General features: G+C 44.9%; 5 protein-coding genes and 1 non-coding gene across 11 annotated transcripts in view; 1 reads left to right on the top strand and 5 right to left on the bottom strand.

Annotated features, from left to right (window-relative positions):
- TMF1 (TATA element modulatory factor 1) overlaps positions 1 to 18,875 on the bottom strand; it is a 31,016-nt gene extending 12,141 nt beyond the window's left edge. Inside the window, exons 1-13 of the mRNA XM_073569737.1 lie at positions 18,599 to 18,875; positions 10,397 to 11,574; positions 8,395 to 8,498; positions 7,508 to 7,634; positions 7,064 to 7,169; positions 6,616 to 6,758; positions 6,073 to 6,239; positions 5,685 to 5,841; positions 5,080 to 5,172; positions 2,977 to 3,133; positions 2,448 to 2,640; positions 1,381 to 1,450; positions 1,209 to 1,301 (exon numbers count right to left, since the gene is read on the bottom strand). Coding sequence (XP_073425838.1) covers positions 1,209 to 1,301; positions 1,381 to 1,450; positions 2,448 to 2,640; positions 2,977 to 3,133; positions 5,080 to 5,172; positions 5,685 to 5,841; positions 6,073 to 6,239; positions 6,616 to 6,758; positions 7,064 to 7,169; positions 7,508 to 7,634; positions 8,395 to 8,498; positions 10,397 to 11,574; positions 18,599 to 18,740 — 2,730 coding nt within the window. The 5' untranslated portion in view covers positions 18,741 to 18,875. The remainder of the gene's footprint in view (positions 1 to 1,208; positions 1,302 to 1,380; positions 1,451 to 2,447; positions 2,641 to 2,976; positions 3,134 to 5,079; positions 5,173 to 5,684; positions 5,842 to 6,072; positions 6,240 to 6,615; positions 6,759 to 7,063; positions 7,170 to 7,507; positions 7,635 to 8,394; positions 8,499 to 10,396; positions 11,575 to 18,598) is intronic.
- A 6,053-nt stretch (positions 18,876 to 24,928) lies between these two features.
- Positions 24,929 to 54,276, bottom strand: UBA3 (ubiquitin like modifier activating enzyme 3). Of its 5 annotated transcripts, none has more exons than XM_073569731.1 (18): positions 54,137 to 54,276; positions 53,983 to 54,021; positions 50,484 to 50,604; positions 49,379 to 49,459; positions 47,586 to 47,668; positions 46,465 to 46,545; positions 45,487 to 45,530; positions 44,997 to 45,061; positions 44,175 to 44,330; positions 42,852 to 42,954; positions 42,496 to 42,609; positions 41,699 to 41,752; positions 40,539 to 40,575; positions 40,355 to 40,436; positions 32,689 to 32,789; positions 32,011 to 32,074; positions 31,860 to 31,914; positions 24,929 to 25,458 (listed from the first exon to the last, which is right to left on the bottom strand). In XM_073569731.1, exons 1-18 carry the CDS (start codon positions 54,154 to 54,156, stop codon positions 25,370 to 25,372), a joined length of 1,389 nt encoding a protein of 462 aa, XP_073425832.1. In that variant the 5' UTR covers positions 54,157 to 54,276; the 3' UTR covers positions 24,929 to 25,369. The 5 variants fall into 5 exon arrangements, with proteins under 5 accessions (XP_073425832.1, XP_073425834.1, XP_073425833.1 ...); XM_073569733.1 differs by having other exon boundaries at positions 53,944 to 54,021; positions 54,137 to 54,196; XM_073569732.1 differs by lacking the exon at positions 53,983 to 54,021 and having other exon boundaries at positions 54,137 to 54,255.
- Positions 54,277 to 54,314: 38 nt separating this feature from the next.
- ARL6IP5 (ARF like GTPase 6 interacting protein 5) lies at positions 54,315 to 65,940 on the top strand. Its single transcript, XM_073569736.1, has 3 exons — positions 54,315 to 54,611; positions 61,851 to 62,068; positions 62,492 to 65,940. Exons 1-3 carry the CDS (start codon positions 54,382 to 54,384, stop codon positions 62,662 to 62,664), a joined length of 621 nt encoding a protein of 206 aa, XP_073425837.1. The 5' UTR covers positions 54,315 to 54,381; the 3' UTR covers positions 62,665 to 65,940.
- A 3,162-nt stretch (positions 65,941 to 69,102) lies between these two features.
- On the bottom strand, positions 69,103 to 77,177 carry LMOD3 (leiomodin 3). The gene is made up of 3 exons (XM_073569589.1): positions 76,795 to 77,177; positions 71,390 to 72,904; positions 69,103 to 69,756 (listed from the first exon to the last, which is right to left on the bottom strand). Exons 1-3 carry the CDS (start codon positions 77,083 to 77,085, stop codon positions 69,730 to 69,732), a joined length of 1,833 nt encoding a protein of 610 aa, XP_073425690.1. The 5' UTR covers positions 77,086 to 77,177; the 3' UTR covers positions 69,103 to 69,729.
- Positions 77,178 to 130,454: 53,277 nt separating this feature from the next.
- FRMD4B (FERM domain containing 4B) lies at positions 130,455 to 272,995 on the bottom strand. Of its 2 annotated transcripts, XM_073569729.1 has the most exons (23): positions 272,819 to 272,995; positions 249,276 to 249,341; positions 246,728 to 246,822; positions 244,511 to 244,603; positions 212,647 to 212,731; positions 201,899 to 201,955; positions 200,288 to 200,310; positions 170,588 to 170,671; positions 170,223 to 170,288; positions 163,223 to 163,280; positions 162,328 to 162,414; positions 141,981 to 142,057; positions 140,707 to 140,845; positions 139,870 to 140,005; positions 139,619 to 139,752; positions 138,670 to 138,789; positions 138,273 to 138,501; positions 137,611 to 137,667; positions 137,377 to 137,509; positions 136,176 to 136,301; positions 134,879 to 135,648; positions 133,854 to 133,980; positions 130,455 to 131,021 (listed from the first exon to the last, which is right to left on the bottom strand). In XM_073569729.1, exons 1-23 carry the CDS (start codon positions 272,978 to 272,980, stop codon positions 130,898 to 130,900), a joined length of 3,048 nt encoding a protein of 1,015 aa, XP_073425830.1. In that variant the 5' UTR covers positions 272,981 to 272,995; the 3' UTR covers positions 130,455 to 130,897. The 2 variants fall into 2 exon arrangements, with proteins under 2 accessions (XP_073425830.1, XP_073425831.1); XM_073569730.1 differs by lacking the exon at positions 133,854 to 133,980.
- Positions 272,996 to 279,360: 6,365 nt separating this feature from the next.
- On the bottom strand, positions 279,361 to 279,433 carry TRNAR-CCG (transfer RNA arginine (anticodon CCG)). Its single transcript has one exon. It is a non-coding gene; the product is annotated as a tRNA-Arg (tRNA).
- Positions 279,434 to 288,358: the final 8,925 nt, after the last annotated feature.

Below are 288,358 nucleotides of genomic sequence, written 5' to 3'. Positions count from 1 at the left end.
ATATGAAGGCTTGTTTCTATCAGGATAACTTTACTGTACTTTCTCGGTAGTATGGGGTCCACACAACATTATTTCTTTTTATTCCTTTATGGGAGAGAGTAAGTGATCAAAGAACAGCGATTCTGACATTTTCAATATAATACATAAATGAAAATGTGCAATATGGTGGTTTATACATGCATACACACATATACTACGGCAAGAGACCCAGGAGGAGCCACTGACAAAACACAGACATAAAAAAGCTAGACTGTAGTTTGCCAAAACGTACATGAGTAAGCCAAAGTCCTTCTGGAAAAGCGTCTTGTGACCAGAGGAGGTCAAGATAGAGCTTTTAGGTAAAGCACATCATTCTACTGTTTACCGAAAACTGAATGAAGCCTACAAAGAATACAGTACCTACAGTCAAATATGGTGGAGGTTCAAAGAGGTTTTGTCCAGCCCATTTTGGGTTTTTTTGTGAGAAATTTTGTCCAATTTGTCTTTTTTTCTCACTTTTTTTGTGTTGTTCCAATACACAGCAAGAAAATAAACATGTGTATAACAAAACATGCTTAATAGTAATAATTTTCCGAGAGAAATATATATGATTGCCTTTTAGCTGTTTTTTTGCTTTTTTTAAGATTTTAAATATATATTTTTTAATTTTTAGTACCCCTTAAGGTACTCAAACTTGTGATCGCTTTATAGCCTATATAATATGGTGCAATACTGTAGTATTAAAGCTGTACATAGGGGGCATCTAGGTTTATGGGGATGGTGTGATGATCATAACCACAATGGACAGCGGCATGTAAGACATTATACAGCTATGATCTAATTTGCAGCAGTAAGGGTCTGTGCAAGCAAACCGAGCTTGTGTAGAGGAAGACGCTTCAGGGAACACCAGTGTGTTTTTATTTTTTCCTTTAGCGTTTTACCAGCGCATTTGTGGTGGACTAGACCCACTTGGAGGAAAGAAAAAAAAAAATAATGGGTGTGTGAACAAACACTTGGGTGCTGGGTGTATAAAAAAAGCTGTCACCTATGCTGCATGGAGTGGGCGCAACCCCCCAGCATCAGTAAATGCAAACTTCTTATTAACCCTATATGTTTTCCAGATATTGCCAAAGGGTTAAGCACAGTGTCCTCTGTTTTTATCGATTACTTATTGCGTTTCTTTCCCAGCACCAATGCGAGAGAGCAATCACAGCGGAGATAAGCGTTACCCTTTCTTTGGCAGCCTCCTGGGCCAGCATGACCTTCTTTTTCTCCTGTTCCACTCTCATCTTCTCCATCTCTAGTTGACTGCTCAGCAAAGCCTGCAAACAACAACAGCGACGTGAGAACAGAGCCCAGCGTGCAAGAGACGAGCTGGAGGAAGAGGAAACACAAATTCACCTTTTCTCTCCGAGCTTCTTCTCCAGCTTTCTTGTATTCCAACTTCAGATTCTCCAGTTCCACCTGATTTCTGTTGAATAAAAAAGAAATATGCAAGAAAAATTCATGAGAACGGAAGACAGAAGAGGTAATAAATGGAGGATTCCTGTATCTGTAGGGATGAAGGATGCGCCGTTATATAACGTGTCAGCACCAACTCGTGGTCGGATAAATGAACTGCACCACTAATAAGCAGAAGCTTATAAAAAAGTGTTTTTACTGTTGTAAACATGCCAAATTTATTAGCAGATTTTACAGAAAATTGGTCCTTATTACCCTCAACTATGTTCTTTATTTGCACTGGAGGTAAACACAAGATAGTTGCTGGCCAGAAATTAGTTTGGCAGACCCGACTTTCCCATACAGCTCTCTGTTCATATGTTCTGAACAGGGGGGAGCAGAGAAAGTCACTACCAGATAACTCTGAAAACAAAAGGATCGAGTGTTATAATTCAAAGTGCCTGACCCTCCTCTCCCTCGACATCCCCCCCAATGCGCATGAGATGGTCAGCCAGTCCCCCAAAATCAAGACGAATTAGCTGGATGAGATGATTTTCACCTACTGAATATAGGGGGCTCCTGACCAATGTTAGATACGCAGGTCTTAGTAAAAGTGGGCGACTGTGTTTCAAGTTCCTCAGTTTCGAGGGGTGTCACAAAATAATAAAAGAGCCAGTGCCCATGTTCCCTGATCACCTGGAGCCCACACAGTCCCATGTTTAATTCTTGGTCCCATCCTTGACACATTGGAAATACATCGTCTGTCCATCACAGATCGAGGCAGGTCATGGCTGCGGCCAGTCTTTGGCTGCGCATTTCCTGCCATTTCTGCTGTGTGAAGGACGGGTTTGGGCACAGCCAGACTTGGTGCTTTTTTTTTTGGCTAGTAGTTCTTATAATGAAACATTGAGAAGCTCATGAAAAATGCCTACATTTTTGCTAAGCAATTCCAAAAAGTGGAGAGATACTTTAAAGATATGGGGCAAGTTTGTGTATCCCCCCCACAACTGCTCCAACATAAGCAGTACCTGCTGTATTCTTCCTCCATGTTTGACAACCTGGACTTCTCCACCTCTAGTTGAGCTTGAAAGCGGCTCTTCTCTTGGCGGAGGAGGCTATTTTGCGACTCGATGGCTGAGATTTGAGTTTTCGCAGACAGAAGCTCCTCGGTTGCTGCTCTCTCTTTTTCTATGGCGGACGCCGACCAAGTTTGTGATTCAGCTGTAAGACGAAGAGGGCAGAAACAATCATGAAGGCATAAAACAACCGTTAACGTATACAATCCTGTACAAGTTACACTGGTGTTGTCTACAAGGGGGAGCAGAGTGAAGTTTGTGCCGTGTGGATACAGCTAAACTAGACTAAAAAGCTGAAAAAAAAAAATGCTGGAAATACAAGAAATTCGTAGATTTAAAAAGTCTAAAACCTTACATCGTATCTGGGACGGTCTATGGTGGCGAGTGCAGAGTATCTAAAACCATTTTGGAATAAATGGTCAAAATACTTTCTCAGGTTAATTATATCTGAGGCTCATGGTCATGAGTAAACTTTTCTTACTGAGGCGATCGGACAGATTCTTCTCCAGCTTCTCCCAGGATGTGGTCTGAGCCGCTAACGTTGCTTGGAGGTTCTCAATTTGGCGCAGCAATGGTCGTGTAGCGGAAGTGACGCTCTGACTCAGCTCTTGGTTCCGAGATTCCCCTTCTTGGAGTCTCTGAAATACAACAATCCGTGCAATCAAGCAAAGGCCTATGAGTATTATGGGTGCATCTGTGTGCTCATATTACAGCAGAGAGACTTGGTCTGACCACAGGCGTAAGATCCCGAACTCAAGCCAACAGTTCGGGTAAGTTTATCTGAACACAATGCAGATCCTATAACTCGACGCCGTCCATACGACATTATATGGAGCTGCCAAGGGATTAGAGATCTACTTCATCTTGTAACTGCTCATTTACAATGACAGCAGATTCCATTTACAGACAATATCTGCCGACTATCGCCTGGTGAGCTGTACATTCCTTGTCATTATGGAACTAACACTCTCAGCATGCCTTCACAACCATGTGCATGCTGGAGAGATTGCAGAGGTCGCCTCTATTGGGCCTCACACGTTACCTGCTGCAGCTCTGCTATTTCTTGCCAGAAATATCCTCTTTTCTTGCAGTCTGCGTCACCACATCGTGAGCACCAGTCGCCGCGAACGCTATGGTATTAGCTTGCATTCCACCGCGGTTGCTGCACTACGCATACCGGATATCCGCTCTCGCTTTGCGGTCCAACGGCCGGAAGTGCTAGCCGCGGAGTGGAAGTATGTTGCGCACCGGAGCCAAGGCGCGCATATTTAGATCTACAGCTGGAGAGGTAAGAGGACATGGATCTGGCACTTGGCTGCAGTATGAATTAACCCCTAGAGGCATTTTTGCATTTTCGTTTTTCGCTCCCCTTCTTCCCAGAGCCATGACTTTTTGCGCTCACAGCAATCCGGCAGTGACAACCATAGTGGTCTCCAGGAAACCTCCGATTGTCATGCCAACCCACCGGTGGCCTGCGATCACGTGACGTGGGTCACTGGTGGGCGGAATTCCGGCATGATTGCCGGAAGCGGATGTTAAATGCCGCTGTCAGCGTTTGACAGCGGCATTTAAAGAGTTAATAGCTGCGGGTGGCTCATGATTCCACTGGCAGCTGTTCAAAACAGCTGCCATGTGCAGAGAAAGATGTGGGGCTCACCGCCAGAGCCCACATGAAAGGGAGGGAGCCTGACATCAGCGTACTATTATGCAAAGGGAAAAAATATCCAAAGCATTCCCCTGTTAAGCACCTGCGAAATGTGTCGGGGGCTCGGGTGAAGGTGTCCACCTGTGACATCTTTAAAAGGAGACGGAAACCTAAGAGATATATATATATATATATATATATATATATATATATATATATATATCTCCCCTCCACATTACGTCTGGTGACACCGTTCCTTTTTTTGTCCGTCCTTGCTATTGATGGTGTGCGGTGATGTTGGTGGGTGGTCATAACAGATACCACCACTATATGTGACCACCATCGCTCCATGTTGCATCTCTAGCACTTTTGCCGCGCCATTACTATAATACACGTGGTAGATTATATAATGAGGGCATATCGTTTCATGTGCAACTTTGATTGATCTGCTTGATGTTGGTTGTGCTGTACGGTTGATCAGTGTAGCATAATTGCTTTTGATCCCGGTAAGCAGTTTTGGAGATAAACTGCACATGTGAAGGTTAGTACACACAGAGCTCATATGCCGTTTTTCTGATCCACTTTTTAGAGGCTTGGTCCTCCTTTGGATGATACAATTGCTGCGACATTGCTCCACAGACTCCACTATATTTGTAGGTTTTCTGTGTTTGTACAACTAGAATACTCCTCTGTGGGTCATACCAGGAGTACATTTGAGGTTTGCGTGATAAATGTAATTTATTTTAATAGTTCTATTAAAAGTTAATTTTTAGCCCAATCACTACAATACTACTATTTCCTGTTTGGGCACCACCTACCTGCTCTTTTTTTGATCTGTACAAATCTAGCTGTTGTGGAACTAACACTCAGCATGCCCTGACAACAATGTGCATGCTGAACAGATTGCAGAGGTCTCTTCAATTAAGCCTCGCACATTACCTGCTGCAGCTCTGCTATTTCTTGCCGCAAATAATCCTCTTTCCTTGCAGCCTGTTGCTCTGCTCTTTGCAGTGCCAGCCTCAAATCAGCCACCTGAAAAAGAGGAATTAGTATAAAAAAATCATTGCTCAAAGAGCGGATAAAATTCTGTGCAGTTTTTTACCTGCTCACAACATACGTGTTCTTGAAAAGGCAATTATAGTTGTAATATCATCACATAGCAAACAGCTGGGATGCAATATCTCATGGTATAATAGGTATAATATTCTTTTTACAGGGGCAAGCCACTACATGGACAACCCTGTCTCAATCTGAAAGCTGGAAAGGCGCCGGCACAGGAAGGGAGTACTGTACAAGTGTTTTCTTTTTTTTTTTTCATTCAGATTGAGAAGGGGTTAATGTAGTTGTGGACAACTCCTTAAAGGAAGGTTTCATCCAACCCCCATCTTTTCTGCATTGGGTCTTGTCATGCCCACCTTAACAGGCAGGGGACTCAGATTCTGCTGTGTTTGTGTCCCTGCAGACCACAGAAGTCATGCTATACTGATATACATGGTGGATACTTGATTCACATCCAATGATGGCTTACGTATTTCGGAGTTTACCTGAATGGCCAAGGCTTCCTGCTGCTTTTGTGACTCTTCCTTTGCCTTTTCCAGTGCTAAACACATCTCTTCCTTCACTCTGATTTCACAGCTTAGCGCCACCTCCTGCGCTTCGCTGGCCTTTGAGGCATTTGCTTTGTGCAATTCAGCGAGCTCCCTGAGACAAATAAAGACGACATACGTCATCATGGTCCTGAACGAAGCCTTACAGAAAGGAGCAAATAAAACTGCAAGCTAAGCATGACTATGGATCAACTATAACCCACAGTAAGTAATAATTTGGATATAAGGGGGCATATGTGCTGACAGGTTGGACCTCCAAACTCCCTCTGTAGAGGAAAAAAAAAAAAATGTATATATGACATAGTAAAGCATCCTTTCTCCTCACCGATATGAGCTATCCAGAGCCGCCTGCAGACTGCGGTTCTTCTCTTGGATTTCATCCAGTTCTGTCTGTAATCTTCCCACATCCTTCTCTTGTCTTTCCACCACGCTGTTCAGCTTCCTGATGTTCTCGCGATGCTGTTTCTCCACCTCCTCTTTGCCATCCAAAGTCTGCAAGAATATAGCAAAAGACACAATTTGGATTATTTAAAAGAAGGTTCACAGTTGGAGCCTGCGTTATGTACGCTTGGTAAAACAGGCTCTGAAAGGTTTAACTTAAATTACAAAATGTCATCCTCTTATCTGGGAATACTTTGGAAATCCCAGTGGAAGACCCCCACCCACCCACCAAAGCTACTCTATAATATGCTGTCGTATTCAGGTAGGGAGACCCGTCCTTCCAATACATGAACTTCTAGGGCTGACTGTTCACTTACTGCCTAGTATATCCCAGCCCTGACAAGGGCCATCATCCCGGCCTAATACATAATGTTCCCTTTCCTGTCCGTGGTCTTAGGTTGTGACTTAAGCGCCATTTACAACCCACCTGTTTTAAAAGCTGAAGTTCTTCCTCCAGCTCCCGGATCTTCTTCGTCTGCTTACCGATGGTGTTCTCGTGCTCCTTTTCCTTGGACCGCAGCTTCTTGATAATATTGGAGTTGTGAAGTTGTTGTTTGGAAAGTTTTTCTCCTGGTGGTGGCCAAAATATGAGAAGTCATTAATGTGGGAAAGTCAGACAGGGATGGATCAGTGAAAACCCCCACAGCATCTTATGCTCCAAACAGCAAAAAGGGAGAAGAAATGATGTGTGATGAAAGAGAAGGATTAGCAGAAGACATTATAAAAGCGTTGGTGCCACAGCCCCTGACAGATGGGAATCTTCCAAGTAAGAAGATTTGTAAAATATGACCTGGCCCTTGAGCAAGTGGCATATGGTGCATGGTAGACCCCATTACCCCAGATAAGAGGAGCAAAAATTCCCTCAATGCTCTCACCTTCCTCCATCAACCCTGTAATTTGCTCGTCCTTTTCCCGCATTATCTCGGCTGTTTCGCTGGACTTCAGTCTGGTCGCCAACTCCTCCTTTATGGCTTTGACCTCCTGAGAATAAAATGTATTATAATAAAGTATGTCTTTAGCTCTGTGACTAATGACCCGATAGCCATGTGCCCAAATAACGTACAGCCAACAGCCATCTCTCCCCGTCTCCCCCACACACGTGAAGTCTCATCTTCCTTTTTGGGAGGGAAGAGTCAGGATGCCCCCCACACATTTTCCCAGTGTGGCTTTAGTTGACAGTAGTACATGTGGGTGTCCTTTGGTAAAAAGATGAATATCTTCCATCCTGCATTATTAGCTGCCCTTTAATCATCATAAAAGGGGTCGTCTCACCAAAAGCGAGAAGGCAACATGGGATGTCAAAGATTTTTTTTTCCTACCTTTTTGGTGGTGTCCCTCTCTTTACACGCCAGTTGTGCCCTCCTTTCGGCTTCTGCTATCCGATGTGTGAACTCATCCTTCAGCAACGACACGCTGCTACTTTCTTCTTTAACCCTAACAAGTTCACTGCAAATGATAGGAAATATATTGCCTTTTTAAACAAATTCCCCATGCAGGTTCATCATGTAAAAAAAAAAAAAAAAAAGCCATGCAATCTGACAGGTTGCGATGAGCGACTTCTCCACTGCACTTAGTTTTGATAAATATTCCAGTAACTAGCTGAAGAGCCCGGCGTTGCCCGGGCATAGTAACTAACTGTGGGTCCCGCTCTCTCCCTTAACAGCCCCGCTCTCCACCGTCATCACGGTCTCTCCATCCGCAGCCCCGCTTTCCACACGCCGTCCCGCTCTCTCCCTCTGCAGCCACTCTCTCCATGCGCCGTCCCGCTCTCTCCCTCCGCTGCCCTGCTCTCCATCCATGTCGCTCTCTCCCTCCGCAGCCCCGCTCTCTCCCTCCGCAGCTCCCTCTTCACCTGCGTCACACACTTTCCCTCTGCAACCCCGCTCTCCAGCTGCCGGTAGGTGGGGCTATTTGGAGTGGGCGTGGCTTGACACATACTCAGCTTTATATGTACAGATTAATTTACCTTGCTATCCAAAGCAACCAATCATAGGGCATCTATTACTTTTCCAGGGTAGTTTAAAAAATAAAAGCTGAGCTCTGATTGGCTACAAAGGGCAAAGGAGATTAATCCCCCATTACACTGGACACTGTCCGCACGAACAGCAGCGGTGCTGAAAAGGGGCAGAAGTCAATCAGTGGAGGTGAGGCGTCAGTCCATATAGCCAAGTGAATACTCTCATCATCCGCATCCACACGTGCTTACTCTTTGAGGTTGTCCAGAGTCTCTTCTAACAGTGCCTTTTCTTTGCTGACGGACAGCAGCTGCGTTTCTCTCTTCTCCAACCGACTATTGAGCTCATTCACCATCTGCACAAAGGGAGAGACGCAAACAAACTTTGGGTTAAATCGTTATAAAAGTTACAATGCTTATGATGAATCCCTCGAAAATAAAAAAAAATAAAAAAGCAGCTACCAGTCCAAATCTCCTGTAACCCAGCTTTCCTATTATCAGCAACAGTCACAAAACACATCAAACTATAATGCAGCTTTCTCATTCCCAACAGCAGTCTTAAAATGTATCATCATGGGCTGTAACCCACTGATTGTTTCAGGGCAGTAACAGCACTGAGAAAGCTGGATTACAGCTTAGTACTGTCATCATTGGAGCAGGTGGAAAAGCTTGGTTACAGTTCAGCTTTCTGCTGTGAACTGCCGTGATCAAAGGGCTCATAAACTTTATAATGAGGGCTTCTTACATGATAGTAGACTGATGCACTGCAACTTATCTCGCTTTCATACACACAGAGCACTGCAAAATAAAGAAACCTACAATAGATTACTACTGTATACCAAAAGCATGGCAGTCCGGGAGGGTGGTGCGGTGCTCTAACCGATGCACCATCCTGACTTTAGGTCAGAAAGAGAACTGTAAAGTGATTCCCCTATCGCTGTAATAATAGTGTAATCTCACAAAAACAAACCATTTTTCTTAAAAAAAAAAAAAAAAAAAAAAAAAAAACTAACTAAAAGACCGATATGGAAATCAGGTAGCGCTCATTCATCTGAGAAAAAAATTGAAAGCAGCACTCCAGCATGTTAATTTTTTTTCACTGCTGGAGTGGACATTTAAATGTAAGCCCCCGTTCAGAAACACACCCTCCGGATTCTTCCCCGTTTTTCGGCACTGCTCCTGTCCAGCGGCGCCATCTTGGCCAGAAGTCAGAAGCTACATCACAAGCGCTCACTGCAAGTCTGTAAGAGCCAGGCAGGAGAAGGGTCTCACAGACTTATATTGATTAGTGACCTCCGAGCGCTCCATGAAACACTGGAGTAGCCGGCAGGTCACAAACTGCAGGAGACGGACCAGAGTGGTGGCGAGAACAGATTGAAACGCCGGATTGTGAGTATCAGACAGGGGGGCAGGGGACTTGGATTTTCAGCACCACTCCAACGGTGAAATAAAAAAAAAAAAAGCTGGAGTGGTGCCTTAGGCCGGTTTCACATTTGCGCTTTATAGCGCAGCGACGGCCTGCGCATGGCCGCGGCTAAGCCCCGCCCCCTGCCGGCTCCCTGCCCGCCTCATCCGGTCATCGCCGCCTACTAGCGCACATGGACGCTTGCGATCTGCGCACCCTATCTTTAGCATAGGGTGCGCAGATCGTGCGCTGGCCATGCGCTAGCAGGATTTTGCCGTGCGCTGCGCACTTTTGAAGGTGCACCCGTGTGCGCCGAACGCAGCATGTTGCATTTCGGCGTGCACGGCGCACCTTCAAAAGTGCGCAGCGCACGGCAAAATCCTGCTAGCGCACGGCCAGCGCACCCTATGCTAAAGATAGGGTGCGCAGATCGCAAGCGTCCATGTGTGCTAGCAGGCGGCGATGACCGGATGGGGCAGGCAGGGAGCCGGGAGGGGCGGGGCTTAGCGGCAGCCGTGCGCAGGCCGTTGCTGCGCTATAATGCGCAAATGTGAAACCGGCCTTAAAGGAAATGTCCCTTCAATGTCTAATTAAACACTAGAACTACAATAAATAAAAAGTAAGATAAAACAGAGATTATGGGAGTCATTGATTATTGTGATCTCCCCATAAAACAATCCAATCAAGGACACTACAGTCAGTCCCCCCTAGTCTGTGGAAGAATGCAATAGAGATTGTTCCCTGTTAGTAGCCATTTCAGAGCACAGAGATAAAACCAATCTACTGTGTCTGCAAATGACCTGGAACTGTAGAACAAAGCAACCAGGATGTGTTCCTGGCTTTTATTACCTTTTGCATATCTTCCATTGTATATTCGACCTTTGGCTCAGTGTCAGCCTCATGCTCCTTCCCTGACACTCCTTGGCTGGCTGATTCTGGCTCCTGCGGAGAAGCAATCAGGAGATCCGGCTCCTCTGAGTTTACTGGGGTTGCGCTCCTTCCACTCTCCTCCATCTCTATATCCTCGCTGGAGTGCACAAGCAGCGTCGTCTCATTTACTTCTTCATCAGTTTTGCTCTCCGTGGAGCTGGTAATGTCCATATTCGGGCTGGAGGTGCTAACCGCTATGGCGACCAGGGTGCACCCCCTGCCTGGCAGCTCGTCATCAGAATTGATTTCACTAACGCTGCGACTGTCCAGGGACTGTACGCTAAATGAGTCTATCCTTTCAAAGGCATCAGAAGAAGAGCAGCTTTCGGTCAGCTTTGGGAACTCATCCAAGCGGCTGAATTCTGCAGAGGGCGACAAGAGCTGGAAGGAGTTCTGCATCAGGCTGAGGTTTCCCTTGGAGTCCGTCACTTCCTGTCTGGAGCTGACGGAGCTCTCGCTTATTACGCTCTCATGGTCCAGCACTTCGATGTCACTAGTCGTGGAGGTGCCGGAAGAAAAAGTGCTGATGGGAGGGGACGGCGTATTACTCTGGCGATCTTCTAATTTTTGGTCCTTGAGGTCGAGCGCATTGTCCTTACTTTCTGGTGGATCCGTTGGAGAGGAATCAATGGCGTCATCTTCTGTCTTCGGTTCTAGATCCCCTTCCGGAGCCTCGGGACAGTCACTAGATTCCTGAATGGTCTTTTCAAGGTCACATTTCTCCTCGGTTGGTTCTTCCGATTCATCCAAAGGCAACTCCTCTGTATTTTCCAAATCCAGACGTTCCTCCTGCTCCTTCTCTCGTTGCCCATCCTGGCAGTCGTTCCTCGCATGTATTAAAGGCTCAGGTGCATTTTGCTTTACTTCTTCTTTGGGTCTTTGCGATTTGGTAGGAGGCTTGGATACCACAGGACCAGCAGTCACATGTTTAGTCTCCGAGAGAAAGGCACTGAAGAAATTTTCAGACTCGTCCACCACAGTTCTTCTGACGGGCTTGGTGATGGCGGTGGGTGACAGTATGACCTGGGTTTGATCCTCTTCCGATTGTCCTCCCCAATTGGAATTTTCCCAGCTCCCTTTGATGGAAGAACCGCTGCCTAAAAATAAAAAAAGGAAAATGTGAGATCCGATGTGAACATAAATAATCATTTTATTTCTATAGCGCCAACATATTCCGCATCAATGTCAGACATTATAGAGTAACACATGAATAGTGAGATCACTGCTAGGAAATAAGATTGGGGGGACACAAAAGGTAAAAACTGCTGAACTTTACGTATATGCAGAAATGTTTTATATATTATATGGGCTGCTGCTCAGTACGGGTCTGGTTTCTGAGGCCCCCCATCACCGTTCCTGTAGGAGCATATTCACATAGCGGTGTATGGACCTACAGACTTACAGGAGCTGCGGATGGTGTTTTGAGAGATCGATGCGGGTATCAGGATGTGGCCCCCCACTGACAAGCAACACTTTGCAAGCCATATAATATGTAAAAAGATTTTGATAATGATAGCTACTCTTTAGTGAGTACATGTGAACTTTGGATCGGTAGGGACGACTTCAAGCCGAGATCCCCACGATTGCTAAAAGTAAGCGGCAGAAGTGTTGTGCGGAGTTAGGACAGCCGCCTGCGCTGCTCTCTGAAAAAGCTTCTGCTGCTTCGTTTTAACAATTATGGTGGTCTCAGCACCCAGACGGGACCCCACACTAACAACTTTTCACATGGTGGTCTCGGCACCCAGACTGGACTCTCCCCACCCACCCCAATAAAATCCTATCATATCTAAAGTCTTCTAAATCAACGGCACCCATTCAAGGTTTGCATCAAAGTTTTCTTTGCTTCGTATATTTATTTTTACATGACTTTCCTATCTCCTGTCACAGCAAGATGATATCATTTCTTCACGACAGCAAAATAGAGAATATGAAATGATGAAATAAATAGGCAAAAGGGAATCATGCGAAAACAAGACAATGACGGGAAAGGAAAAGCAAAAATCCCTATGGTTTCTCTTTAACAGGTAAGAACGAGCCACCCTGACACAAAGATAGAAGCAGGACAACTGATCCTACGGGGATCAGAAAAGTCATTGAGAAGATAAAATGCAAGCTAAGAATGGAAAAGATTAATCCGACAGACATTTATGGTGCCGCTATGTACAGTGCCTTGCGAAAGTATTCGGCCCCCTGGAACTTTTCTACCTTTTCCCCACATATCATGCTTCAAACATGAAGATTCCAAATGTAAATTTTTGGTGAAGAATCAACAACAAGTGGGACACAATTGTGAAGTTGGACGAAATGTATTGGTTATTTTAAATTTTTGTGGAAAGTCAAAAACTGAAAAGTGGGGCGTGCAATATTATTCGGCCCCTTTACTTTCAGTGCAGCAAACTCACTCCGGAAGTTCATTGTGGATCTCTGAATGATCCAATGTTGTCCTAAATGATTAATGATGATAAATATAATCTACCTGTGTGTAATCAAGTCTCCGTATAAATGCACCTGCTCTGTCATAGTCTCAGGGTTCTGTTTGAAGCACAGAGAGCATCATGAAGACCAAGGAACACAACAGGCAGGTCCGTGATACTGTTGTGGAGAAGTGTAAAGCCGGATTTGGATACAAAATGATTTCCAAAACTTTAAATCATCCCAAGGAGCACTGTGCAAGCGATCATATTGAAATGGAAGGAGTATCATACCACTGCAAATCTAGCAAGACCCGGCCGTCCCTCTAAATTTCATCTCACACAAGGAGAAGACTGATCAGAGATGCAGTCAAGAAGCCTATAATCACTCTGGGTGAACTGCAGAGATCTACAGCTGAGGTGGGACAGTCTGTCCATAGGACAAAAATCAGTCGTACACTGCACAAATCTGGCCTTTATGGAAGAGTGGCAAGAAGAAAGCCATTTCTCAAAGATTTCCATAAAAAGTGTTGTTTAAAGTTTGCAACAAGCCACCTGAGAGACATACCAAACATGTGGAAGAAGGTGCTCTGGTCAGATAAAACCAAAATCGAACTTTTTGGCAACAATGCCATTCTCTCAGATGAAGGAGAAGAAGCGGGTCCGGGGTCTCGTCTCTCCCCATAACAGTCTATAGGAAACAGCCCAGAGCCCCCTCTCCACTCACCTATATGGAGAATGAGGCAGCTGAGAATTAACAAACAGGGGTCATCGCATCCCTTCAAACGGAGTTTTCTCTTTATCATAAAGGGGTTAAATTATAAAAAAGGAATTTTGCAGCTTATTTCTTATTAAAAATCCTCTGCTCTCGAGAATAGACATTTTTCAACTCTGTAGTTTATCGCTCGTTGCTTAAATTACTGGCCACCACTGCAGGACTCAGGCAAGACGTGCAGCGCCGACAAGCTCCTTTGCTACCGATCTTGAAAGCGCTGCTGTGAAGCTGGCCGAATGGCTAAAAGCAACCAAGAGAGCACAATTTGGCCAGCAGCTCAGCCATGCCACAGATTTAGATATGCCAACGATCAAGTGGGCTGTGCCCCTCAGCAACTAGGAAGCAAGAAAACAAGGGAACGATGCGCTCCTGAAGACAATATGAGAATAACCCTGTACAATGGGAATTCTCATTTAAATGACATTTAAGGGATGTTTCCACCTGAAAAAGTGCTGGGATACATCATCGGTTTATGACTGGTGAGGGTCCAATTTATGGGATCCCATAACATAGCACTGATGTAACCCTGCACAGAAATGCACAACCCAGTCACTTGAATGGTGCTGCAGCCCCTTTATTCTCAGTATCAGGAGGGGTCTCAGAGACCATTAAATGATAGCACATCCTTGAGAGGTGGAAAATGGTAACGTCCCTTTAACTACCATTAAAGGGTACATCCAATGATTATGCCAGCTACAAATAAAACTTAGCCCTCAAACGGGGTGACAGGAGTCGACCAAAATACTCGGAGCCGACATACTTTAAAAATGTTGTCAGGTACTGACTAATGATGAAACATTGAAAAATGGCCGAGCGTATCAAAGCGAAATGCAAAAGACGTTATTAATGTTGATGTGCCAGGCATGGGGGAAGATCTGCCGAGAAACAAGAATCAGACCAGTCTTAGGGTACATGCACACGCTGCAGATTGCTCTGCGGATTTGGCCGCTCAGATTTTATAAAATCCGCAGGTCAGAAGACCTGCGGTTTATCTGCGGATTGGCCTGCGGTTTTTCATCTCCACAATGGAGGAGATGGCAAACCGCAGCGGAATCCGCAGAAAGAATTGACATGTCCAGTCCACGCATAAGACTGTGTGATCTGACTGAGCTCATGGGGGGTGGGTGTCATGTGACGCAGGAGTAGAGGACTGGAGAGGTGACGGTGATCACAAAGTATATTAATACATGCACAATGCACACAAGAACTATAAGGGGCGAGAAAAAGTAAAGTTTAAGATTGCTGTGGCCCCTGCAGGTTGGGATCCAGTGGGAATGATCTCTGCTTGGTCAATGTGGCAACAATCATCCTTCTCATATCAAAACTTCTCCAGTGCTGCACCTATACACTAGAGTGCGTCCAGACTAACTCCTCACAACCGGTCTCTTGAAGACAACCCCTATCCAGGTGTCCTAATGGGGCCCTATTTGGGGAGAAAGGAAGCCATGTACTGGTGGAGGCAAGACATCCTTATATTAAGCTGATGGCCATTTATCTGCCACAGGGGAATTGCTCAGCTGTTCCTCGGGGTGTGGTCAACTGATTGCCTTGGACTTCACAACCCCTAAAAACTATCTTTTTATGAACAGTTTAGCCACAGTAGCAACAACCACAGTGCACAGTGGCCACACACATACTAACACATCACACGGGAATTTCTCAGCTTTAAAGGTTGCACCAAGTTACGAAGTTAGACCCTTATGGATAGGATAAAGGATGACGTCACAACCTCCATGCACCCATAGCAATTGGTACTTAGATCCTGGCTGATGAACGGATCATGCAGCTTATTTGAAGACCCCTATTTATTATAATGATGGCTGGACCATACATGACAAGCACTTTTTTTTTTTTTTATCTATTGTGTTCCCCTATGGTTAGGCAAATATTGCAAAAACGGTGATCATAATCCGAACCAAATATTGAAATATTCACTCATCTCTTATCTCAAACACTAGGGGTCCGAGCTCGGGAATCCCCACTGATCTCGAAAAATGAAGAGGTAAGTAATGCAGCTCTGTAGTGTAAAACAACATGTACAAATCTCGCACCACAAAACCGTAAAGAAACCACTCAACCGTACACAGAAATTTGCAAATACTCAATTCATCAAGCAAGAAACAGATGTATAAGAAAGGCCGAGGACACATAGAAAATATAGAATTTCACTGACACAGAAAAAAAAAAAAATAAAAGCATTTAAAAAGTACAAAAATACAACACAGCCCCTTACCTCCTGCCCACATATCAACTATCACAAGAAGACCCTCACCTCCTGCCCACATATCAACTATCACAAGACGACCCCCCTCACCTCCTGCCCACATATCAACTATCACAAGACGACCCCCCTCACCTCCTGCCCACATATCAACTATCACAAGACGACCCCCCTCACCTCCTGCCCACATATCAACTATCACAAGACGACCCCCCTCACCTCCTGCCCACATATCAACTATCACAAGACGACCCCCCTCACCTCCTGCCCACATATCAACTATCACAAGACGACCCCCCTCACCTCCTGCCCACATATCAACTATCACAAGACGACCCCCCTCACCTCCTGCCCACATATCAACTATCACAAGACGACCCCCCTCACCTCCTGCCCACATATCAACTATCACAAGACGACCCCCCTCACCTCCTGCCCACATATCAACTATCACAAGACGACCCCCCTCACCTCCTGCCCACATATCAACTATCACAAGACGACCCCCCTCACCTCCTGCCCACATATCAACTATCACAAGACGACCCCCCTCACCTCCTGCCCACATATCAACTATCACAAGACGACCCCCCTCACCTCCTGCCCACATATCAACTATCACAAGACGACCCCCCTCACCTCCTGCCCACATATCAACTATCACAAGACGACCCCCCTCACCTCCTGCCCACATATCAACTATCACAAGACGACCCCCCTCACCTCCTGCCCACATATCAACTATCACAAGACGACCCCCCTCACCTCCTGCCCACATATCAACTATCACAAGACGACCCCCCTCACCTCCTGCCCACATATCAACTATCACAAGACGACCCCCCTCACCTCCTGCCCACATATCAACTATCACAAGAAGACCCCCTCACCTCCTGCCCACATATCAACTATCACAAGAAGACCCCCTCACCTCCTGCCCACATATCAACTATCACAAGAAGACCCCCTCACCTCCTGCCACTTATCAACTATCACAAGAAGACCCCCTCACCTCCTGCCACATATCAACTATCACAAGAAGACCCCCTCACCTCCTGCCACATATCAACTATCACAAGACGACCCCCTCACCTCCTGCCCACATATCAACTATCACAAGACGACCCCCCTCACCTCCTGCCACATATCAACTATCACAAGACGACCCCCTCACCTCCTGCCACATATCAACTATCACAAGACGACCCCCTCACCTCCTGCCCACATATCAACTATCACAAGACGACCCCCTCACCTCCTGCCCACATATCAACTATCACAAGACGACCCCCTCACCTCCTGCCCACATATCAACTATCACAAGAAGACCCCCTCACCTCCTGCCCACATATCAACTATCACAAGAAGACCCCCCTCACCTCCTGCCCACATAACTATCACAAGAAGACCCCCTCACCTCCTGCCCACATAGCAACTACCACAAGAAGACCCCCTCACCTCCTGCTCACATAGCAACTACCACAAGAAGACCCCCTCACCTCCTGCTCACATAGCAACTACCACAAGACCCCCTCACCTCCTGCCCACATATCAACTACCACAAGACCCCCTCACCTCCTGCCTACATAACTAACTACCATGATCCCAGCAATAAGAAACTAATAGATGGGCAATAAAAAAAATAAAATAAAAAGAGCAAAAGTGCAAGACAACAAAGTATATAGAAATAATAGACTGAAGTGCCAGTAGGATCCAGATGCAAACGAGGTATCAAACCCACAAAAAGGTGCCAACAACCTGGACCAGGGAGCGTTAGAGCAACAAGAGGAAGAACACCCCATGCGTTTCGCCACCTGGAGGCTTCCTCAGGGTGGAAGGAATGTATTGTGCACGTATGGTAATGCTATATTCTGCGGTGGGGGGGGCGCCCCTCACACAGCGGGGGGCACTGACACAGGGGGTGAGGAGTCACTGATGCGGGGGTCCCTGACGCGGAGGGGGGTCAATGATGTGGGGGGAAGCACTAATGTAAGGAGTCACTGATATGGGGGGGGGTCAATGATGTGGGGGGAGGCACTAATGTGAGGAGTCACTGATATGGGGGGGTCAATGATGTGGGGGGAGGCACTAATGTAAGGAGTCACTGATATGGGGGGGGGTCAATGATGTGGGGGGGAGGCACTAATGTAAGGAGTCACTGATATGGGGGGGGGTCAATGATGTGGGGGGAGGCACTAATGTGAGGAGTCACTGATATGGGGGGGTCAATGATGTGGGGGGAGGCACTAATGTAAGGAGTCACTGATATGGGGGGGTCAATGATGTGGGGGGAGGCACTAATGTAAGGAGTCACTGATATGGGGGGGTCAATGATGTGGGGGGAGGCACTAATGTAAGGAGTCACTGATATGGGGGAGTCAATGATGTGGGGGGAGGCACTAATGTAAGGAGTCACTGATATGGGGGGGGGTCAATGATGTGGGGGGAGGCACTAATGTAAGGAGTCACTGATATGGGGGGGGGTCAATGATGTGGGGGGAGGCACTAATGTGAGGAGTCACTGATGTTGGGGGGGTTCCCCATCGTTATCTAATGATGCACACTGGCCACATGTCATCACTTTATAGCCCCTTTAATACTGGCACCAGCCATTCTTTGGCGCCTCCTGCGGCTTATTAGGTAGAGCCCCCCTTTAAGGCCATGACCCCTCTGCAGTGACAGCCCAGTGTCACCCACCACAGGCCGCTCAGTACCTTCCTCATAAGAGGTGATGATGGAGCCTGCCCAGGCTGTCTCATCCTCCTTTATATCCAGCACTCGGTCTATGGACTTCTGGGCCTGGGACAGCGCCTGCTTGGCGAAGCTTGACAGCTGTGAGGTATTAAACCAGCTCATGGTGCCCCGGGCCCGCCGCCTCCTCCTTCACCCCGGGAACCCGTTCCTCACAGCGGCCGCCGAGCTTCCAGCACCACTTCCCGAACACGTAGCAGTAAACAAACCCCCGTCACCGCGTCATCACAACGCTCCCAAGCCCGATCAGGTGACTTCCTACCTACCATGATGTCATCGCGGCGCGACCCCCGCAGGGTAGCTGGTCACGTGACCTCCAGCCATTGCTTCATTATTCCAGTGAAGAGGCGGGGCTTATCCAACCTGTCTTAAAAGTAACAGCGGCTTTGTTACCCATAGCAACCAAGAAGACAGCTTTATTTTTATTTTTTTTTTATTGGTCTTGTTGTCCATAACAAAGAACAATCAGATTTCCTCATTTCACATTTTGCTCTTCATTTGTGTTCAGTGTAACCTCAGACTGATATGCAATAAGACGCCACTTCTTGATCGCACAGCATTCACTGCCATCCTCTCAAATAATATTTTCATGGTATATGCGTTTGTTTTATTTCAACTCCTTCTGACCGAGGACATTTTTTTTTCTCACGCACTCGGCCATGCATGTCAGTGAGTGCGTAGGAAACATCGGACTGCACTCGGATGACATCTGACTGCAGCCCGATTTCTGCAGAATGACTGAATGGAGAATGGGAGGGGGCAGCACAGTCATGGCTGAAGAAGGCTTCTAAACATTGGGGCATGCAACAAATCAACCCCACGCACCGGCTTCTAAACCATCAAAACCCGGCCAAACACTTCAGAGCTACGTCAGTACGTCAGCCAAACCCGGGGATGTCACTAAGATGTGCACAGGGCCGTCGTCCCCGGCAGTGGATCTCGGAAGGATCAGACAATTGGATTTTAGTATGATCGTACTTTTTAGGGGGATTAACCCCTTAAGCCCCAAGGGTGGTTTGCACGTTCATGATCGGGCCAATTTTTACAATTCTGACCACCGTCCCTTTATGAGGTAATAACTCTGGAACACTTCCATGGATCCCGGTGATTCTGACATGTTTTCTCGTGACATATTGTACTTCATGTTAGTGGTAAAATTTCATTCAAATAACTTGCGCTTATTTGTGAAAAAAAACACGGAAATTTGGCAAAAATTTTCAAACTTTCGCAATTTTCCAACTTTGAATTTTTATGCCCTTAATTCACAGAGATACGGCACACAAAAAACTTAATAAGTAACATTTCCCACATGTTTACTTTACATCAGCACAATTTGGGAACCAAAATATATTTTTTTTGTTAGGAAGTTATAAGGGTTAAAAGCTGACCAGCGATTTCTCATTTTTGCAACACCATTTTATTTTTACGGACCACATCACATTTGAAGCCACTTTGAGGGGTCTATATGATAGAAAATGCCCAAAAGAGACACCATTCTAAAAACTGCACCCCTGACAGTGCTCAAAACCACATTCAAGAAGTTTATTAACCCTTCAGGTGCGTCACAGGAATTTTTGGAATGTTTTAAAAAAAAAAAAAAAAAAAAAAATGAACATTTAACTTTTTTTTCACAAAAAGTTTACTTCAGGTCCAATTTGTTTTATTTTACCAAGGGGAGCAGGAGAAATTGGACCGCAAAAGTTGTACAATTTGTCTTAAGTACGCCGATACCCTATATGTGGAGGGAACCACTGTTTGGGCGCACGGCAGAGCTCAGAAGGGAAGGAGCGCCGTTTGACTTTTTCAACGCAAAATTGGCTGGAATTGAGATTAGACGCCATGTTGCATTTGGAGAGCCCCTGATGTGCCCAAACAGTGGAAACCCCCAATTCCAACACCAACCCTAATCCAAACCCTAACCCTAATCCAAACCCTAACCCTAATCCAAACCCTAACCCTAATCCAAACCCTTACTCTAGGCGTTAAAAAGCGGTGCTGTGGTTTAAGTACCCTTAACTGCCGCCATTAAAAGGCGTATCGGCGGTCGTTAAGGGATTAAATTTAATTCTCATCATTCTCCCCTGCTTGCTCCGATCGCCGTCAGAGCAGGGGAGAATGATGAGAGCCGTGTTTAGCACCCGATGCCGGGGAACAGCACTTACTGCAACGCTTCTTCCCTGGTACTCACATGGCACACACAAGCCACAAGTATTACACATACAGACACTGTCATCTCCAGTACCGGAAATATCAGGATGTGTGAAAGAGGCGTTATAGCGGGTTTTTATATTTGGCTGCTGTCACACGCTAAAACACGCTTTTTATTGCAAAAAATAGATTTTGCATCGCCACATTTTGAGAGCTATAATTTTTCCATATGTTGGTCCACAGAGTCATATGAGGTCTTGTTTTTTGCGGGACGAGTTGATGTTTTTATTGGTACCATTTTCAGGCTCATGACGTTTTTTGATCACTTTTTATTCCAATGGCAGTTTCATTCTTCGGGTCTGTACGATTACAGCGATAACTCATTTATATTTTTTTTTTATGTTTTGGTGCTTTTATATAGCGAAAACTATTTTATAGAAAAAAAATAATTGTTTTTGCATCACTTTTTTTTTGACAGCTATAACTTTATTTTTTTGCTGACGACGCTGTATGGCGGCTCGTTTTTGGGGGACAAGATGACGTTTTCAGCGGTACCACATTTATTTATATCCGTCTTTTTAATTGCGTGTTATTGCACTTTTTGTTCGGCGGTATGATGATCAAGCATTGTTTTTAGCCTTTTTTTATGGTGTTCACTAAAGTGGTTAACTAGCGAGACAGTTGTTTTATAGGTCGGGTCGTTACAGACACGGCGATAATGTGTACTTTTATTGTTTACATTTTTTTTCATTCAAATATTGTGATAAAATAGATTTTATTGTTTTTTTTGTTTTTTTTTTTTACTTCATTCTAATTTTTACACTTTGTCCCACTATAGGACAATCATTTTTTGCAAGCTGATCGCTTCTGTAGCATGCAGATAAAGCAGCATCTACATGCCATATAAGCTGTCATCGCTGCACTTACTGCACACCGACACTGAGAGACTTCCTGACATGCACTGTGCATGACAGGAAGTTTCTCAGCTCTGGTAACCCGGATGTCTTCGGTTACCATAGCAGCGATCAGGACCCCACATCACGCCATGGGTCTCCGATCCAAAGGCAGCCCCCTGCCTGCTCCCGGAATGCTGCGATCGTATTCGATCGCAGTATTCCGGGGGATAAAGTGGCGGGAGCGGTCTATGACCGCGCTCCTGGCACTTAGTGCCGGGTGTCAGCTGTGAGAATCAGCTGACACCCGGCCGCGCACCCCCTGAGTGCACAGTCGATCGCTGAGATGTACTATACCGTTTCATGGTCATACGGGCCCAGATGTGACTGGTGTGCTTACTTTGAAAATCCATGCAAGAACAGGATAAGTAATCCCTTATGAAAGTTTTTTGGTCTGATATTAATATGAGTATCTGAGTCTGTCTATTGCTGCCAATGTGCATGTATCCAACAGGATGGAAAAGTACCGTATTTTTCGGACTATAAGACGCACCCCAATTTTCAGAAGGAAAATAGGGAAAAAAATAATAATGTGTCAAATGGGGGTCCGTCTTACAGTCCGAATTCAGCTTACCTGGGAAGGGATCCGGCACAGGTGGAGGAGTGATCACAGGGGTCATTCAGTGGTCCAGGCTGGTTGTGCTGGGGCAGGTGGGCTGGGGCAGCTGGGCCTGGTGGGCTGTGCTGGGGCAGATGGGCTGGGGCAGATGGGCTGCTCTCTGTGCTCCGGTGCAGGGGCGGCGGCTCCGCCGGCATTTCCTCCAAGCCCGGTGGCCCCCGCACATCCCTTGCTGGCCACCGCCATGTTGCGGTGGCCTCCGGGAGCACGGACGCCGGAAAGATGGACGCCGGTCCGGGGACGGCGCATGCACAGGTTCAGATCTCGTCCCGAGATCTCAGGTGACGAGATCTCGTTGCCGAGATTTGAATCTCGTCCCCTGAGATCTCGGGACGAGATCTGAACCTGCGCATGCGACGTACCCGGACCGGCAGCCATCTTTCCGGCGTCCATGCTCCCGGAGGCCACCGCAACATGGCGGCGGCCAGCAAGGGATGTATGGGGGCCTCCGGGCTTGGAGGAAATGCCAGTGGAGCCGCCGCCCCTGCACCGGAGCACAGTCCGCTGCCACTACCCCACTACAGAGCCCCGCGGCAGCAGCCTCGGAGGTAGGAACATTGCGACCATAAGACGCACCCCCCCACTTTCCCCCCAAAATTGTGGGGGGAAAAAAGTGCGTCTTATGGTCCAAAAAAATACAGTAATCATTTTTTTTAGGTTAAACGTATGCATTTAAATTTAGGCTATGTGCCCACGTAGCGTTTTAAACCGGATATTCAAAACCGGACTCCTTCCCAGAAAACGTGCGTTTTTTACCGCGATTATGTTCGCGTTTTTGCCGCGATTTTCACGTGTGAAATTCAAGCACTTTCCAAGCGATTTGAAGCATCGCTTGGAAAGTGATTGACAGGTTGGTCACACTAGTCAAACATAGTGTTTGACAAGTGTGACCAGCTTTTTACTATTGAGGCCGCCTATGCGGCATCAATAGTAAAAGATAGAATGTTAAGAATGTTAAAAATGATAAAAAAAAATAAAATCGGGGTATAATAACCTTCCGACGTCCCGCGCAGTCTCAGCGGCGCTCCCAGCGATGCCTTGCGAGACCTGTGATGACGTTGGTCTCGCGTTGCTATAGTGATCTTACGAGACCGCTAGAGTAACACGAGACTACGTCATCACAGGACCTTGCCACAAGGCATTACTGGGAACGCTGAGGCCCGGGAAGGCTGCGTGTCGCAGGAAGGTAAATATACCCCGATTTTTTATTTTTTATTCTTTTTTTTTTTTAAGGGGTATGGTACCCAGGGCCTGGAGGACAGTCTCCTCTCCTCCACACCGTGGGTACCAACCGCACATGAGACGCTTAACTTCCCGCATGGTGGGCATAGCCACATGCGGGAAGTAAGCGGTTCTCATGCATTCCTATGGGTGCGGAATCGCGGCAATTCTTTGCGATTCCGCAAAAAGAATGAGCATGCTGCGTTTTTTTCCGCGATGCGATTCCGCCGCGGAAAAAAGCACAACATGTGCGGAATGCCATAGGAATGCATGGGGGGGCGTTCTGTACGAGTTTTTAAACGTTTTCGCGCCAAAAATCGAGGCAAAAACGCTTAAAAATCGCATCGTGGGCACACAGCCTCAAAAGGTGTTTAAAAAAAAAAATAAATAAATAAAAAGTTATTCCCCTATTATCACAATCTATATTAAGGCTGTGTACCCACGTAAGCGCTTTTTTTTCGCGTTTAAGCGTTTTTACCGGAAAAAAAACGCTTAAAAAACGCTTACAAGCATCCCATTCATTTTAATGATTTCTGCACTTTGTGCATATTGATGCATTTTTTCCACGAAAAAACGCATCGCAGTAAAAAACGCAGCATGCTGATTAATTTCGTGGTAAAATCCGCATTTATAACTACTTTCTATGAGACTAGGGATGCTCCGGGAAAAAAAAACGCATAAAAAACGAGCAAAAATCGTGCAGAAAAAAAAAATGCGCGTTTTCTGGGAAGGAGTCCGGTTTTCAGTCAGGAATTTTCTGCATACGTGGGTACATAGCCTAAAGCTAAAAAAATGTTGCAATTGTTATACTGACTACAGGGATCTAATAGTTAGCCTTCTACTTCCAGGGGAGCTGTGAAACCTATTGTGAATGGTGAATCCTGCGTTATCAACTGTATATAGAGGTGTTATCAGACATTGTACAGGAGGAGGTGAGCTGTGACATCACTTATTGTGAATGGTGGATCCTGTATTATCTACAGTATATAATGGGGTTATCAGTTATTGTACAGGAGGAGGAGGTGAGCTGTGATATCTATTGTGAGTGGTGGATCCTGTGTTATCTACTGTATATAGAGGAGTTATCGTACAGGAGGAGGTGGTGAGCTGTGATATCTATTGTGAGTGGTGGATCCTGTGTTATCTACTACAATATATATATATAGAGGAGTTATCAGTCATTGTATAGGAGGGGGGTGAGCTGTGACATCATCTATGGTGAATCCTGTGTTATCTACTGTATATAGAGGTGTTACATACAACACACACACATCCGATCCCAGAGCGGTATGGGAGCATTACTATGTGAAAGGAGCTGCAGATACAAGTCTTACCTCAATTTCTCACACGGACAAGGTAAAGAGGATTTTATTTTTTGCCTAATTACATTGTATACAGCTCTCCTACAAAACACGGTCCCTGTTTTGTCATAAGAAAAGAAAAGACATAAAAGAAACATACAGGCCTTTATACAGTACACAGCAGACCAAAGCGATCACTGTACAGGGTGGATGTTTCTAAAGGTAGATTTAAAATGCTCCAGGGGCGTCTTTAAAACTTTTTTTTTTCCCTTTCATAAATAATTGCATAATGGGGACTATGTTACATGAGCATTTTAATGGCGGTGTGGATGGACGCCAAACAGGAAATTATCCACTTTCATGATGCCAAGCCTCCGTTTTCAGCCTAACATCCATCTCAGTGCATAATACCAGACCCGACTGTACAATCCGGTCTTATTTATGAACTAGAAGAGGCCACGTGGATCACATCCTGAGTCTGTGTCTGCCCGGTTAAGTGGTGAAATGAAGCTTGAACAGCAAGGTCTGTGGAGTGGTTACATCAGCAACGGCAAGCTCCTGTCCATCCACGAGGCCGAGCTCTATGGAGGAAGAAATACAGGACATATTCAGGACAGTTAAAGGGGTTTTACAACATTTTCAAAATAATACAAGTTATTTCCTATTAATTGCTGGGGATCCAACCACTGGTACACACAAAGATCCTGAAAACGGGCCTCTGCCAAGCATGCGCGCCTCTGTTCCATTCATTCTCTATGAGACTCCAAGAGATAGCCAGGTACTGTACTCACTGTCGTTGGACCCCCAAAGATCAGCAATTTATCCGCTATCCTGTCAATAGGGGATAAACTCTTTAAAACCCCTGAAATGGAATTGAGAAGACTATTGAAAAAAGTTTAAGAATTCTGTCTCTGCCAGATGTTACTGAGCGGAGATCACTGCGGGGTCAGCTATATTGAAGGAAAAGATAATATAGAAGTGGATGTTGGGAGAGGCGACAGGGAAAAAAAAATGTATTTTATTTTAAAAGGGTCTTTTAGGTTATTTTCTTTTTTCCCCCACACAAGATTTCCTTCACTATGTCAAAAATTCTCTTAACCCTTTCCAGTTTTCCACTATAACTGGGAAATCCATAAAGGCCTCAGTTACAGGGGAAAGCCTTTTGTGGGGACATTAGTCACTGTCAGGACTGATCGTTGTATGCCGCTCTATTGTTACAACTTATGTTATTTATTCTTTTTTAATGAGTGGAATTTCATAGCCGGCATTATGTGACTTTTTTTACAGCCCATTATTAAAAGGAGATTTTTGTGTACTCACCGTAAAATCTCTTTCTCTTAGCCTCTAATTGGGGGACACAGAACCGTGGGTGTTATGCTGCTGTCCACTAGGAGGCGACACTATGCTTAATCTGAAAAGGATTAACTTTGGCTCCTCCTCTACAGTATACACCCCTGGACGGCGTCAGCCTTCTCCAGTTTTGTGCAAAAGCATTAGGAGGAACATAACAGGAATAACATAACCATGTCTGTAATAAGGCCACTATGTACGAACTCAAAGAACAATATGAGAACTCAACCAAAACAACGGCCCGTAAGGGCAACCGGGTGGGAGCTGTGTCCCCCAATTAGAGGCTAAGAGAAAGATTTTACGGCGAGTACACAAAAATCTCCTTTACTCTGTCACCTCATTGGGGGACACAGAACCGTGGGACGTCCCAAAGCAGTCCCTGGGTGGGAAGCAGTGGACGAAAATTGTGTTGACAGTTCCCTAGATTTGGGGTACTGCCGCCTGCAGGACCCGTCTACCCAGGCTCGCATCCGCTGAGGACTGGGTATGAACACTGTAGTGTTTTGTAAACGTGTGGAGGCTAGTCCAAGTGGCCGCCTTACACACTTGTTGAGCCGAGGCTTGGTGCCGAATGGCCCAGGAGTCCCCTACCGCACGTGTAGTGTGCGCCGTGATACCGGCCGGAAGAGAATTGTGAAGGCGGTAAGTCTGTTGTATGGCGGACTTGATCCACCTGGCAAGGGTGGCTTTGGAAGCCGGTAGGCCCTTGCGAACGCCTTCCGGAAGGAGGAAAAGTGAATCAGACTTCCGGAAGGGAGCAGTCCTAGACACGTATATACGCAATGCCCTGACAAGGTCAAGCTTATGCAGAGCCTTTTCCACTATAAACCGGAACCGGGCAAAGAGAAGGCAGAGAGATTTCCTCATTGAGATGGAAGCTGGACACAACCTTCGGTAGGAAAGATGGGACTGTACGGAGAACCACCTTGTCCTGGTGGAAAACCAGGAAGGGTTGTCTGCAGGAAAGTGCCGAAAGTTCGGACACCCTGCGTAGCGAAGTGATTGCCACTAGAAAGACCACCTTCTGTGATAGAAGGCGGAGAGGGACCTCCCTTAAGGGGTTCAAAAGGAGGTGCCTGCAATGCTGTCAGGACCAAGTTGCGGTCCCACGTGTCCAATGGACGTTTGTAGGGGGGAGCCAACAGGGAAACCCCTTGGAGAAAAGTCCTCACTTGCGGCTTGTTAGCAATGCGCCTCTGAAAGAGCACTGAGCGCGCTGACACCTGGCTCTTAAGCGAGCCCAGCGATAGCCTGGCGTCCAGGCCCGATTGAAGGAAGCCAAGAACCTTTGGGAGAGAGTAGGGGAGTGGAGTCTGTCCATGAGATTCGCACCAAGTAAAGAAAATTTTCCAGGTACGGTAGTAAATTCTGGCGGAAGCTGGCTTCCGTGCCCTGATCATGGTTGTAATGACATCCGGTGAAAAACCTGCTTGGGTCAGAACCCAGGTCTCAATGGCCATGCCGTCAAATTGAGAGCCCCTGAGTTCTGATGGAAGAATGGGCCTTGTGACAGAAGGTCGGGACGGATGGGGAGATGCCAGGGGGCGTCTGCTGTGAGTTGTACGACGTTGGCGTACCATGTACGCCTGGGCCAGTCTGGTGCGATTAGGATGGTTGGAACTCCCACTTGTTTGATCTTCCTCAGGACTCTGGAGATCAGGGGGGAGGGGTGGAAAAATGTACAGAAGCTGGAACTGGGTCCAGTCTTGAACCAGGGCATCTGCACCGAGCGATCTTGGATTGCGCGTCCTGGCCATGAAATTGGGGACCTGGCATTGAGATGGGATGCCATCAGGTCCACGTCCAGGGTCCCCCAGCGATGGCAGATTTGACAAAAAAATTTTGGGATGGAGAGACCACTCCCCCGAGTCCATTCCTTGTCTGCTGAGGTAGTCGGCTTTCCAGTTGTCCACACCCAGAATGTGGACCTCAGAGAGTACCGACCTCGCATCCTCCGCCCAGTGGAGGATGTGTGTCACTTCATTCATCGCCTGGATGCTGCGGGTCCCGCCTTGATGGTTCACGTATGCCACCGCCGTGGCATTGTCCGACTGTATTCTGACATGAGAGGCTGCCAGCAAGTGATGAAAGGCTCTCAATGCTAGGAGGATGGCCCGAATCTCCAGGATGTTGATGGGCATGGTCGCTTCCATTGGTGACCACTTGCCTTGCGCCCTGTGATGTAGATGCACCGCGCCCCAACCCGTCAGGCTTGTGTCGGTGGTCAAAACCTTCCATTGGCCTAGGAGAAAGGATTTTCCCCTTGCAAGCGAGGTTGGCTTGAGCCACCAGAGTAGGGATGTCCTGGCTTTTGATGTTAACCGAAACTCCCTGTCGAGGGAGAATGGATTCCTGTCCCAGGACTTGAGGATGGCCAGTTGAAGAGGTCTGAGGTGAAACTGGGCAAATGGTACCGCCTCCATTGCTGCTGCCATCCTGCCGAGGACTCTCATGGCAAACCGGAGAGATCGGGGGGGGGGGATTGCGGAGGAGTATGCGAACTCCTAGACGGAGAGCTAGTGTCTTGTCCCTGGGGAGGAGCACCAGACCCCTGGAGGTGTCGAATAGCATCCCCAGGCAGGTCAGAGACCGACTCGGGGTAGTCGATGATTTTTGTAAATTGACTAACCATCCCAGGCGACTCAGTGTCGATTGTGATTGAGACGTTGACCTCGAAGTCCTTGAAGGTGGGGGCTTTGATGAGTAGGTCGTCCAGGTATGGAACGACTACTATGCCTCTGGAGTGTAGAACGTCCATGGTGGCTGCCATGATCTTGGTAAACTTTCTGGGAGCCGTGGCGAGTCCGAACGGGAGGGCAACGAACTGGTAGTGGTCCTGGTCGATTGCGAACCTGAGAAATCTCTGATGGGCGGGAGAAATTGGTATATGCAGGTATGCGTCTTGTATGTCTATGGAGGTGAGATATTCTCCTTTCTCCATGGACGCAAAGATTGACCAGAGGGACTCCATGCGAAAATGACGAACCCGAACATACTTGTTGAGTTGTTTTAGGTCTAGTATGGGTCGAACACTGCCTCCCTTCTTGGGAACTACGAACAGATTGGAGTAGAACCCTCGGAAGCGCTCGTTTGCAGGAACCGATACTATGACTCCTGTTTGAAGGAGGGAGGAAACCGCTTGATGGCAGGCTCGAGCCTTGAGTGGTGGTTTTGGGGGAACGGAGAGGAAGAACCGGTTCGGTGGGCTGGTAGAAAACTCGATCTTGTATCCGGAAGACACTATTTCCTTGACCCACCTGTCTTCTGTAATAGGCAGCCAGACCTGCTGAAAGAGGCCGCTTTCCATTCCCTCAGCCAGAGGATACGCCGGATAGTGATGGCGTTTGATGCTATTCCCGCTACACCTCTTGCAGAATCCAAAGCCGCATGGATCATGTAATCTGCTACTACTGCTATTTGAACCACCTGGTCCGACAGCTGAGGATTTGAAGCTTGGAGGCCCTGTTGCAATTTTTGAGCCCAGGCTAGAATGGCCTTGGCCGCCCAGACTGAAGCAAACGCGGGAGCCATAGAAGCTCCTGCCGCTTCGAAGATTGAACGAGCCATGTGTTCTACCTGCCTGTCTGCTGCGTCCTTGAGGGTTGAGCTGTCTGGCAGTGAAAGAAGAGTCTGTGCTGCTAGCCTAGAGACTGGGGGGTCCACTTCGGGTGGATCTGTCCATCCCTTAGTGTCCTTCTGTGGGAATGGGTACTTTGCTTCTAAGTATTTGCGATTGGCGAGTTTTTTCTCATGCTGCGAAAAATGCTTAGAAAGTATTTTTTGAAATTCCGGGTGATTAGGGAAGACCTTAGATGGTTTCTGAACACTCTCGAAGGAAATCTTGTGTTCTCGTGCTTCCGGGGTTGGATCAGAAATGTCCAGCACCCGAAGGATGGAGGAGATTATATCCTCAACTAGCACTGTATTACTAGGGGGACAAGGTATGAGAATTATCTGTTTCATTGTCTGAGTTAGAGTCACATATGCCTTCTGAGTCTTGCGTATCGCTAAGGAGCTCCCTAGCGGGTGAACTAGGGTGGAGGTCTTCTGTGGTCGGGGATCGTTGTGGAGATCTGCGTTGTCTGTCTCTGTCAGGGGACGGTGTAGGTGATCTAGAGCCACCGTGTCTCTCCCTGGAGGGGGACGAACGAGTGCTATGTGAGGACGCGGATGAAAGTGACCTGTGGGTCCGCTTTCGTCTGAGACTGTCGGAAGCGGCATGTCCCTGAGACCAGATGTCCCTTTGCTGGGTAACATTCATAGCCGAGACATGACCCTGCAGAGCCTGCAGTAGTGTGGAGGTCAGGTTAGTTATAGACTGTGTCATACACTGCGACATCTGAGTAGCCCATTCCGGTGTGGTCGCAGGCGCAGAAGCGTTGGTAGGGACGTCTTGGGGTTCGGACCCAATGTTTCGGGTACAGTCCCGGCAGTGCGGGTACGTGCTGCCACTGGGGAGAGTGGACTTGCAGGCTGTGCAGAATGCATAAAAACAGTCTTGCCTGGTCCTCTTTCTTGAGCCTGACATAGTGCTTAGATGCTGGCTAGCAGGGGCCCTACAGGGGTGGCAATGCAGAGGAAGTATAGGGGAGTGTTATAGGTAATATGAATTCACAGCTGGGAAAGCGAACCCAGCTGTGATCTTACCCCACCGGTGTGCCCCTAGATCCAGCGCCGACAATTGACGGTCCTGTGCCCCCCAGAGACTGCTGTGTTGCTTCAGCAATGTTTTCTGCTGCCGCAAGATGGCACAGGGATTCTGAGGTGGAAGAGGAAGGGGGCGGAGAGCTGAAAAGGGCGCGCTGAGTCTATGTAAAAGCGTGCCCTTCCTGCCTCGATCCGCCCCTTCTAAAACACTGCAGAGTGTCATTTTCATCATCCAGGGGGCGGGAATAAGGCGGCGACTTAGGCTAGGCCGAAGCCGCGGCCATATTTTGAGACCTCATGCCCAGAAGGGCCCCAGGACGGCACGGTTGTCCAGGGGGTGGTCGGATTTAACCCAGTACCTGAGGGACTGGGGAAGGAGCGACATGGGGAATAGCCACCTCGACCTCAACCGGGTACCCCTAATAGGGGGCCGAGGAGGGAGCCATGCCGGGAGTCTCGCTGGAGACCCGCTTTTCTTCATCTGTAGTCCGTTGGAAAAAAACAAGGAAGAAAAGACGGAGTAAAAAATTTTTAGGTGTGCCTCCTTGCGACACTAAGCAAAAACTGGAGAAGGCTGACGCCGTCCAGGGGTGTATACTGCAGAGGAGGAGCCAAAGTTAATCCTTTTCAGATTAAGCATAGTGTCGCCTCCTAGTGGACAGCAGCATAACACCCACGGTTCTGTGTCCCCCAAATGAGGTGACAGAGTAAGTTGCATTCCTTGATATATTACATTGATATCCTATCTGTAAAATAGTCCACCAGTGCCGTGATGAGTGGAGCCTGAACCCTGGCACTACCTGATGGGGCAGTGCACCTGCTTTGCAGGGATTGGCAACCTTTAGTGTCATTTATAAAGTAAACCAACACCATATTTTTATATATGGTATCATTTTCATTTGGACGTAACAAAGCACTGGCAGGCTGCCTTTCATGTCTGTAGTGGGCTGACAATGCCCATCTTCAGATAACCGATGACACCCACCATTTAAAGTCTTGCACAGATTAGGTCTGGTTCTTTCTTCTATAGATGCTACCGTCTGGGAAAAAAAAAAAAAATTAAATAATTCCGTGAATATACATAAAAAAATAAAATCTACACATTTATAGAGATGAAGGACTTTTCCCACTTTTACCTGTAAATACAGGGTCTTATTCTTCCCATCCTGAGTCGCAGTGATGGCAGGGGACTTCATTTGTCTATAGGAAAACAAAGACGTTTCGTCACTGGGCTGTACCCGCCAAAACTTATATAGACGATACCATCGGTGGCTTCATTAAATATTAAGATACCTTCAACACCTTCATGACCAGGGAAAAATGTAATTTTGCACTTTTTTTTTTTCTCAACTTCTTTCAAGAGTCATAAAACTTTACTTTTCCACCGACCTAGCTGTATAAGGTCTTGCTTTATTGGGCAGGAGTTGTAGTTTCAAATGAAACCATTCACTTTAGGATATAATGTAAGGAAAAAAACTGTATACAATTACTGGCTAAAAATTACCCGAAAACTTGATCTTCAGATCGGTACTTACAGCAATGCCTGACATTATATATACATCTGCTTGTGTGACCGGCGTGAGATAATAAATACCCCCTGGTCCATTGACCCCTTCCTTCTGGATCAGAGGGTATTTGCTGTATATAATACTACCGATCATCTGGTGATAGAACGGGGCCGTATTTCTGCCAGTTATTGGCCTTTCTTCTGGACTGTGTGTTTGTCTTGTTAATAAGCAATTTCCTAAGTTGGGGAACGACCGGTGTGTATCATTACATGACTAGAGCTGGATCTGATATATTTGCATACTTACAAGGATGTGTCATTTATTAAGTAATCTAAAACTTCTTGAAGTTTAGCAGAGGAGGGAAACTGAATTTTCTGGGGGAGTTGGCTGCAGGCCGAGCAGTTTTCCTGTCAAAAAAGTGAAATTGCAAGTTATAAAAACTTTCTACAAAACACACTAAAAACAAAATTTAAGTAGTAAGAAAGAATTCTGCTCAGTAACAGATGAGCGAATCGATTTACAGGATCCCTGTCCAGCGCCGCTTAATTTGTGACCGCCGGACGGGAGCCCTGCCAACATTTTCCTGCCAGAATTCTGAGTCAGACGTCGTCATTGCAACTTGACTAATCAAAGAAGGAACCAACCATGCTGGCAGACAGGAGGCAGCTCACAGGGTTCCGTTCCGCAAGCCACGGGCTAAGATGGCCACTGGACCAGGGTTCTGTGAATCGATTTGCTCATCTGTACTCATTACAATTAAAGAGGCTTTCCTGGACACTAATATAAAAGGTGTTGTTCACTATTTGACTAAAGACTTGTGGATCCTCACATTGCTCGCACAGTGCGCTCTGGCAGGATTCTCTGGTGCCGGAGCTGTGAGCGAGCGGTCGGTCATGTAACCGCAAGAAGTCAATTTGCATACTTCCGGCCACATTCCGACTAGATGTGTTGGGCCTCATTCTATTAACCTGTATTGAGCAAGGCCGCGCACGTCTAGTCGTCAGGTGACCGCATGTATGTAAAATACATTCTTGCTGTCACACGCCAGTGCCGGCAACGGGGAATCTTCACAGAGTGACTGTAGACAAGAACCCCAAGTCTGGACAACCCCTCTAATGAATCATCCTTGGCGGATTCACTGAGCTCCAACATCGGCTGATCAGCAGAGTAAATGAAGCTTCGATCCCCGAAATCACCTTTAAAGGGGAGGTCGCCGGTTGAACAACCTCTTCTTAAAGGCTATTGTTCTCATATATAAGAAAAAAAAAAAAAGGAGATTTTTGTGTACTCACCGTAAAATCTCTTTCTCTTAGCCTTTAATTGGGGGACACAGAACCGTGGGTGTTATGCTGCTGTCCACTAGGAGGCGACACTATGCATAATCTGAAAAAGATTAACTTTGGCTCCTCCTCTGCAGTATACACCCCTGGACGGCGTCAGCCTTCTCCAGTTTTGTGCAAAAGCATTAGGAGGAATATACCAGAAACATAACCATGCCTGTAAAAAAAAAAGGCTACTATAAACAGGCTCAAACAACAATATGAGAACCCAACCGTAACAACGGCCCGCAAGGGCTACAGGGTGGGAGCTGTGTCCCCCAATTAAAGGCTAAGAGAAAGAGATTTTACGGTGAGTACACAAAAATCTCCTTTACTCTGTCGCCTTATTGGGGGACACAGAACCGTGGGACGTCCTAAAGCAGTCCCTGGGTGGGAAGCAGTGGACGAATATTGTGCAGACAGTCCCCTAGACTTGGAGTACTGCCGCCTGCAGGACCCGTCTACCCAGGCTCGCATCCGCTGAGGACTGGGTATGCACTCTGTAGTGTTTTGTAAATGTGTGCAGGTTAGTCCAAGTGGCTGCCTTACACACTTGATGTGCTGAGGATTGATGCCGAATGGCCCAAGAGGCCCCTACCGCCCGCGTAGAGTGTGCCGTGATACCGGCCGGAAGAGGAGAATTGTTGAGGCGGTAAGCCTCTTGAATGGTGGACTTGATCCACCTAGCAAGGGTGGCTTTGGAAGCCGGTAGGCCCTTGCGAACGCCTTCTGGAAGAAGGAAAAGTGAATCAGACTTCCGGAAAGGAGCAGTCCTAGACACGTAAACACGCAATGCCCTAACAAGGTCAAGCGTATGCAGAGCCTTCTCTACCCTATGAACGGGAGCCGGGCAAAGAGACGGTAGTGATATTTCCTCATTGAGGTGGAAGCTGGACCCGACCTTCGGAAGGAAGGATGGTACTGTACGGAGAACCACCTTGTCCTGATGAAAAACCAGGAAGGGTTGTCTGCAGGAAAGAGCTGAAAGTTCAGACACCCTGCGTAGCGAGGTGATTGCCACCAGGAAAACCACTTTCTGCGATAGAAAGCGGAGTGAGACCACCCTAAGGGGTTCAAAAGGAGGTGACTGTAGTGCTGTCAAGACCAGGTTGAGGTCCCACGTCTCCAACGGACGTTTGTAGGGGGGAACCAATCGGGAAACCCCTTGGAGAAAAGTCTACACTTGCGGCTTGTTAGCAATACGCCTCTGAAAGAGCACTGAAAGCGCTGAGACCTGGCTCTTCAGCGAGCCCAGGGATAGCCCGGCGTCCAGGCCTGACTGAAGGAACCCGAGGGCCTTTGGAAGAGAATAGGGAAGTGGAATCTGCCCACGAGAGTCGCACCATGTGAAGAAAAACCTTCCAGGTACGATAGTAAATCCTGGCTGAAGTTGGCTTTCGAGCCCTGATCATGGTTTTAACAACGTCCGGTGAAAAACCTGCTTGGGTCAAAACCCAGGTCTCAATGGCCACTCCGTCAAATTGAGAGCCCCTGAGTTCTGGTGGAAGAACGGGCCTTGTGACAGGAGGTCGGGACGTGTGGGGAGACGCCAGGGAGCGTCTGCTGTGAGTTGCACGACGTCGGCGTACCATGTACGCCTGGGCCAGTCTGGAGCGATCAGAATGGTGGGAACACCCTCTTGTTTGATCTTCCTCAGGACTCTGGAGATCAGGGGGAGGGGTGGAAAAATGTACAGAAGCTGGAACTGGGTCCAGTCCTGAACCAGGGCATCTGCTCCGAGCGATCGCGAATCGCGCGTCCTGGCCATGAAATTGGGAACCTTGGCATTGAGATGGGATGCCATCAGATCCACGTCCGGGGTCCCCCAACGATGACAGATCTGACCGAAGACTTCGGGATGGAGAGACCATTCCCCCGAGTCCATTCCTTGTCGGCTGAGATAGTCGGCTTCCCAGTTGTCCACGCCCGGAATGTGGACCGCGGAGAGTACCGACCTTGCATCCTCCGCCCACTGTAGGATACGCTTTACTTCGGTCATCGCCTGGATGCTGCGGGTGCCGCCTTGATGGTTCACGTATGCCACTGCCGTGGCATTGTCCGACTGTACTCTGATATGAAAGTCTGCCAGCAAGTGATGGAAGGCTTGCAATGCCAGGAAGATGGCCCGAATTTCCAGGATGTTGATGGGCATGGTCGATTCCCTTGGTGACCACCTGCCTTGCGCTCTGTGATGTAGGTGCACCGCGCCCCAACCCATAAGGCTTGCGTCGGTGGTCAAAACCTTCCATTGACCGGAAAGGATTTTCCCCTTGCAAGCGAGGTTGGCTTGAGCCACCAGTGCAGGGACCTCCTGGTGTTTGCTGATAACCGGAAATCCCTGTCGAGGGAGAACGGATTCCTGTCCCAGGACTTGAGGATGGCCAGTTGAAGGGGTCTGAGGTGAAACTGGGCAAATGGTACCGCCTCCATTGCTGCTGCCATCCTGCCAAGTACTCTCATGGTATACCGGAGAGATCTGGGGGACTTGCGGAGGAGTGTGTGAACTCCCAGACGGAGAGCCAGTGCCTTGTCCCTGGGGAGGATCACCAGACCCTTGGAGGTGTCGAATAGCATCCCCAGGAAGGTCAGAGACTGACTCGGGGTAGTCGAGGACTTCTGTAAATTGACTAACCATCCCAGGCGCGTCAGAGTGTCGATCGTGATCGAGACGTTGACCTCGCCGTCCTTGAGGGTGGAGGCCTTGATGAGAAGGTCGTCCAGGTATGGAACGACTACTATGCCTCTGGAGTGCAGAACATCCATGGTAGCTGCCATGACCTTTGTAAATGTTCTGGGGGCCGTGGCCAGACCGAACGGGAGGGCCACAAACTGATAATGGTCTTGGTTGATTGCGAATCTGAGAAACCTCTGATGGGAGGGAGCAATTGGTATATGCAGGTATGCGTCCTGTATGTCTATGGAGGCAAGATATTCTCCTTTTTCCATAGACGCAACGATTGACCGGAGGGATTCCATGCGGAAGTGACGAACTCGAACGTACTTGTTGAGTTGCTTGAGGTCTAGTATGGGTCGGACGCTGCCTCCCTTCTTGGGCACCACGAACAGGTTGGAGTAGAACCCTCGGAAGCGCTCTTCTGCTGGGACTGGCACTATGACTCCTGCTCGCAGGAGGGAAGAAACCGCTTGACGGAAGGCCTGAGCTTTGAGCGGGGATTTTGGAGGGACAGATGGAAAAAAAACCTGTGCGGTGGGCTGGTAGTAAACTCGATTTTGTATCCTGAAGACACTATTTCCTTGACCCACTTGTCTTCTGTAATAGGCAGCCAGACCTGCTGAAAGAGTAGCAGTCGTCCGCCAACAAGTGGGGTGTCTTCGAGAGGGCATGAGTCAGGACGAGGGAAAAGTCTGAGGTTTTCCTCCTTTAGGTTTTGCCTGGCTTGCCTTTGATTGCCAGTTCCTGTCCGGCCTCTGTGCCGCCGTGTGTTGTCCCTGCGGGGGGAACGATTACGGTTTTGTGCTGGGCGTGAGACGGACCAGCCCGAAGAATTCCGAAAGGATCGGAAACGAGATTGATTACGCCTTTTAAACGTGCGTTTTGGTCTTAGTTGAGGGAGGGAAGTACTTTTGCCCCCGGCAGCATTGGATATCATTGTATCCAGCTTTTCACCGAAAAGACGGCCACTGAAGTACGGGAGATTTGTTAGGGACTTTTTTGAGGCCGCATCCGCTTTCCATTCTCTTAGCCAGAGAATACGCCGGATTGTAATGGCGTTTGATGCTATTCCCGCTATTCCTCTTGCAGAGTCCAACGCTGCAAGGACCATGTAATCTGCCACCACTGCAATTTGCACCGCCTGGTCCGCCATCTGAGGATTTGAAGCTTGAAGGCCCTTTTGCAATAGAGCAGCCCAAGCCATGATGGCCTTGGCTGCCCAGACTAAAGCAAATGCGGGAGCCAAAGAGGCACCTGCCGCTTCAAAGATTGAACGAGCCATGCGTTCGACTTGTCTGTCTGCTGTGTCCTTGAGGGTTGATCTGTCCGGCAGCGAGAGAAGCGTTTGTGCTGCCAGCCCAGAGACTGGAGGGTCCACTTCAGGCGGATCTGTCCAATCCTGTGGAAAGGGGTATTTTGCTTCCAAATACTTGCGATTGGCGAATTTTTTCTCAGGCTGCGAAAAATGCTTAGAAAGGATTTTTTGGAATTCCGGGTGATTAGGGAAGACCTTCGATGGTTTCTGAACACTTTCAAAGGAAATGTTGTGTTCTAGTGCTTCCGGGGTTGGATCTGAAATGTCCAGCACCCGAAGGATGGAAGAGACGATATCCTCAACTATCGCAGTATTGCTAGGGGGACTAGGGAGCAAAGCGTTCTCTGTTTCGTTATCTGAATTGGAGTCACATATGCCCTCTGAGTCCTGCGCATCGCTAAGGAGCTCCCTAGCGGGCGAACTAGAGCGGAGGTTTCCCGTAGTCTGGGATCATTGTGGAGATCCGCATTGTCCTTCTCTATCAGGGGACGGCCTCGGTGACCTGAGGCCACTGTGTCTTTCCCTGGAGGGGGAAGACCTATTGCTATGTGAGGACACAGCTGAACGCGACCTGTGGGTCCGCTTACGCCTCGAACTGTCGGAAGCGCCCTGATCATGAGACCGGACGTCCCTTTGCTGGGTAACGTTCATAGCCGAGACATGACCCTGCAGAGCCTGCAGTAATGTGGAGGTCAGGTTATCTATAGACTGTGTCATAGACTGCGACATCTGAGTTGCCCATTCCAGCGCAGTAGCGGTCGCAGAAGCGTTGGTAGGGACTTCTTGGGGTTCTGCTCCATTTTTTTTTTGGGTACAGTCCCGGCAGTGCGGATACGTGCTGCCGCTGGGGAGAGTGCAGACTGCATAAAAGCAGTCTTGCCTGGTTCTTTTCTTTGAGCCCGACATAGTACCTAGGCTGATTAATAGAGACCCTACAGGGGTATCTACGCAGAGGAAAAAGGAGTAGGAGAGCGCTATAGGTTATAGGAATTCACAGCTGAGTACCAAGGACCCAGCTGTGATCTTACCCCACCGGTGCTCCCCTTAGGTCCAGCGCTGATAAGCCCCATGTCCTGTGCCCCCCAGAGACTCTGTGCTGCCTTCCTCCAGGTGCAGCAAGATGGCCACCGGATTCTGAGGTGGAGAGGGAAGGGGGCGGAGAGCTGGAAAAGGGCGCGCTGGGCCATGTAAAAGCGCGCCCTTCCTGCCTCGATCCGCCCCTTCTGACACTGCAGTGTCATTTTCGTCATCCGGGGGGGCGTGCCAGGGGCGGGCCGGGGGGCGGGGAAAAGGCGGCGGCTTCGGCTAGGCCGAAGCTGCGGTCTAAATTAGAGGCCTGATGCCCAGGAGGGCTCCAGAGCGGCGCGGTAGTCCGGGAGGGGGTCGGATTTGCACCGGACCCCCCCCAGAATGGGCGACTGGCTAGCGGTGGGGGCAGCAGTGCTAGCGGTTCCTGTGTGGGGGGTCCCTGGAGCGCCATGGAGCCACTGCTGCTGCAGAGGCAGGGGCGCAGAAAGCCCTGTCTCTGCTGTGCCACGTCTGCCTGCACCCTCCCCCGGCCCCAGCAGGATCCCACAGCTGGGCTGGGGTCCCTGGTGCAGAATGCTGTCTGTACTCCGACCCTACCTGCAGCGTCTCAACCTAATGCCCCCTGCGGGGGATTAGGGAGGGTGCGTCTGTCACCGTCAGGGGGTCTTCATCCTTGCCTCAACCTCAACCCAGACCCTGAAGGGGGTTGGGGAAGGAGGGGGGGGTCTCAACTTCGGACCAGTACCCGAGGGACTGGGGAAGGAGCGACATGGGGAACCGCCATCTCTACTTCAACTGGGCACCCCTAAAAAGGGGGCCAAGGAAGGAGCCATGCCGGGAGTCTCGCTGGAGACCCACTTTTCTTCATCTGTTCCGACGAAAGGAAAAAAAGAAAAAAAGGTGTGCCTCCTTGCGACACTAAGCAAAAACTGGAGAAGGCTGACGCCGTCCAGGGGTGTATACTGCAGAGGAGGAGCCAAAGTTAATCTTTTTCAGATTATGCATAGTGTCGCCTCCTAGTGGACAGCAGCATAACACCCACGGTTCTGTGTCCCCCAATAAGGCGACAGAGTAAACATGATATTCCAGCAATGTCCGTGATGTGTCCTAGCGCTCATGTAACATTGTTAAGGGGCACGTGAGAGTTGAAGCCTTCACAGTTTTATCGGAAGTAATGGTGCAGCCCATCAGTGGTCACCGATTGGCTGCAGCGCTCATGTGACAAAATTATGCTATGTAAGTGCTGGTCAGAGAGAGGTGTGTATTTTATATGAGGGACTATAACATTTAAGTAGGGGTTTGCTAGACATGACATGTTTAATGGATGCGTCCTATGGTGGTTCATCCTAGACTAAACTGCATAGGACAAACCCAGAAAGACCTGAAGAATCAACCACCAGATAGGAGACTAACGTATGATCACGGGGGAGGGGGTCCAACTTCTGGGATTTCCACTGAACCCAAGAGCAGAGATTAAAAACTGAATGGAGCGGGGTATTGTGCATTTGTGACCACTATTTTATTGATTTCCTTAGGACTGCTGGATCAGTCATCTCAACCAGATCTATAGACGTGAACAGATGAAAAGTGAAAAACCGCAAGGCATCAATGTAAAATTGACTGGACACAACATACCTTCCTTTCTGCTTCGAAGGTGTACGTGTACAATCCATCCACGTCATTGAACACCAGGTAATTGTTCAGTGGAGAATAAGCACTGCCCCACAAATAAAAAACAAAACACAAGATTGTGATGAAAACCAGAAATGAAATCTTAATAAATGAACCAGATTTTATAAAGCTCGATCGCATCATTTACCTGGTGGCTATCTTGAATACTTCAGTGGCACAGGCGGCTAAAAGAAAAACATGGAGTTAGCGATATATGACAGACATGACACCTTCGCTGCAGCTCTTGTCTGAAGTTTCATAGGTATCAAGCAACAATAACGAGGGGCCAAAACTAAAGAGGAAAACACAAATATGGGCTGAGTGTCGGTATATGGATCTGTAAGCGTCAGTCTTATCATCACATTTTTCTTTATTGGTTGCAGATTTGTTTTCAGAACGTGACTATGCGGCGGCAGTCTTGCCCGAACTGCTGCTCTGCTCCGTTAAGGCTTATTCACACAACAGTATAGTGGACATATTTTAGGGTCTGCAATTACTGTGCCAAACCGCTCGAAAAAACATCTCCATTTATGTCTATGAGGCTGCTCATTCAAGTCAGGCTCTGAATTTAATGGTCAGAACAGAGACTGTAAAATATGGCGACTGTACGGTCACGTGAATTCTTAAAGCAAATGTCCGCCTTTTGGCTCAGTTTCTGTTTCTCAAATGCTTATATTTGGAGGTATAGTCTCTGTTACCGTGTCTATTGCTGGTTCTATAATGAGCTAACGGAGAAGCCATCAGTGAGCAACTCTTTTTACCCCTCTTTTTCTGAGCTCCGCTACGCTGATTTAAGACCACAGAAAAAGTTGAACGTGCTGCAAATTAAAAAGCCTTTAAAAGTCAAATGGTGCAACAACTTAAATTTCCCTATATACATGCATTTACAGTCCCCAAAAAGGTGGACAATCCCTTTAAAAGCAGAGATATGCTTTAAACCAGCCACATGGAACACTGACTTCTATGGGAGAGTTGTGGGCATGCTCTGTGAACTGTGCAGAGGACAGTGTTCAGAGAGGGAGAGGAGGTGAGCTGTGACATCACCTACTACCAATGGTGGCTTCTTGGCTCTCTCTATATAGGTGGTACTGGCCATTGCAATCCTGCCTGAGATAATGACTACTGAGGGGCAATCTCCACAGAACACGAAGTGTCAGTCTATCACAGGGCTCCAAATGAAAACTGCAAGATTTCAGGAGGTTTTTTTTTAATAAATAGAGTACGTATTAAATCGACAAACCAGACATTAGTCGAGCTTGACTGTCATAACACAAAATACAATGAGATCTGCAAGTTACTATCTTTTACCTGCAATTACTGCATTTGTGGACGCTACGGCGGGGATGATTCTTTTCACAACACCTAAGAAAGAAATCAAAAAAAATTTAAGACTGCTTCCAACAGCAGCAACCTAATGTGTAAAATAGGAGAAAATATAATCTCAGCCCATCTTGCCATAAGAATAAGGTCCGACGATACATGTCCAAACAGACAAGTAAGGGCAAACTGTGTGCAGGAAAACACGACTGTATATCAGCAAATCTATGGAAATTCACATTGACGGAATTTCTCCGATGTTCACACTTCTTATTACACTTCCATATTTTTCATAAAAACCGACTATGGAGGTGAAAATGGGAATCTGTATTACAGCAATGTACACTCCATTGGTGAAGGGGTAGTCCAGTAAAATGAAGTGTTCACATACCCACAGATTAGGTGGCAACCTATTGATCTGTATGGGGGTCGAGACTGCTGAATTTTTATCCCAGTTATAGACTGGATCGGAATGAACAGATGCCCGATCGCTGCTCCATTCCGTCTCTACGAGGGTGCCCTTAAAGCCGAAAGTGGTGCTTGGCAGCCACATAGAAAATGAATGGTGCAGCGTTCTAATGTGAGCTTTGCAGATACAATCTAACGTCCCAGCAGTCGGACCCCACTGATCATATTCTGTAGACAGGTGAAAACTTTTTTTCCTTTTCCCATGGAGAAACCCTTTAAAATATAGGAAAAGTAGAACTGTAGCTGGCAACATAGCAGCAAGGTGACTGCTTACAGCTGAGCCCATTCCTAGTTCTGAAGCTTCGGTCTCCTGTACTCACCCTGAGTAAGTCTGTACGTTACGCCTCTGATATTATACTGTGCCGCCCGCTCCAGAGAATTCTTAAAAATCCACTGAATGTGTTCAGGGTCATCTCCATCCAGCTGTATTCCCTCTGCAAAAAAAAAAAAAAAGAAACATCATGAAATTTTACACAAAGGATGCAGGGTTGCTTGGAAACAAGAAGAAGTGTACTGTGGATTACTTGGAGCAACAGTAGTGCTACAAAATTCCTCCATAGCATACACAAAATACAGTAAAAATCGCATATGGAGGCAACAAGGTTTTATTTCTTCTCAGCTCTGCTGATGCTGCAGACAGCTACCGACAACCTGACATTAAAATGACATTTCACACCTCCAAACGGCTGCTCCTTCGGCCACTGCAATATCCGGACGTATTCTATACAGTGCTCTGGTAATCTCGGCATGGATGCAATCGTACACATGGGAAAATTTATCTGGAAAAAGCGACAAAAGCACAAACAAAAACTGACTTTTTAAAAGGAGACTTGTAACACATATGGTCTGTCATTAGGGACCCTAATCGATCAATAGAACCAAGGAGCCGGTGGCACCTTTGAACCCTACGCGGGTGCAGTGCCATTTATGTATACATTTTGTGGTGGTGTCCGATACTGCAGCTCATTCCAAATAGTTAAAGGGAATCCGTCAGCAGGATTGTGCACAGTAACCTACACACAGTGTCAGGTCAGCGCCGTTATACTGATTAAAATGATACCTTGGTTGATGAAATCCGTCTTAAGGTTGTTCTTTAATCTATTTCTTTCAAGTTATTCAGCTAGAGGAAAAAAATAAATAAATTTGAAAATGGCACCCGCTGCGCCGTAGCTGCTATCCGATAGCTACTACTGCGCATGCGCCGGTGGCGCCATCTTACTCCAAGATGGTGCCGCCCGCACAATAGCAGTTCGGAGATAGCCGAGTGCTGCTTCTGTGCAGGCGGCGCCATTTTGGAGGAGAAATTTTTTTCTTCTTCTCCAGTAAGAAGGTGCTGCTAGCGCATGCACAGCAGCAGCTATCGGATCACAGCAGCAGACAAGGATAGCAGCTACTGAGCAGGCGCGGCAGCGCCATTTTGAAATTGACTTTTTTTTTTCCTCTAGCTGAATAACTTGAAAAAAAATAAAGATTAAAGAACAGCCATAAGACAGATTTCATTTAAATCAGTATAACAGTGCCAACCTGACACTGTGTGTAGGTTATTGTGCACAATCCTGCTGACAGATTCCCTTTAAAGAGATTGCCAGTCTTCTGATCAAGGCATGTGACAACAGACTTGCAAAACTTTACAGCGTGCGCTGCACACGCAGTCAGGATTCTTCAGTCTTGCTGGTGAGAGGGTGCGGACATGTGCAGACTAGACGTACTTGTCCTCTATCAATTCACGTCTATTAGAAATGTGGCCGGAAAAATCCAAAATCGCATTGTTCCGGTCACAAGACAGCGTGCGCACTTTTCTGATGACCTCTTTAAAATAGGACTGGGCTGCAGTACTGGGCACGACCACCAGGAAGGAATGGACGAAACCCACAACCTTAGGTGTAAGTTTGCTAATAGAAGTGAGTGGAGAGAGAGAGAGAGAGAGAGCGCTGCAGTCAAGATGGAGGGCAGTACTTGAAATAAGAGCATGGCTAAGAGATATCAATCGCATACATACCTGTGGAGGGTATAATTCAAGGGTACACTCCACACAGGCTGTCATTCCTGGTAAAATAACCCGGGCGTTTCCTTTAAATCCTTCTGTACCACCGTCAATCAGAGGAATCACAGAACTTTGCTGCAGTACGCCATCCTCATTGTTCAGAAGAGACATCTAGGAAATATAAAGTAATGTTAAAAGAAAAAACAAAAACAAAAAAAAAACAGGTTTCTACAGGTTAATGCAAATTGTAGGCACTACAAAGGAGCTCATTATACAAGGTCGTCAGTGAGACGCCCCACAGAGCGGGTGTAATTACATGTAGGAAAGAGACTACTAATGTACCACAATAGTCGTACCGATTATATAGGACACGCTTTGCATGCTTTATGTTTTTGAAAACCTTATTTTTAACAGTGGGAAATCTACCGAATTTCTTCCCAATGACATTAATACAATGGAGAGGTGGTACACTTTACTACTTTAAAGGGGGTATATTCCCATCAAGGAAAGCAATGGCATATCGCATCCCTCAATGATTGCTGGCGACTAACACCTGACATCCCACCAGTCCGGAGTATTGCCGTGTCCCCTTCATATTGGGGGTCTTAGCTATCAAGCTGCCAAGGAACTGCAGTCAGCCTCATTTACTTAAAGAGTGGCTAGAAAAAGGCAAAGCCCTGTAGATCGAAGGGAGTCCCAGAGGACAGACCCTTAGCAAATGTAAAGTGATATCACATGCAGAGAGTGAAAGACCCCCCCCCCCCCTAAACATTTCGAGTCATGAACACGTTAATCATTTGCTTCTCAGACACTATGAATGGTTGATAGTAATATTACCAGCATCCCGTTCAACCAGCGCCGGGCAATAATGGAATCCAGACCACACACTATAATATGGAACTCTGCAGAGGGGAGAACAGCAGAAACATCAAGTCACGCTCAAAATACATGTCTACTTTAAAGGGGTTTCCAGGTTTCGGGGTCAAATTTGCAGTGACTAAGTGAATCCTCACCGTGCGCAGAGTCAGCACTCTCTGACGCCAGGAGAAGGCAGCCATGTGACCGTAAATGTGCGATTTGCATACTTCAGGCCACATGCAGACTAGACTTGTCCGATATTGCTCAATTCACTTGTATTGAGTGAGGCAGTGCATGTCTAGTCGGTACGTGACCACATGTATGAAAATTGAATACGCACCCATCTTCCGCTCACGGCGCTAGGAATCCCGACAGCATGCACGGTGAAGAGAATGCCAATATGTGGCCCAAGCCTGGACAACCCCTTTAAAAAAAAAAAATGTACTTTATGAGGTGGAGCTATCATTACCTCTGTAAAAGGACTCATCGTAATCTTGAATCTTACAGTAATGGCTTCGATTTCCAGGTGTTAAAGAAAACAAAAATAATAATTTGTATATATATATATATATATATATATATATACACACACACACATAAATACACACACACACATACACCAAGATACAGTCTAGTAAGAAAACCGTGCAAAGAAATTATCTTTGTAATTAGAAGGAACAATACAAACAAAACTGATACAATGAGGGGGTTACACATGATGCACGCAAATGCATTCAACTCTTCTCAGACCCTGCACACCACCGTTTCTTTACCTGTGCTGTTCTCCTAACCTCTTCCTGCTGCAACCAATTTGTGTTTTGTTTTCTTTTTTGCACTTTGGCCTTTTCTTCCCCTTCTAAAAGTTTAGAACCTTCTCCTTACTTTTGATTCTACATGGTGGAGTGGGCATTTATTTTTTTGTGGGATGAGTTGTAGTTTTACCATATAATGTACTAGAAATAGGGGGAAAAAAAGGCAATCCTGCCATAGGGTTTTGTATTTATAGTGTTCCCTGTGCTGTGAAATCACAGCAACCTGATGGCATTACGATCATGTTGATACTAAATATATAAAAAAAATAAAATACTAATAATATATATATATATATATATATATATATATATATATATATATATATATATATATATATATATATATATATATATACACACACACATACATTCTGGGGTACATAGGAGTTTTCATTCCATTTTGGTGGAGGAGGTACGGTGTCCGACAAGCATCAATTCTGGCATTTAGATTTATTTTGTCTACTGTATGTATTTTCTCTACAGGTTAAATAACTTTATATTTTAATAGGTTAGACTTTTAAGAGTCTTGGTTCACACACTGCAGCACCCAACATCTGACATGCATGTACGCACAACAGGAAGTGGTTAAAGGGTCTCTAATCTGGCGAGTGTATATTGAAGTCTGTAAAGGATACGGTGTGACACAACAGTCAGGTATTCTGCTGTTTATAAATTCAGCCGCCACCTCGGCTTTTGGTCTTCCAACATCTTTAGGCCTGAAAAGTACAATGAACGTATTGATTAAAAGTATGAAAAATAAAATACAACCCATTCCCTGATGAGAAAGGATCTACAAGTATTTGAGAACTTTTTATTATAAGGAGGAATAGAGCATTACCCCTTCTCCACCTTGCGATATTCAGTTTTTGGAAAGCCCTTGCAGCTGCGTTGCTGCGAAGCGGAGGCATCCGGAAAGATGGCCACCGGGGTCGGCGCATGCTCAGATTCAGATCTCGTTGCCGAGATTTGAATCTAAGCATGCGCCGCCTCCAGCGACCATCTTTCCTGAGCCAACCGCATCACAGCAATGGAACTGCGGGGGATTCCGGGCCTTGACGAAATGCCGGCAGAGCCCCGCACGCAGCACAGTGACCCGCTGCCGACACACCGCCGCACCAGCCTGGGAATGGAGGCTGCAATGGGACCGCCTCCAGAGGATTTGTAAGTATATTGCGACCATAAAACGCACCCCCAGTTTCCCGAAAAAAAGTGCATCTTATGGTCCAAAAATACGGTAATTTACTTTAGATTTTGATGGATCGGACATTTCCGAACACAGCAATACCAAATAGGTTTTGCTTTTTTTTGGTTCTATTTTGAATGAAGCAAAAGGGGGGCGATTTGAACTTTTATTTCTTTTAATACATTTTTTAATACACTTCAGTAGTCTCCTTAGGAGACTTGACGCTGCGATCATCCGATCGCTTGTGCTACACATACAGAGCTTCAGCAGAAATCATCTCCCATGAACGCCAGAGCCCGCATCAAATGCAGGGAGATGAACTTGGACGTTCCCATATGTCCAAGATCGCAAAAGGGGTTAAAGATGCCATCAATGAAAGAGGGGGCCTCAAATCTAAGCCCCTAATACAGAGCAGTTCAGCTACGAGTGTCCTGTATGCAAAGTCACGAGGTGGACAATTATATTTGGAAATAACAACCCAGTCGGCTGCTAGGGATTATCTACAGAAATTATGCTTTCTAGACCCCACACTCAGGTACAAGATAAGAAAAAGGAAATGGCGACATCACTTACCGGAATAAGAACTGTCTATTTAAATTAGAAACGTCTATGGTGTCCATATCGATAACATGGATCTGTCGAAATCCCGAGAGGGCCTGATGAGTAAAGAGAAATCCTTTATGTTCAGATCATTGGCTTCAACATGGGCATTACATCCGAAAGTTGTGTGTGTGATAGAGGACATGGAAATCAGAGAGACGCTACTGCGACCGCTCAGGGCGAAGAGGATCCTGAGCAGAGGGGACACTTCTATTATTAACTCACATTTCCCGGAAGGGAAGAATAAAACGGGACTTCTACATCTTTAATGAGGTGAATAACCCAATGACCTAATACATCAGCCTGATGGACTCTTTACTATTGATTCTGCTGCAGGCAGGAGCACGTATGCTAGGATGGAGGGAATGCGACTTGTGGGAATTACTGACCTCATTATAGTGCAATAGGAAATTATATAAACTGCACTTCGTTATAAAAGGAAGGATCTAAGGAAAACGTAACCACTGAGCAGGCAGAGCAAGATATAGGGGTTGTGTCCTCACAAACAACATTAGGGAGGACCTAGCCATGCACGTAGAGCGAAGACCTAAATCACGTATATAGAGGGAGTACCTAACTATGCATGGAGTCTTCCTATACAAAACATCTGCGTGGAGTCTTGCTAGTAAGAGCCCGACACGACCTGCTGAGTGCAACACTATGGTAAACACCATATAGCCTTAATAGTTCCGCCTCAAGATGGGTCTTCAGGAGCACAAGCACCTCTGTCTCCCGGGGGAGGGGGGTGGCTGAATGATTGACCATTTGGACCAGTGGTATTGTCTCAATAGTGACCTGAATTACGCACTTTAAGATGCTGCAAACAGAGATAGCTTTGCCTTTGCAGCCCCAGAGGAATCATCCGGCTAGTGAGCTCCATAGCAAAGAGCTTGTAAGTGCTGCGCTCCGAGCCTAGGAAACGGACCACCTCTGACAGACCACAGCGGAGGCTTGTAACCTAAGCAATGAGCTGTACACAATCGAAATAATAATCCCTCAGGAACAAGATTTTCATAAGAGGTAAATAGCAAAGTTGCTTGTTTTTACAAACTACTTGTAGTTTTACTCTTTAATAATGAGAAACCCTCCTTTCTGATGCCGATCGCTCCTACCATTAGCAGGTCAGTGACACAGATGACGGTATATTGGCACGTGTCGGTCAAGACATGTCAGGGTCCTATTAGCATAGGGTGCGTGCGTAATACAGGCTGGGTGTGCACACGTCCTAGCAGGCGCCTGTCGATGCAATGTCATCAGCAGAAGCAAGGGTCGCAAGAGAAACCATTTAGAGGGAACCTGTCTGGTGCTTTCATGTTGATTGAATTAAAACCGGGCTCCATCATTGCAGAAAGCTTCACTGCAGTGTTTCAAAGAAAACTTGCAAAATAAGCTGGACACAGGGAATAGTCTGATTGACAGAGGTCTCCCTATTAGGGAAGAGGCAGACGGGGATCACGATGCGAGACTCAGACTGGCCGTTGGCTGTCCCGACTCGAGTGTGACCATGTGCATTTCTGTGCAGCTGTTGTGCTTTGTCAGTCCGAGCATTGCGTTGCGATCCTTCTCAGAGTTATACGGCCATCTGACTCTTCCCTTAGTGTGGAGGGAGCAGAGTCGGAGTTGCCCCCTTAGGAGTCCTCTCTCTGTGCGTTGCAAGTAAACTCAAAGCCGCTTCAGATTAAGACATCCCTGTGTAATGAGAGCGGATGTCTAGATTTCAAGCAGCAGGTTCACTTTATAGATGCAAAGAACATAAAATAAATTACCAGATTTTTGAGGAGTTCACACCCCAATCCCCCAGCTCCAACAACCAGTATTTTACAGGTTTCTAAGAGAAACTGCAGAGACTGGAAAGAGAGAAACAGATTAGTGCAAAAATAATACATAAAGACATAAGAAGAAATGAGAATCTATTAGTGATGAGCGAACGTGCTGGGATAAGGTGTGATCTGAGCATGCTCGGGTGCTAACTGAGTGTCTTCAGCGTGCTCAAAAAAATGTGTCCCCACGTCTGCATGTCTAACAAACAGGCAATCGCTGCATGTGTTGCGGCTGTTGAACAGAAGGCGAGACATGCAGTCGCGGGGACTCGAACATATTATTTGAGTACACTGAAGACACTCAGCACCCGAGCATGCTCAGATAACACCTCATTCCAGCACGTTCGCTCATCACTACACGTATCCAGTCAACAGTGGGAAAACCATTTTTAGCATTTATGTTGAAATCATCTAACTCTACAAGTATTAGGTGTATTCCCGTGTCACACATTTATGGTATATGGCAGATGCTACATCCACCAATGGGACCTGCATCTATGTTGAGAACAGGGTCCGGCCACACGCCGCTTTCATTATGGAGGTGGTCAGATTTCCTATATCAACGCTGGGAATTTCAGGAAACCTCTCCACTGTCAGCGGCTCATGTCAGGGCCCAGTTCTCATGATCGATCCGGCTGGTGGGACCACAACAACTATACCTTCATGGCGTACGCTGTGAATAGGCCATAAATGTATGACATGGGAATGCCATCTGTTGCTTTGATTTTACAGCTCCCATGAAGTCCGAGCCTCCATCTATCCTGGGAGAAGGACAAATAAAACAAACACAAAACATTTTAAAAATAAATATTTTTGCAAAGTTTCATTCATTTTTAATGCATTGGATACATATATGACTTTGAGAAGTGTCTCGTTTCCACAGAATAAGCTCACTATAAGTAGCCGGTGACTTTACCCTCCGGCCGCCAGTTTTGCATTGCTAATGCTGGAAATTATCCGAGCGGAACAGAACTCATCACAAGGCAATAAAGTCTTACTTTACGTCATTTGCAAGTTACAAATACATGAATGTAAAGGTGGGGGTTCTCACTTCGTTGCTTGGTTCGAACTCGGGGTGTGTGAAAGGTCCCGATCGCTCGAGGAACTTCTTAACATGGTTCCAGCGACCTTCCCAGTCTCCAGTGTCCCCACACCCAACATCCACAGCCATTCTGCATAGAACACAGTGCGTTATTCCACCGACATCGATGCTACACAGACATGAATGTTACATTAGAAGCAGTCAGGCACCACATACAGTAGTCCTGGGGGTATGACAGCCGAGGAGCCCACCTACCCACCACTGGGTACTAGTAAGCGGGAAGCCTTAGGAGGGAAAGTCATCAATGTATTGGTGATTCAGTGATTGGCATAAACGGCTTCTAGCAATAGTCATCACTCGTCCACCGCTGGGACCCCACCGATCCTGACTAGGAGGTTCAGCAGATTATTAGGGATGACGAGCATGTCTACTACCACTCCACTCATTGTCTATGGTACTAACAACAATGACAGCCAAGCACTGGCAGAGCCAAAGACAATGAAAGGAAAGATAGCACGTATTGCTCCATTTTCGGGATCAGTAGATGTTCCAGCTGTGGAAAAATGATTAAGTGCTAGACTGCGAGAACCCCTTTAATAGGACTGATGATAGGGCTGAAAAAGGAATCACAGGACCCTGGTTCAAAGGGCACATCAGATGCATGAAGAGAGCTTCAGGAATAGTAAGGCTATGTTCACACGTTGTATTTTTTTTTTCTGTAGGCAAAACCTATTTTCTTGGCAGTAAAGAAGCTGCTTAAAAAAAACGCTGAAAAAAAATCTGAAAGAAATGACATGCTGCAGTTTTTTTAAAAAATGTAGCAATTTTCCAATTCAGTCAAGAAAACAAAAAACAATGTTTGTGCATGAGATTTCTGAAGTCTCATTGCCTTTGTTGCTACTTTAAAACGTAGCTTAAAATTTGCACACAAAAACGCAGCAAAAGAGGCAACGTGTGAACATAGCCTAAGGGTGTGTTCACACGGGTCAGATATTCTATGTAGAAAATCCTTAGTGCAATAAAGTATCAGCGTTCTGGATGAGATTTCTTGAAAATCCACGGTGGGAATGGACCAGCAATGCAAACCTGACATCTGCAGTGTGTGTATTTACTGAAAAAACAAATGCTTGGGAAAATCTACATAATTGAGTGCACCGTATGTTCCCTGTGTGTGTACCCCAATAGTACATTCACACGGCAGAAATGGGACTGGCTCATTCATTTTAACGGGGCTTACAGAAACCCATGGGCTTGCTGCTGTAATCAGCCCATTCAGGTGAATGGATCGGATTTTAATCAAGGTTTGTTTAATTGTACATTACCAGGGCAGTCATTTTAAAAGGATCAGTCACCAGATCTCACAGTACAAACTACATATATTAGATCTCCAAGACCTGATGAGGCTGGTGTACTTACTTGAGAAGAAAAAAAAAAAAAAAAAAATCCATGACAGAAAGAAGTACAATGTTTTCTTAATGTTTCCCTGCCTGGCTGGACTAACCAAAATAGTGCCCCTTCATGTTCAGAATCAGTGGGGAATCCTACAAGTTGAACCCACGCTGATTAGAACAAGATTTCATATGCAAGTAATAGGCCATGATTTTGTATGAAGGCGAGGTCACACTGGTCGGTTACGCAGTGGATTTGCAGGCAGAAAAATCCACTGTGTGTTAGACAGCACCAGTATTGTATCAGCTGCCACTAAAATTGACCGGCTGTGCGGATTTTACATCCCCGGCATGCCGATTTTCTGCTGTGGACTGCCACAGATATTGAGAAGAGGGAAAGGACACAGAATTCACATGCAGGTTCAATCATATTCTACTCCTCAATGATGAAAGAGAAGCAATGTGTGACCACATGACCTGCATGGAGAGCCTGTGTGTTGTGCCTGTTACACATCCACCACACATGCAGCTTCGGAGCCGAACAGCTGATTATCAGGAGCGTTCCCGGTATCCAGCTTCTCCGGTAAGCGCTATAGCTTGCCGAGTAAGGAGGGAGCCGACGATGTTTGCTCATCTCTACTCACCACTACTGCCGACCAGAAAAAAAAAAAAAAAAAAAAAAACAGTGAAAGGAACCAAGCTGAGGAATCTTTATTTTAGGGATCAATGAGAGACCCAAAAAGTATGGCATATCCGAGCAATCCGACATCACTTTCCGAAATGGGAGTACCCCTTTTTAAAGAGCCTTGCATGAATTCTACTACTCACAAGGCACTTTTCAAGCAGTCAAGTCAGTAATCTGTGGTATTCGACAACAGCCCTAAAAATCGTCTCCTACCTGCGCTAGAATCTCCACTACTCCTATTTGGCTGCCACAAAATACTGATGTGACCACTGAGACAGTGACCTGAGAATCAATGAATTCATTTCTAAAGAAGAGCTCAGCTTTCACTCCATCAGATGGTTCTAGACAAAAATAGTAAAATCATCGCATACCTCGCTGCTTTTGGACAGACTGCAGCGGTCACGTCATTACTACAATGGGCACAGCAGAGATGCTAATTTAGCCAGTGATTGAATACTGAAGTCATGTATGCCGTCGACCACGACCCGACCGCCGCGGCCCGTCGACCACGACCCGACCGCCGCGGCCCGTCGACCACGACCCGACCGCCGCGGCCCGTCGACCAAAGCCAGACTGGTTCAATGATGAGTAAGAACCGATATTTTTACCTACAGCAAGCTGATGGATTTGGAAACCCTCTAACTATAACGCAGCGACCGTACACTGCGCTACCATGAGATATTACAATAAGGGAAAAACATTTTATGGAAATATTGTAAGGCTCCTAGTGGAGAACACAGCAGTTCTAGAAGGCGATCTACATTATGGCCACAGACACGGCGCCTATAGATCCACCACATTACACCTTCTAAATACCCGTAAATCTACAAATCTCAGCGTGTGTAACAGCATCGGCAGAAGTCAATTAAAGGGTTTGTCCGGTCTTCGGCTACAAGTCTACAGTCATTATGTGACTGCAGACTTGGGAATCCTCACATCGCACGCACCCCCAGGATTCTCCATGGTCGGGTGTGCTGGGTACGTGATCTGCTGTCACATGCCAACTAGACAGTCGGGAAACAGTCTAGGTGGAATGTGACCCAGAAATATGGAGGTCACATACCTGCAGTCACACGACCGCCGCTCCTGGCACCAGAGAATCCTCACAGGGCGCAGTACAATAGTATGTTTAGACACAACGCCATTGTGCTGGAATAATTTTCAGATAACTCAAAAGATGGACAACCCCTTCAAGTAACAAAAAAAAAGGCCCTAGAGATGGACACTCCCTTTAAGGATGACTTTGCTAATGTCATTTCCTAGTACATAAGGCTTTAAAACGGAAATAAAAGCGCAATAACAAATTAACATGCATAACTGACAGGTGACAGCCCCGCCCCTTTGTACATTTGAGGGATGCTAGGTAATAAGGTGGTTTGTGTTCCTGCTTTCAAACCTGTCCATGTCCTAACACCTCCCCTGCGCCAGCACTAACTTGTCAGACAGCTCTTCTATCCGCCTTCTTTTCTTCTCCCTAAAAAGAGAGAGAGAGAATAAAAGAAGGGTTTTGGGGTGCGCCCTCCTGGCCTGTGACACAGAGGGGGGAACGGAGGGAGACGGGGACCCGGACTGCTGACACAGATACTCACGGCTCTACGGCATCCGCCATATTTGTCTGAGCCTCTCTCTTTCCCACAATGCACCGGAAGTGGCTGCATAGCGTGGTCAGCAGCACTCCGTTTATTACGCTTCCATTCCTTTGCCAGCCACAACATGGCGACTTTAACCACGGCGCCCTCTAGTGTTTGTCCGACTTGACAACTGGGTCGAGGAAAACGTTGAGCGCATGCGCTCCTGAGCTGCCGGCTGACGTCTTCAGGGCTGCAGAAGATTGATGCGCATGCGCCGTATCTGTCAGAGGTTTGCACGCAGGGTGCAAGGAAGGAACATGGAGGTGCAGCTAGCGCCGCTGCGGGCCTGGGACGACTTCTTCCCGGGCTCCGACCGCTTCAGCCGACCGGACTTCAAGGACATCTCCAGATGGAACAACAGAGTCGTCAGCAATCTGCTGTACTACCAGACCAACTACCTGGCGCTGGCGGCGGCCGTCGTCTGTCTGGTGGGGTGAGCAGGAGGGATGCTGCGACCGGAGGGAGGATGGGGGGCGCAGTGCGCCTGCGCAGCGCGGAGGGCATGCTGCAACTTGTGGTTCTACACCACAGCCAGGCAGTAGGGGCGGCACCATATGGGACCTCTTATTTTAGGTTTTGTGCATTTGGACGTGTGGCAGCCGCAGCCTGTATGGACTTGACCCCGGGGTCAGGAACAAGGGGTCAGAGGGGTGAGTGCTCAAAAAGTCCCAGAGCGCCCCCCTGTGGCGGGGGCAAGTAGCGTGGCGCAATGTGACTAGTTGCCCCAGGCCGCACCATTAACTGTGTATGGCTCCTTTTTAAGGCTGATTTTTCCTGTCCGACTTTAATGGTCTCACTACTGCCCTGTCTGGAGCGGCCGCGGGGTCGCCTTACCTATGAGACTGACGACTTTGAGGTCAGACACCCACAACCGGACCGGTCCGACATCTCAGATTAGAGCAGGAGGCGATGAGATTTTAAAACGAGTGTCGTCCTTTTTTTTTTTTTTTTTTTTTTTAAAAGACCTGATGAAGCAGATATAGTTACTTTGATAGGAATGCCAGAATGGCTGTTTTAAATTCTGTATGAAAGGTTAACCCAGTCTCCATTTCTCTAGCCGGATTGATCGCCCCTCAATGTCCCTCCTCCCTGCTGAGATCTCGCACTGCTCAGTACAAGCTGCAGTGGATGGATGGACAGAGACTGAATACACATGATCTCACTCTGTAGCTGGGAAAATTAAAAAAAAAATCGTGAAGTCTAGGTGAATAAAGGAAAGAAAAAAAAAAAAAAACAGCAAAATTTGGCAAAAGTAAAATTGAGGTATACGTAGACATTCAATAGTTTGCGGTAGGCTTTGGAAAAAAAAAAATAGGTGACACTTGCTATAAAAATGATTTAGCACGAGCTCGGGCTTCTCTTAGCGCTATTGACCGCTGCAGACAGTCGTTGGCACGTCAGCTCCCTGTGGTTCATCTGTTGGGAGCTTTTGCACGTTCTCCACTTTAGAGGGCAGCGCCGCAGTCTGGGGTGGGGTGAGGCAGCGATGGTTGCTGGCAGATGACATTCAGTCCCCCGCCTGCGGTATTTTAGGCTCGGTCCTTAGGACCGCACCTCTGCTTATGGGAAGTAGATGAGTAATGCACAGCTCCGACCAACGGAGACGGGAGGCTGTGCCAGGAGACATTATCCTCCCCAGCGGGTTATTACGGGCCTAGATGGCTTCTGCCTCCTGGATCTGCACAGTTCTGCCCGCTGCAGGAAGTCATGAGACCGGCCCTTTAAATGCAGCCAACTACACAGGACCGGCCATAGCCGGGTGTCCATATTCAGGGCCCGATCGGCCCTTTTTGACACTGACATCACTTTGACCCATGGCGAGGCTCTAATACTAGAGGTTAGGATCGTCCTGACTGAGTACATCTTGATGTGGTGGGATGTCTTTTATTCATTCATTCATTCATTCATTTATTTATTTGTTTATTTTCTTAACAAAACCCAAGTACCCAATATTCTATGCACTATTGCTTTTACCTATTTACATACAGAAGGCTATATATTCATTTTATTTCTGTCTTGGAATAGTTTTTTTTTTTTTCTTAATGCTGTTTTTTGCACATGGGGAAATCTTTTTTTCTGCTTCAGTGGCCTAAAAAGTCAAATTTGGAATTTTTTTTTTTTTTTTCCCCCCAGTGCAAAGAATTGATATGTTGCTGCTTTGTCAACTTGGATGTAAAAAAGAAAAAAAAACTGTGTACATTGTTTTTTGTTTTTGTTTTTTTCATATACAAGTGAATAACAGGAGATGGTTATGATCACACTGAGGGATTTTTTTATGTGAATTAATCTGGCTGAAATATCCACTTTGTAAAATAAAATCCTTTTTTTTTTTTTTTTTTTCCTGCTTTTTAACATGGGATGTAGTGTAAGGTGTGTGTTTTGTTTGTTTGTTTTTTTTTTTGCAAAAACATGGGATTTAGGCATGTAAAACGCAATAAAAAAAATTGCCGTGACACTTTATCATATACCTCTTTTTTCTGAGCATTTTTCTTATTCAAATGAATGGGAAACTTGTTGGTTGCGCTCAACTTGCAGCATTTTCTATGTGGATTTTGTTACAGATTTTTGCCCCCCCCCCAAAAAAAAAACCTACAGTTGAACATACCGTACTCCTTTTTGATTTTTTTATTTTTTTTTCCTTGTGGATTTTAGAGCAGGATCGATTCCAAAATCCATGTTTTAAAAAAAAAAAAATGAACATACCCTCAGTTGCTTTCGTGCCTTGAATTTGGACAGTACAGGACTGTGGAGAAAACTGCTCAGTATTATTGGGGTACTATGATTGGCACATTTTAGTTAATGCAGCGCAACCTTATCTATTAAAAGGTACCTGTTAGCAGGATTGTGCACAGTAACCTACAGACAGTGTCAGGTCAGCGCCGTTATACTGATTACAGTGATACCTGGTGATGAAATCCGTCTTATGGTCTTTGTTCAATCTTTATTTTTCATTTTTGGGTTAATGATATGCTCGTGCTCCGGGGCGGCCTGTGGGGGTCTTCATGTGGTGCTCGGATTAGGGGTTCATAATGCAGACTGCTGACAGGTCACTGATCCCTCACTGACCTGCCCCCTAGTTTACATACTGATTATATGTATTTTTTTTTAAAAAATCATTCAAACGGCAGACGCCTGCGCTGCAGCATAATCGTGTGTTTAAAGTATTTTTTTTTTTTTTTTTTTATTTTCTAATCTAAATTTATTCAGAAAAATTTTTTAAAAAAATTGTATCAAAATGGCGCCGGCTGCTACTGTGCAGTAGCTGCTGGCGCCATCTTGGTGGAGACGAAGATTTTTTTTTTTTCTCTAGCAAGATGGCGGCTACTGCGCAGTAGCATCTATTGGATCACTGATAGAGCCTGCCAGTTGAATGTGTTTTTTTTTTTTTTTTTTTTCTATTTAAAATTTAAAATATTCATTATGTAAACTAGGAGGCCGATCAGCGACCTGTCAACAGTCTGCATTATGAATAGCTAATCCGAGCACCACATGAAGACCCCCACAGGCTGCCCCGGAGCACAAGCATATCATTAACCCAAAAATGAAAAATAAAGATTGAACAAAGACCATAAGACGGATTTCATCACCAGGTATCATTGTAATCAGTATAATGGCGCCGACCTGACACTGTCTGTAGGTTACTCTGCACAATCCTGCTGACAGGTTCCCTTTAATGGGGTTTGATGCATTTCCTACTAATGTCGTTTCTTAACAATCGAGGGGAACTGATCCTAGGACCCTCCATGGTCACTGGAAGGAAGAGCCCCTTGTTGGGCCCCATACGATACCCGTATATCCATGCCCGGGTACTACAGCTCAGCCCATTCACTTGAATAAAGGGAATCAGAAAGTACTAATTATGGGAGTCTTGGACATATGAGACTCCTTCTGAGACAATCAGGAAAAGTCCTATAAAACCCTTTAATCGGGCCGCTACTATGTATTGGCGTGACTCTACCGACACTGCTATAACGTGACACATGCTGTTTGGTAGGCAGTAGTTTACATGGCACTGCCTTATGAGTGTTCCGGTGAGGGACAGCTGGTACCACTGACTGCTCCAAGCAGTGTTATATGGGGGCTTTGATGTCAACCACCTTTGTGCATTTGGTACTGCTTAGATTGGGACCCTGGGCAGGTGTTGATGGGCTGACGCTGCGCTGCTGTTCTCCTGGCATATAACCAGGGGTTGTTTATAGCCGGATAATAAATCCCTGGATATTATTCTGTATTCGGGCCTCGCAGTGCCCCTGCTGCCATTTATCACCTTATTAGTGACCACTCATCACCCCCTGAGATATCCCCCTCCTGTGCCCTCTCATCGACCATCAGCAGTGCCATGGTCAGATGCCCACGGTCTTGTTTAATGTCAGTTTGTGTTGTCAGTGTGTCTCACGTCTCTTCGCTCCTTTTTACTTACGTTTTCCCTGAGGATCTTGGAACCGGATGCAATCAATAGTGATTGGCGAAGCCCGGGAATCCTTTCATACCACTCGTGATCCCTAGTGACCTTCCTAATCCGTGCAGTAATGCTTAGAAGATCATCCCCCGGGGAGGCAAATATAGCCCAGTGTTCCTGCCAGCCTCCCTAATATTTACAGGAAGGGCTTAAGGAAAAATCTAGTCCTTAAAGGGATTGATTAGGACTGTCTTGTCTATTATTGCAGCTCTCAACTTAAAGGGGTAGTCCCAGGCCCTAAAAAAATCATATCCTCAATCCACATGATAGATAATGATAAATGTTTGATTAGCGGGAGTCAAAACACTGAGACCTCCACTAATGCTGAGAATGGGGGGCTCAAAACTGAGTAGGGTTATAGTGAGCATGTGCGACCACTGATCTGTTCACTGGCTGTAGGACTGATGGTCGCACATGCTCATTACTGCTCCATTCGTACAGGGGAATTTGGGATTGGTAGCAGGGGGACATAACTTTGCATCATCATTGATAAATCAGCAAGTTTGCAGTTACGCCCTAGCCTGGTGGCATAGCTGGGACACTTGGTGCCTAACGTACAGAGTTGAGCAGAAAGTTTTACAGGGGCTTGGTCCAACGGCCACATCGACTGTCCATGGCCTTCTAACCTTATCCTCCCCACTGGATGCGGAGAGATTTTAGCTCTGAAGCCTTCTGAATTGGGAATGCAGCTGTAGACAAGGACACAGACCGTAAATCCACATGTGCTCAGTTATTTTTCTTGCCTTGAGGAGCGTCGCAGTTGTGTTTGTTGTTCGCAGCCGTACAAAATTTTCATGCGCGGCGCCAACTCCTGCGCAGCTTTTTTTTCTCCTCACTTTTGGGTGTTGGCCGTGTGAGCCGCACATCTGTTAACGTTCTGTTCCTGTGGTCTTGATGATATTCACTTTTTCCAGGCCGTTATAAGAAACTATTTGTCAGCTATATTTAGCTCGCAGCTTATTACGTCCAATCTCGGATGTGCTGTTGACTGCCGGTGGAGGAAGGCGGCCAAGTAATGATGGAGTGAGCGGAGCAGGTGGAGGCTGGTGTAATGTAAAGAGATCTGGGGGCTGCGGGGGGATCCTGGGGAGCGGCTGCACTTCTGATTTAGGCTTTCGTTTTTATATGTATATAATCCACTGATCAGGTAGAACATTAAAACCGCTCCGTGCTGGGACCTGCAGGGGGCGAGTGGACAGTCAGTCTTTGATGTTGATGGGCTGGAAGTGGGAAATTGGGTAAAAGACGAGTGACTCTCATCTAATCTACACATCACATTTTGGCCCTTATCGGCATCAGAGTATCTGTAAAACCGCATGTCTTGTTGGAGGGAAATATCATGGGAAGATGAGTAAGAACAACCATGATCCAGCGATGAGGTTTTGGGGCGCCCATGGCTTATTGATACACACAAACAGTGAAGTTTTAGGCCGTCTGGTCCAAGACAACCGAATAATCAGTAGTACAAACTGCTTTTAAAGTTCGAGTTGTGCAGGGCGGCGCGCCTCTATGGCAGAGAGGAGTCGGGTCGCGCAGGGCGGCACGCCTCTCTCTGTCTCTGGAGGAGGGGGGTCGGGTTGCTCTGGGTGGCACGCCTCTCTCTCTGTGGCAGAGGAGAGTCGGGTCGCTCAGGGTCTCTCTGTCTGTGGAGGAGGGGGGTCGGGTCGCTCAGGGTGGCGCGCCTCTCTCTCTCTCTGTGGTGGAGCGCCTCTCTCTGTGGTGGAGGGGGGTCGGGTCGCTCAGGGCGGCGCGCCTCTCTCTCTCTGTGGCGGAGGGGGGTCGGGTCGCTCAGGGCGGCGCGCCTCTCTCTCTCTGTGGCGGAGGGGGGGTCGGGTCGCTCAGGGCGACGCGCCTCTCTGTGGCGGAGGGGGGTCGGGTCGCTCAGGGCGACGCGCCTCTCTGTGGCGGAGGGGGGTCGGGTCGCTCAGGGCGACGCGCCTCTCTGTGGCGGAGGGGGGTCGGGTCGCTCAGGGCGACGCGCCTCTCTGTGGCGGAGGGGGGTCGGGTCGCTCAGGGCGACGCGCCTCTCTGTGGCGGAGGGGGGTCGGGTCGCTCAGGGCGGCGCGCCTCTGTCTGTGGCGGAGGGGAGTCGGGTCGCTCAGGGCGGCGCGCCTCTCTCTCTGTGGCGGAGGGGAGTCGGGTCGCTCAGGGCGGCGCGCCTCTCTCTCTGTCTGTGGCGGAGGGGAGTCGGGTCGCTCAGGGCGGCACGCCTCTCTCTCTGTCTGTGGCGGAGGGGGGTCGGGTCGCTCAGGGTGGCGCGCCTCTCTCTCTTTCTGTGGCGGAGGGGGGTCGGGTCGCTCAGGGGCGACGCGCCTCTCTCTCTGTGGTGGAGGGGAGTCGGGTCGCTCAGGGTGGCGCGCCTCTCTCTCTGTGGCGGAGGGGGGTCGGGTCGCTCAGGGCGACGCGCCTCTCTGTGGAGGAGGGGGGTCGGGTCGCTCAGGGCGGCGCGCCTCTCTCTCTGTCTGTGGCGGAGGGGAGTCGGGTCGCTCAGGGCGGCGCGCCTCTCTCTCTGTCTGTGGCGGAGGGGGGTCGGGTCGCTCAGGGCGGCGCGCCTCTCTCTCTGTCTGTGGCGGAGGGGGGTCGGGTCGCTCAGGGCGGCGCGCCTCTCTCTCTGTCTGTGGCGGAGGGGGGTCGGGTCGCTCAGGGCGGCGCGCCTCTCTCTCTGTCTGTGGCGGAGGGGGGTCGGGTCGCTCAGGGCGGCGCGCCTCTCTCTCTGTCTGTGGCGGAGGGGAGTCGGGTCGCTCAGGGCGGCGCGCCTCTCTCTCTGTCTGTGGCGGAGGGGAGTCGGGTCGCTCAGGGCGGCGCGCCTCTCTCTCTGTCTGTGGCGGAGGGGAGTCGGGTCGCTCAGGGCGGCGCGCCTCTCTCTCTGTCTGTGGCGGAGGGGAGTCGGGTCGCTCAGGGCGGCGCGCCTCTCTCTCTGTCTGTGGCGGAGGGGAGTCGGGTCGCTCAGGGCGGCGCGCCTCTCTCTCTGTCTGTGGCGGAGGGGAGTCGGGTCGCTCAGGGCGGCGCGCCTCTCTCTCTGTCTGTGGCGGAGGGGAGTCGGGTCGCTCAGGGCGGCGCGCCTCTCTCTCTGTCTGTGGCGGAGGGGAGTCGGGTCGCTCAGAAAAGAAAGTGGATTAATGGGATTTTTGTGCACACGTCATGAACTGTAGGTGATGCTCCACTGTAAATTTCCTTCCGGTTTCACACTTTCTTTTGTGTTTTCCACCTTAGGTTTCTAAGTCCTCTCAACATGCTCCTTGGCGCCACCATCGTGGTCCTGGTCTTCCTCGGGTTTGTGTGGACGTCTCACAATAAGGATAGTGTCCGTAAATTTAAGAAGCAGTACCCCACTCTTTTCATCATGTCCATCATGCTGTCCAGCTACTTCGTCATCTCCATGTTCGGAGGAGTGATGGTGTTCGTGTTTGGCATTACCTTCCCACTTCTATGTAAGTCGTAGGGGATTTATTTAATTTTGTTCTTTATAGTTGATTGTATTTTTCCATAATGGCCGGTAGATATAGAAAAACGTAAAGGAACGCTGACCCCCGATTCGTGCTGGCTGCGGTTTAGGCAACAGGTTCCCTTTTACCTTTGCTGTAGGAGTCATAATTTCAGTATTTTATCCATACGAGCTACTTATTAAACAAGTCACTTTTCTATATCGGATTTTAATTGTCCGCCATTCTAAAGGGGTCATTCAGATCTGTAGTGAATGGACTGCTGGGGTCCGCCAGAACCGGAGAGCCGCTTATAGCGGGGGTCTTCTTGAAACAATTCCTTTAAAAAATTTAGAACAGACTTGCAAAGAATGAAGACGGGACGCAATATAGCTGTTGATAACCCCCCGCCTTCCTCTTTCCGCCCTCTAGTGATGTTCGTCCACGCATCTCTGAGACTCCGCAACGTCAAGAACAAGGTGGAGAACAAGATGGAAAGCGTCGGCATAAAGAAGACTCCGATGGGGATTGTACTGGACGCCCTGGAACAGCAGGAGGAACACTTTGCAAAATTAGCTGCCGTCATAAATAAAGTGAAGGAATGAGCACGAGCGACACCCCCCCCCCCCCCCCGACCTCACCCCCACAGACCCCGCGCTCCTCCGTCATGTACCACCTGAGGTTATCTTTCTGTTACAGTTGTGTGTGTATAGGGGGCAGCACCTCACTGCCATCTTTCCTCCCCCCCCCCCCCCCCATCCCATTGGTCCGACAGAGACCCATCTTTTTTTTTTGTACTGTGTGTGACGTGGTAACCCCGCTACTATCTCTACGATGGGGCCAGCTGCTTTTTTTTTTTTTTTTTGGCATCTTGCAGTAGCACCTATTGACACATCCTCTTGTGTGGTCTTAGAGATATAGGGAGGACCACTCCTCAGTCAAGTGTCACCTACCCCCCTCTTAACAACCCCCCGAAAAAAAGTATTGTCAGGTCATGGAAATGTTGATTTAGCAGATACAGAGGAATGCCTGTTTTTGTAGGGGGTCCTATATCTATTTTAATCAGTTTTTTAGGGGTTTTCGTCTTGTCCCTATATAACATTCTGTTTTAGTTGTGTGCATAAGGGGCAGCTGCAACACATGCAGGGATTGCCTAACAAACAGGTAACCCCTACATGTGTTGTGGCTGTCTATCAGCCGCAGCGTCTTGAACATATTTTTCGAGCACGCCGAAGTCACTTGGTTAGCATCTGAGCATGCTCAGATAACACCTTATCCCAGCACGTTCGCTCATCACTAGTACTGACGCATGAAAAACAATTCCATAAAAGCCTCTAGGAACGGCGCTGACGACTCTGTAAATGTTCCCTCCGGACAGAGCGCCGCCGTTATGTTTAAATCGACAGGTTGCAAGATGACGCTTACCCTTTAAGGGGACCTGATGGGGCAGATGAGCTGCACGAGGGGTGGCTCACAACGATTAGGGACTGACGCCCTTACTAAAAAGCCGGCATTCCTTTTTTTTTTTTTTTTCTTCCAATCTCGGACGACTATTCTTTGCCCTACATATTTATATTTCTCCCATTTTTTTTTTTCTTTCATATATTATATTTTATTTCTAATTATATTTATCCTAATATATATTTTCCTGCAATTTTTGTACATGAATAAAAGGCAAAGTCTATGCAAAAACCTTACGTCCTATAGAAACAGCAATTTGATCGTTAGCCTTTTTTATTTTTTCTGATCGCAGTAAATATGGAGGGGTAGTCCTCTCCGACTTCTGATTTTCCAGCAGTGGGGAAACTATAAGTCCCAGCATGCTCTGACAACCTGGCGACTGGCAGCGCATGACTGGTGCCGGGGGACCACTGCGGTAATAAAACTTGCTCCTTCCGTGACTGATGCTTGTAGGTTCTGTAAAAGTGTATAGAAAATAAGATCGGGCCGTACGACTAATGGTCCCAATGTTGGAAGCCTCATGCGTCCCCACTGATGGTGGAGCAGTTGGCTATTCTGTAGCCCCGTGGAGAGATGACCTTCATGGGGGTCATTTTGTCCATAAAAGTAATGTTTAAAGGGGTTTTATGTTCTACTGTAAAACTTCACAGAAGGGAACAATTTTTTGGGAAAGTATCCATTCTGTCACTCTGACCATCTCCGCCGGATCGGGCGAGATGATGATGCCACAATTACTCCTTGGCCTCGGCCGTCGAGTCACCGGTGGTCAGGAAATGGTTGAAGCATAGGCTGGATTCTGAGGGTGAGAATGGTGTCATTTTTTTTTTTTTTCCCATTGTTAAAAGAGTTGTCCACAACTTCAACAACCCCCTTAAGTTCTGTAGTTCCCCATGTAGAATAATAATTAAAAAAAAATCTTATCCTATCCCTATCTCACGCTGGTGAGAGGAGTTTGACCCACTGACTGTTTTCATTTACATGGGGGACTAAAGAATTTAGGTAATGGACAACACCTTTTAAGATTTAAAGAATACTGCAAAAACTAGGAAATGGCCTTTCTGTATTCCTATAGGGATTAGTCTCTGCTGGTAGAGAGGGGTGTGACTTATAGTTGAGGGAACTTTTGGTTAGGACAGGGGCCCCGGGGATTTCTATCTGTAAGTCCTTTAGTTCATTTGATGCTTTACCTACAAGAAATAGGGGGAAAAAAAACAAAAGCTTCTCTCGTAACCATGGCTTCTTCATTGTCTGCGTTTATGCTACCTCTCTGCTTTTGCTCCATCCCGTCAACCATGAGTCACATTAGTCTAATCTGTTTTCAGACCTCACCTGTCGCTTAAAATCCTCCAAGGAGCACTAACCTGATGAGTACAGCAGTGCCTAAAAAAAAAAAATAAATGCTGATCCTCGGGGGCGGTCCTCTCAGCTGGTCATCCCAAGAGGATCTCCTTCTATGACTTGGTGTGTAACACAGGCCATGGTCTGCAGACGAGGAGATGTTTATTTGCATTTTTTTACTGCCATTATTCCTGGTTCACCACTGCTAAATATGAAATTGGAGCACGTTCCCTCTCCTTTGAAAACCTCTTCTTGTTGTTCAGGGGGCAGAGAGCTCCTGTAAAATCCATTCACTATTTTCCTTTTGCCCCCTTAGAACATCTCCTTGAGCAGCGGGGAGTGGGTGCCTTTGCCTGCCAGGGTCGGTACTGGGGCTTCTAAGGGAAATCCCAATTTTTCCTTAGTTCCTATAATCCCATATCTAAAATTCTGGAAACCTTTTACCCCCCATATAGTGTCTTTTTCAACCCAAACCGCATACATTATTTTCTATAAAATACTCATGGCAACTTTTTATAAATGTGCATGGTTTTAAGAATATTGTCTCCTAGACCACGCCATTCATTATTTTTTTTGACTATTTTCATACTTTGAGTTTTAAGGAGGTGCACCAGGCTCCCGACACAATTGATCGAAGCGGCTGTGGCACAGCTCGTGACGTGGTTTAGTGGTCATGAAGGGTACTGCGAGCTCCCCACCCATTCATTGTATCAGAACGCTTGAAGTACCAGTCACAACCACTATGTGATGTATAGAGCTGGGACATCCTAGGAAAATGACCTTTCCTTTTTTTTTTTTTTCTTCTTCAATCTCGGACCGCTCCTCTAAGATATCGGTGGCTTGCTCTTACTGATTTTCATATAAAGGATTTTCTTCTCAGTATTGCACAGTTTTGCTGTACATAATATGGTCTTGTAGTAATAGCTAGGGCCGAGGCCTTACTGACTCGATGGCAACGACAAAAGCCAGAACTTCTAGCAGCGATGCATGTGTAAAGTCTAGTATCAGTGCAATATTTCACATGTGTATGGAAGCTTGGGAAACGAGAAGCAACTTACCAATAAACTGAAAGCTGACAAAAACTGGGATTATGGGTGTTTATTTAAATTTTATAATGTGTTAGTCAATGGCTGACGTACATCTCTATGGCGGCGTTCGTCATAAGGTGGAAGGCGGAGGCACCTCCTGAGCTGCGCTCTATAACGCCCCTCACCTGCCACGGGAGCCTGAGGACGGGCTGCAGTCTATAGGCGCGGTATCACAACCGTCACTTAGGTATTCGAGAGCAGCACTGATTGATTTCTCTTCCCTTTAGGCACTGGCTTATTTTAAGTGAGAAAAATAAATACAGAAACAAATTTGTCAAAGGATTTTCTATCTGTGTGGCGTACGCTAAGACTTCTGCTACTACACAATTATACAGAAAAGTTTTAACTTGACAGACCAGTCTCTGATTTACCCTGAAGCCACATTCCATAGCAATAAATAAAAGGTTTCAAATAACTTTGCAAATCACACTATGTCATTTATCCTGTGCTGATCCTATGTTATCCTCCAGAGCAGCACTCACTATTCTGCTGGTGCAGTCACTGTGTACATACATTACATTACTGATCCCGAGTTACATCCTGTATTATACTCCAGAGCTGCACTCACTATTCTGCTGGTGCAGTCACTGTGTACATACATTACATTACTGATCCCGAGTTACATCCTGTATTATACCCCAGAGCTGCACTCACTATTCTGCTGGTGCAGTCACTGTGTACATACATTACTGATCCTGAGTTACATCCTGTATTATACTCCAGAGCTGCACTCACTATTCTGCTGGTGCAGTCACTGTGTACATACATTACTGATCCCGAGTTACATCCTGTATTATATCCCAGAGCTGCACTCACTATTCTGCTGGTGCAGTCACTGTGTACATACATTACATTACTGATCCCGAGTTACATCCTGTATTATACCCCAGAGCTGCACTCACTATTCTGCTGGTGCAGTCACTGTGTACATACATTACTGATCCTGAGTTACATCCTGTATTATACTCCAGAGCTGCACTCACTATTCTGCTGGTGCAGTCACTGTGTACATACATTACATTACTGATCCTGAGTTACCTCCTGTATTATACCCCAGAGCTGCACTCACTATTCTGCTGGTGCAGTCACTGTGTACATACATTACTGATCCTGAGTTACATCCTGTATTATATCCCAGAGCTGCACTCACTATTCTGCTGGTGCAGTCATTGTGTACATACATTACATTACTGACCCTGAGTTACATCCTGTATTATACTCCAGAGCTGCACTCACTATTCTGCTGGTGCAGTCACTGTGTACATACATTACTGATCCTGAGTTACATCCTGTATTATACTCCAGAGCTGCACTCACTATTCTGCTGGTGCAGTCACTGTGTACATACATTACATTACTGATCCCGAGTTACATCCTGTATTCTACTCCACAGCTGCACTCACTATTCTGCTGGTGCAGTCACTGTGTACATACATTACATTACTGATCCTGAGTTACATCCTGTATTATACTCCACAGCTGCACTCACTATTCTGCTGGTGCAGTCACTGTGTACATACATTAATGATCCTGAGTTACATCCTGAATTATACTCCAGAGCTGCACTCACTATTATGCTGGTACAGTCACTGTGTTCATACATTACTGATCCTGAGTTACATCCTGAATTATACTCCAGAGCTGCACTCACTATTCTGCTGGAACATACATAACTGTTCATTACACATCTGCCCCTTTATGATCCAGTTGGTACTGTAGGAAAGTATATATTAGACAGGGATTACTCTCATACAGACATGTTCAGATACGTTTATTATTTTCCCTTTAGTATAATGTCTGTATAAACAGTAAATACTGAGACGACTCCGATATAATTTCATCCACAATCACTTATAGTCTTCCTAAGCCGTTCTTCTCCCGAGTGCCCACATGTCTGAGGACCATCTGCTTCTTGTCAGGTGTCGCCTCCTCCTGTTTCCAGATGTGGTGAGGCCGCTGGTGCTTGGTACCAAACACGTGGAGACTTCTCTGAGAGTTTCCATTGCCTTCAAACATTCCTTACAGTTTTTCCATCTTGGATCTGTGGTGTCCTCTTCTCCTGCCCGGCCTGAGCTCCGTACATGATGAGAACGGTGGTGTCCCCATAGGAGCATTCTAGTACGGAACACGTGCAGATGTCTCGCCGTCCCTTTTCACACGGACGTATGGATCAGTTGTGGCGACGCTCGTTTATCGTTTTGCTGACTGATGCCATGCCTGGAGCATTTTATTATCTAGTATCTATAGCACAGTGGTCTCCAACTACAACTCCCAGCATGTCCTGACCACCTATTGCAGGCAATGTATAGAAAAGTCTTAACAATACTTTTTACGCCATTGATGATCAAAAGAGTAGTTGCCACCAGGTCAAAAATGACCAATGTTTGCACTTATGCTACTGCCCCGAGTATTCAATTTTTTATTTATTTTTTTTTTTTTTTTTTAAATCCGCCATATGGTTCCAAAGATGTGGGGCTTTTTATTTCGAGGCTCACATATACGAAGCAAGTGCTGCTCACAGGATCCTCGGGGGTGTGTGTTTAGGTGAGCCACACCCCATCAAAAATAGCACTAAATAAAAAGGCACATGTCTCTGGAACCATATGGCACACTTAAAAAAATTAAACAATACTCAGGGCAGTATAAATGTATAACGGGTGGAGAAAGGTTGAATTTAACGGACTCAAGTCTTTTTTCAACCTATATAAATATGTACTAGGAAATAATAACTTTGGACCATTCATTTACGTGGCTACAAAGAGCCTCTCTCTCTCAGACCTGGTATACTTGTTCATTACACAGGCAGCCCTATAATTTTGCTGGTAACTGTGTAATGCCTCATTTTACCAGTAGTGGTGCTGTAGGTGAACTCTTGTTTTTTTTGTAGGGGTTTTTTTTTTTTTATCTGTTGTAAATGCCGCCGTTCTCCTGAATCCGGCGATGTTTTTCTTTTGTTCCTGCTCCTCTCCGTTCCTGAGATATGGCCTCATCTTCCTTGTCTTTTTATCAACTGGGTGTGATCCTCAACTTTTCTTATGGACCACTCCCACTTGTCTAAAAAGAGTAACTTCATATACAAAAAAGAGACCATATCTCAGGAACGGAGAGGCGCAGGAACAAAAGAAAAACATCGCCGGATTCAGCAGAAGGGCGGCGTTTATACCAAGTAAAAATTACATATTTGCTGTAAATTAAAGGTCTTCCTTAACAAATTGATTTATACTGGTAAATTATGTTATGCCTAGCCAATAATGTTTAGATAACTGGGTTTCCAGACTGGATTTAGATGACTCCAAGCCCTCGCTCTACATTTCAGTAACATGTGTCCCTCACCGTCCTCATTCGCCAAGTCCTAACCGGTCAACGGCGCCCTCCTTCACATCTCCGGAATCCAGACAGGAAGGGGCTTGTAATATTTATGGCGCCGCATGCTAAAGTATCAGTAGGGGGATCCGGCTTCCAAGTGATGCAATTTATTTACAAACAGAAAAAAAAAAACATAGACATGCCTCTTTTTGGCACGGAGATATCAGTCGTAGCTCTGAAGCGCGATGGTGGCGCAGCTCGCATTCATGATACATAAATACATCCCGATGTGGCCGGTCTGAATCTGGGGGTTAACAGACGCATTCGCTCTCCATCCGTCCGTCCATCCATCCAGCTCTTTTATTATTCTGCGTTGATCCCATGGAACTCTCAGCTGTCTGCCCATTGTCTTTAGTTAGGTCACTATTATTTGCACGGTCTACATGTATGAGTCTTCATCACATTCACGCCCAGCCGTTACTCCAGCTCTTTGGGTAGTGGTACCTGTAATAAACCAAATACAGTAATTAGTCGTCGGCACTAATTTCACTTTTAGGATTATATGAAAGTGGAGTATAAAAATTTGCACTGCTGCCTACTTTCCAAAAAAATCTCTATATATAAAAGTGAATGTGTGTATGTATGTATGTATGTATGTATGTGTGTATCATCAACCAATCACAAAGCAGCAGAGTGGGACACCAACCAATCACGAAGCATCAGAGTGGGACGCGGATGGAGAACGGGGCTGAGGACGGATACAGCAGGACAGTGCATGGAGAGTGGGGCTGTGGAGGAAGAGAGCGGTGCTGTGGAGGGAGAGAGCGGGGCTGTAGAGGGACAGCGGGACACGGATGTAGATCACGGCTGCGGAGAGATAGAACGGGATGGCGGGTGGAAAGGAGAGCGGCGCTGTGGAGGGAGAGAGCGGGAGAGCAGGGTTGTGGAGGGAGAGAGCGGGGCTGTGGAGGGAGAGAGCGGGAGAGCAGGGCTGTGGAGGGACAGCGGAACACGGATGTAGAGCACGGCTGCGGAGGGATAGAACGGGATGGCGGGTGGAGAGAAGAGAGCGGGGCTCTGGAGGGAGAGAGCAGGGCTGTGGAGGGACAGCGGGACACGGATGTAGAGCGCAGCTGTGGAGGGATAGAACGGGACGGTGGGTGGAGAGAAGAGAGCGGGGCTCTGGAGGGAGAGAGCGGGGCTGTGGAGGGACAGCGGGACACGGATGTAGAGCGCGGCTGTGGAGGGATAGAACGGGACGGCGGGTGGAGAGAAGAGAGCGGGGCTCTGGAGGGAGAGAGCAGGGCTGTGGAGGGACAGCGGGACACGGATGTAGAGCGCGGCTGTGGAGGGATAGAACGGGACGGCGGGTGGAGAGAAGAGAGCGGGGCTCTGGAGGGAGAGAGCAGGGCTGTGGAGGGACAGCGGGACACGGATGTAGAGCGCGGCTGTGGAGGGATAGAACGGGACGGCAGTTGGAGAGCAGGGCTGTGGAAGGAGAGAGCGTGATGGCGGCTGGAGAGTGGGGCTGTTAAGGAAGAGAGCGGGACCCACAGTTAGGTACTATGCCCGGGCAACGCCAGGCTCTTCAGCTAGTACATATATAAAAGAAAAAAAATTATACTCGCCTCCTGGAATAGCGTCACGCCATTATTCTCTACCCTGCGGCACCTGCTGGATCCCTGGCATCATCATCCAGCTGGGACGTCACGTGAGAACTGCAGCTAATCCATGGCCACTGATCAACTGCAGCGTTCACATTTCATCTCAGAACCTCTGCCAAAGTGTGCAGGTTGTAGCCCATTAATTTCCAATGATTGGCTGCAGCGCTCACGTGATGCCTCTGACAGATGTTGTTCTCGGCCTAGTGTAGGAAACTTTGGCACCAGTCTGGAAGACAGGTATCTTATTTTTTTTCCACCTCCCCAGGGCCATTAATAAGATGTTAACCAATAATGGACAATCCCATTAAGTTTCATCATCAAGGTGGTGTGTAAGCCTTGTTTAAAGACGTAAAAATATGAAAAACATTTGGGTCGATTTATCAAAAAGGCAGGAACAGTATGAAAAATGTAGTCTAAAATATTTATCAACCACATCAAACATATACCGTACATCCACCCAAATATCATCTTACCGCTTTCAGATAGGCCACGTTACTCTGGCGTATATCTTGAAGAAGCTCATCTCTTGGCGTCAAGTTAACAACAGGAGGTGGGCGATTCCTTGGCACGGGCTTCAAGGTTTTTATTACGTCTTTAAGATTGGTTTTCTCTGACCGCTCTGAATTTTGAGATGCACTTGTCTGGGGTTTTGCCCTTTTGAGCTGTATCATGTCTCGCAAACTAGTCTTATCTACTTCATCTCTTAACTTTTGGGCGGTGGATTTTGTTTGAAATTTTTTAAGCTTGACTTCTTGGAAAGGCGGAGGCTCAGAATTGCACTTATTTTCCAAGTTAAACTCTACCCTGTTCTGTTTACTTTTTCTAAGTGGCGGCACTGGAATTTTTGGTTCCTCTGGAATCGGTGACATTCTTGAGTTGGAAGTTGGGGGTGGCATCCTGGAAGCTGGAGTTGGCGGTGGTTGGTTCAACATCGCCCAAAGTTCTGGAGGAATTCCCATACTTAGACCATTTTCCAATATATTAATGATCTCTTCCTGTTCTTTAACTTGTTGCTGTTGTTGTTCTTCTTTTCTTTTCTGCCTTTGCTTGTCCAGATTTCTACTTAGCAGATTAGTGACCACCATTCTTGGACCTGGCAGCTCGAATTGGTAACCCATTTTCAACAACGTGTTATTGGCCTTCAGAAGTCTTGCAATTTCCATCTCGGCATGGTGACCCAACATATTTCTTTGATTGTGAAACCTCAGCTCGGTCAAGGACTCGTTGAACTGAAGACATCGCACAATGGCCACAATTCCTTTTCCAGTAATAAAATTAGATTCGATGTTTAAGGTGGTAATGCTTCTGTTTTCTCGTAACATATTGGCCAGGTTGAAGGCGGCATTCTCATCGGCTCCTACGTTTGTCATACTGAAAGTCTTTACGTGTTTGTTTTTCTTCAAAGCGTTGATGAAGTCCAACAGCATCTCCTTTGGAATATTCTCGATGTTGTTTAAGTTGACTTCTTTCACATCTGAACTGTTCTCCCGGATGTTCTGCAATGTTCTATCCAAGTTGGTTTGATTTCCAGAAGGCCTCGCGCTCATCTTGATAAAACTGGAGTCCATTGCTAATTTCTTGGGTATATTTAATTTTGAGATCTTCCCCGGTGGTTTATTAACCTCAGCTTTTTCAGCCGGGTCTGGGGCTTCATCGGCGGTGGGACTTCTCTTCTCTTCTTCTGGTTCTGGTTCCTTCTTCACAACCTCTTCCTTCTGTGGGGATTCCAGACAATTCTCCTCAACTTCTTCAGTGCCCTTCTTGTCTTTTTCCGATTCTGTTTCTGCCTTGCTGTTTTGATTTGTTTCTGTCTCTTCTTCTGTCTCATCGGTCATCTCATTTTCTATGTCACAAACTTCTTCCAAGGTTTCATTATGACTTTCTTCAGGTTCTTCAGGTTCTACTTCATTTTCTTGGTTATCTTGGCCATTGGTTGTCTTCTCTTCTTGTTGCATCTCCTCCTTCTCCTCCACTCTTGAAATTATTCTCTAATATTAAAAACATAATATTTATGATGAGTTTTGAAATGTCACAGATACAAATAATATTGAAATTAATACAAAACTGTAGTACAGAAAGTCAATACGCTGCACTCTATAGACAAATGTTGATTAGTAACAAAATAGACACCACAGTAGGAAAATAATAAAATATTGTATCAATCTTCATATAATGACAATAATGAAATCAAATAATGTACATATTAAATTATTCCTAGTATGTCATAGATTTGAATGGAAATCATTCAGTACTGTAATAGAAACGAACCACTATGTATGGACAATCAAAAATATAAAGACAATGGGACTGGAATATATATTTAAAAAAAATTATTTTTTTTTTCTTTTATTCTTTAATGAGTTCAATTCAGGCAATCATAAAAATAGTGTAAAAGCAAGTGCCAATGGCAAACCAAAAAAATATACAATCACAATATACATATATATGATCATTCATACGGACTAATAAAATGTATCGCAATATAATATAATATATCTCCATATCACACACAGATATCAATAAAGGATTAAGTGTATAAAATATAAACAATATATAAGCTAGAAAATATATCAAATTACCACATACCACAGCAGAATAATTCTATCCACAATTGGGTTATAAACTAGTATATAAATCCATATTAGTAATATGCCATAGTAGTGAATAGACCTGTAACACAGTGTGTGACCATATAATGATACTCAAACTATGTGAGCCAATGTGAATATAACATACCCGTAGTGTGGAGACAGCCTCAAGGTATTGCCCGGCACTCCCCATAGTTTGAGTATCATTATATGGTCACACACTGTGTTACAGGTCTATTCACTACTATGGCATATTACTAATATGGATTTATATACTAGTTTATAACCCAATTGTGGATAGAATTATTCTGCTGTGGTATGTGGTAATTTGATATATTTTCTAGCTTATATATTGTTTATATTTTATACACTTAATCCTTTATTGATATCTGTGTGTGATATGGAGATATATTATATTATATTGCGATACATTTTATTAGACAGTCCGTATGAATGATCATATATATGTATATTGTGATTGTATATTTTTTTGGTTTGCCATTGGCACTTGCTTTTACACTATTTTTATGATTGCCTGACTTGAACTCATTAAAGAATAAAAAAAAAAAAAAAATTTTTTTTTTAAATATATATTCCAGTCCCATTGTCTTTATATTTTTGATTGTCCATACATAGTGGTTCGTTTCTATTACTCTATAGACAAACTAGAGACCTCTCTAGATGGGAGGTGTCCAGTTTGTAAAAGGTTGGTGGTTGTCCCATGCAAAGAAGGTCCACCAGATCTCCTGCACCACTCTTCGTTCAATCTAACAGAGAGGGGAAGAGGCAAAAACCAGTAGGGCACAGTCATAACTAACCAGCCGAAACAGCCAACAACCATTGGCCAATACAGGTGAGAGTGGTCAATGTGTGCTAGTCACCTGATCATATTAAAGCACTTAAAGGGAAAGTGTCACCATAAAATGTTCTAGTCTTTTAAATAGGTTTTTAGGATAAATCTACATATTTTATTTTTTTTCTGTTTTATTTGTTTTTCATGTAACTACACAAAAAAAAAACAAAAATCATGCAATTTTCGCATTGACCACTAGGCCTAATATTAGATTCCTGCTTCCTGTTCTTCACATTTGCAGTAATAGACTGAAGCAGACCCTATTTATTTATATAGAATCATCGTTTGCTGTAATTATGGGTAAAGATCATAATGAAGATAGGAGGAGGAGGTGAGCTGTGACATCCGCTATTGTGAATGGTGGATCCTGTGTTATCTACTGTATATAGAGGTGTTACCAGTTATTGTACAGGAGGAGGAGGTGAGCTGTGACATCATCAATTGTGAATGGTGGATCCTGTGTTAAGTACTGTATATAGAGGTGTTATCATTCATTGTACAGGAGGGGGAAGAGGTGAGCTGTGACATCATCTATTGTGAATGGTGAATCCTGTGTTAAGTACTGTATACAGAGGTGTTGTCAGTCATTGTACAGGAGGGGAAAGAGGTGAGCTGTGACATCACCTATTGTGAATGGTGGATCCTGTGTTTTCTACTGTATATAGAAGTGTTATGAGTCATTGTAGAGGAGGGGGGTGGTGGATCCTGTGTTAAGTACTGTATATATAGGTGTTATATCAGTCATTTTACAGGAGGGGGAGTAAGTGAGCTGTGACATCACCTATTGTGAATAAATTATGGATCCTGTGTTATCTACTGTACATAGAGGTGTTATCAGTCATTGTACAGGAGGAGGTGAGCTGTGACATTACCTATTGTGAACGGTGGATCCTGTGTTATCTACTGTATATAGAGGTGATATCAGTCATTGTACAGGAGGAGGAGGAGGAGGTGAGCTGTGATGTCACCTATTGTAAATGGCGGATCCTGTGTTATCTACTGTATATAGAGGTGTTATCAGTCATTGTACAGGAGGAGGAGGTGAGCTGTGACATCACCTATAATGAATGGCGGGTCCTGTTATTTACTGTATATAGAGGTGTTATCATGAGAAAAAAATAAACTGAAAGCAAGTAAAAATAATAAGGGAAATTACCATCCTCATTTATTCTCTTGGGTGAATTGCAGTAATGTAAAAGCGGACAGCTGGAAGGGTCATGTGAGCAGCTGCTATTCTGACAGCTCTGACTATACTGTCTCTATACGTGCCATATAACATGTCAGGTATTCGTATAACAGACTCATCATGTGACACCAATGACTACAAGTCTCAGCATAAAACATTCAGTAGTGAGGGCAGTAAATGAAATATGCCATATCGGTTGCAGTAACTACATCCGTCACTAAGAAGCTGACCTAATAATTGGGGTTCCCTTATGTTCCACATTGAGCTTTTGGTGAGTTTTTGATGCTGCAGATTTTCTGCACCTATTAATGAAAATAAGTTACTTCCTTTAAAAAAAAAAAAATACGGAATGTTTATTATATTGATTTTAATGTCTTTTTATCGATTATAGTAAAACTGGCTGATGATTAGAACTTATCTTCTCGGTACCGAGAAGTGATTCTAGCAATGAAAAGATGGACAATGACCTGACATGGCTTCCATGAAAGTGACAGAGAGGGGATGGAAGGATTATTATTAAAGGATAATTTTTGGACTTTGGAGGAAAATAAGGAAAATAACCCACAAACTTCCAGTCTTTTGACTTTCTTTCGTATACATCACAGAAACTTATATCATCGGCACAACTGCAACTTTGTAAAAAGTTTGATACTTTAGATTTAACGTTGATTTTACTTATTTTCTGCAGTATTTTGATTTTTTTTTTTGTCTTATAGTATAATTTGTTTCTTTAGCCCTTTCTTTAGTTTTTTTTTTTCTTAGCCCTTTAGTGACTTCTTTTATATCTTTAGCCCTAGTTTGACTTTTTTCTCACCCTATGCTACATTATTTTTCTTTTATTACCCTGTGCTATTTCTTTTTTAGCCCTTTAGTGATTTTTTTTTTAAATCTTTAGCCCTAGTTTGACTTTTTTTCTCATCCCATGCTAGTTTACTTCTCTTTTACATATTTTGTTCTTTTGCCCTGTTTACCGTTATTTCATTTTTTTAGCCCTTAATAATTTTTTTTATCTTTAGCCCTAATTTGACTTTTTTCTCGCCCTATGCTACTTTATTTTTCTTTTATCTTTTTTTCTTTTGCCCTCTTTAACCTCGATTTTTTTTATCTTTAGCCCTAATTTGACTTTTTTCTCACCCTATGCTACTTTATTTTTCTATTACCTATTTTTCTTTTGCCTTGTTTATCCTTTGTTATTTCTTTTTTTTTACCCTATAGCGTGACATTTTTTTTTTCCAGTCGGTGCCATCTTACCTCTGATGGCAGAAGCGTAACAGGAACTCTTTCCTCCTCCAACATCCGTTTAGATTCCTTCTCCCAGTGCAAATAATCGATGAGCGATCTGTGGTCAAATTGCCCAGTGGGTGCTTTCTCCGTCTGGTCCCTTTGGATCATGCCCACTGGTACTTTCGGATCTGGTGCCAGGACCTCCATTTCGCTCTGGAGCTCCTTTAGCTCTTCTGGAGACAAATTGGCCAAAATCTCATCTTCGTCAATATCTGCAAACAGTTCATCCAACTCGGAGTCTTGGCTGTGCTGAGACATGGTTAATTTTTACGGTCCACACGGCGAGAGATACAGGCGGTTACGGTGCAGCGTGTTGCGTTCTCCAAGAGGAAGCCACCATGAGTGACTGAAGCGACGGTCACTTCGGCTGAGGCCGGTGCTATATTAAGCTCTGGAGGACCTCCTAGAGAATTTATGTCACTGCTGCCATGTCCTGTTTTCAGCAACTGGTGTCAGCTGTGCAAACGCTTTGACATTTGAGTACAGCTGGTTCTCCCCCTCGTCATTGCGTAATGCGTAGTGGTCATTTTCTAGAGCGTTCCAGGGATAGACCGGTTCATGGAGCTTTCTGCGCGGTCACCGGAGTGCCACTACAAGTGAAGAGGCTTATGCAGGAGACGTATTATTGCTATCGACATAGATACAGGCAAAAGCACAAGGATGCAGCCTCGCACTTGCATTCACCATCGCCGATCATTGGATTACGGATCAGAGATAACAGATGAACACTTGGCCAAACAACGGAATAAAATCAGATCCATCACACTGGCGAAAAGTGATGGAATAAAAACGTTGCACTCCTCAACAAGACCATGGATAGCCCAAACCTAGACTTGTCTAAAAATGCCTCGCAATAAATTTTCACATTTTTAGACACATTTGCTTATTTTTGGAAAACCGCTGGGTTCGCTTTACTTGCGTCTCCATTTTGTCACATTTTGGAGCATGTTTTAGGCTATTCCAGCAAAGTTCCTCTGTAAACAAGAAGCCACGCCCACTTTCTGGATGAGCTGCAAAGTGATTAAAAAGGACCTGTCATCAGGTCAAAAGTGACCATTTTTTTCTCTTATTTGATGCTCTCCTGAGAAATCCTTTTTTTTTTTTATTTAAATCCACCCTACGGATCCAGAGATATGGACCTTTATCTTTAGTGATAACTTATATGGTCTTTACAAGGGGGGCGGTGCTCACGGAATCCTCAGGGGTGTGTCCTGAGGACTCTCTGCACCCTGTGAGCTCTGCCTCTCTGGTAAAGACCATCACAATTAGTAATAAATAAAAAGACCTGTGTCTCGGGAATCATATGGCGGATTAAAAAAAGGGAAAAGGAAATTGAAAACTTAGGAGACCAGAAAGAAAAAAAGTAAAAGAAAAAACTGGCCACTTTTGACTTTGTGACAGGTCCATTTTAAACACTTAAAAAATTAGATACGAACATTTCCAAATTTAGAGGCATGCTGACTATAGTAAAATTTCCCCTACGTGATTCTTACCGGAAACTGTAGTTGTTGGAGGGATGAGAGTCTGACGTCGGCCGCTGTTGCTACTCTTCTGATTTGTGCGCGCCGCACCCCAGGCGCCGCCACAGCGCACAGCACTTAGGGCCCGGCCGGCGGCCGCAGCACACATTACTTGGGGCCCAACGACTAGAAGCACAGGAGTGGGGCCCCTGACATGCGGGCCCCCCTTCTGTACTGCTGTTCACCGGGCCCCATACAGCAGTAAGGGCTGTCATGCCCTGATGGCGGCCCTGGATGAGACTGCTTTACCATTTGTTTGTTCTTGTCTGGAATCTGCTATGTAAATGTAATACATACAGTATGTTACTGTTTGTATATGGTGTTGTTCGGTGTAAAATGTCATTATGCATTTTTGTTTTTTCCTGGATAAGCAGGATAATGGTTTGCCAGTACTCGGCAGCATGTCCTGTCACCATAACTGATTAGTTTCTTGATTGACAACTAAGAGAAGGAGGTGCCACCATGAGTTCAGGCCCATGAGGAGCCGCACTCTGACATTGAAGTGTACATCATGACCCCTAAATGCTTCATCACGTTGGGTCAAGGTAGAGAGGAGATGAAATAAGGGACTGGTTTGGCACCAAGGTGGCAGAGTGTTTGTGCGTGGCATAAAAGAGACATGCGGTTGGCATTGGCCTATTTGAAGAGTTAGGGACTGTCCATCAGAGGAGTGCTGATGATCTTAGAGCCGGTGTGGACTTGTTAGTCAGGGAATATTGAAGCCTGTTGAATGAAGCGGAGTGTTCTTTGTAGGAGGGGCGACGGTGACGCGGGGCCTGTATAGACGCTGTTCTGTGTATCACATGGCACTTTTTAGGACAACCTACTGTTTAAGAGTTAACACTATGATATGGCGGAGCAAGACCAAGAGACTGAAGTCAGGATCTTTGGAGACCTGACCTATAAATTCGTTACCAATTGGGGCATGGTTTAGTCTAGCGGTGGAAGAGGGTGGAAGGAAAATTTTCTGGAGAAAGTGTGGGCAAAGAGAGTTGTCAACAGGGAAGGAATCAGCCTGGGAGAGAGGCAGGGCAGGTTAGGCCAGGATGGACTCCAGAGAGGCTGTGAAGGACATCATCATAGGAGGACTTTATGAACATTGTGCAGCTGAAAACGTTATGCCCTGAGATCTATAGTTTCGTCTATCTGGTTCCGGCTTGTTGGGTGGTGGAAGCGTGTAAGAAGGGAGTTATTATTGAAGGTCTCCTCGAAATAGAGACTTGAATAGCAGTGACCTTGACCTCCCCTTTGGTCGCATGTGGATAGTGTGTTGCAAAGTTTAATGCAAACTGGTGTCAGGCAAATGCCATCTACAGGTCTGTGTGAGGGACCATAAGCCTAAGGTCCATGTGAAGCTAACAAAGGCTTGGGAACGTCATACATATTGGAAACTGAGGATTGTTCAGGTTGTGTCACATGGCTAGAACTGCAACCACCAAGCTCCTGTGCCTAATGTGAGATTTGCAACCATCAAGCTTGTTGTGTCTCCGTGAAAAGTGTAGTCCTTCTGTTTTTATCAACTTTGGTCTGCCATTTCTTTCAGGAGGGGGCAATCAACTTCCATCTCAATCCAGGAGCTATATTACATGAATCTTGATATTATCAGATAGCCACATCCATGCAGGCTCGGACTGGCCCACCGAGGTATCGTTGGATCCCTCGGTGGGCCCCGCCCCCGAATGTCACTGTCACTCACAGGTCACAGTCACTGGTCGCTTGAGTCGTACCTGTGTTGTGACTGAGTCACTGATGAATCAGATCATCCAGCTCCGGCGCCGCCCCGATCACGTCTGCCCGGCCCCTGGCCCGCCCGTACAGTGCGGCACCCGCCTCCGCCATTCGACTCAGCCACACACAGCACAGCACACAGGGCAGGAAAGCAGCGCCGACTCCACCCCTGGTGTCCCTCCTCACGTGACCGCGTTGTCTGTGTGCAGCCCGGGAACGCGCGCTGCCTCTGCAGAACCACCTCGGCTGCCTGACTGAGTCTGCATGATCTGATCCAGCGCTGCGCTGCTGCCTGCTGCTGCATTAATGTAAGTAAAAGTGCAGTGCCACCCACACTGCCACCAATGTACAGGAGGACTCTGGAGGAATGCTGCGCTGGGCCTTGCAATGGGCCCCCCTCTGCCTGGTCTGTGTAGTGGGCCGGGCCCCCTCTGCCAGGGCCTTGTAGTGTGCCCCCCCTACTTGGGCTGTGTAGCGGCCCCCCTCTGCCTGGGCTGTGTAGTGTGCCCCCCTCTGCTTGGGTCATGTATTGGCCCCCCTCTACCGGGCCATGTAGTGGGCCCCCCTCTACCGGGCCATGTAGTGGGCCCCCCTCTGCCAGGGCCTTGTAGTGGGTCCCTCTCTGCCTGGGCTGTGTAGTGGCCCCCTCTGGTATCATGTCTATGTTGTAAGCTCCATTCAAAATCAATGAATTATTCGCTCACAATTTGTTTCTGTCAAATCAACTCCAAAGAAATCAAATGTACATCAGGGAATTCACACAGGGAAGAAGCCACAGTTATGTTCAGAAAGTGTGATATGTACATTTTTATTTCAGCATCAAATTTACAGGGGAGAAGCCATAGTTACATTCTGCGTGTAAGTAGTAAGTATCGTATCTATGTAGTAAGCTCCGTTCTGGTATCATGTCTATGTAGTAAGCTCCGTTCTGATATCATGTCGATGTAGTAAGCTCCGTTCTGGTATCGTGTCTATGTAGTAAGCTCCGTTCTGGTATCATGTCTATGTAGTAAGCTCCGTTCTGGTATCATGTCTATGTAGTAAGCTCCGTTCTGGTATCGTGTCTATGTAGTAAGCTCCGTTCTGATATCGTGTCGATGTAGTAAGCTCCGTTCTGGTATCATGTCTATGTAGTAAGCTCCGTTCTGGTATCATGTCTATGTAGTAAGCTCCGTTCTGATATCATGTCGATGTAGTAAGCTCCGTTCTGGTATCGTGTCTATGTAGTAAGCTCCGTTCTGGTATCGTGTCTATGTAGTAAGCTCCGTTCTGATATCATGTCGATGTAGTAAGCTCCGTTCTGGTATCATGTCTATGTAGTAAGCTCCGTTCTGATATCATGTCGATGTAGTAAGCTCCGTTCTGGTATCGTGTCTATGTAGTAAGCTCCGTTCTGGTATCGTGTCTATGTAGTAAGCTCCGTTCTGGTATCGTGTCTATGTAGTAAGCTCCGTTCTGGTATCATGTCTATGTAGTAAGCTCCGTTCTGATATCGTGTCGATGTAGTAAGCTCCGTTCTGGTATCGTGTCTATGTAGTAAGCTCCGTTCTGGTATCGTGTCTATGTAGTAAGCTCCGTTCTGGTATCATGTCGATGTAGTAAGCTCCGTTCTGGTATCATGTCGATGTAGTAAGCTCCGTTCTGGTATCGTGTCGATGTAGTAAGCTCCGTTCTGGTATCATGTCTATGTAGTAAGCTCCGTTCTGGTATCGTGTCGATGTAGTAAGCTCCGTTCTGGTATCATGTCGATGTAGTAAGCTCCGTTCTGGTATCGTGTCGATGTAGTAAGCTCCGTTCTGGTATCATGTCGATGTAGTAAGCTCCGTTCTGGTATCATGTCGATGTAGTAAGCTCCGTTCTGGTATCATGTCTATGTAGTAAGCTCCGTTCTGGTATCATGTCTATGTAGTAAGCTCCGTTCTGGTATCATGTCGATGTAGTAAGCTCCGTTCTGGTATCATGTCTATGTAGTAAGCTCCGTTCTGGTATCATGTCTATGTAGTAAGCTCCGTTCTGGTATCATGTCTATGTTGTAAGCTCCGTTCTGGTATCATGTCGATGTAGTAAGCTCCGTTCTGGTATCATGTCGATGTAGTAAGCTCCGTTCTGGTATCATGTCGATGTAGTAAGCTCCGTTCTGGTATCATGTCGATGTAGTAAGCTCCGTTCTGGTATCATGTCGATGTAGTAAGCTCCGTTCTGGTATCATGTCGATGTAGTAAGCTCCGTTCTGGTATCGTGTCTATGTAGTAAGCTCCGTTCTGGTATCATGTCTATGTAGTAAGCTCCGTTCTGGTATCGTGTCTATGTAGTAAGCTCCGTTCTGGTATCATGTCTATGTTGTAAGCTCCGTTCTGGTATCGTGTCGATGTAGTAAGCTCCGTTCTGGTATTATGTCTATGTTGTAAGCTCCGTTCTGGTATCATGTCGATGTAGTAAGCTCCGTTCTGGTATCATGTCGATGTAGTAAGCTCCGTTCTGGTATCATGTCTATGTAGTAAGCTCCGTTCTGGTATCATGTCTATGTAGTAAGCTCCGTTCTGGTATCATGTCTATGTTGTAAGCTCCGTTCTGGTATCGTGTCGATGTAGTAAGCTCCGTTCTGGTATCATGTCGATGTAGTAAGCTCCGTTCTGGTATCCTGTCGATGTAGTAAGCTCCGTTCTGGTATCATGTCGATGTAGTAAGCTCCGTTCTGGTATCATGTCTATGTAGTAAGCTCCGTTCTGGTATCATGTCTATGTAGTAAGCTCCGTTCTGGTATCATGTCTATGTTGTAAGCTCCGTTCTGGTATCATGTCGATGTAGTAAGCTCCGTTCTGGTATCATGTCGATGTAGTAAGCTCCGTTCTGGTATCATGTCGATGTAGTAAGCTCCGTTCTGGTATCATGTCGATGTAGTAAGCTCCGTTCTGGTATCATGTCGATGTAGTAACCTCCGTTCTGGTATCATGTCTATGTAGTAAGCTCCGTTCTGGTATCATGTCGATGTAGTTATCTCCGTTCTGGTATCATGTCGATGTAGTAAGCTCCGTTCTGGTATCATGTCGATGTAGTAAGCTCCGTTCTGGTATCATTTCTATGTAGTAAGCTCCGTTCTGGTATCATGTCGATGTAGTAAGCTCCGTTCTGGTATCATGTCGATGTAGTAAGCTCCGTTCTGGTATCATGTCGATGTAGTAAGCTCCGTTCTGGTATCATTTCTATGTAGTAAGCTCCGTTCTGGTATCATGTCGATGTAGTAATCTCCGTTCTGGTATCATGTCGATGTAGTAAGCTCCGTTCTGGTATCATGTCGATGTAGTAAGCTCCGTTCTGGTATCGTGTCTATGTAGTAAGCTCCGTTCTGGTATCGTGTCTATGTTGTAACCTCCGTTCTGGTATTATGTCGATGTTGTAAGCTCCGTTCTGATATCGTGTCGATGTAGTAAGCTCCGTTCTGGTATCGTGTCTATGTAGTAAGCTCCGTTCTGGTATCGTGTCTATGTAGTAAGCTCCGTTCTGATATCGTGTCGATGTAGTAAGCTCCGTTCTGGTATCGTGTCTATGTAGTAAGCTCCGTTCTGGTATCGTGTCTATGTAGTAAGCTCCGTTCTGGTATCATGTCTATGTAGTAAGCTCCGTTCTGGTATCATGTCTATGTTGTAAGCTCCGTTCTGGTATCGTGTCGATGTAGTAAGCTCCGTTCTGGTATTGTGTCTATGTTGTAAGCTCCGTTCTGGTATCATGTCGATGTAGTAAGCTCCGTTCTGGTATCATGTCGATGTAGTAAGCTCCGTTCTGGTATCATGTCGATGTAGTAAGCTCCGTTCTGGTATCATGTCTATGTAGTAAGCTCCGTTCTGGTATCATGTCTATGTAGTAAGCTCCGTTCTGGTATCATGTCTATGTTGTAAGCTCCGTTCTGGTATCATGTCGATGTAGTAAGCTCCGTTCTGGTATCATGTCGATGTAGTAAGCTCCGTTCTGGTATCATGTCGATGTAGTAAGCTCCGTTCTGGTATCATGTCGATGTAGTAACCTCCGTTCTGGTATCATGTCGATGTAGTTATCTCCGTTCTGGTATCATGTCGATGTAGTAAGCTCCGTTCTGGTATCGTGTCTATGTAGTAAGCTCCGTTCTGGTATCGTGTCTATGTAGTAAGCTCCGTTCTGGTATCATGTCTATGTAGTAAGCTCCGTTCTGGTATCATGTCTATGTTGTAAGCTCCGTTCTGGTATCGTGTCGATGTAGTAAGCTCCGTTCTGGTATTATGTCTATGTTGTAAGCTCCGTTCTGGTATCATGTCGATGTAGTAAGCTCCGTTCTGGTATCATGTCGATGTAGTAAGCTCCGTTCTGGTATCATGTCTATGTAGTAAGCTCCGTTCTGGTATCATGTCTATGTTGTAAGCTCCGTTCTGGTATCGTGTCGATGTAGTAAGCTCCGTTCTGGTATCATGTCGATGTAGTAAGCTCCGTTCTGGTATCATGTCGATGTAGTAAGCTCCGTTCTGGTATCATGTCGATGTAGTAAGCTCCGTTCTGGTATCATGTCTATGTAGTAAGCTCCGTTCTGGTATCATATCTATGTAGTAAGCTCCGTTCTGGTATCATGTCTATGTTGTAAGCTCCGTTCTGGTATCATGTCGATGTAGTAAGCTCCGTTCTGGTATCATGTCGATGTAGTAAGCTCCGTTCTGGTATCATGTCGATGTAGTAAGCTCCGTTCTGGTATCATGTCGATGTAGTAAGCTCCGTTCTGGTATCATGTCGATGTAGTAACCTCCGATCTGGTATCATGTCTATGTAGTAAGCTCCGTTCTGGTATCATGTCGATGTAGTTATCTCCGTTCTGGTATCATGTCGATGTAGTAAGCTCCGTTCTGGTATCATGTCGATGTAGTAAGCTCCGTTCTGGTATCATTTCTATGTAGTAAGCTCCGTTCTGGTATCATGTCGATGTAGTAAGCTCCGTTCTGGTATCATGTCGATGTAGTAAGCTCCGTTCTGGTATCATGTCGATGTAGTAAGCTCCGTTCTGGTATCATTTCTATGTAGTAAGCTCCGTTCTGGTATCATGTCGATGTAGTAAGCTCCGTTCTGGTATCATGTCGATGTAGTAAGCTCCGTTCTGGTATCATGTCGATGTAGTAAGCTCCGTTCTGGTATCATGTCTATGTAGTAAGCTCCGTTCTGGTATCGTGTCGATGTAGTAAGCTTCGTTCTGGTATCGTGTCCATGTAGTAAGCTTCGTTCTGGTATCATGTCGATGTAGTAAGCTCCGTTCTGGTATCATGTCGATGTAGTAAGCTCCGTTCTGGTATCATGTCGATGTAGTAAGCTCCGTTCTGGTATCATGTCTATGTAGTAAGCTCCGTTCTGGTATCATGTCGATGTAGTAAGCTCCGTTCTGGTATCATGTCTATGTAGTAAGCTCCGTTCTGGTATCATGTCGATGTAGTAAGGTCCGTTCTGGTATCATGTCGATGTAGTAAGCTCCGTTCTGGTATCATGTCTATGTAGTAAGCTCCGTTCTGGTATCATGTCTATGTAGTAAGCTCCGTTCTGGTATCATGTCTATGTAGTAAGCTCCGTTCTGGTATCATGTCGATGTAGTAAGCTCCGTTCTGGTATCATGTCGATGTAGTAAGCTCCGTTCTGGTATCATGTCTATGTAGTAAGCTCCGTTCTGGTATCATGTCGATGTAGTAAGCTCCGTTCTGGTATCATGTCGATGTAGTAAGCTCCGTTCTGGTATCGTGTCTATGTAGTAAGCTCCGTTCTGGTATCGTGTCGATGTAGTAAGCTCCGTTCTGGTATCGTGTCGATGTAGTAAGGTCCGTTCTGGTATCATGTCGATGTAGTAAGCTCCGTTCTGGTATCATGTCTATGTTGTAAGCTCCGTTCTGGTATCATGTCGATGTAGTAACCTCCGTTCTGGTATCATGTCTATGTTGTAAGCTCCCTTCTGGTATCGTGTCTATGTAGTAAACTCCGTTCTGGTATCGTGTCGATGTAGTAAGCTCCGTTCTGGTATCATGTCGATGTAGTAAGCTCCGTTCTGGTATCGTGTCGATGTAGTAAGCTTCGTTCTGGTATCATGTCCATGTAGTAAGCTTCGTTCTGGTATCATGTCGATGTAGTAAGCTCCGTTCTGGTATCATGTCGATGTAGTAAGCTCCGTTCTGGTATCATTTCTATGTAGTAAGCTCCGTTCTGGTATCATGTCGATGTAGTAAGCTCCGTTCTGGTATCATGTCGATGTAGTAAGCTCCGTTCTGGTATCATGTCGATGTAGTAAGCTCCGTTCTGGTATCATTTCTATGTAGTAAGCTCCGTTCTGGTATCATGTCGATGTAGTAATCTCCGTTCTGGTATCATGTCGATGTAGTAAGCTCCGTTCTGGTATCATGTCGATGTAGTAAGCTCCGTTCTGGTATCGTGTCTATGTAGTAAGCTCCGTTCTGGTATCATGTCTATGTTGTAACCTCCGTTCTGGTATTATGTCGATGTTGTAAGCTCCGTTCTGATATCGTGTCGATGTAGTAAGCTCCGTTCTGGTATCATGTCTATGTAGTAAGCTCCGTTCTGGTATCGTGTCTATGTAGTAAGCTCCGTTCTGATATCGTGTCGATGTAGTAAGCTCCGTTCTGGTATCGTGTCTATGTAGTAAGCTCCGTTCTGGTATCATGTCTATGTAGTAAGCTCCGTTCTGGTATCATGTCTATGTAGTAAGCTCCGTTCTGGTATCATGTCTATGTTGTAAGCTCCGTTCTGGTATCGTGTCGATGTAGTAAGCTCCGTTCTGGTATTATGTCTATGTTGTAAGCTCCGTTCTGGTATCATGTCGATGTAGTAAGCTCCGTTCTGGTATCATGTCGATGTAGTAAGCTCCGTTCTGGTATCATGTCGATGTAGTAAGCTCCGTTCTGGTATCATGTCTATGTAGTAAGCTCCGTTCTGGTATCATGTCTATGTAGTAAGCTCCGTTCTGGTATCATGTCTATGTTGTAAGCTCCGTTCTGGTATCATGTCAATGTAGTAAGCTCCGTTCTGGTATCATGTCGATGTAGTAAGCTCCGTTCTGGTATCATGTCGATGTAGTAAGCTCCGTTCTGGTATCATGTCGATGTAGTAACCTCCGTTCTGGTATCATGTCGATGTAGTTATCTCCGTTCTGGTATCATGTCGATGTAGTAAGCTCCGTTCTGGTATCGTGTCTATGTAGTAAGCTCCGTTCTGGTATCATGTCTATGTAGTAAGCTCCGTTCTGGTATCATGTCTATGTAGTAAGCTCCGTTCTGGTATCATGTCTATGTTGTAAGCTCCGTTCTGGTATCGTGTCGATGTAGTAAGCTCCGTTCTGGTATTATGTCTATGTTGTAAGCTCCGTTCTGGTATCATGTCGATGTAGTAAGCTCCGTTCTGGTATCATGTCGATGTAGTAAGCTCCGTTCTGGTATCATGTCTATGTAGTAAGCTCCGTTCTGGTATCATGTCTATGTTGTAAGCTCCGTTCTGGTATCGTGTCGATGTAGTAAGCTCCGTTCTGGTATCATGTCGATGTAGTAAGCTCCGTTCTGGTATCATGTCGATGTAGTAAGCTCCGTTCTGGTATCATGTCGATGTAGTAAGCTCCGTTCTGGTATCATGTCTATGTAGTAAGCTCCGTTCTGGTATCATGTCTATGTAGTAAGCTCCGTTCTGGTATCATGTCTATGTAGTAAGCTCCGTTCTGGTATCATGTCTATGTTGTAAGCTCCGTTCTGGTATCATGTCGATGTAGTAAGCTCCGTTCTGGTATCATGTCGATGTAGTAAGCTCCGTTCTGGTATCATGTCGATGTAGTAAGCTCCGTTCTGGTATCATGTCGATGTAGTAAGCTCCGTTCTGGTATCATGTCGATGTAGTAAGCTCCGTTCTGGTATCATGTCGGTGTAGTAAGCTCCGTTCTGGTATCATGTCGATGTAGTAAGCTCCGTTCTGGTATCATGTCTATGTAGTAACCTCCGTTCTGGTATCATGTCGATGTAGTTATCTCCGTTCTGGTATCATGTCGATGTAGTAAGCTCCGTTCTGGTATCGTGTCTATGTAGTAAGCTCCGTTCTGGTATCATGTCTATGTAGTAAGCTCCGTTCTGGTATCATGTCTATGTAGTAAGCTCCGTTCTGGTATCATGTCTATGTTGTAAGCTCCGTTCTGGTATCGTGTCGATGTAGTAAGCTCCATTCTGGTATTATGTCTATGTTGTAAGCTCCGTTCTGGTATCATGTCGATGTAGTAAGCTCCGTTCTGGTATCATGTCGATGTAGTAAGCTCCGTTCTGGTATCATGTCGATGTAGTAAGCTCCGTTCTGGTATCATGTCTATGTAGTAAGCTCCGTTCTGGTATCATGTCTATGTAGTAAGCTCCGTTCTGGTATCATGTCTATGTTGTAAGCTCCGTTCTGGTATCGTGTCGATGTAGTAAGCTCCGTTCTGGTATCATGTCGATGTAGTAAGCTCCGTTCTGGTATCCTGTCGATGTAGTAAGCTCCGTTCTGGTATCATGTCGATGTAGTAAGCTCCGTTCTGGTATCATGTCTATGTAGTAAGCTCCGTTCTGGTATCATGTCTATGTAGTAAGCTCCGTTCTGGTATCATGTCTATGTTGTAAGCTCCGTTCTGGTATCATGTCGATGTAGTAAGCTCCGTTCTGGTATCATGTCGATGTAGTAAGCTCCGTTCTGGTATCATGTCGATGTAGTAAGCTCCGTTCTGGTATCATGTCGATGTAGTAAGCTCCGTTCTGGTATCATGTCGATGTAGTAACCTCCGTTCTGGTATCATGTCTATGTAGTAAGCTCCGTTCTGGTATCATGTCGATGTAGTTATCTCCGTTCTGGTATCATGTCGATGTAGTAAGCTCCGTTCTGGTATCATGTCGATGTAGTAAGCTCCGTTCTGGTATCATTTCTATGTAGTAAGCTCCGTTCTGGTATCATGTCGATGTAGTAAGCTCCGTTCTGGTATCATGTCGATGTAGTAAGCTCCGTTCTGGTATCATGTCGATGTAGTAAGCTCCGTTCTGGTATCATTTCTATGTAGTAAGCTCCGTTCTGGTATCATGTCGATGTAGTAATCTCCGTTCTGGTATCATGTCGATGTAGTAAGCTCCGTTCTGGTATCATGTCGATGTAGTAAGCTCCGTTCTGGTATCGTGTCTATGTAGTAAGCTCCGTTCTGGTATCATGTCTATGTTGTAACCTCCGTTCTGGTATTATGTCGATGTTGTAAGCTCCGTTCTGATATCGTGTCGATGTAGTAAGCTCCGTTCTGGTATCATGTCTATGTAGTAAGCTCCGTTCTGGTATCGTGTCTATGTAGTAAGCTCCGTTCTGATATCGTGTCGATGTAGTAAGCTCCGTTCTGGTATCGTGTCTATGTAGTAAGCTCCGTTCTGGTATCATGTCTATGTAGTAAGCTCCGTTCTGGTGTCATGTCTATGTAGTAAGCTCCGTTCTGGTATCATGTCTATGTTGTAAGCTCCATTCTGGTATCGTGTCGATGTAGTAAGCTCCGTTCTGGTATTATGTCTATGTTGTAAGCTCCGTTCTGGTATCATGTCGATGTAGTAAGCTCCGTTCTGGTATCATGTCGATGTAGTAAGCTCCGTTCTGGTATCATGTCGATGTAGTAAGCTCCGTTCTGGTATCATGTCTATGTAGTAAGCTCCGTTCTGGTATCATGTCTATGTAGTAAGCTCCGTTCTGGTATCATGTCTATGTTGTAAGCTCCGTTCTGGTATCATGTCGATGTAGTAAGCTCCGTTCTGGTATCATGTCGATGTAGTAAGCTCCGTTCTGGTATCATGTCGATGTAGTAAGCTCCGTTCTGGTATCATGTCGATGTAGTAACCTCCGTTCTGGTATCATGTCGATGTAGTTATCTCCGTTCTGGTATCATGTCGATGTAGTAAGCTCCGTTCTGGTATCGTGTCTATGTAGTAAGCTCCGTTCTGGTATCATGTCTATGTAGTAAGCTCCGTTCTGGTATCATGTCTATGTAGTAAGCTCCGTTCTGGTATCATGTCTATGTTGTAAGCTCCGTTCTGGTATCGTGTCGATGTAGTAAGCTCCGTTCTGGTATTATGTCTATGTTGTAAGCTCCGTTCTGGTATCATGTCGATGTAGTAAGCTCCGTTCTGGTATCATGTCGATGTAGTAAGCTCCGTTCTGGTATCATGTCTATGTAGTAAGCTCCGTTCTGGTATCATGTCTATGTTGTAAGCTCCGTTCTGGTATCGTGTCGATGTAGTAAGCTCCGTTCTGGTATCATGTCGATGTAGTAAGCTCCGTTCTGGTATCATGTCGATGTAGTAAGCTCCGTTCTGGTATCATGTCGATGTAGTAAGCTCCGTTCTGGTATCATGTCTATGTAGTAAGCTCCGTTCTGGTATCATGTCTATGTAGTAAGCTCCGTTCTGGTATCATGTCTATGTTGTAAGCTCCGTTCTGGTATCATGTCGATGTAGTAAGCTCCGTTCTGGTATCATGTCGATGTAGTAAGCTCCGTTCTGGTATCATGTCGATGTAGTAAGCTCCGTTCTGGTATCATGTCGATGTAGTAAGCTCCGTTCTGGTATCATGTCGATGTAGTAACCTCCGTTCTGGTATCATGTCTATGTAGTAAGCTCCGTTCTGGTATCATGTCGATGTAGTTATCTCCGTTCTGGTATCATGTCGATGTAGTAAGCTCCGTTCTGGTATCATGTCGATGTAGTAAGCTCCGTTCTGGTATCATTTCTATGTAGTAAGCTCCGTTCTGGTATCATGTCGATGTAGTAAGCTCCGTTCTGGTATCATGTCGATGTAGTAAGCTCCGTTCTGGTATCATGTCGATGTAGTAAGCTCCGTTCTGGTATCATTTCTATGTAGTAAGCTCCGTTCTGGTATCATGTCGATGTAGTAAGCTCCGTTCTGGTATCATGTCGATGTAGTAAGCTCCGTTCTGGTATCATGTCGATGTAGTAAGCTCCGTTCTGGTATCATGTCTATGTAGTAAGCTCCGTTCTGGTATCGTGTCGATGTAGTAAGCTTCGTTCTGGTATCGTGTCCATGTAGTAAGCTTCGTTCTGGTATCATGTCGATGTAGTAAGCTCCGTTCTGGTATCATGTCGATGTAGTAAGCTCCGTTCTGGTATCATGTCGATGTAGTAAGCTCCGTTCTGGTATCATGTCTATGTAGTAAGCTCCGTTCTGGTATCATGTCGATGTAGTAAGCTCCGTTCTGGTATCATGTCTATGTAGTAAGCTCCGTTCTGGTATCATGTCGATGTAGTAAGGTCCGTTCTGGTATCATGTCGATGTAGTAAGCTCCGTTCTGGTATCATGTCTATGTAGTAAGCTCCGTTCTGGTATCATGTCTATGTAGTAAGCTCCGTTCTGGTATCATGTCTATGTAGTAAGCTCCGTTCTGGTATCATGTCGATGTAGTAAGCTCCGTTCTGGTATCATGTCGATGTAGTAAGCTCCGTTCTGGTATCATGTCTATGTAGTAAGCTCCGTTCTGGTATCATGTCGATGTAGTAAGCTCCGTTCTGGTATCATGTCGATGTAGTAAGCTCCGTTCTGGTATCGTGTCTATGTAGTAAGCTCCGTTCTGGTATCGTGTCGATGTAGTAAGCTCCGTTCTGGTATCGTGTCGATGTAGTAAGGTCCGTTCTGGTATCATGTCGATGTAGTAAGCTCCGTTCTGGTATCATGTCTATGTTGTAAGCTCCGTTCTGGTATCATGTCGATGTAGTATCCTCCGTTCTGGTATCATGTCTATGTTGTAAGCTCCCTTCTGGTATCGTGTCTATGTAGTAAACTCCGTTCTGGTATCGTGTCGATGTAGTAAGCTCCGTTCTGGTATCATGTCGATGTAGTAAGCTCCGTTCTGGTATCGTGTCGATGTAGTAAGCTTCGTTCTGGTATCATGTCCATGTAGTAAGCTTCGTTCTGGTATCATGTCGATGTAGTAAGCTCCGTTCTGGTATCATGTCGATGTAGTAAGCTCCGTTCTGGTATCATTTCTATGTAGTAAGCTCCGTTCTGGTATCATGTCGATGTAGTAAGCTCCGTTCTGGTATCATGTCGATGTAGTAAGCTCCGTTCTGGTATCATGTCGATGTAGTAAGCTCCGTTCTGGTATCATTTCTATGTAGTAAGCTCCGTTCTGGTATCATGTCGATGTAGTAATCTCCGTTCTGGTATCATGTCGATGTAGTAAGCTCCGTTCTGGTATCATGTCGATGTAGTAAGCTCCGTTCTGGTATCGTGTCTATGTAGTAAGCTCCGTTCTGGTATCATGTCTATGTTGTAACCTCCGTTCTGGTATTATGTCGATGTTGTAAGCTCCGTTCTGATATCGTGTCGATGTAGTAAGCTCCGTTCTGGTATCATGTCTATGTAGTAAGCTCCGTTCTGGTATCGTGTCTATGTAGTAAGCTCCGTTCTGATATCGTGTCGATGTAGTAAGCTCCGTTCTGGTATCGTGTCTATGTAGTAAGCTCCGTTCTGGTATCATGTCTATGTAGTAAGCTCCGTTCTGGTATCATGTCTATGTAGTAAGCTCCGTTCTGGTATCATGTCTATGTTGTAAGCTCCGTTCTGGTATCGTGTCGATGTAGTAAGCTCCGTTCTGGTATCATGTCTATGTTGTAAGCTCCGTTCTGGTATCATGTCGATGTAGTAAGCTCCGTTCTGGTATCATGTCGATGTAGTAAGCTCCGTTCTGGTATCATGTCGATGTAGTAAGCTCCGTTCTGGTATCATGTCTATGTAGTAAGCTCCGTTCTGGTATCATGTCTATGTAGTAAGCTCCGTTCTGGTATCATGTCTATGTTGTAAGCTCCGTTCTGGTATCATGTCGATGTAGTAAGCTCCGTTCTGGTATCATGTCGATGTAGTAAGCTCCGTTCTGGTATCATGTCGATGTAGTAAGCTCCGTTCTGGTATCATGTCGATGTAGTAACCTCCGTTCTGGTATCATGTCGATGTAGTTATCTCCGTTCTGGTATCATGTCGATGTAGTAAGCTCCGTTCTGGTATCGTGTCTATGTAGTAAGCTCCGTTCTGGTATCATGTCTATGTAGTAAGCTCCGTTCTGGTATCATGTCTATGTAGTAAGCTCCGTTCTGGTATCATGTCTATGTTGTAAGCTCCGTTCTGGTATCGTGTCGATGTAGTAAGCTCCGTTCTGGTATTATGTCTATGTTGTAAGCTCCGTTCTGGTATCATGTCGATGTAGTAAGCTCCGTTCTGGTATCATGTCGATGTAGTAAGCTCCGTTCTGGTATCATGTCTATGTAGTAAGCTCCGTTCTGGTATCATGTCTATGTTGTAAGCTCCGTTCTGGTATCGTGTCGATGTAGTAAGCTCCGTTCTGGTATCATGTCTATGTAGTAAGCTCCGTTCTGGTATCATGTCTATGTTGTAAGCTCCGTTCTGGTATCGTGTCGATGTAGTAAGCTCCGTTCTGGTATCATGTCGATGTAGTAAGCTCCGTTCTGGTATCATGTCTATGTAGTAAGCTCCGTTCTGGTATCATGTCTATGTTGTAAGCTCCGTTCTGGTATCATGTCGATGTAGTAAGCTCCGTTCTGGTATCATGTCGATGTAGTAAGCTCCGTTCTGGTATCATGTCGATGTAGTAAGCTCCGTTCTGGTATCATGTCGATGTAGTAAGCTCCGTTCTGGTATCATGTCGATGTAGTAACCTCCGTTCTGGTATCATGTCTATGTAGTAAGCTCCGTTCTGGTATCATGTCGATGTAGTTATCTCCGTTCTGGTATCATGTCGATGTAGTAAGCTCCGTTCTGGTATCATGTCGATGTAGTAAGCTCCGTTCTGGTATCATTTCTATGTAGTAAGCTCCGTTCTGGTATCATGTCGATGTAGTAAGCTCCGTTCTGGTATCATGTCGATGTAGTAAGCTCCGTTCTGGTATCATGTCGATGTAATAAGCTCCGTTCTGGTATCATTTCTATGTAGTAAGCTCCGTTCTGGTATCATGTCGATGTAGTAAGCTCCGTTCTGGTATCATGTCGATGTAGTAAGCTCCGTTCTGGTATCATGTCGATGTAGTAAGCTCCGTTCTGGTATCATGTCGATGTAGTAAGCTCCGTTCTGGTATCGTGTCTATGTAGTAAGCTCCGTTCTGGTATCGTGTCGATGTAGTAAGCTTCGTTCTGGTATCGTGTCCATGTAGTAAGCTTCGTTCTGGTATCATGTCGATGTAGTAAGCTCCGTTCTGGTATCATGTCGATGTAGTAAGCTCCGTTCTGGTATCATGTCGATGTAGTAAGCTCCGTTCTGGTATCATGTCTATGTAGTAAGCTCCGTTCTGGTATCATGTCGATGTAGTAAGCTCCGTTCTGGTATCATGTCTATGTAGTAAGCTCCGTTCTGGTATCATGTCGATGTAGTAAGGTCCGTTCTGGTATCATGTCGATGTAGTAAGCTCCGTTCTGGTATCATGTCTATGTAGTAAGCTCCGTTCTGGTATCATGTCTATGTAGTAAGCTCCGTTCTGGTATCATGTCTATGTAGTAAGCTCCGTTCTGGTATCATGTCGATGTAGTAAGCTCCGTTCTGGTATCATGTCGATGTAGTAAGCTCCGTTCTGGTATCATGTCTATGTAGTAAGCTCCGTTCTGGTATCATGTCGATGTAGTAAGCTCCGTTCTGGTATCATGTCGATGTAGTAAGCTCCGTTCTGGTATCGTGTCTATGTAGTAAGCTCCGTTCTGGTATCGTGTCGATGTAGTAAGCTCCGTTCTGGTATCGTGTCGATGTAGTAAGGTCCGTTCTGGTATCGTGTCGATGTAGTAAGCTCCGTTCTGGTATCATGTCTATGTTGTAAGCTCCGTTCTGGTATCATGTCGATGTAGTAACCTCCGTTCTGGTATCATGTCGATGTAGTAAGCTCCGTTCTGGTATCATGTCGATGTAGTAAGCTCCGTTCTGGTATCATGTCGATGTAGTAAGCTCCGTTCTGGTATCATGTCTATGTAGTAAGCTCCGTTCTGGTATCATGTCTATGTAGTAAGCTCCGTTCTGGTATCATGTCTATGTTGTAAGCTCCGTTCTGGTATCATGTCGATGTAGTAAGCTCCGTTCTGGTATCATGTCTATGTTGTAAGCTCCGTTCTGGTATCATGTCGATGTAGTAAGCTCCGTTCTGGTATCATGTCGATGTAGTAAGCTCCGTTCTGGTATCATGTCGATGTAGTAAGCTCCGTTCTGGTATCATGTCGATGTAGTAAGCTCCGTTCTGGTATCATGTCTATGTAGTAAGCTCCGTTCTGGTATCATGTCTATGTAGTAAGCTCCGTTCTGGTATCATGTCTATGTTGTAAGCTCCGTTCTGGTATCATGTCGATGTAGTAAGCTCCGTTCTGGTATCATGTCGATGTAGTAAGCTCCGTTCTGGTATCATGTCGATGTAGTAAGCTCCATTCTGGTATCATGTCGATGTAGTAACCTCCGTTCTGGTATCATGTCGATGTAGTTATCTCCGTTCTGGTATCATGTCGATGTAGTAAGCTCCGTTCTGGTATCGTGTCTATGTAGTAAGCTCCGTTCTGGTATCATGTCTATGTAGTAAGCTCCGTTCTGGTATCATGTCTATGTAGTAAGCTCCGTTCTGGTATCATGTCTATGTTGTAAGCTCCGTTCTGGTATCGTGTCGATGTAGTAAGCTCCGTTCTGGTATCATGTCGATGTAGTAAGCTCCGTTCTGGTATCATGTCGATGTAGTAAGCTCCGTTCTGGTATCATGTCGATGTAGTAAGCTCCGTTCTGGTATCATGTCTATGTAGTAAGCTCCGTTCTGGTATCATGTCTATGTAGTAAGCTCCGTTCTGGTATCATGTCTATGTTGTAAGCTCCGTTCTGGTATCATGTCGATGTAGTAAGCTCCGTTCTGGTATCATGTCGATGTAGTAAGCTCCGTTCTGGTATCATGTCGATGTAGTAAGCTCCATTCTGGTATCATGTCGATGTAGTAACCTCCGTTCTGGTATCATGTCGATGTAGTTATCTCCGTTCTGGTATCATGTCGATGTAGTAAGCTCCGTTCTGGTATCGTGTCTATGTAGTAAGCTCCGTTCTGGTATCATGTCTATGTAGTAAGCTCCGTTCTGGTATCATGTCTATGTAGTAAGCTCCGTTCTGGTATCATGTCTATGTTGTAAGCTCCGTTCTGGTATCGTGTCGATGTAGTAAGCTCCGTTCTGGTATTATGTCTATGTTGTAAGCTCCGTTCTGGTATCATGTCGATGTAGTAAGCTCCGTTCTGGTATCATGTCGATGTAGTAAGCTCCGTTCTGGTATCATGTCTATGTAGTAAGCTCCGTTCTGGTATCATGTCTATGTTGTAAGCTCCGTTCTGGTATCGTGTCGATGTAGTAAGCTCCGTTCTGGTATCATGTCGATGTAGTAAGCTCCGTTCTGGTATCATGTCGATGTAGTAAGCTCCGTTCTGGTATCATGTCGATGTAGTAAGCTCCGTTCTGGTATCATGTCTATGTAGTAAGCTCCGTTCTGGTATCATGTCTATGTAGTAAGCTCCGTTCTGGTATCATGTCTATGTTGTAAGCTCCGTTCTGGTATCATGTCGATGTAGTAAGCTCCGTTCTGGTATCATGTCGATGTAGTAAGCTCCGTTCTGGTATCATGTCGATGTAGTAAGCTCCGTTCTGGTATCATGTCGATGTAGTAAGCTCCGTTCTGGTATCATGTCGATGTAGTAACCTCCGTTCTGGTATCATGTCTATGTAGTAAGCTCCGTTCTGGTATCATGTCGATGTAGTTATCTCCGTTCTGGTATCATGTCGATGTAGTAAGCTCCGTTCTGGTATCATGTCGATGTAGTAAGCTCCGTTCTGGTATCATTTCTATGTAGTAAGCTCCGTTCTGGTATCATGTCGATGTAGTAAGCTCCGTTCTGGTATCATGTCGATGTAGTAAGCTCCGTTCTGGTATCATGTCGATGTAATAAGCTCCGTTCTGGTATCATTTCTATGTAGTAAGCTCCGTTCTGGTATCATGTCGATGTAGTAAGCTCCGTTCTGGTATCATGTCGATGTAGTAAGCTCCGTTCTGGTATCATGTCGATGTAGTAAGCTCCGTTCTGGTATCATGTCGATGTAGTAAGCTCCGTTCTGGTATCATGTCTATGTAGTAAGCTCCGTTCTGGTATCGTGTCGATGTAGTAAGCTTCGTTCTGGTATCGTGTCCATGTAGTAAGCTTCGTTCTGGTATCATGTCGATGTAGTAAGCTCCGTTCTGGTATCATGTCGATGTAGTAAGCTCCGTTCTGGTATCATGTCGATGTAGTAAGCTCCGTTCTTGTATCATGTCTATGTAGTAAGCTCCGTTCTGGTATCATGTCGATGTAGTAAGCTCCGTTCTGGTATCATGTCTATGTAGTAAGCTCCGTTCTGGTATCATGTCGATGTAGTAAGGTCCGTTCTGGTATCATGTCGATGTAGTAAGCTCCGTTCTGGTATCATGTCTATGTAGTAAGCTCCGTTCTGGTATCATGTCTATGTAGTAAGCTCCGTTCTGGTATCATGTCTATGTAGTAAGCTCCGTTCTGGTATCATGTCGATGTAGTAAGCTCCGTTCTGGTATCATGTCGATGTAGTAAGCTCCGTTCTGGTATCATGTCTATGTAGTAAGCTCCGTTCTGGTATCATGTCGATGTAGTAAGCTCCGTTCTGGTATCGTGTCTATGTAGTAAGCTCCGTTCTGGTATCGTGTCGATGTAGTAAGCTCCGTTCTGGTATCGTGTCGATGTAGTAAGGTCCGTTCTGGTATCATGTCGATGTAGTAAGCTCCGTTCTGGTATCATGTCTATGTTGTAAGCTCCGTTCTGGTATCATGTCGATGTAGTAACCTCCGTTCTGGTATCATGTCTATGTTGTAAGCTCCCTTCTGGTATCGTGTCTATGTAGTAAACTCCGTTCTGGTATCGTGTCGATGTAGTAAGCTCCGTTCTGGTATCGTGTCGATGTAGTAAGCTCCGTTCTGGTATCGTGTCGATGTAGTAAGCTTCGTTCTGGTATCATGTCCATGTAGTAAGCTTCGTTCTGGTATCATGTCGATGTAGTAAGCTCCGTTCTGGTATCATGTCGATGTAGTAAGCTCCGTTCTGGTATCATGTCTATGTAGTAAGCTCCGTTCTGGTATCATGTCGATGTAGTAAGGTCCGTTCTGGTATCATGTCGATGTAGTAAGCTCCGTTCTGGTATCATGTCTATGTAGTAAGCTCCGTTCTGGTATCATGTCGATGTAGTAAGCTCCGTTCTGGTATCATGTCTATGTAGTAAGCTCCATTCTGGTATCATGTCGATGTAGTAAGCTCCGTTCTGGTATCATGTCGATGTAGTAAGCTCCGTTCTGGTATCATGTCTATGTAGTAAGCTCCGTTCTGGTATCATGTCGAAGTAGTAAGCTCCGTTCTGGTATCGTGTCGATGTAGTAAGCTCCGTTCTGGTATCGTGTCTATGTAGTAAGCTCCGTTCTGGTATCGTGTCGATGTAGTAAGCTCCGTTCTGGTATCGTGTCGATGTAGTAAGGTCCGTTCTGGTATCGTGTCGATGTAGTAAGCTCCGTTCTGGTATCATGTCTATGTTGTAAGCTCCGTTCTGGTATCATGTCGATGTAGTAAGCTCCGTTCTGGTATCATGTCTATGTAGTAACCTCCGTTCTGGTATCATGTCTATGTTGTAAGCTCCCTTCTGGTATCATGTCTATGTTGTAAGCTCTGTTCTGGTATCATGTCTATGTTGTAAGCTCCGTTCTGGTATTATGTCGATGTAGTAAGCTCCGTTCTGGTATCATGTCGATGTAGTAACCTCCGTTCTGGTATCATGTCTATGTAGTAAGCTCCGTTCTGGTATCGTGTCGATGTAGTAAGCTCCGTTCTGGTATCATGTCGATGTAGTAACCTCCGTTCTGGTATCATGTCTATGTTGTAAGCTCCGTTCTCGTATCATGTCTATGTTGTAAGCTCCGTTCTGGTATCATGTTTATGTTGTAAGCTCCGTTCTGGTATCATGTCTATGTAGTAAGCTCCCTTCTGGTATCATGTCTATGTAGTAAGCTCCGTTCTGGTATCATGTCTATGTAGTAAGCTCCGTTTTGGTATCATGTCTATGTAGTAAGCTCCGTTCTCGTATCATGTCTATGTTGTAAGCTCCGTTCTCGTATCATGTCTATCTTGTAAGCTCCGTTCTCGTATCATGTCGATGTAGTAACCTCCGTTCAAAATATATATAAAATATAATGATTATTAGACAATGTAACCAGCGGTGTAGATTCCAAAATGGGGTCACTTTTTAACTTCAAAGTAACACAGGTCAGATTTGCAAAAAATGGCCTGGGCATTAAGGTGAAAACATGCCTGCGGCCCTAATGGATTAAATGAATCGTAGTGCGGAAAGATCTGCAGCATATGAACAACGGTGCAGCTTTTAGTAGAATTAGGATGCTGAAATGATGCAGATTTGGTGTGGGATATACGGCAAAAGAACCCATGGTGTAATTCCGCGATCTCAAAGCCTAAATGTTGAGTTGTACATTACTGTAGGTGGGCCCCTAAAATTAATTCCCTTGGTGGGCCCTAGACACCCCAGTCCGACCCTGCATCCATGCCCATCATAAAAATGCTAAATAGCCACTATTTACCCACCGTGGCACTTTACCCCCTGGATACTAATGCACACATGACGTCATTGGGTCAATGACCCGGGGCTGCCAGTCATTCCCTCGAAACTGTCATCATTTGGGCAGAAAGCCTGGGAACCAGAGAACAAACCTCAAACGTCTAGTGCATTGTGTATGAGGATCAGTGTAGTCCTTGGATTATACCCCCCAATAGATGATTCGCTCCCAGTGAAGCATCATTTAATTTTCCCTATTATTAATTAATACATTGTCGGATCGTAGTCGTAAAAACAATCACTTTTGCAATTTACTGCTTTTTAAACATTGCAGCCGTTCAAGAAATGCTAACATTTTTCTGTTGCCTAGGAGACCGACCACCGCTGTTGTTTGGACTGTAAACTCTTGAATCTGGCGAGAATTAGGAGGAGGTGACAGCGCGCTCCATCGATCCCGGTCAGCTTCAGAACAGTGCTGACAAGCTGAATAGAAGAAAAAGCTTGCAATCACATGTTTTGCTCTCTAACAGCGGTGGTCGGTCTCCAAGGTAACGAGGTGTAAGTAAAATAACAATGTTAAATATCTCAAGAATGGCTGAAAATTTTAACAAACGGTGAATGGTAGAATTGCCTGTATTTATGAGCTTTATCCAACAGTACCCATTATTTATAAGATGAGATGTCCCGGGGGGCTGCGAGAGGTGTGGAGGAGATGTTACTAGAGGAGACGCTAGGCCCTTGTTGTGAACACCACACAGGATTAGTAGAGGACAGCTGAGCGACGGATAATGATGCCGATCACAAATATAGTCCCGGGACAGCGCTGAAGCGTTAATTCCTCCTGGAATTGCCTAAAGACCAGGGGCCCAGGTCACACACGAGGGTCAGTGCGGCCTAGCTAACGCCGTGAGGCTCAATTATTCACCTTGCTGATATAGTGCTCGTTTATGCGGCTATATCTGCGTCCCATGCGCTCTGACAATATAATCTTTATATACTTTTGACCAGATATATAAACAATATTGCGCCTCATTGATCAAAGCTGTCGGTCAAAGCAGCCAATCAGAGATCAGCATTTATTTTTAAAACAGCTCTGGTAAAATGAAAACTGCGCTGTGATTGGTTGCTAAGGGAAACAAAGACAGGTTTCCAGACAGTTTCGATAAATCGTCCTCCCTCTGTTGTTGTTGTTGTGAAAAACAACCAATCACCGCACAGCTTTCAGTTCTAAATCTGCATAGGCAAAATAAAAGCTTTGCTGTGATTGGTTGCTCCAGGCAACAAACACAGTTTAACCGTCTTTAGATAAATCTGCTCTCAGATCTTTAGTGGGGGGTGAATAGTGAGCGGCGGGCGGCAATTCACAGTGTTGTGTGGGCTCTTTGTCTTAGATTTATTTTCCTGGGACCCTCACAGCAATACTATTTGTGGAACTCTGATGGTGACCCTCAGCATCACCTCAGCTACCATTTCCGGAGTCAAAGGAGCCTGTATTGTCATTATAGTTATAGTGTATACACCAGCAGAATAGTGAGTGCAGCTCTGGGGTATAATACAGGATGTAACTCAGGATCAGTAATGTAATGTATGTACACAGTGACTGCACCAGCAGAATAGTGAGTGCAGCTCTGGAGTATAATACAGGATGTAACTCAGGATCAGTAATGTAATGTGTGTACACAGTGACTGCACCAGCAGAATAGTGAGTGCAGCTCTGGAGTATAATACAGGATGTAACTCGGGATCAGTAATGTAATGTGTGTACACAGTGACTGCACCAGCAGAATAGTGAGTGCAGCTCTGGAGTATAATACAGGATGTAACTCAGGATCAGTAATGTAATGTGTGTACACAGTGACTGCACCAGCAGAATAGTGAGTGCAGCTCTGGAGTATAATACAGGATGTAACTCGGGATCAGTAATGTAATGTGTGTACACAGTGACTGCACCAGCAGAATAGTGAGTGCAGCTCTGGAGTATAATACAGGATGTAACTCGGGATCAGTAATGTAATGTGTGTACACAGTGACTGCACCAGCAGAATAGTGAGTGCAGCTCTGGAGTATAATACAGGATGTAACTCAGGATCAGTAATGTAATGTGTGTACACAGTGACTGCACCAGCAGAATAGTGAGTGCAGCTCTGGAGTATAATACAGGATGTAACTCGGGATCAGTAATGTAATGTGTGTACACAGTGACTGCACCAGCAGAATAGTGAGTGCAGCTCTGGTGTATAATACAGGATGTAACTCAGGATCAGTAATGTAATGTGTGTACACAGTGACTGCACCAGCAGAATAGTGAGTGCAGCTCTGGAGTATAATACAGGGTGTAACTCAGGATCAGTAATGTAATGTATGTACACAGTGACTGCACCAGCAGAATAGTGAGTGCAGCTCTGGGGTATAATACAGGATGTAACTCAGGATCAGTAATGTAATGTATGTACACAGTGACTGCACCAGCAGAATAGTGAGTGCAGCTCTGGAGTATAATACAGGATGTAACTCAGGATCAGTAATGTAATGTGTGTACACAGTGACTGCACCAGCAGAATAGTGAGTGCAGCTCTGGAGTATAATACAGGATGTAACTCGGGATCAGTAATGTAATGTGTGTACACAGTGACTGCACCAGCAGAATAGTGAGTGCAGCTCTGGAGTATAATACAGGATGTAACTCAGGATCAGTAATGTAATGTGTGTACACAGTGACTGCACCAGCAGAATAGTGAGTGCAGCTCTGGAGTATAATACAGGATGTAACTCGGGATCAGTAATGTAATGTGTGTACACAGTGACTGCACCAGCAGAATAGTGAGTGCAGCTCTGGTGTATAATACAGGATGTAACTCAGGATCAGTAATGTATGTATACAGTGACTGCACCAGCAGAATAGTGAGTGCAGCTCTGGGGTATAATACAGGATGTAACTCAGGATCAGTAGTGTAATGTATGTACACAGTGACTGCACCAGCAGAATAGTGAGTGCAGCTCTGGGGTATAATACAGGAGGTAACTCAGGATCAGTAATGTAATGTATGTACACAGTGACTGCACCAGCAGAATAGTGAGTGCAGCTCTGGAGTATAATACAGGATGTAACTCAGGATCAGTAATGTAATGTATGTACACAGTGACTGTACCAGCAGAATAGTGAGTGCAGCTCTGGAGTATAATACAGGATGTAACTCAGGATCAGTAATGTAATGTATGTACACAGTGACTGCACCAGCAGAATAGTGAGTGCAGCTCTGGAGTATAATACAGGATGTAACTCAGGATCAGTAATGTAATGTATGTACACAGTGACTGCACCAGCAGAATAGTGAGTGCAGCTCTGGAGTATAATACAGGATGTAACTCAGGAACAGTAATGTAATGTATGTACACGGTGACTGCACCAGCAGAATAGTGAGTGCAGCTCTGGGGTATAATACAGGATGTAACTCAGGATCAGTAATGTAATGTATGTACACAGTGACTGCACCAGCAGAATAGTGAGTGCAGCTCTGGAGTATAATACAGGATGTAACTCAGGATCAGTAATGTAATGTATGTACACAGTGACTGCACCAGCAGAATAGTGAGTGCAGCTCTGGAGTATAATACAGGATGTAACTCAGGATCAGTAATGTAATGTATGTACACAGTGACTGCACCAGCAGAATAGTGAGTGCAGCTCTGGGGTATAATACAGGATGTAACTCAGGATCAGTAATGTAATGTATGTACACGGTGACTGCACCAGCAGAATAGTGAGTGCAGCTCTGGGGAATAATACAGGATGTAACTCAGGATCAGTAATGTAATGTATGTACACAGTGACTGCACCAGCAGAATAGTGAGTGCAGCTCTGGGGTATAATACAGGATGTAACTCAGGATCAGTAATGTAATGTATGTACACGGTGACTGCACCAGCAGAATAGTGAGTGCAGCTCTGGGGTATAATGCAGGATGTAACTCAGGATCAGTAATGTATGTACACAGTGACTGCACCAGCAGAATAGTGAGTGCAGCTCTGGGGTATAATACAGGATGTAACTCAGGATCAGTAATGTAATGTATGTACACAGTGACTGCCCCAGCAGAATAGTGAGTGCAGCTCTGGGGAATAATACAGGATGTAACTCAGGATCAGTAATGTAATGTATGTACACAGTGACTGCACCAGCAGAATAGTGAGTGCAGCTCTGGGGTATAATACAGGATGTAACTCAGGATCAGTAATGTAATGTATGTACACGGTGACTGCACCAGCAGAATAGTGAGTGCAGCTCTGGGGTATAATACAGGATGTAACTCAGGATCAGTAATGTAATGTATGTACACAGTGACTGCACCAGCGGAATAGTGAGTGCAGCTCTGGGGTATAATACAGGATGTAACTCAGGATCAGTAATGTAATGTATGTACACGGTGACTGCACCAGCAGAATAGTGAGTGCAGCTCTGGAGTATAATACAGAATGTAACTCAGGATCAGTAATGTAATGTATGTACACAGTGACTGCCCCAGCAGAATAGTGAGTGCAGCTCTGGAGTATAATACAGGATGTAACTCAGGAACAGTAATGTAATGTATGTACACAGTGACTGCACCAGCAGAATAGTGAGTGCAGCTCTGGGGTATAATACAGGATGTAACTCAGGATCAGTAATGTAATGTATGTACACAGTGACTGCACCTGCAGAATAGTGAGTGCAGCTCTGGGGTATAATACAGGATGTAACTCAGGATCAGTAATGTAATGTATGTACACAGTGACTGCCCCAGCAGAATATTGAGTGCAGCTCTGGAGTATAATACAGGATGTAACTCAGGATCAGTAATGTAATGTATGTACACAGTGACTGCACCAGCACAATAGTGAGTGCAGCTCTGGGGTATAATATAGGATGTAACTCAGGATCAGTAATGTAATGTATGTACACAGTGACTGCCCCAGCAGAATAGTGAGTGCAGCTCTGGAGTATTATACAGGATGTAACTCACGATCAGTAATGTAATGTATGTACACAGTGACTGCCCCAGCAGAATAGTGAGTGCAGCTCTGGGGTATAATACAGGATGTAACTCAGGATCAGTAATGTAATGTATTTACACAGTGACTGCCCCAGCAGAATAGCGAGTGCAGCTCTGGAGTATAATACAGGATGTAACTCAGGATCAGTAATGTATGTACACAGTGACTGCACCAGCAGAATAGTGAGTGCAGCTCTGGGGTATAATACAGGATGTAACTCAGGATCAATAATGTATGTACACAGTGACTGCACCAGCAGAATAGTGAGTGCAGCTCTGGAGTATAATACAGGATGTAACTCAGGATCAGTAATGTAATGTATGTACACAGTGACTGCCCCAGCAGAATAGTGAGTGCAGCTCTGGGGTATAATACAGGATGTAACTCAGGATCAGTAATGTAATGTATGTACACAGTGACTGCCCCAGCAGAATAGTGAGTGCAGCTCTGGAGTATAAAACAAGATGTAACTCAGGATCAGTAATGTAATGTATGTACACAGTGACTGCCCCAGCAGAATAGTGAGTGCAGCTCTGGGGTATAATACAGGATGTAACTCAGGATCAATAATGTATGTACACAGTGACTGCACCAGCAGAATAGTGAGTGCAGCTCTGGAGAATAATACAGGATGTAACTCAGGATCAGTAATGTAATGTAGTGTATGTACACAGTGACTGCACCAGCAGAATAGCGAGTGCAGCTCTGGAGTATAATACAGGATGTAACTCAGGATCAGAAATGTAATGTATGTACACAGTGACTGCACCAGCAGAATAGCGAGTGCAGCTCTGGAGTATAATACAGGATGTAACTCAGGATCAGTAATGTAATGTATGTACACAGTGACTGCACCAGCAGAATAGCGAGTGCAGCTCTGGAGTATAATACAGGATGTAACTCAGGATCAGTAATGTAATGTATGTACACAGTGACTGCACCAGCAGAATAGTGAGTGCAGCTCTGGGGTATAATACAGGATGTAACTCAGGATCAGTAATGTAATGTATGTACACAGTGACTGCACCAGCAGAATAGTGAGTGCAGCTCCGGGGTATAATACAGGATGTAACTCAGGATCAGTAATGTAAAGTATGTACACAGTGACTGCACCAGCGAATTGTGAATGCAGCTCTGGGGTATAATACAGGATGTAACTCAGGATCAGTAATGTAATGTATGTACACAGTGACTGCACCAGCAGAATAGTGAGTGCAGCTCTGGGGTATAATAAAGGATGTAACTCAGGATCAGTAATGTAATGTATGTACACAGTGACTGCACCAGCAGAATAGTGAGTGCAGCTCTGGGGTATAATACAGGATGTAACTCAGGATCAGTAATGTAATGTATGTACACAGTGACTGCACCAGCAGAATAGTGAGTGCAGCTCTGGGGTATAATACAGGATGTAACTCAGGATCAGTAATGTAATGTATGTACACAGTGACTGCACCAGCAGAATAGTGAGTGCAGCTATGGGATATAATACAGGATGTAACTCAGGATCAGTAATGTAATGTATGTACACAATGAGTGCACCAGCAGAATAGTGAGTGCAGCTCTGGAGTATAATACAGGATGTTACTCATATCAGTAATGTAATGTATGTACACAGTGACTGCACCAGCAGAATAGTGAGTGCAGCTCTGGAGTATAATACAGGATGTAGCTCAGGATCAGTAATGTATGTACACAGTGACTGCACCAGCAGAATAGTGAGTGCAGCTCTGGGGTATAATACAGGATGTAACTCAGGATCAGTAATGCAATGTATGGGGACAGTGACTGTACCAGCAGAATAGTGAGTGCAGCTCTGGGGTATAATACAGGATGTAACTCAGGATCAGTAATGCAATGTATGGGGACAGTGACTGTACCAGCAGAATAGTGAGTGCAGCTCTGGAGTATAATACAGGATGTAACTCAGGATCAGTAATGTAATGTATGTACACAGTGACTGCACCAGCAGAATAGCGAGTGCAGCTCTGGAGTATAATACAGGATGTAACTCAGGATCAGTAATGTTATGTATGTACACAGTGACTGTACCAGCAGATAAGTGAGTGCAGCTCTGGAGTATAATACAGGATGTAACTCAGGATCAGTAATGTTATGTATGTACACAGTGTCTGTACCAGCAGAATAGTGAGTGCAGCTCTGGAGTATAATACAGGATGTAACTCAGGATCAGTAATCTAATGTAATGTACACAGTGACTGCACCAGCAGAATAGTGAGTGCAGCTCTGGGGTATAATACAGGATGTAACTCAATCCTGAGGTGAACATTCAGACTCAAAGGTAATAAAAATAAAAACATGGCTATTTTTTCCCAGAGATGTCACTATTGCCCATGGGTTGTGTCTGGTATGTCATTTCAGCTCTATTAATATAAATGGGGCAGAGCTGTAATTTCAGATACAACCTGTGCAGAAAAGTGGCGCTGTTTATGGGTGAAAAAAACCCTACATATTTGTTGTCTAATCCTGGCTAATCCTAATAAATATTCCAGTCTGATATTGATCCTCTATCAAATAGTAAGATATTATCACCGGCTCTACGCGTCACTTCTGACCGGGTGCCATTAGAAGAAATAGGAGCGGGCAACTGTCATGAACACACGTCGTGCCCTCTCCTATGGGATTTACCCTGATATTGGACACTGGTGCAGTTAAAGGCTCAGACCTTTCATGGGATCTTAGTAGGATTAGAGCTATTATGCCCCGCAGGATAAGATAGAGCCATGAACTTTCAGACTTTGGCCGACAGAAGCGATCGCAGGTTGTCTGCAATTCTGGGCACTGAATTCGGCTCATAAAGTACCTGGGATAATTTGGCCGTGGATCATTTTTATCAATGTACGTATAAAAAAAAATACGGATCGTGTCTAGGAAGAAAGGACGGGGTTAAGATAATAGAAACGTATTCATTATTTTTTTTTAAATATTATTTTTTTTTTTTATCTATATCATCCAGTGGAATACAGCAATGATAAATGGAAGCTGCCCTATAGAGCAGATTGCTGCACGTCTACGGCGCCCTATAAAAGCAGAGATGACTCCTCATATCGGAAGGTGGGACGTTTGGCATCTGTTTGGGTTTTCCAAGTACCTCTGAGATCCGAGGAGACCTGTAAAGATCAGCGATGAGGATTATGTACAGTCATGGCCAAAAGTTTTGAGACTGACACAATTATTATATTTTCACATGATCTGCTGGCCTCTGGTTTTTATGTGTGTTTGTCAGATGTTTTTATCACATACAGAAATATAATTGCAATCATATTATGAGTAGTGTTGAGCTTTCCGATACTGCAAGTATCGGGTATCGGCCGATATTTGCCGTATCGGAATTCCGATACCGAGTACCGATACTTTTTTCGTATCGGATACCGGAATCGGAAGTCCAAAATGCAATGAGCCACTTTTGTGGCTCTGATTGGCTGCCGAAATGACGTCATCATGATGCGCTGTCTGTGCGCATCATGATGCGCCGTCAGTTCGGGACTTCGGGGGGGCTGTGCCGACTGTTCGGGGGTCTGTGCCGGCTTGCCGGGGGTCTGTGCCGGCCTGCCGGTGGTCTGTGCAGGCTCCGGTGGTCTGTGCCGGCCTGCCGGGGGGCTGTGCAGGCTCCGGAGGGCTGTGCCGGCCTGCCGGTGGTCTGTGCAGGCTCCGGGGGTCTGTGCAGGCATCGTCCGATGGGACTACAAGTCCCATCGGGCGATGCCTGCTACCATGACAGTGATTGACACATTAGCCAATGATGGGACAGTAGTAGTCCCATCATCCGGCTAATGTGTTGAATGTAAAAAAAAAAAAATTTACATGCTACATACATACAACATGCATACTACATATATACTACATGTAACATACATACTACATGCAACATGCATACTACAAACATGCTACATACTACATGCATGCTACATACATGCTACATACTACATACATAATACATATATACTACATGCATGCAACATACATACAACATATATACTACATGCATACTACATATATACTATATACTGTATACTACATGTAACATACATACTACATATATACTACATGCTACATACATGCTACATACATACTACATACATGCTACATACATACTACATACATAATACATATATACTACATGCATGCAACATACATACAACATATATACTACATGCATGCAACATGCATACTACATACAGTGGGGAAAAAAAGTATTTAGTCAGTCAGCAATAGTGCAAGTTCCACCACTTAAAAAGATGAGAGGCGTCTGTAATTTACATCATAGGTAGACCTCAACTATGGGAGACAAACTGAGAAAAAAAAATCCAGAAAATCACATTGTCTGTTTTTTTTTCATTTTATTTGCATATTATGGTGGAAAATAAGTATTTGGTCAGAAACAAAATTTCATCTCAATACTTTGTGATATATCCTTTGTTGGCAATGACAGAGGTCAAACGTTTTCTGTAAGTCTTCACAAGGTTGCCACACACTGTTGTTGGTATGTTGGCCCATTCCTCCATGCAGATCTCCTCTAGAGCAGTGATGTTTTTGGCTTTTCGCTTGGCAACACGGACTTTCAACTCCCTCCAAAGGTTTTCTATAGGGTTGAGATCTGGAGACTGGCTAGGCCACTCCAGGACCTTGAAATGCTTCTTACGAAGCCACTCCTTCATTGCCCTGGCGGTGTGCTTTGGATCATTGTCATGTTGAAAGACCCAGCCACGTTTCATCTTCAATGCCCTTGCTGATGGAAGGAGGTTTGCACTCAAAATCTCACGATACATGGCCCCATTCATTCTTTCATGTACCCGGATCAGTCGTCCTGGCCCCTTTGCAGAGAAACAGCCCCAAAGCATGATGTTTCCACCACCATGCTTTACAGTAGGTATGGTGTTTGATGGATGCAACTCAGTATTCTTTTTCCTCCAAACACGACAAGTTGTGTTTCTACCAAACAGTTCCAGTTTGGTTTCATCAGACCATAGGACATTCTCCCAAAACTCCTCTGGATCATCCAAATGCTCTCTAGCAAACTTCAGACGGGCCCGGACATGTACAGGCTTAAGCAGTGGGACACGTCTGGCACTGCAGGATCTGAGTCCATGGTGGCGTAGTGTGTTACTTATGGTAGGCCTTGTTACATTGGTCCCAGCTCTCTGCAGTTCATTCACTAGGTCCCCCCGCGTGGTTCTGGGATTTTTGCTCACCGTTCTTGTGATCATTCTGACCCCACGGGGTGGGATTTTGCGTGGAGCACCAGATCGAGGGAGATTATCAGTGGTCTTGTATGTCTTCCATTTTCTAATTATTGCTCCCACAGTTGATTTCTTCACTCCAAGCTGGTTGGCTATTGCAGATTCAGTCTTCCCAGCCTGGTGCAGGGCTACAATTTTGTTTCTGGTGTCCTTTGACAGCTCTTTGGTCTTCACCATAGTGGAGTTTGGAGTCAGACTGTTTGAGGGTGTGCACAGGTGTCTTTTTATACTGATAACAAGTTTAAACAGGTGCCATTACTACAGGTAATGAGTGGAGGAAAGAGGAGACTCTTAAAGAAGAAGTTACAGGTCTGTGAGAGCCAGAAATCTTGATTGCTTGTTTCTGACCAAATACTTATTTTCCACCATAATATGCAAATAAAATGAAAAAAAAACAGACAATGTGATTTTCTGGATTTTTTTTTCTCAGTTTGTCTCCCATAGTTGAGGTCTACCTATGATGTAAATTACAGACGCCTCTCATCTTTTTAAGTGGTGGAACTTGCACTATTGCTGACTGACTAAATACTTTTTTTCCCCACTGTATATACTATATATACTACATGTAACATACATACTACATATATACTACATGCTACATACATGCAACATACACACTACATGCTACATACATGCAACATACATACTACATACATGCTACATACATACACACTACATGCTACATACATGCAACATACATACTACATACATGCCACATACTACATACATGCTACATACATACTACATATATACCACATGCATGCAACATGCATACTACATATATACTGCATATATACTACATGCATGCAACATACATATATACTACATACAATACATACATATAGACATACAGTACATATAACATAGAGTACATACTCACCGTCACTTGTCACTTTGATCCCCGAAGCCATTGTCCCCTTGAGGAATAAATATCAAAATAAAAAAACACCAATATACTTACCCCGATCCGCAGAAGTCCACGAGGGTCCCACGTCCATCTTGCGTGGAGAACAGCAGCATCAGCTGATGCTACCGTTCTCTACCAGCTCCAGGAATACAATGACGGAAGGTAGGTATCCTTCCGCACTGTATTCCTCCACCACTGTAAAAAAAAAAAAAAGTCCCTAGTCTCACTTTATGCCATTGCTGCGTGGGAAATTCCCACGCAGCAATGGCATAAAGTGAGACTAGGGACTTTTTTTTTTTTAAAGTGGTGGAGGAATACAGTGCGGAAGGATACCTACCTTCCGTCATTGTATTCCTGGAGCTGGTAGAGAACGGTAGCATCAGCTGATGCTGCTGTTCTCCACGCAAGATGGACGTGGGACCCTCGTGGACTTCTGCGGATCGGGGTAAGTATATTGGTGTTTTTTTATTTTGATATTTATTCCTCAAGGGGACAATGGCTTCGGGGATCAAAGTGACAAGTGACGGTGAGTATGTACTCTATGTTATATGTACTGTATGTCTATATGTATGTATTGTATGTAGTATATATGTATGTTGCACGCATGTAGTATATATGCAGTATATATGTAGTATGCATGTTGCATGCATGTGGTATATATGTAGTATGTATGTAGCATGTATGTAGTATGTGGCATGTATGTAGTATGTATGTTGCATGTATGTAGCATGTAGTGTGTATGTATGTAGCATGTATGTAGTATGTATGTTGCATGTATGTAGCATGTAGTGTGTATGTTGCATGTATGTAGCATGTAGTATATATGTAGTATGTATGTTACATGTAGTATAAATAGTATATATGTAGTATGCATGTTGCATGCATGTAGTATATATGTTGTATGTATGTTGCATGCATGTAGTATATATGTTGTATGTATGTTGCATGCATGTAGTATATATGTATTATGTATGTAGTATGTATGTAGCATGTATGTAGTATGTATGTTGCATGTATGTAGCATGTAGTATATATGTAGTATGTATGTTACATGTAGTATATATAGCATATATGTAGTATGCATGTTGCATGCATGTAGTATATATGTATTATGTATGTAGTATGTATGTAGCATGTATGTAGTATGTATGTTGCATGTATGTAGCATGTAGTATATATGTAGTAAGTATGTTACATGTAGTATATATGTAGTATGCATGTTGCATGCATGTAGTATATATGTTGTATGTATGTTGCATGCATGTAGTATATATGTATTATGTATGTAGTATGTATGTAGTATGTAGCATGTATGTAGCATGCATGTAGTATGTAGCATGTATGTAGTATGCATGTTGCATGTAGTATATATGTAGTATGTATGTTACATGTAGTATATATGTAGCATGTACATTTTTTTTTTTTTTTTTTACATTCAACACATTAGCCGGATGATGGGACCACTACTGTCCCATCATTGGCTAATGTTGCAATCACTGTCATGGTAGCAGGCATCGCCTGATGGGACTTGTAGTCCCATCGGACGATGCCTGCACAGACCCCCGGAGCCTGCACAGCCCACCGGCAGGCCGGCACAGACCACCGGAGCCTGCACAGCTCCCCGGCAGGCCGGCACAGCTCCCCGGCAGGCCGGCACAGACCCCCGGAGCCTGCACAGACCACCGGCAGGCCGGCACAGCCCCCCGGCAGGCCGGCACAGACCACCGGAGCCTGCACAGACCACCGGCAGGCCGGCACAGCCCCCCCAGCAGGCCGGCACAGACCCCCGGAGCGTGCACAGACCACCGGCAGGCCGGCACAGCCCCCCCAGCAGGCCGGCACAGACCCCCGGAGCCTGCACAGACCACCGGCAGGCCGGCACAGCCCCCCAGCAGGCCTGCACAGACCACCGGAGCCTGCACAGACCACCGGCAGGCCTGCACAGACCACCGGAGCCTGCACGCCGGCACAGCCCCCCGAAAGGCCCGTACAGACCACAGAGAGGCTGTACAAGGCAAAAATAGGGTTTTTCTTATTCCGATACCGGAAGTCCCATAGACTTGAATGGGACTTCCGGTATCGGAATCGGCGATACCCGATATTTTTTTTAGATCGGCCGATAACATCCGATACGATACTTTTAAATATCGGACGGTATCGCTCAACACTAATTATGAGTAACAAAAGGTTATATTGACAGTTAGAATGAGTTAATGCAGCAAGTCAATATTTGCAGTGTTGTTGACCCTTCTTCTTCAGGACCTCAGCAATTCTCCCTGGCATGCTCTCAATCAACTTCTGGATCAAATCCTGACTGATAGCAGTCCATTCTTGCAAAATCAATGCTTTTATTTTGTCTGAATTTGAAGGTTTTTGTTTGTCCACCCGTCTCTTGATTGACCACAAGTTCTCAATGGGATTAAGATCTGGGGAGTTTCCAGGCCATGGTCCCAAAATCTCTATGTTTTGTTCCCTGAGCCATTTAGTTATCACCTTTGCTTTATGGCAAGGTGCTCCATCATGTTGAAAAAGGCATTGTTGATCGCCAAACTGCTCTTGGACGGTTGGGAGAAGTTGCTCTTGGAGGACATTCTGGTACCATTCTTTATTCATGGCTGTGTTTTTAGGCAAGACTGAGAGAGAGCCCATTCCCTTGGCTGAGAAGCAACCCCACACATGAATGGTTTCAGGATGCTTGACAGTTGGCATGAGACAAGACTGGTGGTAGCGCTCACCTGGTCTTCTCCGAATAAGCCGTTTTCCAGATGTCCCAAACAATCAAAAAGGGGATTCATCAGAGAAAATGACTTTACCCCAGTCTTCAGCAGTCCACTCCCTGTACCTCTTGCAGAATATCAGTCTGTCCATGATGTTTTTCCTGGAGAGAAGTGGCTTCTTTGCTGCCCTCCTTGAGACCAGGCCTTGCTCCAAGAGTCTCCGTCTCACAGTGCGTGCAGATGCACTCACACCTGCCTGCTGCCATTCCTGAGCAAGCTCTGCACTGCTGGTAGCCCGATCCCGCAGCTGAAACACTTTTAAGAGACGGTCCTGGCGCTTGCTGGTCTTTCTTGGGCGCCCTGGAGCCTTTTTGGCAACAAGGGAACCTCTCTCCTTGAAGTTCTTGATGATGCGATAGATTATTGACTGAGGTGCAATCTTTCTAGCTGCGATACTCTTCCCTGTTAGGCCATTTTTGTGCAGTGCAATGATGACTGCACGTGTTTCTTTAGAGATAACCATGGTTAACAGAAGAGAAACAATGATGCCAAGCACCAGCCTCCTTTTAAAGTGTCCAGTGGTGTCATTCTTACTTAATCATGACAGATTGATCTCCAGCCCTGTCCTCATCAACACCCACACCTGTGTTAATGGAGCAATCACTGAAACGATGTTAGCTGGTCCTTTTAAGGCAGGGCTGCAATGATGTTGAAATGTGTTTTGGGGGATAAAGTTCATTTTCTAGGCAAATATTGACTTTGCAAGTAATTGCTGTTACGCTCATCACTCTTTATAACATTCTGGAGTATATGCAAATTGCCATTAGAAAAATGAAGCAGTTGACTTTGTAAAAAATAATATTTGTGTCATTCTCTAAACTTTTGGCCATGACTGTACAGCAATATCTACATTTTTTCCTATTTATGTGAATACAGAAATCCACGCACCTGCTGGGGAAGTGACCCCACTGTAACGTATGCGATGAAGAAGTCACGGAAACTTGTCACCCTTTATAAATTCCTAAATCATATGATATCATGGCATAATATCTAGTGATGACCCCTGTGTGAGCTGGCACGTGTGAACGTGGCCTATCCTCTGTGCATACTGTGTAGTGTAGGTGTGATAGTCTAGCACTAGGTGGCAGTATTTCTTCACCCATACAGTAGTAGATTTTACCATAGGCTGCCTGCAGAGACCGCTGCTGATTGTGCAACTCTGGGTCATAGCCACATTTTTGTATGAAAATGCAGATCAAAAAGCTAATGCCCACATTTTTTTTTTTTTTTTTTGCACTAAAGCTCATTTTTTGTGTTTCGCCGTTGTATCCCTTTTGTTTTATTTTTTTGGCTTCAACTCTGCTAAAATGTGAATAAATAAAATCTATACAAATGCACGTGATCTATACACTGAAAACACGCGCTTTAAAAGGAAAAAACAACTAAAATTGCAAATTACACATATGGTTTATATATATATATATATCTAATATATAAAGCTGAATGTGTGTGTGTGTGTATGTATGTGTGTGTGTATGTCCGGGATTGGCATCCGCACCGTCGCAGCTACAGCCACAAAATTTGGCACAGTCACACGTCTGGACCCCCGAGAGCGTCCTAGGCTATGTTGTGAGGCAAAATTTTAACCCCGCGCGTTCCAATTCACCAAACAATTTTGCCCCTATCTACATACTGGGGAAAAAGTGAAAGGAAAAGTGTTGGAGGCAAATTGACAGCTGCCAGATGTGAGCAAGGGGGACTGAAAGAATGAGAGCGATGGCGCCAAAGAGTATATACCGCACAGTTGCTAAGGTGGGGCCCTGACATGGGATTCTCACCACACACGGGGATATGAACACACACACAAAATGCGCCACACACTACCACGTGCTTCACCACATACAGTATACCACCCTCAGCACACATTTCACCACACATACACCAACCTCGCCACATAAAAGTCAAAACACAAAAGTCGCCACTCAAAACTCGCCACGCTGTCGCAGAGCTGTTTAAAAGATGAAAAATGAGCTGTGATTGGTTGCTATCAGCAACAGTTTTCCTTGTAGGCAGTTGTGGTAACTGAGGCCTATTATTCTTATTTCTATGGTGTTATCGTCCTTCTGTAAAGCTGGAAATAACACAATTTATTACCGTGCCAACACAGACCACCCTCTGACACAGACTGCAGGGGGAGCCCAGTATCACACAGGATAGGATTAGATACACAGCTCAGCAGTCAGTATCACACAGGAGAGGATTAGATACACAGCTCAGCAGTCAGTATCACACAGAATGGGATTAGGTACACTGCTCAGCAGGCAGTATCACACAGGATAGGATTAGATACACGGCTCAGCAGTCAGTATCACACAGGATAGGATTAGCTACATGGCTCAGTAGTCAGTATCACACAGGATAGGATTAGATACACAGCTCAGCAATCAGTATCACACAGGATATGATTAGATACACAGCTCAGCAGCCAGTATCACACAGAATAGGATTAGATACACAGCTCAGCAGTCAGTATCACACAGGATAGGATTAGGTACACGGCTCAACAGGCAGTATCACACAGGAGAGGATTAGATACACGGCTCAGCAGTCAGTATCACACAAGATAGGATTACATACATGGCTCAGCAGGCAGTATCACACAGGAGAGGATTAGATACACAGCTCAGCAGTCAGTATCACAGAGGAGAGGATTAGACGCATGGCTCAGCAGTCAGTATCACACAGGATAGGATTAGATGCACGGCTCAGCTGTCAGTATCACACAGGAGAGGATTAGATGCACGGCACAGCAGTCAGTATCACACAGGATAGGATTAGATACACGGCTCAGCAGTCAGTATCACACAGGAGAGGATTAGTTACACAGCTCAGCAGTCAGTATCACACAGGATAGGATTAGATACACAGCTCTGCAGTCAGTATCACACAGGAGAGGATTAGATACACGGCTCAGCAGTCAGTATCACACAGGAGAGGATTAGATACACGGCTCAGCAGTCAGTATCACACAGGATAGGAATAGATACACTGCTCAGCAGACAGTATCACACAGGATAGGAATAGATACACGGCTCAGCAGACAGTATCACACAGGATAGGAATAGATGCACAGCTCAGCAGTCAGTATCACACAGGAGAGGATTAGATACACAGCTCAGCAGTCAGTATCACACAGGATAGGATTAGGTACACGGCTCAGCAGTCAGTATCACACAGGAGAGGATTAGATACACGGCTCAGCAGTCAGTATCACACAGGATAGGATTAGATACACGGCTCAGCAGGAAGTATCACACAGGAGAGGATTAGATACACGGCTCAACAGTCAGTATCACACAGGAGAGGATTAGATACACGGCTCAGCAGTCAGTATCACACAGGAGAGGATTAGATACACGGCTAAGCAGGCAGTATCACACAGGAGAGGATTAGATACACGGCTCAGCAGGCAGTATCACACAGGAGAGGATTAGATACACGGCTCAGCAGGCAGTATCACACAGGAGAGGATTAGATACACGTCTCTGCAGACAGTATCACACAGGATAGGATTAGATACACAGCTCAGCAGTCAGTATCACACAGGAGAGGATTAGATACACGTCTCAGCAGACAGTATCACACAGGATAGGATTAGATACACAGCTCAGCAGTCAGTATCACACAGAATAGGATTAGATACACAGTTCAGCAGTCAGTATCACACAGGATAGGATCAGGTACATGGCTCAACAGGCAGTATCACACAGGATAGGATTAGATACACGGCTCAGCAGTCAGTATCACACAGGATAGGATTAGATACACGGCTCAGCAGGCAGTATCACACAGGAGAGGATTAGATACATGTCTCAGCAGACAGTATCACACAGGATAGGATTAGATACACAGCTCAGCAGCCAGTATCACACAGGATAGGATTAGATACACATCTCAGCAGACAGTATCACACAGGATAGGATTAAATGCACCGCTCAGCAGTCAGTATCACACAGGATAGGATTAGGTACACGGCTCAGCAGGCAGTATCACACAGGAGAGGATTAGATACACCGCTCAGCAGTCAGTATCACACAGGATAGGATTAGATACACGGCTCAGCAGGCAGTATCACACAGGAGAGGATTAGATACATGGCTCAGCAGTCAGTATCACACAGGAGAGGATTAGATACACAGCTCAGCAGTCAGTATCACACAGGAGAGGATTAGATACACCTCTCAGCAGACAGTATCACACAGGATAGGGTTAGATACACAGCTCAGCAGTCAGTATCACACAGGAGAGGATTAGATACACGTCTCAGCAGACAGTATCACACAGGATAGGATTAGATACACAGCTCAGCAGTCAGTGTCACACATAATAGGATTAGATACACAGTTCAGCAGTCAGTATCACACAGGATAGGATTAGATACATGGCTCAGCAGGCAGTATCACACAGGATAGGAATAGATACACTGCTCAGCAGACAGTATCACACAGGATAGGAATAGATACACGGCTCAGCAGACAGTATCACACAGGATAGGAATAGATGCACAGCTCAGCAGTCAGTATCACACAGGAGAGGATTAGATACACAGCTCAGCAGTCAGTATCACACAGGATAGGATTAGGTACACGGCTCAGCAGTCAGTATCACACAGGAGAGGATTAGATACACGGCTCAGCAGTCAGTATCACACAGGATAGGATTAGATACACGGCTCAGCAGGAAGTATCACACAGGAGAGGATTAGATACACGGCTCAACAGTCAGTATCACACAGGAGAGGATTAGATACACGGCTCAGCAGTCAGTATCACACAGGAGAGGATTAGATACACGGCTAAGCAGGCAGTATCACACAGGAGAGGATTAGATACACGGCTCAGCAGGCAGTATCACACAGGAGAGGATTAGATACACGGCTCAGCAGGCAGTATCACACAGGAGAGGATTAGATACACGTCTCTGCAGACAGTATCACACAGGATAGGATTAGATACACAGCTCAGCAGTCAGTATCACACAGGAGAGGATTAGATACACGTCTCAGCAGACAGTATCACACAGGATAGGATTAGATACACAGCTCAGCAGTCAGTATCACACAGAATAGGATTAGATACACAGTTCAGCAGTCAGTATCACACAGGATAGGATCAGGTACATGGCTCAACAGGCAGTATCACACAGGATAGGATTAGATACACGGCTCAGCAGTCAGTATCACACAGGATAGGATTAGATACACGGCTCAGCAGGCAGTATCACACAGGAGAGGATTAGATACATGTCTCAGCAGACAGTATCACACAGGATAGGATTAGATACACAGCTCAGCAGCCAGTATCACACAGGATAGGATTAGATACACATCTCAGCAGACAGTATCACACAGGATAGGATTAAATGCACCGCTCAGCAGTCAGTATCACACAGGATAGGATTAGGTACACGGCTCAGCAGGCAGTATCACACAGGAGAGGATTAGATACACCGCTCAGCAGTCAGTATCACACAGGATAGGATTAGATACACGGCTCAGCAGGCAGTATCACACAGGAGAGGATTAGATACATGGCTCAGCAGTCAGTATCACACAGGAGAGGATTAGATACACAGCTCAGCAGTCAGTATCACACAGGAGAGGATTAGATACACCTCTCAGCAGACAGTATCACACAGGATAGGGTTAGATACACAGCTCAGCAGTCAGTATCACACAGGAGAGGATTAGATACACGTCTCAGCAGACAGTATCACACAGGATAGGATTAGATACACAGCTCAGCAGTCAGTGTCACACATAATAGGATTAGATACACAGTTCAGCAGTCAGTATCACACAGGATAGGATTAGATACATGGCTCAGCAGGCAGTATCACACAGGAGAGGATTAGATACACGTCTCAGCAGACAGTATCACACAGGATAGGATTAGATACACAGCTCAGCAGCCAGTATCACACAGGATAGGATTAGCTACACGGCTCAGCAGTCAGTATCACACAGGATAGGATTAGATACACAGCTCAGCAGTCAGTATCACACAGGATAGGATTAGATACACAGCTCAGCAGCCAGTATCACACAGGATAGGATTAGATACACATCTCAACAGACAGTATCACACAGGATAGGATTAGATACACGGCTCAGCAGTCAGTATCACACAGGATAGGATTAGGTACACGGCTCAGCAGGCAGTATCACACAGGATAGGATTAGGTACACGGCTCAACAGGCGTTATCACACAGGATAGGATTAGATACACGGCTCAGCAGGCAGTATCACACAGGATAGGATTAGATACACGGCTCAGCAGACAGTATCACACAGGATAGGATTAGGTACACGGCTCAACAGGCGTTATCACACAGGATAGGATTAGATACACGGCTCAGAAGGCAGTATCACACAGGATAGGATTAGATACACGGCTCAGCAGTCAGTATCACACAGGAGAGGATTAGATACACGGCTCAGCAGTCAGTATCACATAGGATAGGATTAGATACACGGCTCAGCAGGCAGTATCACACAGGAGAGGATTAGATACACGGCTCAGCAGTCAGTATCACACAGGAGAGGATTAGATACACAGCTCAGCAGTCAGTATCACACAGGAGAGGATTAGATACACGGCTTAGCAGTCAGTATCACACAGAATAGGATTAGATACACAGCTCAGCAGTCAGTATCACACAGGATAGGATTAGGTACACGGCTCAACAGGCGTTATCACACAGAATAGGATTAGATACACGGCTCAGCAGGCAGTATCACACAGGATAGGATTAGATACACGGCTCAGCAGGCAGTATCACACAGGAGAGGATTAGATACACGTCTCAGCAGACAGTATCACACAAGATAGGATTAGATACACAGCTCAACAGCCAGTATCACACAGGATAGGATTAGATACACATCTCAGCAGACAGTATCACACAGAATAGGATTAGATGCACGGCTCAGCAGTCAGCAGGATAGGATTAGGTACATGGCTCAGCAGGCAGTATCACACAGGAGAGGATTAGATACACCGCTCAGCAGTCAGTATCACACAGGATAGGATTAGATACACGGCTCAGCAGGCAGTATCACACAGGAGAGGATTAGATACATGGCTCAGCAGTCAGTATCACACAGGAGAGGATTAGATACACGGCTCAGCAGGCAGTATCACACAGGAGAGGATTAGATACACGGCTCAGCAGTCAGTATCACACAGGAGAGGATTAGATACACGTCTCAACAGACAGTATCACACAGGATAGGATTAGATACACAGCTCAGCAGTCAGTATCACACAGGAGAGGATTAGATACACGTCTCAGCAGACAGTATCACACAGGATAGGATTAGATACACAGCTCAGCAGTCAGTATCACACAGAATAGGATTAGATACACAGTTCAGCAGTCAGTATCACACAGGATAGGATTAGATACACGGCTCAGTAGTCGGCTCAGCAGTCAGTATCACACAGGATAGGATTAGATACACGGCTCAGCAGGCAGTATCACACAGGAGAGGATTAGATACACGTCTCAGCAGACAGTATCACACAGGATAGGATTAGATACATAGCTCAGCAGCCAGTATCACACAGGATAGGATTAGCTACACGGCTCAGCAGTCAGTATCACACAGGATAGGATTAGATACACAGCTCAGCAGTCAGTATCACACAGGATAGGATTAGATACACAGCTCAGCAGCCAGTATCACACAGGATAGGATTAGATACACAGCTCAGCAGCCAGTATCACACAGGATAGGATTAGATACACATCTCAGCAGACAGTATCACACAGGATAGGATTAGATACACGGCTCAGCAGTCAGTATCACACAGGATAGGATTAGGTACATGGCTCAGCAGGCAGTATCACACAGGAGAGGATTAGATACACCGCTCAGCAGTCAGTATCACACAGGATAGGATTAGATACATGGCTCAGCAGGCAGTATCACACAGGAGAGGTTTAGATACACGGCTCAGCAGTCAGCATCACACAGGAGAGGATTAGATACACGTCTCAGCAGACAGTATCACACAGGATAGGATTAGATACACAGCTCAGCAGTCAGTATCACACAGGATAGGATTAGGTACACGGCTCAGCATACAGTATCACACAGGAAAGGAGTAGATACACGGCTCAGCAGTCAGTATCCCAAAGGATAGGATTAGATACACGGCTCAGCAGGCAGTATCACACAGGAGAGGATTAGATACACAGCTCAGCAGTCAGTATCACACAGGAGAGGATTAGATACACGGCTCAGCAGTCAGTATCACAGAGAATAGGATTAGATACACGGCTCAGCAGTCAGAATCACACAGGAGAGGATTAGATACACAGCTCAGCAGACAGTATCACACAGGATAGGAATAGATACACAGCTCAGCAGTCAGTATCACACAGAATAGGATTAGATACACGATTCAGCAGACAGTATCACACAGGATAGGAATAGATACACAGCTCAGCAGACAGTATCACACAGGATAGGATTAGATACACAGCTCAGCAGGCAGTATCACACAGGAGAGGATTAGATACACGGCTCAGCAGTCAGTATCACACAGGATAGGCTTAGATACACGGCTCAGCAGACAGTATCACACAGGAGAGGATTAGATGCACAGCTCAGCAGTCAGCATCACACAGGAGAGGATTAGTTACACGGCTCAGCAGTCAGTATCACACAGGAGAGGATTAGATACACGGCTCAGCAGGCAGTATCACACAGGAGAGGATTAGATACATGGCTCAGCAGTCAGTATCACACAGGAGAGGATTAGATACACGGCTCAGCAGGCAGTATCACACAGGAGAGGATTAGATACACGGCTCAGCAGTCAGTATCACACAGGAGAGGATTAGATACACGTCTCAACAGACAGTATCACACAGGATAGGATTAGATACACAGCTCAGCAGTCAGTATCACACAGGAGAGGATTAGATACACGTCTCAGCAGACAGTATCACACAGGATAGGATTAGATACACAGCTCAGCAGTCAGTATCACACAGAATAGGATTAGATACACAGTTCAGCAGTCAGTATCACACAGGATAGGATTAGATACACGGCTCAGTAGTCGGCTCAGCAGTCAGTATCACACAGGATAGGATTAGATACACGGCTCAGCAGGCAGTATCACACAGGAGAGGATTAGATACACGTCTCAGCAGACAGTATCACACAGGATAGGATTAGATACATAGCTCAGCAGCCAGTATCACACAGGATAGGATTAGCTACACGGCTCAGCAGTCAGTATCACACAGGATAGGATTAGATACACAGCTCAGCAGTCAGTATCACACAGGATAGGATTAGATACACAGCTCAGCAGCCAGTATCACACAGGATAGGATTAGATACACAGCTCAGCAGCCAGTATCACACAGGATAGGATTAGATACACATCTCAGCAGACAGTATCACACAGGATAGGATTAGATACACGGCTCAGCAGTCAGTATCACACAGGATAGGATTAGGTACATGGCTCAGCAGGCAGTATCACACAGGAGAGGATTAGATACACCGCTCAGCAGTCAGTATCACACAGGATAGGATTAGATACATGGCTCAGCAGGCAGTATCACACAGGAGAGGTTTAGATACACGGCTCAGCAGTCAGCATCACACAGGAGAGGATTAGATACACGTCTCAGCAGACAGTATCACACAGGATAGGATTAGATACACAGCTCAGCAGTCAGTATCACACAGGATAGGATTAGGTACACGGCTCAGCATACAGTATCACACAGGAAAGGAGTAGATACACGGCTCAGCAGTCAGTATCCCAAAGGATAGGATTAGATACACGGCTCAGCAGGCAGTATCACACAGGAGAGGATTAGATACACAGCTCAGCAGTCAGTATCACACAGGAGAGGATTAGATACACGGCTCAGCAGTCAGTATCACAGAGAATAGGATTAGATACACGGCTCAGCAGTCAGAATCACACAGGAGAGGATTAGATACACAGCTCAGCAGACAGTATCACACAGGATAGGAATAGATACACAGCTCAGCAGTCAGTATCACACAGAATAGGATTAGATACACGATTCAGCAGACAGTATCACACAGGATAGGAATAGATACACAGCTCAGCAGACAGTATCACACAGGATAGGATTAGATACACAGCTCAGCAGGCAGTATCACACAGGAGAGGATTAGATACACGGCTCAGCAGTCAGTATCACACAGGATAGGCTTAGATACACGGCTCAGCAGACAGTATCACACAGGAGAGGATTAGATGCACAGCTCAGCAGTCAGCATCACACAGGAGAGGATTAGTTACACGGCTCAGCAGTCAGTATCACACAGGAGAGGATTAGATGCACGGTTTTTATGTGCAATATAATCATTATAATTTGTTATGACTAACCACAGTTGGTTCCTATGCCCAGGCAACGCCGGGCTCTTCAGCTAGTGTATGTGTATATATATATGCACGCACATACACAGTACAGACCAAAAGTTTGGACACACCTTCTCATTCAGGCTTTGTGTACACGTTGTGGATTCAGCTGCGGGTTTTTCCGCGCGGAACCGCAGGTAAAGTGACCTGCGGTTTGCCCTGTGGTTTCACACCTCTACTATGTTAAAGGTGTGAAACCGCTGCGGAAACCGCAGCAAAACCGCGCGGAAAAAAACGCACCGTGAGCACAGCGTTTTTGAAACCCCAATGAGTTTCATTGCACTGTACCATGTCAGCGGAACTGCTGCGTTTCCGCAGGGCCAAAACCGCAGCAGAATCCGCAATGTGTGCACATAGCCTCAAAGAGTTTTATTTTCATGACTCTGAAAATTGTAGATTCACTCTGAAGGCATCAAAACTATGAATTTACACATGTGGAATTATATAATTAACAAAAAAGTGTGAAACAACTGAAAATATGTCTTATATTCTAGGTTCTTCAAAGTAGCCACCTTTTGCTTTGATTACTGCTTTGCACACTCTTGGCAGTCTCTTGATGAGCTTCAAGAGGTAGTCACCAGAAATGGTTTTTCCAACAGTCTTGAAGGAGTTCCCAGAGATGCTTAGCACTTGTTGGCCCTTTTGCCTTCACTCTGCGATCCAGCTCACCCCAAACTATCTCGATTGGGTTCAGGACTGGTGACTGTGGAGGCCAGGTCATCTGGCGTAGCACCCCATCACTCTCCTTCTTGGTCAAATAGCCCTTACACAGCCTGGAGGTGTGTTTCGGGTCCTGTTGAAAAATTAATGATGGTCGAACTAAAAACGCAAACCATATGTTATAGCATGCCGCTGCAAGATGCTGTGGTAGCCATGCTGGTTCAGTATGCCTTCAATTTTGAATAAATCCCCAACAGTGTCACCAGCAAAGCACCCCCACACCATCACACCTCCTCCTCCATGCTTCACGGTGGGAACCATGCATGTAGAGTCCATCCGTTCACCTTTTCTGCGTCGCACAAAGACATGGTGGTTGGAACCAAAGATCTCAAATTTGGACTCATCAGACCAAAGCACAGATTTCCACTGGTCTAATGTCCATTCCTTGTGTTCTTTAGCCCAAACAAGTCTCTTCTGCTTGTTGCCTGTCCTTAACAGTGGTTTCCTAGCAGCTATTTTACCATGAAGGCCCGCTGCACAAAGTCTCCTCTTAACAGTTGTAGAGATGTGTCTGCTGCTAGAACTCTGTGTGGCATTGACCTGGTCTCTAATCTGAGCTGCTGTTAACCTGCGATTTCTGAGGCTGGTGACTCGGATGAACTTATCCTCCGTAGCAGAGGTGACGCTTGGTCTTCCTTTCCTGGGCCGGTCCTCATGTGAGCCAGTTTCTTTGTATCGCTTGATGTTTTTGCCATTGCACTTGGGGATACTTTCAAAGTTTTCCCAATTTTTCGGACTCACTGACCTTCATTTCTTAAAGTAATGATGGCCACTCGTTTTTATTTACTTAGAATTTGTATTATGGCAAGAAAAAAAGCAGCTAACAGTCTATTCAGTAGGACTATCAGCTGTGTATCCACCAGACTTCTGCACAACACAACTGATGGTCCCAACCCCATTTATAAGGCAAGAAATCCCAGTTATTAAACCTGACAGGGCACACCTGTGAAGTGAAAACCGTTTCCGGTGACTACCTCTTGAAGCTCATCAAGAGAATGCCAAGAGTGTGCAAAGCAGTAATTAAAGCAAAAGGTGGCTACTTTGAAGAACCTAGAATATAAGACATATTTTCAGTTGTTTCACTCTTTTTTGTTAATTATATAATTCCACATGTGTTAATTCATAGTTTTGATGCCTTCAGAGCGAATCTACAATTTTCAGAGTCATGAAAATAAAGAAAACTCTTTGAATGAGAAGGTGTGTCCAAACTTTTGGTCTGTACTATATATATATATATATATATATAATATGTTATATGCAGAATAATTGTGGATTTGGTGCAGATTTTACCCTTTCCATCTGCAATGCTGACGTCCACTCTGAATCCATGCCAAGTATTGACATGATGTGGATTTAAATATCTGCAATGCACAATATATTAATATTTGCAACGTCATGATAAGATTTGTTGAAATCTCAGCTACTTACCTAGCGCTGTGTTACATTGCGGAACTTTCTGCAGTCAAAAGTGTTGTGAAAATTTGCGCCAAATACGCAACATGTGAATTTAGTCTAAAAGTGCTGAAGCGCCACACAATGTGCAGTGGCCGTTATTGGCATTGCAATCTTTCTTCCATGTAAATTAACAGGTGTGCTCGCAGTACCAAACATGACCACTACACAATGTACGGCGCTGCGCTACTTCCTGCAGCGTCGCCAATCATCTGATCGGTGGGTGCGCTGGCAGTTGTGACCTCATTAATCTTACATTGTTGACTTTATCCAAGAATAGGTTCTCGGTATTAAAATCCAAGAAAAAAAAATTGCTTTAATTAATGAGAGATAAGGTGGAGGCCCGAATTGCCCCCCCCCCCACACCCACCAATTAAGGTCCCCCGAGAATCTTGCTAGGGTGAATTGTGGATTTTCTGCACCTTTTACCTGTAAAGGTGAACAAGTCCAAGATCTGTATACCCTTCTAGATTAGGTCTATCCTTATTCTGGAGCCCCCTCCCGCTCAAGTATTCTACATTCAGTGGGGGAAGAGGACTAGAACTCTAGCGCCACCTATTGGAAGCAGTGATCCTAAAAGACAAGATCGACTCTTCAACAAGCCTTGCCATATGATATAGGATAGAACAGGGTTCCCCAACTCCAGTCCTCAAGGCCCACCAACGGGTCATGTTTTCAGGATTTCCTTAGTATTGCCCAGGTGATAATTGCATCACCTGTACAATACAAGGGAAATCCTGAAAACATGACCTGTTGGTCGGCCTTGAGGACTGGAGTTGGGAACCCTGGGATCGAAGACAAACCAGAATCTCAATCTGCAGACGTGGTATTGCCCCTCATCAGTGCAAAGGTTGAGATGTGATTTGGCTAGGCGAGAGGCTCTGGACTGGGATATAAGGGGTAACGTTTCTCCTGGCATGTCAGATTGAGGATAGCCGCTTCCAATAGGTGGCACTAGAGTTCTAGTCCTCTTCCTCTCTGAAGAGACAATTTGCATATTTAAATTTAATCTATTTTATATGTATTTTCCTGTGCATTTTTTGTTTTCTTTATGCTCGTCATTGCTGGTGGGGTTTTGAGTTTCCAGATATTAATCAATTTCAACTTTTTAAAAAGTCGCTACACTCACATGTAAAGCGCCATGGAATAAATGGCGCTAAAATAATAAATAATAATCATTTTGAGTAAATGTGCTGCTGTCTTCCCCTGGAGCAATTTTTGTTTATATGCCTGGAATTTTTTGTGTGTGTAAATTTTGCATAATTTTTTAGCTAAACCTGTGACATTTTGCAAAAAAAATGGGCAAAATTAAAGAGCATTTCCCGATTGGCGCAAAATTCATGAACCGTGAAGAACTTGGCGCAAAAACAAGAAAACATTAACGAATGCCACGAGTCAAAGGAAATTAAACGTGATTATAAAGTAAACAATCCTGCAAATTAGGAGTTGGGCAATTAGTTGACAACATTTTTTGGGATGTTTAAGGCCACCCCTCCTCTCCTGTCCAATCAGGGAACAGCACTCTCCCACTTTCTGCCCAGGAGAATCTCCAGGAAAGTTGGCAACATTCACAGAAGGTGGAGAATGCGGACAAGAGGTATCTGATTTAACCCTCTGTTGCCACCCCTGATCTTTGACTCTGTCCCCTATAGAGTGAAACAGGCAATTAATCATAGTTTTTTTTATTTTTATTATTGGACCCATATAAAAATCGGGTTCCAAAAAGTTTTAAATGCAAAAAAAAAAAAAAAAAAAAAAAAAAAGGGGTAGCATTTCCAGAGAGGGTGCTGTACAAAACAAATAAATAGGATTTTCTCATTTCACTTCCATACCCAGATCTTCCAGGACCAGCTCGATTCTCCAATCTTTACACACAATAGTTAAAAAGATGAACGAACACAACCAACCTCACGCACGTCAGAGGGAAGCGGAGCGAGGTCGTAGGAGGGATCTGCAAGCCTGTCTGGCAGAAAACCTGCCTAATCCCTTGGAATATGGCCCGAGGGGACGGCGGTGCATGGGGGTGAGCGCGGCCACCTGTTCGAGCATGCCTTACCCTGCGCCGCGCTCGCTTTTGTCAGACGAAGGTTATGATGACTTTTGCAAAAAAAAAAAAAAAAAAACATTTGTTCTCCGATTCGGTTTCTGGAAAAATCTGCAGCCCCTGCAAACACATGAAGCCCCTGAAATCTCTAGAGAAGGGTCTCCTAGCACCATAAGGGCAGGGGCTTCCCATAGGCACAGCTGGCAGCCGCCGTCCCCGGTTTACTAGCCGGAATGGTCCCGATATCAGAGCTGATGGAATCGGCCCCAAAACGCGTCAGGTCCATTCGATTTCAAGCAGCAGCGCTGACCTAAGAATCCTAAATTGTTCCACGCCATAACCTGGCCTCTGCCGCATGCGCCTAAACCGATTAATATGGATTATTTGCATAGAAAAAGTTCTGAAGGTCCAAATTTATGGGCCAGGGAGGATGGAGGGTGTCGTAAGGGACTCAGGACTCAATCCTACAGGACTCTCTCCAGTTTTGCAGCTCCGCTCTGTCGAAATAAATTCAGCTGTAATACCAGACAGAACCTGTGTATAGTAGTGGCGCTGTTTCTGAAAAAATGGCAGAACTTTTTTTTTTTTTTTTCTTTGTTTTCATGAAATGCATGTATTTTGGGCTAAAGCGATGTTCACAGTGTTTTCTGATTTTTTTTGAGGATCTGCCCCAAAATCCTCTTCAAAGACTCTAGGAAAACTCTTCCTGTTCATTTCTATGGGAAATCTACTAATGTTTTCATAAGTTTTTAATTTAGCTTATTATTTTTAAGTGTTTTTTTTTTTTTAAAAAAGAAAAATAGTTGTCCCTTCTTAGAGTGGATCCAGACGGAATCTGCTCTGAACTAGGCACTGTCCAATCAAAAGGCTGAACACCCTTTTCATAAGTTTTTTGGAGCAGAAACTAAACAGTCTTGGAGGTTTGGAGAGTTTCCATTCAGTTTCTGCACCAAAAACTCAGCAAAAAGAATCCATGTGTGTTCATAACCTTAGGGTAAGAAAAACTCCACCCAAGAGAAGAGCTTTTCCTTGAAGGAGATTCCATTTTAATTTTTTTTTTTTTTTTTAAATACTTTGAAAAAAAAAAAAAAAAAGTGTGAACATAGCCTAATATTTTTTTTGCAATTAGGTTTCAGTAAAAGTTTGACTTTTACAGGCTGTTTGTTTCCAGGCATTGCCGGTTGCTGAGAATTAGTGCTCTCATTGTGACACCAAGATTTTTTAACTTGTTTTCTGTCTTTTCAAGAAGGATAAAAATCAGCCGAGAGGAGAGAAAAAAAAAACGAGCTCGCTGACAGTTTCTCAGTTAGCTCATTCTACAACCAGAAATATATAAGGAAACAAAGAGCCTTGAAAAGCCAAAACGGGGAAACATTTTTAATGAAACCCAATTGCAAAAATTATTTTGGGAGTCCAAAATATATGAATTTAAGTGTGAAAAAAAGTCTCATAAGGTGTCCATATCCTTTGCTGTTTTTCCAGAAACAGCGCCACCATTACCCACAGGTTGTCTTTGGTATTACAATTCAGCCACGCTCTCTTCGACAGTCTAGCTAGATGGGTGTGGGGTTATTCCTGGTCGCTTCTAGCTTTTTAGATGATCCATGATCGATCCAATAAAATAATGGCACAAATCCGTTATATATAAGTTGTAGTTTAATCCATAGAAAAACTTAATAAAAAATAATAATAATGATTCATCCTCCATTCTGCACAAGATCAGGTTTCAGGTGCCCGACATGCTTGCAGATCTTCCTCCCGTACCTTCCTGTTCCACAATTGATCCATTGCAAAATAATAAAAAAAAAAACAAAAACGATATAATTGACACCTGACCAGCAGATTATAACCATTCCTTATAGATAGTTTAAAACATAAAAAAACAAAAAACTTTTGATGATCATTTCTAAAAACAAAAGCTGTACCATAAGAAAATTCATTCATCGGGTTCCGTTAAGCAAAGTATTAGGAGAATATATATATATAAAAAACCATACACTGCCGATAAAAAGGAGCGAAGAAAACGTATATACACACACATCTCCATATATACAGAATTTTTTTTTTTTTTTTTTTTTTTTGGGGGGGGGGGGGGGGGGGGCAGTTCATTTAAACTTTTTGGAAGCATTGGATTTCATTAGAGAAAATAGCGATTTAAAAAGACGACGCGTTTCTTTCTTGTTAGGATCCTTCATATGAACGGTCCAATACTGACAGCAGAGTGTTAATTCCATCCTTAAGTTTTTTTTTTGTGCTTTCCGCCCGTTTTAGACACTAGCTTTTTTGTTGTTTTTTTTTTTTTTCACAGTTGTTCTTGTCCAGAAGTTTCCAAAGTAATAAAATAAAAAAAAGTGCTTGTGGTGATCCGGTAGGCTGTGCCTCGTCACTCAGTAGAATGTTGACCGATTGCCGGTGCCAAAACTGCATCCGATGAGACCGTTTGGCCGGTTTTGCAATATTGGCGCCCTCGCTGCAAGGCACGTGAGGTGAGAAGTGAAAGACGGGATGAAGTTTGGAAAAGTTTTGTCACTTCATACTAAGGTGCCCGGCTTGGAGTCTTCGTGCCATAAGAGGTCTTGCTCGTTCGGAAGAGGGTCGTCGTTTAGTGGGGCGATGTCGGGGTCATCCATTTGGGCTGCATAGGTATGGAAAGTCCTATGGATAAAAAAAAAACAAAATAACAAGTTAGAGGGTCCGGATTTATTTAAGTTTGGTCCATGTACACAATGGATCGGCCAATGGCAAGTGGTCCTATCCGTAAGCCCGTAAATTACCAATTCATGTGGACGCATCCATTCACATTAGATATCCGGATCATATGGCTGATGGCCATCTCTCCCAACTCCCCCCATAACGCGGAGAACACAGGAGCGTTCAGCCGAGCCAAACTTTGCCATGATATAGCCGCCATCGTAGGATAGAGCTTATCTTCTATTCGAACCAAATGATCGATAGGGATTGAATTCCAACTGCTCAACTCCAATCCTGATCTGCCGGAGGACAATCGGGAGGTTACCCCCATTAGGAGGCATATTAGATGGTCAGCCCAAATTGGTATCTTATCTAAATATGCATGGAGACCTTAAGGCCACGTTTACACGTCCGCATTTGTAAAACTTATGGATGCATCACGCATGGCGTTGTGTGCCGTCCCCATCATTTGGTCTGTAAATCGGTTCAAACTTGGACATGACCCCAAGCTTTTTAGTGGACCGTCGGGTCTGCAAAGAAGGACGTGTGAAAAAAAAAGAATGTTTATCCGCAGGACGCTCCTGACACCCACGTGAATTTTTCCCACTACGTGTGGAAGCCTCATCCACTTGTTCAGCTCTGTAAAATACTGCAAACTCCGCACTCCAAATCCACAGAAAAGCCACCGTATCATAGAGCTTATTCAGGGTCTAGGAGGACTATTCGCTCAATAGACCCCATTTCTGTTAGCAAAAGAGAAGGGGGCTGGTGAGATATTTTCCTCTCTAAAGGCACATCAAACATTGGAGAATCCCCTGATATAGGCAAGATCGGACCACCTTCTAGTGTTTCTGGGGGACACTCAACTCTCCCCTGATAATGTTGGAGGAGATAAGGATCAGCCACGTCCGATTTTGGACCCTTTTGTTCTCAGTGGGATAAGCCTCCGGCAACAGAGTCTGGCGGCGGCTTTCTCAGAGAACACAGTAGCGCTCGGCAGCGATGGGGTAGTCGGGAGAGATCGGGGAGCGGTTGGCTGAACAATCTGCATGATACTAAATGAGAAGTAAGGAGTTGTCGGGGAATAGTTTGTAGGTTGTATTTACAGACGATGACTTTGCAGAATATAGTGGTGGACACTCGAGGAGGCACCTTCTAGCCCCGTACTGGTACTCACTAGGTCAGTGCAGGTTATAGGGTCACCATCATGGAATGAGAAACAAAGAAATGGGGGCACCACTGAAAGGATAATTAAGGGGATCCAACCTAGACCTAAATAGTACATATGTTTGACAAAAAGCAGAGAAAGAAATAGGCCATGAGCAGGAGATCACCCTGAATAGGACATAGCATATATAATACAAATTTTATTAAATACAGCAAAAATTCTTAAAAACATTAAAAATGGTCACAAATGTGACACATACACAAATAATACAATGCTCATAATAGAGCAACCCACCTAATACCAACTATCACCCTCACCGAGAATGACGCCTATATCCCCAGGTCCATGTACACAGGATTCTCAATAGGGGAATTACTAAGCCCACACATAGGTAATACAGAGCATAGGAGTCAGAAACACCAATAATATACAAATACAATTCCAACCCAATAATTACAAAAAACAGTACAAGGGATAATGTAAACCCGAGAAAGTGCTGATCACTATGAGGTGTACAGAAATGCACACTAAATAGACCTCATATATGCGTAGAGGTACCCCAGCCCAAGATCAGGCATAGGGAACATCAAGGATCAGATCCGCCAGACCATTAGGGGCTAGAGAGGGTCTAAGTGGACAGAGAAAATCTCCATAAACCACCCCAAATGAGGTATATTGGATGTTAACCCTGTCATGGTCAGCAGCGGCGCAGCTGCTCCCTATCTACTAATTAAGCAACCATATATATTGACACAGCTGACTGGCAATCTGTACCCCTGACGAAGCCACCTAGAGTGGCGACACGCGTCGGGTCTCTGGCTCTACCTGCCCCACTTCACTTCTCATGGGTTTTGTATTGTGCTGATTTCTATGTGTGGTTATCATTTGGGGTGGTTATGGAGATTTTCTCTGTCCATTTAGACCCTCTCTAGCCCCTAATGGTCTGGCGGATCTGGTCCTTGATGTTCCCTATGCCTGATCTTGGGCTGGGGTACCTCTACGCATATACGAGGTCTATTTAGTGTGCATTTCTGTACACCTCATAGTGATCAGCATCTTCTTGGGTTTACATTATCCCTTGCACTGTTTTTTGTAATTATTGGGTTGGAATTGCATCATTTTTTCATTGTATTTGTATATTATTGGTGTTTCTGACTCCTATGCTCTATATTACCTATGTGTGGGCTTACTAATTCCCCTATTGAGAATCCTGTTTACACGGACCTAGGGATATAGGCGTCATTCTCGGTGAGGGTGATAGTTGGTAGCAGGTGGGTTGCTCTATTATGAGCATTGTATTATTTGTGTATGTCACATTTGTGATCATTTTTAATGTTTTTAAGAATTTTTGCTGTTTGCTGTGTTTAATAAAATTTGTATTATATACGCTATGTCCTATTCAGGATGATCCCCTGCTCATGACCATCATGGAATGACGAGCATGCTCGCTTGTAATGGGCTTTTTCCCCATGTTTCCTAAACAAAATTATTGACCTTTACACCCAAAATACCAAAGAACAACATCAAGCGACTGGCGGAGAGGACTCTTTTCAACACGTTCTGGGTCTGAGGAAGTAGAGAATGTATACGCAGCAGCTAAACCGGTCGGACTGCAATCCGGGGCTCACCTGCTTGGCAGAGGCGTGCTGCTGTAAGCCGTGGAGTAGCCAGTGTATGATGAGTGAGGTACGGGGTTGGGATAGGCCAATGTGCCTGTGTGCGCCCACCGATTCCCAGCTGTGCTTGTGGAAGACACTGGGATAGAGGAAAAAAAAACAAAAAAAAAAAAAATCCCAAAAATTAGTATTACAGGTTTTTTTTCTATGACCAAAAAAAAAAAAAAAAAAAAAATATCCATCAAGAAAGGTCTAGGAGATGCCCCAATAAACCAAAGCATGAGGGTGCAAATGTGTCCTTCCTCACTTTCTGGAAATAATCCTGCACTTCCCAATCAGCTAGAATACTAATGCTCACTATTGCTACAGCACCCCTAAAGGAAAACTGGGGTATAACATCCTGTCCATAAACTTAAGCTATTGGGGTGGTTAAAGGGTTTGTCCTAGAAACAACATTTATCATCTGACCATAGAACAGGCAATAAACGATCACTAGGGGAAAATATCCGACATATGATAACTACATGTGATCAAAAAGACCTGCAGGACCCTGGTCTGACTTCAATGATACTAAACCATGACAGCTGGGCCAGGGTCCTGCAAACTTCCTCGGCCAGTACTCAAACGTTGGCATCTCAATTGGCTCTGGCGTTTACAAAATATACCATGACATTGTGCCGCAACGTTGCCCCGTATGCCAACATTTGAGTGCCGGCTGAGGAAGATTGCAGGGCCCTGGTCCAGCCGAATACTGATACGTTCAGGGTCCCGTAATTTCTTTTTTCCCCATCTGAGACCCCACAAATCCCTTGTGTGAATGGAGTAGTAGTGAGCATGTGCGACCACTACAGATTGTGAACGGAGCAGTGGTCGCACATGCTCACTACCACTCCATTCACACAGGAGAATTTGGGACCACCGAAACCCAAAAGATCATGCACGCATCAACAATTCCATAAAAATCTGTAGGCAAAACCCATGGTTCGTCAAGGGTTGCACCCCCTCTAGCCAAGCGTAGAAAGATTGCTCCAACTTACCGGATGAACAAGATGGAGCCCTGACACTGGGAGATGAAGGAACTTGCATAGAAGCGTAACAAAGACTCCTCTGTGAGCCCCGGTCAGACTCATCTTTTTGACACGATGCCCGCTGGTACCATCCCCTTAAATGTTCGGCCACAATGGCCTTCTTAATGTTCTTCGTGATCTGCTCTGTAGTCTTTACAGGCTTCTTTTTCGGAAGCCTTAACGTTGCATAGGCGTTGACAGGCACCAACTGGTCTGAATCATACCTCATATAGGGGTCGTAGCCATAGTGCATGGTTGCGCGGTACGAGGGGTTTACGCTGTACTGACCCTCCTTATCGTTCTCGTATATGTAGCTTCCATTGTAGTAGGGGTCAGTTTCCTGATAAGCCGAATATCCGGTGATGTAGTAGCTGGAAGATGGTTGGTTCTGGGTGACTTGATAAACGCTGTTTCGGCCATCTTTATGTGCCAGGTTGGGCATACTTCCGGAGTTTGCCGCAGAAAAGTTTTGCTTCTTGTGACGCCCCCTTCTATCCCGAGGGCGATTGTCCAGGGTCTGGGTGGTGTAACAGTAATTTTGCTTTGGCGGCGTGCTGTAATACTCCGAGCTCGACTGGCTGGTGTAGGACGATCCGTCGTCTAGGACCTCAGTGCTGTTGCTCCTTTGACTCTTTGAGATGGAGAAGGTCGCGCTTCCATCGACAGAATCGTCAATCAGAGGAGTGTGGGACTCCAAGCTGCCCCGCCGCTGTCGGCCATTGTGGCTTATCACTTCATTCCTAGAAACAAAACAATATAGGATCACTAGATAAAGTGCCATATGTGACCCGTGACGGGGGCGGGGGTTTACAGGAATATGGACAAACTTAATTAGTTGTGCAAAGAGATTTGCAGGATCCAGATCCAGCGGCCATGCGGGGCAGTCCGTTGGCCGTGGATCAATGACTTACAAGCCTCCTCCTATCAGAAATGCAAAATATGCAGAAATCAAAACTTTTTTTGTACGTTTCCAAATTCCTTTTTTCTGCTATGAACATGCCGCAGGACGATGCAAGTATTGACATCGCTAATGTAGGTGGAGAGGCTTTATAGAGGACTACGCCCATAGAATAAAGTGTCGCTCTCTGCATTCATATGGGCAGGACGTTCTAGATAAAGTCATCATACAGTCACGTCAGCTACGTATCTGCTGCACATTCCAACGTGATCTGCAGTGATTAACCGCCCATTAGGCACAGACCGCTGCACCGATCGCTCGGGTATCCGTCCCGCGATCCTGACATAGCACACGGTATTTCCGACTCACTGGAGGTGGCTGCTGCTGTAGGCGTTTCGTGTCAGCACAGGAGTGGAAGGCATGCTCCGACCGCCGTGAGGCTTCCGCTCCGCACTCTTGTACGGGCTGCTGTGTGTCGAAGTCGCTTCTCTGTGACTATATATGGGAAGAGAAAATATGTTAAGCAAAGTTGCTGAAGAAAAAAAAAAAACGTGCTAATAAAATGTCATCAGTAATCTAAAGAAAATAGATAAATCCTGTAAAATAACAAAAAATAAAAAAATTATATATTTTTTAAAGCAAATTATATTAAAAATAGCCTTAAAAAAATAAAGCCATTGTTTAGTACAATTGTAATGTATATCTTTATACATATATGTGTATTATTGCTGTACCAAATGATGGCTTTTAAAAAAATGTATATGGTATTTATTTTGTTAAAGCCACACTTAGAACAGTGATGAATATATTACTGAAAAATCGCGTTAATATATTACCGTACTAAAAATGGCTTTAGAGAAAAAGTATATATACATAAAATTTTCCTCTTTTTAAAGCCATTTTAGCACAGTAACGAATATATATATATATTTTTGTTAAAGCGATTTTTTAGTATATATTTTTTTTTTTAAACTAAAAAATATAAACAAAAAAGTGAGAAAAAATAGATTTTTTATTACAGCAGTGATAATATAAAATGTATAGTTGCACTAAAAATTTTTTAGTACAGAAATATTTTTTTCTTTCATTAAATTGTAACACTATCAAGATTGTTAATGACGTTTTATTATCGCTGTTTTTATTTAGAATTATTATATATATATATATATATATATATATATATATATATATATAATTTTTTTTTTTTTTTAATGTGTCCACTAGGTGGCACTGTCCTATTGCCTTTCAGCCTATTGCACCGACTGGTTCTATAGTTTTATTTGATGATAGCATTTTATTTTTTAGGCTGGGATCTGGATTTCTTAGATCCAGGGTCATTTATTTACTGGCATTTAGGACTAGAATGTGAAATGTGATTGTCTTGCTCTGACGGCACCTGAAACAATGGCAGCATTATATGGCGGGCGTCCTTCCTTCCGGTAAACACAGCTGAGCAATATACCAGAAAATACCAGCTGGTTACAGATATGCAGCACTCTGCACCTATATTCGGGGAGCTCGTGACCTCGGCTTCTCCTCTACGCCCCTTTATAAAATACTATGTATTTACCCTAGGAGGCGCATGTCTGAAAACTGTTCATTAAGGGAAGATTTTCTGCAAAGGCTTCTGTCTTTTGGGAGTCGGTTCTTGGGGGAATTCTGCAGGGAACAGGATCTCTGCCCTTGAAGATAGATGGAGTCATCTGAAATTAAGAAAAAAATTAAAGTTACTCGTGTCTGGCTGTAGTGTTTACTCATGTAAAACCGGCCACTAGGTGGCGTTCAGCTTCCCTTAAATACTCACCATCATCGAATGTGGTCGTGTCCGACAAGGAGCTGCTTTCCGACGGGATGATATCATCTATAAAGTAAGCAAAAAAAGAGGCCATTTAGTGAACAGATTGGCTGACTAACGCTGTGATTTGACTAATTAAACCGAAATTTAACAAATTAGTCCAGATTAGTCCCCCACAAGTAATGGTTCAGAGGAAGCACAAATTTACTTTAATGACTCGGCGCAACAATAGTGACGGGAAGGAGGTGGTGTGGTCATTGTGAGAAGCATTTAGTCACTTCTTCCTATTTACTGGCGCCCCTGGGGATAAAAATGATAGAAGTTTGAAGGTAAGAAAAGGCTGATGTTACCCCTTTTTGAAGGATATTTAGAAAAGGGCCAATGTGGAAGCATGGGTGCTTTTTTTTGGGAGGGGTTTAATGGTCAGGGGTGTAATAATAGGGGGCAGGGTGTTGGAAGTCGCATCCAGAACCAAAAGGTTGCTTTGGATCAAAAATGACTACTCCAATATTATTAAAGACCTGGTGGAGATTTTACATTGGGGACCACAAGCTTCAAATTACGCCACCATTAACAGGATGAAATAAGTAAAGCGCCGGCCAACCTGGGGGTTCTCTTTTATTCAATGCCCCATAGGGATGAGGATTGCGGGCCGACGTGGCCCCATGTACCTTGTAAGAGAAGAGAGGCCCTCTTGGTTGGGTCTTTCCCTCTCTTGATCCTGTACTCATTGATGGAGCTCTCTATGTCCTGCAGCCTCTTGATGGCATCTCCATAATCCTGCTTCCTCTTTCTCTTGACGTTCTTCCCGAGGTCAGGCTCCATCAGAAGTTTCTTCGTCGCCTCCACCATTTGCTGTTGGATGAGGAACTTGTGCTCCAGATTTTGTAAGTCGGATTCCTGAGAGCAAAAAAATAAAAAAAATAATACAGAAGTGAGCGCAACATAAAATCCCCCAAAACATGGATGCGTCGGACCAGTCCCATGGTGTAGATGAGGAGACCGATCTACAAAAGGTTGAGGCCACCATTGGATAAGGAACATTAGGAATCGGCACCGATCATTTACCTCTTCACTGTGGAGAATATTATCGTCCAGTTTAAAGGTGGCGCCCATTCGCCTGCGGACATTGGGGGGCTTCTCACCGGGATTTAGCGGGTACTCAGTTGGCAACTTCCCAGTTAGTTCCTAGAAAAACAGGAAGTGGAATAAAGTCTTTTTTTTATAGGAAAATGTTCATCTTCCAAGTCCATCTCCTCCATGTCCAGTTTAGAAAACCCTCCAATTCAGAGTTCGCTCATCAGAGTCCTCATCTGATGGCCAGAGTGGTTACACAGAGCGTCTGTGTAATACTGGCCAGGACGGGTCCTCCAAACAAGCCACTGATATGAATGGTAAATGTGTAATACTTCACTTCTCCTGTGGTGGCACTGCAGGAAAACTGAACACTTACAGCCAGGTTTTCAAACAGATCACCCATGATCGCCAAAATTCCGAAATTTTCAGCAGGGATACACTTTGTGATCAGCTACACTGGGACCATTGGCAGCAGGTCACACAACTGCTATGGGGCCCGTTAGATGGGGGGCATGCCTGGTGGTCACCTATGTCACCCAACATCCGCTGTAATTGTGCGCTGAACCTACTCCATACCAGGCCACCATTTTATCCAGCAAACGCCCTCTGGTAACTGCTACAAATAAAACTAGTTCTTTTCTAACCCCCTTAGCTGCTGTGGTGAACAGCAGCCATAGCAGGTAAGGGGGTTAGATAAGGGAAAGTTCTGCGTCACCCCCATTGTGATCACAAGAACACAATGGTCATTTAATGGCAGCTGGTAACTCATGGGGGACCCAAAATTCATACCTTTGCTATGAGGCCCCAATAATTTTACATACGCCCCCCGACTTTATCCCACCAGTTGCGCAAGAAAAAAAAAAAAAAAAGGGGGGGGGGGGGAGGGATCTGTGCCCACCGAGTCCTCGCTCATCCACCGTCATCCCTCGTGGCCACTTACCGCCTCTCTCATACAGATCTTTTTAAGTTCTTCAATCTTTTTCAGGAGAACGTCCTGTAAATCTTTTTCTTTTTTCTTCAGTTCTTGAATCTTCTCGGCTTTTTGCTCCTCGCTCACTTCCGAGTCGATAGAACCTGCCAACGCAAGATCGATTCTGGTCATTTCTCTAAGAAAATTTTCACTTTTTTTTTTTATTAAACCAAAATGGTTTTTTTCAATGCCGTCAACAAAAACAGCAAAAATCTTCCTACCTGTAGAGATTAAGCTGCCGCTGCTCGCCATGATCACTGGGTTTTTTCCGTCCACCATCTTGGAAATTCTACTTGTGCCGTTTTCGGTCAGATCCATAGCAATTTCGTCGAGGCTGCGGGCGGTGGGAATTTTGGCCTGCGGAAGATCAATGGACGTCTACAGCTTGGTCTGAATAGGGCACCTGGACGCAACCATTGCATACCTGCTATAGTTCTCTGTTATCAGCCATTTAAAGCTGCAAAAGGAACTATAGCGGTTCTTCAGCTGGTTCAATGATGAGAAATCCCCCCCCAAAAAAAAAAAAAAAAAAAAAAAATATCCATGCGATCACTATAGGATCTGGTCACCTAGCTATACCCTCTACCATTCCCTGTTATCAGCCATCTAAGGCTGCAGATATAGTAATTATAGTGGTCTTCAATTGGATTAATGGATTAAAGTCTCTGTAGTCACTAGGTCTGAGGACCAACAACAACTTTTATTAATTAATAAGTGACTACACAAGGGTTACTGCTCCTTTAAGGGGGGCATAACAGTAGCCGCCACTCTGTAGGGGGTCCTTTAATTACATTACAGTCCTGTCCCAGGCCTTTAAAATGTAAATGACCCCCAATAACCACATTATCCCCCCTTGATATCCTCCCTCCATATCCCCCAGCAAAGTCACAGACCTATAGGTTAATCCTAGAATTGGGTCAGATCCTTTTTTAATTTAACACTTAACTGCCCAGAAAAATAAAATAAATAAAATCAATAACTAACGACTATCGGGCGAATATTTACGGCGGAGACGTTAGCGGTGAGAGCGCGGGTCACCACCGATTCCGGACACTTACTTTGCTCTGCTTTCTATCCAGGTAGAATTGATGTTGACTAATTGCCATCACCCATATGGACTTGATCAGGGAATTGTTCGCATACCAGGTCTGAACTACAAAACCGCTCTGTCCAAAGGTTCTCCTCGACACAGAAATCCTGGAAATGCAAGAGAAAAAAAAAAATAAGAAATAGAAAAATCACCATGATAAACGATACAGATATCGGTGAGAGATGAGTGTACGCCAGCTAGAAAGTCTGTGTATAGGGGGATAGAGCCACCGTGTATCCGTCTAACAGAGAAGGGCTGCACGCAATAAAGAAGAGCCGTTCGTGGCAGAGCTACAATCTGAGTTTCTATTTAATATCTTTCACTCATATCTGTCAATCTAATACCCAAGTTATCAAGTATCACTCATATCTAATATTTATATCATATCAATATTTATCTAAAATGGCTAATATCTATCTGTACTAATATCTATGCATGTTTGTCTCTCCATCCATCCACCCATCTCTCCATCCATCCACCCATCTCTCCATCCATCCACCCATCTCTCCCACCCATCCACCCATCTCTCCATTCATCCACCCATCTCTCCATCCCTCCACCCATCTCTCCATCCCTCCACCCATCTCTCCATCCCTCCACCCATCTCTCCATCCCTCCACCCATCTCTCCATCCCTCCACCCATCTCTCCATCCATCCACCCATCTCTCCATCCACCCATCTCTCCATCCACCCATCTCTCCATCCACCCATCTCTCCATCCATCCCATATACAGTATATCCATCTGCCAACCCATCGCTATCTTTAAACCATCCACCATTTCTTAAATATATAGTGGTAACAGGTGCTTACATCCCGTTACAGAGATTGTCACCACTTTCCAGGGGCCCTCGGGGGCCCCTTCCCTCCTACAGCTCTGCCTGTGTAAGTCTCTACGGTTCTGGCATTTCATTCATGCACCAGGACGTCCGGTAGAGACATTTCTCCAGATACGAGTCTACTGCAATCTACCATGGATTGAGGGGCGGCCATATCATTAGTGCAACCTGCGCAGCTGCAGAGGGGCCCAGGAGCTGGGGGCCACATCCAGCTCCAAAGCAGGAGGAACTGTGCATTATGAGGAGATGGAAGGGGTCATATGCTGCTCCTGGCCTCGTCTGTCTGTGCCTGGTTTGTACAAGGTGGCAGATAATCACTCCGCGGCCTCTTACCAACCAATGCACCAACTTGCAGAATATATATTATATATATTTTTAGAGAACAGATGCCAGGTTCTTCTTACCTGCGGGGATCGTGAACTTCCACTGCAAATTTCTTGTCTCGGAAGTACAAATTCTCGAGCTGCTTCCACTGAAATAGCTACAAGAGAAAGAAAACGCTCCATTTATATCCGATCATATAATGTGCCACAAATCAACAGATCACAAGTCGAGAAGAGTTTCTGCAAAGGCAATGAGATGATTACATCTTACTGGAGGGTTTATGGCAGAATTATCTATGGCGGAAAAAGAAGGCCTGAATTACACACGATAAACAGAACATAGCGTGCTGGAGGAAGACTAGATTATATCCGTGATGGAGCAAAGACGGGGACATGGGGGGGAGCGCGATACAATCGGGTCACAATGATATCCCTGATTACATGGCCGGTGATACCCTGGTGAATATATGGAGCTAAAGGTGGAGAAAAAGAATCGGAGTGCAGCTCTGTATTATGTGCTGGGTGTAATGTCCGGCACGGTGACAGATCAGCAGTCAGAGGAGGATTCACACAGGGACACGGCTGTCAGTCATTACACACAGCGCAATCAATGGCATTACAGACATGATGCCGAGGATTCACTATCCGACCGTCTCTGTGCACCGGCAACGACTTGTGAATGAGTCATTAGTCACCGGGATCAACAAGTAATACATATCCAGTATATTCATCCATTTAACTATCTGTCCAGATAGCCATGTCTTTTTCCAACTTTTTATGACTCTAGTATCTATCTTTACATCCATCCATCTGTCCAGGGGTGGACATATCATTGATGCAACCTGTGCAGCTGCACGGGGGGGGGTCCCACATCCACCTCCAAAGCAGGTGGAGTTGTGCATTACAATGAGCTATCGGACTGGAAAGGGCCCTTACATCGTTCTTGCACAGGGCCCCTCTTCTATCCGCCATTGTGTATCTGTCCTATCTGATGACCTGCACAGAACCCAGAACATACAGGAACCAGCGTGACCTTAGAACCAGTCATATATAAGATTACCTTTACACCCGGCTTCACAAGTCCAAGTTTCATTTTACGGACTGCCCGCAGATCCCCCCTCTAGTGATGAGCGAATGAGACCAGATAAGGTGTTATCTAAGCATGCTCGGGTGGTAATCAAGTGTCTCTGTTTGAGACCCTGCGGCTGCATATCTCGCGGTTCTTCGATAGCCGCAACACATGTAGGGATTGCCTAACAAACAAGTAAACCCTACATGTTTTGTGGGTGTCGAACAGCCACGAGACATGCAACCGCAGGGTCTCAAATAGATGTTCGAGCACACCCGAGCATGCTCAGATAACACCTTATCTGATCACATTCGCTCATCACTACTTTGGACCCCCCCCAAAAAAAAAAAAAATCACATACGCCTATGAAACTTTTGAGTTTGGGTCAGGAGACTCCTGGAAAGATTCTTTAATATTCCAGCGCCGATCGGTGATTTAACAAATCCACCAGAGTTCATTTTAGGTCCAATGCAAACTGACGAGTCAATAAGATCTTTTGCACTTCGTACGTGTTGCACATTGTCCGGGAAGAGGAGCCGACGACAAGAACGCGTTTTAGGATAAAATCATGGGATCGGCGAATGCTCCATCGCTGAGGAACGTTCATAGGTCCCTGTAAAAGGGCCTTAGGGGACCGGGCTCATAAATGTCACAGCTAATAATCACTGATGGATTGTTAGGGAGACTTTTTGGTGTGGGCTCCATGATGGGTTATACGAGATTGGCCATTATCTGGATGCACACTATTAAAAAAAAAAAAATATATAACACCCTTAGACAATATGATACATGGTACCGAGAGTCACGACGTTACATAATACCTACTAAATACACTGTAGCCACCGGCAAAACCCTTAACAAACACTCGGCTTTGCATGATCTTTGGCCATATTTTCATATCTTTGAATAAAGTTCACTGAAGGCTAGCCGTAGATCCACACTAAACGACAGACGGCCAGGAACGCTGGGACTTGTAGTCCCTCAACAGCAAAGTGCACAAAGGGCTGCTTTATCCCAGAGAGTGGAGGAATCAGGCTAAAGAGCTAATTGCTGGTCATTAAAAGGAACATTATGTACGTGCTGTCAGCAGGAGTCACCACCTCTAAAGAACGATATTTAAAAGTGACTAACGAGAATGGTTGCGACTGTTAAATCCAGTGTTAAATGTAGAGTCAGAAATCCAAAGAAAGAAAAAAAAATATGGTACGAGCATAAAAAAAAAAAAAGGAAAAACCTGCAAAAAATGAATTACGGTAAATAGAACATTCAAAAAGCTAAACAAAGAGTGAAACAATCTGTTAAATAAAACAAACAAACCCTTCATCGGTTTGTAAAACAGAAATCATATTCCAAAAAAAGTTACAAGAAGTGAAACAACGTATTAAAAAAAAAAATATATAATAATATTACGAGTCTCGGTACAATATATTCGAAAGTCAAAAATTCCACAAAAATCTTATAGCGGTGCGTTCCAAAAAAAAAAAAATTGCCAGAAAAAGCTTCACAATCCAGTAAAACGACTCGACCGAAATTTAAGTTCAATCCCATTCCCTGAATAATGCTTCCGATCCGGAACCTGACCAGTCTGCACTCGCCCATGACTTACCTACTAGACTTTGTCGCCCTGCACCAAGTTCCCCATGATGACTAGTAATCCACAGGCGGCGGCTGTGCAGAGGGGCTGTGAGGCTGCTCCACTCCTGACTCTCCCTCTGTGATACTGAAAAGGTGAAACTCCAGTTTCCCAGCCCTGTGACCATCCCACTAGTGACACAACAGTGCAACGTCACAGCTGGTATCAGGAACACCCCACTCCTGTCTGACACCACCACACACACACATGTCAGAGTCTCAGTCATCACCCCCATGACCCTAGAAAGTGCACAGCTGCTAATAATAAAAGGAGAAGAAAAAAACATATAAAACTATAAGGATTTTATATGTATAGGAGTGTTTTACCCATTATAGAATTTAAATTTTATATATATATATATATTATACGTTTTGGTTTATGTTACATTTTTGTATATTTTAGAATTATAGTTTTATTTATATTATTATTTATTTATGTTATATATTTTATATTTATGAATTTATTTAATGTTACAGTTAGTTTTATATTACCTTGTTTATGTTTGACATTTTATTACTTTATATTTGACATTAGTAACTTTATTCTACCATCTGCAAGGGGTTTGTATGTTCTCCCCGTGTTCCCGTGGGTTTCCTCCGGGGTCTCCGGTTTCTTCCCACATTCCAAAGACATACTGATAGGGAATCGAAATTGCGAGCCCCAATGGGGACAATGATGATAAAGCGCTGTGGAATTAATGGCGCCATAGGAGCAAAATGAATAAATATGGTTACTTTCAGACTAGCGTTCTGAGGCGCAGGGCCGCCGCTAAGATCCACCCCCGGCCGCGCCTCATCCGGTCAGCTCCTTCTATGTTTGCATGATGCTGCATGCGATCAGCGTACCCTATATTTAGCGTTTGGTACACTGGGCGTGCGCTGGTATGATTTTGCCGGTGCTTGCGCCCTTTTGGCGCTGCGCCGAGCGCACAAAAATGCAACACGGTGCGTTTGGCGCACGTCCTGTGTACCCAACGCTAAATATGGGGTACACTGATCGCATGCAGCGTCATGCAATCATAGGAGGAGCTGACCGGAGGAGGCGCGGCCAGGGGCGGAGCTTAGCGGCGCCGCGCCTCAGAACGCAAGTCTGAAAGTAGCCTAATAAATACATTTTGTATATTTTACATTTGCCGTTTTAGTTCACGTTTTGTACAGAGTACTTTACAATCACAGTTTTAATTTAGATCTCATATATATATTTTTCCTGACTTAACTCTATTAAGGAACACTTGAGAAAAAAAACAAAAACCTAGACCAAGCTGCTTTATCAAAAAATGCCCAAAACCAACCACAAAAAGCCATAAATAAAAAAAAAAACAAGAAAACAAACAAAAACAATACACTGTAGCACTCTCATATTGTCACATTCACAATGATTTGTTTTCCTGGCCCAAAAAAAAAAAGCAGCATGAAAAACGCAACAAAAGATGCTTCGTGCGAAATCCGTCTATATATATATATATATATATATATATATATATATATATATATTTTTTATTAGATATATTCCCAGTGCTACTAGGGAAACCAGCGCATCGCCAGTAACCCCGGAGCCGTCAGGCAGTAGTGGTGAGGCCTGCAGGCGGAGTGCGCAGGTGACGGACACACCTTGTCTTGTTACCTGTGTCATTGGTGCATCACAGGATGACTAATCGTACACACATTCCAGACGCTGAGAATCTTCCCTGGATATCTGCACGGACGATGACTACAAGAAATCACTGGATAAATGTTCCCTACTAATGATTAATTAAAAAAGAAAAACTCGGGAACCCAAAAGGATGGATGCGGCGCGGACAGATGGAGACGAACCTGTCTGCGAGTGTTCTCGCCGCACTTCTCTCAAAATAAGAACATATGATTCAATTTCCCTTTTGACATCGACGATGAAGTCATCCACTGATGCTCCACCGATCGCAGGGTGACGTGACTCATAACAGATTTAAAGGGACTCGCAGGACTCAGGAAGGGAGGGGTTAATATGACAGCATTAAGCCTCGTTCAGACATCACAGATGAGAAAATGGGCTGAATATTTTGATCAGACTGTGATCTGAGTATCAGCAGTTTTTATCATCTGTGGAGAGAAAATGAAAATTTTCTCCACCCTCTGTTTTCTGACACTCCATGAAGATCGGACAGCACTTGGATGTCTTCCGAGTGCACTCTGATTTTTTTCACGGACCCGTTGACTTGCGTTGCCGATTTGGATCTCAGGCCGGGATCACAGATGCGAGAAACACGTCCGAGTCTCGCATGTTAATACCCGGCACTGCCGCCGGCACTGCATGCAGCCCCACGCTCCGCTCCTTAGTGCCGGCGGCAGTGCCGGGTATTCACACGCGAGACTCGGCCGTGTTTCTCGCATCTGTGATCCCGGCCTAGAACTCAGATCAATTGTCTCTGCAATTTTCTGAGGAGCGTTTAGTCCTCAAAACATCACGGACATTTGCACCGCCCCACAGACTGTCACAGGTGCGAGTGCTGCCCGTGAAAACCAAGGGGGACAGCACTCGTGCGGGAAAATCGGACATTTGCGTAATAAGGATCTAGGGACCCAGTGAGCCCCAAAGGATCCCAGAGATGGATGCCTAGACATCATACTGGCAAGTGGCATAACTTGAATCTTGTGGGCACCAATGATAAATATCTAACAGGGGACCACAACTGTCAAGGGTTTATCATAGCGTTGGTCGTCTCATATGGGCCAGATTCCGGACCCCTGCAACCCCTATAGTTATATCCCATACTCGCCAACTTTCTAAAATTCACCACCGGATGAACCATAAAACAAGCTCCTTTTAGCAGACCACATCCCTTCCACTACTCACTTTCTGCCCCTTGAAGGCACATCTGGACACCAAGGACATCATCCTGGCCCAAAGCACAGAAAACATACAGACAGCTTTCTGGGGGGGCTTCAAAAGATTTGCCCTTTCTTTTGGAAGTCCAAAAAGGTGTCAACAGTTTGTAGGAGGCCCCGGGACATTTTGGTAAGACTTATCGTGTGGTATGGATGGCTGAAAAGCTGCCATCTGTCTGTCGTGCAGATGAGGGTGGTTTCCAATATGAGGAAGAACATGGCACCAAGTGTCGCTGCTTCCAGCTCCTGCCCGGCCCCTGTACTCACAGGGTAAAACTTGAGCATATTCCAGCAGCTCAGGGTTATTCCTCCACTACAACCACACACCATGCTCTCATCTGTAACTGGATCCCAGTAAGCAAACATTCCACATTCCCAGTATCTCCAAGACTGGGAAACCCAGATGTGAGCAGAAGCCAAAAGGTTTGCACAACTGTTGAATCCCTTAACAAGACCCGGGATCTCCAGGGATGTTTGTCCAACCCTACAGACTGATGTTGTAAAAGCAAATAGTCCTTTCCCAGGATTTTCCCCGCTGCACATATGTACAAGTGCTTCTCCCAAAATTAGAATATCATCAAAACGTGAATTTATTTCAGTTCTTCAATACAAAAAGTGAATCTCCTGTATTCTATAGAGTCATTACTCACAGAGCGATCTATTTCACGTGTTTATTTCTGTTAATGTTGACTCTGGCTACATTCCGGAATCATTAGTGACCATCGGACAGATCGCGCCATTGAATTCCATCTTTATCATATCATTAATCTTGGAAGATTAATGTGTCAAGAGGTGAAAAGAGTCACCATCCTGAGGGTCCCCCAGACCAGCTATGCACCACTGGTGAAGCCAGGCCGTCGATGGTGGAAACCATTATTCCAAAGTCTGACAAAAGGCAAGAACTTCCATCATGGAGCATATTGTGATCAACAGGAACCCAATCTCAGGTCTCCGTACACGACCGAATCTCATCCAGTCATGTCTGGTCGTCTACTAGATTTACCGGGGAAGTGGTGGGAGGTTTTACGTCAATGTCACCGTTTCCATTCACGTTGGCCAACGCAGATGACAGCCGCCTGATGCCTTTTTGTCTAGTCACTATGAATGTGGCCCTGAGACCATAGAAAGGTCCATGAGGATGCCGCGTGGCCGGCTCCGACGTGACATAAAAATAGCCATGACGTTACAAAGAAACATGAAGAAATCTTCGCACTTCCCTATTTCGTCTGTAGACTTCTTAGACGAGAGGGAAGACATCTGGAGGAAGCATTTTGCATTTCTTGAAGCCAACCACACCAATTTTCGAGAAGATGAGTATTTAGATGAAGAATGAGCCATCAGATTGCTGGGAAATAGATGGAGAGGTTTTATCATAAACCTCAGTATCTTACATGTCAATCAAGACTATCAGAAGAAGAGTGGAGATGCCTGATATCTCCTCCAGCTTCCCCCACCACAACCCACCCCATGAGATCCCACCAGATAGCATCCACTTATGGTTTCCAGTGATTGACGGCTCCCACGGTGCCATACAGCCCAAAGAAGAAAACGCCATAGTTTTGACTTTAAGTTGTTTCTCTTAAAGGGGTATTCTGGTAAGAATTCATTATAAGGTAGGCGATAACGTCCAAACCGGTGGGGATCCAACATCTGAGATCCCCACTGATTGCCTTACTAGGGGACTTTCATCCCTCAAATTAAATGAGGAATTAGCTTAGCATGCCCACTGCTGCTCGATTCATCCCCCAAGGGTCTGCCAGAGAATCATTATGGCGATTGTTGGGGGTCTCTACTGTCAGAGTCGGGCCGATCTAGAAGTATTAGTCAGGACCTTCTTCTTACCAAAATACCCCTTTAAATGGGTAAGAAAAATATTTTTTTTTTTCCTAAAACAGCACCACTTATGTCCGCAGGCTGTTGGTGGTACTGCAGCTCAGTCTAGTCATTTCTATAGGGCAAAGTTGTAATATCAGAACCGGACTCAACCTATGGAAAGGTGTTGGGAGGTTTTGGAAAGGAAGCGGCCATGATTCTCTTAGGCCAGGTGTTACGTGTTACAGAACCACTCAGCACCCAGAATATGTTGTGCAGTTATATGTATGTATAATAGGTTCCATGTGAGATGCATGTCCCTAATGCATCAGCCCACAGGCTGCGCCCCTGGGCAGAGGGGACACGATATTCTCCTTTTGTCCACCCTCCCCCCACCTTTGTAATTCCCACAGTAAACATCGGCAGGCTCCGGCCACCTGCGGCTTTTGTAATGTATGTCTGGCCTGCCGCTTTTCTATTGGCCTGCCCTCTGTATCTGTGTGATATATTCTGTGTCCTGTGAGTAAAGTGTTGTCAGACTGGAAATACATGGAGAAGCAGTGATCTTTTATATGTGCCCATGTAACCAAGGAATTCCAGCCAGCGTCATTCATTCAGACTCCAGCCAACGCAGAGCGGACCTCCGAAAACACGGGGTGGTGCTGAAAGAGGTACTCCAGCTTGGTAGACCCCGTTACACCAGGTTTAAAGAGACATATTTGGTGGTCCGTATTCAGATCTCAATGTCCATCCTGACAGGGGGGGGGGGGGTCGCCTGATCTGAGGCATATATAAGGCTGTAAGTTCAGGTCAGGAGACCCACAGCCGGTCGGGTGGGACATCATGGTCTCGGACCATGCTCCTTGGACGTCTGAATTCGGCTTTATCGTGTATGATCCCTTTAAGAGGGGGCAAAAGGAAGGCGGAAAAGGTGTTATCCCACGTCGTAAAGTGATGGCATTCTGCTAATTCATGACTGGTGTGGATCCGAACACTGATCCTGACAATGAAGGGGGCAAAACACCGGTATTTTTTCCTTGGGCAGGGATGCCAAAGCCACCAAGGACCCCTTGGTATCCCAGAGGTCGGACCACCACGGATCATAAAGTGATCGCCTATTCTAGTGATATATCATCACTTTATCAGTTGGGAAAACCATTTTCACAGAGGTAAAGGGCAATTCTTAGATATTTTCTTGTCTTATTAAAAGGGTTGTCCACATTTTGGGCCAATTTTATTTTTCGTAAATGCATGTATTTTTTGGCTAAAAATCATTTTTATGATTGGATTCCATTCCAATATAATTGCTGCGCCGTTTGCCTTCTATAGTCTATTGTTGGTTGCAGATTGAGTCAACTGAGCATCTGTCAGCGAGCCCGCTGTGACTGTCTGACGGTGAGTTGATATCTCTAACATCTGTCTTTTTCTGAGCTTCTCTCTGCTGATTTATGACCAAAGACCACATCAAAGTAGGTTGTAGAGGGAAAGAAATAGTCAGTAAAAGCCAAACGGTGGCAAATTTTTAATGAAACCCGATTGCAAAAGTGATCCATGCATTTAAGTAAATATGTAAGAAAAGTGTAAAACAGGGTAGTGATCCGCTATCCGGAGGAAATGATGCGCTGGTACAGATAGCCGTCCTGGCACATAGCCCCAGTTAGTCACCCCCTTCCCTGCAGGACTGATAATCCGGAGCATGCATCCAATATGGATCTGGTTACATATCACACCACAGCAGATTACTCAGTCCAGGACGACAAGTGCATTATTGCAAAATACAGCTGTTATCTGTCCGGAAACTCAAGCTGTGTGTGTCTGAGCGTGTACGAAGACAGACAATGCGGTCAGTGTGCTCAGTGTGTGCCAGGCAGATACGAGACGGGCCCCGTATGACATCTACGGACCCCCTCGCCCCCTCCGCCAGGAGACTATTATTGGAAATTTGAGATATTTCAGTAAAACACTTTATTCCACATCATGAAATTATGAATATAATATTTGCATTAAATATTACATCCTATAAAACGTGCACAGAAGTAGGTCCGCTACTGTCAAAAAGTGAGACTGCAAAAGTCAGGTAGGTGGAGCCAAGTGTGGGTGTTGCTGCCTATTTCAAATTTAGCCAATCAGGATCACAGCTCTAATACTCGATTGGTCAATAGTCAGTGACCGACTCCCCACGCAGTGCCACCTACTGGACCAGCTCACTGAATAGTCTAAAGATGTTTAAAAAGGAATTATCACTTGCCATCAATATTTATTTTATTTTATTTTTTTTAGCCAGGTGTAAATGCCGCTGTTCTCCTGAATCCGGCGATGTTTTTAGTTTGTTTCTGCGCCTCTCCCTTCCTGAGATACGGCCTCTTCTTTTTTTTTGCACACAGATCTAGTCTTGTTAGCCAAGCGGGCGTGAATCTCAACTCTTATCTGCAGCTGACGTCTTGAGGACCACACCCAGTTGGCTAAAAAGCCTAGTTGTGAAGAAAGGGCCATAACTCATGAACAAAGAGGCGCAGGAAGAAAAGAAAAACATCGCCGGATTCAGGAGAACAGCGGCATTTACACCAGGTTAAAAGAAATTCTTTATGGCAAAGTGATAGGTCCTTTAAAAATATCACCCCAAACTCCCCTCCAACACTTGAAGCCCACTGACCGCGGGGGCTGCAAGTTCTCACTACATACCCAAGGAAGCAATCTCAGCCTTGAGGTCCAGTGTAATTCTAGGGATTCTCAGCAAATCACATTAGTCCACATCAATAGTCACATAATAAATGGTTGGGAACACCTCTATGAATCCGGCGTCTTGTTACCCAGCAATACTGGTGCAGAGTGAGCGTGCGCTCCGCCAGTCTTGACTAATCAGCCCCATAGTCTTTTTCCTTTGAAAAGTCGCTGCATCAGCGGCGGAGTGAAGGGATGAAAGTAGTAGGGACAGAGATGATTGCTCTGGTTGCTGCTTTCATTTTTTTTTTTTCCCTGCAAAAACGCTTTAAAAACGCATACATTAAGCATCCCATTATTAGAATGCATTCCTCAATTTTTGTTCCAATGCTGCGTTTTTTTCCGCAAAAAATAAAAAAACGCATCGCGGAAAAAAACGAAAAAAACGCAGCATGTTCATTAATTTTGCAGAAAATCTGCGGATTTGCCACTAGGTTCATCGTATTAGGATGCTCCGGAAAAAAATGCGAAAAATCCGCACAAAAAAATGCGAGAAAAACGCGAAAAAAAGCGGATTTCCTGCGAAGAAGTCCGGTTTTGCTCAGGAAAATTCTGCTTACGTGGGCACATAGCCTAACTCCGAAAAACCCTGAACATGCCATGGACTTCTAGCCAAGTGCCCCAGATCTCTGAGCAAGCATCATGATGATCTTTACCGGCATTGACATAGACTACCTGCCTCAGCACTCTCCATCCTGTAGGTTCCTTATCCTACCACTCTCTGTCATGAAGGTTTCTTACCCCACCTCACTTTATGCCGCAGACTACTTACATCACCCTCTCCATCATGTAGGTTCCTTATCCCACCAATCTCAGTCCTGTAGGAAACTTACCCCACCACTCTCCATCCTGTAGTTTCTTACCCCACCACTGTCCATCCTGTAGTTTCTTACCCCACCACTGTCCATCCTGTAGTTTCTTACCCCACCACTCTCCATCCTGTAGGTTCCTTACCCCACCACTCTCCATCCTGTAGTTCCTTACCTCACCACTCTCCATCCTGTAGTTTCCTTACCCACCATTCTCCATTATGTAGGTTCCTTACCCCATTATACTTCATCCCATAGGTTTCTTATCCCACCACTCTCAGTCCTGTAGGTTTCTTACCGCACAAATCTCTGAAATGTAGGTTCCATACCCACCACTCTCAGTCCTGAAGGTTCCTTACCACACCACCCTGACCTATAGTTCCTTACCTCACCATTCTCCATCATGTAGGTTCCTTACCTCACTGTTGTGAGTTCATTTTCCCCTCCGTCACTGAGGCCTGGTGAACTCCCTATTCTAGTGAAGGAAGGTAGTGAGCCTGATTATCAGGCACATGGGACTAATGAAGACGATTGGCTGAGTGGAGTCACTGACTGGATTTAAGGCAGCCTACGCCCTTTCTGCCCTGCGGGTGATTTCTCTGTGGACTCTTGGACACCAGTCTGATTCCTGCTCTCTTAAAGCTAAGTTTTCTGTTTTGCCTTTTTGCATTTAAGATTTGTTTTTGTTTTTCTTGCTTTTTGGATTCTGCCACTCCCTGCTGGAGTGTGCAGTGTTCCGTGAGCTCTGTCTTCAGAAAGTACCTGAGTGCTGATTTAGTTTTTGAAACTTAGTTGCTTCAGGGCCACTTTTATATCAGCTTGTTGGCTTTTGTCTCTGATAGGGTTTTGGCAGATTGCAGACAGCAGCCTTCCTATCCGTTCCTATCTAGGTAGTTTTTGGCCCCGTCTTTGCTCAGTCTGTCTTTCTGTCTGTGTAAGTGTTTTCATCTTGCTTCACCGTCATTATATGTGGGGGGCTGCCTATTGCTTTGGGGTCTGCTCTGGGGCAGTTAGATTTCCCCTTTCTTTCTTTAGGCCTATGTATCTCTCCGGCTGTGATCGAGGGGTCTAGGTCATCGTAGGAACCCCCCACGGCTACTGCTAGTTGTGTTGATAGGTTCAGGGGTCTGCAATCTGATAGTTGCCAACTTCTCTGGTTTTCTGGACTTAGCTAGCATTTCTGTTTTTGCCTCCTACGGTGACTCAATCATAAAACCTCACGCCACTTCATCCCATAGGTTTCTTACCCCACCACTTTCAATCCTGTAGGTTTTTTACCTCACCATTCTCCATCATGTAGGTTCCTTACCCCACCACTCTTAGTTCTGAAGGTTCCTTACCCCAACATTCTCCATCCTGTATGCTCCTTACACCACCACTTTCCATCATGTAGGTTTTTTACCCCACCACTTTCCATCATGTAGGTTCCTTACCCCACCACTCTCAGTCCTGTAGGTTCCTTACCCTGCCACTCTCCATCCTGTAGTTTCTTACCCAACCACTCTCCATCCTGTAGTTTCTTACCCAATCACTGTCCATCCTGTAGCTCCTTACCTCACCACTCTCCATCCTGTAATTTCTTACCCCACCACTCTCCATCCTGTAGTTTCTTACCCCACCACTCTCCATCCTGTAGTTTCTTACCCCACCACTCTCCATCCTGTAGTTTCTTACCCAACCACTCTCCATCCTGTAGTTTCTTACCCAACCACTATCCATCGTATAGTTCCTTACCTCACCACTCTCCATCCTGTAGTTTCTTACCCCAACACTCTCCATCCTGTAGTTCCTTACCTCACCACTCTCCATCTTGTAGTTTCCTTACCCACCATTCTCCATTATATAGGTTCCTTACCCCATTACACTTCATCCCATAGGTTTCTTATCCCACCACTCTCAGTCCTGAAGGCTCCTTACCCCTCCACCCTGACCTGTAGTTCCTTACCCCACCATTCTACATCATGTAGGTTTCTTACCTCACCCCACTTCATCCCATAGGTGCCTTACCCCACCACTTTCAATCCTGTATGCTCCTTACACCACCACTTTCCGTCATGTAGGATCCTTACCCCACCACTCTCAGTCCTGTACGTTCCTTACTCCACCCTTCTCCATCCTGTAGGTTCCTTACCCCACCAATCTCTGTCCTATAGTTTGCAGGATGCTGTAGGTCTACAGCATACAAGAAGACAGTGTTCCGGGGCAGCAGGAGCAATGATGACGCCGCATTGCTCTGCCTGTGCCTGTGTGTATGTGTGGGGGAGAAACAGAATCTGTACCCAGATTAGGTGAGTGTGAACATTATCATTTTGTGATGAATGGCATAAAGGTGGCATGGCATTATCACTCTTGGGGAGGAACTCAAGGAGCATCATTAGTTTTAAGGGAGCACTGATATGTTCTAGAGGGGGCACTATGACCGGGATAGGAGGTGCAATACCTGCCTTGCCCCAGGATGGGGGCTACATCACTGCACTGCATCCCTTGCCATCCAAGTTTTTTTTTTCCAGGACAACCCAGCAGAATATATCCTGCAAATGGAAGGACATGGACCTTATCCATCATCTTCAGCCAAAGTCATTTTCATCTTCTCCTCAGTCATTTTCAACATGACCCTAAAAGTCCACATAGACAAAAATGGTGGCGTTTTTTCAGAATCTTCTGTCTGTGGATTTTTTTTTTTTATCTTCTCTATGGGAATTGAAAAAAATACCAGAAAAGAAGAACAAAAAAAAGGACAATATTGACCCAAAGACAGATCCTTATAACATTTATAGGATTTTTCCTTCATAGTGAAACACCTGTAACAACAACCTATGGGATCACTTGGAATGGCTTTTTGCTATCATTTTAATTGCAAAGTCTGGAAACTCCACGTATTACACAGCCGTACAAGGACAAGCTGATTGACATCCACGGCTACAGGCCTGAAGGTTCACATACCTGGAATAGCAGAAATACTTTTACCTATGGGATATGATTATTAACTTCCCATCTTGGCAATCGGTTCACATTTTTATCGCAGACTCTGGAACATGAGAAAAATGCTGAAAATAATGAGAACGATGTCCGATGGGCTACCATTCCGGCAGAGGTACTACGAGGGCAACGAGTCTTCTACATGGCCGCCAGGTGACATTACACTTTTTGGCTTGGTTGCCTGCTGCTCCCACAGGCAACATCAGCTTTGTTTCATAAGCATGTCAGAGGCAGGTTCCGAGTTGACACGCAGAATCACCTGGGGGGACACATTCTGATAAAACATTCCCCTTTTGGGTACATTCACGTGTATAAAATTTTTGCTGTGGATTTTATCACCCAAATCTGCGCTAAAATCCATGACAGACTCTGCAGTGTAAATCAGATTTGAAATCTCATCCATCCACTTTGCTCTTGCTGAGTTTTTCGAGTGGAAACAGCTTAAAAAAAACCTATTTTTTTGAAGTTTTTGGAGGAGTTTTTCTTTTCCTGAAACATTTTTTTTTCCAAGTGTTGTTTGCAGCCTTTTGGATTTGACAGTGCCCTAATTTAGGTCTCATTCACACGTCCAATCTTCTCGAGCGATTTTCATGGATGGCATTCGTTCCACTGATGGTCTATGGGACCATTCACACGTCTGTGATTTTTTTTCGTCAGCTGAAAACCACGGAGACATATCCGAGTGTGAACGGATCACAATCACCAAATCAAGTCTAGGGGTCCGTAAAAAAAATCGGACTGCAATTCGATGACAGTCAGAAAGAAGAAGGTGGAGAAACTTATTTTTTTATCTCCACATACGAGAAAAACTGATGACACTTGGACCAAACTTGGATCAAACTTGGGCCAAATTTGGTCCCATCAAACACTCACGGTAGATACGTCAGCCGGCATTGCTGGGACAGATACAGATCTCATTTCGTTGCCCTTTTGGGTTTTGACCATTAGCTCAGTATTATATCATGTGTGAGAAAAGTACACACCTGAGAAGAAGAGGTCTAGACATAAGGAGATCATCCTGCTGGGAAGGACAGATCCTCCTCCATTAACAGGTCTCGACTAAGAGGTCTCTTCAAAAGGCCTCACCCTATACATTCATGTGACTGGAGGTAGAAGAATTAGACCTTTTTTGTTTTGGATCCATTATCATAAAGCTTTTCAATTCCTTACTGAACACCATGATAATAATTATTATTCAGAGATCAGTTCCCATTATACTTCACCCATTGAACACCACCACCTAAAAAAAACATGACGTCTCGGTAATTTTAGGCTCCTACAGCAACAAAACGATAACAAAAGCAGGAGAAGGTTATTACAGAGTCCATATAAGAGAGGTCTATGGCTACAATCTATAGGGGCTTCATAAGAGTCAAGACTGAAGACCACCTCTAACCCACACCATACTTCCAATCTTTTTTTGGAGCCAAAACCCTTTTTGGTACCACAGATCTCCATGAATGTGCCAAGGGGTCTGATTATCCAGTCAACTTGAGTTCTGGGAGGTTTCGGCTGCACCAGGGAGTTCTCTTAACTTTTCGGGAAGTCTTCACTTTTTCTCGGGAAGTCTTCACTTTTTTTTTAGGGAAGTCTTCACTTTTTTTGGAAGTCTTCACTTTTTTTTGGGAAGTCTTCACTTTTTTCACGAAGTCTTCACTTTTTTTTTTCAGGAAGTCTTCACTCTGTTTCGAGAAGCCTTCACTTTTTTTCAGGAAGTCTTCCACTTTTTTCAGGAAGTCTTCCACTTTTTTGTGAATGCTGGAAGTAGAGATAACCTTAAAAAAAAAAATGTGTGGTAAATCTGCCCAATCCATGGTATGGCACTTTTGATGGGGAAACAGGTTTATACCCCCTGGCCACATAGATGAGGTAGCCGTCAGCCGAGAGTTGAGTGTTTTTGATGGGGTAGGAGGAGAAACACGCTGTCAGACTTTTTTGGCATTGGCTTATCCCCCGTGAAAATATAAGGATTGCAAATGCCCAATCCTTGTCTTCCCCCAACAGCATCTATCAGGGAATGGTCATAAGGCCCCCATACAAATCAGATGGTCGGACGACTGTGCTGAGATAAGAAATCCATCCTGTATTGCATATGGGGGCACTAGGCTATCATCAGACACCACAGGCCATTTATGTAGAAAGGATCAGGCATGTTGGAATTCAACATGCCCGATCCTTCTTTATCCCAAACACCTGCCATTGGGGGAAGAGTTGGGAAACCACCTTATAAATTAGATAGTATCCAAGTCTGGACAAAATAACGGGCAACATACTGTAATACTGAATATCTAATGTGTATGGACAAATAACAGTATATATATATATAACATACATACTGTACATACACACTAGTTTCAGAGGAAGCTTTTGTTTGTGCAGTAAGCATTGTCCTTGTGTTTTATGGACTTGTAAACTGGACATAACATTACCTGTAAATAAATTATATTTTGCCCTCACGTGTCCACACCCATAAAGGACATGACGCCTCATATTTATTAGTGTTTCACCTCACAGCTTTCTATATCCAGAGTCTATGATATTCAGCCATAAAAAAATAACCGAACAATGACCAGTTATTATAGGTCAGTAGTGACTTGTACAGATCAAACTGGTTGAAGAAAAGTCGCACCGGCTGAAGTTACTCACTCAGAGATCTGGTCAGACGCTTCAAGGTGACAACCAATATGGCCGCCACTGCAGATCCACAAGTCATGAAAGCCAAATGGTCATTATAGTCCATGCTGCTTCATGACTAAGACCTTTCTGCTTTCTTTGCTGTCTATCACCCTGACACAGAGGGCGTCGATACAAGAAATTTCCTTCCTGACCCGGTCTCACCTGCAACTTACTTGCACGTCTAACCACCCACATGAGACGGTATGTGAGGAGTGTCTCATTTATGGAGGTAGAGAAAGGATGCAGATATTCCTCATACTATGTATTGTTCCCTGCTATCAGCCATATCATTGGTAAAAGTATGGCAGAAGTATTCTTCTATTAACATGAAGTCCCTAACTTTGTGTATCAGCAACTCCATATAAGGCTCCAGCACTATTACTTGTTGAAGAACCTACTGCCCAAAATACATTTTTCAGGCTTCCTATAGTATGCCAATGACTCCTGCTGTATGGAGGTGTTCATAGATTCAAGAGACTGCAGAAGCCTATAATCCTCACAATGTGGGGTGGACACTCCAGGAGACTGTGACTTCCAGATGTTCCTCACAATGTGAGATGGACACTCCAAGAGACAGTGAGTTCAAAACATTCCCGACAATGTGGGGTAGACAGTACAGGAGACCATGGATTCCACCCGTTCCTCACAATGCAGGGTAGACACACGAGAAGATTGTGACTTCCAGTCATCCCTCACAATGTGGTGTGGACATTCCAGGAGGTTGTGACTTTTTCAGCTGTTCCTCACAATGCAGGGTAGAGACTCCAAGAGACTGTAACTTCCAGCTGTTCCTCACAATGTAGGGTGGATAGTCCAGGAGACCGTGGCTTCCCACTGTTCCTCACAACGTGGGGAAGACATTCCAGTAGACCGTCCCTTCCAGCCGTTCCTCACAATGTGGGGTGGACAGTCCAGGAGACAGTAGCTTCCAGACATTCCTCATAATAAGGGGTGGACAGTCCAGGGGAATGTTACTTCCAGTCGTTCCTCACAAGGTGAGGTGTACACTCCAGGAGATTGTAACTTCCAGCTGTTCCTCAATATGTGGGGTGGACACTCCAGGAGATTGTAACTTCCAGCTGTTCCTCAATATGTGGGGTGGACACTCCAGGAATTTGTGACTTCCAGCCATTCCTCAAAACGCGGAGTAGACACTCCCAAGAAATGGTGACATACAGCCATTCCTCACAATGCGGGGTGAATAGTCCAAGAGTCCAGGACTTTCAGTAAATTGCTTGCACTATTATCCTCTTAGCCCAGCATAAAAGTTTGATTGTCTCCATAGCCTCCAAACACACGGCAGAAGAGATGTCCATACTGGAGCCGGTCTGGGGGAAGATTTATGTAGCCATCAGGATCTTTTACTTTTCGTTACCTCTTTAATGGCAGCGGACCTGGACTAAGGCTCTCGGAGAACACTAGGGTAGCACCCCAAAGTGTAAGTTGATTGGACTTGTTTAAAGCTTCGAGTAGAGGAGTCCGCTTACTCCTTTGGCCGGTTCACTCATCTGAATTTGACAGTCTGATTACAGACCATGATGCTCGGACCAGCCGTGAATCTTCTGATCCAAACACATCAGCCTCATAACCAAATGAAACTGTTGAGTTCGGGTTGGGAGACCTGCGACCGGTCCGGATATTGTGGTCTGTATTCAGACTGTGACTGTTGAAGGTGTGAAACCAGCTTGACCCATGCTGTTTGGGAAAAGGTATGTTGGGGACCCTATCTTTTTTTTGCAGAGGGCTTACAATACTCCACATCTTCATGCGTTTTTTTTATGTGACATGCTGCACTTTTTTACACTTGGGTGAAGAAAGTCATTTTTATGAGCTTTCAAATAAAAAAATAAAACAAACAACTATGAGCATGAATGAAACTGGCGGCCCTTTATTGTCGGTAACAAATTATATCTATATTGCTAGCTTTTTTTGGGGTAGAGGGGGCAGCATTCAGTCCTCTGATAGCAGAGGACAATAGCTCGCCCCACAGCCAAAGCCAATATAGTAATAAGAATCCACAGACACAAATTAGGAATCATACCGCTGCTATTTCTGTCTAATTTTACAGCCCGATACCAATAAAACCTGAACCGTGTCATTTCATAAAAAAAATATCTTTCACCAATTAGGAACCTAGTCGTTTCAGCAGCCGTATTAGTCCGGACGGGACCGTGAGAAAGTCATGAATCAAATGATGCGGCCGGCGCTTTCCCCATTGACAATTTTTTTTGTCTTTCCTGGTGCCTCCGCCCAAGTAAATCCAGCAGAAGAGCCGGGGAGTGGAGCCGAAAATATTTATAGAGCAGGTGGAGGAAAGAAGAAGAGGTGCTGAAGAGGTTTCTGGGCTGAATGAAAGGGTCGGTACACCGCCCCACATTCTCCAGGTCTCCATGTTCTACAGTCAAAACCAACCCCCTTCTGTATATCGGACTCCATCCCACTATTGCTAATATTACCGATATGCCTTGGCCCAATATGTAAGTTATTGTTCAGGGGGAAAGTTAAAAAAAAGTACCGTATATGCCAAAAAATCCAAAACAACCACTCGTTTACTTTTTGCTACTATTGGTTTGTTATTAGAGGGGTGGTCCTCTCAATTTGAGTAGAGTAGACGCCATATACAAAGCCCGTCGGTCTGTGGAGGACCTGTACCCTGGATGTGGTGTAATACTTCATTTCCCCTGTGGAGGTGCTGTAGGGAAACTGAATGCTTACATTCCTACAGATTACAGCTGATTACTGGGGGTCCCAGAGGTAGAACATAATGTAACTTTCCCAAAATTACATATTTCGAACTCTGTTTGTCTCGTCATATTCAATTGATCTGGATCTCGCTTATTAGGGATACAGACAGGACCCTGAACTAGGAGACTAAACATAATGTGAACAAGGCCTTACAAATGAAAGGGACAAGGTTGAGTTTGGTGAGATCTGCTTATGTAGACCCCAAGTTATTCACCTATTAACCCTCTCTCCTCATAGCCAGGACAACTCAACTCACCCTCGCAGCAGCACTGCCCAGAATAATCAACACTGAGTTGTACAATATAACAAAAGGGGTTTAAATAAACCATGGCTTCTTTCTATCAGCCACAGCGCCTCTCTTGTCCATAGGCTGTGTCTGGGATTGCATCTCAGCCACCAGTTCACTGAGCTGCAATACCATACGGAGCCTATGAGGAAGAGTGGCGCTGTTTCTATCATTACATTCCACCATTATAAACAGGTTTAAACTGATGGCGGATTATCAGATTAACAGTAATGTATACATTTATGTACACAACAACCATCCTGTACTTGTTTTCCTGCAACCTTGCATTGCCCAACATTTAAATATTACCTTTCGTAAAATCACAACCCGTGCAAAAAATGTCATCAATGCAAAAGACGTGACTCATTATGGGTAATTGCATATGTCCCGTGAGTCAATCCACCATAACCTTTAATAAGTGACGCCATTTTATTCTGCCGGTAACGATTCTGTGGACTCAATTTGGGACGTGAGAACAGTGAACAGACAGGTGATACTAATATAAAAAAATGTGCAAATTGTATGAATGCAATGAAACTGCTGAACCAAGGTTCCACAAATTGGATTTAGTAACACAACACCTGTCCACTATAATTAATCCGGCCGAGCTGCAATGCCACTTACAGCCTTCGGACAGGGGTGGCGCTATTTTTGGAAAACCCCTTTAAATGCATAAGTGACAGTCAACATAAGAAATATTTTATACCAGCAGCTCCCAACATGCGGCTTTCCAGCAAATGAAGAATAACAACTCTGAGCATGCTGAGAATTGTAGTTTTATAAAAGTAGGAGGGTCACAGGTCAGGTCACATCGGAGGTTGTAAGAGGACAAACCTTTCTAGGCTTTATCTTGTCTTGAATATCGTATTGTCCGATTCCCTTGAAGCTAATTCCCAGCCACCAGGGGATTCCTTGCTTGTCCTGGGAAGATTGGAAAAAAAGTTTTAGGAAAGAGTTCCAAACTAGAAATAATGTAAATCCTGCCAGTGACCTGTACGGATGTCTCATCGTGAGCCACAGAGCAACGACTAGAGCGCCAAATCGCAGTGATGGCCATCTTTTGGCCAACAACCATCTAATCAGTTCTAATCAGTATGACGGATTTAAGATCATTTGACTGGCAGTCATCTTGGCTTCTTGCCCATAGACAGGAGCAGACATGGACTGGCCCACGGGAGAACAGGTAAATCTCCCGGTGGGCCCCCTTTTTTCCTGTATGTGAGCAATAGTTGGCAAAATGGTGAAAAGAGGTTTATCAATTCAGGAAAGCGAATTAAAAGCAAGACAAGGGACCCCTGTTTTCGAGATTGATGCTAGAGGTGGATGTGCCGTAAATGTCTGAGATATGGATACCCCTTTAGGAACAATTTTCTGAATTTAGGTTCAAAGGACCTTTATTGAGTGCTGGTTATTTTCATTTTAGCCTACAAAACATTCCTAGGATTATGTAAAAGAAAAATCCATAAAAGATGTTAAAAACAACAGACAGCCAGCATGTAAAGTAGCCCAGGGGATGCAGCTCAATGCCAGGCAGCAGCAGACAAGGAAATGAAAGCAATAGAAAAACTTCCAGCGTTTCGTAGAGAACATCTTCATAAAAGATCAAAACACTGGAAGCGCACGGCCAATTCCTTCCACTTTATTAAAGGCCGTCTTGACCTAGTAATAGCGTCTGTGAAGATGAAAATAACCATTTTATGGATGTGGTTATAGAGGAACGGTCACTGACCTTTACTTTGTAGTAATGAACACCATATGTGGGCAGAGCTTCCACTATTTTCATGTACCTGCAGGTGGAGGAAACAGAGAAAGAAGAAAAGATGTCGCATAAAATATTGAACTAAAGCTGAAATGTATTACATTTTTGTCATCACAACGGTCAACTAATGGCCGACACACTGCGGGCATCCTAAAATATTCACTGGGCTAGCTGACAATTAACTACATCATACCAAATAAAAGACTGCAAGCAATTAGGTTAGTGACATGTAGATAGTGAAAAGTAGGCCATCCTGGATGTCCATGTGCTGCGCTGACCAGCGTATGAGCTGGTGGTGCAAATGGAACCAGTGGGCAACTACCCCCCCAAGTTTTTTTTCAGGGAGGATGCCCACTGGTACCCAAGACTGATAACAAGAAAGAAGTTAAAGCGTTATTTCCAACATTTAAAATTATCACCTATCCTATTGTCAGGTCGGCGGTCACGGCTGCACCCGCTCCCGCCCCTCCTCCAGCGGCGACCGCCGCCTCCTCCTCCTACCGGCGTCCTCGCCGCGGCGCGATCCCATGCTCTGCCTCCCCTCCTGTGACGGCACCGCGCTCCTTCCTTAGGGCGTGCGCGCGCACCAGCGTTCCCTCTTCCGCCTACGGGGGGTGGCGCCGGGGGCGGCACGTACCGCCCGCTTCCGGACCCTAGGGTATTTCTGGCGCGCTCTCTATTGAGAGGACGCCTGAGTGTTTCTGTGCACTCGCCACGTTGCGCTTTGGCCCCCTTCAGGTTCCTATAGTGCCGCCTGTTTCCTGTCTGTCTTCCCCTTGGCTTCCAGTCCCCGCTCTTCATCCTTGTTCCCAGTGTTCGTCCCCTGCATGCCCGCTCTGTTCTCCCTTCTGGTACCCCCTTGTGTGCTTCCTCCCGGTCCTCTCCCCTCTAGTACCTGCTCCCTGTCTGTCTACCCATCCAGTAGTCCTGTTTGGTCCTCTACCTCTCAGTCCTGTACTCCTGCCTACGGGCGCCTCTTATCCTTGAGCCGCCCCTCCTGGTACCGGCTGTCGCGGTTCTGTCCTCGGTGGTCTTGCCCCAAACGATCCCTGTATAGGGGTCGGTCTTCACCTGGAGCGCTCGATCTCCGGGGCTCCAGATCCGCGACCCAGAGGGTCCACTCTCGGACGTCCTTTCCCGAAAAACGTCACAGTACACTCAGGCCATGGACCCCGCTGGTGCCACGGCTGCCACGCAGAAGGAACTGTTGTTCCTGCGTGAAAATCAGGCCCGAATCATGGCTTTTATGAAGTCCATGGACACCCGTTTGTCCGCTATGCAGACCTCTGACCCCGGGCATGCTCCCCTCCTAGCCAGCCTGCAGCAGGAGCTCGCGCAGCAGCGCGATGCCCAGTCCCACGTTTTGGCATATATGGCGTCCATCGATGACCGACTGCTTGCCTTGCAGTCCGCTGCAGTCGTCTCTAACCCTCCCAGGGACGCCGTCTCCTCTCCGCCCCCCCGCCTGGGTAAGCCTCCCAGATATGGTGGAGATCCTAAACTTTGTCGGGGCTTTTTAAACCAGTGCAGACTGCACTTCGAGCTGTTGCCCCAACAATATCCCACGGATCGCGCCAAGGTGGCGTTCATAGTATCCCACCTCGAGGGAGAAGCCCTGTCCTGGGTGAACCCTCTTTGGGAGAGGGATGATCCCGTCGTAGTGAATATCCAGAACTTCCTGGAAACATTTCGTAGGGTGTTTGACGAACCCGGCCGCTTGGCTTCTACCACAGAAGCTCTCTTTAGTCTCCGCCAAGGGTCGCTTACGGTGGGGCAGTACGCCATCCGTTTTCGGACCTTGTCGTCTGAACTCGGATGGAATAATGAGGCACTTGTGGGTGCCTTCTGGAGAGGCCTTTCTAGCAAGATTAAAGACGAGCTAGCCGGTCGGGATACCCCCACCTCTCTGGAGGACCTTATAGCCCTGGCTACGCGCATAGACCTCCGTTTTTTGGAGCGCTCGCGGGAATCGGTTAGAGAACGCAGACCCTTCAGGCTATATCAAGCGCCCATTCTACGCTCTGCTGCTCCTTCTACTAGCAGCGTCCCCGAGCCCATGCAGGTTGATCGGGTCAGGTTGACTGAGCAGCGTCGCAGAGAGAGGATGACTAACGGGCTCTGCCTGTACTGTGGTGGGGCTAATCATTTCATCCGCACTTGTCCTGAGAGGCCGGGAAACGCCTCCACCTAGGTCAGGTAAGAGAGGTCTCCCTAGGTGATCATAATTCCTCTCTGCCTCTTACCCTTTCAGCCTTAATTATTTCAGGACGGGAGCGCAGATCTGTGGAGGCGTATGTGGACTCGGGTGCGGCTGGCAATTTCATCCGGCAGCAAGAGGTGGACCAACTTCAGATTCCGGTGGCTATCCTAAAAGACCCACGGGCTATCACCTCCGTCGATGGAACACCCCTTCCCGGGCTCGTTACCAGGATCACGACCGAAGTGGACTTACAAATTGGAGCGCTTCATTTTGAAAAGATAGCCTTCTATGTGCTGCCTAAATTGTCTCACGCTGTCCTCCTCGGATTACCCTGGCTTCGGCTGCACGAGCCAGTTGTCGACTGGCGCTCAGGGGAGATCCTCCGCTGGGGTCAATCCTGCCACACTCGTTGTTTGCAATCCGTCCTCCATCCTCGTCTCCTGCCTACGCCGACCAATCTCACGGGTCTCCCCGTACCGTACTACGCGTACGCCGACGTTTTCAGTAAAAAAGATGCGGAGTCTCTGCCTCCGCATCGGGCCTATGACTGCCCTATCAACTTGCTTCCTGGAGCCACTCCGCCCAGGGGGAGGACGTATCCCCTATCTCCAGCAGAGACCTCGGCCATGACTGAATACATCCGGGAGAACTTGGCGAAGGGGTTCATCCGAAAGTCCTCGTCCCCAGCTGGTGCAGGCTTCTTCTTTGTTCGGAAGAAAGACGGATCTCTTAGACCATGTATCGACTACCGGGGCCTGAACAATATCACAGTTAAGAATCGATACCCACTTCCACTCATCCCAGAACTCTTTGACCGGCTGAGAGGGGCTCGAATCTTCACGAAGCTGGACCTGCGGGGAGCCTACAATTTGATCCGGATTCGCGCAGGCGACGAATGGAAGACGGCCTTCAATACCCGTGATGTCATTATGAGTATTTAGTCATGCCGTTTGGTCTCTGCAATGCTCCAGCTGTCTTCCAGGAGTTCGTTAATGAGGTGTTTCGGGACCTTCTGTACACTTGCGTAATAGTGTATTTAGACGATATCCTCATCTTCTCGCCTGACCTTCCCTCCCATCGGAGAAGCGTACGCATGGTCCTGCACCGTCTCCGGGAGAATCACCTCTACGCCAAGATTGAGAAGTGTCTCTTCGAGCAGACCTCGTTACCCTTCTTGGGGCATGTCATCACAGTTTCCGGTCTGAAGATGTATCCCGAGAAACTCTCGGCGGTACTCAAGTGGCCCCGTCCTGTCGGAATCAAAGCCATCCAGCGTTTCCTCGGATTCGCAAATTATTACCGACAGTTCGTGCCGCATTTTTCCTCATTGACCAAACCTATCTCGGCCTTGACCCGCAAAGGAACTAAGCCTGATCACTGGCCCTCCGAGGCGGAAGATGCCTTTCTGGCGCTGAAACGCTCCTTTGCAGCAGCACCGGTCCTACATCGGCCGGTGGCCAGTAGGCCTTTTGTTCTTGAAGTAGACGCCTCCTCCACCGGAGCTGGGGCGGTCCTCTCCCAGCGAGTTCCCCCTGGACGTCTGGTCCCCTGCGGGTTCTTTTCCAAGTCCTTTTCGCCAGCAGAGTGCAACTACTCCATCGGTGATCGGGAGTTGCTGGCCATCAAGATGGCTCTGGAAGAGTGGCGGTACCTGCTCGAGGGGGCTGTGCACCCCTTTACCATCTTCACGGACCACAAAAATTTGGCCTATCTGCAGTTCGCCCAAAGGCTCAATTCCAGACAAGCCAGATGGGCCTTGTATTTTTCTCGATTCGACTTCCAGCTTCACTTCCGGCCCGGTAATAAGAACACCAAAGCAGATGCACTTTCCAGATCTCTACAGTCGCCAGAAGAGGACGAGAGCCCCTCGTATATTATCGAGCCTGCCAAAGTGATCACCGTGGCCCCAGTGAACTTTTCTACTCCTCCACCAGGCAAGACCTTCGTGCCTCAGAATAAACGTCTGGAGGTGTTGCGCTGGGGGCACTCCTCCAAGGTTGCGGGGCACGTGGGGTCCAAGAAGACTATCGCTTCTCTCACGTTATTACTGGTGGGCTACCCTTCGCCAAGACGTGGCAGATTTTGTTGCCTCTTGCTCAACCTGTGCGCAGAACAAGGTTCCAAGAACTTTGCCCTCCGGTCTTCTCCATCCGTTGCCGGTGCCGGAGGCTCCTTGGCAACAAATTGCCATGGCCTTTATAACCGACTTGCCCTGCTCAGCTGGTTGCACCACCATCTTAGTCGTGGCGGACCGCTTCTCTAAGATGGCTCATTTTATCCCCCTGGCCGGGCTGCCCTCCGCTCCGAAGTTGGCCGAGATCTTCATCCATCAGATCTTCAGGTTGCATGGTCTTCCCCTACGGATTGTGTCTGATCGAGGGGTCCAATTTACTTCTCGCTTCTGGAGGGCTCTATGTCAGCTCATGGGTACGTCCCTCGACTTCTCCTCCGCCTATCACCCGCAGACCAATGGGCAGGTAGAACGGATTAACCAGGACCTAACGACTTACCTGCGCCACTTCTCCAACGCCCATCAGGATAATTGGGTCTCTCTTCTACCCTGGGCTGAATTCGCCCATAATAACCACCCCAGTGAGTCTACCACCAAAACTCCGTTCTTTGTGGTTTCTGGTCGCAATCCTGGTGTTCCACTACCCTTTGTCGCCTCTTCAGGAGTTCCTGCAGCTGATGCCCTCGCCACAGAATTTTTGAATATTTGGAAGGAGACCAGAGAGGCTCTGGTGAAGACCAGTGCCCGAATCAAAAGACATGCAGACAAGAGACGGAGGGACCTTCCCCCGTACCACCCTGGTGATAAGGTCTGGCTCTCAACCAAGCACATCCGCCTGAAAGTTCCTTCCTATAAGCTGTGTCCTCGTTACATCGGTCCCTTCGAGGTACTAAAACGCATCAATGAAGTGTCTTACAAACTGAGGTTGCCGGCTTCTCTCCGGGTCCCTAACGCCTTTCACGTCTCGCTCTTGAAACCTGTAGTTCTGAATCGGTTCCAACCGGTCTTCGTTGCCCCTCCTTTACCTATTGGGTCGGATGACATCTTTGAAGTAAAAGATATTTTAGCCATGAAGAGAGTCAGGGGGAAGACTTTCTTTCTCATTGAGTGGAAGGGATTTGGTCCTGAGGAAAGGTCTTGGGAGCCTCAAAAGAATATCAACGCTCCTCTAATCCTAAAAAAGTTTCTGGCCAATCTCAGAAAGGGGGGATGTAAAGAGGGGGGTACTGTCAGGTCGGCGGTCACGGCTGCACCCGCTCCCGCCCCTCCTCCAGCGGCGACCGCCGCCTCCTCCTCCTACCGGCGTCCTCGCCGCGGCGCGATCCCATGCTCTGCCTCCCCTCCTGTGACGGCACCGCGCTCCTTCCTTAGGGGGCGCGCGCGCACCAGCGTTCCCTCTTCCGCCTACGGGGGGTGGCGCCGGGGGCGGCACGTACCGCCCGCTTCCGGACCCTAGGGTATTTCTGGCGCGCTCTCTATTGAGAGGACGCCTGAGTGTTTCTGTGCGCTCGCCACGTTGCGCTTTGGCCCCCTTCAGGTTCCTATAGTGCTGCCTGTTTCCTGTCTGTCTTCCCCTTGGCTTCCAGTCCCCGCTCTTCATCCTTGTTCCCAGTGTTCGTCCCCTGCATGCCCGCTCTGTTCTCCCTTCTGGTACCCCCTTGTGTGCTTCCTCCCGGTCCTCTCCCCTCTAGTACCTGCTCCCTGTCTGTCTACCCATCCAGTAGTCTTGTTTGGTCCTCTACCTCTCAGTCCTGTACTCCTGCCTACGGGCGCCTCTTATCCTGGAGCCGCCCCTCCTGGTACCGGCTGTCGCGGTTCTGTCCTCGGTGGTCTTGCCCCAAACGATCCCTGTATAGGGGTCGGTCTTCACCTGGAGCGCTCGATCTCCGGGGCTCCAGATCCGCGACCCAGAGGGTCCACTCTCGGACGTCCTTTCCCGAAAAACGTCACACCTATTTCTAGGTGACAACTTGGGGACTTTTGTGGGTTTGACCGGACCCAACAATGGGACTCCGAAATGCCTTGTCCAAATTAAGCAACACTTTCCGATCATCGAGTTATAAAGTTATCAAGTGTCCTGTGAAATATCTATTTAACCAAAGGGTTAATATTGTAGCCTAATTTAATCCAGTACTAGCATTAGGCAAAAAGATTTGCAGTACCCTGGTCTAGCGGTCACATCAGAACCCTGCAAACTTCCTCCAACCTGTGGCATCCCCACGACTCTTCTGATTAGTAGGTCCAGCGCTATATCGAGCCTAATGAGATTATGGGGTTTACTAATCAGAAGAGGCGCCAGGTAGGGGGAGGCTCATAGTGCTCTGGCCCCGTAGCCCCACATTTCCAGTGTGACCACCAGACCAGGATCTTATTGCTTAACTTTTTCCAATACACGCTGGATTTACATAAATGTGGTGGCACCTTTTGTCACGGTTCTAGGTTTTTTCCCACTGACCCCAAATATACTTTGCCAACATTTAGGCAAGGTAATTTGAGCGGGGATCATGTGAAGTGCCAAGAATGTTGCACCATAACCAAGCCTCTTCCAGACCCCCTCCATGGAAGAACCCTCCTGGAGCCAAATCCTCCATCAGTCAGGGAGGGCTCTCTCATGTGTCTGGAGTTTTCGCAAATTTGCCGCCCAAAGTATTGCACCAATATCCATATACAAGCCGTACTAGGGATATAAAACAAGGATCCTTTGAGTTATGAGAGCACAGAGGAGGACACCATGCACCTCATGCACGTACGTATCTTACCGGACTATGGCTTGTCCTCTAGTGACACCTTTTAACTTCTTGCAATGTTGGATGACTCGATCCTCACTAGATGTGAAAAAAACAATAAAAGTTGCATTACAAAGACAGTAGATGTTGTCGCCTTCCTCCTTCATTGCTATACGTGTGCATTTTAACACATAGTCAGCCATGTGCCATTTATAAAATGGTTTTATGTGGCAGAGGAGCCTTTTTAGCCAAGGTCACCTGCATCTCCTTCAGCTTCACCTCTGGTCACTGAGTGACTGTCCATGCAGCAAATACTCCTGCAATCCAATGTGCTTCGGCTACTAGTATCGACAAACGGTCTGGTATGGGTTGTATAGTCGTGCAGGTTGTGTACATACCAGTAGGTAAGGGACGGGTGTTCGTGTAGCGTTCTGGTGGGCAGCGCCGGCAGAATCTTCAGATCTTTTCGTGCATTTTCATCACTGGAGCAGAACAAAAAGAAGAAAAGTGAAACTATTGTTTGTTTTTCCTGGTAGGGGATGAATTACTAATCACCGAAGAGCATTGTTCATTTACACTCAAATTTCAAGGTGGACTGTTCTCGAGTGACAGCGACACAATAAAATTAGGTTATGTACACCTCTGACTGTTAGGATGGAAGCTACAGACTGCAGAGAAAAGCAGCATCAGACTTTAAGAAAAGCAAACAGCAGAACCATAACAAAAATAACATAAATAAAATCTCAAAATTGTGCAAAAATTTTCTATTTAGCCACTTAATTTGCTCAAACTGGGTAGCGTAAAATTAACCTAGCATGAAAGCTTCCATGGTGCATTTCAGCACAACTAGGCAGTATGTTATTGAAAAATTTTGGAAAATCGAGTGTCAAGCTCCTTGGAACGGCTATGGGAACCATATTGGTCATTCACCGGTTGTGTTAAAAAAATGTCAATATTAACTGATTATTTTGAGGCTTTATGTCCCATACCTGTGAGATTATAGTCAGTAAAACTCGCTGATATCAGATCAGTAACGCGTAGCTTGGTTATAGGCATGCACCTTTGGCAGAATTTGTCGAATTTAAAGACCACACCCCACAACATCCTTACACTATGCCCCCTAAATATAATACTGTCACTCACTGTGATACACACTGTGCTGCCCTAAAGATATTAGCCAAAATGTGCCAGGTAAAACCAACCACCTTGGCCTCCACGATGACCGTTTGGTGATCCTATCCAGTCGAGATGACATGGCCAACGCAAACCTGTTGTTCTCCTCTCTTACCGTAGCACCCTTAGACTTCAGTAGACAAGGTCACCTCTTCTATATGTGGCTATGATAGAAGTTCAGGTGTGGTCTTAGTCTCAAAGGCAGAAAGTGCCCCCCAACCCTTACTTTAGCTCTAGTGACATCAGATTTAGGTAATGAAAGGCCTCTATAAAGTACTCACACCCCTTTTTGGAACTGCCTAAAGATCTCTGATCTAATATTTTAGGCCCTGTCCCTTACAAGAGATTTCTGAGCAGGGACAATCTACAGACGCCTTTCGATGAGAAAATCACTTTTGGATCAAGATCATAGGCATCAAGAATGTGGTCTATCAGGTGAGAAGTTATGGTGAATTTCCCCAGTTTTCTTAAGAACCTTCCTGTTTAGTAGTTTAGTCATTCGCAGAGATTGCTTTCAACACAGTGAGGAAAAAAACACTTTTTTGTTCTGCTAAGATGCGGGTAATATATACCGTAAATCTCGTCTAATGATGGAAATTTTTTGAGTTGGAGGAAACATGCAGCGAGACTCATCATCCACACGGGCCTCAATCAGGAAAAAAACGGTTTATTTCAGTAAAGTAGAATCTGATCATTAATAATCGTATTGTAATCAGCGCTTCAATTGTGGAATTTCAAGAATGTGAAAGATCGCGCTCCTGCAATGATAGCGAGTCTAATAAATCTCCTGCGATCACTAAGCATGACCTGACCGAAAGCTAAAAGTCAGGCTGAAATCCAAAGCGGCAAGTGGAGGGAAACAGCCAGTAAAGAATTAAATTATCAATCCCATAAATTTAAAATATTTTCAACTTTTTCCTTCAAAATTTAAATTATGCACTATGTAATAATTTGGAAGATTAGTAAATTCAAAATTTGACAAATCTCTGCTACCCATTTATCGAAAGAATATCAAAATTAAAGGCGCTTTACAGCATTTAGGAAATACATATTTAATCCATCCTCCGTACGGTGCCCTGCCTGTTTTTTCGTCCTGTAACGCTGGCCTAAAATGTTCAAAAATGTAAGTTAAAATTACGTAAAACATCACCTTTTAGGAGGCCCAATTTGCAAGACGGTTCTGTGAAAATTGGAACCGCTGCAGAATGGATGAATCTGGAGACACGTGACTCTCACCGTTATGGGCAAAGATTGGCTGCCATGGATTGGTGCCAAGGTGACACATCAAAACCAGAAGGGCCCCAAGGAAATAGCAGTAAAACTGGAAAATCCTTGTAAAGGCCACTTTGCACAATTTTTTACCATTTTAAAATACCAGAAAAACAAATTTTAAAAGATTTTTTCAAGGGACATTTTTAGTGCTTTTTTATATTTTTTTAAATTGACTGTCATGATTTATGTGCTTTTCTTGGCATTTTTTCTAGTCCGAGAAAGAAAAGCTTCTTGAAAAAAAACAAACAAAAACGAAAACAAAATCACATCCAGTGCACATTTGGGTAACATATACAGTTGTGGCCAAAAGTATTGACACCCCTGCAATTCTGTCAGTTAATACTCAGTTTCTTCCTGAAAATGATTGCAGACACAAATTCTTTGGTATTATTATCTTCATTTAATTTGTCTTAAATGAAAAAACACAAAAAGAATTGTCCTAAAGCCAAATTGGATATAGTTCCACACCAAACATAAAAAAGAGGGTGGACAAAAGTATTGGCACTGTTCGAAAAATCATGTGATGCTTCTCTAATTTGTGTAATTAATAGCACCTGTAACTTACAGTGGGGAAAAAAAGTATTTAGTCAGTCAGCAATAGTGCAAGTTCCACCACTTAAAAAGATGAGAGGCGTCTGTAATTTACATCATAGGTAGACCTCAACTATGGGAGACAAACTGAGAAAAAAAAATCCAGAAAATCACATTGTCTGTTTTTTTTTCATTTTATTTGCATATTATGGTGGAAAATAAGTATTTGGTCAGAAACAAGCAATCAAGATTTCTGGCTCTCACAGACCTGTAACTTCTTCTTTAAGAGTCTCCTCTTTCCTCCACTCATTACCTGTAGTAATGGCACCTGTTTAAACTTGTTATCAGTATAAAAAGACACCTGTGCACACCCTCAAACAGTCTGACTCCAAACTCCACTATGGTGAAGACCAAAGAGCTGTCAAAGGACACCAGAAACAAAATTGTAGCCCTGCACCAGGCTGGGAAGACTGAATCTGCAATAGCCAACCAGCTTTGACTGAAGAAATCAACTGTTGGAGCATTAAATAGAAATTGGAAGACATACAAGACCACTGATAATCTCCCTCGATCTGGTGCTCCACGCAAAATCCCACCCCGTGGGGTCAGAATGATCACAAGAACGGTGAGCAAAAATCCCAGAACCACGCGGGGGGACCTAGTAAATGAACTGCAGAGAGCTGGGACCAATGTAACAAGGCCTACCATAAGTAACACACTACGCCACCATGGATTCAGATCCTGCAGTGCCAGACGTGTCCCACTGCTTAAGCCTGTACATGTCCGGGCCCGTCTGAAGTTTGCTAGAGAGCATTTGGATGATCCAGAGGAGTTTTGGGAGAATGTCCTATGGTCTGATGAAACCAAACTGGAACTGTTTGGTAGAAACACAACTTGTCGTGTTTGGAGGAAAAAGAATACTGAGTTGCATCCATCAAACACCATACCTACTGTAAAGCATGATGGTGGAAACATCATGCTTTGGGGCTGTTTCTCTGCAAAGGGGCCAGGACGACTGATCCGGGTACATGAAAGAATGAATGGGGCCATGTATCGTGAGATTTTGAGTGCAAACCTCCTTCCATCAGCAAGGGCATTGAAGATGAAACGTGGCTGGGTCTTTCAACATGACAATGATCCAAAGCACACCGCCAGGGCAACGAAGGAGTGGCTTCGTAAGAAGCATTTCAAGGTCCTGGAGTGGCCTAGCCAGTCTCCAGATCTCAACCCTATAGAAAACCTTTGGAGGGAGTTGAAAGTCCGTGTTGCCAAGCGAAAAGCCAAAAACATCACTGCTCTAGAGGAGATCTGCATGGAGGAATGGGCCAACATACCAACAACAGTGTGTGGCAACCTTGTGAAGACTTACAGAAAACGTTTGACCTCTGTCATTGCCAACAAAGGATATATCACAAAGTATTGAGATGAAATTTTGTTTCTGACCAAATACTTATTTTCCACCATAATATGCAAATAAAATGAAAAAAAAAACAGACAATGTGATTTTCTGGATTTTTTTTTCTCAGTTTGTCTCCCATAGTTGAGGTCTACCTATGATGTAAATTACAGACGCCTCTCATCTTTTTAAGTGGTGGAACTTGCACTATTGCTGACTGACTAAATAGTTTTTTTCCCCACTGTACCTGTGGCACCTAACAGGTGTTGGCAATAACTAAATCACACTTGCAGCCAGCTGACATGGATTAAAGTTGACTCAACCTCTGTCCTGTGTCCTTGTGTGTACCACATTGAGCATGGAGAAAAGAAAGAAGACCAAAGAACTGTCTGAGGACTTGAGAAACCAAATTGTGAGGAAGCATGAGCAATCTCAAGGCTACAAGTCCATCTCCAAAGACCTGAATGTTCCTGTGTCTACCGTGCGCAGTGTCATCAAGAAGTTTAAAGCCCATGGCACTGTGGCTAACCTCCCTAGATGTGGACGGAAAAGAAAAATTGACAAGAGATTTCAACGCAAGATTGTGCGGATGTTGGATAAAGAACCTTGACTAACATCGAAACAAGTTCAAGCTGCCCTGCAGTCCGAGGGTATAACAGTGTCAACCCGTACTATCCGTCGGCGTCTGAATGAAAAGGGACTGTATGGTAGGAGACCCAGGAAGACCCCACTTCTTACCCAGAGACATAAAAAAGCCAGGCCGGAGTTTGCCAAAATTTACCTGAAAAAGCCTAAAACGTTTTGGAAGAATGTTCTCTGGTCAGATGAGACAAAAGTAGAGCTTTTTGGGCAAAGGCATCAACATAGAGTTTACAGGAGAAAAAAAGAGGCATTCAAAGAAAAGAACACGGTCCCTACAGTCAATCATGGCGGAGGTTCCCTGATGTTTTGGGGTTGCTTTGCTGCCTCTGGCACTGGACTGCTTGACCGTGTGCATAGCATTATGAAGTCTGAAGACTACTAACAAATTTTGCAGCATAATGTAGGGCCCAGTGTGAGAAAGCTGGGTCTCCCTCAGAGGTCATGGGTCTTCCAGCAGGACAATGACCCAAAACACACTTCAAAAAGCACTAGAAAATGGTTTGAGAGAAAGCACTGGAGACTTCTAATGTGGCCAGCAATGAGTCCAGACCTGAATCCCATAGAACACCTGTGGAGAGATCTAAAAATGGCAGTTTGGAGAAGGCACCCTTCAAATATCAGGGACCTGGAGCAGTTTGCCAAAGAAGAATGGTCTAAAATTCCAGCAGAGCATTGTAAGAAACTCATTGATGGTTACCGGAAGCGGTTGGTCGCAGTTATTTTGGCTAAAGGTTGTGCAGCCAAGTATTAGGCTGAGGGTGCCAATACTTTTGTCTGGCCCATTTTTGGAGTTTTGTGTGAAATGATCAATGTTTTGCTTTTTGCTTCATTCTCTTTTGTGTTTTTTCATTTAAGACAATTTTAATGAAGATAATACCAAAGAATTTGTGTTTGGAATCATTTTCAGGAAGAAACTGAGTATTATCTGACAGAATTGCAGGGGTGTCAATACTTTTGGCCACAACTGTATATATATATATATCTATTATATTATATTATATATCTATATATATATATATATGTAAAAATGCCACTGAACTAAAAAGATTCTATTAACGCATTAACGCACAATAAAAACTAGAATGCATTGTTTTAAATGTCTCTATTTTCTTTAGCCATCATGTTGGTAGTCAGTCAGCTTTCTCATAAACTTTTGCAAAGTTCTAAGAAAATAAAAAGTTACATTTACTGGTTAACTTTACTTGTGCCTTTTTTTTTGCTGTGTATAATTCTCTACTTTTATGGCAGCTTTATGCTCAATATATGATTAGGAATTCTCAAAAAACAAAAAAAAAACGTATTTACTGACTGTCAATGAAGAATGACGCTTATTAGGAAGTCGATTTGCATTTTCTACTGTTCCAGTAGAGATTTCTGGAAGGAGACAGGGGCTGTGTTTATTCTGCTGTGAGTCCCTATAGTAGTGGCAAACTTTTAACACATGTTCCAAGAGGATAGACAAGAGTGCCCATTGTCAGGGGGCTTCTGGTGCTATTTTTGACATGTGTTTTATTATGTTTGTCCTCTCCATACAGAAGTCAGACTAATCAGCCTGGTAGTCACCAGAACAAAGCTCCCTGCTGGGAAGGCATGTGCTGACACCACAGAACAGCTCACATTAAGAAGCATTTGTCACCCGGGCCACCAATCCTGCCTTTCCGGATTCTGCACCAGTTATCAACCTAACATGTTCCTGGAACTGTGATTTATGATCTGATCTAGGTATTGTATGACCGCACTGTTAATTTTTTGCTGCAGGGAAATTCTCAACTAACTGGCTGATGCCTTTTCTGAATCTGTGAGGAGGTCATCAGAATGCAGGTCAGCAATAAAAGCACCTTCTATGGTGCAGGAGACACAGGCTGACATAAAACATCCTGTGTCTGCCCCCAAGAAGGTCTTTATTTTGTAAAAAAAAAGCTTCACATGCAATCTTCTATGGAAGAGAGTTGCACAAAGGGGTAAAGGTTATGAGAGAAAGGGTGTAGATTGGTCCACCAAAAACTGGAGGATCCTCTGGAACAGGGTTCCCCAACTCCAGTCCTCAAGGCCCATCAACTGGTCATGTTTTCAGGATTTCCCTTGTATTGTACAGGTGATGCAATTAACACCTGGGCAATACTAAGGAAATCCTGAAAACATGACCTGTTGGTGGGCCTTAAGGACTGGAGTTGGGGAACCCTGGCTGCTGTGGAAGACACAACAGGTCCCGTGAGGTCCAGCAGAGTTCACAGTGCAAGCAAGTGGGGCATGCATCTGTTTTATACAACTAGTCGATTATCCCCAGACTCAGATTCTCAGCTTCTAGAGGAGGTAGTCAGAATGCAGGTGACGAATAAAAGCATCTGATATGGTGCAGGAGACATGGGCTGACATACAACATACTGTTTTGGCCCCAACAAGGTGTTTTTTTTTCCCAAAAAAGTTTCACAAGCAATCTTCTATGGAAGAGAGTTGCACAAAATGCAAAATTGATAAAAGAAAGGGGGATATTGGCCTACCAGAAACTGGAGAATCCTCTGGTTGACCCAACAGATCCCTTGAAGTCCAGCAGAGTTAACAGTACAAGTATGGGGGGGGGAATTAAACCATTTTATACAACTAGTCGATTATCCCCAGTCTTAGCGTCTCTGCTAAGGTCAAGGTAGTCCAGTCTGACCCTGAATGATCGTTATCTCAGCCAATTTTCTCTTTCAGATTTTATTGCTCACGAAAGATCTATAGCTTTTCATGTTACATGATCGGTATCAGGAACTTTTTGTGCAATTCTATGAGTAGCACTGGCTGATCATTTTTGTAACGTGCGTTGGAACTCACAGGTCATAACTTTGCTCAACAGTAGATGTGAAAGGGAGGCCCCTCCTGGCGTGACCGTTAGGCTGTTGGTAAATTTTGCCCTTTCCGTAAGAGTGTTCTGGTCTTAGGAAGACTGTGCTCAGTAGATGAATGGTGACTGAACCTGACGATTTCACCACCTGACCAACTGATGTTTATCATAACGACGGGAAATGTTGGGAAATAGAAGACCTGGGGATATTGGATTTGTTAACGAGCAAAGAGATGTATGGTAGAAGCCCATTTGGATGCTCTGCCATGACAAAAATGCATATGAATAAGCTGGAAGAAGATCTGCTGACCGAATGATTGGCTGACGGATACCTAACCCAACACTCCCCTCAACAAGAACACTCTGCCAATCACCCCTCTGTTCCCTATTAAAGAGTAGCTGCTAGACTCCATTGGTAAAATCTAATTTTGCTGCCAAAAAAAGGATTGTTCTTTGAAATTCCAACTGTCCTCTTTCCTCCAACATTGATGAGAAGTCAAAAAGCTCAATAATCATTATATTGTCAAACATAAAGCCGATATCGGAAGGTTCATATGACTTTAGTCTAATGTGTATAGAGGCATTTAGATCTGAATTCATTCTTGGTCATTATTTACGGCACACGGTCAATCGGACTTCTTGCCCCAAGCATATGTTGACCAAGATGGATTACACTGAGGCGGATAAACTGGAGTCTGATGACAAAGAAGATATTGCATCTCCAAGACTCTCATCAAAACACTTTTATACTCTCCTTATCTTGAGATGTTTGCTTCCCAGAAGGTCTCCTCCTGTTTCAGCAAATATGATTACCGAAGACTCAAGATAAAAGTTTTGAAAAGTAGACAAGGAACCAGGGGACAAATCAAACCCCAGGTGAGCTAGGGAGTCGGAATAAGCTCGGGGTTGTAGTTTTTCAACAGCCGAAGAACCTCAAGTTGGAGACCAATACTATGATGCATAAATGTTGATATTGCCATGGTATATGGTCATCATTACAGGCTTCACGCAAAGGTACAAACATATAAAGACCTGTCTTAGTAACGAGATGTGTTCTCCACTCCGCTACTACTCTGTACTCTGTACACTGAGGCCATGTGGCAAAAATGGGACATGCTGAAACCTGAGGATATATAAATATTAGTAGAGTACACAGAGGTTACACCTCTCAAACAAATCCAAGGCGGTACAGAAATCGGAAGGTCTTCTAACACTAAAGAACACAATGCACAATGTTTAGGTTGTCGGAGAGTGGAAACACTTGCTTACGATCTCGTAATAGAAGGCGATCAATAAACTAAATGCTTATGTCAGATATGTGACATCCCCTTACAGATGACTGCAAAATTTTCAACCTTCTTGAAAATTGATGTATAAAAGGACACAAAGGAATCGCAGCTTACAGGGTGTTTCACCAATGTTGACGAGCACTTCCACCCAAGATTTTTATGGTTCTGAGACCCAGACCTCATACTAAAATGTCTTCATGCACAGATATGAAGGAGGGGTGTAAAGAACACCACCATTGGACTCTTTTTTTTTTTTCAACATGCCCAACCATTTGTTCTTATAGAGAGATTTCTCGAAATTAGCTTATTCCCTCTCCGCACTGACTTGGCTGTGCATGTTGATAGGGTTATGTTGGTTGACAGCTGTGGGAGTAGTGATGCTGATGGTCTGCTCCCTAACCCTCTAAGGGGTTAAATGTATTTCAGATTTATGCATGTTGTCAAGGGTAACAACCACTGGGGCTGCAGTCTAGTCTAGGCAGGGTTAACTGGAATGGCCGGCCCTGTTTGGGGAGGGGGAACCTAGAGGTAGTGCCAAGTTCAGGAAGTGACAGTTCAGTGCAGGACAGTAGTGTGAAGTGACAGCAGCAGTCTCATGCATTGGGCTGCTAGGGACAATGTGGGCCTAATACTTGGTGCAGTGAATTGCCAAAAATACCCTTCAATGTGATTCCATCTATCGGCCAGGGGAATCCTCAAGACGGACGTCGGGGGCCTTGGGTGCACTAAGCCTGTGAAGCTACAGGGAAAGATGGACTCAGACTAAATGACTTGGGAGGGTGAACTGCGTTTTTTGATGAGTGTTTTGCTGCTAAAAATACAGTGTTTTACAGTGCCAGCAATGAGAATTCTGAAATCTAATGCACACGATGCTTATTTTTTCCTCGCAAATTTGAAGCAGGTACAAATCTGCAGCATGTCAAATTCATTAGTGTTTTTGCAGCGTTATTCACCCATTCAAATGAATGTAGAAAAAAAAAAACGCATCAGAAACGCACGCAGAAATGCGGCACAAACATATATAGTTTATGCAGTGTTTTTCCTGCCAAAACTCAGAAAAATTTGCTATAAATACTGAAAGCTTGCAATATCCTTAAGCTACATTCCCATGATGGGTATCTTATGATTCTTCCTGGTATTTGGCTTTGACAAAGCCTTAATGATACAGTCATGTGCGGATTACTTGCGTTTTTAGTGCATTTCCGCAGTGGAAAAGCACAAAATCCAAAAACATGCTTTTTTTACCTGCAGATTTTCTGCATCTAATGCAAGTCTATGGGGAAAAATCCACACAGAAAAATCAGCGTACCCCCAAGAAAAAGTGACATGGTGAGGATTTAAAAAACGCATCACAGGCGAGTTTAAGCAGTGTGAAAAAAAGCTCACTGGACATGAGATTTCTATAAATCCTATCCATTGTGCTGAAACTGTAAAACGCTGCATTTTTTACGCAGCAACAAAATCTCACTAGAGACTTATCGTGCAAACTTAAAGAGGTTGTCCACTACTTTAGCATTGATGACTAATCCTTAGGATAGGTCATCAATGTCTGATTGGTCTGACACCTGGCACCTCCTCCGATCAGCTGTTATCAGTGTTGGTGGACACTGGCTGAAAATAGTCACTTTCGAAGCTGGCCACCTTCTGATAGTGGCCGAGGTTTGGTACTACACATCCGCCTCCTCTTCAAATCGATGAGGCAGATGTGCAATACCCTGTGGCGGCCACTATCAGAAGATGGAGCAGAACCGCAAGTGAGTATTTCCAACCGGCGGCTACTGCCACGATAACAGCTGGTTGGTGGGGGTGCCGGGTGTCGGACTCCGACCAGACATTCATGACTAAAGGCCCCGTTACACACAACGATATTGTGAACGATATCATTGCAACGTCACCAGTTTGGTGACGTTGCAGCATTGTCGAAACGACATTGTTGCGTGTGACATGTAGCAACGATCAACGATCAGTTGACTGATCGTTAATCGTTGCCTAATGGTCTAGACCATAATTCTATCGTTGGTCTCCCACTGGTCAGCACACATCGCTGCGTGTGACAGCGAGAGACCAACGATCAGCGACGCTGGGAGCTGGTATCCAGGGTTAACAGCAGGTATCTAAGAGCCACGCAGCTCTTAGATACCCGCTGTTTACCCTGGATACCAGTGTGCAGCGGGTAACTAAGAGTCGCACGGCTCTTAGATACCCGCTGTTTACCCTGGATACCCGCTTGTTCGCTGGTCCTGATCGCTGGTGAGTCTGTCTATGTGACAGCTCATCAGCGATCAGCTAACTATGTCCAAGTGATCCCATCCACGTCGGATCGTTGGTGGGATCGCTGGGACATTGAAGCGTGTAACGGGGCCCTTATCCTAAGGATAGGTGATCAATGCTAATGTAGTGGACAACCTTTTTAACCTTGGACTTCATAGAATTGATAGGGTCCTATGGACAGACTTACCATTTGCGCTGGGAGCTTCAACAGGCAACATGAACCAAATGGACTCAGAATATGCAATGTGAATGAAGCCTAGCCTATAATGCCCCTATACTGCCTTCTTTTTATTGATGGATCTTAATGAGCTAATTAGGATCTGGCGATTGTCCAGCACTTACGTTCGGATACGAAGTGCCCTAGTGACCGCCATGGGGTAAACAAGACTCCAAATAAAAAAAACATTACCAGACCTTAGAGATACGGAGCTACATCAATAAATATCATCAGCTATGTAATGCCAATGTCCAGCTCTTGTGATGATGGCACATTGAAAAATTTCAAACTGGAGCATAAGTGGTCATGAAGGTGATCAATTATGGGAGGTTTTGGAAGCTTTACCGAAAAAGAAATCATACTACTTAGGCCAAACTCTATATTCAGTAGAAGGCACTTGTTCCCCATTATCACTTTTAATGATATATAGATGGTACCAATTTTAACAATGATCTTGAATTGAAAGTCTGGCAAAAGGTTCTCATCTGTGAGTCCTACACTCTATGGCATCATCTACGTTACTGATACCAATCATTTGTGGTTGACTGCACCTTCTCTGTGTTTGATAACCAATCCGAAGTCATGTCTGGTCTTTTTTTTTGTCCTGGGATTTACCACCAGTCAAGCCGACGTTTTTCACGGTCAACTTGAAATCTGATGGAAAGCATCAAAACAGACTGTTATTGCTTCACTCCCAGCTTCTTCCTCTCCTCACAATAGGTGGCTTAGTTACATTAGACCGAGTCCTTTATGTTGACCCTGGCATTGTGTGCATGCCTTGGCAGGTTATTACAGTGGCTCTTTTCCTAAAGAAACCATGGAGCTTTTCATATTTGATAGAGTCGGGGGTTTCTGATCTCACAAATTTAATCAAATGGAGTGTACATTCCTTTCCTATGTTTTACCAAAGACTTGTATACCACCGAGGAGGGCGAGTTTTACCTGGGTGCCCATGGAGGTTCCTTATGAATCAGTAAAGGTGAAAAATGTGATGCTCCATTATGGAGGCATTGTTTAGTATATGAGTTTCATAATATGGACCTGTAGAGGATATCTACGCCACCATACCGAGTACTTGATCATCATAGGGCTGATGACCAAACCCAAAACTTTTAGCTGAACCGAACACTAGCCATCCACTGATCGTAAATCCCCCCCATATCGATTAGATAACTTTCATCCAAACAATCATTCGGCTGATGGCTATCCCTTCCAATTTCCCCATGCACAGGAAAACTTCTCTTGACCAAACGTTCCTGTGACCTCTACGAGAGCAGAAGTAAAGGACCGGCCATTGGAAATCCAACAGACCGGATCATTCTCTCTTCCAACATCATCTGTCTTAGGGAGAGTCAGGAAGCCACCACACATATTGTCATCCGACCCGGATGAGATTGGCGGGTTTGACAGACTTTTATCTAATGTATACGGAGGGGGGGGCACTATCTGGATACGGAACAAGACATTTCTCAGGGCTTATGAAAATGTCCGTGCAACACAGTCCAAACATGGACTGCCATGCACAGACTGGCCTAGAATTATATGAGGCCGTCCTGCTCAGATCCGGAGTCCCAGAGCCATTTTGTGCACCGCGGTCCATCGTCAGACCGATTTACAGGGACATGTGCATGACCCCTTAGGACATTACAACATTCAATATTGTTTAATATTTTAATTTAAAAAATATATTCTAATTTATGCAATCTAATAATATAAAAATGAAGACAAATCTGCTATTATTACAGTCGAGAGTGACCCGATTTACTGTTTCCTGGTCAGACTGTGAGTCGCTAATAGACATAACCCTTCAGAGGGTCGTTCGGAGAGGATTACCTACCGCAAGGGACCAAATGTTCCAATATTTTCGATTTCTTTTAATTTGGTATTATCCCTACATCAAAGACTTGAAGAATGGCAGCTTTTCACAGCGAGCTATCCCGGCAATTAGCTGACTCACAAAATAACTCCAAAACAAATGAAATGCCTAAAATTCCTCAGGGAGTTACATTTACCAGTGGATGGTTTTCTTTAATATTAGTTTTTCTCCAGATTTTTTTGTCAAATAAAATGAGAATTTATGCAAAGAATTAATATTTTTTCAGTATTTTAAGTTCTCTGATCGGAATGTGACTTTTTATTTTTTTTTTTACACACAGTGCATACAAATCTCTCTCCTGTGCTGTTGAATGTTGCCACCATGAGGCTTTCCTAAGTTACAGATAGGTGTCGGCCGACAGTTATTCCTCCTGCCCCTACCACCATGCACATGCACGCTCTTCTCAGCCGAGCATGCATGAGTTGTGAGCTGCTGTCAGATATCAATATAGTTGTTGATCGCGGGAAAGCACAAAACAATCAAGTCCTTAAAATCCAACAGTCCAAAAGTTTTTTACCCCAACATCTGCAAAGTCAAGTCACCCCCTCCCATTAAATAGGTGGTCTTTCCCTTCCAACTCAGTGGGGTTGGCCAACATTAATCTTGCGTGTATGACCCCTTCATACATTTCCATGACGGATTTGTCTAATGCCATGACATCATCTATGCGGACAGCATAGCTAGAGATGAGCGAGTATGCTCAGATAAGGTATTATCAGAGCAAGCTCGTGTCCTAATCAAGAGTCTTCGACGTGTTCGAAAAAAAATGCTCGAGAACCGCGGTTGCATGTCCCGGGGCTGTTCGACAGCCGCAACACATGCAGGAGTTGCCTAACAAGCAGGCAATCCCTGCATGCTGTCGAATAGCCGCGAGACATGCAGCCGCGGCAATCAAGCATTTTTTTTCGAGCATGCCGAAAAAACTCAATTAGGACATGAGCATGCTCGCTCATCACTCGCATGCGCAACATTTTGGCAGGCAGTAAAAAAGCAAAAATAATGACTACTGCATCTGATTCCACTGTCAATCAAGCACATATGGGCGGTGCAAGATGGGGAGACCTGAAGAGAAGCGATGAACTGCAAGTGCGTCAATACGCCCCTGATGCACTTGCAGTTCTAGTTGCAAAAATTATACAAAAATGCAATATTCCAAAATGGTAACATTTCTCCACTATCGATCAAAGAATCAGGAAAAAGGAGGAAGCTTTATCATTGTTGATCCAGCTTTAAGGAGAAAGAACGGGTAGCACTCACCAATCTTTAAAAGTTCCACTCTCTATTGGAAATATTTTAAACATCTTCACTGGGAAAGTGAGGAAAGGAGTGTGCAGGTGCTGACGACGGCCGTTTCGCGCTGTGGCGCTTCTACGGGTCAAACCCGTTGAACCCTGACGAATAAAGCACGATCACAATAAACTGCAGGGTTCCGTACCTGTGTATTTTATCCAGGTTGCTGCTGTAGTTTTGCGCCCACCTCCATTTATTCCACTGTGTTAGGAGGGGCCTTTGATCGGCATGGATGAGCCAATGATAAAACACAAACTTTAGTAGAAAGTTGCACAATGTTTCTTTACATAAACTTCCTTAAGGATACTCGAAACTTTACAACTCCTATACTCGGCACTGAGATTTGCTTCTTGGCACTTCGCCCCAACACTTGGATCTATAGCGGTGTGCGACGGTGCCATTCCCCCAGCACAGACACTTAGTAGCGGAGGAGTAAGGTGTGTAGATTAAAGTGGAGACGCACAATTACTAATTTAGGTCACAATAGCTCCGGGCGGGACAAACTTTAAAAACAAGTTTCCAATTCAGCGTGATCCGACCTTATTTTCCTACGTAATTCTTGAAACATGGAACCGAACACATATAAGGAGGTGTTAGGCCTGCCTTTGTGTCTGCGTATGGGTCGTGTTCGGTCACCAAAAATAAGCGTTTGGAGACGGATGGTGTTTATTTTGTTTTTTAAGTGCACGTCTGTTTGTGCAACGCCGGGCCCGCATCTGTCCTAACAGGTCGTACTGCTCCGGAGATATTAAAAGCTTCTTCTTTTGGCAGCCGGGATGAAGGAGACTCCCGTGCTATTAGCTAAACCAACAAGAGCTGCAACGTCTGAAATGTAATCCTTATCCTGGTGGATGCAGGCAGCCTGAATTTTATTACTCATTGTCTCATCATGGTTACATATCGTAGTCATTATGTAGATAATAAAAAATGAACGCTATTCGCCTTTTACACGGCGTCAAAAAAATGATCCAGTGAAGAGTAATGACTTTTACTTACTTAGTATGGCGCCACCTTGTGTTTATAATGTATAATAATGTGCACGTCCACCTGATGAGCTGAGTGGATGCATATGCTCAGTCACTTTCCTCTCGCCTTACAACTAGCTCCCTGCATAGTAATCCTCTGTTCAACACGCTTGTCAGGAAAGGAACCGTATGCCAATACTTGCATCCAAAATCGTGGCGCTACACTTAACCCCCATCCCAGATCTGCCTGGAAACTCCCACAAAAAACACCATAAGAATGAAAACTTAATGCAATTAGTCAATTAGTATGATAACTGCCCACTTTGTGATCTGTTTCTGGTACACCCGTCCTGGATATTCCAGGCTCAGCTTCCTTCCCTTAGGTCTGCTGCCCTCTGTTGTGCTCCACATTGAGTTTTTCAAGTTGCCCGGCATGGATCAAATACATCATCTCTCTAGCTCTATTTAAGGCCCATTGACATGCACCTGTGTCTTGGGATTGAGTCTCTAGACCTTTGTGTGCTCCACCTTCTGTTTATACTGTACTTTACTTGCTTCCAACCTTGCTGGGATCCACTTCATTCATCCTACTGCTCCTGAGATTCCTGAGTGTGTCAAGTCCTCGCTTCCCATGTGGCATCAACACCTGGGGCCTGAGTGCCCTCCCAAACCTAAGACTTAAAGGATCCACCTCCCCTGGCCTAACAGTTTAGTTGGACGATCCCATACGTTCCAACTATAAAAGTCAGAAAAGAGGGACACACACTGCAGCCTAACCTGCCCCATAGTAATAATGCCCATAGTAAAGCCTCTTTGTGTTTCCACTCAATTTAATGCACATTCTATGGCCCCCCTTGCAGTAAGATGTCCCCACAATGTCTGTCAAGCTACTGCAGTGCAGTATAGCACAACCTCGACCAGGGGGTGCTGGTGAGGGAAGAGAGGTTGCACACACAGTGTAGCAACACTGAGCAGCAGCACAAATGCCAGCAGGTGGCGAAAGAGTGGTCAGACGAGCCGAGTCAGAAACAGTCAAGAGCAGAAGTATCAGAGGTCACAACAGTACACGTGGTCAGAAATAAGCCAGGGGATCAGCAACGGTTGGAAGAGGATAAGACAAAGACAAAAGACAAAAGCAGGTCTGAATGAAAGCCAAGTCAAAACCAGGGAGTCAACAAACTTACAGGGAAACACTGAGTAAGGAAAGACAGAGGGAATAAACAGACACAGGGCAAGTCGGGGATCACAGCAGGACAAATCAGGATACACCAGAGTCTGATACACACGCTGAAGGCAGAACTATAGCTGACACCGCCTGCAGGATGCAGTGTAGCTAAATAGCAAACCTGAAACCAGACTGAGGCTGAGAAACGTTAATCCCTGAAATGACCAGACCGGGAACATGGAAAGACAGGACTCAAAACCCGGTGTGGATCATGACAATGTCCCTCCGCACAGTACAAAGCACAAGTATGTCCCCACAATCCAACCCAGAGGCAAAAAAACAGTCACCAAGCCCCATGATGAACAATGCCCTCTGTACTGTGCATGTGCTGGCGCAGCAGCCGTGACGATGCAACATTATTGTGTGCCAAGCCTGAGATGTCTCAGGTAAAGGATGGAGCAGAGTGCTAAAGTTCCCTGCTCCACCATTATGTTTAACTGCATCCTAAAGTCATAGAGTTGAAAGAACTCTGAACTAAGAATGGACTACATTGTCAGTTGCCAGGAGGGGAAGGAGACTGATTTTGTTAAAAAAATGATGAAAAGAATATTTTTTTTCCAAAACATTGCAAATGACTTTGACACAACTTTTTTTATTAACTTTTGCTATTAAATGATTTGTAAGATAACCCATTTAAAGGGGGTTGGATGAGAACCGAAAATAGACTGACGGTTAGAGTCCCCTAATGATTGATCGTACGGCATCACCACTGCTGGTAACTAAAATGGTAACTAAAATGGGGAAATTAGGGTTTAAGGGGAGTGTATATGGAGACGTGACTGAGATGGGTCTGAGGTTGCTTTTTTTGGAGGTGGGATCGTACAGGTTGGCTTTATTTCACTCCCTTTCAGAAATGTATTTTTGCTTCCTCCCAGTTTTTATCATTGGATCACGCTGAAACCTATTGGATCGGATTCAAGTAATCAATTTAGGCAGTTCCTGCTGGCGATGACATAGTAAACAATATATTTAAAGAGTTACAGCCTGAACCCAGAATACACAGTGACTCACAAGGCAAACACATCGCTGATAGACATGGAGGGAGAGGAACAGCACCTACAGCTGTGACCCGGACGGGCCGGACATCGTGACACGGTGACTACTGCCCTGTAGATTACACAGGATTCAAGGACCTCATCCGCCCTGAATGACAACAGGGATCTACGTTCTGAAGTTCAGGAGTATGGCACCCCGACCGTAAACAGACGCAAAATCCCTTGTGAAATGAGTAATACTACATGAATAATAGCATGGCATTTAGTAGATTAGAAAGAAGTAGAGAACAGATGAAAGGTAATAGGATTCCAGTGTCAGACTACACAAGGTCTGTAGTCTGTAACCAGGGAAACGCATAGCTCTGCATGGGAACTGCATACACAAATCGGTAGAATTTTTATTTTTATTTTTTTTATTTTTAATCAATACCGTTTTAAAAAAATTGTTCTTTTTTTTTAGTTTTAGATGTACAAAAGAGAAATAAATTGCTGCAAAAATATGTGCACCCTATAAAAGAGCGGGTTTCTAGATGACTCGTCGCAGCCGTAGTCCCCGGTCCCCGGCGGTTGCAGACAATAAACGGCACATAAGTGTTATGTTGTATTAAGCCTGCATTGGAAATCTGACGTGTCTGCTCTTTAAAGAAAACAATCCGCGCCGTGAGCCCATCTGGGACGCCGGTTCAGTTCCCGCACAGAATATTCCCTTCTTTGTACAATGTTTTCTTTTTCATGTTCCCTAAATTTAAAGCGAGTTATTTCTGTCTTGATAACAGACTTCCCGCACAATCAGAAATAGCCTAATGGAAACCTATCTCGTCTCTTACGCTCTCGCCTTGCCGCTATCTCTGTCTAATCCTCCTTCAAAGTAGCTGCGCTCTGCAAGACGGAAACTGATCAACGGCAGCGCTCTCTCAACATTTCTATGGACTTTCTAGGGTCTACAAAGTCCAGAGAAGTATTATTTCTTTTATTCATAATTTGCTAAGAATTCACACCCTGCAATTATTCGGGGGTATTGAATGAACGATCATCTGTAGGATCATTTGTAGGATCAACTTCCCATGTTTCCTGCCGACCGACGGTGATTTTTATATTTTTTATTTCCCCCCTAAAAGTTGTGAACAATGGAAAATTAGCTGCAAAAAGCCGATACGCAACGTCAAAGAGGTGAACACCTCATAGCGGAATGATGGTCCTCGGCTTCTATTTCTGCCCACCCAGATGACAACTGTACATATAGCGAGTTGATCCGTTATCAACTTTTTGGTGATTGATCAATAATTGTTGGCCGGTGTTAACGTGCCGGCGATCACCCAACAAAGGAACAAAATGCTCCATCATTGAGGTGATTGGATCGTCAACGCCGGCATAAAAAAATCATCGCTATCGGCAGCACATTACCCTACCTTGTAAACAATGTGCTGCCGAAAACATGACCTGAAAGAGTGCCAATGTGGATCCACCCAAAAGTTAGAAGTACCTAGAAACAATATTAGGTTGACTTTAGTAGTGCATGAGTTAGGGTGATCAATGAGTGGAACAGGCTGCCACGAGAGATGGTGAGTTCTCCTTCAATGGAAGTCTTCAAACAGAGGCTGGACAGACATCTGACTGAGATGGTTTAGTGAATCGAGCAGGTGGCTGGACACAACGACCCTGGAGGTCCCTTCCAACTCTACCATTCTACGATTCTATGAGCTTACGCAGAAGCATAAATTGCTCCGGACCCTGCTGGAAAATCTGTAACAAGACCCTCAATTATCATACATCATTATAGCACTGGTTTCATATGGTGCAAGGAGGTGTAACAGAAACCCTTCACACCCCCTACAGTCCTGTCCCTTCTGGATACCCCATCTAGTGAACTAAGCATTGGACCCTATAGTGATCTAAATTCGGTAAAGCCAGTCTTACGGCCATGTATCTCCACAGGCTGCTCCATACGTAGTAAGGCCGGTCATACACAAGATATGACTATGGACTGTCAGACATAGCCCACTCTCCTATAGAGCCCTCCTCTGTTCTCCATGTCGATCGGTGGCTTATCCTTGGGAGAACAACGCAGTCAGTAGTCTGAAGTTGGGTGTGCGAGATCAACATCTTTCCCGACCATCAGTTGGCCGGTGCCCCCCTACACATTACACCGTCGTCTGAACCCGTCGATATCGGCAGGTTCGATTAATATTAGTCTAATGTGTATGGGGGCCTTAACACTCGGCAACGGCCCTTCTTACGGAAGACAAAAGGATGAATGGTTAGAAATCCAGTGAGTCGGGTTCTTCTCTTCCTCAACGGATGATGTTAGGGAAGAGGAGAATCCAACACATTGGATTTCCAACGATTCATAATTTTGTCCTCCGATAGAATCATAGAATCATAGAATCGTAGAGTTGGAAGGGACCTCCTGGGCCATCTGGTCCAACCCCCTGCTCAAAGCAGGATTCGCTAAATCATCCCAGTCAGATGTCTGTCCAGCCTCTGTTTGAAGACTTCCATTGAAGGAGAACTCACCACTTCTCGTGGCAGCCTGTTCCACTCATTGATCACTCTGTCAAAAAGTTTTTTCTAATATCTAATCTGTGTCTCCTCCCATTCAGTTTCATCCCATTGCTTCTAGTCTTTCCTTGTGCAAATGAGAATAAAGTTGATCCTTCTACAATGTGACAGCCCTTTAGATATTTGTAGACAGCTATTAAGTCTCCTCTCAGTCTTCTCTTTTGCAAACTAAACATTCCCAAATCCTGCAACCTTTCCTCATAAGACAGGGTTTGCAGACCGGTCACCATTCTGGTCGCTCTTTTCTGAACTTGCTCCAGTTTGTTGATGTCTTTTTTAAAATGTGGTGCCCAAAACTGGACACAATATTCCAGATGAGGTCTGACCAAAGAGGAGTAGAGGGAAATAATGACTTCACGTGATCTAGACTGAATGCTTCTGTTAATACATCCTAGAATTGCATTTGCCTTTTTTGCTGCTGCATCACACTGTTGACTCATATTCAGTCTGTGATCTATTAGTATACCCAAGTCTTTTTCACATATGCTGTTGCTTAGCCCTATAGATAGACTGCTGCCGAGTGTAAAGGTCCCCATACACTTTAGACTGCTGGCCAATGCCACAGACATAGTGGTCCTAATAACATTAGACTAATGTGTCCAGTATGGGGGCCACCGCTATTAAAATGCTACCATATCACAGAAGCCAACCGGCTCTAGGTCCCACTGTGTGCAGCTGACCGATACTGACACGCCACTAACGATACTCACACACCACTAACGTCTTTAGTCATATAGTCTACATTTTGTGGAGATAATGAATTAATGAAAATGGAATTTTTTTCTGTCTGGGTGAGAACAATTGATGTTGTTAGTTTTCCTGTGTTTGGGTCATGAGGTTAATCTCCTTTTACCCTTTAGTATCTAGTTCGGGGTAATGCATCACTCCGAGGCAATGAGTCATGGGTTGGAATAGAGCAAAGTTGTGGGGGTAATGTGTAGAGGGATTAGTATATTAGAATAGGACTTGTGTAAATCATGGAACTGTGAAACTCAGGTAATTAATGACTAGATAATGATGTAATTAATGACTACATATGGGTTTTTTTCATTATGAGAATGGCTTATATCAAGCTCCAAGGTCATGAGATATCTGCACTGCCACCAATTCATTCCAGTAATAGTCCGAAGCTCAGAGCAAACGTTACATTCCAAACGAATTGTTCCCATTATCTACAAGGATTTAGCACTAAGCAAAGACATTATCTACCATGCCCAAGAAAATTAAGAACTAAAAACACTGAAATCACAGATCGGATCGCGATGAACGAAAGTTTCAAGTTGAAAGTCTTACAAACAATTGAAGTCACAGGTGGATCCAATTGACGAGAATCTCATCAGAGCAACTCATAATAGTTGGGTGTACAGCCCCCCTGACAATATCTGGGCATGTTCCTGATGAGAGGGTAGATGGTGTCCTGGGAGGATCTCCTCCAAACTAGGGCATAAATGGCTCCGGGACAGTCTGTGGCACTACTTGGTGGAGTTGGATTCACTGATATAGAATGTCCCAAGGGTTCTAAATTGGATCCAGGTCTGGGTGACATGAGGGCCAGTCAATGGCATCAATGCCTTTGTCATCCAGGAACTGCCTACACATATGAAGTCGGGCATTGTTTTGGGCCGGCAGGAACTCAGGGCCCATGGCGCCGGTGTATGGTCAAACAATGGCTCTAAGGATTTCATAATTGGTAAGAAAGGATGAACTTGATGGACCTAGGTTTTTTCAACTTATGTAGCAAGGTACATTTCTGATTCCATCAGGAAAGGTACAATTCTGATGCCATAAGGAAAGGTACGATTCTGAAGCCATAAGGAAAGGTACGATTCTGATGCCATGAGGAAAGGTACGATTCTGATGCCATAAGGAAAGGTACGATTCTGATGCCATGAGGAAAGGTATGATTTTGATGCCAAAAGGAAAGGTATGATTCTAATGCCATAAGGGAAGGTACGATTCTGATGCCATAAGGAAAGGTACGATTCTGATGCCATATGGGAAGGTATGATTCTGATGCCATAAGGAAAGGTACTATTCTGATGCCATAAGGAAAGGTATGATTCTGATGCCATAAGGAAAGGTATGATTCTGATGCCATAAGAAAAGGTATGATTCTGATGCCATATGGGAAGGTATGATTCTGATGCCATAAGGAAAGATATGATTCTGATGACATAAGGAAAGTTACGATTCTGATGCCATAAGGAAAGGAACGATTCTGATGCCATAAGGAAAGGTACGATTCTGATGCCATAAGGAAAGGTACTATTCTGATGCCATAAGGAAAGGTATGATTCTGATGCCATAAGGAAAGGTACGATTCTGATGCCATAAGGAAAGGTATGATTCTGATGCCATGAGGAAAGGTACGATTCTGATGCCATAAGGAAAGGTACGATTCTGATGCCATGAGGAAAGGTATGATTCTGATGACATAAGGAAAGTTACGATTCTGATGCCATAAGGGAAGGTACGATTCTGATGCCATAAGGAAAGCTATGATTCTGATGCCATAAGGAAAGGTATGATTCTGATGCCATAATGAAAGGTACTATTCTGATGCCATAAGGAAAGGTATAATTCTGATGCCATAAGGGAAGGTACGATTCTGAGGCCATAAGGAAAGGTACGATTCTGATGCCATAAGGAAAGGTACGATTCTGATGCCATAAGGAAAGGTACGATTCTGATGCCATAATGAAAGGTACGATTCTGATGCCATAAGGAAAGGTATGGTTCTGATGCCATAAGGAAAGGTATGATTCTGATGCCATAAGGAAAGGTACGATTCTGATGCCATAAGGAAAGGTACGATTCTGATGCCATAAGGAAAAGTACGATTCTGATGCCATAAGGGAAGGTACGATTCTGATGCCATAAGGAAAGGTACGATTCTGATGCCATAAGGAAAGGTACGATTCTGATGCCATGAGGAAAGGTACGATTCTGATGCCATAATGAAAGGTACGATTCTGATGCCATAAGGAAAGGTACGATTCTGATGCCATAAGGAAAGGTATGATTCTAATGCCATAAGGGAAGGTACGATTCTGATGCCATAATGAAAGGTACGATTCTGATGCCATAAGGAAAGGTATGGTTCTGATGCCATAAGGAAAGGTACGATTCTGATGCCATAAGGAAAGGTACGATTCTGATGCCATAAGGAAAAGTACGATTCTGATGCCATAAGGGAAGGTACGATTCTGATGCCATAAGGAAAGGTACGATTCTGATGCCATAAGGAAAGGTACGATTCTGATGCCATGAGGAAAGGTACGATTCTGATGCCATAATGAAAGGTACGATTCTGATGCCATAAGGAAAGGTACGATTCTGATGCCATAAGGAAAGGTACGATTCTGATGCCATAAGGAAAGGTACGATTCTGATGCCACAATGAAAGGTATGATTCTGATGCCACAATGAAAGGTATGATTCTGATGCCACAATGAAAGGTATGACTCTGATGCCATAAGGAAAGGTATGATTCTGATGCCATAAGGGAAGGTATGATTTTGATGCCATAGGGAAAGGTTTTGGAGTTCTTCATCACCTTCTATGTAATAATATCTATAATCTAGGTGTGATGCTGACTTGGCATTTATAGGGATTTATAACAAGTATAAATTTGTTCACTTTTGACTTTGAAAGCAGAACTCCCATATGAGAAATTGTCTATTACAGGATAAGTGCAGATGTAACCGAGTGCCAAGTGTCATGGCGATTACCTCCGCTGCTGACATTACAGTTTATGAGCTCTACGCCTCCCATTAGGGCCTTCATGTGGTTTACTAATGTCGAGTTGTGGGCTGAGTCAGTGCCAACGTTTTGTTGGTGTAAATGTCTTGGATGTGGACCCCGGTATAAATAGTTGTGCTATCTACAAGACTTGGCAGTGGTCCAGGTGATACCAAAGCCACGTATCTGTGTATGAGACGGAGCACCCAAAACGCGTCTGGAATCAAAACAAGGAAAACAATGGTGAGCTTACGTCATGTGTTTAGGTTTCTGTATCTATACGATGTCACCTTTTTTTTTCTATACGTCCGGACGAGATGCAAGTGACCCAATCGCGTTATTATTTTTGGAGGTCTCTCCAAGGGGACAGAGTGATCTTATTAATGATCCTTCATCTTCATAGAGCGCGCGTCGGAGCATTTAAGAGAACTCTTGTATACGGCGCGCAATCTGCCCCGAAGGAAAAAAAAGTGAAGATGTCATATTCAGAAAAACTATGAGTGGGGTCCTATATTCGGGATCCTCTCCTTCAGCCAAAGTAAAGAGTGGATGTAAAGAGCGTCTCTCGTTCGGTCCTGTCCTGCATCATTGATTGGAATGGGCGCAGTGTAATACTTCAAATCCCCACTGGAGGTGCTGTAGGGAAACTGATCTTGTACCGCCTCAATTCCAAACAGATTCCAGCTGATCGCTGGGGTCCGGCAGGGGGACGGCTTTTGGTCACTGCTAATGAGTTGGGTTGAGGAGTTACGCGCAATCAACAGGTAAATGACAAATCGGGCTTTCAAAAAAGAAGTTGAACTTATCAAAACTTTGAAAGTTTATTAAAAGGGGCGACACCACTGATGTCTGACCTGTGAATCCAGCCCCCAGGTCATGTGCAGAATCTGCAGTATCCGCCACTTGTGTGGTTAGACGGTACTACTATATCCCCGGGAAGGAATAACCTGCACATTCTCACACCTCTCTCCACCACTGCTGACCTCGACTGTCACTCAGGTCTTAGATGTGCTTTGGTCCGCCAGGTTACTACATGTACAAAGCGCACAGCCCACACCTTGGGGAGGTTTTGATGTTCACTTCCAGCTTCCCTTAGTCTCTGAATGGATCTATTGTTAATCTGCGGCCTCATCCAGCCATCGTGTCCATTCTTTATGCCGTCCCCTCTGCGGGCTCGCTGTGGTAGCCATCAGCTGCTTACGGCAAAATATCGACTATGGGAATTCTGCATCAGGTAGTACACTTCCCTGACTGTAGGGGCAGTGTTTGGTGCTCACACAGTCCAGGCATGCGCTCTGTTCATGTAAAACGTGTCTTCAGAGAAGGACTTATTGTTTAAATCAATGTATTTTTTAAAGTATTTCTGGTAATGTCTTTTTTTCTTTTCATATCACAATTTGTATTAAAAGTAAAAAAAATAGAAATCTTGAAATTTTCACACTGTCCACTGTAATTTCCTATTGTTTACATGTACATTAGCTGCAATGGTCAGACTCCGACCTTATCTTTTGCACTGAGGCATCTAATGAGCGTGTGCAAAACTCATTGTGAAGAGAGGGGGAGGAGGAGGTGAGTTCTGACATCATGACCTATTGTGAATGGTGGAGCCTGTGTTATCCTGTGTTTATAGAGGTGTTACCAGTCATTGTACAGGAGGAGGAGGTGAGCTGTGACATCACCTATTGTGAATGATGGCACCGGTGTTATCTACTGTATATAGAGGTGTTATCAGTCATTGTGCAGGAGGGGGAGGGGGTGAGATGTTACATCACCTATTGTGAATGGTGGATCTTGGGTTATCTGCTGTATATAGAGGTGTTATCAGTCATTATACAGGAGGAGGAGGTGAGCTGTGACATCACCTATTGTGAATGGTGGATCCTGGGTTATCTGCTGTATATAGAGGTGTTATCAGTCATTGTACAGGAGAAGGCGAGCTGTGACATCACCTATTGTGAATGGGTGGCACGGTGGCTCAGTGGTAGCACTGCAGCCTTGCAATGCTGAGGTCCTGGGTTCAAATCCCACCAAGGACAACATCTGCAAGGAGTTTGTATGTTCTCTCTGTGTTTGCGTGGGTTTCCTCCGGGGTCTCGGATTTCCTCCCACATTCTAAAGATAGGGAATTTAGATTGTGAGCCCCATCGGGGACAGCGATGATAATGTCTGTAAAGCGCTGTGGAATTAATGGTGCTATATAAATGAGTAAAATAAAGAACGCCGACGGAGCCACTGACGAGTGGATAAAACGTGATGTGAACATAGCCATGTCACAATTCTGTGCCTTTCCTTGAACAACTGCGCCTGCATAAATCTGTCTTTATAACTGGCCTAGATTTTGCAGTAGTCACCCAACCCTATATAATCAGGCTGGCACATCCGAGCACACTCTAATCATAATTATTTCTGGTAATTAGGAGGTGCCTGGGAACCAGCAGAACCGTCATGACAGTAGAGATACTACGGGTCAGTGGGCATGAAGGGAAACTATAACTACCAGCATGCAGTCATGGAAACCCCAAGTTATGTGGGTTTAAATAAAATTTGTCACTTGCCATAGATAAATAATATTTTTACATGGTGTAAACGCCGCTGTTCTGCTGAATCCGGCGATGTTTTTCTTTTATTTCTACCCCTCTCTGTTCCAGAGTTATGGTCCCCTCTTCCTTGTGTTTTTTTTAGCTAAGTGGGAGTGGTCAATAAATCTTCTTCAGGGGCGTGTGCTAGAGAATCACACCCGCTTGGCTAAAATGCGAGATTTATATACGGGGAAAAGGGAGCCATATCTCAGGAACGGAGAGGCGCAGGAAGAAAAGAAAAACATCGCCGGATTCAGGAGAACGGTGGCATTTAGACTAAATAAAAAAAAATACATATTTATGATGGATGACAAATTTTTTTTAAAGTATTTCATCATGACATCTAAAGCCTCAAAGCACTGATTTAGGTGAAAATTTAAAGGCAATGGAGTTGCACGGAACAGCAGTCTGTAACATAGATCAGCATTGGAGCTGCATACATAAAACGGTAGTGTGTTTTTTAATTATGGCGATCTGCAGTCTACATTTGTTTTTCATTTCAGAGACATTTTTAAACAATATAAAAGTGGATGCAAAAGTTATAAAGCATGAAAATACATATAAACAGACCGGGAGAGCCGCGCACAATGTGGTTGGGTGCACACAAGCCATGGATTAGGTTGGGCAGGCTCAAGTTCAAATGGTCACTGGTTACTATTAAACCCGGGCCTGTGACATTGCATGGGGAGGACTTTACTTTCTTTTATCAGCTCGCACTTTGGCAATGAAAAGGAAAGACGGGTGAATCATTAACAGGCCCATGTGTGGCCTTTATGATCCGTATTTGCTCAGCGACTCGTTACTAATTGCTCCATGCACTTATAGAATAGAAGATTTCTCCAAGGCTATATATCGCTCTTTCTATGTTTGTAGGGTAGAAAGTGAATTAAAAGGGTAAACAGAGCTAAAAAAAAGAAAAGTGCAGTGTGAACCTGTAATTCCTGCGCCTCGTGCCAGCCATTATTCTGCAAGGAAGGCAGCGGACAGGGCGGACACCATAGGGAAGTCAATAAAAAAAAATAAAAGGCCAACTTTATATGATGTGTACAGGCAACATGTAACCATTCAATCACTTACTAACTCGCTTCCATTTAAACTGTGTTGTTTCCTTTGACTTAAAGTGTTTCATTAATATATAAAAGTATTAAACTTTTGATTATTGCTGTTCAAATAGTCCCCACTAGGGGGAGCTGAGAAGCTTACTGTATACAGTTTTGTCATTGAGTTCAATGTATAAGCCGTATGCAGGAGGAGTGTAGGCTCCCTCTGGTGGTGGCTAAAGGTAGTGAAAATATTATCATCTTTTTCTTTATGTAAAAGATTTGTAGCTCTGGGTCCGATAGAACACAAGTAATAACCGCTATAGACTTATTACTAAGAATATAATCAGTATGGAATTTTTGGAAATATATAGACTAAAATAAAAAGAAAATGTTCTTCTTCTTATGCTAGAAGATCGACTTTTACAGTGGAAAGGAAGTGACGATTCTGATCATGTCCAGCGTCACTCACTTACCATCTACATGATCTTGGTCTGTATTGTTCCTATCCATCTTAGCGTTCACATCTATGTATGCCATTGTAAAGTCTTTCCCATTCTTAAGAAGAAAAAAAATTTCTGTAGAAAATGATGCACAGTTCAGCAAAACTTAAAGAGTAACCATGGTTTTAATTTTTCCCCCCCATAAATCAATAATTCACATAAAAATAAGTAACTTTGTAATACATCTTATTAGCAAAATCTGCTTCTTTTTCGTCATGCACTGATCTTTTATTCTCAATTCTGGCATAAAATTTATCTTTAGTTAATTCAGATTTTCCCACTAATGAGATAGGAGATGACAGTTTGTGCTCATACAATTCTATGGAGGAGGCAGGAGCTAGCTAGCCCCTCCCTCCTCCATAGACTTCTATGAGCACCAACTGTCACAGGCATTTCGTAAAAGTGACAGCTACAGTTCTGTATTAACAGATTTGACCTAAGCGGATTTTACTTATGAATTGAGAAATTTGAGAATGATCATACCAGGAGGAGAAAGAAGCTAAATTCTCCGAGGAGACATATTACAAAGTTTCTTATTTTCACCTCTACTATTGATTTATGAAGAAAAAATTAAAATGATGTTTTCTGGATTCATATAAGGTGAACTACACTGAGAAGGTAAAAAAAACTCAGAGATTGGGGAATTCGGCACCCTTAGAGAGTAAAGTAGACCCTCATAGTGTAGACCACCCTTAAACCCAATACAGACCTCAAAGTAGACCACCAAGACTTCTACCCCACCAAGAGGACATGGACCTACCAGTAACTAAGCATTCATCTGTCTTTGATCAAGGAGTGTTCAATAACGACCCTTCTACCCAAAACTGACCACAAAGCCCAGCAGACAAGACGGTCTATGAAACCCGAGTTTGACCAAGTGTTCATGAGTTCAATGGGAAAAGAAGAGAAAATCGCAGCCAGACATTTCCTTCTGGCGGTGGCTTATCTCCTTGAAAACTATAAGACTGGGCATCAAAATTCAATATGCCCAATCCTCTCCCCGTTTGAGGAGAGAGTCAGGAATCCTTTATTTACATCAGAGGGTTGACCATTCCTACTGGAAATCATCGGGTTAATTTAACTGTAACATAATACTTTCAAGAATTGAGGTTGCAGATGGAAGAAAGAAACAATTGTGGGCAGATCAGACTACCAGCTGGGTTTGTTTGTAGTCTGTAACCATGGAGACACATAAGTCTGTATTGGAGCTGACTTTTCTCTAATGTTTCTTTAGTGGAGCAAATTAGTTTTTTTTTTAGATTTCTGGTGTTTCTTGGCTTTTGACTCGCCCTGGTATTTCTGCAAAAATGTGTATATTTTAGGATAAGGACTAAAAAAAAGTAAAAAAAAAAAAAAAAAAAAAGTTTAGAAGTGACCATCATCCGAGGGCCGCTCACAACCACAAGACCTAAGCAAAGAACATAATGAAAAGGGAGGGAATTAATTAAGCCCCGGGATGACAGACGGCTCCAGTGCTTCAGTGTCTGGCGGAGATGGTGTATTTTGGGCTGAAACCTAGGAGATGTTATCCAAACCTATTTTTGGATTGTCAGCACACTTTCCTCACCAGCCTCCCCCCTCCCTGTCTGCAGACATAACTTCAAGTGCCCTGGGGCAAAGGGGGGGGGAATGTAGTCTTTGGCAGCTATGCCTACCATTCAGAAACCGACATGAACGTACAAGAGACAAAGGACGGTGATTAATTACCTACTGTAGTCTCCCCGAGCCTCCTGCAAATGGAAAAGAGAGAGAAAAAATAAATAAATTAGAAACTACAACTCCCAGCTGGCACTTGTACTACTCTAATTATGGGTCGGACGAAAAGAAAAAAGAGAGAGATATAAGTTGTCCCAATGGTCCTTATATCTTTCCACTGTACTAGGGGGGACAATCAATCTCCCCAAAAATTTAGGTTTAATATAGGAAATTATAAGGGGTATCCGAAAAGGAAGTTTAGGAGGCGTCATTGCTATTGTAGTGGGAAAATCTGCTGATTTTATAACAGGTTCTGCTGCAGATCCGCAATAGATTTTAACGAAATTTTGACATCCTGCAGATTCAGGATAGATTTTTATTTTCCGATCTAACTGTGTAGGCGCTTGTCCCCTGATAAAATTGACACCTTTCTTGTAGAGATCCGATGTGCCAGTCCTGAGATATTTAGTGTAGAAGCTGTATGTAAATCAAGCTGAAGGGGCACTAGGGGCGTGTCACTGCAGTTGGATACAGCAGTCTGACACTCCCCACTGCACCTCCATCCCTGATTTGCATATGGCTTTTGCGCTAGATTTCTCAGGACTGGCACATCGGATCTCTACAAGAAAGGTATCGTTTTTATCGGTGGACGAGCGCCTACACAGCCATGCTACTATTTCCATATATAAAGGCGCGCTGATAGATTCCCTTTAAGACTTAGCGCTAACAAGATCTAATTTAGGAGCAAGGTCGTTTTGTTACAGCTATACTAAATCACGTCAGTAAATTTACTGACAGTTGCCGCTCCTTCCAACCATCCATCCAGCGGCTGCAACGACCATTACGTCGGGTCATGCAATATTAATAGGCGCCGTGAATAATTCATCGCTTCCATCCATCGTAGACGAGGTTTGGGCTAAGGACGGATAAACGAGAAGAAACGAGAAGAAATCAGCTTCATCTTCCACATGATAAAAAAAAAAAAAAACGTCAAAAAGTCAAGAAAGGAAAAATATGTCCCAGGACTTATCTGGGCAGGAAGCGGATCTTATCTGGGAGCAGCTGCATCTTTCCGACACCCAGAAAGACATGAAATGAATGAAGATGGAATACCGTCAATGCGTCTGAACACGCCGATAATGAGGGACTTAAATCTTTATCCTGGTGCTGTACTTGGATTTGGCTGGGAAAAAAAAGGAACGGATTGAGCGTGACCCTTTAAAATGATGAAAAAGTGCAATACTCTGGCCGATGCGCCGCCGGTTTATCGTTGCCGGTCACCTAATTACACACTATATGGGAAAATTAGCAAAAAAAAAAAAAACCTGAAAAAATACCCCCGATACCCACCCCATCCAGAAGCACTTAGCAAGTGCTACAGTCAGCATGTAAAATACAGCCACATACCAATGCATTAACGTGGCTCTTACGGCGCAACACTGAGCCAAGGTGCCGCCTAATTCTAAGCGTAAGGGCAAGTCGGTCCAGCTATTGCCCAAATTGCCTCTCTCTGCTGTACCTGACAGGTGCGGTGCACGGTTTGGCAGCACAACATATAACGTGTGCAAAAAAAAAAAAAAAGCGATCTTTGCAACAAAACTTTTGGAGGGCGTGCATCCTTACCTGCAGGATGAGTGCGGCCAATTTAAAGACGGTTTCGCTGTCCACTTCGATCTGCCCCTGTTAAAACAAGAACAAGAGTCAGCAGAGCGCAGGCTGCGGGTGATCAGTACGGTTCATGCCTCTGGGCTCTGCTACAACAGACGGTACCATTCCTCAGCGCAGGGGAGGACGGTCCTTGGCGGGTTTGATTACATACAGAGGCGTGAGATATTTTGCATTCAGAGTAAAGTGCAAACCTCACGTACGGGTGCAGCCTGCCATTATATCGGAAGGTTCCCACAACTGCATTTAAAGGGTCCTGCAATGGCTGGGTACAATTACCAGCCTCCGGAGTGCCCAGCGCTACCCGCTTTTCTTGGACGGTCCTACCTGATGCCCAGAGATAAGGTTCCACTACAAGGTTTAGTATTATATACACAGAGACAAGTGCAGGAAGACACAAAGCCGCCTCTTGTTGTTCCCCCTCAGGGATCCCATGAAGAAAATGCTCATATGCGCTTGGAGGCGGATGAACTCATAACTTCTGTCTTTCTTAGGAAAGTTTTAACCAAGCGTTAGCAAAGAATAGAAAAAATGGGAAAGTGCCAAGACTTAAAGGGAACTTATTAGCACATTTTTGTATATGGAAATAGTGGTATGGCTGTGTAGGCGCTCATCCACAGATAAAAATGACACTTTTCTTGAAGAGATACGATGTGCCAGTCCTGAGAAATTTAACATAAAAGCTATATGCAAATTGAGGCTGGAAGTGCATTGGGGGTGTGTCAGACTGGTTTATCCAACTGCACTGACACGCCCCCAGTGCACCTTCAGTCTGATTTGCGTATGGATTCTACGTTAAATATCTCAGGACTGGCACATCGGATCTCTACAAGAAATGTGTCATTTTTATCGGGAGACAAGGGCCTATCCAGCTACATCGATGCTTCCTTCTATAAAAATGTGCAGATAAGAGATGATCAAAAAGATTAGTTGGCCACTTCGGAAGACTGGTTGCTGGACCAGAGCCCTGTGAACTCCCTTCTACCTGCCGGCATTCCTCGGCCCACTGGCGTTGCACCAGGGTTGCTTGCAGATAGGAGTAGGGTTCCCAATGGGCTCTGGTCTACCAACATGGCTGATGGAGCAGGGTCCTCAGAATCTTCTTCATCGTCTTGCTGACAGGTTCCTCCTAGAGACAAGGGGACCCTGGCACGACCCTTGCATTGTGATGTGAGATGTCAGCACTTATCATGTTTATAAGGAATGACTCATCTATAAATGTAATTATTACATGATATCAATCACCCCGGGGCACAGACAGCGCTGGCGTCACGTCCACTGGTGGGATAATGTCACGCTGCCGTTATGAGATTTCTGCAATTTATCTATCAGCAGATCATGATGAAATTATCAAGTAACAAGGGAGCGATCGATGCTCTGATTTATTCTTCCACTTAAGGAAACTGATTTTCTTGTAATTCTTCTATTACATTGTCTCATTGATTGTGCGGCTCACGTAATGTTTGCGCAATATAAACCTTTCCTGGGAAAGGAAGAGAGGGCAATGCTCCACTAGACACCGCTGTGCGGGTGCAAACTTCTCATGACCTGTCATAGCAGAGAGCTCAAAAATTCACCTGGGATGATAATAGCTTCCCTCTTTTTACCCTACACCTCCAGTGATGCTGACAGTTTCCCTTTCCTTACCCCTAGACCATCAGGGATACTGACAGTTACATTGTCCTTAACCTACACCACCAGGGATACTGTCAGTTTCTCTTTCCGCACCTTATACAAATAAGGATGATGACAGTTTCCCTTTCCTTACTCCTAGACCACCAGAGATGCTGACAATTACCCTCTCCTTACACTAGATAACCAGGGATGATGCTAGCTATACTTTCCTTACCCTGGACCACCAGTGATGCCAACAGTTACCCCCTCCTTACCCTAGATCACCAATGATGCCAACAGTTACCCCCTCCTTACCCTAGACCACCAATGATGCTAACAGTTACCTTCTCCTTACCCTAGACCATCAGGGATACTGACAGTTACATTGTCCTTAACCTACACCACCAGGGATACTGTCAGTTTCTCTTTCCGTACCTTATACAAATAAGGATGATGACAGTTAACCTTTACTTATTCTACACCATCAGGGATGCTGACAGTTACCCTCTTTTTACCCTAGATGAACATGGATGCTGACAGTTGTCCTCTTCTTATCGTAGACCACCAGGGATGCTGACAATTACCCTCTCCTTACACTAGATAACCAGGGATGATGCTAGCTATACTTTCCTTACCCTGGACCACCAGTGATGCCAACAGTTACCCCCTCCTTACCCTAGACCACCAATGATGCTAACAGTTACCTTCTCCTTACCCTAGACCACCAGGGATGATGCCAGTAACCCTTTCCTTACCATACACCCTCAGGGATGATGACAGTGCCCCTTTCCTTACTCTAGACTACCAATGATGCTGAGCGATACCCTCTCCTTCCCCTAGACCACCAGGGATGATGCCAGTTACACTTTCCTTACCCTACACCCTCAGGGATGATGACAGTGACCCTTTCCTTACTCTAGACTACCAATGATGCTGAGCGATACCCTCTCCTTACCCTAGACTGCCAGGTATTTGTATTTTGACCTTGTCCACTAATCTACTTTAGAACATCCTGATTTAGTTTTTTACCTATCTAAAGGCTAATAATTTCTATGAGCAATTCTCCAGGAACCTTGTGGGTAATTAAGCTGGAAGCTGAAGCCTAAATTTCACTTTTTTTTTCTACCTTCCAAACTATGTATGCTTCCCCGTGCTGTGTTTCGATGGCACTCCCACATCATTTACCTCCTACAATGGCCACAATACATATCTCTCATCATAACACCCCATCCTAATGGCTATCCTAATAAATGGAGCAATTAGCAATTCCCAGCCATTCACATAGATAGGGCTATTATGATTTTCACCCGGAGACAATTGACGACCCATTAAAGGGTTAAGAGGATATTAAAGTCTGGTGCCGGCTTCTATTCTTCCTAACACCAGAAGTTCATGTGAAGTTTACCACACCCTGAAAACAATAGGGGATTATTATAGGGTGTGTTAGGTCGGCTTTGTGACCCGCAAGAGTAGCAGAAGTAGGGATGTGCGCGAGCAGCCTGTCCTTCCACAATATGTTACAGGACGAAGGACAAATCTGCAAAGGACGTATAGGAAAACCCATCTGATAAATGTGAGGGCAGCTTCATACCTCGGAAATTATACCATGAACTGAGCATATCAATGACCAAAACCTCACCCACCCAAGCTATGAAGCAGCCTAAAAATCGTCCATTCTTGACAACTTTTCGTGAGGATATAGATATAGCGGCTCTGCCAAAAGTTTCCTCCTGCAGACTCGCACCCTTTCTAAGATCACATCTCCACGCCCCCTCTAAGCCTCTTCGATGCCCTCCAAATGGACCTAAATCATCAAAACGATGCCATCCGTGAAGTTTTGGAAACTTTGGCCAACTTTTCCTAAAGTTTGCAAGCCTTCTCTACATTCCTGGAAAGTCGAAAAGTATTAAATAATCTCAGCTAAATATCCCCCCATTTTGTCTATACAGGTTCTATGCTGACCTACGTGTCTCCACGGTTAGTAACAAACCCAACACTTGTACTCTCGTCCATCAGATCCCGATATAGCAGAGAGAAGACCCTATGAAGACCAAAATGGGCCCTTATTATAGAAGTGTTGTCACCTAAGTTTTTGTTCACATCATGTTATGAATGAGCAACCGAAGGAGGAAAAAACAAAAATACAAGCTAAGTCCAGAAAACCGGAGAGGTTGGTAGCTGTCGGATTGCAGACCCCTGATCCTATCCACAACAACTAACAGTAGCCGTGGGGGGTTCCTACGATGCCCTAGACCCCTCGATCACAGCCGCAGAACTAAATAGGCCTAAAGAAAGAAAGGGGAAATCTAAACTGCCCCGGAGCAGACCCCAAAGCAAAAGGCAGCCCCCAACATAGAATGACGGTGAAGCAAGATGAAAACACAAAAACAGATAGAAAGATAGGTTGAGCAAACGATGGGGCCCAAGCTAACTAAAAAGGACAGGATAGAAAAGCTGCTGTCTGCAATCCATAAAAAACCCTACCAAAAAATGTCCCAACCGTCTGATAGGAAAAACAGGCCCTGAAGTCGCTAGGACTTCAAAAAGACTATATCAGCACTCAGGTAAATTCTGAAGACAGAGCAAAGAGACAAACTGATCAGAGACAAAAATGGAACTCAGCACACCCCCGACCGGGGATGGCTGAACTCCAAAAAACAAGGTAAACAAAACAAAACTAATAAGTTCAATAGCAGAGCAAAAACTTATCTTTGGGAAGCAGGAATCAGACTGGTCTCCAAGAATCCAGCAGAGAAATCACCAGCGACTCAGAAGGGCATCGGCTGCCTTATATCCAGTCAGAAGTTCCTGTTACCCAGTCATCATCTACCAGATCAGGTTTGGTAATCAGCCTCACTACCTTCCTTCACTAGAAGAGGGAGTTCATCAGACATCGACGGTGAAGGGGAAAATGAACTCACAACACACCATTTCTTTAACCGTGTTGAGCCAATTCCCCACCTTCATTTTAGCAAAAAATTCAGTTCCTCTGAAAGGGAAAGTTCTACACAGTTTCAAAGAGCGGGACCCCCAACCATCCAGGTTGGGACCCCCATTTTCCCATTCTGCTTTTTTGGTCATGTATGCACGTCTTTTGGTATTTTAACTATAAGTAGGACACACATAGTAGGAAATGACTCCAGGATCTGACTACACAGGGTTTGTTGGTAGTCTGTCACCATGGAGACAAATAAGTCTTCGTCGGAGCTGTATACACTAAAAATGATAGGAGATTTTTTAATGAAGACTATATACAAAATTAGTTTGTTTCTTCTTTTTTTTTTACATTTTTTTCAAAGATGATCATGGCCTTTATGACAAGATAGATTGTAAAAAAAGGAAATAGTATTGGAAAGCGTTAGAATAATGGTCACATAACTGTCCGGTCAGGTTGGTTGATAAGGAACTTGCGGACTATTTAGTGCTTTATGATGTCCACACTTCACTTCTGTTTTTTTTCCATGTTTGCTTTCACCCTAAATGTCCATATTTACCTTGACTGATTGTGAATGGGAACATAGGGAATGTGACCCCCCCCATTCTTGACTTTATAGAGGTCTCAGAGAATTACTAACGTGGCTGACGTGACAAAAAGTCTTTGTTTTTGTGGTGCTTTAGTAAACACAACATATACAAACAGGAAAAGTGCAATTACTACCGTGTCAGTCCCATCTTGAAGATTTATGGCACTAACACGTTGTTAAGGTATACCATAAATCTGCTGAGCTATTGCCCACAAGTCCCATCCCGAGAACAGGGCCTTATCTCCTGCCATTAAGAAAGGAAAGGTGGAAATGTACTGTACAGTTGTGGCCACAAGATTTGAGCCTGACTTTTTTTTATTAACAGCCTTCGGCTCGATCTTGAGCCATGGCGACTTGATGGATGAATGCTCTGTTGGAAGATCGATCTTGTGCAAGCCTAGATAGGTCCACCAAGGTCTTCTCTGCCGTTATCTTGATGGTATCAAACTATCAGGTTGCTGATCTTCCTCTTCACCTTCTTCCTTCTATTCTTCTGACCATGATGACCTTCTCCAGTGATTGCTCTCTTTGTATGAAGTGTCCATAGTAGACAAGTCGTAGCTCGGTGATCTTTGATTCCAGTATCATGTCCGGCTAGGTTTATTCCAAAATTGATTTGTTTGTTCTTCTTGCCATCCATGGAATTGATAACCCCCTTCTCCAGCACCACATTTCTAAGGCGCTGATTCTTCTTCTGTCCTGTTTACTTATTGTCCAGGTTTTACATCCATTTGTTACCACAGAAAAGACCAGACTATGTACGGTCGTGTCTTAGTCGACAGTGAAATGTTCCTCGATTTGAAGACCTTGTCCAGTGACTTCATTGTTGATTTGCCCACAGCTATTCTCCGACTGACTTCCGTTCTTGTCGCTGCATCTGGATTGATCATCGATCCAAGTAGGTTCAAGTCCTGTACAACTTCCAATTCGTTGCCGTCCATCTCAAATGTGTCACAGTCGTACCTGCCAGTAGTCATCGTCTTTGTCTTCCTTGTATTGAGCAGCAGCCCCATGTTCGAGTTTTTCATCTTGACACTCAGTAATAAGTCCTTCATTCCATCTACGCTTGTTGTTATCAGTGTTGTATCATCTGCGAATTTAAGATTGTTGATGACTCGTCTAGCAATTTTGAGTCTTATTCTTTTTCGGCAAGTCTAGCCTTCCTGAGAATAGCTTCTGCAAAAAAATCTTCTATAGATCTTCTTGTTAGCTCAGGAGAAAGTGTTATCGAGGACAAGGCAGCTGATATCACTCTGACACGCAGAACGGTTGCTTTTAAAGGGAACTAGTGTTTGAATTCATTGTGTTCTTCTCGATTAACATGGTTGCCTCCAAAAGAAACATGAAGTCATCATTGCTTTGCATCAAAAGAAACAATATCTTAACGAAATGTTAACTTAGATCCCATACAGCTAAATCAGATCTCATACTCTGAACTTACGAGGGTCAACAACCCGAAACACAGTGTTTGCAAATTGAGATTCTGGTTTGGCTTTTATCCAAAGTCACATCGCAATGCTTGTTAAAGGGTCGACATTGACTTTTAGGATCGCGACTTCCAATAGGTGACACCTCTGAAGAGGCAAATTGCACAAAGTATGGATGAAATGTTTAAAATGTCATCTTCTTAGCTCGTATATTATTACTCTATGAATTTTCTAAGAATCTGCTAAAAGGTTCTTTAGGACACACTACCTGTGCATTTACCCTGAAGAAACTCTCGCCCAGGTGTCTACAATCTTGCCTGTTATTGCTCCTTCTATGGGCACAGGAAGTCTTCCTCAATTAGTAACTGAGGATCCTTCGAAGACTTGGACTAATACCTTTTTTTATGAATTTATAACCCTTAAGTATGACCTGCGGTATATGGGTGTATCCGAGAAATCCTGTGCTCCACTATCCTCCAGCAGTTCAATAGTTAGAAAAGAAGGTGGAGGGAAGACACCTGTGAGAGCTCAGGTATCAGCTGATCCCGCCATGAACTACTCTCCGGATCGGTCAGGAATGACTTTTGCCCTCTTTTCTTTCTGCATCTTTTAAATCCAGTGATTCTGAGCTGACGTTGTCATTCAAAGTGCAGACCGTGCACCAACAGTCATGTTTTACGCTAAACCCAGGTGGCAAAATGCCAAAACCAGGACCCGCGTGTTTATGGAAAATTATACAGCGTTACATAGTTGCATGGTTGAGGGGAAGGACAAGTCTATCAAACTTAATCTCGCGGATTGCTCAGGTCATTAAGAAAATGACACATCGATCTGGGGGGGGGGTAATTTTTGCTAGAGGTACACAAAGCAAGGCCATGAGCACGGAGTCCATATTGCTCTGTAGGCACTCTGCATGTCACCATGTAGCACAGAAGCATGGTCTTGAGGCCCTCAAGTGTCCCTTCCCTCCCCACAGCAAGTTTAAACTTCTTTTTGTGAAAATCCCAGTCTGATATGTCCAGGAAGAGTTCAGATTCTAATGCTCTGCACTTTGCCATTCCTTTTCTTTGGCTGAGTGGTTTCTTTTTATCATTATTCTACCAGTACTATAGGTGCTGGAACTTATAACAAAACCTATAGAAAGCCATTGTCTAACTGCCCCCATCCTCTACAACAAAATAAAAATGCTTTTCATGATCTTAGTCTCATATGCCCAGCAACTGCCCTGATTGTCTTGCTTTGACATTTGTCATTCACACTTTTTGAGTGGGGAGTTCTTCTTCATCAGCAGTTTTCCAACACTATAAATGCTACAATGTTCTTTTGTTCACCTGCCCAAAACTGAACACCCGCCTCTCCATTATGCCTGTGTGAGATGTGACAGACAAAAGAGGGGGAGATAAACAAAGATCTACACTAACTTCCTGTAGAGAGGTAAAGACCCACCCACTTCCTGTAGAGAGGTAAAGACCCGCCCACTTCCTGTGGAGAGGTAAAGAGTCCCAACAACTTCCTGTAGAGAGGTAAAGACCCGCCCACTTCCTGTAGAGAGATAAAGACCCGCCCACTTCCTGTAGAGAGGTAAAGACCCACCCACTTCCTGCAGAGAGGTAAAGAGTCCCAACAACTTCCTGTAGAGAGGTAAAGACCCGCCCACTTCCTGTAGAGAGGTAAAGACCCGCCCACTTCCTGTAGAGAGGTAAAGACCCACCCACTTCCTTTAGAGAAGTAAAGACCCACCCACTTCCTGTAGAGAGATAAAGGCCTGCCCCCACTTCCTGTAATCAGTCTTAGTGTCTCTGCTGATAGCAGATTGTACCTGACAACAGGCAGCAGACAGTGAGTTACACAAAAGTGAAACACCTAGTTTTCAGCTCTTTGAAGTGATTTTTCAAGAATAAAACAGCATAATGTATAAATAGAGTGATCTATTTATGATATTACATTATGATTTTTTTTTATCTTGCTTCTTTGCCCCGATGCTTATCCTCCATAAAACACATACTGGAATATTACAAATGATGCGGGCAAACCTGACGATAAACACTGCCACAACATGTAAGGGCACAGTCTCATTCCTCTGCAGGCCGCGCTGACAGCTTACAATGTTATCACTGTTTATAGTGTCCTGATATTATGCAAGTTGTATAATAAGTTATATAATTATGAGTTGTGTTGTGCCTACTCGTATTGATTATGATGTAAATACAAGTCTCTGAGACTTCTCTGTTAAACAAAGTACATTCCCAACAAGCCAACTGCCCCATTAACAGTATCATAACCTTTAACCCACTATCAGTGCCAGTCCTTTGCTCTCTATAGAAAAGTATAAAATCTCCCTAGTTTCAGTAAAGTTCTCCATATTGCAAGATATTGATGTGACACCACCGCTTTTCTGTGCAGCATTTTCAATAAATGACAATGTATCTCATCACTCCCTCCAGCACAGTGTATCTCATCACTCCCTCCAGCACAGTGTATCTCATCACTCCCTCCAGCACAGTGTATCTCATCACTCCCTCCAGCACAGTGTATGTCGTCACTCCCTCCAGCACACTGTATCTCATCACTCCCTCCAGCACAGTGTATCCCGGCACTTCCTCCAGCACAGTGTATCTCATCACTCCCTCCAGCACAGTGTATCTCGTCACTTCCTCCAGCACAGTGCATCTCATCACTCCCTCCAGCACAGTGTATCACGGCACTTCCTCCAGCACAGTCTATGTCATCACTTTCTCCAGCACAGTGTATCTCATCACTCCCTCCAGCACAGTGTATCTCATCACTCCCTCCAGCACAGTGTATCTCGTCACTCCCTCCAGCACAGTGTATCTCATCACTTCCTCCAGCAGTGTATCTCATCACTCCCTCCAGCACAGTGTATCTCGTCACTTCCTCCAGCACAGTGCATCTCATCACTCCCTCCAGCACAGTGTATCACGGCACTTCCTCCAGCACAGTCTATGTCATCACTTTCTCCAGCACAGTGTATCTCATCACTCCCTCCAGCACAGTGTATCTCATCACTCCCTCCAGCACAGTGTATCTCGTCACTCCCTCCAGCACAGTGTATCTCATCACTTCCTCCAGCAGTGTATCTCATCACTCCCTCCAGCACAGTGTATCTCATCACTTCCTCCAGCAGTGTATCTCATCACTCCCTCCAGCACAGTGTATCTCATCACTCCCTCCAGCACAGTGTATCTCATCACTCCCTCCAGCACAGTGTATCTCATCACTTCCTCCAGCAGTGTATCTCATCACTCCCTCCAGCACAGTGTATCTCATCACTTCCTCCAGCAGTGTATCTCATCACTCCCTCCAGCACAGTGTATCACCTTCTGATTTATTCTGCTCACTATTTGTTTCTTGTTGCAGCACCGCAAATCCCAGCCACTGTTTTGCGGACTTCTCCCTACCTATAGCACATTACTTTTACCATCTCATCCTATCTATTGGGCTGCTTTTTAGTGATTGATATTTTTGTCATTGTGTCTTTTGGTGCAGCACTACAAGTCCCAGCAATTGCTGTAAAATTGTTCTATTTTATCCTTCAGTTTTACCCATTACCAACAGTGCATTTCATTACATTTTAATACTATACTATTGTGTATGTAGCTGTTTGTATCTGCCAGGTTTGTCAATGTAGTACTATAAGTCCCAGCATTTTAGCTTACCATGTTCATTTTAGCTATTTTTTCCCCCTCCAAGTGGATACTGAGTAGTAAAAAACAATTGTACTATTGGTTGGAGCCTCCAACCAATAGTACAATAGTTTTTTAGTACTCAGTATCCCGATCCCCATGGCCGCTTATATTGGCACTACAAGCCCCAGCACACGTTCCTGCCTTCACTCTTTTTTCTTTAACACTGTAGTTTTACCTTATTAGTCCTATACTGGTTAGTATGATATGTTATCCTTTGGTATTTTACTTTTTTTTATCCATGTTTTTTCCCGGACCGGACCATAATCTGGCACCGCTGCAGCTGATTCCTTCTATCTGTGAATGTTGTGCCTGGTATCTGCACACCCCTACAGGGTGAGCGTACTACCATAGGCCCTTCCTACCAGCCCTCACCGTGTCCTATTTATTAAGGATTTCTGCAATATACTTTGTTATTCTCAATATAGGTTCATTACCTTGAATACACAGGCTTTTGCATTAAGGAAAAACAATTCCACCGTTGTAATTTCTTTCAGAAATGTTATACTTTCAATGTAGAACCTAGAAGGAAAAATAAAGAGTTAATTCATGTAAAAATGTATTAAATAGAATATTTCAATACAATTACCCCCACCCCCAACTCTATGGACACCTTTATATCTTCTATCTGTTGCTGCACTCTAGAGTAAATAGCATTTTAATTCATATGCAAATGAGGATTAAGTGCTTTGGGAGTGACAGAGCCCTTTCCAAGTCTCTGTATTCTTGCTTCTTTAGCCTGACTGTCTGTGTGACCTAAGATGAAAATGCAAATCGCTCTCCCCTAGAAGAACGAAAATGTAATTCTAGTGACATGTAGATGTAGAAACCTAGAGAGGTAGTTTTCTTTCTTCTTGAGGAAAGCTAGTTTGCATACTTTGAAGCTCAGGGACATCCATTATGGACACCTTTACTGATTAATACAGGATTCCCAGGTTTATAAAAACTCTGCTTATTTTGAATTACTGAGTTACTAGCCCTTTAAATATTTAAAGGGCCAATGCAATTTCAGAAAACAGAGAAGACGTAGGAGTACCGTAACCTTTGTGTATAGTAAAACATTGGGCAATAGTGTGACTGCCGTACCAAGAATTAACAGATGCTTCATCATTAGGTCTTTCAGAAGGCAGTTCTTTCCAAAGTAAACATGAAGATTCCACCGGGCTTAGCAACGCTCAATGCAACACAAAAGCAAAACTACAGAACTCAGGATTTATTCATTCATCTCATCCAATGGTATAAATGAAGGATGTGTATGAATCGACGGTAGATCAACTGCGAATGACCGGGAAATATGAACGTCTGAAAGAGCTGACACTCCAACCTCCATTGAAGAAATGACCAGATAATTACAACAGGAGATCTTCCCTGAGAACCAGCCACCAAGTCTCTGATTCATTTATACAAAGAAGTATACTTTCAAGGCAAGAGCTTCCACTTTCCAAAGCACTGCTAGCAGTCTTTTTTGAGCCAGCGGTCAGTGATGAATATTGGGTTTGCATTGATCCAATATTTATGGGAGATATATTTTCAGCGTCGTAGCGAAGAGACGAACAGAACGCATTCACTCCCATCTCCGTAGGGCCATTCTAACCCCTCTAACGTAATATCAGACCAATGGATGATGCTATCCATGCCATGTTTCATATCTATTACATTTTTGTAATTGGGTTTCATTAAAAGTTTTCCACCATTTGCCTTGTACAGCCTCTGTGTTGCACTGGTTGCAGAATAAGCTAAGTGAAAATCCATCAGTAAACTGGTTGTAACAGTATAATGGGAGAGTTTTCTTTTATCTGTCTTTTTTTGAGCTCCTCTCCACTGATTTATGACCACAGACCACATCAAGGTTGAATGTGTAGTGAAGTAAACAGAGTTTAGTAGCCAAATGGTGCAACATTTCTTAATTAAATTGAATTGCAAAATAATTTTCAGTTCCAAATACATGCATCTAAGAGGTGAAAAACCCCTTTAAGCAATTCCTAATTTTATTTATAACCAGATCCAATGAAAATTTTCATTAGGAAGTTAGGGGAAGTAAGTTCCTGCACCTATAGTGATGGTAGAATGCTGATGAAGAGGAACGTCACACTCAAAAAGTAATCAGCAGATTATTACCTTTGTCACTGTGGACAGGCAAACCAATGGATAATATCAGGAACAATGCATGCTAGAAAGTTAGGGAAAGTAAGTTCCAGCGCCTATAGTGATGGTAGAATGCTGATGAAGAGGAAATTCCCACTCAAAGAGTAATCAGCAGATTATTACCTGTCCTGTGGAAAGGTGATAAGTTATTACGGACGGTGATCTTTGAATAAATGAGCCTAAGAATTGCTCTTCTTTCAAGCAGTGATGTCCAACCTGAGAACATGCTGGGAGTTGTAGTTTCCCGAAGGCCATAGGATAGAGAAGATTGATTCTGAGATATCTAGTGCAGATGTGCAGTTACCTCCATGTTTGTGCTCCTGTTGTGTTTGCGGAGATGCAGCTCTGACCTGATCGCCCCGCGCTCCTTCCTGTCTTGCCGTGTTCCCATGTTACAGCAATGATGCACAGGAAACCGAACAAGAAATGTAGAACTCTCCGATGGGAAATGGAAGTTATTGTTTGACATTGTTTTGTACAAAGAAGAAAAAAAATACAGAATTTTGTAGCTTAAAACTTATTTATTTAAAACAGGAAATAACAAGTTTTGGTAAGTTCAGGGTTTGTGTTTTACTATCGGCAGAAAAAAGGGTTCTCAACCCTTTATTTTGAGTGATGACTTATAATAATAAAACTTCTCACACTCCACAGGACATAGCACATCTACTGATTTGAACGGGCAGAGTGTAGTGCTTTATTTCTCCTTAGGGAGCACAGTAGAGGAGATAAACACTCTATCCTAGTTTCCAGAGGCGGCAGCTCATCCTTGGGTGTCTAAATTGTGAACAGGAAGTGTGGACGAGTCTTTGTCCCTCTATAGGAAGTGGTGCGGGTCTTCCTCACTCTACAGGAAGCAGTGCTGGTCTTCCTCACTCTACAGGAAGTGGGGTGGGTCTTCCTCACTCTATAGGAAGTGGTGCGGGTCTTCCTCACTCTACAGGAAGTGGTGCTGGTCTTCCTCACTCTACAGAAAGCGGTGCGGGTCTTCCGCACTCTACAGGAAGCGGTGCGGGTCTTCCTCACTCTACAGGAAGTGGTGCGGGTCTTCCTCACTCTACAGGAAGTGGTGCGGGTCTTCCTCACTCTACAGGAAGTGGTGCGGGTCTTCCTCACTCTATAGGAAGTGGGGATGAGTCTTTGTCCCTCTACAGGAAGTGGTGCGGGTCTTCCTCACTCTACAGGAAGTGGTGTGGGTCTTCCTCACTCTACAGGAAGTGGGGCGGATCTTCCTCAATCTACAGGAAGTGGGGCGGATCTTCCTCAATCTACAGGAAGTGGTGCGGGTCTTCCTCACTCTACAGGAAGTGGTGCGGGTCTTCCTCACTCTACAGGAATTGGTGTGGGTCTTCCTCACTCTACAGGAAATGGTGCGGGTCTTCCTCACTCTACAGAAAGTGGTGCTGGTCTTCCTCACTCTATAGGAAGCGGTGCGGGTCTTCCTCACTCTACAGGAAGCGGTGCTGGTCTTCCTCACTCTATAGGAAGCGGTGCGGGTCTTCCTCACTCTACAGGAAATGGTGCGGGTCTTCCTCACTCTACAGGAAGTGGTGCGGGTCTTCCTCACTCTACAGGAAGTGGTGCGGGTCTTCCTCACTCTACAGGAAGCGGTGCGGGTCTTCCTCACTCTACAGGAAGCGGTGCGGGTCTTCCTCACTCTACAGGAAGCGGTGCGGGTCTTCCTCACTCTACAGGAAGTGGTGCTGGTCTTCCTCACTCTACAGGAAGTGGCGCGGGTCTTCCTCACTCTACAGGAAGTGGGGCGGGTCTTCCTCTACAGGAAGTGGTGCTGGTCTTCCTCACTCTACAGGAAGCAGTGAGGGTCTTCCTCACTCTACAGGAAGCGGTGCTGGTCTTCCTCACTCTACAGGAAGTGGGGTGGGTCTTCCTCACTCTACAGGAAGTGGGGTGGGTCTTCCTCACTCTACAGGAAGTGGGGCGGGTCTTCCTCACTCTACAGGAAGTGGGGCGGGTCTTCCTCACTCTACAGGAAGCGGTACGGGACTTCCTCACTCTACAGGAAGCGGTGCTGGTCTTCCTCACTCTACAGGAAGTGGGGCGGGTCTTCCTCACTCTACAGGAAGTGGGGCGGGTCTTCCTCACTCTACAGGAAGTGGGGCGGGTCTTTGTCACTCTACAGGAAGTGAGGTGGGTCTTTGTCTCTCTCTACAAGAAGTAGGACTGGTCTTTGATTTTTTTACAGGAATTAGGAACAGGTCTTCATCACTTTTCAGGAAATGTGGGCAGTCTGTGTCTCTACAGGAAGTAGGGCAGGACTTATTCACTGTAAAGGACATCGGGCCAGTGTTTGCCTATCTGCATGAAGTGGATGATAGGTCTTTGTCTCTTTACTGGAAATGAGGTGGGTCTTTGTCACTCTACTTCGGTTCTCCTATCTGTAAAACTGCATAAAGACGGAACAGAGAGGCAGACTTTCAGTTCAGGGCAGGCAAGCCATTGGATTATGGCAGGAAGAATGCATTCTGGGAAGTAAGAGTAAGTAAGTTCCAGTACCCATAATGCTGGTAGAATGACGACAAAGAGGAAATATCCATTCAAAAAGTGTGACGGGTAAATTATATAACTTGAAAATAGGGACATATTGGAATGGTATGTGCAACAAAAATAGTTTTACCACCTAGATTATGCTTTGGTCTTGTGTAAAAGGACAGACACGCTTTAAAAAATAACTGCCCGCTGCCGCCACTAGAGGGAGCTTACTTATACACTGAATGATAAGACTGTTTCCAGTAAGCTCCCTCTAGTGGTGATGCAGGCAGCCAGAATATTTTCTATGCCTATGTAGAGGATTTGGTGCTTTGTATAAAAAAGCACATAAAGATAAAGTTATATTTAGAAACTCTACATACTATGGGTATAGGTGCAGTTGTATTGGATCTACCCATATTATTGCATTACAAGCTTGCAGGATGAAGGTGCTGTTTCTGGCAGTCTGTTTCCTGCCAATATGGACACATTGTATCTGCTGCTACAAGCTGGTTACACAAACCTCCTTATAAAGCTCCCAATAAAGATGTTGCTAAATTGCTAAAATATTATGAAATTCTCAGATAGGCATTTCATTTTTACATAAAAAAAAATAAATAAATAAAAACTTCTACTTTTATCAGTTTATTGAGTCACAGAGAATCAGAGCTGCATAACCCTGTTCCTCCAGCTTATAACATTTTATGAGAATACCTAGTTGTCAGCCAGGTTACTGAATATAGGGGGGCAGAGGTCTCCAATCTGAGGCTCCGCGGGTGATTTGACATTGGGTAAGGTTAGAGACCACCTAAGTGAGCACCTAAGTGGTCACTAAAGGGAAGATTTCTGATTGATACTTAGTTTTCTAACACATAGATAGGAAAATCCAAGGACTTAAAGGGGAACTCCAGGGGAAGACAAGTATTACGTATGGGTGATAACTTACTGACTGGAGGGGGTCCGACCACCGAGACCCGCACTGATCTATAGAATAGGGAATTTATCCCAGGTCAGATGCCTGACCACCGCTCCATTCTCTTTCTATGGGGGGCTGTCGAAAAAAAGTCAAGCGTTCAGTAGCCCCATAGGCAGAGATGAGCCTACCCGACACTGTAAAGTTCGGGGTTCATACCGCCACCTAGTGTGTGGTGCTGAACTCCGAACACGGACTTCTCCTGGGAATCCGTTTTACAGTTCGGGAAGGAGAAGGAGAGATTTTCCAGTTCCAAAGTTCAGGTCCCCAATGATTTCTATGGGGTTTGGGTTCAGGTTCAAATTTAGGTACAGTTCTGGTACCAGAGCCGAACTTTGGACTAAGTTTGGTCGAACCTGACGAATGTGCGCATCCCTACCCATAGAGAATAAATGAAGTTGGTTAAGCATACGCACTGCCGCTATATTCTGTGGATGGTCATTAACTTGTTTTCCCTAGACAATCCCTTTAAGAAAATAACCAACCACCAACATTTATCTCCTAAGGGATAGGCGACAAATGTATGATTGATAGGTGTTTGATTGCTGGGACCTGCACTGATCACGAGGGACTTGGGCACGTGCTACCGCCGCTCAATTTACTCACTATGGGAACTGTGGTCATGCATGCTCACTACTAGTCCAATAGATTCATAGAAGTGAATGGAGAGGTGGTCGTGCATGCTCACTACTAGTCCAATAGATTCATGGAAGTGAATGGAGAGGTGGTCGTGTATACTCACTACTAGTCCAATAGATTCATAGAAGTGAATGGAGAGGTGGTCGTGTATGCTCACTACTAGTCCAGTAGATTCATAGAAGTAAATGGAGAGGTGGTCGTGCATGCTCACTACTAGTTCAATAGATTCATAGAAGTGAATGGAGAGGTGGTCGTGCATGCTCACTACTAGTCCAATAGATTCATAGAAGTGAATGGAGAGGTGGTCGTGCATGCTCACTACTAGTCCAATAGATTCATAGAAGTGAATGGAGAGGTGGTTGTGCATGCTCACTACTAGTCCAATAGATTCATAGAAGTGAATGGAGAGGTGGTCGTGCATGCTCACTACTAGTCCAATAGATTCATAGAAGTAAATGAAGAGGTGGTCGTGCATGCTCACTACTAGTCCAATAGATTCATAGAAGTGAATGGAGAGGTGGTCGTGCATGCTCACAAGTTCTTGAGGTCCCATCAATCGAAACACCACCCATCATACATTTATCATTTACTGTTAATGGTCCTTTTTAATTGAAAGGATATGTATCATCAGAAAATGACTTATTGTTTGAATTGGGTTTTTGTGCTAAACATATTTTTTTTAAACATTGACAATGTGTGTTTTTTTCTATATCACCGTCTGTATTAAATATGCAAATTAAAAATCTTGTCACTGGGATTTTTTTAGAGTCTAATTTGCTGTAGTTTCAGAAAATTCACATGAACATTAGCCACAATGAACAGAGTCCAATCCTATTTTTTTGTATTGAAGCATCTAATGAGAATGTAAAAAGGTCAATGTGAAAGGAAGCGGTTCGTCTATTTTGATTGGTGATGTGACACTAGTCACTACTTATGGACATGCAGTGAGGTGGGGAAGTCAGGGAGTCATAGACAGAGGGGTGAGACAAAGGCGTAGTCAGGTTACAGTCAGGGGTCAGAACTCCAAAAAGGTAGCGGATCACAACAAAGGGGCTAGGCAAACAGATGGTGAAAGGCAAATCCAAGGTTGGTCAACAAAGATCAAAATATTAGAACTCACAGCACTGTTATGAATGAGTCACCGAAGGAGGAAAAAACAAAAATACAAGCTAAGTCCAGAAAACTGGAGAGGTTGGTAGCTATCAGATTGCAGACCCCTGATCCTAGTCACACAACTAACAGTAGCCGTGGGGGGTTCCTACGGTGTCCTAGACCCCTCGTTCACAGCTGGAGAACTAAATAAGCCTAAAGAAAGAAAGGGGAAATCTAAACTGCCCCCGAGCAGACCCCAAAGCAATAGACAGCCCCCAACATGTATTGTCGGTGAAAAGCAGATGAAAACACAAACACAGACAGAAAGACAGGTTGAGCAAACGATGGGGGCCCAACTAACTAAATAGGAAAGGACAGAAAAGATGCTGGCTGCAATCCGCAAAAATACTGCCAAAATAATGTCCAACACGTCTGATAGAAAAAGGCCCTGAAGTCACTAGACTTCAAAATCACTATATCAGCACTCAGGTATATTCTGAAGACTAAGCAAAAGATCAACTTGACCAGAGACAAAAATGGAGCTCAGCCTGTACCAACAAGGGCAGGCAGAACACAAACACTAAGTAAACAGACACAATCTCATGGAAAAAAAAGAGAGCAAAAACTTAGCTTTCAGAAGACAGGTACTGAACTGGTTTGCAAGAGCTCAGAGCAGAAAGGATCACCAGCAACCCTGCAGGGCATCAGCTGCCTTATACCACTCAGTGATTCCGGGTGTCCAATCACGCCCCGCCTGTTCAGATGACAGGTTTTTCCCATCCCAATCAATTTCACTACCTCTCTTCACCAGCAGAGGGAGTTCATCAGACATCAACGGTGAAGGGGAAAATGAACTCACAACAGTACCTCCCCCTTGAGGAGGGGTCACCGAACCCTCATCCACGCCACCAGGGCGATCAGGATGGGCCCGATGAAAAGCACGAACCAATCTTTCGGCATGAATATCGGATGCAGGGACCCAAGAATTATCCTCCTGGCCATAACCCTTCCATTTAACCAAATACTGGAGTCTCCGTCTAGCCAGGCGAGAATCCAGTATCTTCTCAACCTCATATTCCACATTACCTTCCACCAATACAGGGTCAGGAGGTGCCACCACAGGAACTACTGGCTCAACAAACCTCTTTAACAGAGACTTATGAAACACGTTATGGATCTTAAATGTAACAGTAAGAGCCAATCGAAAAGAGACAGGATTAAGAATCTCCAAAATCTTTAAGGTCCGATAAATCTAGGTTTAAACTTTGGAGAAGCCACCTTCATAGAGATATTCTTTGATGACAACCAAACCATATCACCCACCTTAAACTGGGGACCAATGGTCCTATGACGGTTGGAAAACCGCTGGGCCTTTTCCTGGGAGAGAGATAACTTATCCACCACTTGGTCCCAGATCTGGTGCATTCTCTCCCCCACAGTGTCAACACCTGGGCAGGCAGAAGACTCCACCTGCCTGAAGAGAATCGAAGATGAAACCCAAAGTTACAAAAAAAAGGTGACATCAAAGTGGCAGAACTAGCTCTATTATTTAAATCAAATTCGGCCAAGGGCAAAAATGAAATCCAATCATCCTGATCAGCAGAAATAAAACATCTCAAATACGACTCCAAAGTCTGGTTTGTTCTCTCCGTCTGCCCATTGGTCTGAGGGTGAAATGCAGAGGAGAAGGACAACTGAATTCCCATCTTGGAACAGAAAGTCCTCCAAAATCTAGAAATAAACTGAACTCCTCTGTCAGATACAATGGTCTCAGGAATCCCGTGCAAGCGAACCACCTGTTGCAAAATCAAGGGCACCAACTCTGAGGAAGATGGCAACTTAGGGAGTGGTACAAGATGGACCATCTTAGAGAATCTATCACAAATCACCCAAATAACAGTCATTCTCTGAGAGACAGGCATGTCAGAGATAAAATCCATTGAAATATGGGTCCATGGCCTCCTGGGCACCGGCAAAGGCATCAACAACCCACTAGAGCGAGAACAAGGTTTAGACCGGGAGCAAGTCCCACAGGACTGCACAAAACTCCTGACATCACGAGACAATGCGGGCCACCAAAAAGACCGACTCACCAAATCTCTAGTACCAAAAATACCTGGATGACCAGCCAATGCAGAGCAATGAACTTCAGACATTACTCTCTTCCTCCACTGGTCAGGAACATACAATTTTCCAATGGGACAACGCTCAGGTTTGTCCTCCTGAAACTCTTCCAGAGCACGTCTCAAATCGGGCGAGATGGCAGAAAGAACTACCCCCTCACCTAAGATGGTAGCAGGCTTGGTCACAACAGGAGAATCAGCAAAGAAACTCCTAGAGAGGGCGTCTGCCTTGACATTCTAAGTGCCCGGAAGAAAAGAGACCACAAAATCAAAACGTGTGAAAAACAAGGCCCACCTAGCCTGTCTAGGATTCAAGCGTTTGGCCGACTCCAGGTAAATCAAATTCTTGTGGTCAGTGAGGACCACGACTTGATGTTTAGCTCCCTCCAACCAATGTCTCCACTCCTCAAATGCCCATTTCATGGCTAACAGTTCCCGATTCCCCACATCATAGTTACGTTCAGATGGGGAGAACTTTCGGGAAAAGAAAGCACAGGGATTCATTTTAGATGTTACCGGATCTTTTTGGGACAAAACAGCTCCTGCACCAATCTCAGAAGCGTCCACCTCTACCTGAAACGGGAGTGAGACATCAGGTTGCCGCAAAACCGGAGCAGAAGTGAACCTTCGCTTCAGCTCCTGAAAGGAAGAAACAGCCTCCGGAGACGAATTCAGCACATCAGCACCTTTCTTAGCCAAATCAGTCAATGGTTTGGCAATATCAGAGAAATTAGCTATAAATTTACGATAAAAATTAGCAAAACCCAAAAACTTCTGGAGGGCCTTCAAAGAAGTGGGCTGAACCCAATCATAAATGGCCTGTACCTTGGCCGGGTCCATTTCAATAGTTGACGGAGACAAAATAAATCCCAAAAATGAAATCCTCTGTACCCCAAAAAGGCATTTCGATCCCTTAACATACAGGGAATTGTCCCTCAAAATCCGGAACACAGTCCGAACATGTTCCACATGAGAATCCCAATCCTTGGAAAAGATCAAAATATCATCCAGATAGATGATCAAAAATTTATCCACAAAGTCTCGGAAAATATCATTCATGAAGCACTGGAAGACAGAAGGGGCATTAGTGAGCCCAAAAGGCATCACCAGGTACTCAAAATGTCCCTCTGGAGTATTAAACGCCGTCTTCCATTCATCCCCATGCTTAATGCGAATAAGATTATATGCCCCCCTGAGGTCAAGCTTGGTAAACCAGCAAGCACCCTTAACTCTAGAGAATAGATCAGAAATCAGGGGTAACGGATACTGATATTTAACAGTAATTTTGTTGAGGGAACGATAGTCAATACAAGGCCTTAATGAACCATCCTTCTTGGCCACGAAAAAAAACCCAGCACCTAAGGGTGAAGAGGATGGTCTAATATGACCCTTCTCCAACGACTCCTTAATATAGGATCGCATAGCCTCGTGCTCGGGTAAAGATAAATTGAAAAGTCGACCCTTGGGAAACTTACACCCAGGGCTCAGCTCAATTGCACAGTCATAACTCCTAAGAGGAGGCAAAGACGCAGACTCATTCTCACTAAATACATCATAAAAATCAGCCAAATAGTCAGGAAAATCATGCGACTGGGGAGGGGTGGAGAAAACAGGAGCGTCATTAAGGGCACACCGACAACCCCAACTCACCACAGACACAGATTTCCAATCCAAAACTGGATTATGAATTTGCATCCAGGGAAACCCCAGAACAATGGTATCATGCAAATTATGCAACACCAAAAACCTGCAATTTTCTTGATGATCTGGGGCGACCCGCATTACCACCTGGGTCCAAAACTGAGGTTTATTCTTCGCCAAAGGAGTAGCATCAATACCCCTCAAAGGGATAGGCGTCCGCAGAGGTGTCATAGGAAATCCACAACGGTTAGCAAAATCCAAGTACATCAGGTTCAGAGCTGCTCCCGAATCCACGAAAGCCTTAGCGGAAAAAGTGGACAGGGAGCAGATCAGAGTAATTGCCAGAAGAAACTTAGGTTGAACACCACCCACAGCAAATGTGTGTGCAAAACGTTTCTCTCGTTTAGGGCAGACAGAAATAATATGCGAGGCATCTCCACAGAAAAAACACAGCTTATTACGCCTTCTGAACTCCTGACGTTGCGCCCTAGACAAAACTCTATCACATTGCATAGGTTCAGACATTTGTTCAACAGGTGGCAACACCTCTCGTGCAGTTTTGCGTTCGCGCAAACGCCGATCAACCTGAATGGCTAATGACATAGAATCGTCAAGACCAGAGGGAACAGGAAATCCCACCATAGTATCTTATACAGTTTGACAAACCCTTCCGAAAGAGAGCTGCCAAGGCACCATCATTCCAAGTAGTAAGGACCGCCCACTTTTGGAATTTTTGACAGTACAACTCTGCAGAATCCTGACCCTGGCTCAATGCCAACAGGGCCTTTTCAGCCTGATCAATAGCATTAGCTTCATCATACAACAGTCCTAAGGCTTGAAAAAATGCGTTCACATCAGTCAGAATAGGATCATCAGGTTTCAAAGAAAACGCCCAATCCTGAGGATCGCCGCGCAGCAAAGAGATGACAATTTTAACCTGCTGCGTGGAGCTCCCTGATGAGTTAGGCTTCAAGGCAAAAAATAATTTACAATTATTCTTAAAGTTCAAAAATTTAGACCGATCCCCAAAAAACACATCAGGAGTAGGGATCTATGGTTCAGCAACATGTGAATGAGCAAGATAGGCGGAAATTCCCCGCACTTCAGCATCGAGCTGCTCCACACGATCAGACAATTGCTTCATCTCCATTGAGAAGAAAAGAAATTCCCCTTCGGCCTCAAAGACATAGAGGAAAAAATATACACAAAAAAAAAAATTCTGACACTTTTTTTTTTCTTTTTTTTTTTTTACAATTCTTTCCTGCTATTGAGTACCCTAGAATCTGCGGTATGGCTGGTGATTCTGTTATGAATGAGTCACCAAAGGAGGAAAATACAAAAATACAAGCTAAGTTCAGAAAACTGGAGAGGTTGGTAGCTATCGGATTGCAGACCCCTGATCCTAGTCACACAACTAACAGTAGCCGTGGGGGGTTCCTACGGTGTCCTAGACCCCTCGTTCACAGCCGGAGAACTAAATAAGCCTAAAGAAAGAAAGGGGAAATCTAAACTGCCCCCGAGCAGACCCCAAAGCAATAGACAGCCCCCAACATGTATTGTCGGTGAAAAGCAGATGAAAACACAAACACAGACAGAAAGACAGGCTGAGCAAATGATGGGGCCCAACTAACTAAATAGGAAAGGACAGAAAAGATGCTGGCTGCAATCCGCAAAAATTCTGCCAAAATAATGTCCAACACATCTGATAGAAAAAAGGCCCTGAAGTCACTAGATTTCAAAATCACTATCAGCACTCAGGTATATTCTGAAGACTGAGCAAAAGATCAACTTGACCAGAGACAAAAATGGAGCTCAGCCTGTACCAACAAGGGCAAGCAGAACACAAACACTAAGTAAACAGACACAATCTCATGGAAAAAAAAGAGAGCAAAACTTAGCTTTCAGAAGACAGGTACTGAACTGGTTTGCAAGAGCTCAGAGCAGAAAAGATCACCAGCAACCCTGCAGGGCATCAGCTGCCTTATATCCACTCAGTGATTCCGGGTGTCCAATCACGCCCCGCCTGTTCAGATGACAGGATCTTCCCATCCCAATCAATTTCACTACCTCTCTTCACCAGCAGAGGGAGTTCATCAGACATCAACGGTGAAGGGGAAAATGAACTCACAACACAGCACAGAGCGAACACACACCAAACTGGACAGAGCTACAACTAGCAGATATAAGAGGCAGACAGCCAGCTAAGTAGCCTGGGAATCATTCCGAATGGGAGACATCTGTAGGAAGCCCAGCACACCCCGGCCCTGATTGGGCGATTGGACTGACCCCCAACACTGACAGCTCAGCACGCTCAAGCCCCAGACTGGATGGCTGAGATGCCACTCACCACACTGAGAAGAGGTGAATCCTGTGTTATGGAGGTGATATCAATCTTTGCAATCCTGCCTCTGAAGGTAATGAGCCTGCTGTAAACTCTTCCTGAATCAGCAGGAAGTTAAGATTCTAAAATAGCCCATGTGGCTAGTGTAAAAATTGCAGGATTTCTCTTTTTTTAATACAAATAGTAGAAAATACAAAACAAATGCTGAAACCTTGTCAAAAATCTAAAAAAAAATCTAACACAAAAATCTGTAAAAATCTGGAAATAATTTATTTAAAAAATATTCTCCAAAATAGACAATTCCTTAAAAAAAAAAAATCTTAATTGAATTAATATGATCAGAATTCCGCACTGAGAATTTTTCACCGTTCTCTTGAAGGATGTGACTTTTTTTATAACTATTTTTTCAAACCCCCTTTTCCTTTTTCACCACCAATTATTACAAGCCACAAAGAAAATACAATATTTTTATTCCGTGAAATACAATCGGCATTTAAATATTCTCATCGCTGAGAAAAAAAAAAAAAACACAAAATTTTGTTTTGTGTTTCCGTTCTCTTTTTTTAATTTTTCCATCGAGAGGGAGCTGATCTTGTTCTTGCAAGGTGATCTGTAATCTTCCTTGGTACCACTGTAAAGCACCTAAGATATTTTATTCCTTTTTATCGTTTTTATTGTTTTTGTTGTTTATAATTTTTATGTTTGTGACCCAAAAAAAAATTCTTTTGTTTCAATTATTTTTCATTTATGGTTTTTATAGTACGGTTAACTAAATTTATAGTTTGATAAAGCGGCTAGATTTAATGGGTGCAGTGATACTAAATACACTTTGTTATATATTTTCAGATCGGGAATTTTTTTTATATTTTGAAAAATGTTTTAATTACTTACTTGCTTTATTGCAGTATGTATAGAAAAATAATGATCTTCTATGAAACTCAGCTGCAGACTTTGCTTTGCATCCAATAGTTTTAAATTGCATCTGGGAATCCCACAACAGTGATAACATTGTCCGTTCTATTTCCACAAATACATACTGTAGAGCTGTATTCACAGTTCAGGATCAGTAATGTAATGTATGTACACAGTGACTGCACCTGCAGAATAGTGAGTGCAGCTCTGGAGTATAATACAGGAAGTAACTCAGGATCAGTAATGTAATGTATGTACAGTGACTGCACCTGCAGAATAGTGAGTGCAGCTCTGGGGTATAATACAGGATGTAACTCAGGATCAGTAATGTAAACTATGTACACAGTGACTGCACCTGCAGAATAGTGAGTGCAACTCTGGGGTATAATATAGGGTGTAACTCAGGATCAGTAATGTAATGTATGTACACAGTGACTGCACCAGCAGAATAGTGAGTGCAGCTCTGGGGTATAATACAGGATGTAACTCAGGATCAGTAATGTAATGTATGTACACAGTGACTGCACCTGCAGAATAGTGAGTGCAGCTCTGGGGTATAATACAGGATGTCACCCAGGATCAGTAATGTAATGTATGTACACAGTGACTGCACCAGCAGAATAGTGAGTGCAGCTCTGGGGTATAATACAGGATGTAACTCAGGATCAGTAATGTAATGTATGTACACAGTGACTGCACCAGCAGAATAGTGAGTGCAGCTCTGGGGTATAATACAGGATGTAACTCAGGATCAGTAATGTAATGTCTGTACACAGTGACTGCACCAGCAGCATACTGAGTGCAGCTCTGGACACGCCCAGGAAGAGGAGGAGCGTCGCAGCTGAGCGTCTGCAGGCTGGGATTTTGCTAAGCTCCTGGGAAGGGAGGTTTTTTTTTCCTGCAAGGACTTTCCATCTGCCCCCTACCCAGGAAAGAGGACTCTACCTGGGACTGAGCGCCGGGGCTGGGCCCCTGGCTCCCACCCCCCGGCAAGCCAGCTGGGGGTGGGGGGGCCTCATCCACCATCAGGAGGCCCAAGGCACAGCCAGTCCCAGGGATGGGGAAAAAGCGGACCCCAGGGGGCCGTAAGGCTCCAGGGTCCGGGACCCCTGAAGTGAAGGCTGTGGCGGGCCCTTCCCCCGGAGGTGCAGCAGCCGGCAGAGGTGAGGCGGGGCCCCCCCTTAACATCTGGGGCTCCAAGGCTGCGGGAGAGCCGGCAACCACCTACGCCTCCCGCATCCATGCCCACCTCTCCGAATATGAGGAGGCCGGGAAGCAGCTGAGGAGACTTCGGGGGGAGTTGGAGGGAGCCAGGATAATATCTAAAAGCAGGCTCCGTACCTCAAAGAGAGCGGAGGTCGCCGCCACAGTCCAGCGGCTGGAAGAGGAGATTCGGGCCCTGGAGGGCCGGCGAAGTGTCATCATGGCCGGCAGCGGCCCCTTCCAGGAGAAGCTGCGGAACGAGGACCGGTTCAGGGCCATGGCCGGTGGGTTTCCTGGGGGTCAGGAGGCCCCACCCAGGTGGAGGAAAGTGAGGAGAAGGAAGAGCAAGATGGCGCCCACACCACACCCGGGCCACCTCCACCTGAAGGCCTGACGAACACCAACAGGAGTCAGGTAACATGCAGCGGGATAGTCCCTGAGCAATTGGCCCTCCCGCTGGACTCCAGTAACGCGGAGCAAAGCGGGAGCGAGGGGGAGGATGGAGGGAGCAGGAGTAATACCGAGGGGGGCTGCCTCATCCTCAGGCAAGTGCGGCAGATGGAATCCCCAGCACGGTTTGGCACGCTGTTGTTTGGGGATGAAGTCTGCCCGGAGGATGAGGCAACCGGGAGGAGGAGAAACAGGAGGCGCAGGCGTAAGGCCTCTGAAGGCGTGGAGGAACAACTGGTTTTTGCGCCTTTTCCCGGGGCCCCTCTGTCCCGCTGTGTGGAACCCGCTACCCACCCCGGCTGGGCCCTGTGGTGGGTCCGCAGCGAGGGAGCGGGGAGAGAGATGACTGTTGTGACCTGACTGTCGCATCTGGTGACAGTTCAGACCAGGGCAGCGACATGGAGGTCGGTGCTGGTTGTGGTGTTGGTGGTGGTGTCCAGGCTCAGCCCTCAGTGGCAGGGGGGGCTGGCCTGGCACCAGGTAAAGTTGGTACAGCCAGGGCCGCACCTCCGGTGGCGAGTGCTGGGGCTTCTAGGCCCCCCACGTACGGATCCGCTAAGTCTGGATCGCTAGTGGGGATCCAGAAGTCTAGGAAGGGCGAGCAAAAAATCAAACAACAACTGAAGCGGTGCAGGGAGCTGGTCGCTCCCATGGCGGCGCCCGTGGTAAGAGCGGGGTCTCCGGCACGTCGACCCAAAAGGGGTCCGTGCGGGGGGCTCCGCCGCCACTGGGCGACGAGGGGGAGTGGCCGGCCCTGCCCGTGGCAAGTGGTGGGCACAGAGTGGCGGCGGTGGTCTGTGAGGGGGGCGGGGCCTCCCCGAGTGTTGCCCGGCCTGCAAAGGCTGTGGCATGCGGGGGGGCGTGTCCTCCTCGGCCGCTGTCCCGCTCGCTACGTCCGCGTCACCTGGGGGGGCGTGGCCTCGCAAGGGGTCACTGCTCTGCCCGTGGTGGCCGTGACTGGCGGGGGGGCGTGGCCACGGCAGGCCTGCTGCCCTCTGAAGCTTGTCCACTCAGGAGCAAGGTGGTGGAGCTCCTCCTAAAGATGGGCTTCGGGGCGAATGACATCTTTGCCCTGATACATCCTTCGGCGTCCCGCTTCTTTGATGTCAGTTTCGTGCGGCCAGAGGGGCTTGAGCTCTTCTGGTCGAACTACGAGCTGGTGCGAGAAGAGCCCGGATGGCGAGACTTCGTTGCGCAAGCGGTGTCTCGCCAAAATGCCGTCAAGCGAGTGACCGTGGTGACTTGTAACGAGTCGCTCGCAGGCGTGGACATAATGACGTGGCTTTCTTGTTACAGGGAAGTCACCGAGGTCCCAAAAAAGAACAGGGACGAATTTGGCATCTGGTCGGGGGGCTGGACCTTCATGGTAAAGCTGAAGGTTTCCGGCGGCACGGTCACCCACATCCCTTCCTCGGCATTCTTGGGGAGGGACAGGATCCTGGTCTTCTACCAGGGGCAACCGAAGGTCTGCCACAAGTGCGGCGACCCCACCCACTTCAGCGCCAGCTGCAAGGTGCAGAAGTGTGCGTTGTGTGGTGGGGTAGGCCACCTGGCCGCCTTGTGCAAAGACATTCGGTGCCACCTGTGTGGTGACCTAGGTCACCCGCTCAGCCGCTGCCCTTGCTCTTTCTCCAATACCGCTGCTGGCTCGGTGGGGGGAGACCGTGAGGGGGCAACCTCTGGCGGTGCTTCTGCCGTGGCAGGTGGTGGCGGAGGGGGAAGGGCTGAGGGGCAGGTGAGGAAGGGTAATGCTAAGGCAAGGGGCCCCGCGTATGAGCGGAGACAAGAAAAACGCCATGGAGGCAAGGGGCAGGTGGAGCCTCGGGAAACTGGGGTGATGCCTGCCCCTCCCTCTAGGCCCGTGGCAACAGCCTCTGAGGCCCTGGGGGAGAGTGCGGTGAGTGAGGAGATCAGGAGGATGGAGAGAGAGGAGAAAGCAGCTGACTCAGACGACTCCTCTCGTTATGAAAGTGTCGACGAGGATGTCAGGGGGCAGCCTACAGCATCAGGTGGCAAAAACAAGCGTGCCAACCGTAAATCGGGAGGGAAGAGGGCTGACAAGTCTTCAAAGTCCCCCCCGCCCCTGACCACAAGAAGGGCCCGCTGACCCCCCTCTGATCAGACTCTCCAACCGGTTCAGCGCCCTCGGAGGTTCAGATGATGATCCGCAAGACGAGGGTGCTGGGCCGGGTGTAACACCGGAGGGTCCTTCGGGGGATGGTGGAGTCTGTCCCTCAGGGGGCACTGTTCCTCCTGAGGGGGGGACAGGCCTGGAACCCGGGGGCGAGGACACTGGGGGGGGGAGGGATGGACACGTCGGGGGCTTCCCTAAAAAGGAAGGTGTCTGACCCCTCCCCAGGAGGAGGTGATAGCGGGGCAGGGAAGAAACTGGCCATCCAACTCGATCACCCATGATGGCTGAACTCGCCCCGTTGACGCTGGCGTCCATTAATGTCGCCAGCATTAAGTCAGATGTGGCTCGCTTCACGGCCTTTGATTTTTTCTCCCGGATTGAGGCAGAAATTTTATTTTTGCAAGAGACCAGACTAACGGACATGGGGGCCATCTTTAAAGCACGGAGGGAGTGGAGGTGCGGGCCCTCATACTGGTCTCTTGCGTCTGAGCCGTATAGCGGGGTGGCAGTCCTTTTTAAGACTGCAGATGTTGAATGCCGACGGGTTACTGAGTTGGAAATGGGGAGGTGCCTGATCCTAGATGTCTTCATGAGGGGACAAGAGCTCCGGCTCATTAATATCTACGGCCCACAGTCCAAGTGGGACCGTAAATGTCTCTTCCTGAGGATCAAGCCCTTTCTTTTTACGAGCCGACAGGTGGTCTTCGGTGGGGACTTCAACACCGTTACGAGGTCCCGTGACCGGGGGGGTCCCGGAGACCGCCTGGCTTATGACAGCGTCGCGCTTAATAGCATAGCTAGTGAAGCTCGCCTGGTGGATGTCCACGTCCGGCACACCCCAGGCCACGGGGGTTTCACCTACCATAGGGGTAGCAGTAGGTCTAGAATAGACAGGTTTTTTTTTAAGGAGGACGCCATCTTTTCTGCTGTGTCCGCCGTTGAGGTGGAGTTCTCCGACCACTGTTTAATTTTCTTTTCTCTGAATGTAGCAGAGACTCCTCGGATGGGAAGAGGGCTGTGGAAGCTCAATTCGTCCCTGCTGGAAGAAGCGGTGGTGAGACAATCCTTCGAGGATTTTCTTCAGAGCCAGGTACCGCTGTTGGATCTCTGTAGTAGTAAGTCAGAGTGGTGGGAGATCTTCAAAAAGCGGGTGGCGGGGTTCTTCCGTCAGCTGTCGAACCTCAGAAGTCTGAACAGGCACCGCTTGTATCAGGCTCTGGGGAGGAAACTCGAGCAGCTTGTCTCGACTGGAGGTGACCGTGAGGAAATCTCCAGAGTGAAATCTTTGCTCAAGAGGTGCCAGTATGATAGACACACATCTTTAGTTTTTGAGAGGGACTTCGGGAAGTACCGCTCGCCCGACCCTTACAGAAACTGTAAGATGTCAGTGCATTGTAAGATGGTGACAGGACTGATCGACAGTACGGGGTCCCTGAACAGATCCAAATCAGGGATCCTGGAGGTGGTCAGATCCTTCTACTCGCGCCTCTTGGAAAAGAAGGATCAGGATCGGGATAGGATGTCGGCTTTCCTGGCTGAAACCGTCCCTGAGTCAGGGGGTGATCCCTCTCTTGGTGTTTTGGCAGAAGAAATTACGGAGGAGGAAGTGAGACTGGCCATTGATGGGCTTCGGCCCAAGAAATCGCCAGGTCCGGATGGCTTAACATCCGAGTTTTATAAGACTTTTAGGGACTCCTTGGTCCCCCTCTTGACAGGGGTCTTTAATGAGTGTCTATCCTCGGGCACTCTTCCCGACTCAATGAGGAAGTCAGCCCTAATTATTCTGTCAAAGGGTAAAGATCCGTCCCGTATCGAGGATTGGCGTCCCATAGCGCTTCTCGATACGGACCGGAAGGTTCTGGCCAAGGTGCTGTTTAATTGGCTGGTGAAGTTTGCACCCCGGCTCCTTTCAGGGGACCAGCATTGCTCTGTTCCAGGCCGCAGTACTTTTAGTGCTGTGCTCGGTGTCCGGGAGGCAGTGGAGCAGGGTAGGGCAGGCCACTGGAAGGGGTACTTGCTGTCGTTAGACCAAGCGAAAGCCTTTGACCGGGTCAACCATGAGTACCTCTGGTCCGTCCTTTTGAGGTATGGTCTGCCTGGGAGGTTTGTAAAATGGTTAGAGATCTTGTACCAAGGGGCTGAGACTTTTCCGCTGGTGAACGGTTGGTCAGGTCGCCCTTTTGAGGTGGGTTCTGGGGTCCGTCAGGGCTGTCCGCTGAGCCCGCTTTTATACGTGTTCGCGATCGATCCCTTCCTAAGGAGGGTAGATCGTGGACCGTTGGCGGGAGTCGGGATGGACCAGGCGGGCTCTGGGTCCTCTCTGAGGGTGGTGGCGTACGCCGATGATGTTTCCCTTTTCGTGTCCTCGAGGGGGGAGGCGGATTGGGTCATGTCAGAGGTAGTGCGCTACTCGGAGGCATCCGGGTCCATGATCAACCGGGATAAGTGTGAAGGTCTCTGGCTGGGAGGGGGAGATCCTAGTTTTGATCTCCCGGACACCCTTCCAGGGCCCCAGGCCACCGCCAAGATTCTAGGCATCGAATTTGGCCCTGGGGACTACCCCCAGCAAAATTGGGAGGGCAGACTTAAGATTGCTGCCCAAAAGGTGGACCAATGGAAGGGTTGGTCTTTGTCCCTAAGGGAAAGGGTTGCCCTGGCTAAAGGCTTTCTGTTTCACTTGTTAATTTACCTAGGCAGCGTGTGCATCTTGCCAGAACCTCTCTGGACACGGGTCTATAGCCTGTTCTTCCAGCTGTTATGGGGGAATAGGCTCAACCTAATCAAGAGAGAGGTCACATACCGCACGAGGAGACTAGGTGGGTTGGGTATGGTCAACCCGGTAGTGTTCTTAGTGAACACCTTTCTTAAAGCCAACATTTCCAACCTCTGGCTAGAGAGGGCTCCTCCGTGGGTAGTCTCCTGCAAGGGTTGGCTTCGGCCGTTCTTCCAGGAATGGGAGACAGGAGGGCAAGTGAAGGACCTCCGCACACCTCATGGGCATCTCCCGGCTTATGCTACCCCGGTTCTGAAGGTGATCCGCCGGTGGGGTCTGGGAATGTGGGAAATCAGGACCATGTTGCGGCAATGCCTTGACAGGAGGGTTCTGTTGACCCATTTCCAGAAGCCCCTGGCCCTTAAGGATTGCCCAGGCTGGGATCTGGAGGTGGAGCTCGGGCTTTTAAATTCTAAGCGGATCCCCATGAAGTTTTGGGACTTGACCTGGCCCTGATTCGACGGGAGGCTGTATGTAAAGGATAACTTGAAGTACAGGAAATCCGATGATCGGGGTTGTCCCCGTGAGGAGTGTGGCGACGTGCTGGAAAGCATGGAGCACTTCCTGCTTCAGTGTCCCTTTAATACAGAGGTTTACAACAGGGTGGGGGCTTCCATACGTTGGCCGCGGCTGGCGTCCCTCTCCTATGCCGAGTGGGCCTATGGAGCGTTCAGAACTCTGGGTGGCCGAGACCGGGGCACTTTATTCCTAGTCAGTGTAGTGGTTAGGTTCTACATTTGGAATGCACGGTGCTTAGTTTCGACGCGGCAGAAAGCCCTCCCAAGGGAAGAGGTGGTTAGTAACATCCTGGGTGACCTGGTGAAGGTGCGTTCTTTGGAGTTCGAAAGGTTGGGTGTGATGAGGGCCTCTTGGCTTTGGAGGGGCCTTTCCTTTTAAAAACGCACTCTAGGGAGAGCTAGATTTTGTGTGAATGTGGGTAGGGACAGCATAAGGTGGTGTGGGTGGTGAGGGACAGAAGTAGGGGCAGATAGGGACAGGAAGGGACAGGCACTGAGGGACAGATAGAGAGTTAGTTATGATAAGGTAGGTAGAGTAGGGGCAGGTAAGGACAGATAGGGACAGTTTCTTTAGGGACAGAAGTAGGGACAGTCTTAGTTGTTGAGGGACAGGGTGAATGTGTTAGTGAGGGATGGGGCCTCTAGAACTCCTTTTTCCTGGTGGTGGGCTACTGCATGGCACATCTAGATTTTTGTTTTGAGATAGAGAAATAATGGATATTGGGCTTGCAGGCACTGAACTTGGGCCTGTAAGTAAAGGTTTGTGGTGTGGTAATATTCGGTAAAGCAAATGATGTAATGACATTGCATTGTAATATTGTATTGTAAATATGTATTGTAGTATGTGTTGTTATTCTTTTCCGTAGTCAGAGGTGCATGGGGGGCGTAGTGAGGTTGGGAGGGGGGTGAATGGGGGGGTGAGAGCGGAAAAAAAAAAAGTAAAGGACCCTAAACCAAGGGGAAAGTGGCGAATGGATATAACATATACCATGGACCATGGAAATTATGGAAAATGGACCATTTTTGAGCACATCGGGGGCAAATGGGTGAGGGTTTTGCTTGTGGGCATAAACTTTCGTGCTCATCAGGCCTAGACGTGATAAGGCCATGGACATTTATGGACCTGTGGTGTGGGTGGTGGGGGAAAAAAAAAATAAAAATGTATATATATATATATATGTATTGAGGTGTTTAGCTGGTGTAGGTAATTTTTCCAAAAAAGAATTGGCTAGGTTTATTTAAGGCAACATGGGCCAAGAATATTATTTTTGTTTTCCTGTATATAGGTATGGGTGGAAGTGTGAATGGGGAGTGAAAGAGAGTGAATGGGGGTGAAAGATTAAAAACTGTTTTTCATTATTTTATGGGAAAAGTTTTCAGTTGGAAAGTTCCTGCTGGGGGTCCCCTAAGCTGGAAAGCTTGGGGGCTATAACAAGTTGCGGTTATGCACAAGTTTCTGTATGTCCTAAGTGTATGATTAATGTGTGTATTTTGGTTTATGTGTTTTCTTTTCTGGAATGTTGTGTTGTATTGTTTTTGATATTTTATAATAAAAGAGATACAGGAGGTAACTCAGGATCAGTAATGTAATGTATGTACAGAGTGACTGCACCAGCAGAATAGTGAGTTCAGCTCTGGGGTATAATACAGGATGTAACTCAGGATCAGTAATGTAATGTATGTACACAGTGACTGCACCAGCAGAATAGTGAGTGCAGCTCTGGAGTATAATACAGGATGCAACTCAGGATCAGTAATGTAATGTATGTACACAGTGACTGCACCAGCAGAAGTGAGTGCAGCTCTGGGGTATAATACAAGAAGTAACTCAGGATCAGTAATGTAATGTATGTACACAGTGACTGCACCAGCAGAATAGTGAGTGCAGCTCTGGAGAATAATACAGAATATAACTCAGGATCAGTAATGTAATGTATGTACAGAGTGACTGCACCAGCAGAATAGTGAGTGCAGCTCTGGGGTATAATACAGGATGTAACTCGGGATCAGTAATGTAATGTATGTACACAGTGACTCCACCAGCAGAATAGTGAGTGCAGCTCTGGGGTATAATACAGGATGTAACTCAGGATCAGTAATGTAATGTATGTACACAGTGACTCCACCAGTAGAATAGTGAGTGCAGCTCTGGGGTATAATACAGAATGTAACTTAGGATCAGTAATGTAATGTATGTACACAGTGACTGCACCAGCAGAATAGTGAGTGCAGCTCTGGAGTATAATACAGGATGTAACTCAGGATCAGTAATGTAATGTATGTACACTGTGACTCCACCAGTAGAATAGTGAATGCAGCTCTGGGGTATAATATGGAATAACATAGAATTATGCGATGTGCTATTGTAGATAAAAAGTAGAAATGTTGAGATAATGTTTACATGGTTCTTTGTGGTCATAAAAAAATTGAATACTGTTTTTGTATATTTTAGGATCTGGGACATAGGGAGCGATTTCCTTCGTGGTCGTGAACTGGAAAATTTAGTTTTTGGTAAGGGTACTGTTAAAAAATATAACATTCGAAGAAAAAAAATCAGTCTAACGCTGGTTCCTCATTTTTGGATCCCAGACCAGTGCCTCTTTCCACAATGCACATCCTCATGGAGTCATAAATCCGCATGTGAAGTGGAGGGACACTAGGGACCCAGAGAAATCTATGGCTGCCATAAGAAGTGTAGGGGTCCACAGCAAATTTTTGGATGGTCACCACCAAAGCATTATGTGCCGGTCTGCACATTACACCTACTCTAGTCATCGCCAAACCATGTTACACCACTACAACACCCCCTCATTCTCGTCAGGCCCACTCTTACGGCACCTTACACCTGCACTAAGGGCTTTCCTCTCGGCATCTCGCGGAGTTGTCCATTTCTTGCTTTGACACGGGCTCCTCAGTTATTAGTCCCATCGTGGCGCTCATTAATGCAGGAGGAAATCTCCCTGGCCAGCATTCTTGACCCTACCGTGTCTATAGACTATTGATCCATATTACCGCTGCATACGGAGATGATCTGGATCCATTATAAACTGCAAGTATGAACCAAAAGCAATTCTCTAGTTTGGGTCAGAGATCCCTTGGATGAATTGTTGCATGATTGAGGACAGGGAAAAAAAGTTACAGTCAGACGCCCCTAAAAATCAAAAAGATGAGGCTTGACACTTCTCGTGGGGGTAAGTTTGGACACCTTCATACACTTCAAAATTGGTGAGTTTGGCCACCATCAAGCCAATGTGACGGCCATTTTTACTTTTCGATTTGGTCTCCACTCGCAGGTCAAGCAGATACAAGCTCGGCACGGCGTCTACAGGGGCTGCCGATCCTGATAACAATATATACAGCGCTAATTAAAAGACGGCGCTGCGCTCTTATTCCAGTGTCACAATAGCGGCTTTTGATCGACATCATCCTCCACCCGATGTACAATGTCTCATTGTTGCATCTCCTTGAAAACCCCGCAGCGAGTTATCTAAGAAGCCATAGACTTTATTTTTTTTACTTCTCCAGGTTCTGTCTGTTATTAGGTATTTAGATGGTAAAAATGTGTGAAGATGTGAGCAATACAGAAGAATGAACAGGCGCCTTCATTGTCTGGAGCTGGATCGTGAAGGTCATCCTGGTGTCAATTTCATGTTCAGAGAAGACTGCAGGATATCGAGCAGGTCCGGTCTTGTGATTCAACGAAAACCCGAGGCTGAAGATGGGTAGAAACGCGCGATAAAAAACTTCTGGATAAGCTTTCCGATGTTGTCGTTATCTATGATCCTGCCGGTTTGAGGTCTGCTTGGATCTATCAGCTCTCTAACGGTTACAAGATGAGGTCCTCCAGTATCTACCTGCATGTGACTGGTTATGGGATAAGGTCTACCGGTATCTACCTGCATGTGACTGGTTATGGGATAAGGTCTACCGGTATCTACCTGCATGTGACTGGTTATGGGATAAGGTCTACCGGTATCTACCTGCATGTGACTGGTTATGGGATAAGGTCTACCGGTATCTACCTGCATGTGACTGGTTATGGGATAAGGTCTACCGGTATCTACCTGCATGTAACTGGTTATGGGATAAGGTCTACCGGTATCTACCTGCATGTGACTGGTTATGGGATAAGGTCTACCGGTATCTACCTGCATGTGACTGGTTATGGGATAAGGTCTACCGGTATCTACCTGCATGTGACTGGTTATGGGATAAGGTCTACCGGTATCTACCTGCATGTGACTGGTAATGGGATAAGGTCTACCGGTATCTACCTGCATGTGACTGGTTATGGGATAAGGTCTACCGGTATCTACCTGCATGTGACTGGTTATGGGATAAGGTCTACCGGTATCTACCTGCATGTGACTGGTTATGGGATAAGGTCTACCGGTATCTACCTGCATGTGACTGGTTATGGGATAAGGTCTACTGGTATCTACCTGCATGTGACTGGTTATGGGATAAGGTCTACCGGTATCTACCTGCATGTGACTGGTAATGGGATAAGGTCTACCGGTATCTACCTGCATGTGACTGGTTATGGGATAAGGTCTACCGGTATCTACCTGCATGTGACTGGCTATGTGATAAGGTCTACCGGTATCTACCTGTATGTGACTGGCTATGTGATAAGGTCTACCGGTATCTACCTGCATGTGACTGGTTATGGGATAAGGTCTACCGGTATCTACCTGCATGTGACTGGTTATGGGATAAGGTCTACCGGTATCTACCTGCATGTGACTGGTTATGGGATAAGGTCTACTGGTATCTACCTGCATGTGACTGGTTATGGGATAAGGTCTACCGGTATCTACCTGCATGTGACTGGTAATGGGATAAGGTCTACCGGTATCTACCTGCATGTGACTGGTTATGGGATAAGGTCTACCGGTATCTACCTGCATGTGACTGGCTATGTGATAAGGTCTACCGGTATCTACCTGTATGTGACTGGCTATGTGATAAGGTCTACCGGTATCTACCTGCATGTGACTGGCTATGGGATAAGGTCTCATGGTATCTACCTGATTGTGACTGGTTATGGCAAAAGGTCTCACGGTATCTACCTGCATGTGACTTGCTATGGGATAAGGTCTACCGGTATCTACCTGTTTGGGACTGGCTATGGGATAAAGTCTACCGGTATCTACCAGTATGTGACTGGCTATGGGATAAGGTCTACCGGTCTCTACTTGCATGTGACTGGCTATGAGATAAGGTCTACCGGTACCTACCTGCATGTGACTGGTTATTAAATATGGTCTACTGGTATATACCTACATGTGACTGGTTATGGTATAAGGTCTACCGGTATCTACGTACATGTAACTGGCTATGGGATAAGTTCTACCAGTCTCTAACCAGAATGCAACTGGATATGGGATAAGGTCTACCAGTATCTACCTACATGTGTCTGGCTATGGATAAGGTCTACCGGTCTCTACCTGCATGCGACATGCTATGGGATAAGGTCTACCGGTATCTACCTACATGTGACTGGCTATGGGATAAGGTCTATCGGTATCTACTTGCATGTGACTGGCTATGGGATAAGGTCTACCGGTATCTACCTGCATGTGACTGGTTATGGGATAAGGTCTACCGGTATCTACCTGTATGTGACTGGCTATGGGATAAGGTCTATCGGTATCTACTTGCATGTGACTGGCTATGGGATAAGGTCTACCGGTATCTACCTGCATGTGACTGGCTATGGGATAAGATCTATCGGTATCTATTTGCATGTGACTGGCTATGGGATAAGGTCTACCGGTATCTACCTGCCTGTAACTGGCAATGTGCTAAGGTCAACTGGTATAAACCATCAGAAGTAATCTGGGGAGCAGCGATAGCTAGGGCGCCCCTAGCGTTAGAGACAGGGAAGGAGCCCCTGGTAATCTGACAATGCATTCGTGACAATGATCCAGGATTTTAGCTGGAGGGACATGATCTCTGGGTGCCAGTGCGGGTGCCAACAAGCCTCTCCGTCATGGCCAAGGTATTTAGATACAGGGCAAGTCTTCCCAACAAGGGACCAAGCACCTTGGTTCTCAGGATTAGTGGTGGCCCCAAATGTTGGATCCTAACAATATCCCATAAAAGGGTGAATTTTGTAACTTTTTGTAACTTTACATCTGCAGAAACTTCGTACTGTGCAAGCGGGCGGCTACTGTCCTAATGTCCTTCTCCTCATTCCAGTGGGCAAGCCGCTTGTAGCTCTCTCTCTGAGGTCGAACAACTTTTTTTCTTTCTAAAGTTTCCAGCAAAGTGTTTGTTGCCGACTCCACCAGCAGTAAAACTCGCAAAACCTGTAATACCAGTCCGCGAGCTTAAACATGATGCTCTTTCCTCTACATATTATATAATGGTAATTGTCTATTCCTGCTCCCAGTGACTTTGCCCTCGGGAAGTTATTGTGATAGAATGGGTGCAACATATTGGTGAGGTCCAGATAAGCAACTAGCCCATCCGGCCTTCACTAGCCCACGCGTTTAGTGTTTATGAAGGCAGGGCTCAGGGTGACATTTGCTTATCTAAGATAATATGCAATTAAAGTCAGCTGTTATCCAAGCACGACTGTCAAATCTCATCAGAGAGCAATAGAAACAGATCAGTAAGAAGGACTTGTGACATAATTGCCATATGTCACAAGATAGATGATAATTGATTGCCGGGGGTCAGACCGCTGGGACCCCACTGGGGTGTAGAGTGAATGAAGCTGTAGTGAGCACGTGCAACCACAACTCCTATAGACAGTGACTACATGCCGTGGTCGCACATGCTCACTACAGCTCCAATCACAAGGTACTTTGGGACCCCCGTTCTCATGACTGATTAGGGTCAGAGGGCTCAGGCACCAGCAATCGTATGTTCATCGCCTATCCTATGGGAAACTGGTACATTTTGTTTATGGGACACCCTTTTAAGAGTAAGCCTTTAAAGGAGGGGGGGATTATACTCCCAAATGTGGACCCAGTGTAAGAAAACTAATTTTCAAATATTTACATCTACTGTATATAGAGGTGTTATCAGTCATTGTACAGGAGGAGGAGGTGAGCTGTGACATCACCTATTGTGAATGGTGGATACTGTGTTATCTACTGTATATAGAGGTGTTATCAGTCATTGTACGGGAGGAGGAGGTGAGCTGTGACATCAGCTATTGTGAATGGTGGATCCCGTGTTATCTACTGTATATAGAGGTGTTATCAGTCATTGTACAGGAGGAGGAGGTGAGCTGTGACATCACCTATTGTGAATGGTGGATACTGTGTTATCTACTGTATATAGAGGTGTTATCAGACATTATACGGGAGGAGGAGGTGAGCTGTGACATCAGCTATTGTGAATGGTGGATCCCGTGTTATCTACTGTATATAGAGGTGTTATCAGTCATTGTACAGGAGGAGGAGGTGAGCTGTGACATCACCTATTGTGAATGGTGGATACTGTGTTATCTACTGTATATAGAGGTGTTATCAGTCATTATATGGGAGGAGGAGGTGAGCTGTGACATCAGCTTTTGTGAATGGTGAATCCCGTGTTATCTACTGTATATAGAGGTGTTATCAGTCATTGTACAGGAGGAGGAGGTGAGCTGTGACATCACCTATTGTGAATGGTGGATACTGTGTTATCTACTGTATATAGAGGTGTTATCAGTCATTATACGGGAGGAGGAGGTGAGCTGTGACATCAGCTATTGTGAATGGTGGATCCCGTGTTATCTACTGTATATAGAGGTGTTATCAGTCATTGTACAGGAGGAGGAGGTGAGCTGTGACATCACCTATTGTGAATGGTGGATCCTGTGTTATCTACTGTATATAGAGGTGTTATCAGTCATTGTACAGGAGGAGGTGTGCTGTGATATCACCTATTGTGAATGGTGGATCCTGTGTTATCTACTGTATATAGAGGTGTTATCAGTCATTATACGGGAGGAGGAGGTGAGCTGTGACATCACCTATTGTGAATGGTGGATACTGTGTTATCTACTGTATATAGAGGTGTTATCAGTCATTATACGGGAGGAGGAGGTGAGCTGTGACATCACTTATTGTGAATAATTGATCCAGTCTAATCTAGTGATTACTTTTTACTGTAATCCTATCTGTGATCATAAACACAAAGTGTTTACCATTAGGTGTAATGTCCAGTGTGAAAATTGCCACATTTCTAATTATTTTTTAGTCTAGATAATGATAAGCAAAATCGAAAAACAAACATTTTTGTTAAAATACATTTAACATAAAAAGTTGATTTAAACAATAGGTAATTTTCATATTGAATAGGAGCCGCGTCATACATACATGTCACGCATCAGTCCGAAACCCGGAAGCTTGATGCTCAGCTCCTCTGTCTGATCAGATTATCATTAGGACACTCTTCCAAAAAAAAATAAATAAATAAAATTTCCCCCAAATGGTGACACTTTATTCTGTTCTCAGCTCCTCGATCTTACGTCTTAATTAAGAAAAAAGGATCATCAAAGTCTTTGCGGGAAGAATTAGTTGTATTGAAGCTGAGGATCTTGTAAAGAGAATGGCTCCCCGTGTCTGACATGGAAAAGGATAATAACGAAGCATTTATCCTCCCGTGATTTCTCGGCAGAAGCAGCGACACTTCAATAAGACGAGACAACGCGCTCTGCGCTGCTGTGGATCACATCTCTCTGGAGGCGACGTCGCTTTCCATCAATTTCTATCACTCGTTCTCGCGCTCCGGCTTATTAGGGGAACCTGTGCGCAAGGGACGCCATCTCTGGTCATGGCGGATCGGTACTAGACGAACAAGACTTCCTAAAATCGTAGCGCTTGGTCGATACAATCAGCTCCTCTACGAGAGGCCTTTCAAGTACAAAGTGGGGTGATATTTTGGGTTTAGGAATTGTAATCGAAGAGGGTCCGTACTCCACACTTCACAGTAGTAATATGGAGGACCCGGTACATCTATCGCATATCGTTAGTTTCCATGTGCACTGTAATACCTCATCTCTCCTCTGGGAGTGCTGCAGGGGATTACAACACTTGCTGTCAGGTTGCACACACCATATCGAAGTCGAGCTGAACTTTGATGTGGTGAGAAATCACGATTAAAGGAGTTGTCCGGTGAAAACAAGTTATCGCCTATCCAAAAGATTGATTGGTGAGGGTCTGACCGCTGCTTCATTCATTCACTATGGGGTTGCTGTGCGCTGAAATTGGTTTTTTTTCAAGAGAATTCATGGAATGGCGGTCCATTCTAATGGGGATAAAAGTGCCCCATTTGGAGCAGGTCCCAGTGGTCGGAGACCCACCAATTAGTAAGCTATCACCCATTTTTCGGATAGGTGATAACTTGTTTTCACCCGACAACTTGATGTGGTCTGGAAGAGCCTGAAAACCCTCCAGTTTGGTCCTTTGTGGCAGCCGGTCTTCACTTCTGCACCCAAGATCCTCAGCTCGGCTCTCTGGACCTCGTGGAGTCACGTGAGACTTAGTGACTGGGTGTCTCGGAACGCCATGATGTTGCAGTGCCTTGTATGAGCCAAAGAGCACCAAGATGGCGGGTGCAAAAGTAAAGACCGGCTGTCATGGAGAACCGGTTTGGACGTCAGTCTACGGCAGCATGAATCCCTAGAAATATTGCCGCCACCAGACACCACTTAGCTCATTTTCTGTCCACATACTTGGCTGAGAATCTCGAGACTGAATACCAAGGCGCTAAATAAAGTTTCTGGAGCGCACAATCCAAGTTTATAGGACGGTAAAACAAGTAACGTCTTCACCTCCCCCATCATTACGGGAGAAATGATATTTTATAAGATAATTAACGCTGATTGCAGCTTCCGTCCAGAGTAATGGTATAAATCCTCTGACCCAGTTCACAGGGTGGTTATGTGCTCATCGGGCTGACTAAGGCCGCCATCGGGACACTGCAATACATGAGTTACACCCACGACAAGTTGTGTCCAGCAGGCCACACGTGCAGCGTCTTGGATCATGGCGATATGGCGCTCTCTGCTGGTGAAGGAAAGTTTAGGTGCACAGTCAAAACTTTTATAAGTTTTTAGAAAACTTAGAAAAGCATTTAGACAATGAAAGAAGTATTTCCATCACTCTACAGAACAGTTGAAAACTTGGACTCCAAACACGGGCCTCTCAAATGCCTCCTCTGTTTGGACATGTGCACCCCTGAGTACCAGCTGACTATTGCGCTCCGCTTTTTTCGGTATCCCCATAGAGAATATCATGCGAATGTTAGACCAAGATTGTGAATACGTGATAACTTCTAAATTTGGAAACTATCCTTTAAAAGGCAATTATCAAGAATCTATGTATAAAGACCAGCGATGGGCCCACAGATGTTCCTCCTGCCTCCCCATACAGCCAGTCATTTACATATAGTGACCCACCTCCCTGTTGGCAAATTAGGGAAGCTTTGTCCCCACCCCAGAATAAGTCCGACCCCTATCTAGAACTTTCGTTTGTGGGCCCATTTTTGTAAACCTCGTCCATTTATGATCCAAGACTGTTTCCAAAAAGTTGCGACATTCCCGGTAAGTCTAGAACAATTGTGATCTTTTTATCGGCAGATAAGAAGAATAAATCCTTTGACCAAAACCTGATAAAATCCAACAATTCCGATCCTTCTGCCAATGAGGGAAAGTCGGGGTACCCCCTATAGACTTAAAATAGTAATTGCTCCGAAATGGTTGGGTATGTTCACGTGCTCTTTGGGTTCGGCTGACTTACGTATGATGTCCGTGGCCGCTTTAAAATCCAACAGGTGCCAAAAAAAAAGTAAAAAATGTGAAAAAGATTGAATTTGGAAGGGGGGGGGGGCAAATACTTTTTCACTGGGCTGGAGAAAATGGAAAACTTACCTTACAACAAAATACAGTGTCACGGGGCCGGATTTCTTCGGCAGGTCGTGATCGAGCACTCTCTGATCCAACTGCAGCCAGGCGAACTGCCCCCTGCAAAGGGAAAAGCTGAAATTACAGATTTGGTCTCATATCTAAGCGCACCTTTATTAATGTTGATGACCTGTGACTTATCATAAATATGTAACTTTTAATACCACACCCACTTGGCTAACAAAACTAGATTTACAAACATGAAAGATGAGGTCATATCTCTGGAAATCGGCGGAGCAAGAACATAAGAAAAACATCACCGGATTCAGGAGAACGCTATTTACCCCAATTTTAAAAAAAATACATATTTATAGAAATTGTCAGGTCCTATTTAAACTAAATGGAAACAGTATAAATCTAAACACTTGACAAAAATTAGTATTTTTTTTTACCTGATGTAAATGCCGCCGTTCTCCTGAATCCGGCGATGTTTTTCTTCTGTTCCTGCGCCTCTCCGTTCCTGAGATACGGCCCCTTCTTCCCTGTATGTAAATCTAGTCTTGTTAACAACTGGGTGTGGTCCAAGCACAGGGAAGAGTTTATGACCACACCCACCTAGTTAACAAGAATAGTTTTACATACAGAGAAGAGAAGGCTAAATCTCAGGAACGGAGAGGCTCAGTAACAAAAGAAAAACATCGCCGGATTCAGGAGAACAGCTGCATTTACACATGCCATAAAATTTACATATTTATAGCAAGTGACAGGTCCCCTTTAAGCAAACGTGAAAATGTTCTAAATCTATATACATTGAGCACCTTCTAGTGGAGATAGCTTATATGATAGTGTTATGGCCAGCAGCACAAACAGTTCAGTTTTAGGCTCCTTCCCACTACACAAGTTGCAAACACCACCACTATCGCAGCTGACTTGTTGCTGATAATTGGCAGAATAAAGAAGTAATGCTCAGCAAAGGACAAGCAAACTGTTTGGCTTTTACAGACTCTTTATTTTCCTGGACAGGGTTTTTTTGTAAAAATCTTAGATGTTCTTATAAAAAATTTACAAACTCTCACGTTGGAGTGTCAGAGCGATCTCACTGACGAATTCTCAGTTAACTCATTCTGCAGACAGTGCAACACCGAAGATATACAGTAGAAGGCAAAGGGAGCAAAATTTTAATGAAACCCAATTGCAAAAATGATTTTTAGCCAAAATTACATGCATATAAGTAAGAAAAAATATGTATTCCCTATTCGGTCTTTATATAGTTTGCATCGGCTCATGCAAAAGAAGGCTTAAATGAACACAGACTGACTTGTTATTTCTCTGACTGTCACTTGTTACCGGCAGAAATGGTGACATTATATTAGGATATTGTTCAAAACCCAATTCTAATATTGCATCTAAACCGTGCCTTTAAATATTACCGCTACACAGCAGTATGCGCTCCATCTCCACCGCCATCACGTATCGGCTATTTCTCTGCAATTGAATGTCAGCGAAAAACTTACAAATTGTCTCTGTGGCCCGAAACATCACTTAGAATTTAGTTTATCAAGATTACAAATCTCTCCCCAAACAATACCGCACTGTGGTGCACACATGACAGATTACACTTCACGGCGCACATCAGTCTACGTCGGAGGTTTTCTACTGCCAAGGCCGATGCCATCAATGGCAGGAAATAGCTGGTATAAGAACAGTCCGGTACGACTCAGACTCTAGGACCTCATCCATTTCTAGTCAATTATTCAGAAATGTAATTATGGGAAGATTATTCTACATATGAGCCGCTACTAATTGATTCATCGCCTTCTATTCGCAGAGAACATAATGTCAGGCTCGTTAATAATTAATAACGAAGCGTCAAATTTCACGTCGTTCGCAGTTCGGTACGTAGCTGAGCTGGGAGCGCGACGCGGGGTCATGAATAATTTCCTCCGAAATTAATTACGATTCTGGTTAATCGGACGTCCGATGCAATTAGCAAAATGAGAACGTGAAGGGTGAAATCTTCTCATATTGTAATTGGGCATATACAGTGCGAGCAGATCAGGTGTCAGCTGTACAAGACAGACGGCATCGGCGCTGGAAGCGCAGGCTCAGCTCAGTACATGTAGTGCACACAGTAGGTTTCCCCGACGTACGTTTGCTGGGTGATGGCGCGCCGACCCTGGTGGAGAGTATACCAATATATTACAGATTTGCAAAAAGCTATATGACGTTATTTATTTTACTTACGTGTCATCTACAAAGGAGATCCCAAAATATTCCTTCTCCTTCAGATTAAAGTGTGAGGCCACCAGGTCCAGCAACTCCCGGGACAACAGCTTAGGCTGCGACAATGAAAGAATGAAGGATTAGGACAGATATGACCGGGGCGGACATGTTATTGGTGCACGTGTACAGCCGCATAGGGGCACAAGAGGTGAGGGGGCCACTATCATCTCCAAATCAGGAAGCAGGTCCTTTCACAGACACAACACTGGATAGGATGATAGATAAAAGATAGATAGATAGATGGAAGTTGAAGATGAAATGATCTTTAAAAGGCCTAAAGTTAAAGAGAACACATTTCCGTTGAATTTTAGGCAAAAAAATTGTCATTTTTTAAAAAAATGTAATTACCAAAAGGAAAATGGTCCGATGCAAAAGTTTTGGCACCCTTGTAGATCTGTGTAGTCAGGCTTCATACCTTAATTGGCCTGTTAGGGTTATGGCTTGATCACTATCATCATTAGGAAAGGTCAGTTGATGCAAATTTCCCAGATTTATAAAACCCAGCCTCCTCTAACTTTGTGCCAAAAAACAGCAGCCATGGGTTCTTCTAAGCAGCTGCCTAGCACTCTGAAAATGAAAATGGTGGAGGCCCACAAAGCAGGAGAAAGTTATAAGATAGAAAAGTGTTTTCAAGTTGCCCTTTCCTCAGTACGAAATGTAATTAAGAAATGGCAGTAACCAGGAATAGTGGAGTTCAAGATAAGGTCTGGAAGACCAAGCAAAATTTCATTGAGAGTTGCTCGTAGGATTGCTAGAGAGGCAAATCAGAACCCCTGCTTGACTGCAAAAGACCTTCAGAAAGATTTAGCAGACTCTGGAGTTGGGGTACATTGTTCTACTGTTCAGAGATACCTGGATAAATATGGCCTTCATGGAAGAGTCATCAGAAGAAAACCTATCGTGCATCTTCACCATAAAATTCAGCATCAGAAGTATACAAAAGAACACCAAAAGAAGCCTGATGCATTTTGGAAACAAGTCCTGTGGAATGAAGGTATGTGTGGAGAAAAAAGGGCACATAATCTCAGGAAAAGAGCATCTCGCCAACCAAGCATGGGGGAAGAACAGTCATGCTTTGGGGTTGTGTTGCAGCCTGTGGCACAGGGAACATTTCATGGGTAGCAGGAAGAATGGATTCAATGAAATTTCTACAAATTCTTGATGCAAACATAACACTATCTGTAAAAAAGCTGAAGGTGAAAAGAGGAAGAGGATGGCTTCTACAAATGGAGAATGATCCTAAACACACGTCACAATCCACAATAGACCTCAAAAGGTGCAAGATGAAGGTTTTACAATGGCCTTCACAGTCCCCTGATCTGAACATCATTGAAAATCTATGGCTAGACCTCAAAATAGCAGAGGAAGCAAGACGACCCAGGAATCTCAGAACGGGAAGAATGATCCAAGGAAAATGGATGAAAATTTCTCAGAGAAGAAGTGGAAGACTCTTGGTTGGGGCTAGTGCTACAAAAAGTGTTTACATGTGTGATACTTGCAAAAGGGGGTGCTAGTAGGTGCCAACCATGGAGGGTACCCAAACTTTTTCATCAGCCCAATTTCCTTTTTGTAATTTTTGAAATGTAAAAAATGAAAATATATGAAAATATTTTTTTTTGCCTAAAATACAAAGGAAATGCGTCATCTTTAGCTTTAGGCCTTTTAGAGATCATTTCATCTTCAGCTTGCTTAACTGTTCACAATAACAGTAATTTTAACCAGGGGTGCCCAAACTTTTACATGCCACTGTAGATATGTGATAGATACTGTATATTTATATAGATAGTTATGGGATAAATCCAAGAAAGGGACATAACAGTGCTGTAAAGTGATGCCAAATAATATTGGACTTAATTGGCACATGTGGTGATGTTTCTGTACAAGTCATGGAATCTTTTTCAAAATATGAGATAAATATATCTCTTTATGCATCTATTATCTATGATATGATATGATAAGAGACAGATAAGAGATAATAGATAGATAATAGATAGATAGATGAAAGATAATAGATAGATAATAGATAAAAGATAGATAGATAATAGATAATTGATAGATAGATGATAGATAATAGATAGAAAGATAGATAGATAGATGATAGATAGATAATAGATAGATGGACAGATAATAGATAGATAGATAGATAGATAGATAGATAGATAGATAGATAGATAGATAGATAGATAAATGTGTTTGCCTGCTCTCATCTCTTCGGACCGCTCCCGCACCCCCACACGGGGCTCGGTGTCTGGCAGGCACCTGCTTGGCACCACTTTCTCGTCAGTCTGGGGTCACACAGCTTTACAGAGCAGATGGCCGTCTCAATCCCTCTATGAGGGCTGCCAGTATTTCGCCAGATTGGGGGGGGGGGGCTGCCCATTATGGAAACGAGGAACATGACACGAGACATCTGACTTATCTTCCCGGAGACAATCATTCTACTTCTTATAATGAAGACAGTCTGTGTGTGACGAGTAGTAAAACAACACGGTGCAACGTCTCTCGGTACCTGCACCAGTAGCTCCAACTTGCGGTCGTCCAACAGGTGCACCTTGCAGTGTCGGCCTTCTGCCATCTGCAAAGGAAAAAAAGAAAGCTTTTATTGACTCATTCAGAGCCGTTCATACAGAGAAGAAAGTAAAGTACAGAATACAGAAGTTTTGCAGGAGAGAAGATCCATGAACAGCACCGTGCTGACAGTTCTCAGTTGGGGGCATCATCGTGTGTCGGGGGCATCATCGTGTGTTGGGGCATCACCGTGTGTCGGGGGAATCACCGTGTGTCGGGGGAATCACCGTGTGTCGGGGGGAATCACCGTGTGTCGGGGGAATCACCATGTGTCGGGGGAATCACCGTGTGTCGGGGGCAACATCGTGTGTCGGGGGCATCATCGTGTGTCGGGGGCATCATCGTGTGTCGGGGGCATCATCGTGTGTCGGGGGCATCATCGTGTGTCGGGGGCATCACCGTGTGTCGGGGGCATCACCGTGTGTCGGGGGCATCACCGTGTGTCGGGGGCATCATCGTGTGTCAGGGCATCATCGCGTGTCGGGGCATCATCGCGTGTCGGGGGCATCATCGCGTGTCGGGGGCATCATCTTGTGTCGGGGGCATCATCTTGTGTCGGGGGCATCATCTTGTGTAGGGGGCATCATCGTGTGTAGGGGGCATCATCTTGTGTCGGGGGCATCATCGTGTGTCGGGACATCATCGTGTGTCGGGGGCATCATCTTGTGTAGGGGGCATCATCGTGTGTCGGAGGCATCAATGTGTGTCGGGGGCATCATGTGTCGGAGGCATCATCGTGTGTCGGGGGCATCATGTGTCGGGGGCACTGTGAGGAGCATTATATTGTGTAATGGTGCTGTGGGAGCATTATTCTGTGTTGGGGCCATTGTGGAGGCATCAAAACGTCTTGGGGTATTGTGAGTGCATCATACTGTTTTGGGGGGCACTGTGAAGTCATCATATTGTGTTAGCAGCATAATACTGTAGAGGGGCATTTTGGGGACATCATACTGTGTTTGGGGACACTAGGAAAGTTATTATAACATGTGTGAGGAACTGTGAGGACCTCATACTGTGGGCGGACAGAGGGGGCATCATAATGTATGGGGGCTTCATAATATGTGATGGGACATCATACTGTGTGTGGTAATCATACTGTAGGTTAATGCATTGTACACACATTGTAATGTATGATGGACACTGTAGGGACATCATTCTGTGTTGGAGGCACTTTAGGGGCATCATACTGTATGTAGGTCATTGTGGGGACATTATTCTGTGTTTGAGGCGCTGTGGGGCTATCATACTGTGGGGGGGTACTGTTGGGACATCATACTGTGTTGGAGGCACTATAGGACCATCATACTTTGATGGAAGCACTGTGAGCCCAACATACTGTGTGGGGGCACAGTGTGGACATAATATTGATGGGCTGTCAGGGCATCACACTGTAGGTATATGCCCACGCTGTGGGTATCTAGACTGAAATTTGGAATCTTAAAAGAAAAAAAACACTTATCAACCTAAAGGAAACTTGTCAGATTCCCCAAACCTCACTGCAATACTCCAGAACCCTCGTACAGTATTCTAAAAATGTCCTTGAGCCCCTAAACAATCTTTATGTCTGTGCCAATTTGCCAAAATATGTTAATTAGCCAGGACTAATCCTGTGGGGTACATCATATATAATGTCTGGCGTAAATCTTAATTTTCCTCCCTGAGCATGCGAAGATCGCGATTGCGCATGGGGAGCGCCACTCCACTGTCCATCGCTGAGCCATCCCGACCAAGCGCAGCGCCCCTTCAGTTTGAGCGGTCGGTTGGGGTCTCAGGACCTATTTGAAGATTTTTTTATAGATTTTTACAACCAATATTTGTGTTCTAATGCATCGAAAAGGTAAAACAAATAAAGCAAAATTACACATGGCCTTAATAAAAAATCTCCTACCATTTGGTGCATGTAGCTCCTAGGAGTTTCTATGCTTACAAATTACAAAAAAAACACGTGTAGTCCAATCCTGCAGCTGTGAGTTCTCCCTTCCCCTCTGTCCCCTCTTCTTGAACAATGGGCAGTGACTAATAGAAAGACTAGAAAGACATTTAACTTGTAGAAATGCAAGATTCTACATCTGGGCAAGATAAACGGAAAATTACATCTACAGAATGGGAGGAATAGAACTAAGCAACAGCATGTGTGAAAGACTTGGGTATACTAATAGATCACAGACTGCACATGAGTCAACAGTGTGATGCTGCAGCAAAAAAGGCTATCACAGTTTTTTTGTAGCCTGTAGCTGTGGAGACAGGTACGTCAGCATAGGAGCTGCGCACTAGGGTGACCGCAAAAAATCGATGTCAGAATTTGTCCGTCTGGACCCCACAAAACGATTCCCCTTTCCAGATATTGAGATAGCCAAAATTTGAGCTTGATCAAACGACGTTAACCCGTGCCACTCGTCGCTCAAAGTTTGAAAAAATCCAAATTGAGGTATTTTAAGATTTAGGTATTTTGCATAGTCTGTTAGACTATAAAGAATGTGACAACAACATTGCAGAAATAGCTCTGACCAAATTTTCGAACCATTTGTGGTATTTGAATGCAGAGTTGGTGGGATTATCGTTTTTTGATCCCACCATTACAGACAATGAAAAGTTGTTAATGGCTAATAAATTGCTCAGTAGCACAGATGAACCATCAGAGCACGCTAGGGTTGTAAATCCAAAAGTTAGGAAAGAAAAATTAAAAGAGGTAGGAAGTAACCGACTTTAATGACCTTCTGACAAAAGATGAAGAACAAAAGCAATATGTCCTGCAAGTTGTAAGCAAATGCCGAGCATTATATTCTGACGTTTCAAAAACTACTTTAACAAAAGCTCTAGAATAGATTAGATAACTATGTAAAATTATCAACTCATGTAGGTTAGCGTGCTCTGATGGTTCATCTGTGCTACTGAGCAATTTATTAGCCATTAACAACTTTTCATTGTCTGTAATGGTGGGATCAAAAAACGATAATCCCACCAACTCTGCATTCAAATACCACAAATGGTTCGAAAATGTGGTCAGGGCTATTTCTGCAATGTTGTTGTCACATTCTTTATAGTCTAACAGACTATGCAAAATACCTAAATCTTAAAATACCTCAATTTGGATTTTTTCAAACTTTGAGCGACGAGCTCCACGGGTTAACGTCGTTTGATCGAGCTCAAATTTTGGCTATCTCAATATCTGGAAAGGGGAATCGTTTTGTGGGGTCCAGACGAACAAGATTCTGACATTTTTTCCCCCCCATATGAGATCCGGTCACCCTACTGCGCACTCAAGTTGTAAGGGAACTTTTGCAAAATTAAATATTTTGTTTTTACCCACGTAAACTTAAAATACAGCAAAGGCAATACATTTTTGTTCCTAACTATTGGTCTATAATAAGAACATTATCAAATGAGTTTGCAAGAAAGAAAACAAGAAAAAAGACAAGAGACAGGTATCAGCATTTTTCCCTTCTTTTCTTCTGCCTTTGTCTCCTAGTCAATGAGATGGGATTTTAGCAGATTTTAATTACTGCTGAGGGTCCTGATCAAAGGGTCTCCGCCAGACCTACTAAACAGTCCGCCCCGAGTGACAAAAACGGTGCCAAGTCTGTATCCTGCCCAATGATAGGCAGCAGACAGAAGTCAGCCAGATCAGATGTTCTGTAAGGTACGTAATAAATATTCCAGCCATCGCTTGCTCCTTGAATCCCCTGGTAATTTGGAGCTATGGGGGTGGAATGGAAGCAGAAGCCCCTGAGCACTGGTGCATGAGGGTGCCGAAAAGCCCATCTGTCGCATTAGAAGTAGTGATGAGTGAACCTGCAGGGATAAGGTGTTATCTGAGCATGCTCCGGTGCTAACAGAGTGACTTTGGCGTGCTCGAAAAATATCCTGCAATCTGGTCAGCTCCAGAGCAGCGCTTACAATCTCTCTAGTAAAGAGCATGTAAGTGCTGCGCTCCCTGCAAGGAGCTTAGAGGTGCAAAGGCCACAATTGCAACCAAGCCCTAGAGACTAGAGGGGCTCAAAAGCTCTGTTATACCGTTGGACACTGCTGATGCACTGCAGAGGTGGTCGTTAACTTAGGCAACGGGCAGCAGACGATACAATTTAAGAAAAAAAAAAATCGGAAAGGATTTTAAATAAGAGATAGAATCATAGAATCATAGAATGGTAGAGTTGGAAGGGACCTCCTGGGCCATCTGGTCCAACCCCCTGCTCAAAGCAGGATTCGCTAAATCATCCCAGTTAGATGTCTGTCCAGCCTCTGTTTGAAGACTTCCATTGAAGGAGAACTCACCACTTCTCGTGGCAGCCTGTTCCACTCATTGATCACTCTAACTGTCAAAAAGTTTTTTCTAATATCTAATCTGTGTCTCCTCCCATTCAGCTTCATCCCATTGCTTCTAGTCTTTCCTTGTGCAAATGAGAATAAAGTTGATCCTTCTACAATGTGACAGCCCTTTAGATATTTGTAGACAGCTATTAAGTCTCCTCTCAGTCTTCTCTTTTGCAAACTAAACATTCCCAAATCCTGCAACCTTTCCTCATAAGACAGGGTTTGCAGACCGGTCACCATTCTGGTCGCTCTTTTCTGAACTTGCTCCAGTTTGTTGATGTCTTTTTTAAAATGTGGTGCCCAAAATTGGACACAATATTCCAGATGAGGTCTGACCAAAGAGGAGTAGAGGGAAATAATTACTTCACGTGATCTAGACTGTATGCTTCTGTTAATACATCCTAGAATTGCATTTGCCTTTTTTGCTGCTGCATCACACTGTTGACTCATATTCAGTCTGTGATCTATTAGTATACCCAAGTCTTTTTCACATGTGCTGTCACTTAGCCCTATTCCTCCCATTCTATATATGCTTTTTTCATTTTTATTGCCCAGATGTAGTACTTTGCATTTCTCCCTGTTAAAAACCATTCTGTTAGTTGCTGCCCACTTCTCCAGTTTATTTAAATCTTTATGAATCCTCTCTCTCTCTTCTCTAGTATTAGCTATCTCTCCTAGCTTTGAGTCATCAGAAAATTTAATCAGTTTACCCTCAATTCCTTCATCTAAATCGTTGATAAAGATGTTGAACAATACAGGGCCCAGGACAGAGCCCTGTGGTACCCCTCTTGAGACATTCTTCCAACTGGATGTGCAGCCATTTACGACCACTCTTTGGGTCCGATCACTAAGCCAGTTATGAATCCACCTAACAGTTGCCTTGTCCATTCCATACTTAGTCATTTTTTCAATAAGGATTGTATGAGAGACTTTGTCAAATGCTTTGCTGAAGTCAAGATATACTATATCTACAGCATTTCCTTGATCCACCCAATCAGTAATACCGTCATAGAAGGAAATTAAATTAGTCTGACATGACTTATTAGTTACAAACCCATGCTGACTCTGTTTAATCACTTCATTCTTATCCAGGTATTGACATACATGTTGTTTAATAATTTGTTCAAAGATCTTTCCTGGTATAGAAGTCAGACTCACCGGCCTGGGTCCACCTTCTTCCCCTTTTTGAAGATAGGAACAACATTTGCTCTTCTCCAGTCTTCTGGCACTTCTCCTGTTCTCCAAGAATTTTCAAAGATTATGGAGAGGGGTTCAAAAATTTCTTCTGCTATCTCCTTCAGTACTCTGGGGTGTAATTCATCTGGACCTGGAGACTTGAATTCATTTAGGTTGGCTAAGTGTTTCCTCACTATCTTTCTGTTTATAGATATCCTGGATTCTTCTATTCCCTTAATAGGACAGTGAATAACAGTTGATGTTACATTTCCTTTCTGAGAGAAAACAGATGCAAAATAGGAATTTAAAAGTTCAGCCTTCTCAACATCCTGTCTTACCATTTCATCATTTTCATCCTGTAAAAATCCTATAGCATCTTTGACTTTTCTTTTACTTTTGACATATCCCCAAAATCCTTTATTATTGCTTTTGACATCTCTTGCAAGCCTCAGTTCATTTTCAGCTTTAGCTAATCTGATTTGTGCCCTGCAGGTTCTGCAGACAGCATTATATTCTTCTTTAGATATGCCTCCCTCTTTCCATTTTATAAACATTTTTTTCTTCCTTTTTAGCATGTGCTTAAGTTCTGTGTTCATCCATCCTGGTTTCCTTAAATGCTTCCTATTCTTCCCTCTTTTCGGAATTGTTAACAACTGTGCTTTGAGAATTTCATTTTTCAAGATTTCCCATCCTTCCTGGACATTTTTGTCTTTAAGGATATCCAGCCATTGGATCCCTCCAATTCTCTTTCTGAATCCCTTAAAATCTGCCTTTCTGAAATCTAACCTTGACGTCTGAGTCTTCACAGGTCTTCCGCCTCTAGTTATCCAAAATTCTAAAATAGCATGGTCGCTACCTCCTAGGGTCCCAGCCACTTTTACCTCCTCAACCATTTCCTCCCTGTTTATAAGGATTAGATCCAAGGTAGCAGTTCCCCTTGTTTTCTCCTTTACCTTTTGGAAGATAAAGTTGTCAGCAAGAGAGGATAAGAATTTCCTTGACCTGTTAGTTTTGCCTGAGAGAGATTCCCAAGATTGCAAAGTTGCTCGGTTTTACAAGCAAGTTGCAATTCTACCCATTTAAAACGATTAGAGAAAATTTTTTAACAAAAACGAAGCTCCAAAAACTCCCAAAAATAGTAATAAAAAGTAACAGACGACGATCCTACAGGATCCTACTGCATACTCCACTTACACGTACTCCATAACAATTTATCAACCGGAACCAGATTCCAATGATACGCTGCCGGCACGGGCGATGACGCTGCCCCTTTAAATTGCATCCGTAACTTATACAAAGTCCTGTTTGTGTCCATAAATATTCATCATCTCAAGGCAAATCAATCAAAAAGTAAAACCGAAAAACATCACAAAACAATAATACAGAAGTGATACAAAAGTGAAAATAGTAAATAATAATGATACAAATCATATAAAATAGTAATAGAAAGTAACAAACTCTGTTTACAAAGTAAACAACAACAAAAGAGAATCCTCTGTGTTCTCCACTATTTAGAGACCAGAACCAGAATCTAATGATCTGCCGGCACCGGCCTCGTACCACGGGGTCTAAAAAGACACTTACCGTACAATTAGACCCCACGAGTCAAAGAAAACACGAGTAAATTGCAGAAAACCCCAGTGTAACTAACGCATTCCTATAAATACTACGATCGCGGAGCGGCTCCGGCTCCTTCCGTTACCAGCAGCAATCTCAAGGAAATGACATCCGTGTTTTCAGCGCTGATTACAGGTTTGGAAACAAAAGGCATTTGCCATTTTTAGCAACTTTTCTGTATTTCTGGATTCGGGATCTACTGTGCGGATGTCATTTTCTTTGATTTTTTTTTGCATTTTTTTTTTTTTTTAAAGAAAATTTTCAATTTTCCGCAAACGCAGATTGTTTGCTGCAGAATGAATAATGTTGCAATTTGTTAAAAAAAAACAAAAAACCTATAGATTCTTCGTGGATTTCAAAATCTAAATCTATCTATCTGCCAAAACAATAAAAATTGAGCAATGCCCGTTAACCCCTTAGGAAGCGCAGTCACCGTTCACTTGTCAGTTCCCTGCAGTAAGGAAATGGTGTAGTAAAAATGGCATCAAATCGTGGAGAAAATTGTGCATTGTGGACCTCTTGAAATAGAAAAATCTCTCAGCCCCCCAGTAGTGGTACCAGAGCTGTGTACGGCCCCCCCAACACTTCATTGTGAACCATACAATTTTGTTTGTAGTGAGCGCCCCCTAGTGGCAGAAAACAGATATGATTTTTTTTTTTTTTAAGTATGAAGCTGTGAGAACAGAGCTTCTCCGCTGGTACTACCAAAAGAATGGCGCTATTATTTATTGAGGGCAATCTGATAGCAGTATTTTTTATTGATGCCACTCTTCTGGTACTAACTTTTTATTGGGGGCATTCTGCTGGGTGTAGTATTCAATGCCAGCATTTAGTAGGTAGTATTATTTGCTGAGGACACTCTGTGGGAAGTATTAGCATTTTGGGTCATTCTGCTGGCAGTATTATTTATTGGCGACCATTCTATTTCAATACGGAGGAGAAAGTGTAATAATACTTGCACGTTTATGGGGGCACTATGGTGCCATTGTTTACATGGGGGCACTTAATTTGCAGTATTGTTGGGGATACTATGCTGAAAAGTTTATCTGGGATACTCTAATGGCAATATACTGCTGTTAATAGAGGAACATTCTGGGGTCCCTATCAGTTATGGGGTCCCTCTTCTAGCATTTTTGGGGGGAGGAACATTACATAGTGAACTTATGGGGTCACTGTTAACAAAGGCACTTTACAGTTATTATTTGGCAGTGGCTTCTGGGCAGAATTTGCATAGGGAAAAAATACTTAAAATGTACAATTTCGACAAATCTAATTTTTCAAAATTTTTCAAAGTTTGCAGAAGCAGCAGACGAGAATCTGAATGGGGTATAATATAGAGAATGATCATTTTTTGGGGGGATCTATTTGAATGTACGGTAGCTGGAGATTTTATGAGCCGCCTCTTTTGAATGAATCGCTAATCGGGCTTGAATGATTTTGCCTTATCATTTCCATTTAAACAGCAGCGGAAGAAACTCTTAGTCATATGGAGGAGAAATAACCCCGATAGAACTGCTCAAGATTTCCGGCCATAGAACGTTATAAATGAAGCTGAGTAATTGCATTGGCAGTAACGAATATAGCGTAAAAACAATACTGCGAGATTACTGCCGCCTCTCGATGGCTCCGGCGATGGGAGCGAGGCTTCGCCTTCTTTCAATAGAATCCTCTGTTAACTTTTGGCATCGCATCGAGGAGAGGAAATTAGCGCTGAGATTTCAGATGGATTCGACGTTCGATGTGATTATTTAAAAATATCTAAATGGAACCGAGCGAACATCCTTATAATACACTTGGCCTGCATAAAACCTGAAGAAATTGTGCTGAGCCAGAGATTTCACGTCTTGAGACTCACGGAACAGTCAATGAACGTGAAACCCAATTACGCGTTCGACATTTTTAGATTTAACACTTTACAACCGATTTTTTTTTTCATTTTTCCGATGAATCTGAAATTATAAAAAAAAGGAAACGACTTTACAAATTGTCTGATATTCAAAATCTAATATCATTTTTTTTGTTTACAGCTTTCGATCTTGCTTATGCGTTTCCATGGAAACAGAACACAAACGATCCCCCGTGTAGTCTGATCTTGTGGTCACACTTCCTTCTAACTATTCTACGCTTCTTGCTTGCAGCAAACTATCGGTCAGCAAGAGATAAAAAAAAAAAAACAATGATAGGACGGAATAAAACCACAGGATCTGACTACACAGGGTTTGTTTGCAGTCTGTAACCATGGAGACACAGAGGTTTGTACATGAGCTGTGAACACTAAGTTGAACGATATTTATAGACAATTTACAAAGTTGGACATTTTGTTATGTTTGATACAATGGAGAAGCAGGTAAGTCACCACACACTTTAAAAAGTATTTTATACCACCTATAATTGTACTCGGTGCACATCCAAAGTGTCACTTACAGGGTAGCTAAACCCACAATCACTCTATATGCACCTAGATGTATATTGGATGTGTCACATCTCCATCTGGCGCTGCTCCTGTGACGTCTGCTTCTGTCACGAGGTGCCACCATATTAATTTCATGGGCAATACTGGCAATGGAGGAGATGTCAAGGCCAGAAGATCTGGGAGGATAAGGCTGAGTACAGCCAGAAATGCTAGAGTAGCTGATACCGGTAGTGCTGCCCTTTCTGACAGTATGTGTGCTGTCCAGCATGAGTAACAGGGCCCTGCTGCTTCCCATGAGACAGCACCACACCCTGCTTAAACTCACAGCACTCTGCTTTGAAGTGCCAGTTATACTTCACACTTACTCTGGTTCAGTCCCGATTTTATTTTAGCTCTTGTTCAGCTTGTTTGAGTCCCATTTTTGTCCTCAACCCTTATTTTGACTACCTTCAGCCTGATGATTCTTTTTCTTTCCTAATCTCCTGGTATTAACACAGCTTTCGAACCACCCTCTGCCAGCCAACTACACCGGCCAGAAACTACTCCTTGGACCCAATCCAGGGGCCCTGCCAGCCCACTACATTGGCCAGCAGCTACTCCTTGGACCCAATCCAGGGGCCCTGCCAGCCCACTACTTCAGTCAGCAGCTACTCCTTGGACCCAATCCAGGGGCCCTGCCAGCCCACTACACCGGCCAGCAGCTACTCCTTGGACCCAATCCAGGGGCCCTGCCAGCCAACTACATCGGCCAGCAGCTACTCCTTGGACCCAATCCAGGGTCCCTGCCAGCCCACTACATCGGCCAGCAGCTACTCCTTGGACCCAATCCAGGGGCCCTGCTAGCCCACTACATCGGCCAGCTGCTACTCCTTGGACCCAATCCAGGGGCCCTGCCAGCCCAGTACATCGGCCAGCAGCTACTCCTTGGACCCAATCCAGGGGCTCTTATGTAAATCCAGATCCCTGTATAGGGGTTAAAGAGTGAAAGTCTGAGCAATCCCTGGGATCTGGTAAAGGAAGTGGAAGCTCTATTAAGAGCCCAAAGTGCCACTATGATAAGACGTAGCACAGCCACATATGTGGAGTTTAACCCCACTTTGTTGGCATCTTTCCCGTCTTTGATGGCTCTGTGATTGAACCTTTTCTTTCTGCATTTGTGCTGAGCACATAAGCTTCTTATAATATTAGATGTGAGCTATGCTGTGTGCATTGGGCCAATCAAAAGTCTTCCCCTTCTTTTTCTTCTCCTTCTCACTCACAGTATTTCTCTGAAAACTGAGAACTAACTGCAGCCACATCTCCCTCCTCCCCCTTTTCTTTGCCGTTTTTTACTTGTTTTATCCTTGATGGGTTTTATGCTGGCTGCGGAGGTTTCTGAACATTTATAGAGAGCCTGTATGCTGGAAAAAGGAAACAACAGGCTGTTTGAAGATACGGAAGATGCTACTTTCCTCTGATAATATATATCACAGAGCTTAATATATTCCCATGCACTACGCATTTATGCGGAAAAAAAAATGTTTTGTATGTGGAAATGCAGATGCTTTGGAAATAAGAAAATTTCTGACTGTGGCCCTCATGCAAAAGTCGTAGGCTGCGATTCATCATTTGCGATCCATTGAAGTCACTTTTCTTATTTTGTCTTGTGGTATTCGGTACCAAATTCTTCAAATGGCACACGCGGATCACTAATTTGGCACAATTTATTATTAAAAAACTGTCTTTATTTTCACCTTTAATCGTTGTCTGATACTTTTCAGCTCAAAAAGTCACACGTAGAGTCTGAAAAGCGAGACATTTGGTAAAAGTCGAATTGTAGTTATTGATCAGCAAAGGTGTTGAGCAAAAACAAACAAAATACTTAAAAAAGAAAAACAACTTAAAAAATGATGCAAAACGTATCGAGAAGTAGACGCATATACTAGCGATACTAAAAAAGGAGGAAATTACTCCAAAAAAAATTGGAGAAACAGAAGTGATGAGTTGGAACTAGAGTTGAGCGACTTTTGGTTTTTTAGGGTCGCGTTTCGTTTCGTGAAACCCGACTTTTCCAAAAGTCGGGTCGAGCAAGATCGTCCGATTATAGGGAAAAGTCGGGGTCGTCCCGAAACACGAAACCCAATGTAAGTCAATGGGGAATAAAAGTCGGCAGTGAGAGGAGGACAGGAAACACACCTACAGTGCCCATTTGAATGCCAAAAGCATCAATTCTTCTTACTTAAGCTTGTCAACCTTAATTAACTTCATAATACAAGTTACGCACTGAAAAATGGGGGTTATTTGGCTACAGACTGTGGGGGGGGAGGGCTGGCTCCAGGTTTTCATGTGCCCTGGGCGAAAGAGCGCCCCTTTAACACATACCACAACTCATCATGCTCCGATACGGCAGATAAATAGCGGTATAGTCCAATGAAAAATACCTCACTTTTTACATCTCATGACGAGGCCCATCTATTTCTCCATACAGAATCATTGGTCCCATATAATGTTTGAAACAGTATATGATGAGCTCCACATAATGCTACAGTATATGTTGGTCCCCATGAATGAAGCTCCACTGTCTTATGGGCCCAAATAATGCTCCAAACATAATGGGCCCCATTTCTAATGCTCTAGTGTATAATGGGCCCTGTAAATGCTGCTCCAGTGTCTGATGTCCACCTTTGGAATGTTCCAGTGTATGGTGGGCCCCATCTATCATTCTCAGACGGTGTTAGGCCCAGTATGGATTGCACGTGATTGCACAAAGGTTAGAAAGGGTACCGTTTCCCCGGATAACATGTATGGATAGCGTACACATTCAAAATATATGTCTCAGGAGGCAGGCTCAGACGGTGTTAGGCCCAGTATGGATTGCACAAAGGTTAGAAAGGGTACCGTTTCCCCGGATAACATGTATGGATAGCGTACACATTCAAAATATATGTCTCAGGAGGCAGGCTCAGACGGTGTCAGGCACAGTATGGATTTGACGGCCCAGATTACACAGCGGAGGAGCAGGGAGAGGTAAAGATTGCAAATGCTGGGGCCCTGCCCAAGCAAGGGGGGCCCACTCGTGGGCGTCGGTACTGGCACTGGGCCCCTCATAGTACGGCGGTGTGTCTGACGGCGGGTGTGCACCACCACCGTCAGAGACACTTGATTGCACTATGAGGGACCCTGTGCCAGTGCCCGCGCCCAAGAGTCGGCCTACCCACCTGTCCAGGGCAACGGCACTCGCACGGTGTCGTGCGCTAGGTGGTGACCCCGGCCATGGGGGGGGAGGCAGCACAGTTAGGGAGTTTTAGAAAGTGGCATATGTTGATGTTGGACATTCAGCTGATGCAAAAGGCGAAATAGGTGAAGTCCCAGGAAGAGGTGGACCAAAGCAAGCCATTTTTCTGTCACCCTATGTGTCATCAGGGGAAGGTGGGACAAAATCCTTGGAAACCCATGCGTGGTTCATTTTAATGAAGGTTAGATCATCCACATTTTGGGTTGACAGACGGGTCCTTTTTCTGTCAGGATTGATACAGCTGCACTGAAGACTCTTTCCGATAGCACACTTGCAGCTGGGCAAGCGAGCTCCTGTAAGGCATATTGGGCCAATTCAGGCCAGGTGTCCAGTTTAGCGGCCCAATAGTCAAAGGGGAATGACCTGTGTGGGAGAACATCGATATGGGAGGAAAAGTAGTTTGTAACCATAGTTGACAACTGCTGTCTCCTGTCACTTTCCATCGATGCAGTATTACCAGTTGTGTGAGCGGTATTTGAAAAATCAGTCCACAACATTGTCATGAAACCCCTGTCTCCAACGCCACTTCTGCTGTGTGCACCACGAACACCTCTGCCAAGCTGCCCCCGGCCCGTACGGCTCGTGTGAGAACCATCACCGCTGCTGTGTGCTGGGAATGCCTCAAGCAACCGATTTACCAGAGTTGCTTGTTTATTAGCCAATATTAGGTCAAGGTTCTCCTGTGGCATGATGTTTTGTAATTTGCCTTTATAGCGTGGATCCAGGATGCTGGCCAACCAGTAGTCGTCATCGTTCATCATTTTGGCAATGCGGGGGTCCCTTTTTAGGATCCGCAAGGCATAATCTGACATGTGGGCCAATGTTCCCGGTGTCAATGATGCACTGCGAGTGCTGGGTGGAGGAGCACTTTCTGGCAAATCCACATCCCTCCAGTCACGCACAAACCCTGTACCAGACCTTGCCACGCCAACATTTTCACTTGCCCCACGAGATGCATCCTCCTCCCCTAAGTAATCATCCCCATCATCATCCTCCTCCTCCTCTTCTTCCTCCACCTCGTCCAGGAAAGGTCCCTGAGCAGACAATGGCTGAATGTCATCAAGGATTCCCTCCTCCTCTTCCTCCTCATCAACACTGGCTGCAGACGCCTGCTCCTTAAGGTGCGTCAAAGTTTGCATGAGCAGACGCATAAGTGGGATGCTCATGCTTAGGATGGCGTCGTCTGCGCTTACCAGCCGTGTGCATTCCTCAAAACACTGAAGGACTTTACAAAGGTCTTTCAGCTTCGACCACTGCACACCTGTCAACTCCATGTCTGCTCTCAAAGTGCCTGGCCGTGTATCCTCCCACAAATGCATTATGGCCTGCCTCTGCTCGCACAGCCGCTCCACCATGTGCAGGGTGGAGTTCCACCTTGTTGCAATGTCGATAATGAGGCGGTGGTTGGGAAGGTGGAGCAATCGCTGCAGCTTCTGCATACGAACGGAGTGTACAGGCGACCAGCGGATGTGCGCGCACAGTCTTCGCACCTTCTGGAGCAGGGCTGTTAACTCCGGATAATTTTTGAGGAAGCACTGCACCACCAGGTTCAAGGTGTGAGCCAAGCAAGGTATGTGGCTGAGTTTTGAAAGGGCTATGGCTGCCACAAAATTACGGCCGTTATCACTAACTACCTTGCCTGCCTCAAGATGTACACTGCCCAGCCATGACTCAGTTTGTCGCTTCAAGTACTCGGCCAGCACCTCGGCGGTGTGTCTGTCGCCCAAACACATCATCTGCAACACAGCCTGCTGACGCTTTCCACTAGCTGCTCGATAGGGGGACACATCGTGTGCAACAGTGGCAGCTGCAGATGGAGTGCTCGTACGACTGCGCTCTGTGGACGAGCTTTCGCTTCTGGAGGAGGAGGAGGAGGAGGGTCGAACGCCTACAGCCAACTGTTTCCTATACCGTGGGCTAGGCAGCACTGTCCCACCACCGCTGTCCCCTGTGGACCCTGCATCCACCACATTAACCCAGTGCGCATTGATGGACATGTAACGACCCTGGCCATGCCGACTGGACCATGCATCAGTTGTGAGGTGCACCTTTCCGCTCACTGACTGCTTGAGTGCATGGACAATGCGGTCTTTCACATGATGGTGGAGGGCTGGGATGGCTTTGCGAGAGAAGAAGTGGCGACTGGGTAGGTCATAGCGTGGTACTGCATAGGCCATGAGTTCGCGGAAAGCTGTGCTTTCCACCAACCGAAAGGGCATCATCTCAAACGAGATTAGTTTGGCAATGTGGGCGTTCAAACCCAGTGTACGCGGATGAGAGACTGAGTACTTTCTTGACCTACTCATAGTGTCTAGGAGGGTGAGCTGGACTTGAGAGCTGCATATGGTGGAAGTAGCGGTGGACAGGGCGGACTGAGAGAGGGTTGATGATGGTGATGGAGTTGGTGTTCTTTCTGATGGCCTAGAATCAGTCTTTCGTTGATATAACAGTGGGATTCCCTGACTGCTGTGGCCTTGCAACGACACCTCAACATTTGCTGCTGTGCTAACCGGTGGGCTTACAGTGGGGGAAACAATGTAGCGTTGCTGACTACCTTCGTTGTGATCAGTTGCACATGTGGCACTTGAGGTTTGGTGTTGTGTCCACGCTTGCAAGTGCATGCTGGTTAAATGTCTAAGCATGGAACTGGTATTCAAATTTTTCAGATTTTTCCCTCGGCTAAAGGTCTTTGCGCACTTCTTACAGATAACCTTGGCCTGATCATGAGGATTTTGGTCAAAAAAGTGCCACACTGCACTCTTCCTACTTTGGCAGACATTTTGCGGCCTAGCACGCTGTGATCTTTTGACCCTCTGGACAAGCTGTCCAGCAACTCTTTTGATGTTTGGAACCTGTCTTTGGAGTGCTCCGGGCCTGCCAGATAACAGCTGTTGCGATGTCAATGTCTGCTGTGGATGCTCCTCATCTGAGCTATTGGAAGCAGCACCCTCTTCCCCCAATGGATGCCAATCTGGGTCAACAACTGGGTCATCCATCACCTCCTCTTCTATGTCATGTGCACCTTCCTCTGTGTCACCGTGTATGGTGGTATAGTGTGCGGGAAGGGGCACCTGAGTCTCATCAGGGTCAGAATCTGGCTCTGTACACTGCGAGGACAATGTAGTGCTCTGAGTGAATGTACCAGCAGAATCATCCATCAGCGGCTGTGCATCAGTGCACTCCATGTCAGATTCATCTTGGCCTGGGTAATTCACCATTTCACTTGATAATCCAGGCATGGTATGTGAAAACAGCTCCATGGAGTAATCAGTAGTATGGCCTGCGTCATCCTTCAATCTTGGTTGGGGTAAAGGACACAAGGAAAGGTGTGGTTCATGAACATGAGCCTCCAATGACGACGCAGTGCTTTTACTTTTTACAACTGAAGAAGAGGAGGCGATAGAGCTGGAGGCTGAGTCAGCAATGTAAGACAAAACTTTTTCCTGATGCTCTGGCTTTAAAAGCGGTTTGCCAACTCCTAGAAAACTAAGCGTTCGAGGCCTTATGTAGCCAGACGATGACGCAGGCTCAACACCTCCTGCATTCGGTCCTATTTTGCTCTTGCCACTACCATCAGATCCACCACCAACACCATCATTACCAGCTGCCAACCCCCGCCCAATTCCACGGCCTCTTCCACCAGCCTTCCTCATTTTTGGTAGAAATGTAGACAAAATCCAACAAACTATATAGTAATGTAAAACAAGGTACAAGGTGTCTATAGGACAGGGGAGATTTTGAATTTCTGCAGACACTTGTGGACAGTTTTGGATTGTGTGAGGCCCACTGATATCTGAGCGCTATGTCACAGGCTCGATGGCACAGCTGTGACAAAAGTGACGAGAGGATAAGGGAGATTTTGAATTTCTGCAGACACTTGTGGACAGTTTTGGATTGTGTGAGGCCCACTGATATCTGAGCGCTATGTCACAGGCTCGATGGCACAGCTGTGACAAAAGTGACGAGAGGATAAGGGAGATTTTGAATTTCTGCAGACACTTGTGGACAGTTTTGGATTGTGTGAGGCCCACTGATATCTGAGCGCTATGTGACAGGCTCGATGGCACAGCTGTGACAAAAGTGACGAGAGGATAAGGGAGATTTTGAATTTCTGCAGACACTTGTGGACAGTTTTGGATTGTGTGAGGCCCACTGATATCTGAGCGCTATGTGACAGGCTCGATGGCACAGCTGTGACAAAAGTGACGAGAGGATAAGGGAGATTTTGAATTTCTGCAGACACTTGTGGACAGTTTTGGATTGTGTGAGGCCCACTGATATCTGAGCGCTATGTCACAGGCTCGATGGCACAGCTGTGACAAAAGTGACGAGAGGATAAGGGAGATTTTGAATTTCTGCAGACACTTGTGGACAGTTTTGGATTGTGTGAGGCCCACTGATATCTGAGCGCTATGTCACAGGCTCGATGGCACAGCTGTGACAAAAGGGACTAGAGGAAAAGGGAGATTGGATTGCTTTTAAAAAAGCAGTTTGCGGAGCAGTGGGTAAACAGCAATGCCAGCCTGTCAGGAAGCCTTAAAAGGCAGCCCAACAACCAACACCACTGATACACCACAATATAGCCTCCCCTTGCACTGCACACACAGTGACTGGTGTGTTGTGCAGGCCAAATTGCTAGCAGCAGAAGCAGTTTTTTTTTCTTCTCAGCAGGACAAAAAAAAAAAATTGGGATTGCTTTTAAAAAAGCAGTTTGCGGAGCAGTGGGTAAACAGCAATGCAGGAATGTCAGGAAGCCTTAGAAGGCAGCCCAACAACCAACACCACTGATACACCACTATATAGCCTCCCCTTGCACTGCACACACAGTGACTGGTGTGTTGTGCAGGCCAAATCGCTAGCAGCAGAAGCAGTTTTTTTGTCTTCTTCCCTGCCTAACGCTCTCCCTACAGAATCAGCAGCAACCTCTCCCTATACTGAGATCGGCAGAAGTAAGATGGCGGTCGGCATGCACGCCCTTTTATACCCCCTGTGACGCCCACCAAAGCAAGCCAATCACTTGCATGCCCTTCTGAAAGAAGGTGGTGACCCCTGCCTATGTCATCACGTTGCCCACAGTGTCCGTGGATCCTGATTGGCTGAAAAAGAGCGCAAAACAAACTTTTGAAACGTGACTTTGGCGCGTAAGTCGCCGACCTCGTGGCCGACCTCATCCTAGGGTCGGGTTTCGTTTCATGAAACCAGACTTTGCCAAAAGTCGGCGACTTTTGAAATTTTTCGACCCGTTTCGCTCAACTCTAGTTGGAACCATTGTATGAATCTGTGCTCACAGCCACTTTTTTTCTATCGACACCATGCAATACCTCACTTGTCCTGCGGTGGCACTGCAGAGGAGCGGTACACTTGATGCAGCTGATCGATCCCTCAATCCTCCGATCAGCTTATTTCGTAACAAAAAGATATTGTCTAAAGTGGATAATTACTCTTTATATTATAAAATGTAACTATTCCATTTCATAGAATTCTGTGTTTTTTTTCTTGTCTTTTTTGATGGATGAATATAAGACATTCCGCCGCTTATCAGATCCGAAGAGGTGACGCTACATTTCATTCCATCGTTATAATGATCTATTAAAGACATTGCAGGATTGGAAATGCACCGGATAATCATCTGATAGATTGTCTCAAATGGATCACTGTAATAACAGTCATTTATATTAATTACAGCCATGACTCAGCCACTCCGTTAATTTAACCCCTTAGCCATTAAAGGTACAGTCTTAAGTAAATAGATATCACATTCAGGTAGGCCTGGTGTATTAAATCCTAAACATTTTCAAGATCTCCCTTTTCTTCTAGTGATTGAAAACTTTTTTTTTTTTTTTTAACATCCAGAGGCTACAAACCTTCCTAGTCCAGAGGGTAAAGCCAAATGGAGCAGCTGTGACTTAGCCAAAAACTGTAACGGCACTTGCTTCATTTTCCAAGAGAGCAATGGACGCATAGTTATGTGGGTGAAATAGCCGTTCCCCGAAAAAAAATCAAGAATGCTGCTGTGGTTTAGGACCGGACCGTGACTGCAATACCTTGCTCCGTTTGGCCTTACCCTAAGGAAAATAGATAAAATCTACTGGTGCAAAAAACTGCAGCATCTATATGAAAAGTAGAAAATGAGATTAATGCAATCAGAGTTTTAACACCAAGAAAGATAATGTATCATATAATTAAAAAACACAATATACACTGCTCAAAAAAATAAATGACACTTCTGTGAAATCAACCTCTCTAGTTGTGAAACAACACTGATGGTGGATCAATTTCATCTGCTGCTGTGAAATGATAGGCAATTAGCAAGTCAACCCCTATAAAGGAGCGGTTCTGCAAGGGGTGACCACAGACCATTTCTATGTTTTCATCCTTTTTGGCCGTTGTTTTGGTCACTTTTGCATTTTGTCATTGCTCTCACCCCTAGAGGTATTGTACAGTAGCATGAGGCGGTGTCTACAACCCACAGAAGTTGCTCAGGTAGAGAAGCTCATCCAGGATGGCACATCAATGCGAGCTGTGGAAAGAAGGGTAGTTGTGTCTGTCAGCACAGCGACCAGAGCATGGAGCAGATGCCAGGAGACGTGGAGGGGGCCATAGGAGGGCAACAACCCAGCAGCAGGACCGCCAGACCCCTGCAACATGACCTCCAGCAGGCCGCTAACATCCATGCGTCCGCTCAAACTGTCAGAAACAGAGTCCATGAGGGTGGTATTAGGACCCGATGTCCACAAGCCCAACAGCCCAACGCCATGCAGGGTGATTAGCATTTGCAAGTGAACACTAAGATTGACAGATTTTGCATTGGTGCCCTGTGCTCTTCACGGATGAGAGCAGGTTCACACTGACCACGTGACAGAGTCTGAAGATGCCATGGAGAACGTTCTGCTGCCTTCAACATCCTCCAGCATGAAAAGTTTGGCAGTGGATCAGTAGTGGTGTGGAGACTGGGAGGCATTTCTTTGGAGGGCCGCACAGCCCTCCATGTGCTAGCCAGAGGTAGCCTGACTGCCATTAGGTACCATGATGAGATCCTCAGACCCCTTGTGAGACTATAGGAAGGTGCACTGGGCCCTGAGTTCCTTCTGATGCATGACAATGTTAGGCCTCATGTGGCTGAAGTGTGTCAGCATTTCCTGCATGATGAAGGCATTGATGCTATGGACAGGCCCGCCCGTTCCCCAGACCTGAATTAAACAGAGCACATCTGGAACATCATGTCTCGTTCCATCCACAGACTATCCAGGAGTTGACTGATGCTTTAATCCACGTCTGGGAGGAGATCCCTCAGGAGAACATCCGCCGCCTCATCAGGAGCATGCCCAGGCGGTTTAGGGAGGTCATTCAGGCACCTGGAGGCCACACACACTACTGAGCATCATTTCCTTGTCATCAGGCATTTCCACTGAAGTTGGATCAGCCTGTAATTTGATTTTCCAATTTGATTTTGAGTATCATTCCAAATCCAGACCTCCATGGGATATTAATTTTGATTTACATTGATCATTTTTATGTTTTATTGTTCTCAAATCAAACCACTATGTAATGAATAAAGATTTGCAACTGGAATATTTAATTCAGTGATATCTAGGTTGTGATATTTGTTGTGTTTCCTGTATTTTTTGAGCAGTGTATTTTGGACACATTTTCCATATAAATACAGTTATACAGTGCCCAGATAAATAGTGCATAAAGTGCCTGGATTGTGCCACACACTGCCCAGATAAATATCACTGTAGGTCCCTAGAGAGCAGTTTGAAAATGCCGGAAACTTTCCTAAAAATGAGTATAAAGCATTTTACCATATAGACAGTGCTATACAATGCACAGATAGTGTATAAAAAGCCTGAGTGCTTGCTTTGCAGCATCGGGGTCCGGGGTTCAAATCCCACCCATGACAACATCTGCCATGAGTTTGTATGTTCTCCCCGTGTTTGCGTGGGTTTCCTCCGGGTTCTCCTGTTTCCTCCCACACTCTAGGGGATTGTAGCTTGTGAGCCCCGATGGGGACAGTGATGATAATGACTGTACAGCGCTGAAGGTGCCATATAAGAGTAAAATAAATACTGCAACATAGTTTTCAATAGTGCTAGACAATGCCCAAATAAATAGTAAATAGGACGATATGTCTAGAACATGTTACATTGTGTTGTATAAATAACCATACGGTATTATACACGCTCAGATAGTGTCATACAGTGCACATATACCAGCTAAATAATACTGCCAAAAGTGCATGAATAATACCGCAACGCACAGACTTAGAATAATAATGCCACATAAAATAGGATATAACAGTGCAAGCAAGGGAATGTTTCATTGGACACACATACATAAACCCAAGGTCAAAGGGCAGACACAGCTTCAGCCATATTGGGGGGGGTCTTACGGTATACATAGTCGTGAGGCATTATAGTAGTAGACATTATAAAAAGTATCATTCAGGATAATGAATCTTGGTGCAGTGCAGTGGAGACGCCAAAACGATAGTGACCCCCTAAATATCTGTTCCAGAGACCCCATAATGATCAGGATTTGATTAGCTCATTGAATAAATCTTACATTATTATACACATATAGAACATGCGCCATAAACATGAGGTCGTGTAATATCTTTTATTCCGGGAAATACAAGGCAGAGCCCCAAATTTGGTGTCTATGACTCATATAGAAATTCTTCCGCAGCGTTGGTCGTTTCTCTGAATCGTATGAAATCATCAGGTCTAAAGGAATTCTTACATAAGTACCAAGCATGACAGGTTTTCATCCAGCTTTCCCAGAATCCTGATATATACATATAACAACTTATGAATATGGGATATATTGCTGTACATTTTTGGAAAATTGGGGAACCTATGTTACAATGAATGCAAGCACCTTTAAACATATATTTCGTAGGTAACAGTATCCAGCTTTCCCAGAATCCCAAATGTGGATATTTCTGAAACAATACCTAAATTTTGCATAATGAAGCCAACTTGCTTTTCAGGAATCTGGGAAAGTGGATCTCTGAGAATGTAGTGTAGATATATTAATAGCCATCCAGCTTTTCTAGGAACAAACATAAGCAAACCAGGGTTACATCAAATTCTTAAGAACTCATAATAATATTGCAAATAAATGGGGCCCTGATGATTGATTTGTTCAGTTATTAATTTTTTTTTTAAATTATTTTCTTATTATATATTTTTCTTGGAAAGCTGGGTTGTCAGCAATACAACCCTCACAGGTGGTGTAATCCAGCTTTGCCAGACATTTGCATGGATATAAATGAATGCCGTCCTTTCACCCATATTCAAGCAGATTTGCCTTTCAGGACTCTAGGAAATCTGGGTGACAATCCATCTGAGAGCTGTAATATTAAACATAAGCAGGTATAAAAAAAATAAGATTGAGCAGACTAAGTGAAAAAAAAAAATCTAGAAAGTCATTGCTGAATTATTTTTGTTTCTGGGAAAACTTAGTTGTAAGCAATGCAGCTGTGATTGGTGGTGTTATCCAGCTTTCCCAGACTCCAGAATGACACATTTGCTTAGATATGAGAGTTAAGCCACTTTTATCATATTTAAGTATAAATAAGCAGATTTGCCTTTCTGGACTCAAGGAAAGCTGAGATTAGTAATATTGAATATACTGGTTGTCACCCAGCTTTCCTAGGATCAAACATAAGATCTTTATGGCCAGTTCCATCTGCTTGTGCAAAAGCTTGGTGATGATCAATAAAGACACCATTAAGGTACCCATACATGATAGAATCCAGCTTTTTCAGACCCCAGAAAGAAAATTCTTGAATAAATAATCCCTAATGAATAAAAGTGGAGTTCAGTTCAAAAACTACGTTTTGGGGAAAGCTGGGTTGCAAAAAAATACCTTCTTCATAGGTCATGTTATCCAACTTTTCCAGACTCCAGAATGATAGATTTGCCTAGATATAAATGAATATAAACCTTTTATCCATATTCAAGAATAACTAATCAGAATTTCCTTTCAGGACTCTAGGAAAGCTGGGTGACAAACCAAACTGGGACTTATAACAGTAAACATATTGGTTGTCACACATCTTTCCTAAGACAGAACAGTGAAAAATTATTTATATAGCCATTTGTATGTTATATCGCTTTCTAGGAAAGCTGGGTGACAACCAATACGAACTCCATTAAAGTACCCCTAAGTGATGCAATTCAGCTTTTCTGGACTCCAGAGAGAAAACTGTGCCTATTTTTAAATCAATACAGTCTCTTTATCCCACATTCAATATATAACTAAACAGATTTGCCATTCAGGACTCTAGGAGAGCTGGGTGATAGCATATCTTTGAGCTGTAATATTAAAAGTATTGGTTGTCACCAGCACATATTAGCAGCGCATGTAAAAAGAAATTAACCCAACTTTCCTTGCTTAGAATTAATATGAAAAAAAAAGAGAAAAGGATGACTTAAAGTTTTTATGAACAATCCCTTTAAGCAGCAGGTCAGGTAAAAAGAAATTAACCCAACTTTCCTTGCTTAGAGTTAATATAGAAACAGAGAAAAGGAAGACTTAAAATATTTAGGAGCAATCCCTTTAAGTAGGGATACGTCCTCCAAATTATCGTCATTTTGGGGAAAATTTATATTTTTAACTCAAAATGTTACATCGTTTCCAACTAAATGAAAGTGTAAAGAGACTTTTGGGCTTTTTTCATGGTTACCTGGTAGACCTCCCTTAGCCCGCACCATGTCCTCAGCATCGCCTGGCATGTCCGCACCCGGTGCGTGCACCACCTCCTCAATGTGGACATGGTCAGATTCCACACCAATCGGCTCCCGTTGCACAGCATGTCCTCAACCCCGCACGTAAACACAGAAGCCATGGCTGGAGCGTTCTCATTCAATAGTCCTGTCTCCGTCTAGTGCACAGCTTGCTTTGGCAGCGGACGAGAAAGCGAGCTTTATTTTGTGCACGGTGACAAAGAAAAAAAAAAAGAGCGAAAAGAAGCCAGGGTCAATTAGACAAACTCGTCTTTCACTCAGTTTCCTGGGCAGGATCCAACTTCTGCTTGAAGACCAGCCAACGACTGCAACGGCTCAAGCTTTACCCGGAGCATCCAGGTCTATCCCCGGCAGCTTAGAGAACAATCCGCTAATCGAAAGTGGCAAGAATGACGTCACTTTGCTAAATATAATTTCTAAAAAAAAAAAAAAAAAAAAAGAAAATTGTCAAAAGAGAAAATTTTGCCAAATTTTTGCCAAAATTTTGCAATGAAGATTGCAAGATTCTAAACCTGCTGAACTCCCCCAATCTTCGATTAATGACCTTCTAGAAGCACCTTTGAGAAGTCGTGGTCTTGAGGTGTAGGCTGATACGGTCCGTCGTGGTCAAAGGTGGTGGTAGATTTGGGACCGAGCACTCGAAAGCGACGCAGTGGGGTATTATCTAGGTTAGAGACGGAAGGCAAAAAGATTAAGAGCTTGATGAAGGGAGAGCAATCTGTTCCCGAGGATAAAAGTCACGTAATGGTATTAATGAAGAGATCCGTCGTCGCCGAGACGGGAGATGAATCACACAGGCTGTAAACACTGGCATAATGGCCCACAGGAGAATACTTGAGAAGGAGACTCTGTAGTTATGGTGAGAGTGAGGCGACGTGGGCCCCCGAGGACCATAACAGTTCACGGTGGCGCTGCATGCTGTGTTTGTATCTTTGCTAAAGGCTGAAGAAGTGGAGGAAAAAAAAAAAAGGATATTTCAAGGTTTCTCCTGGGATGGATATTTCCGAAATCTCTTGAAAAGAGCGATTCCTAAAGGAGGGGGGTATGTATGGGAGACGACAGGGGTCTGCATAAACGGGGTCAAATACAGGACTCTCTAATGTTCACATTGGTGCAATTTTTTTAACACTTTGGCGGAAAGTTATTATGAAAGGACTTTTTCAGGTCACTTCTTTTCCTTGCGGCCGAGTTGTGAATTTATCAAAGTGTCGCACGCTGCTCGATACATTTGCCGCATCTTTAAATAAAGAAAACTTTTTGCCTATGTTTGTTTTTCTTCACCTCACACTAACGTCCTATTATAATAACACAGCGGCTTTTTAAAAAGTCGCGATTCATAAAACTTCGCTTGCAACTCTTTGGCGAAACCAAAGAGACACTTTGACGCCCACTTTTCCAAATTGTCGAAGAGCGGCGTCAAGGAGCAAAAATGTTCACATTTTGTGACTTTTTGACTCAAAAAAAAACTGTCAAAGAGCTGTCAGAGGCAATCTGTCAGGAGGCTTTTGCTGCTGAATCTGAGAGCAGCATTATGTAGGGGCAGAGACCCTGATTCCAGTGATGTATCACTTACTAGGCTGCTTGGTGCAGTTTTGATAAAATCCCTGTAGATGTAGCGGTGCTATGACTGCTGAGCTGTGCATAACTCCGCCCACACCACTGATTGGTAGCTTCATGTGTACACTGTACATTGACAGCAAGCTGCCAGTCAATGGTGGGGGTGGGGATACACAGATTAGCTTGACTCTCTTGCACATAACATCCAGTCCTCTAGTGATCATCTCCTGCTAATAAAACACTGATTGTATTGAAACTACAGAAAACTGTTCAGCAAGCAACACGTCCCTGGAATCAATCTCTCTGCCCCTACATTCCGCTGATAGATTCTTTTTAAACAGATTTCATCCTTTGTGGATGCAGCCTCCGAATGTGCAACTGGATGAGCGGGCTCCAATAGAAATGTTGTGTTCCTCGATGTTCCAGGTGTCTAACAGATTTTCCAACTCTACGAAGAGTCCAAAAATTATCCCTTTCTTCAGGAGCCTTCTGAATGTTCTGGGAGATTTGGCAAATACAAAGATCAGGTCGCAACTCACTCTGGTGACTTGAGGTGTCCAAACTGAGATAGTTTGTTTCTGTTGAGACGACCTCCTTTAGAAATTATTATTTATCATTTTATATAATAAATGTAATTTAGATATAAATATATAATAAAATATACAACATAAACATAGACATTTATAATATATAATTTCATATAATTTGCATCATTAAAAATTGCGTAATTTTTTTATACGCTTTTTATTTCAATTCCTCACGTTTTTGAAAGATCTTTTCTTGCTGTCACTGAATGGAAACTCTCATTGTTTATTTCTGGAGGATGAAATCCCCTCCTGGTCATACAGGCGAGTTCTTATGGATGACTTCTCACTAAAGCCACAGATCAGCGGCTCCTCCTGACACCTGCTCTGCTGATATTGCAGGATTTTCGCAGGGGATTTTTTGCTGAAACAATCATTTCTACCACTGTTAAACATCTGTTTGCTGCCAAGTCAAGAATCAGGATGTCACAACCCAAAAATCAAACCGCGCAATCATCGAAACAGTCTAGGAAACGTTCGCCCCGTGTTTCCTTATATTGGGCGGGTGAAGTCGGGTACAGAGATCACCCAGAGGAAATAAGTAATGTCAGCGACAATGTGAATACTGGTATAGAAATATAAGGGTTGTGTTACTAATAAAAATGTGTGCTGCTACAACTGAGCTAATGACGAGATAGATACAGTAGATAGATAATAGATAGATAGATAGATAGATAGATAGATAGATAATAGATAATAGATGATAAATAGATAGATAATAGATAGATAATAGATAGATAATAGATGATAAATAGATAGATAGATATTAGATAGATAGATGAAATATAATAGAAGATAGATAGATAGATAGATAATAGATAGATAACAGATAGATAGATAATAGATAGATAACAGATAGATAGATAGATAGATAGATAGATGACAGGTGACATTTGGGATTTGTGTTGAATAAATATTACATAGTAAGTATTTGTAGTTTTCAGATTCCATCCCCCTTATTAGGTAATGTAGGGAGGTGGAGGTGTTGCCCATGTTTCCCCTTGAAGACACTTGTAATGTTACAAACATATTTTTCTATGTGCAATGTAATAGCGTTGTGTTCTGCCCAGCACCAGGAAGCTGACGCGGAGGGACAAAGTTAACGGTTGGGACTAGCCCAGTTTGGTAAGGGCTAAGGTGAAGGGACAGAGGGAGTTTCCTGTCAGGAGTCAGATGGGGCCTAGCGGGCAGTAGAGCAGACCTAAGGCCTGACCAGCGAGCAGAGCCCCATGAAGTGAGTGTCCCTGAAGTGAGAGGAGACCGAGGCGACAGATAGCGTGATCCGGGGTAGAGATGTGGAAAAGATATAGAAGGAGTGAGTGATCTCTGGACTCTGCTTCAGGTTTTTCCGTTTCTGATACCACGCTTTCCCACTGTCTTTTGACCCTCTGGTTTGTACCCTGATTACGTCTTACATTCCTGGTAGGTCCTGACTTCTCACTCGTCCCTGACTATGCACTTGCTTTCTCCCTTGGTACTTCTGCTCCTGACTGTTGCTGACTTCGGCTAGTCTGACCACTCTTTCGCTACCTGTGACCCCGTGACACCTGAGCTGTTGCTCTGTGTTACTATGCTGTGTGTGTGCGCAACCTCTCTTCCCTCACCAGCACCCCCTGGTGGAGGTTGCGCTGTACTGCACTGCACTGCAGCAGCACGTTACATTAGTATAATGTGCCCCATAGTCCTCCATATAGTATTATGCACCCCATAGACCTCCATATAGTATAATGCAGCCTCCAGAGTCCTCCAGTTCCATGTGATGTATAATGCAGGCCTCATAGTCCTCAGTATTATAGCTTCCAAGTACACTCTGATTTTAACACAATACATATTCACTTTTCCCCAATTCCTGCTGCTCCGGTCTCTGTGACTAGTCTCCTCATCAGCTCCACTGCCCGGCACAGCGTTGCGCGATGAAGTGATGTCATCGTTCATGCTACGTCAAATGTCAGACGTAGATGGAGAATGATGGGAGAGGATGTGTCAGCTGACGGCTCCCTCTCCCATCAGTGTTTTCAATGTTATCTACATCATGGATGCCGATACAGTTGAACATGCGATGGGGGTTCCCGGAAATGGCGCTCCTGACTCACAGGCCATATAGCGGCTGCGTGGTCTGCCGTTATTAGCGGCACACCACTGACTGGGGGCTTCTAGACGAATGGTGGCCCCTGGGGTAGTGGGAGCCCTGGACAGATGCCCAGTTTACCCCACATTATCGCCGGCCCGGGCTAAGAGAAACGTCCATAAAAATTTGCAGCCGCTATCCTCTGTACATACTGTTCCCTACGATGGTGTTGAGTAGAAAACAGTTTATTTTTGAGTGATGGTCTCCCTTATTGAACTCTATACCATCCGGTCCTGGCCAGCTTAAGTCACCACCCAGTAAGGACCCCCATTTTCCCATAGGGCATCGGGGCATGGAAGACAAGCACCTCGCCCAACGACTACCGCCCCGCACCTTGGTACAGTATAAATGAAGGTAAAATATTTAATTTTCCACACATTAATAGATAATCAAACTATCATATGACTGAGACTATATTTATACAGTGGTTTGCGAAAGTATCCACCCCCTTGGCTTTTTTTTCCTATTTTTTTAACATTACAACCTGTTTTCATATATTTTTGAAGTTCCATTTGTCTGTGATGCATGAGCAGTAAGTAGCCCAAGTTAGTGAAGTGAGAAAAATATAGACGGAAATTACAAGGGGGGGGGAAGGTGGGGGGGTTAATACTTTGAAAGCCACTGTACCAATAGTTCTTCATAGATATGACTTCTCTGGAAGTATACAAGGACGGGTTAAGTGGAGCCTCAGTCTTTTGCTGTTTTTGGCTTTATCCTTCAGTTTTGGACCACACCCTGGCAAAAGTGACCGTACGAATGTCAGTAGCAGCTAGACGGGACATCACGTCACTTTTACTAGGATCTCGGCCCGTGTTAAAGCAGAAGAAAAGCACAAACCCATTATACCAGGGCTGCACGGGATTGTCAGGTTAGCAGTAAACAATGTATTTTGCCTTCACGCTTCACAAATGGAAATTCCAATTTTGGGGTTCAGTGGTCCTTTAAGACCAGGGTGGAAAGGGTAAAGTACAGATAAATCACCATTAAATTGGTGAGATTGGACTATATACTCTATGCCAAAACAATAACTGCAGCCCGGTCTCAGACACTGGGAAAATAATTACTCCTTCTGCAGCGACAGTAAAATAGTTGATGACTCCGGTAGCTCTGGAGAAAGCGATAAATCAAGGAAAACTACCACTGAGCACCAGGATCAGCCCTCTATGCACCAACATTTTTCCTGACCTGTTACATGATACGATTTTGGCTATATGCAGCCACCAACTAGGGGCAAGCTCACTGCATATGGATTTATATAGTCACCACTAGGGGGAGCTCACTGTATATGGATTTATATAGTCACCACTAGGGGGAGCTAACTGTATATGGATTTATACAGTCACCACTAGGGGGCGCTCACTGCATATGGATTTATATAGTCACCACTAGGGGGAGCTCACTGTATATGAATTTATATAGTCACCACTAGGGGGAGCTCACTATATATGGATTTATATAGTCACCACTAGGGGGAGCTCACTGCATATGGATTTATATAGTCACCACTAGGGGGAGCTCACTGTATATGGATTTATATAGTCACCACTAGGGGAAGTTCACTCTATATGGATTTATACAGTCACCACTAGGGGGAGCTCACTGTATATGGATTTATATAGTCACCACTAGGGGGAGCTCACTGTATATGGATTTATATAGTCACCACTAGGGGGAGCTCACTGCATATGGATTTATATAGTCACCACTAGGGGGAGCTCACTGCATATGGATTTATACAGTCACCACTAGGGGGAGTTCACTGCATATGGATTTATACAGTCACCACTAAGGGAAGTTCACTGCATATGGATTTATACAGTCACCACTAGGGGGAGTTCACGGCATATGGATTTATACAGTCACCACTAAGGGGAACTCACTGCATATGGATTTATATAGTCACCACTAGGGGGAGCTCACTGCATATGGATTTATACAGTCACCACTAGGGGGAACTCACTGCATATGGATTTATACAGTCATCACTAGGGGGGCTTACTGCATATGGACTATTAAAATAATAAGAAAACGTGTCCACATTAAAATTATTGCAGAACCATTGATTACATATAATGTATAATATACATACTGATAAATCATACACTATGTATACCCATACATTGCGCTTATTATATACTGTATATTCACACATCATACACTGCACAGGTATCACACACTATTTTTATAGTTTTGTTATATAATTTCATAAAATCGACCCAGATGGGACTTGAACCCACAATCTCCAGCTCCGGAGGCTGACGCCTTATCCATTAGGCCACTGGGCCTTTGTACACACAACCTTACAGCTTTTCATTCTCAGGATTTCATCCCTTTTGTTCCAAAGTCCTTGTTTACAGTGTTCAGAGAGCGGCAATTACTGCAGGTCAGAGGTCACATCCTAACAATGGGGCACAGAGGAGTGAATGGAGTAGACAATGGCATAAGCTCCTGTGCCAGATTAGGTAAAACATCTGCATATGTGCAAGTTACTGTGAAAATCACCCCATAAACAATGATGAGTATTCACCCAAAATCTGAAGCAGATGCCGATCATTGGATCCAAGACAAGAGCAACAATGGGGATATTATGTGTCTCACACACAACACACTGGAGACACAGATTATGTCATTCAGTTATTCCAGAACCTTGGAAAGTAACATGACAGGAGCGGTCCTACACTGAAAACTCAAATACTGCAATATCATAGCTCAATGTCTAGTCTAAAGGAGCCCTTCATACTCCTTTAAAGAGGGCCTATCACCCAGTCAAAAGTGTCCCGTAATCCATTTTGTTTGGTAATCTGTGTTACGGCTCCAGCGATACAGGCCTTTTTATTTGGTGCAAATTTATATGTTTTTTTTACAATGAGGCGTGACTCACAGGGTAATAATAATGCAGAACAGCCTAAAGACACACCCCTGAGGATAATGGTTCTCACTGTGGTTCGCTGGAGTCCCAAAGCTTTAAAAATGGCTTTATAACCTTTTTGAGACTGATAGATCTCAATTACTTTGTTTCTCATTTGTTCCAGAATTTCTTTGGATCGTGACATAATGTCTGACTATTGAGGATCTTTTGGTCTAATTCACTATGTCAGGCAGGTCCTATTTAAGTGATTTCTTGATTGAGAACAGGTGTGGCAGTAATCAGGCTTGGTGGTGTGGCTAGGGAATGTCAACTCAGATTCCCAAAGATGTGATAAACCACAGTTAATGTATATTTTAAGGTTTAGGTGGGGGGCACCTTTTCACACAGGGGCCTATAGGTTTGGATTTCATTTTCCTTTAATAACAAAGACCTTAATTTAAAAACTGTATTTTGTGTTTACTTGTATTATCTTTGTCTAATATTTACATTTGTTTGGTGATCTGAAAACATGCAAAAGGGGGGAGCTCACTGCATATGAATTTATATAGTCACCACTAGGGGGAGCTCACTGCATATGGATTTATACAGCCACCACTATATGGAGCTCACTGCATACGGATTTATACAGCCACCCCAAAGGGGAGCTCACTGCATATAGATTTATAAAGCCACCACAAGGGGGAGCTCACTGCATATGAATTTATACAGTCACCACTAGGGTTAACGCACTGCATATGAGTTATTACAGTCACCACTAGGAGGAACTCACTACACATGGTTTTATACAGCACCCAAGTGCTAAATAAAAAGATCCAAATCTCTGAAACCGTATGAAAGATTAAAAAAAAAAATTGTCATACTCGGGGAGCAGTGGGAATAAAATAAGAAAAAAAAAATGTACACATTATAGAACCATTGATTACATGTAATACACTTTGTGCCCCAAAGTCCTTGTATATATCATACACTATATACACTCACTGCTTGTTATATATACACTATATAATCTAATTTGTTATATCTTTTCATAAAATCGACGCCTTATCCATTAGGCCACTGGGCCTTTGTGTGCTCCACTTTCCAGCCTTTCAGGATTCCTTCCACTTTGTGCCCCAAAGTCCTTGTTTACAGTGATCAGAGAGCAGCAATTACTGCAGGTCAGAGGTCACATCCTAACAATAGGGCACAGAAGACTGGATGGAGTAGACAATGGCATAAGCTCCTGTGCCAGATTAGGTAAAATGTGAACCTCACCCCATGAACATTGACGAATATTCACCCAACATGCTACATTTTACAGCTTTTCATGTTCAGGATTCCTTCCCCTTTTGCTCTAAAATCCTTGTTTATGGTAATCACACAGGAGGAGGGCTATTCAGGATCCCAGGGTGGGCCCTAACTGCAAAAGGAGGCAACATTGTAAAGTATGTGACACTGCCATGTATTAATACTGGGTCACCCATTATAAAGGATTTTCCACTTACCATAAATTTGTATTTTTTTTTTACCTGGTGTAAATGCCGCTGTTCTCCTGAATCCGGCGATGTTTTTCTTTTCTTCCTGCGCCTCTCCGTTCCTGAGATATGGCCTTTTGTTTCCTGTATATAAATCAAGTCTTTCTAGCCAAGTGGGCTTAGTCTTCAACTCTTCTCTGTGGGCGTCTTCTTGAGGACCACGCCCACTTGACCGATAAGACTAGATTTATATACAGGGAACAAAAGGCCATATCTCAGGAACGGAGAGGCGCAGGAAGAAAAGAAAAACATCGCCGGATTCAGGAGAACAGCGGCATTTACGCTATGTAAAAAAAACACACATATTCCTGATAAGTGACAGGTCACCTTTAGGCACTATGTGATGCTGCATTTCCTCTCCTCCTTGAGACAGTTCCTCTACGAGTGGCATCAGAATAAGTGGTAGAACAGGTCATGTAAGATCAAGGACTAATGTTACCCCTGACAGCAGTGTTAAGCCATTTTTTTCCATTGATTATATGTGGCTCGGGGGTCTCTTATCCCCAGTTCACTCATTGAAACCTCATGCCCATTCGTAAGTGACGAATTAGCGTTTACATTGGGAAGTCTATGATCTGTTGTCACCAGATTCCAGAAGCAACCATTAGGCTATGTTCACACGTTGCGTTTTGCGCCGTTAATTTAACTTCTTTAGGTTTTTTTGCACCAAAAAACTGATACCTGCGTTTTTTTGCTGCGTTTTTGCATTTATCCATTTTTTCCTATGCGCTGAAAAAAACACCGAAAAAAGTGACATCCTGCAGTTTGCAAAAACTCAGCGGTTTTCCAAATCAGACAGGAAAAAAAAACCAATGTGTGTGCATGAGATTTCTAAAATCTCATAGACTATGCCGGTACTATAAAACGCAGCTTAAAATTTGCATTAAAAAACAGCAAAAAAAAATGCAGAAAAAAATGCAACATGTGAACGTAGCCTTATACTTCAGAGTTTTCCCTTTGATGCAGAGCCACATTTCACATTCATAAACTGGCATAAATTATACCAAAAAAAATCAATTGTTCTCAGAAATGTGTATAAAAAAAAACCCCACAAGTGTGAGCTCGGCTGTAATGTGCAGCATTTATTCTTTTGCTTCTGTTTTTACAGACACTCAGAACAATTTCCTGCATTTGTGAATTTCCTTTGCATTTGTAAACGACCCCCTACAATGACAACCAAACCCCCCCCCATCAAAGCCAAATCACAAGTTCCACGTGTCCTATCACCATTTTTTTCAATAATAGGTAGTAAAAAAAAAATAATGACATTTCCAAATATAAGTAAATATATAAAAATTACTGTAAATACGGAATATTTAAATATAAAAGAACAAAATAAACAAATAATATAATAAACATAAATAAAAATAAAAAAAATTGGAATTGGACTTTCACGGCGTCTTCTGGATTTCGCTTCATTTGTATTTTAAGATGCAGATGAGACATGATTTAATTTAATCATCTGTGACATCTGCATCCTAAAATACAAACGGAGCCAATTAGCAGCAGATGTAAGCTAATAATCTACAGGCATAAAAAAAAAAAAATGTCAGGATCAGCAGGATCTGCTGCTGCTCCTCTCTGGCTGCTTCTGCGGGTAAAGATTTAACCATTTTAGTGCTGGTTCCTGCGGATTACCCGGTTTAAATTAGACGCGTGTTACGAACAGACTTTTCAGAATAAGCCGTCCTGTGTATGGACATGAGGAATAACATCATTTTTGACCACTTATATGACTTGCATTCTGCAGTTTTCAAAATTTTTGTTTTTCTCTGAAAGCTTTGTCTCTAGTTTTCATTAGCCGCTGAGCTAGTAGGTGCAGCCTAACTGCTATGTTGTTTCCCATATAGTACGCACTTGCATAAGGGATTCATGCTCTCATGGTCTAGATGTAACACATGTTCATAAGGAGTAGCAGCATGTGGGACATTATACAGCGGTACTGAGCACTGCAGCAGTGAATCCAGCATTGAGAGTGAGATAATCACTTACTGAAAGCAGTATAGATGACGTTAAGCAATAGTATTTGTGATGGTCAACGTGTGACTGGACACACCGCCTCCAGAAGGTGAATTTCTATGGCACACGTGACCCTGGATACACCGCCTCCAGCAGGGCGAATTTAAATAATATAACGTGCAGCCGGATACACCGCCTCCAGCAGGCGAATTTCAGAATTGCACGTATAACTGGATACACCGCCTCCAGCAGGGCGAATTTAAATAATAAAGGGAAACACCAGGGAAACTGATACAATGGAGGGCCCTGCGATAGGGAACGGGGACATGGAGATCTCCTGCACTCCCCTGAGTCAGTGTCTCTACACTCCTAACGATCCCTAGACCGGTTCCGCACCGGGCGCCGATCAGGAACCTAAAAACCCTAGCTCGCCCTGCACCTAGCCCTTTCTAGTGAAATGGATGGTGCACAAACTAATCCCACCACTGCACTGAAACACACAAAAGGAAAGTTACAAAACAGGGGTAACACCACTTATCTTTGCTCTGTTGCTCTTGCTCCCAGCAACAGAGTCCACCACCAGAATTCAGCTTCCACCTGAAGCTACTACACCAGAGCTCTGCCTGAGCTGCAAGGAACTCCTCTCTGTAGTTCCTTCCTGCACCAGACTTGGTTGGAAATGAGCAATATCACCAACCGTGAGTGAGAGAACAAGACACACCTATAAAGTTAAACCAGAGCAATCACACCTGTTAGTGATAATCACGTGCACTAAACTAAAGAAACCAAAGGGCAATGATCCTACCGGCCACCGGGGACAAAACTAGAACTGAAATCACCACAGTGCAATGACCCTAATGGCCACCGGGGGCAAAACTACCTTAAAGCCAAAGGCTTGAAGGAAAAAGAAAGGTTACTAATGCATTTATCTGTCATAATCCAACCTGGATCATGACAGTATTGAGCAGTATAGCTGTGAATCCAGCACTGCGGTGAGGTAATCACTTACTGGAAAGCAGCATAGAGGACCTTATACAGCAGTATTGAGCAGTGCTGCTGCTCTGAATCAAGCATTGCCGTGAGATAAACATTATCTCACTCCCAATGCTGAATACAGCATTGGGAGTGAGATAATCACTTACTGAAAGCAGTATAGATGACATTAAAAAACAGTATTGAGCAGTATAACTGTGAATCCAGCACTGCGGTGAGGTAATCACTTACTGGAAAGCAGCATAGAGGACATTATACAGCAGTATTCAGCAGTACTGCTGCTCTGAATCCAGAATTGCTGTGAGATAAACATATGCTAGAAAGAAGCAGCATGGTGGATAATACACAACAGGATTCAGCAGTATATTGCGAGTCTTTCCATAAATACATAACAAGACATCATGGAGGGTATCAGACAACATGGTTGTGCTGGGGTGCACTAGATAACTAATTGTTGCAGTTAGGAGGCGATATCACTTACTGAAAGCAGTATAGAGAACATTATACAACAGTATTGAGCAGTGCAGCTGTGAATCCAGCCCTGTCATGAGATAAACACATACTAGAAAGACGCAGCATGGTCACTATCACACTGCAGAACTGAGCAGTATATTGTGTGACTTACTGGAAATCAACATCGAGGACATTATACAGCAGTACAGAGCAGTGCTGCTGTGAATCCAGCCCTGTCATGAGATAAGCACATACCAGAAAGAAGCAGCATGGTTGCTATCACACTGCAGGACTGAGCAGTATACTGTGTCACTTTCCTAAAGTATATGACAAGACTTTAAGGGAGGAATCAGACAACATGGTTCTGCTGGGGTACAGAAGATAACTAATGATTGCAGGTGGGAAGAGATGTGTTCAGACCATCTTATGCTGACAGCAAGTTAATACATTGTACCTAAACTTTGTCCCTGCTGCAAAAGCCCCTAAACTACCCAGAGATTTGTGCAAATCTGCACACGCTCAGCCGCTTTACAGTCCCATTTACTGGGGTTCTAAGAGAGTTCTAGTGCTGCGTGCGTCACAGGGGTTAGTGTTAAATAGGTTCCTCATAAGTACAATATTTTCTGGAATGTCCAGGGAGTTCTTGGATAAAGGGAAGACATCCAGACCTTTGGTAGAGTTGGCAAATCAACCAAGCTTCCACAAAAATAATAAACTGGAGAAGTGGGCAGCAACTAACAGAATGGTTTTTAACAGGGAAAAATGCAAAGTACTACATCTGGGCAATAAAAATGAAAAAAGCATATACAGAATGGGAGGAATAGGGCTAAGTGACAGCACACGTGAAAAAGACTTGGGTATACTAATAGATCACAGACTGAGTACGAGTCAACAGTGTGATGCAGCAACAAAAAAGGCAAATGCAATTCTTGGATGTATTAACAGAAGCATACAGTCTAGATCACGTGAAGTCATTATTTCCCTCTACTCCTCTTTGGTCAGACCTCATCTGGAATATTGTGTCCAGTTTTGGGCACCACATTTTAAAAAAGACATCTACAAACTGAAGCAAGTTCAGAAAAGAGCGACCAGAATGGTGACCGGTCTGCAAACCCTGTCTTATGAGGAAAGGTTGCAGGATTTGGGAATGTTTAGTTTGCAAAAGAGAAGACTGAGAGGAGACTTAATAGCTGTCTACAAATATCTAAAGGGCTGTCACATTGTAGAAGGATCAACTTTATTCTCATTTGCACAAGGAAAGACTAGAAGCAATGGGATGAAACTGAATGGGAGGAGACACAGATTAGATATTAGAAAAAACTTTTTGACAGTTAGAGTGATCAATGAGTGGAACAGGCTGCCACGAGAAGTGGTGAGTTCTCCTTCAATGGAAGTCTTCAAACAGAGGCTGGACAGACATCTGACTGGGATGATTTAGTGAATCCTGCTTTGAGCAGGGGGTTGGACCAGATGGCCCAGGAGGTCCCTTCCAACTCTACGATTCTATGATTCTATGATTAAAAGTCTCCTGAAAATGTGCCATCTTTAAAAGGAGCCAAGGTGTTAAATAGCACATTTGGGGTGGTGATCAGGTTTGGAGAGGTGTGGGGATGCCTATAGGTACAGATGAGGTCCCTAATAGCAGTATTTACCAAGAGCCACAATTAATTCAGGTTAGGACAGTACAGTCGCCATACAATGCCTAACCATCCTCTATGGAATGACACAATACCATGAATACTCCAGGGGACTTTGCTGCTCTTAGTGGTCAAATGTGGTACTGCAAGTCAATCAAAAAAACATTGTCAGGATGTTTCTGAAACCATAAAATCATTTCCCTATAGAGAAGCAAAATAACTTCCACGTGAAACTTTACTCTAAGCAAAGGTCTTCTGCACTTGATCCCTTCCCTGTGCTTGCTTCCCAGCATTTACCTCCCATCCTTTTCCTGTCTGAGGACTTCCCTGGCACTAAACAGGTGTCACTCTGTTACAGGAAAAGGAAAGCCGGGGTAGATTTCCTCTATGAGGCTATAGAAGTCTCAGACTTACTCCCAGAATTCTTCATGGCAAAATTAGATGATGACAACCATGTTTGAGTAATAAAATATGCAGACGGCAGTGTGACGGGACTACAAGTCTCAGCATGGTCTTCCTTTTGTGCAATAAAGATATCTGGAAAACAAGATCTATGGCTGGGTCGAAATGTATATTTAGGAAATGCACTCAGTACTTGGTCGGGGCTCCTTTGGCTTCATTTACTGCATGAATGCGGCGTGGCATGGAGGCGATCAACTTTATAGTGCACCACAATCTATTCTATTATTTCGAAACACTGTTTTTCAGTGATTACTTTGTATCTCCGTTCATACTGCACCCACATATGATACACCATTTGAAAGGAAAACTTGCCACCTTCAGCAAGAAAACAGCCAAACAAACCACACATCCATGATTTGATCACAAAATACAGTTTAAACATTAATTTTCATAAACCTGCAGTAAGGAAAAATGACCTGCAGGTGGCACCACAGTACCCTAAAGCACACTACCACAAAGCTGCTTACAGACATCACAAACAAATCCAAACATTTGCCTTGGGGGCTTTCCAGCTTGCCGAACTGCTTGCCCAGCCTATTTTAGCCAAATTGGAGGATTGCACACTTCACTGCAGGTGAGGCACATATGCAAACACATTTGTAAACATGCATTGCTTTTTCGGTGATTACTTCGCCCCACCACACAAATGGTGAGTCATATATGCAAACACATTTGTAAACATGCACTGCCTACTGAATTGCACACTTGCTCCATTCATACTCCACCCACACAAACAAATGATACACCATTTGAAAGGTCAAAATTACCTGCAGGTAACAGCACACTACCCCAAAGCACACTACCACAAAGCTGCTTACAGACATCACAAACAAATCCAAACATTTGCCTTGGGGTCTTTCCAGCTTGCTCGAGTGCTTGCCCAGCCTATTTCAGGCACATTTCAGGATTGCACACTTCACTGCAGTGAGTCACATGTGCAAACACATTTGTATACATGCACTCCTTTTTCGGTGATTACTTCGCCCCACACACACAAATGGTGAGTCATACGTACGTGCAAACACATTTGTATACATGCACTGCTTTTTCGTTGATTACTTCGCCCAACCCACACACATACATGATACACCATTTGAAAGGTAAACTTGCCCCCTTCAGCAAGAAAAGAGCCAAACAAACCACACATTCACGATTTTATCACTAAATACAGACTAAACATTAATTTTCATAAACCTGCAGAAAGACACAATGACCTGCAGGTGACACCTCAACCGGAAGACATTTTTTGGCATCTACTTATCAAACCAATTTATTGTATTAAAAATCTACATATATAAATACCTGTCTGTGTTCATCAGCTCA

This window comes from Dendrobates tinctorius, unplaced genomic scaffold, assembly GCF_039654945.1.
Source record: "Dendrobates tinctorius isolate UK_male_01 unplaced genomic scaffold, ASM3965494v1 ptg000027l, whole genome shotgun sequence".
NCBI classification, from domain to species: domain Eukaryota; kingdom Metazoa; phylum Chordata; class Amphibia; order Anura; family Dendrobatidae; genus Dendrobates; species Dendrobates tinctorius.
The sequence above is the reverse complement of the archived record's forward strand: the minus strand, read 5'-3'. Positions and strand labels throughout refer to the sequence as shown.

Bases quoted from the DNA above. Each gene is read 5' to 3' on its own strand.
- UBA3 (XM_073569731.1), bottom strand. From the start codon at position 54,156: ATGGCGGATGCCGTAGAGCC. The intron at 40,576-41,698 runs GTAAAAGATAGT...TTTTTCTTTTAG, and splicing joins CACAAATGCAGTAATTGCAG to CCGCCTGTGCCACTGAAGTA. The intron at 25,459-31,859 runs GTGGGTGTCATC...CTTCCTCCATAG, and splicing joins TCTGTGCAAGACTTTAAATG to AGCTCGGCCTCGTGGATGGA.
- ARL6IP5 (XM_073569736.1), top strand. From the start codon at position 54,382: ATGCGCATGCGCCGTATCTGTCAGAGGTTTGCACGCAGGGTGCAAGGA. The intron at 54,612-61,850 runs GTGAGCAGGAGG...TTTCCACCTTAG, and splicing joins GCCGTCGTCTGTCTGGTGGG to GTTTCTAAGTCCTCTCAACA. The intron at 62,069-62,491 runs GTAAGTCGTAGG...TCCGCCCTCTAG, and splicing joins CATTACCTTCCCACTTCTAT to TGATGTTCGTCCACGCATCT.
- LMOD3 (XM_073569589.1), bottom strand. From the start codon at position 77,085: ATGTCTCAGCACAGCCAAGACTCCGAGTTGGATGAACTGTTTGCAGAT. The intron at 72,905-76,794 runs GTAAGATGGCAC...TTTTAATATTAG, and splicing joins TTACGCTTCTGCCATCAGAG to AGAATAATTTCAAGAGTGGA. The intron at 69,757-71,389 runs GTAAGATGATAT...GGTTTATTACAG, and splicing joins ACGTGGCCTATCTGAAAGCG to GTACCACTACCCAAAGAGCT.
- FRMD4B (XM_073569729.1), bottom strand. From the start codon at position 272,980: ATGGCTTCTGTGTTTACGTGCGGGGTTGAGGACATGCTGTGCAACGGG. The intron at 200,311-201,898 runs GTAAGGATGCAC...TTCCATTTGCAG, and splicing joins TGGCCGCACTCATCCTGCAG to GAGGCTCGGGGAGACTACAG. The intron at 138,502-138,669 runs GTAAATGATCGG...TTTTGCTCTCAG, and splicing joins ATATTCTCCACAGTGAAGAG to GAATCCGACTTACAAAATCT.